The 288358-nt window shown below is 46.1% G+C and overlaps 1 protein-coding gene across 1 annotated transcript; it reads right to left on the bottom strand.

Annotated features, from left to right (window-relative positions):
* Positions 1-19211: 19211 nt before the first annotated feature.
* FRS3 (fibroblast growth factor receptor substrate 3) lies at positions 19212-180509 on the bottom strand. The gene is made up of 8 exons (XM_078644732.1): positions 180411-180509; positions 159756-159871; positions 77746-77877; positions 56707-56788; positions 55988-56174; positions 49058-49219; positions 29469-29626; positions 19212-20303 (listed from the first exon to the last, which is right to left on the bottom strand). Exons 4-8 carry the CDS (start codon positions 56764-56766, stop codon positions 19335-19337), a joined length of 1536 nt encoding a protein of 511 aa, XP_078500858.1. The 5' UTR covers positions 56767-56788; positions 77746-77877; positions 159756-159871; positions 180411-180509; the 3' UTR covers positions 19212-19334.
* Positions 180510-288358: the final 107849 nt, after the last annotated feature.

A 288358-nucleotide genomic window follows, 5' to 3' on the forward strand; every position in this document is an offset into this window, starting at 1 on the left:
TTGGAGTGGTCATGAATGGTCTGATAGCCTAATAGTGATTGACCCATACTTGACCATCTACATGCAAGGCAGGAAATTGGTCCATAAGATGAGCCAGGGCCCGTTCGAATACATGCCCCTACATCATATCCCATTTTATTGGCGTAAAGTAACAGCTCATTGCGGAGTATCGAATGGGGGTGAGTGAGTTTCGGGTGACGCCGGCAGGGATTGTGGCCCCTGGTCCCGGCCGGGCGCAGACGGGCTTACCTTAGGCGCGCCATTGTCGCGCCCGCTGCGCCTCGGCCAACACATGGAGGTAAATAGGGAGGGGGAAGCGCGAGCTCGTGGCTCCGCCCTCTGGCTCGCGGTGGATGGCCCCCGATTGGTCTGCCTACCTCCCCTTAGGCTCTCCATGCAATCGGCACTCAGCCGTGGTGGAACGGAGCCTGGGATGTGGCAGCCAAAAATGCTGGGGTGAGAGGAGCAGCCTGACTCGCTGTTGTCCTCACAGTGCAATAGGCAATTTAAAAAATATACCGAGGAGCAGCCTAACTCGCTGTTGTCCTCACAGTGCGAAATAGAAATATTAAAAATAACGAGGAGCAGCCTAACTCGCTGCCGTCCTCACAGTGCAAGATAGGCAGTTTTAAAAATGACGAGGAACAGCCTGACTCGCTGTTGTCCTCACAGGATCAGTGCAGGTGACAGATTTGGGCAAGAGATGTATATCTAGGAGTACTTCTCTTTGCTTTGAGCCATATAATGCACAATGAAGGAAGCACCTTCCTCATAAAGCAAATGCTTCAATAAATAATCGCAGAAAAGGCAGCCAATATCGCCCTCTACCAAAACCAGTTGAAAGACTTTCCACTTCATGGTGGTGTTAGCCTTCCAAATTCAGAGGATGATCATACACTCTATACAATTTTGAAACAATCAAATTTTTTGACTTCAGGTTGGAGTGTCACTCTTTGTGGCTAGCATTCCCTTAATCCCAGATAACGTCTCATGTAAGCAAGTGAAACCTCAATCAGTTTAAAAACATATACTCCTGCCATCTTGTGTTAGATTCTAACATGTGCAACTTATTTTCTTCGAAAGATACTTTGAGTCATGACGACTACCTAGTACTGGTAATGCAGATGGTCATCAGCTCCGTTGTTAGATTGCTTCTCTCCACAGAGGGTAAGGATAGAAAAGGAGCATAGTTATACAGAATAAGGTGACCATGCAGCAAGCGAATGGCTTCTACAATAACCAAAGGCTTCCAGAGAGTGTAAGCGCATGTAAATGCACAGCACTACATGCCACAAACAGATGCTTATAGGCTACTTCACATTTTCCATTTGTGGCATGTGTAGGAGTAGATACACATGCAGTGCATAGACTGAAAAGCAAGTCTCCCCTAAGCAATGGCTAAACAGAGGTCTATATGGAGATTAGTTTGGCCTATGTTAGCTTGTTGGCGTGCTAAGACATGCGCACAGTAATACTTGGTGAAGTGTGTGGTGTGGACCAGGTAGCTGCTTTGCCGATGTCCGCTATAGAGATGTTACCTAAGAAAGCCATAGCCTTTTTGCGAGTAGAATGAGGTATAGGAGCAACAGGCAAAGATAATTTAGTGTGAGCCTAACAGGTGTGGATACATTTGGGTCACCAATGTGCTAGTCCCACTTTAGAGATAGGTCAGCCTTTATGTGGTTTAGAAAAAGAGACAGCTGTATCTATTTTGTTCAGTCAATGTAATTCAGGAGGGCCTTTTTAAAATCTAGTGTTTTAAGAGCCCTCTCTGCCATGGACTCTGGATGTGGGAAGAGCACTTGCAGTTCAACAGTTTGAAGGAGGTAGAAAGTAGAGACCACCTTGCGGAGAAATATGGGGTTTGTCCTAAGGACTACCTATCTGCACAAACTTAGTAGAAGGGTTCTTGAAGGGCTTGTGCATGAAGTTCACTCACACGCCTGAGAGAGGTGATGGCCACTAGGAAGGCTACCTTACATGTGGTTCAAAAAGAGGGCCCATAAGTCTGATGAGAACGATGTTGAGATTCCACACAGGAGCTGGGGGCTCCCTGGGAGGAATTACTCTTTTGAATCCCTCCATGAAGGTCTTAATGACAGACTCTGTAAACTGAAGTGTGATCCCTGTTCTGAAAGTAGGCAGCGGCAACCAAGTGAGGCCTAATAGAAGTATAAACAAGGCCTGACTTTTGCAGGTGAAGAAGATAACAGACAATATCTTTGAGTGCTACCTTGAGAGGGTTGATGTGCCTGGGACTGCAGTAGTGCACAAACCTTTTCCATTATGCTACATCACAGACTCTTGTTGTAGGACTGCATGCTTCCTTGAGGATGATCCTACACTTTGCAGTCAAGTTGAGGCAACCAAATTCTAAGACCTCAGGAGCCAAATCGCAAGATTTACCTGTTTGGGATTCAGGTGTCTGCATTGCCCCACACCTGTGGATATGGATTCCTGGATGCATGCTTGGGCGTATTCAGCAGTGCCAAAGAGGTCTATGTTGAGGAAACCCCCAACGACAAAAGTACAGGTGTAAGACTTGGAGTTCCCACTCGGGGACTTGTTACTGCATCCGGCTGAGCAGGTCTTCAAGGTCGTTGTCCACTCCTACTAGATATTCTGCTAGTAGATGGACTTTGTGATAGAGTGCCTGCCGCCAAATGTCCGGAGCCAACGCAGACAACTGTGGGTAATGAGCGTCTCCCTGCTTCTGTAAGTAGCACATGGCAGTCATGTTGTCTGTGCGGATGAGGATTAACTTGTACTGAGCATGAGTGAGGAATGGCTTGAATGCTACATGGACGGCAAGCAGTTCCAGGTAGCTGATGTGGAGAATCCGTTGATGGAGTGTCCATGTACCCTGAACAGTCACGTTTTTGACGTGTGCCCTCCATCCGGTGAGGGGAGCGTCTGTTAGGATAGTCACTTGTGGGACTGGGTCAAGAAAGCATTGCCTTGTAACAGATTGGTGCTGTTCCACCACTGCAGACAGCAAGAAGCGTGGGCCGAGATCAACACCCGATCCTTCCAGCGACCCTTCGTTTGTGACCACAGTGCAGCTAGTCATTCCTGCAACAGACGCATCTGTATTCGGGCATGGGGATCTATGGCAATACAGGAGGCCATCATGCCTAGAAGAAGCATGACCACCCTTACGGTTAGTTGGCCATCTGGCTGAATGAGAGACAGCAACGTTTGGAAAGCTTGGATCCGTACTGGGCTGGGATACGTTAAGCTTTCCCAGTGAGTGAATTAAAAACTGCCCCAAGAAGGGCTAGATCTGGATGTGGTACTTGCCTATGTTGCCTGCAAAGCGCAAATCATGTAACAGGTTGATGGTAAATTGGATTGTGCCAGACAATAGTGTTGGGTTGCACTCTTGATCAGCGAGTTGTCCAAGTACAGGAAGATGTGAATGCCATTTTTACGGAGGTGAGAGGTAACCAGGGTAAGACACTTTGTGAACACCCTTGGGGTAGTGGTTACCTCGAAGGGCAGCAGTTTGAACTTGTAATGCTGACCACTTATCACAAACCTGAGGTACCAGTGATGTCCAGGGTGGATCGGGATGCAGTAGTAGGCCTCCTTTAGGTCAAAAGTGGTCACAAAGTCACCTTGTTGCAGTAGAAGGATAACATCCTGGAGTGTTACCATGTGGAAGTGTCTGACAGGAAGTATTCATTGAGGGTCCTGAAGTCGAGCATGGGTATGAGGGACCTTTTCTTTTTGGGGATGAGGAAGTACAAGGAGTACACTCCCTTGTTGCGATGGTGGAGCACACTCGTTCTATGGCCCCTTTGCGAATGAGTGCCTCTACTTTCTCCTGAAGGATGCACTGGTGTTTCTGGGAGAGTCTCTCTGCAGGTGGGGGAGGTTTGGTGGGGTTGAGGCAAGTTCAAAGCAAAATCCCTAATTGACGATGGAAACTACCCACTGATCATATGTGATCACCTGCAATCTACCCCCGACAGGTGTAGAGTGATCTAGGGGAAAGGGAGTCACTGCTTAGTGGTGATGACTGACTTAGCTGCTGCATCTCTACATCTCCCTCTAGAGTTACTGCCCAGCATGTGTATCTATAGCTACACATACCACGAGCTTAAGGTTACTGCAGTGTGAGCTGCTTTATCTAGTGAATTGCAGGTTGAGATAGCATTTATGGAAATATATAGACAGGTGACCCTACCAATGTATTAAGAGACCATTCTCCAATTTGCTCTTATATTGAAACCTAGATTTCATATACTGGCATGCCTGAATTTCAATACTGCAAAGATACCTATATTTTTAATTGTGCCTCCCCTCACTTGTGCTACAGTTTCAAAGTGTGGGAAGCTGTCAGTCATTTTCTAGACTGCATATATGAAAATGCTTCTCTGTAGTACTCGGCAGTCCAGTGTATGGGCTTTTCTAAACTGCTCTACTAAACAAAATACACTGCTTTTGTCTGATGGTAACAGTCATTCCCCATAAGTCTATTACTGCTCCTAAAGGCTTGCTCTGTGACATTTTGATGTTCATTGAGAAACGATAGGAATGCAGCAAATTGATCACCAATGCACATGATGCTCAGATCTTACACTTACCGCCACTGGTGATTTTGATTGATGCAGGACCATGGACTCATTGCAGTATAGTTAAGCATTTCTGTTTTTGTACAGTGGATTTTAAGAACAAGTATCTTGTAAATTGATCACTGCCTTGTATTTTTCCTACATCAGAGGTTGTCACATGTCCTGCTGAAATGGCATTCGAAAATGCACTCACAGGCGTTTTAACACCCAGGCTGATTTTGTTCACTAATTTGAGCAAGGATCTTTGTTCATTATTTTCAAATTGCAGGCTTTGGCAATAGCCCATGGAGGAGGGGAGTATAATCTGGATCGAAAACACACAAGTAACTTGTTCTCCTTTTTTATAACCTAGGACCCTGAAAGAATGTTATTAGACCTACTAATACAGAGCTGATAGAATTTTAAGGAAATTCTCCCTACTTAAGAATTTTCTTGAGTCTGCTAAGTTTTGCCTAGCATAGATGCAAAGGACCTCCATGACTGCTTTGCAACTATAAATGACTGGAAAATTTCTGCGGAGAGCAAGAAGGAATTGTAGAGCGAGTCATGGACAGTTGGGACCAGTTTACTCAAAGGTAAGCAGGAATGCACAAGGCCATGCGCCTTGTGATGAGTTGCGTAACAGCAAAAATTCACGTGTGTAGAATTATTTTTTTTTACTGAAAGGATTTGTGGAAAAAAAGAGACACTGAATCATTTATATGAAATGCCAAGATCATTTTTCAAGGCAGATATTGCTGCTGTGGAAGACTGAATAGGTGCCAATTTGAACAAGGCCTGAATTCACCAAAACGTCCGGCCAAATAATGGCTACTAATAATATTAACTTGTGAATACTTTCAAAGTTAGTACCCAATAATTTAGAGATGAAGAAGGCTCCTAAGAAGAAGGTGGGCACTGCACTAATGGATATAAATTAAATAAACTATCCCGAAAAGTACTTTCATCAGCAGAATGTTTAAAAAGAAGAAGAAAAAAAAAGTTTCCCAGACAAATACTGTATTCTACAATGGCCAAAGAATTTAGCTTACTGGAAGAGATTTTTTAGTCCAGCCTTGCTTAAATAAAGACGGAAATGTATTATCAGCTTTTTCTGGCATATTATTGGCCCAATGCACTGGCCATACAGCTGGTATTAAGAAGGCAAGATGCAAAGTTAAGAGATACCAGGATGGGGTGTGGTACCCAACCATTACTTCTGAAGTTGAGATCTAATTCGCATAGCAGACTGTAAAGCTCTTCTTAAAGAATAAGGGCTTGAATGCAGCACTGATGAGCACATGCAAGAGGTGCGAGTACCATCCTGATCCCTGTACTTCAGCAGGGCTTTAGGCAAGATGGGAAGGCACAACGAGTAAGACTTGACCAGATGATGAAATGTAATTCTCCTTGGAACTGGGGTCCAGTTAACATATCACAAAGTCTCAGCATTTTTTGTTGTTGCAAGTTCATTAGAATGAAAAATTTCCTGAGAACTTAGTTGCGGATGACCGGTGTGTGACATTTTCAAAGCAGGGGATTGCTGTAAGACAATGCCCCTGAGCCAAGATCCAGATCCAGACTGCTTCTGCCTCTTAAGTGGATTGTTAGATTCCTTTCCACCTCACTAGTTGAGATATTACACAGGAAGGATAATTGTTTGAATAAGAACCTAGCTTATGGAGGCAAAGAACTGGTTCAGAGTCACGCGACATCCTCAGCAAACAATAAGTTTTCCCTTACCATTAAAAACATCTATGAATAGTTAATGATTTTGTAATGTCTTCTTTGTTTTCTTCCCATGATCTTGCCACCTGGTGCCAAAATCGATTACAGCTTACATAGCTGTTAATTCAGAGCTTGGATATCAAAACAAGGCACGCATGTGTTATCCAACACGTCCTCTTTGTTGCATGTACAGTTGTCCACGCCTGTTCATTTCATCACAAAACGTGTCAATCACGGTCTATAGATAACGGGGTCAAGATTACCAATTTGGAGTAACAATCGGGGTATTTCCTGGCTCTTTCATATTCACAACCATGTTGGTAGACTCCTTAGCATTTTAATATCAGAAAAAGTGGCGGCAAAGGCAGCATTGGCAGTCTAGGTCTAAGCACACATCTTGTGCTAGACTTCATGGGCAAATTTAAGATATGGAAGAAGCTCAGAAAGTGTATGAAGTAGCCCATGCATCCAGACAGCATATATTTCTACCTGCCTGGAGAATGTTACCAATGTCACATTTGCCCTGTGGAGCATGTTCAGACACTGAAGTTGATCTCAATAGAGGGTATATCATTGAGAGATACATGTTACGCATCTGGCGATGGCGTCTCTTTAGCTGAGAAGGTATGGGCACACGTTAAACAGTCAGAAGAACAATATTCTCATTTATATGGAATTTCAACACTGACTTTGGAACAAAGATAGTAACTGAAGTCAGTGTCACTTTGTTCTTATGGAAAACTATTAAATGTTTGTAAAAGCTTGCAGGTCATTTGTGTGCTTGGCTGATGTTCCAGTAACCAAGAAAGGAGGCTTTAATATGAGACACTTGATCTCACATGAAGCCAATGCTTAAAAAGTTTTTTGTTTTTTTTTACAACCGTGCATGAAAAGTCAGTTTCAGATCCAAGAAGACAGGGGAGACACTTCTAATGGCCCATGCTGCTTCGTTATCTAATTCTTTCTGAGCTACCAGACTGGATCTGTAAAGAATTGTAACTTAGCCTCACAAGTCACCAACCTGAGGTGGAGTCCGCAGACATCTACACAAATCCCCCAGAAATTAAAAACATCTCTTATAAAGGGTACCCAGTAGTTGGTGACACCAGTGCTATTTTTCCATGACTTTGACACTGAATCCAGAATCTCCAGTTTACTTTACCGTTTTGTCAAACGTTAAGCTTGACATTTATGGTAAATATACAATATTCAACATGCAAGGGGCTTTAGGTCAGCCTCCTTCTGCCAAACTCTTCTTTAGCTCTGAAAACTTCAGCCACTGGCTTGAGACACTGTCAATCACATCTTGGATCAGCCCACATGAGTATTTTAGTCCATCGTTGTTCTGTTGGATGTCTGGATGTGCCCTTCCACTTCCACTGGAATGCATTGGGGCTATTTTACCACTGAAATCAGTTGGTGAGTGGCCCGATAACACAAGGGAGTGAGCACTGACATATAAGTGCCTTAGAATTGTTTTATTTCCTGTAGTGTATATTTTTCAAATACTTTTAACTGTGCTTTAGTACAACAGTTTTAACAATCCGCAGCCATACAAATGTCATCCCTATTTGCTTCTGCAATGTTTTTTTTGAAACAGTCTTACAACATCTTAGGAATGTTTTTTTAGGGAGAGTCCTCTAAAATGTTGTGGTTTGAAGCCCTGTAATGAAAGCTGTTGATTGACATTGGTCACAAATCTGAGAGTATTAATGTTGTATAAGGAAATCCCATGTCCCCGTGTTTTGATTTTATGTGCCATCATGCATCTAAAGGCAATTCAAGAGATGAAGGCTAAATCAGACGGTTGCCTCCGGGAAGCAAAAGAAAGGATTTGCACCCACTCCCATTCGTGGACTGTTCCTTTGTCAAGAAAATATAAGAAATATCTGAGATCACCTTCATTTCAAGTAAGAAGAGGAAGAGGAAGAGGTCAACCGAGGAGAATTTTTCAACCTGAGAAACAGATGCTAATTTTGGAGCCCTTGTGTAGGCCTGATTTGCTTACTACTAGCTCTTCTGTGGAACAATTTTAGGCCTTTGAAAGGCAATGTTGGAGATATTTGGTATTGCTCTTCCTAATGAGGCCTGGGTGAAAATTCTGCAGAAACTAGTTTGCAGTAATTTGCTCCACTTTGTGAAATTCCACAGAAATTTGCATTCGCACAGTTTCAGAAAAATGTTGTAAACATTTAGGTGTTTTAGGAACCACCACAAAATGTGGAAACATTCACAAACTTGTGTCTCCTGGCTTATAATTGGTGCATTACTTCTATTGCATAGAGAAGAGAAGAAAAAAAAGATTTGCTTCAGCTTATCCCTTATGTCTCCGTTTTACCTATTGTAGTCCATAAGAAGTCAGACTGTGGCGATGTCAAAAGCCTCATGCTACTCTGTCAATTACTATGAAAGTATCATTTTTGGCCTTCAAGGTACCTTTGGCAGGTATAGGCTCTCTGCAGTGGTGAAAAAGCAGCCTATCAATATTCTAATAAGATCCATACCTAGGGTTCAAAGACATTTATTTAAAGACTTTCTGGAACAGAGGTTTATTGAAAACCAATTCTTAGGAAAGAAAAATTCAAGATTATCACGCTACTTCACATCTATTTATTGTCCAGATTGGCTAGTCTCATTGGATCAGTAGGATTCTTATTTGGAGGTTCTAAATGCCCTTTGACACAGGAAGTTTTTTTTTAATTAACTGGGTGCGGGGAGGGCAGGGGAAGAATTTACCTGCACTTAGAAAACTGCCTGCTTTAAGTATTTTCATATCAGATGGCGCTACTCTTTGAAATTATTCTGTTTTTTCCGGGATTAAAAATCACATTTAGCTCATTTTCATCATGCTCAGTTAAAGGCCCCAAGGTCTGAAAATGACCAGGATCGACCAGGCCCCGTCTGGAGCCACTAGGATTACTTGAGCCTGGTCGAGCCTGGTCATTTTCAGAATTTGGGACAAGAAAGGCAGGGGCAAGAAGGTGTAGAGGAGTCCGGTGTCCTAGTCCAGATTGAATGCATCTCCGGGCGAGTCTCTCCCCAGAACCTCCAAAGCACAAAACTATTGACACTATGCATTCTTGACTGTGCTGAAAGGATTTTTTTTTATAGGTGTCTCCCCATTGCCAGAAGATGCCCTCATCACCTCTGGATGCCAACGTCATTCATGATCCACTAGATTGCTGTGGCTTAGCTCTTCCACCCTTCAGAGAGCTGTCCCAAATGATCCCCGATCAGGGAAAAGCCCTGACACTCCAGCCAAATCCAGAGGCTCATGGCCTCTTGGCACGGGACCCCCCTCCGCCCTGCTTGATGCAGTACTCCGTGGTTTTGTCAGTGAGAACATGTACCAGTCTCCCTTAGATAGACAAACCAAAGGCCTTCAACAGCAGACAACAGTACTGTAACTCCAACACATTGATATGGAAGTGGGTACAAGCAGGAGACCATAGTCCTCCGATTGCCACTTCCCACAGGTAGCCACCTCACCCAAGACATCAGTCCCGACTGCCCATTCTGGGAGGGGAAGGTAAAGGGGTCTGCTGCTAGTCTAATTGCTGTTGATAAGCCACCACTGCAGATGGTGTGCATTCTCCTCCATAATGTGAATGACACCCGACAGGTTTTCTTGGTGCTGGACCCATTGGAACTTGCGGTTCCATTACAGAAACCACATATGGCAGTTGGTATGGTCAACGAGGAAGATGCAGGAGGTTAAAAAGATCCAGAAGCCTCAGAGCTTCTTAGTTGATCCAGAATGGAGGCTGAAACATCGGATCATATCCCGATTATGCTGAAGTCATTGCAGTGGGGTGATTGGAGGGTGGAAGGGTGAGGCAGGGACGAATCCTGAACTTTACATTGTCCAAGACATGACGCCTCTGCAAAGGAGTCCGGTACGACTTGGGCTCGTTGGTTGCGAACCCCACGATTTAGGAGGTCGCCGTTGTCTGGAGGTGTCCCACGGCCAACTGTGACGAGTCCACCTCCAACAGCTACCAGTCAAGGTAGGAGAAAACTGGTATCCCCTGACCACCGAAGATGGGCAGCAACCACTGCCATCACTTTCATGAACACCTTAGGGGCTCTGATGAGGCCGAACAGGCGCGCAGCAAATTGAAAATGCTCTTGGCTTACTTGAACAGCAGGTAACATCTGTGGGAGTGTAGGACAGGTATAGGTCCAAGGCCACCATCCAGTTGCTCGGATCCAGGGCAGAAAGAACCTCGGCTAGTGTGAGCATTTTTAATTTGCCCTTCTGTAGGAAGGCATTCTGAGGGCAAAGATAGGCTGTAGTCTGCCATCCTTTTTTGGCACAAGGAAATGGAGAGAGTAATAACTTGCCCCTTTTTCCAAGTCGGAACCCTCTTGCTGGCTTCTTTGAAGAGTAAAAGCTCACATCTCCTGCATTAGAATGAAAATGTGCTCCTCAGAGCTGTACTGATATGGAAAGAAGGTGCAGCAAGGCAAGAAGAAAGGGTTAGGCATAGCAATGCTGAACAATCCGGAGAGCCCACCTATTAGATGTGATGGATGACCACCCTGGGAGAAAGTATTGGATCATGCACTGCAAATGGCAAGTTAAAATAGCCTAGAGGCTGTTGCCGCAGGCGTGGGGGACTGATGCCTAGGATTACCTGTGTATAGACTGCCGGAACCACATGCCCGGCCTTGAAAGGACTGAGGTGACTGGCATCGCCTGTATGCCAACCGCCCTGATCTTCCCCCAGAATACCCTTGGAATATTCTAAACTGGTGAAGATACTGTTAAGTAGGAGCCGAAAGGCCAAGGGAACATGCAGAGGCCTCGAAGGCAGAATCCCTCTTTCTCACCAAATAGGAATGAGCCATCAACAGGCATATCTATCAGAGAGGTATGTACATCTCCTGAGAAACCTGTGGAATACACCCATACATGGGAATGTAGCACTACACTGTCTGCGCCAATCAGTGGTGTCAAGGACAATATGGATCACATATTTAGCTGCAACCTGATCATCTTGAATGGTTTGAGCCAAGAAAAACCTAAGTACTTCCAGGACTGCAAGTGAGATCTTGCTGGCCATGTCCTCAAGGGCTTGTGCATGTCAGCCCAATAAACAAACAGCACTGACTGACCTCAGTGCTAGGTTATCGGAAGAGAACGTTTGCTTTCTACTTGCCTCAATCCCGTATGACTCCTTGTTCAATGAGGGTTGCAGGGAATTAATTGGGGTTCATCTTGCTGGTGGATGCCTGGACTACCAGACTCTCTTCAGTAGGATGTTTTGTAAGGAAATCTGGGTCACCAGGCACCGGTCTGTGGCACTTGGTCACTTGCCTATTCAACAAAGGGCAAGAACAGGGCTTAAACCAAGTGCCCATTAGCTATCCGTTATGGCTTCATTGACCAAAAGAAAGGGCTCAGATGACGCTGACTCAAGCTGCAAAATTTTTGTAAGGACACTCCATCTTCAGCATAAGACAGAAGGTCATCGAATTACCACAGCATAGGAAGCATTCCATTGGGAGCCAAAAATTGGAGTTTAGTCCTGTATCAAGGGAGTAACAAGCCCCAGAGGTTCTTCTGACTGCAGACACAATAGTGGCACCATGATAAGAATCATACTGCAGAAAGAAAATAGAGTTAAAGACTCCAGAACTCTGTTATGCCTAAGAGTCTCAAGACTCCAGAGAATCAAGATCAGTCATGTTTCATAACTTGCAGTGGGGTTGAGATTTGTTTTTAGTTTTAAGGCTACGCGGTCATATCTGTAAATAAACATCCAGACATCAAAACTAAGGGCCTTTGACTATAATGATTCCAGAGAAAGTGAAGACCTGCGTATCTGGACACATTTCTCTGGTGTGTGATTTTGTAAGAGATGAGGTTTGGTCTTTAAGGCAATTTTATCACCCAGATGAGCTACTAGTCTTACTCTTATCCATAGATTAATATGTTTAGGTTATTTTTCTGAGCATTATATCCCCGTATTAGGAGTCTTTTGGTGCTAACAAGAACACCTAACTATGCAGACAGATATAACAGTCAAGACGAAAAGTGGAAAGTCTGCTTATTAAAGAGTCAGACTTTTAAAGCTTTCCTAAATTTCAGAAAAGAAATCTTGAAAGACAGATTGAATAGTAAGCTGTTTCAGTCTTGCATACCCTAGACACAAAAGGCAATGCCAACCCTAATTTTTGTACCTGGTAAGGGGGAAGTCTGCTGGGAGCTACAGCTCAAATTTAGAGTTGGAGGCTTTGTCATGAATTTAATTTCCATTAAGAAATTGGGGCCTGAATCATAGAATTGTTTTGCATTATACACACCTATATGAGGTAATTCTGTTTTGCCCTGAGAGCAAATGCAGCTGGTAAATATGATCAGCTACATGGTCACATTTTTTCGGAGTTATTAAGAGACAATCTGTGGGTTCTGAATTCTTTTAAATCTCTGAATACTCTTCTTGAGTAAACGAAGAAATGAAGAGTTTCCATAATCAATAGGACATTGAATAAATGCTTTGGATACTATTGCTCTATGAGGAAAAGTAAAAATGGGAAAATTCAGCATCACATGCGTGAGGGATAAAAACAACTTTTTGTTACCAGTGAGATTTGATGTTCCAAAAATGCAGTGTCTAACAGCATTCCTAGATTCCTCACAGTGGGAACTTGTTCAGGGCAAATGCCCACTGTGGTCAGACATCCTGAAGGGTCCCACTGATTTAGTTTACTTTGGATGGACATTATTTCTGATTTAGAGGAGTTTAAAATTAAGTAATTGGAATTCATCCATGAAAAAATGTTTCAAAAGCAGGTACACCGTTTGGCAAGAGATTGGTTGGACTGTCCTCAAATTTAATAATTAGTTGTGTGTCTTTAGCATATAAATATGGGATGACATTAAGCTCTTTCAAGATAGAAGCAAGAGGGTTCTAATAAAGATGAAAGAATAGCAGAAACTTGGCTGAAACCTGTTGAATATTCCAGCCAAAGAGTTTTGGCATCGAGGAGAATGAGCCAATTTGAATCTTTTGGATTCCTGTGATAAAATATTTTCCACACTGATGGACAGTACCTGAAACGGCATAATTCTTAGGAAATGCCAATGTGGCAATATCGACCGAGCATCGCAGATCCCTACTCATAAAAATAGATCCTAAGCTAGGGGAGCTGGCTACTTCCGAAGTGGGTCCAATTGCAGAGGGCAATCTCTTTGGGGATACCTTTGTGAAGGAACTGGGTAAATTTGTTAATACGTTTAACTCTTTGGACAAAGCCCAAACGTCGATTAAACACATCTTTACCCCACGTGTTTTTGGCGCAACCGGACGTGGCAGGGAGCGCTCGGCCGGCCGCCCCTACTAAAGAGCTTCCTACAAACAGGGCGAGTCCCATAGAGGACTGTACCAGGACCCAGAAAAATTCAGGAACTTTTACCCGACCAGGAGTTATCCCCGCCACAGGGGTGGCAGAGGCCGACGAGATGGTGCATACAACAACCAACGAGGTAAGAGTGCAGAGTTTGGTGGAGGTGAAGCTGAGAGGCAGGCTGCAGTTTTTTCTTCACAACTGGTCTTTGCTTACCTCTGACGTTTGGGTTTTGCAATCCGTCAGAGGGTTTCAAATAGAGTACTCAGACCTACCTACTTAGACCCTTCGTCCCAACCCTATAGTCTTCACTCAGGAGCAAAGGGAACTAATAGACAGAGAGATCTCAGAGTTATTGCGGAAGGGCGCAATTACTCCCTCCACTCTGCACCCCGGGGGTTCCTAAGCAACATATTCTTGGTGGAGAAACAGGATGGAGGCTACCGCCCCGTAATAAATCTCAAAGAGTTCAACGGGTGGCTCATTTACCGCCATTTCAAAATGGAGGGCATTCACCTCTTGAGGGATCTGTTACAGGAACGGGACTGGATGATCCGTCTGGATCTCAAGGACGCTTACCTTACGATCCCGGTTTTTACCCCCTCACAGACGTTTTCTTCAGTTCCAGTGGGGTTCGCAGACTTTCGAGTTCACCTCCCTTCCTTTTGGACTGTCTTCCGCTCTGTGGTGTTTCACCAAGGTGAATAACCCAGTGGTGGAGCGTCTCAGATGGGAGGGCGTCCGACAGATAATTTATACTCATCAAGAGTCAGTGTCCGCAACATCTGGTGACCCAGTTACAACAAGCGGTGCCCCTCCTGGAGTCGCTGGGATCTGTAATCAACGAGACCAAGTCGGCCCTTCTCTCCTCCCAGAGGATACAGTTTCTAGGCTACAAGATAGACTCTGTAGCAGCTACCTTGTACCTACCCTCTCGGAAGTTATCCAAAATCAGGCACGAATTGAAACGTACTCTGGCAAGGCCCACAATCTTGCTATGTCACTTTCCAGAGTGGTGGACCTTCTCTCGTCCTCTATCCAGGATATTTTTCCAGGTCCCCTGCACTACAGGACCCTTCAGCGCCTCAAAGCTTTTCACTTGCGCTGAGGCCTCACTTACTCGCAGGCTGTGCCCCTCACAGAGGAGGCCAAAACAGAATTATAATGGTGGGTCGAACATATGGAGGCCTGGAACGGCCGAGCGATTTTCGGTTCAAAACTGGATCTGATAATAGAGTCCGACGCCAGCGGTTCTGGTTGGGGTGCCCGTTGCAGAGAAGTATCTACCGGCAGAAGATGGTCCTGTTCCGAGCAGGCCCTTCACATCAATTGCCTGGAGTTGATGGCGGGCTCGTTCGCGGTGAAGAGCTGGACAAAGGACAGGATCCAAAGTTGTGTTCCGCGCAAGATGGACAATGTGGCAGCAGTGCGCTACATCAACTATCTCAGAGGGACACGATCCAAGGCGTTATCCAATCTAGCCCGCCATCTCTGGGAGTATTGCTTATCCAACCAGATATTCCTGTCTGCGGAGCATCTTCCGGGTTTGTCCAACCAGGTGGCAGACTGGTGCTCTCGTCACTGGAAGGATACCAGCTTGTGGCAGCTACATCCCAGTGTTTTGGGGGGCAATCCAAGTTTGGTGGGGCCCATTCTCAGTGGACCTCTTTGCCTCCCGTCTGGACGCCCAGCTGGAACGTTACTTCAGTTGGCGTCTGGATCCGGAGGCGTTGGCAGTGGATGCTTTCCTTAAGTATTGGAGCAAGGAGCAGGGTTACGTGTTTTCCCCCCGTTTGCAATGATCATGAGGTTATCAACCCAGGTGAGGAGACAGCAGGCGGACCTAGTGGTGATTACTCCAAAATGGAGGTCGCAAGCCTGGTTTCCGGTTCTGATGGAACTTTCCTGGGATTTTCCAATCCCTCTACCCCTCGGTCTCGATCTCGATCTCCTCAAGGATCCTCAGGGGAATCCTCACAGTTTTCTGGTCACAGGCGGTCTGCGCTTGATGGCCTGACGGGTTACAGGCAACGCTGGAAAGTCCCAGGCCTTTCGGAAGAAGCTGCCATGTTGCTCTCTAAGTCCTGGGCCGAGAGCACCAATAAGAAATACCGATCCGCTTGGTCAAGGTGGGGAAGTTGGTATCTGCGACAACAGGTGGATCTGATGGGGGCAGACATTGTGTACGTCCTTAAGTTTTTTGCATCGTTGGTGAAGGAGAGAATGGCCTACAGGTCAATTAACACCTTTCGTTCAGCGATCGCGGTGGGCCATGTTCTATTGGATAATCGCCCAACATCCTTTAGTTTGTAAATTATTGAGAGGTATCAGATTGTCAGTGCCTCCAGAACCACGTTACTCTGTGTTATGGGTTATGAACAAGTTTCTAAACCTCTTTCGATCCTGGCCATCCAACAAGTATTTGTCGAGGAAGCAGATGTCCGCTAAACTCGCAATGTTGTTGCGTTTGATTTCATGTCGTAGGGTTTCAGATGTGAGGGCTTTAGATCTCACGGGCCAGGTCTTCACTCCAGAAGGTGTTACCTTTCACATTTCTAGGCTAACTAAGTGCAATTCACGTTCTGTGTCCTATCCTGCTTTTCCTGACGTCCCAAAGTTGTGTGTGGTCTGAGTGCTTAAAGCCTACGAAGTGGCGACAGTGGATATACGCCCATAGGGCGTAAAAAATTGTTTAATGCTCTTACTAAACCACACAGGGCGATTTCGCCCCCTACTATTGCGAGATGGGTCCGCTGGGTAATGCAGGAAGCAGGTATAGATACTTCCCGTTTTGGAGCTCACTCAGTAAGGGGTGCAATGGCATCCAAGGCATTTTCCCTGGGAGCACGGCTGGAGGATATTCTGAATGCCGCAGACTGGTCTTTGGACTCCACCTTTAAAAGATTTTACTTTAAACCAGTAGTGTCACTAGGGTCTTTGGTGGTGGACAAGCTTTAAACTAGCCTAATCTGAAGCCTCCGGTCCTGCCATAGAATGCAAAATTTCCTAGCTAACGTGCAGGAAAGTTATAATTCTATTAAGGAAGCGGAGGCGAAGAGTGGCCCACCCGGTGTTCATTCGAACCCGCCCAGAATATCTGCGTATGCATGGTGAGTAAAATGTTTGTGGTACTGTTTGTTTCATATGAAATGTTGATGATATTACTGTGGCTCATTGCCGGTTGACAGGTTACATTGTTCACTGTTTTTGCAAAAGGCTCTTACTCCCTTCAGCTTATCTAGCTTTCTTTTACCTTATGATCGGATGCTGGCAAGCAAGAGTAATCCGGAGACTGCCTTGATGGGGTCGCAGGAAGAAAGAGGAAGATAGAGTGTCCACAGGGGAAGTTATGAGGCGTCCTTGCACAGGATTGGCTGCTGTTGTTTGGACTTTTTTCTGTTTTCAGTTTCCCTGTGTTCATGAGAAATGTAGTTTCAATATACATTGTGGTGCTTTTGTAAGCTGGAGTGTGTAATAAATGGAGAAAGATTCAGCCTAATCTTCGCCTCTGCGTCCTTAATAGAATTGAAACTTTCCTGCACGTTAGCTAGGAAATTTTGCATTCTTCTCCACAGAACGGAAAATATGAAGTGCTGTGTTAGCTGCAAAGTGAGTGCATTATGCCATCCAGTTGGACCAGACTGCCCTGCAGCAGCACTACTATTCATGTTTTTAAATAGGAAAACGTGTTCTCTCTAATAAAATGTGCTCCCAGATACCAAGCACAACAGATGTTCAGTGCCAATGAATGTCAGAGGATCCTGTGATGGAGAATTAAAAAAGCAAGTCTAATACCTAAAAGCGACATAATGCCCTCCTATAGTTCCACAAACCAACTAGTCCTATTTTATAGAACCATACAAATATTGACTTTTCTATGTGAAAACATGCTGCCAAGTAATCTGATGTACAAAGACCTCACTGCATAACAGAAATATTTGTACTAGTCATTGTAATTGCACTTTCACTTTTGCGAGGCAACAACTTCCTGGGGGCATTTATGTATGGAATTCATCTTGGGCACTGTCTGACATTAACCAACAATGCAGTGTTTAAGGAGGCAAGCCATACTATTAACACTGCAGGTGGAAATGGTGCAGCGCTCCGATCTGCATCATGTTCAAAAGAGGGTAAATGCAATTACCACAATGGGCTTAAGCTGGACATCAAAGTAATGGAGCAAGGTTGAATATTAACACGGCAGATTCCTTTGAGTCCGAGGGGAAATTAGTCTGGATACACCTTATATACAAAGACATTTAGGGCTATTATTGCGAAATTCAAACAGGACTTGAGATCTCTATACCTGTGATACAAGTAAGAGCACTGGTGTGTGCAGTCCATGCACTGCCCTCCTTACGTTGAAATCCAGGTAGAGCCAGTGAAGGAAGGATTCCACACCCTGCTTAGTCTGTGGGAGGCTCAGATGAACAGACTGTTTAACATATTCAATGCCTAGACTCGTCCTGAGCATGTACACAAATAGGTTAATTCTGCAAGTATTCAGCATCTATATTCCTCCTCTTGCTAGAAGAAATTTTGTTACTTGGGCACTGCTACGATACTCCGCTTCTTCTTGGGGGTGACTTATTGGTGGAACAACAAAGCAGAGGCCTCCAGAAAAGAACCCAAATGAACAGACTCTAAAGACAAAGGAGGATAACTCAATAACCTCTTCCTACAGTACAGCAGATTTAAAAAAAGGAAACGGATAGTGCCAAGATGTCTACTTCAGTGTTTTGGAGAATCAGAAGAAAAAAGAAATCTGAAACATTCGGAAGTTTAGGAAAACGGCATGACTACCCTGGTAAGCATGCATTGAAGTATGCCACAGGTCGCACAACTTGCCAAACGCCCTGACCTTTAGAGGAGCAAGCACACACCCATGGTGTATTTGCAATGGACTCAGTACATGCAGTAGAGCATACGACTATGTCCCAATTCAGCAAGGGAACTTTCGACTGGCTCATTTGTATCTGTCAACCCACCTGAGCTTTAGGTTCAGAACCTTCTCAACTCACAACCATCATATATACAAGAGTAACTCCACCACATACAGACTACCTTCAACGGGCCACTCTCATTCCCCTAACTGCAAGACTAACGGGTAGGAGCAAACCCGCGTAAAGGCAGGGAGGTATGGAAGAGGCAAATATTTCAGATCCAGGAATCCATTCTCCCTCCAATGATGCACTGTTCCACTCCATGACTGGCTACGAATTTTAGAAAAAAAAACAAAAAGAATATTTTTCTTAAGATGCGTTACAAAAATAAAAAAATAATAAATAGAAAAATAAATTAATAAATTAAATTAGCAACTTGAAATCCATTTCTGAAATGTCTAGAAAAATAAAAAAATGACAGCAAGGCGGAATGTAGGGAGCAGACGTACACTGAGCGAACATGCCCGATTTTCAGTCTTTCACAGCTAAAAAGCCCTTCCACCCCCTCGCTGTCGTCTGCTGTCCCCTTACCCTACAAGTGTCTGCAGCGCGTGAACAGATGGAACAATCCCAATGTGAGCAGCCCTCTCTTCCCATGATGGAGGCAGGCTGCAGACAATGGTGTGCTCCTTGTACTGTAGGCTTGGCACAGGTAAACGTGTTACTGTTTGGGGGGCGAGGGGGTTCTGACATGCTTGTGAGTGCCACACCACAAGTTATGAGGAATGGTGGCTGGGCCTTGGAGGAGCTGCACTCACAGCGGCAGATCTGTGCTGTTGTGCCGGGTCTTTCTGGAGGTGCCATCATCGCGTGGTAGCGCCCGCTGCAGGCTCGACATGGCAGCTGTCTTTTTCAGGTCAATGATCGCATAAGAGTCTGCTCGCCGTGCAGAGTGGACAGGGACGGGGGTGCAGGGGATTTGTGGAGTGTGCCGTCCGTGGGGGTCGTTCTTCTCCAGCTCCACCTGAATGTAGTTCAGTTGGCGGGACTCGGGGCAGGGCCGGCGGAAGTCGAAACTGAACACATTGGGCGTGCAGTTCCTGTGTGACGTCATGTCCCCTTGGCGGAGGCCCCCGTGGTGTCCCCCGCTCTCGGCGTTCATGTAGTTTTGGAGCGGGTCGTCAGGATAGCCGTTAAGCGAGGGTGTCATCACGTCCACAGAGTCCTCCTCCTCGTCGTCTTCCTCGTCCTCCTCGTCTCGCAGGGCGTGGCACTCCCAGACAGGTGGCAGAGAGGGCAGGTTTTCGTAGTGGAGCAGGGCCATGCGCCGGTGGGCACAGCTGTTGAAGCCAAGGCCGTCCCCAGTCAGCTTTAAGCGACCCCCAACCCCACGCCGCAGGGCCATGCTGCCCGGGGCCGGGATGCCATTGATGTTCTCGTAGGCGTACTTGGGCCCTCGGCACTCCTCCTTGCACTCGTTGTTGTTGTTATGGGGGGGCTCGCGCTCCGGCCCGCACGTGTGGCCGCTGCACTCCCGGTGGTGCCTGCAGAAGCTGTCCGCTTTGACGGGCACGCGCCTGTACACGGGCGCCGGGCCCAGCACAAACTTCACCTGGCCCGGCTGCATGTACACCTGTGGGTTCCGCTCTTCCAGGGAGCAGCCGGAGCTGCCGTGGTGCCGGGCCTGCTCGGAGAACGATGGGTGGACCTCGGGCAAAGAGTGCATGTAGTGCCGACCTCGGAGGTCATCTTCCACGGTGGCTGTATTCACATATGTGTGGGACTAGAAGGAAAGAGAAGATGGGGTTAAAACGACTGGCCAGATGGCATTCATGGACACACAATGAAAGAAAGGTAATGCACGCTCTATGGGAACCCTGCTTGAGTAGTTTCCAGTCCAGAATCAGCAGGGGGGACAAAGTAGAGGAAATCTAGATACATGTTACAGCGGTTCCAAAGATCACTCCAATCCTCCGCAGAGAGAGTTTCCAGGTTCTGTGACCGACTACCCTTTAACCTCCTTAAATGAATAAGCAAGCGGCTCGTAACCCTCAGCACATTTATGGCATGATTAAGCAAATAAATGCAATTGGCCAAATAAGGGGCTCCCAGCGAACCAATGGAAAATGTATTCAACCGCAAGGAAACTTCTCTGGCAAAGGTTTGGGTGAAAGAATAAAGTTAAGAGTGCTTTTACTCAAAGCCCTAAACTTCAACCTAAATACATAACCATTTATTGGCACCATCACGCTATAACCTCTTCCCCCCCCCCCCCCCCCGTAGTCCAACCCTGCACTCCAATAAAAAAACTCCTTGGTGCATGTCTCAACAAAACTGCATCTATTCCCATACATTTCCACATGCACATGCTCAGCTTCACGCTGGCTGCAACATGTCTTGAGCTTTTTTATCCACACATGCAAAAAGAATTATTGATGGACAGAATGTTGAACAATGTCAAACATTCACTGCAGTACAGAGATCTGGGCCTAAATCCATCGTTATTTTGCTCCCCATGCCATTCCAGTTTAAACCCAGCCATATGCAAATCAGTCTTGACCCTGTTCCCCCATGGGAACAGTACAGCCCGAACTGTCAGGCCAGGCCCTCCCTGGACCAGAAACAAGCATCCTGGGACGGTTTTTGAGGTCTCACACCTCATCAGCCAGGCTAGCTTGACCCCAGTAATACTAGTCCAGAAAAAAGGGTTTTTGAGTAACCAGGGATTTTCAAGGCGCTCTGCTAAAGTGGACGCAATAGTTCAAAAGGGAAAGATGTCGCTGTATGGTGCAACTAGGTGAGGGGATAAGCCCTGTAACCCCCCAATTGAGTGCGGGAAACAACCCTCACAATACAAAATTCTAGCATAAACCTAGGCACACATAAATTAGATGTGATAATCTGTTAGTGTAGACATATATAGTACATTACGCAAGCCAACAAATACAGAGATGATCTCTTGATGAGTTTTGAATTTGTTCAGTCTTTAATTTTGGAGAAAAACCAGCCGACGCGCGGTTCATCGCATTTGGAACAATCTTTCAGTGATTTCCTCAGGGCGCTCAGCCGGTGATAATTCTGACCCAGCCGGGCCAGAGACAAACTGGTCAGCTTCAATACTAAGCAAGGGAATCGGAGGATCCGTATCGAATTATGCAAGATGCTCTTAAGCGCTCCGATATCTAAAATAACCCAATGGTGTCGATGGGGTGAACCGGAAAAAAGGCTTTAGTATGGCCGAAAACAGAGTATGGCAGTGGTCTCGGTGGACGCCGTGGGGGAAAGTAATGCAAGAGGAACGGATAACTCCTTGTGCGTCGACAATCTTCCAGTAAGTGAACCTCGGTGTCTCGCCCACGGGCCACTGTGTTCCTGGTTGCTGGTTCCTCTTGCATTACTTTCCCCCACGGCGTCCACCGAGACCAACTGTCATACTCTGTTTTCGGCCATACCACAGCCTTTTTTCCAGGTCACCCCATCAACACCATTGGGTTATTTTAGATATCGGCGCGCTTAAGAGCATCTTACATAATTCGATATGGATCGTCCGATTCCCTTGCTTAGTATTGAAGCTGACCAGTTTATTTATTTGAAAGTTTTACATAGCGCGAACAAGATCTTTGCAGATAACAGAGTGTTTTACATAGGCAAGGGGGGTGGGTACACAAGGGAGCATATTTAGGAAGGTAGGTCATCGATGCAAGTAATACAGATAGGAGGGAGTATGAACAATCGGGTAAGGTCGATAATACAGGTAAAACATATGTGCAAATGGATCAAACAAGAGTATAGATCGACACAGAGTCTTAAAAGATCAAAAATTGTATTTAAGTGTATTTAGCCATGAGGATAGCTTTAACTTCTTTCTTAAAGAGAAAAGCGGAGGGGATGAGCCTGGTTTCAGGAGGGAGTGAGTTCCAGATCCTAGGCGCCATTCCTGAGAAGGAGCGTTTGTAAGTTATTTCCTTCCGGAATCTTCGAGGTTTCAGCAGAAGATTCTTAGTGCTTCTGGTGGTTCTCGAGCCGCCGGAAATGGTCAGCTTCTGGGTGAGGTAGCCAGGTGAGTTCAGGTGGATAGTCTTGTGTGTCAAGCAGGCAATCTTCAGATGTATTCTGGCTTCAAAAGGCAGCCAGTTCAGGGATTTAAAGTCCGGAGAGATATGTGAATGTTTTTTTGATCCAGTAATGAGTCTCGCTGCCGCGTTTAGTGAAGCTCTCAGGGGTGCAGTTGTAGTTAGGGGGAGGCCGCAGAGGGCGATGCTGCCGTAGTCTATGCGAGGGATGATTAGCGCTTGTACTGCAGTTTGGAAGTCTTTGGCTGGGAGGAAGGGTTTAAGTTTCCTCAAGGTATTTATTTGGAAGTTCGCTCCCCTAGTTGCCTTGCTGATATGCTGCTGCATGTTGAGATTGGCGTCAAGTGTTATGCCTAAAGATTTTGCTGAGTCCACGATGGTCGGTTGGACATTGAGTGCAGTTAGGTGTTTAAGCCAAGTTTGAGTGGTAGAGATTTTCGCGGGAGGTGAGATCAGAAGGAACTCAGTCTTCATAGCATTGAGTTTGAGGTGGTTATCGGCCAGCCAGGATTGGGTGCTTCTGATCGTTGAGTTCAGACGCATGATGTCTTTGGGGGATTGTAATTTGAGATATTGTTGAGTGTCATCGGCGTACATGTGAAAATGTACATTGGATGCTTGCAGCAAGGTGGTGAGAGGTTCCATAACTAGGTTGAACAAAGTAGGGGATAGGCAGGATCCTTGGGGGACACCGAACGATACAGGTACTGGAGAGGACATCAAGTTGTTGCTCTTGAATTTCTGAGACCTGTTGTGAAGAAAGGAGGTGAACCACTGAAGAACAGTCCCGGAAAGACCCATTCTTGTTTTTAAGAGTTCGAGTAAGTTCTCATGTTTCACAGTGTCGAATGCTGAAGAGAGATCAAGAAGGATGAGGAGGCAGGAATCATTGTGATCTAAAATTTGGAGGGCGTCGTCAATTATGTGAGTCATAGCCGTTTCGGTACTGTGCCCTGCTCGGAAGCCTGATTGATGAGGGTTGAGGAGATCAAACTGTTCTATGTGCTTTGTCAATTGTAGTTGAACGCATTTTTCCAACAGTTTGGCGAGAGTAGGAATGTTGGTGATAGGACGGTAGTTGTTTAGATCGGTGGGGTCTGCTGTTGGTTTCTTTAGTAAAGGTGTAACTTGTCCAACTTTGAGAGAGTCAGGTATGGTTCCTTGTTGAAGTGAGCTATTGATAATTTTAGTCCAGAGTGGGAGGAGCAACGGGGTGAAGTCTTTTACAGCGTTAGCAGGAAGAGGGTCATTGAGGTGATTGGATGGTTTCAGGGTGCTGAGTAGACTGTCAATTTCTTCTTCAGAGTACGTGTCAAAGGATGACCATGTCACATTGTTTTTTGGTTCATTGGGTGTTATGCAGTGGTGTTTGGAGTAGAGGCTAGCGTCAATGAGGAGTTCGCTCCTTATGTTGTCAATTTTTTGTTTAAAGAAAGCAGAGAAATCTTCACAGGAAGGTGCATTGCCCATAGTGTCGACTGCTTGAGGTTGTTCCTTGGATTGAGATCGAATTAGCTCGAACAGTTTTCTTGGACGGTTTTTTGCTTGGTCAAGCTGGAGTCTGAAGAAATCTGACTTTGAGCGTTTTATTTTCCTGAAGTATGCGTTTCTCTTTTTCCTCAGACTTTTTAGGTGCAGTGCCGAGGGAACAGATCTCCAGGTGCGCTCTGCCATTCGCATGGCCCGTCTGTCTTCATTGAGACTCCCGTCGTACCAAGGGTTAGAGATCTTGGTGAAGTCTCTTTTCAGTTGCATCAGTGCAGCCTCATTGATTATTGAGGTCATAGCGTTGAGATAGTGGTCAGTTAAGCACTGAACGTCAGTAACGTCGGTAGGGGGAAGTAGGAGATTGCAGCTGTTAGGGGGTACAGAGTTTGGATTGAGTTTCTTCAGGTCTCTTTTCCAAACTTTGGGCTTGGAGGATTGGACCGGGATACGTTTGACTTGTTCATTGATGAAGAATGTGACAGTATGGTGATCTGACCAGTCACAGGGTTGGATTGAATCAAGTTGAATAGTGCCTTCTTTGGAGATGATGAGGTCGAGGATAGAGCCTTTGTCATGGGTCGGGCTGTTGCAAATTTGGGTGAGGTCAGAGGCGTTAAGGTCGTTTTTGAGGCTATTGACCACTGCATCACTACCATCATTCCAGTGAAGATTGTAATCGCCAAGGTAAATTTGTGTGTTTTGCCGTCCTGAGTTGATTGAGATTGTGTCCATGAGTTGTTGGGAGAAGGTGAGGTTGTCCCCAGGTGGGTGGTAGATGATGTGTAGTGAACAAACAGGTTTGTTTTCACTGATGACATCAAGGCAGATGTATTCACAGGAGGTAAGAGAGGGGGCGGAGACTTTATTAATTGCAAGGTTGCTCTTGTAAATGCATGCGATTCCACCGCCTGTCTTCCTGGGTCTGTCAAGTCTAATGATGCAGTAGTTGGGGGGGGGGGGGGACTAGGATATCCATGATAGGGGTAGAAGATTCAGTTAACCATGTTTCAGTTAGGATGGCTAGGTCAAGGTTCAAAGAGATGATGAGATCAGCGACCTCCGAGGAGTGTCTTTGGGCCGATCTACAGTTGAGAAGTGTGCATTTGAGTCTGGGGGTGCAGAGGTTGGAGGGGGGATCTTGAGTGAGGGGGACTTTTGTGAGGTTGTTGGGGACGGAGCCTCTGTTGTTATGCGTGGGGTGTCAGAGGGTTGGAGAAAATCGTAGGAATTGACAGGTGTGTGGTGGCTAAGGGGTTTTGGCGATCCGGGACATATGTGCGGAGTAGGGTGTGTATGTCAAGGTCCGAAAGAGTCATGATGGTGCGTCGAGGGCGGTTGGAGGTATTGCGAGAGGGATAGAGGACCATTGTGGGGGGTGCGTAGGGTGTGAGGGGGCTACGTTGTTGGGTCGAGAACGGTGTGAGGGGGCTAAGTTGTTAGGTCGAGAGGTGGAGGTGGGAAGGGGGTGTCTGGGGTGTGTGATGAGAAACTCTTTGAGGGTGTGGAGTTCTTCCCTCATTTGGAGGAGGGTGGACATGATCGTGTCCAGCGTGGTGTTGGGTAAGGTGTTGGGGGTGGGAATTGATGGAGAACGAGTCTGTGTTACTGGGGACGGGGGGGGGGGGAGAGGGGTGGGGGTGTTAGTGACGTCGTTAGGGTTGGAGTTGGGAGTGTTAGTGAATGTGTTGCTGTTCGGGTAGGTGGGGAGGTTGGGGGGGGGGGGGTGAAGGGATTAGTGAAGGTGTTGGTGTTATTGGACAGGGAATCCATGATAGGGGGGTGAGGTGATTGCGGGACGTTTGGAGGCTGGGCGTTGTGGGGGTGACAGTGTGGTAGAAGGGTGTGAGAGTGGGGGGGAGAGGTTGAGGGAGGGGAGAGGGCTAGGAGTGGCGGGAGTGCAAAGAGTGGGGGGGAGAGGTTGAGGGAAGAGTGAGTGCTAGGAGTGGCGGGAGTGCCAAGAGTGGGGGGGTGATGGGTTGGGAGAGAGTCAAGTTGTGTTGAGTACTGTCAGGTGAGGTTGGATGTTCTAAGAAGCTAGACGGAAGAGTGGGGTTCTGGTTAGGTGGGAGTGGGGTAGAGGGGGTGGGGGTGTTGGAGGCGGGGGGGAGAACCGCGGCTGGGATTGAGGCTTGTGATGTGTAAGTAGTCGAGAGGCGATAGAGTAGAGTACTGGAGGGAGGGAGGAGGTGCGTGTTAGTGGTAGGAGGTGCTGTGAGGTCGAGGATGTTGGAATTGGAATTGGGGGCCAGATGGCGTGGGATCTGAGCGTTGGAGATGTATTCTTTGAAAGTGGGGAACAGGTTGTCAAATAGGTCGAGGTTTCTGTCTGTGGATTGAATTAAGATAGTACCGTTATTATAGATAGTGATGGATGCTTTAGCTGGGTAGAGTTGGGTTGGTGTGGTGGATAGCGTTATGCCATGGGCAGTTTTCCTGGTGGTCAACATGGTGAGTAGGGTGAGGAATGCTTTTCTCCATTGTGCTCAGCGTGTAGTGTAGAGAATGATATCGGTGCTCTTAGCTCCGTTGATGAGGGAGTAGTAGGTGTCTAGAAAGGGGGTTTCAGGGTGGGACTTTAAGCAGTTTTGTTTAAACCGTTTTGCGTTTTTTTTGGAGAGCTCTGGGGGGTAGTTAATTTTATAAGTGTGTTTGCCCGGGAGTTCCATGTTGGACAAAGGGGAAGAGGCAGGCGAGGGGGGGTGTGAGGGTGGGTATAAGAAAGAGCTATGGTGTGCGCGGGGGAGGTGTAGAAGAAGAAGTTATGAAGTGTGTATGGGGGTAGAGGATTTGACTAGCCTAAGATGGCCGCTTCGTTAGGCATGGTGGAGAGATGAGGACTAGTCTAAGATGGCCGCCAGGATAGAGAGGTAGCACAGAGTATAGTAGTCCTATGTTTGTTCTTATGTCCTGAAATCAGAGATGCAGATAAGTTTCGGGGAAGTCCTGTTTCTATCTTACTGGGAGGGTAGGGAGAGGTGAGTCCTATGTCTATTTTGGAGGGCAAGGGGAAGGTAGGGCTTTTAGATTAGCTTTGTGAGGGTCTGGCAATTTGTTGTTGCAGGTTTATGACCCCAGCCATTTTGGGTGAAAAGATCTGTTTTCCGAGGTAGAAGTGGAGGGTTTGTCTCGTGCCCGGCCGGGTCGGAATTATCACCGGCTGAGCGCCCTCAGGAAGTCGCTGAAAGATTGTTACAAATGCGACGAAACATGTGTCGGCTGGTTTTTCTCGAAAATTAAAGACTGAACAAATTCAAAACTCATCAAGAGATCATCTCTTTATTTGTTGGCTTGCGTATTGTACTATATATGTCTACACTAACAGATTATCACAATTAATTTATGTGTGCCTAGGTTTATGCTCGTAGCTTGACCCCAGTGGCATGGAGAGCACGGACCCACGTCTGGGCATACCCGTCCCACTCGGGGTGAATAAATGCAAGAACAACAATTGTTGGAAAATAGTACATTTTGAATTTCTTCAGTATTCCATCCATCATTTGTTGCCGCAGCACTTTTCACCCTAAGTGGGATGGGTATGCCCAGACGTGGGTCCCGTGCTCAGTGTGTCACCAGCCTGGCTGATGAGGGGTGTTATCCCCCAACCCAGTGGTTCCCAAACTTTTTTGACCCGTGGCTCCCTTGATCTAATTGGCAGTTGGCCGTGGCTCCTCCCGTATTTTTTTTACCAGTGGATGGGTGGGAGGGGATGTAAGCCCAACCTCGGGAGTACTTCCTGTTGTTTTTTATTAAATTAATTGGGATGCAATGAAGGTATCTAATCATATTTGTAACAAAATAAAAAGATAACAGTTGTAAAAGGGGAAAAACAAACTTTTGTTTTATGTGCCGATACGTTTGCTCTCATCGAAAATGTAAATGAAGCGTGAACTCAGGCGTGGGAGGCTGTATTGAAGCCAGTGACCATACTGATGTTTCAGTAATATTTGAATGCCTTCCCCTTTCAAGGACCATCCGAGAGTTCTACTGGGTTTGGTCTAGAATAGTTTAGAAAAATGACGATGGCCCTGTCTGTCCCCTTCATGTCTTGAGACTGTATCTTCTATCCATGCTGCTCCCTTTGTGTCCTCAGACTACCCTTTTCTCCATGCCTGCTCCCTTTGCGCACATAGTCTGCTCCTAGTGTCCATGCCTGCTTCCGTCGTGTCCTCAGACAACACTTCTGTCTGTGCCTGCCCCTATACCCCTGACTACCCCCTCTGTCCATGCCTGCCCGCGCCCTCAGACTGCCCCTTCTCTGCATGCCTCCTTTCTTTGTGCACTCAGTCTGCTCCTTGGGTCCATGACTGCTCCATTTGTGCCCCCTGATTAACCCATCTGGCAATGCCTGCTCCCACTGTGCTTTCAGACTTCCCCTTCTGTCCATCCCAGCCCCCTTCGTGCTCTTAGACTACCTCGTCTGTCCATGCCTTTCCTCCATGCCTTCTCCCTTCGTGCCCTGAGACTGCCCCTTTCCTCCATACATGCTCCCTTTGTGCCCTGAGACTGCCCCTTTCCTCCATGCCTTCTCCCTTCGTGCCCTGAGACTGCCCCTTCCCTCCATGCCTGCTCCCTTCGTGCCCTGAGACTGCCCCTTTCCTCCATTCTCCCTTCTTGCCCAGAGACTGCCCCTTTCCTCCATGCCTGCTCCCTTCGTGCCCAGAGACTGCCCCTTTCCACCATGCCTGCTCCCTTTGTGCCCTGAGACTGCCCCTTTCCTCCATGTCTGCTCCCGTCGTGCCCTCTATCCATTATTCCATGCCTGTTCTCTTTGTGCCCTGAGACTTGGGCGCGCAACACCCATTGGACTCAAAGGGCTTCAGGGTCAAGGCTGATTTGCATATGGCTGGGTCCTAACTGGGGTGGTGAAGTGACCAAAAAAACAATGGATTTATCCCAGATCTCTTGACTTGGGTGAATGTTTTAATCATTTAGCGTTCCTTAAATCATTTGTTGCAGCAGCATTTCTTATCCACACAAGCACACGATGAAAACATTTCTCACATAGGAGAAAAATATCTTCACACACTTTGCTTATCCATTCACTAGATTTAATGCTGAAGCACTCTGTTGCTAATTTCTTTTTGTTTCAGCCTCATAGCCAAGTTCAGTCATATTATAATTCATAGTGAGATGAGAACTCTGGTCCTCACTTACAAGTAAACACTATCCATTTCAGCTACACAACTTGCACGCGATCATGAAACCGTAGAAATCCCACGGAGTAGCATGTCACCTGTCTGCTAACATACGCTGGTGCCTCATCTGGAATATGAGGCACTATGTAAATGCAACACTACTATTCCTCCAGCATTGGAGTACACTAACCCCAATCATGGGTACGCATTAACCCAGAGCCCTGGGATACGTTGCACAATGAGGATACGCACCTGCTCCTCAGGAGTGATGAGTCCGTGGGTAGAATCCTCTCCAACTGAGGGGTGCCTCAAGCTGCCCATCGAGGGATGCCGCGACGAGGCATAGTTGGGCCCTTCCCGGGGAAAGCTGTGGAATCCATTTGGGTACCCTCCAAGGGTGTACCCCATAGCTGGAGGGAAGGAAAAAGAAACATGCATTAAGTATCCACGAATAATTACTCTATTGTGTCCAACTACAGCCTCACTACAAGAGGTAGAACAGGTACTGGAATTTAACAGTTGCACAAGCTCAGACATGGTGCTTGAGGCATCAGCACACAACATCCCAAATAAAGATCTCCCAAACATCACCCAGTTCATCAGCCTGCTGATGGCTTTCACTAGTTCCTAAACTCTCTTGGTGGACATCGGAAGGGGACCCACGACTGCATAACGACTGGGCAATAGAACCATCAGGGCCCTCCTGCAGATCTAGAAGGCCAAGTATATCACTAAGGTAGCCTAAGGTAGTGAGATCTGGGGTTATATGGAACATTATTACTGTATTACCCGGCTCAAGTATGTCAGGGATTGTTTCACGGATTTGGGAAGGGTCGACCTATTTACCAACCCAGAGAGTATGTGCAGAAGAGAAGAGTACTGGGTGAAGAAGAACTTCTTTAAAAAACGTCCGCTGGACAGGGAAGACGGGGAGCTGTGGAAGCCCAGTGTGCGTAGGTATTTCTTATTGAAAACTTGGCCATCGACGGAGCCCCATCATCTATGGCTTAAAAGTACTCACAACCAATTTTTACTGACAAGGTTCTGCTTGGACCTTTTTTATTATCTACTCGCCCACCCAGGCGGGGCACATAGGGCCCAGAGTCTCCCTCCCTGTGGCTGCGACGGGAAGTCTCCACAGGAAATGATGCATTTTTTTTAATGTTTTGTAGTTTTTATGATGCCTCAAGAAAGTCTTACCCCATTCTATTTTAAAGAAAGCAAACTTTAGACAGGTTGGACCTGCTTTTATTTTCTTACAAATGCTCTCCAGTAATTCTGTGTTATATGTCCTTAGCTTCTTGAGGTCGGCAGTCAGGCTTAGATCTAGTTGTGACCAACGTATATGGCTGTGGCTACTAAGGAACTGTGGTGATCGTTATGTATGTTTCTTTTAGTTTGTGTCATAGCCCGCTCTATTATTCCTGTAATTTAGGGGGCCGGCGTCTATGAACTGTATCGCTAAAGGCATTTAGATCTTGACCCATCCCCGGCTCTAGTCTTTTAGACATAACCTGGCACATTATTTTTGTACATTATGGGATATGGTAAATGACCTCTAACAATACAAGTCTGTAATATGCTGTATGCGGAGTGGTTTTAACATCACATACAATTGTTTTCCTTTTTTGCGTAAACATTGTATATAGCTTCAAATAAATATTGATGATCTTAAGAGAAATGTAGGTAGGTAGGAATGTATAGTGGACCGGTAGCTGAGGTTTTTGTTTTTTCTCCCTCCCTTCAGATCTTCGCTCCAAATGTAAAACTATTACTAGGATGTCTTAGAAAGGGGTGCGATGAAAGATTTAATTATCATTTTATGAAGCATTTTTATAACACACTGGAAATTATGGCATCTATTTATTTTATTGTTATATTTTTCATTTCTTTGTAATGTTATGGTCTATTTTGATAAATCAAATAAAGTTTATTATTTATTATTAGCCCCGGTAATTATTAACAATAAATGTACCTGTCCACCTTGATGTCTGCCCGGTATGTCTTCGCATGCTGGCCCACCCTGGTCCAGGCATCTTGAATGTGCATCATCACGTTCGTGAGGTCAGCAGTGCACGTCTGCAGTGCACGTCTGCCCTTCAAGTGTCAATACCATTGAATAATCGTGGCTGAGGGCGGGCTCATGGCTCAGCAGGGTTGAGGCTTGCTGGGAAAGTTCTGACCAAACTTTCCACAACGCCGTAGTGCAGATTAAAAGTGTGCAGCATGCTTTCTTTAATCAGCTTGCAGCCTTGTACCGAACTGAAATCCTACATTTGACTTGCTTGTGGCCCACTACTAACTACACTCATTGTCAGATGCAGGTGTGCACTTGTTGTTCTGCACACTTTAAAAACTGCCAGCTAACTAATTGTCATGCTGCACGAGGGTGGCTGCATTATGGGGAGCAGCAGGAACTGCAGGGCATTCTGAACTGTAGATACCGCCTGGGCTGCACAAGTTAATTGGCGCACCCATCCGATCAGCACAACAGTGACCCACTGTGACCAGCAATCACCCCTCATGGATCAGGTAGGTGGAGCAAATCATTCTGTATATGAATTCCACATAGTTGCTGCATTATCTATGCAGATTCAATTTTTGTTTAAAATCTAAAAATCTATGTGAGCCACAACCGGTTGATTTCCGAAAAAATTCAACTTTCCCTTTACTTTTGTTATGGCAAAGGGGTCCGAGTACTTTTTCTGCTAAACTGTGCATGGGTGTTTTTTCTGCCATTTATTCAAATCTTGAGTCACATGCCCACACAAAACAAGGTGAGCTTTCCCGAGAGGTGACCATGTAGCCTACTGACTGCAGCAGCCCACCATAAAACACAAGAAACCCGTTTGAATCTTTGGGCTCAACACATTGTGAATCAGACACATCTCCCTTTACATGAAAACAAATATAATGTAGTCTCAAGTGTTGAGAAGTGCTTGTCTGTACTCAGTCAGGGATTGCACCATGTAAATCTACCAGAAATAAAATGCGCATTCTGCTCGTCACCTCTGCTCTATTCTCATCTGATATGAACCTAGGAAAAAGTATTAAGAATGTCAGAAAGAGATACTCATCTAATTAATTTGACTTAATGGCACAGTGTGAAACTTGAGAACCTGAGGTCAAACACACCTAGCTACCCTGCTCGCCCAATCATGTTGTCATAGACAAGGGCTTTATTTCACCAAACTATGTTTTTGCCAAAGTTTTGTGCTATAAATGCACTTTTTGCTTTTTTTCCTCTCCAAAATTTAATCAGAGCGAGAACCTCCTTTACTTTAGGAAGGCTCGCTCACAGAAATTCAGATCAGCTATTGCAGCTGTTGTTCAGCCATGGATGTGGGTGGAGCCACTGGAGGAAATGGGTTGAGTCGGGGGAAGTGGGTGTGGCCTCAAGAAAAATTGTGAGCACTTGCACGTATTATTTTAGACATTTAGCACTGGGGTAAGGAAAGATTAAAACGAAATGTATGTTTTCTCAGATGAAAAGATAAATGCAAGGGCAGTGGCAAGGAACAGGGTGTGACATGTTAAGTACTTTTACAGACTGCACAAAAGGAAAGGCGATATTTGGTCCTTGGAAAGGGAATTTAATTTTTATCAAAGCTGCCCTTCTTCAACATTGGTTTGGCACTACGTTTGGTCCACTGGACTCCAAGAGAAAGCAGTATCAATCATGACGTGTTGCCAGTCATCAGCCAGAAACTAGCAAGAGGACTACCGGGTCCAGGGGCACCGCGGCAGGAGGCGCGCATCACTTTCACGCCAGCCAGCGCTTAAAGGACGCCACTGCCTCCCGCATCGCGGGATGTGCGCGGGCATGCACGGGCAAAGCCTGGGCCAAGGGCGGGCCCGTCTGCGCCAGTCAGCGACTGGCGGAGGCTGGGATGGGCCACCCTTCTGAGACTTGCCCCAATACTAGACTGTGTGGTAAGCATATTGCAAGTGATATAGGACTATACAATCTCAGGTTGTTTTGAGAACTATAAAGTGTTGATTTTTGCTGCCAGCCTACAAAACCCAAAAAATCATAACAGCATGAGTGTGAGCAGGCGTAAGGGGGCTGCTGGCACTCTAGATGATTTTTTATCATTAGAGCGGAGTCTCTCCTAACACATGAAATATAGACAGCAGAGAGGCGTTTGTCGCTCGACCCTGCAAAATTAGCCACATATAGACAAGTATGTTCACCCACTCCTAATGTTGTACCTGAGCCGCTCTGACTAAGCCCAACAGTAATTGTCTACAATAAGCAACGGTCTCCCGCCTTGCTAGCACCATCCCTTGGTCATTTGGGTGATGTGGTAGACAGCTCAAACAAAACAGGCATGGCAACTAGGTTGCGTGCACCTAGAATAACTGAGGAGTCAAAGGAGAAGGGACAACTGACAAAGCACAGACAAATAACTGGTCTTAGGAAATCAAAAACAAAAAAACGGGGGGGTCTGGGCCCATGGCAAATCCAAATCACCACACTGACTAACAAATCGATGAACAAATTGTAATCCAGAAAAAAACAGCTAGTACTCAGACAGAAGCAGATTTTGGTATACACCCACTTTTATTAAAGAGAGTAAGAGGAATTTAGAATGCTCTATAGTACTAATACTAGAATCCGCACTTGGGTCAATGTTAATGCAGATTAATGACATCACGGATAACAAATTTAGTATAATGGACACAAAGATAGAGCAGCTGAACAACACAATAGGACAACTGAAAAGCAGTAGTGAAACCATCTATCCTGAGATCACCACAGGGGTATGCCCATTATCACAACCAGAGAAGTCCCCAAAATATAAAGCTAGAATGAGTAACGTGAGTAAGGATACAATAACAGTAAATCAGATGCCAAGGCTGATTAATAAGGGCAGAATTACATGGGGTGGATCACCAGAGGTACACAATAACTTAGGAGGATTATATAATAGCCACACCACACATGTAACCTTCAATCCACCTGAAATTTATACCGGTCCAGGTCAAATATATAGTCCCAAAAGTACTGATCTTATACCCGATAATGATGTTCTAAGTCTGCCACCTGCTTTGTGCCCTTATGCGTTAATTCTAGCTGGGGTCCCCTCTCTTAAAAGAGAGCAAAAAGAATCCTGGCATAACTTACGAAACAAGACAGTTGACTGGTTAACTAAATATAAAAAATTTCACCCCTTAAATAAGAAAGATATCCTCATGGTTTGTAGGGTAGGGTGGGTTGGGGAATCCCCAAAGAACATACCAGGTGACTGCATAGTAATACATTTCCGTCGACCACAGATGGTTCGAAAGATATTAAATAAGCATGAGTAGATTCACCCCCAAGGTAGTCGTATTACTGCTCTCCCCCTAGGATATTTTAATAGACCACCAACGGAGAATTCTGTTAATGATGATGGCATCCCAGTTGTACTTTCAAATAGGTTTCGGAAATTATCAGTCCTAGACTCCTTAGATTGACAACAAAAGCCACCACATCAGGGGAATATCACACCTGTGATCATTCAGTCAAACTGCAATATAGTTGTAACCTGTCTTACAAATGCTAAGAATTTCGTAGAGTCACAGTATATTCCAAATGTTGCCAAGACACAGGAGTCAAAAAATCAAGAAGGGGAGGGGGTTATAAGCCTCTCTCAAGCTAATTTCCCCAGAGACCCCCCCCCTGATTTCATGACTAATATTGTTACGGCAAACACATCTAATTCTGATAAGGAAAAATGCTTACCTGCATATGTCGGATCAAGTAAATTGTTGGAAGTATGACTTCCTTCATGGAAAATAGCGGGGCTCAAAAGGAACCTTAGAGATATGGATTGGATTGGCACGAATATATAGAACAGAGTGATATCTGTCTCCTCCAAGAGACTTGGGTATTAAAAACTCCACATAGAATAGGATACAAGACATTCAATGTGGATGCCATCCCGTCAGCTAGAGGCAGGCCATCTGGTGGCCTAGTTATATGGGTAAAAATCAGCATTGAAGTTGCCCTAACCCAAATATATATACCATCACAGGACATGATTGGGGTTAAAATAACCACTAGGGATGGAAAAGAAATATACTTAATTACTATTTACAATAGACCAAGCCCAGCAACAAAGGAATCGCTAGTGATAGAACAACTTGATTCTTTCCTAAATACATTAGATCCAAAGGCAAGGGTAATTGTCGGGGGGGACCTAAATTGCAGTTTTGAACCAGTGGCGGGTTTTGAAAACCTCTTTGATAACGAAGATATAGCAAATAATATCCCTAGTATAGAAAGCCATAAGATAGTGTTGTGTACTGTGGCAGTTGCACAAATTATGAAACTAACCGCAGGGCATGGCTTAAGAGCTTGTAATGGCCGCTTACCTTCGGACAGACCTAGAGCATACACATTTTGTAGAGGTAACTCCAGAAGTAACATAGATTACATAATGGTATCGATGGAGTTCTGGCCAAATGTCTTCGATTTAAAAATAGAGCCCAGAACTGAGAGCGACCATAGACCCTTCCAATTGACATTATTAGCACAGCCATTCCTCCCTACTACCTTGTACTGTGAGGTTAATAATACCGTTATGGAATAGTCACTCATTGGAATATATTTATAATATCTTTGCGGACACCATCTCGCACTATATTGATAAATAACCAGATTTAATTCCAATGTTAGAGTCACAAAATGCCCGTGTAAATGCATTAACTCCGATTGTAAGTAATATACTAAAGGAGGGCAGTGGAGGAAAGAAAGACGCAAACAGACGCTGGTATAATAAGGAGTGCCGCGAAGCAAAGGCTGAACTAATACTGGCAATAAAAAAACAACAATATAACTTCTGTAAGGGAGAACAGGATTAAGTACAAAAGAATCCTAGCCAACACAAAAAAAACTTGGGATGACAATATTTGGACAGACTTGATCAGTGCCGCGAAATCTAAGATCAGCTAGGCTTCTGGAGATTAATAGCAAAAGGGAATAGGACAGGTAGGGATACTAAGGATCTTTTCCTCTATGCCAATACCTGGGTTGACCATTTACTGGTCTCTATGCAGAAGCTGAAACTAACCAGTCTTATATTACTGATGACTTGGTTTTTAATCTAAAGACTATCGATCTACATTTTAGCTTGAAGGAAACAATTAGGGCAATTGAGGCAGTCAAACCAGGGAAGGGTCCGGGCCCTGATAAAATTCCAAAAGACTTGCTGAAACATGATATTAGTGTCTGGGGACCATATATAAATTGCTTATGCAACTCAATAGCCTTGGGTACATCAATACCCGAGTCATGGAAAGGGGCAGAAATCGTAACAATTTTTAAAAAGGGCAACCGCTACGACCCTGTAAACTATCGCCCAAATAGTTTAATACATATTTTACAAAAGATTTTTGCTAGGCATATTTTAACTAGATTAAATGATTGGATAGAGGAGAATAATGTGCTTTCAAAATTCCAGGCAGGTTTCAGAATTTAAACCAGCACAATTGATCAGGTCTTCAAGTCTATATGTCTATGCTGGAAATATATAAATTTAAGAAAGGGCCACTTGTACATTGCTTTTGTAGACCTAAAAGCAGCATTTGACTAGATACCCCGGAATTTACTCTGGGATTCGCTGAAATGTCAAGGGGTGCCCGGCGAATTGCTTGTGCAAATAATGAGACTGCACTAGAATCATTTTGCAAAAGTAAGATGGGGCCCACGGGGCGAACTTACTAAGCAAATCCCTGTAAGAAGGGGCGTACGCCAGGGGTGCGTACTAGCGCCCACCTTATTTTCGTATGTAAACGATATCCAAAAGTTTCTGCATGGTTGTCCAAATGATGTGGCTAAGTTGAGGGGGGGATTTGGTGCCAGCATTATTTGCTGATGACACTAGAATATCACAAACCCCCAAAGGACTACAATGCTTAATGGACTCCTTTTACATATATTGTACTATGAAGGGCCTTGAAATAAACTCAAGCAAAACTAAGTATATGGCAATAAACCCACATAGATCTTTTAAAAAGAGTTTAGTACTAAATAATCAAAAACTAGAGTATGTGCAGAGTTGTAACTATTTTGGCATAACCCTAGACACAAAATTGTCTTGGAAGCCACAGTTGGAAAAAAAGAAGGTAATCCTGCTTAAAAATGAATTGCCTATAACTAAAAAACATGGGAGTAGTATCTCGAAAGCGGTTTCTCCCACCTTGGAGGTATTTAAACAAAGTACAATCAGCCTTTCTCTATGGGGCCGAACTTTGGGGGGCCCACTGTAAAAAGAGCTTTGAATTGAGGGAAAACAAATTTAGAAAACTACTAACCCTCCCAACACAAACACCTCTAATTAGATTATTATGGATTTGAATGTCAAACGCACTGATCATTATGCTCTACTAAGACCTCTCTTAATCTGGGTACGACTCTGGACAACTACAGAGTTGAAACATTCTAGGGAAGGGCTGGAGGAGATTCTGAAGAATGATCAGAGCAGGAACATCCCATGGCTCAAGCATATTTCTTCCTGGTTTACCAAGCTGGGCCTAGCTCATTTTTGGGAAGATCCGACCCAGCTGGTATCACCCTCAAGGAAACTGCTAAAATCAACTTTTTGGGACTATATACAAAATAGTGTGTTACACAGTTCCACTGTAGGGACACTAACAACTTGGTTCCTTCTTTTTAAAGATGTTGCTAACGTTGAGCCTTTCATGGACGTGGTGCGCCAGCAATTAGCGAAATCTCTATGTATATGAAGTTTAGGTATGGTGTGCTACAAACAAACGCTAATAAAGCTAGATGGAGTAGCAACCGCGATAGGGAAAATAATGAATGGTGTGCATCATGTCAAAGTGAGATTAAGAACATGATTTGCATATACTATTTTTCTGCCCATTGTATGATAAAACCCAGGAAGAAATGGATAAAACCCATTTGTAAAAATATGAATAGCAGGTTCTGCAAAGAGGCAGAAAGAATTTTGAAAACTGATACATAGTAACCAATTGTCTTTAGCGTAAGCAGATACTTATTTAATGTAAGCCCTATAAGAGCTAAAGTTGGGCTAAAGCTTTGATAGCGGATATTATGGTTGTCAAAGGTTTTAATCCCAATAAAACTTGCATACGCACCTTTTGACCTTACACACAGCCCTTTATGATTTTGCAAATTGCGTTTTGAGGCTCATATATGTACATTAACAAATAACGGAAAAAGAGGCGATTGGACGTAAATGATTTAATAATTACTTAATGCCTATATTTTATGTATTTATTGTATAGTATATGGTTTTATTAGCGATAGTGGGGGTATGTTGCATTGTTGCCCTTCTCTTTTTTTTTTTTTAAATGTCCGTACCATGAGGTATAGCAATTGTAATTACCATCAACTGTATTTGAACAATTGAAAAGTGATTTTATATGCATCTTTTATGGTTCTAACTGAATGGAAATAAAGAATTTTTGAATCTGAATCATGCATTCATTTGCTCCACTGACAATCTTAAGATGGCTGAAATGTTTCTCATCATGTAGGTTCTTGTCCAGGCTGGCTTTGGATTCTGGCCCAGTAGGGTGTGCCAGTACAGTCCACTGAACTGTATACCGATTCTCTGGTTCTGCTTTGATCAGGTTGCCGAATGTAGTCCTTCTCTTAGTAAGCAAGATCTTCTGGGACGTCTTTTCTACCTTATGCTTTAGCTGGCTCAGGATAGTGTTACACAGTGGGTTTCCTCAGAGCTTTGAGTGGCATTTGGTTCGATGTCTTGTATATTTGTCTGTGTTAACAATTTTATGTTGGTTTATTAATCCGATTCAAGAACATTTCTGGTTTACAATTACTGTGCAGTCTTGGTGATCTCTAGGGTTCTGTAGCTAATTTTTAAGCATTGGAAATGTTTGTTTTCAGTGAAGTCTCATGAATTCTATCCATAACATAGAGCTGGGTCTACGAATGCCTTTGGAAGACGGTACACTGCTTGGTACATCCTTGTAGAGTAAAGCACATGATGAGGAAGAGAGATGAGGAAGTAATGCCTCACATACTCCTACACTGCAGATCGTCTTTATTGAATATTGGTGGTACATTAGAGCATGAAACAGACTCCGTGGTATAAATACAGCTATTGTTTGGGAAGGGCGATTTTATAAAGGGGCAGTGGCATTGGTAGTCACATTTAAATTACACTTAAAGTAAGGCCTAGGAGGAGACAGACCAGGTCTCTGTGAAATGAATTTTATTGGTAAGTGGCTGTGAGGGAATTCTGGCCCACGCTACTGAGGTAACAGATCTATTTAAGTTTTCCCTTTTTATCCTAGAACAGGGCTTGACATTTTTAGTAAATAAAACAGACTGTGGGGAAGTGAAGATGGGACGTCAAGAGAAGAAGTGCATTAGGTTTTAGTTCTAAGGAGCGCAAAGGCCTCTTCCTCCACTCCTCCTCCTAATTATCACTTGCTGCTTCAAATAAAAACGCAATGACACCAAATGGGACACTTTCAACCACATTCCCATTCTGGTATGCCGGCCAGTTTTTTCTTTCAATCCACACGGTGTGCGCTTACCTGCCTTCTCGCACTGCCTTGTGCACCTCCTGTAGTGTACAATCTGCATAAAAGATATTCACTCAACATCTCTTCATGCCACCTTTTAGCCAGACTAAGACATGACTGGAGCACACCTTGGTCTACGTGCACATCACACAATCTCCATGTGGGCGTGAGGGGGGTCACATAATCCAGCACAGATTCATGGAACATGCATGCCCCTGCAGGTGGTTCCAGGCCAAGGTAACAGTGCTAGGTTAACACATTGATGGTATCAAGGCTCTATGTAAATGTAATGACATCATGGTAGCAAAAGTTTCTTTATGCTGTATCTTAAGTACTGGCAGCAAGAAACTTACCACAACAGTAACCTTTAATATCCTGGTGACCTTCTAAATGGAACGTTTTATTATAATAATAACAACCATTTTAGTGTACAACAGTTTCAGGAAGAAGATTGTCGGGCAGAAGAAACAATATGGACAGGTACAAATCACTTGCCATGGGTTTAACCTCATCACTGATAGCAGAACCACTGTTTTGCTTACATTTAATATGAGATAAGTATTTTAAATCAATAGTTTGACTGTCATTGCATCCTATACCGTATCAATACTGAGGCATGGCTAAAGAGTCATCAGTAAGTACTCGTATTGAGTGATCTACAGGACTGATCGAATTTCTGGTAGAAAAGTTGCTGAACAAATACAGGGGAAGAGAGCAAAACAGAAGAAACCGAAAAAGAGCCACCGAAGATGTGGACTGTAAGAAAGGAGCTTGAGACCCCTTCAATATGTCAACTTTAAATCAGCCAGTCATACTGTGCGAGGACGAGAAGCTCCGCAAGACTACTTCTGGAACCAGGACAAGGGGCCAAGGGCTACTGGTCTCCCTGCTGAGAGGAGACATCACCGAGGGAATGGAGGAGCACCTACCCTAGACCTTGGGCACCAGCACCTGCCAGCTTGACAAGAGTGCCCTGTGAGGAAGAGGAGAGCGAGGTCCTGTGGGTGCGTAACCATATGTGAGGAACTCTGGGAGTGTCAAATGCAGCGAGCTCACCTGAATCAGCCGCTGCTGCATCAGCACCCACAGATGGGTTATGCTCAGGAACTCCAGACACACCGACCCCTCTGATAAGAATTAATTCTGTCCAGTTGGTCCTGGGAGAACTTACTTGCTAGATAACTCTGCAGCAGTTGAACTTTTGACTTCAACCGGATGTTTGAAACTCTGACTACTAGTGGGGTACCCTGGATGTTGCCTAAAGTGAATGGGGAATAACCATGATCGCTAGAGTGAGGAGGGAGTGGGACACAAGGAACTGCCTATGAAACACTATACCCCTGATCTCAGGGGGACTGCATAGTTGTACGTTGATGTGGTATTTCTTTTTGTGTTGATGGCCGTAAAATAAAAATGCATCTTTTTTTTCATATAAGAGGATTTGCCTGGAAAATAATGTCTTGCTGCTTCTGTGCGTATTTTGAGTTGTGAGCCTGTGTCCATTCTATGTACCATGACCAAGCTGGAGAAATTGATTTCGCACAGCTATATGGAGAGCCATGCACCAATATAAAGTAGACTATCGACCCGCTGGGAAGGATGGTAGAAGAATACAAGTGAATTACCGCCCAAAAGCCCTAGAATCGGAGAGTTTTACAATGTGGAGGTACCTACTCCCTGGCTCCAACCCTTCACTACTGCCTACTTCCTCACAGCTCAAACCTCTTCTCACCACAAGGAGTTAGAAGCTATATTGAACGATGGAAGGACTGACAGCCCTAGCCACTACTGTGATAAAAAAAAGTCAGTTTAATATCTATAGACCCTATATGATTCCGAAGCGTTAGACTGTGTACAACGCACAGTATACGTTTTAACTGAGAATATTCTGATGTATGCATGCCTGCCAAGTATCACGCATAGTGTGTGACAGTAACGCATTTCAGTGTGGTGTTCCGCATCACCGCACTGAAATGCATTGTCACGCATTTATTTTAAAATGCCATAGTCGCGTCAAGGGCTGTACCAGCATGCCAGGCTGCAGCACGCCCCGGCGCCTGTGTCACTTGTGTGTCGGTTCTGCTTGAGTCAGCAGTAGGCTCCGTAAACAGTTAATCCTTTCTCACTGCTGCCTGCTACAATGTTTCATCTTGTCTTGCTGCATTGCAATTCCGCCATCCTCTATCATTTTCCGGAACTCAAGACCTCCCAGCATCCGGAGAGCCTGGGCAGGCAGGGGCGCCCCTCGCTACCCTGTACTCAGGCGTTTCGGAGGGTCATTGCCTCCTTAGGGTCTGCAAGGCCCCCGACAATGGAGGCAGGTTTGCCCCCTTCCTCGCGGGCCCCTCTACCCCATGACGGGCCCGCAGTGCACAGCAGGCTGCAGGTCGAGGAGAGACGTCCCAGGCATTACAAATCTGCCCGTGTTTGGGCCCTTGGCGCAGATTGCGGCGGGTGTCGGCTCAGGGCCATCCGAGGTTGATAATGGATGCAGCTCGAGCTCGGTGCATTGAGGCGCATGGTGCGCCACCCCAGAGTGTAGACATCAGGTAGGTCCCAATGCCCTCGTGGTGCCCTGCTGATGGACTGCACACGTCACCCTTCAAAATAAAGTAAGTGTGCCTAAGCGCTTCACTGGCCATGAGCAACTTTCAACACTTGAAAGCTTTCTCTTGATTTGGATATGATGCTTCATTGCACAGGGTCTCCGACTCTGCAGCATGCCACCCTCAGCAGCTACTCCAGCATGCAGCAGAGGTGCGAGTCCCGATGACCGTTGTCGTTTCCGTTTGCAATCAAGGTCTGCTATGCCTGCGTGAATTAACAGCTTAGTTTTTAAAGTTAAGTAGCATCCAGAAATGCTGCGCTGCCTCCAATAAAATATACGTTCTTCATCGGATGTCTGTTGTGGGAGAAACCGTGCGCGAGAGACTGCACTATGTATGAATGTTACCCAGGCAGGCCCGGTTCTAGAGGGTGGGCCAGGCCCGCCCAAACATGAGCCTTGGCCCTCGCACTGAATCTGACACAGATGTACAACAATAAAAAATGTTCAGATAACTGGTGATTTATGACCCTGCCGGAAAGCAGGCATATGTCTACTGGTAGTTTTTAAATACTGATAAAATGTATTTTATGTGGATAGCTCACTGGATTACTGCCTTTGTCACAGTGATCCTTGTGTTACTTGCAGTTCAGAAGATGCAATCCTAAGATACGGACAGTGCCCTCTGAACTATCATCAAAGAGCTGCATACAAACTTCACTTTTTTGTGTTGTTATATACTTACAACTTCCCCAGTTTTTCATTATTCTAATGTGCTAAAAGGAGTTTGTTCGGGCAGATATACATTTTTATCAGAAAAGCAAACTCGCAACCACTGAAGTACTCTTTAAATCCTGTGTTCGTGCTTCTCCAGACCAAACACTCTTAAAATATATTGCCCACCAGTACAGGTGGCATGATTCCTACACCTTTTAATCCTCATTAATTTATGTGACATTCCTTGTAGTCTTATTGTCTCCGTATAATGTGTGCTTGATGTAAAGTACTGTGACACCCTACACCATGAGTAGCGCTATACAACAAATGAAATGCATATGAGAGAGGGACTAGAGCGAAGAGCAGTGGTGGAGGGTGGCAATGAGGGAATCCGAAGAGGAGCTCATTTGGGGAGGGGCTACGGAGAGATGAGGGGCACTGTTGGAGGGTGGCAGAGAGGAAATCCGAGGAGTTCATGAGGGGGAGCTACGGAGGGATGAGGGTGGTAATGAGGGAATATGAGGAGATCATTGGCGAGGGGCTACTGAGTGGTGAGGGGCACTGGTGGTGGGTGGCAGTGAGGGAGTCTGAGGAGAGGGGAGCCACAGAGAGATGAGGGGCATCAGTGGAGGGTAATATTGAGGGAGTCCGAGGAGGAGGACAATAGGGGAGGGGCTATGGAACGATGAGGGGCATTCCTGTAGTGTGGCAAAGAGGGGATCCAAGGAAGAGGTCAATAGGGGGAGGGGCTACAGAGAAATGAGGGGAACTGGTGGAGGGTGGCATTGAGGGAATCCGAGGAGGAGGTCAATAGGGGAGGGGCTACGTAGAGATGAGGGCATTGTTGGAGGGAGGCAAAGAGGGGGGAGCTACGGAGAGATTAAGGGCACTAGTGGAGGGTGGCAGTAAGGGAATCCGAGGAGGAGGGTTGAGGGGGAGCTACGGAGAGATGAGGGGCAGTATTGGAGGGTGGCAGTGAGGGAATACGAGGCGAGGTCATGGGGTGGGGGGAGGCTATGAAGAGATGAGGGACACTGGAGGAGGGTGGTAGTGAGGGAGTCTGAGGAGGAGGTCATCAAGGGGTGAGGCTACGGAGAGATGAAGGGCACTGTTGGAGGGTGGTAGTAAAGGTATCTACGGAGAAAGAGGTCATTGGTGGGGTGACAAAAAACACTTTCGCACCAGCAATAAAGCAGCCCAGTCATGGCCTTTCAGTTTTTGGTTATTTAATTAACAGTCTGGTCATTAGGGCAACGTTGGAACATACTTTAAAGTAAATGCTAATTACATTTACTGCTATATTCAATGTTTCAAGTTTGAAGGTGATTTTACTAATTTTTCCCCCGCAAACAATGAAAGTGGAACTGGATGGTGGCTGGTATGGGGCTGGGGCCCAAGGTCAGCAATGAGATAAGGTGTACTGGAGAGGGGTGGTAGAAAAGTGGATAATCAAACCTGTAAGGGAGTGCGTTGCAGAGTCCGGGGTCAGGTGGAGGTAGTAATGAAGAGGGATTCTCCCTGAAGGGTCGCAGAGAGGAAGCCCCAGTAGTGTCACTTGCCTGATATTCCCACCTTAGAAACCTCCTCTTCTCATCAAAGGGACATTACATGGAAAAAAAACTTTTTGAGAGTGATAATATTTAGAAAGAGATTTGGAAAAGAGTGGATTTTACTGAGCCTTGTAAGACTAAGAAGAGATAAAGGAGGGCCCTGAAGCAGGTCTGGCTAGACCAGAGGTCTTCAAACTTTTGGATGCCGAGACCCCCCTGTTAACATTTTCAGGCGTAAGGACCCCCTCCTGACAACAATTTCTAAACCTATAGGCAGGGCCACTGGAATTATGAGGCAGGTGAGGACCAAACCATGCGACAGGCTTGACTAAATTGTGTGGGTAGAAAATGTAAATAATGTTCTGTGATGCTGCATATTTTGGGATAGCATTGCTTTATTACTTTGAATTTTTTTTAACACAGTATCACTGAGGAAAGATTTCACCCCATCAGTACCAATTTATAACCAAAATACAGCAATTAACATCAGAAAGATTTCTAGTCAACCTTTGTGAAGGGCCTCCCACTCCGCAGGAGTACGCGCTGCCACATTAGAATCTCACCCGGCCCTGGCCGGGAGAAGCAAGGGTCCCTTCAAACACTGGCGGTCTTGTGCAGAGTTAAGCAGTTTACCCATGCCCGTTTCCTCTCACCCCCTTCCTTCCATCCCTCTCTTCTCTCCTCTCCCAACCCCGGATCCCTCTCTCACAATGCAGGCCATTTTCTTTCACCGCTTTTTACAACTTCTGAACTCCCCCGATTCAACCTCTCACTTCACCTTTAATCACCTCTTGCCATTCTGTCTTTTCACTGCCCTCATCTCTAACAGTCTTTCGCATTTATTTCATGGCCTCTCTGGCCCCATCACCTCCCGTGCACCTCAGCATTTCTCATTCACCTCAAGTCTCTCCATTCAAATGTTTGTCTATTTGTATCTTACACCTCTCCAGTCCCCCGATTCATCTTTCACATCTCCCCTTTGTCTTCCACACCTTCTTGAACCAATGTCCCTCTCTCCCTGTCACCTCAGCACCAGTGCCTAATTTGAGCAGGTGGTTTCCGGTGCTCCGCACTGGCACCTAATTATGCACACTGGCACTATGACAGACTTCCAGATGGTGGCTCTGTCAGTGTGATTTAGAGATGAGCAGAACAGCTGTTTATTAATTCAATATACACTAAAAATGATAACCTCCTGACACCCATGCCATTCTTTATAGATCACTGTGAGTGCAGGGTGAGCGGGTGAATGGTGTGAGTGCATGGTGATTAGTGTGAGTGCATTGTGATCACTGTGAGTGCAGGGTGAGCGGGTGAATGGTGTGAGTGCAGGGTGATCAGTGTGAGTGCATTGTGATCACTGTGACTGCAGGGTGAGCGGGTGAATGGTGTGAGTGCATGGTGATCAGTGTGAGTGCATTGTGATCTCTGGGAGTGCAGGGTGAGCGTGAAAGTGAAGGCGAGAATGAGAAGTGAGTTGTCTGAATGCAGGGTACATTCCCAGAAACGTAAAGCGTAGGGTTTCAGATATAAGTTAAACTATTGCTATAATGGCATTAATCAGGGATAGAGGGTGGAGGAAATAAATAATGTGCTGATCCTGCAACAAACTTCCAGTCTTGTGATTAGGGTTACCAGCTCATTACTTTGATGGCCCAGGAATAAGCAGTCACCTAAAGCTGTATTTTTAGCACTTATCTGTGAATACTTAGAACAGCAAATATAAATAGAAAGTACTTTTAGTTGTGTTCTAGGGCTGCCGCAATGATCCATGACTGATAATTAAAGAGAACAAAGACAGAAAAGTCACATAACTAATTAATACATACTTTTTTATTTAAAACTCTATTTAGTGTCAAGAGCAGGTCTCTGCAGGCTCTTTAAACAACACACAGCAGGCATGTTTCTTTTGGCAACGCTACTTTATATTCCTTTTCATTAAATGCATTCTCACACTACAGCAGTAAGTGTAAAAATACAAATGTAAGGAATAGGCTGCGTGGGGGCCCAGGGGGTACTGGAACCATTAAAAAACTAAGCCTTGGTAACCAGTTAACAAAGGCATGTAAATTTGCTAATGGTCTTTAAAGACCTGTGAAAAACTCGGGCGTGCTGGAGATAAGACTCCAGACACTGCCCAGCCGAGCCCCCAGCAGCGCGAGCTGCACTGTAGCAGCCCGGGCTGAGACACAGGACGGGGGAGGAGGGAAGCTTAAGCCCTGGAGGCCAGGGCAGAAGTGTGACTGGGAGCGTGACCCCGTTCACACCACTCCACTGCCCCCCTGGGGGTCGCGCCCCACAGTTTGAAGACCCCTGGGCTAGACATATAAGAGACTGGCCTGGAATTTTCTTTGCATTCTAATTTTTGTTATTATTAATCATACCAAAATGCAAAACAACAAACCCAGTCCAAGTTGAGACACAGTGAATAAGTAGAACACACGTTACCCCCACCCATTACAAGGGCAGTGAGTTAGTGTCCTTCCAATTGTAGTGTTTTACAGATGTTTTAAGGTCTTCTTACAAGTTTTTTTTGCTCAAATGGGTGTAATTTCTGACATGTATATTTGTCCCTCGTCTTCATTGCTTGATTTTGCTTGTGAGAAAGTGTCACTCATAGTCGTTGAATTGTCACTCATAATTGCACTAAAATTATGAAAATGTCACACTTAGCAATCTGAAACCTTGGCAGCTATGTGTATGGCAGGATAAAACAGATAATTAGCCAAGAAAGACATTCCAAGTGCAATTCCCGTAAAAAAAACTGAGGTTATCACAGGTATTTTTTAATTTCTTTTTTTAACTCAGACAGCTAACATATCAATTGTATCTAAACTTGCTCATACAGCACTGGTTTCAACAAGCAAATGATTCTCCAGTGTCATAATGACTCGATAAATACTTAAAACGTTATTCCAAACGTTAAACATTTGAAAGTAGCATTTTGCAACACATGCATCAAGCCAGATCTTCAATAAATAACATCCTCCAGCCGACAGTTGTGGTTCGGCTTGGCCCTCGGGTTTTGAAAAAATTGCTTCTAAAGTTGTTATTCATTATTATTCTTAAACAGCCCGATCAACATCTAGAATCCAAATGTACTAATTTATTAAATATTTAGTCTAGAGTCATTCTTATTGGCTCGCTTTAAACGTCATATCGCTATCAAAATGTACCTATAATGCAATGCAATTATTTCAACCAACTCCAAAAGAGCAAAACCTCCAAAATTCAAGCTTCTCTGCAGTCTTTAGCGCCATCTAGTGGATTCATTTTAGAACATTTATCTATACAGCCGTCATCTATATCGTACAGCAATAACCAATCAATACACTACAAGCACACAGCAACGTCCATTATTCTAGATCACAGAACTATCAAAAGCCCCAGTCTTTATAAATAACGTCATCCGTGTTTAGATTCAGCCAACAGATGCCCGCAACTTCTTTTTTGCCTTAATGACAGTTCTCTCTCCTGAAAATAAAACGTTTTAAAAACTAAAATAAATATATTTAAACTGCACTATGTTCCCTATCCAATCACACGAGTCTACTAAGAATTTAACATTTTGATTTTAACTGATAAAAGGTTCAGAGAAACCTGGAAATAAAAAGGTTGACGCAAAAGTAGAGGGAAAACGGGGAAATTGTGTTTTCTACAAAAACACTTTGTATCAAAACGGAAGGGCTTACTATTAAAGCCAATAAATGTGAGATAGGTCTACGTACAGCTGTGCAGTAATAGGAAGTGACATTTCAGTGCCCATGGGAAAGAGTAGAGAAAGTAGTAGGCCAATGTGTAGTCGGGATGATTGTGGATTTTTTTTGGGATCCCGAGCCAGCGCCAGTCCCCCATCAATGACTCGAGCTCCCATATGCAGTCTTCAAGAGACCACCCACACAGCTGAACACATTCTCACCTGATACCTAGCAGGGAACACTGTACCAAATCAATAAAAAGGCTTCAAATAAATGATGTGCTGTGCTGGCCAGGCACACACTTTAAACTCTATTGCAATTGTAAAGCTTTCACCAGCACCAACTAAGACTGTATCATCAAACTACCAAAAATCTAATCGCCCGTAAGAAGATATAAATAACTTTCATAAAAATAAAATGCAAGAAAATTAATCTCACACTAAATCACTGCTGTTTCTGAATAATTATTTGTACAAAAACCTAACCATGTTGAAAATGATCCCTTTCTGGCATAGGGACTGCAAGGCTACCGTATATTCTCCAAAGCTGGTATTTAGATTTCCAAACATCTTTTCTTAACATATTAGGACCAATCAACAACTGACGCAAAAAACATCCTAACGGAGAACGAGGGGCTTTGCAGGTACTTCCTAAATGATCCTGCTGGTCAGCTGCTGCACAGCAAACTTTTTGATCCAGCTTAAGTCTTGCATTCCTCCACCATGTCCCTGTATACCCTCCTGTTTGCCACCTGCGAGAACGAGGGCAGTATTGTATACTCACTACTCTAATTACTTTACTTACTGCTTGGGGTCTGTGGTGTACGCGGCATCTCGAGATCTCCCGGGTGAGTATTCCTGGTAATGATGACCGGCTCCTCCACCACATTGATACTGTTACATTGCATAAGCTCCTGCAGTAAATTGAAGATCTCCTCAGCTCGAGAGCACTTGAACGCGAAGATACCTGTAGAGATGAAACAGTAAATTTAGAGAACGTTTCTGGTCAATACCCCTCGTCCATCTTGAGGTACACATTTATGCATTCTAGCCTCGTTCATGTCCATTCCACAACCTCAGCTGGAATTAATTCCACCTCAGTCACACAGATGCTACATCTCCAACTGTGCTCTCATTACACCTCCATCACAGATACTATAATGCAAGTAGGGTCAGTACATCTCAAACACACACTGCACCGTCACACCACTGGTAGGGCAAGGCAGATGTTAAAGCCCTTATTGTGCTTTATTTCTTTGTACTTACGATCACTTTATACAGCCATAAAAATAGTGCCATTAAAATGCAGTTATTATGGCGTAATCTATAGTGGTAAACATGGACCTTTCAAAGACTATCAAAATCACATACACTAAAACTTAATGACAAAATGTCATGAGTGGTGGCTCCATGGATATATTTTCTCTGCTGAATTCGTAGTTGAGAACTGGCAGCCTGCCACATACCCTTTAGCAACGTAACTGACAAATAAGAGGGCTGTGTATAGGTAGTGGAGCATATGGTTTGAAGCATGTGATTTAGTAGATCAAATGCTGTGCATTCTAGCCATTAAGTGTTGGGCGTGGAGTGAGTGAATGTGCGTGCGTGCGAGCGAGCGTGCGTGTTGTGACTCACGATCACTCACATTGCTGGAATCAAAAATGTAGCCGTATAGATTTCAGGTTCAGGCAGGTCTTCTGGAGTTCATCATCAATGGCACTCAAATCCAACCAGAGACCGGGATCCAGACACCAAAAACTCTCAAAACAACTTGGAAGTTTCATTCGCAGGACCAAGTAACCAGTTCTTAGGAGAATGAACTGGGAAGGAAGGGGGTCTGAGTAGGCTGGGGAAGGGGAGGAATTGGAGTATACAGTACTTTGCTGATCATTTAATTCCCCGCTCACTGAGTTTCCACATTATACATGGAGACAAACCCCACAAGTATTACATTACACACACATGGAATATAACCCCATTTACTTAATGGTTGAGGCAGAACCATGGGACCAAATGCCGGCTCTGCGGAACAGGAATTGAAGATGTGGAACATTTATTGTGCATTTGCCAGAGGCTGAATGAGGAAAGAGTAGCTCTGTTGAAAACAGCTTTCAACGAACTAGGAGTCCGCTCATGCAGACAAGCTGTCCTCGCTTGTTTTGATCCTGGCCTCCCGCCACTAAACGGGAAGCTAGTTAAATTTCTGAAACTAGCGGAACGGAAGCAAATAACTCAGGCACTTGCCTAAGTGGAAACCCGGGACAGGACCAAGTGCCTTGAACATTTTTCCCTGCGAGGCATTACTGTTTTTTATCTTTACTATTCGATTAATCATGAATTTCTGTTTTTAAGGTCTTTTAAACTTCTTATGAGATTGTTTTATTGCTCTTTTTGTAACGGTTTTTATTAACCTAAAACAATAAAGAATTACTTACTTACCATTTACCTAATCTTCACCAGGGGCTTTTGAAGAAGACCTGTAAGTCACTGAAAGTGAGGTTGTGAGGTATTAAGGCCTCGAGTCAGGTGTGCTATGTCTGTCAATTTTTATTGTCATCCTAATTTCAGAAGTTGTAACTCATTCCATTTTTGGATCAAGAAATGACATACTCAGGCCCAGATTTATAACAATTGTGTGTCGTGGTTGCGTCACTTTACTGACGCAGCCACAACACAAAATACTTTTTGGTATTTACAAAGTCAAGCAAATGTTCATTTGCATGGCTTTATAAGAGTACCGCAACAGTGCTCTGCGCTCGCTGCCTTGTGTTACTTTGTGTCAGGTAGGCGTTCCATGGGCGCCCCTGTGCAGCTACTAATGGATTTTAATCCAAACACAATGTAGAAATGTGTTTGTGCCAAAATGGCACGCCTGCCTGAGGCTGTCGTAATGAGGAGAAATATCTATTTCTCTTCTTTCTTTCCTTTTAGCATGTGTACTGAATTAGGTAGCACACTACAAAGAGGAAAAAACTCCAAGGGTAGTTTTTGTGCAGGACAGTACCCCTTCCTGCCTAATAATATCCTGAACATAACACAGACACCCTTGTGCTATGGCGCAAAGGTGCCCGTGTTGCTGCTAGGCAGCCCAAAGTGCACCAGTGCATCGAGAGAGCAGAACTGTACCATTTCTTTGAAGATATGGCACAGTTCTGCTCTCTTCAGGTGACGCAACACAGTAACTTCACTTGCTGTGCTGCACCGCATCACTTCTTTCTAAATGTGCCCTTTAGTGCCTAATTTACCAAAAAACTAGAAAACCTGCTCCCACTGAAGTGCTCTTTGAATGGATACAAATGTCCTACTTTTTAGAATTCAAAAACATTGGCGGAAGTAGGCTAGTAAAGCTACTCCACTCTCAGGTTTCCATAAATACTCCTGTCAACCAAACATTCAAAAGGTGAAGGGACAAATGCCTGCAAATAGTCTAACCACAGGCAATCCATCGGCGTAGCATTTCAAAATACAGTTTTTCAACCACTGTGCCACTCTAGACCAAGCGTGTGTTCTCGGATTTAAATGACGTGAGTAAATGCAGGCATGGTGGTAGCCTTAACACTGGGTGTTAGGGCATCTAAAATCAGATCCTGCAGCTTCGGAGGAACAGTTTTAGGTTTCAGCGCCGAGGATTTCGGTGCCAGCGTAGAATCCCTTTTCGGCGCTGAAGGTTTCGGTGCTGAAGGAGGAATTTGTTTTTAGTGACAAAAATTTCGGCTCCGAAGCGGTTTTCGGCTTCGAGCCTGAAGGTTTCGGCTCGGTGCCAGATTTTGGACGACGCGATCCCGAGCCGGAAGGCTTTGAGAAGTGTTTCGGTGCCTAGCGGGAACATCGGAAACATCTTGTTGGTGCCGACCTTGGCCCAAAGGCGGAGGTGGGACCGAAGCGTTCTGTTTTGGTTGAGTTGGAATTTGGGTTAAGGTGCGTTTGGTACTCACCGGACGTTGACCCTGTGGCAAGTCTTGTTCCAACTCTGAGTCCAATTCTGGAATGGAAATAAGTACCTCTTGTTCTTCCTCTGCCCCTCGTGCGTCGCATTCGTGCTCTGATCCTTCACCGAAGATGTCCGATGTGTATTCGATGTTTTAACTCTGCATCTCGAGATGTTGAGCCCGACTATCACGGAGCCTTTTCTTTGATAGGAGTGATCTACACGTGTCGCAGTCCTGTTCGTTGTGCTCCGGAGACTAGCACAAGTTGCGCGCTTCGTTCGAGTCGGTGCACGGATACTTGGCATGGCACCGAGGGCAGAATTATAATGGAGTCTGTTCCATCGTTGGCAAAGTGGACCGACGCGGTTCGGCCAGACAGCCATCCCGAAGATCTTCAATCGAAATAGAGGTTTTCCACGACGGACACGATACGCGGAGAAGTGGGATAAGCGTTCAAAACAATACCGACGCAGGTAGAGTGGACTGCGCACCGAGGGTAACCCGAAGAAAAGCTTTGAACCAGAGCGCAGCAATACATGTCTGAACCCGATTGCGAAAAAAACAATCTAACAATGGAGTCTATGCCCATGCACAGTAGCACCGAAAGGAGGAGTCACCTACCTCGTGACTGGAAGGACTACTTCGAAGAAAAACACCTTTCAAACATCCGGACACAACACTAGATGGCAGGAATATGCAAAGCATGTAATCTACAGCTCACATGCCTCGAACAAACAAGTTATTACAAGGGACAGTGAGGTCTATATGCATGGCTTGGTGGACCATGCAACCCTGCCCCCGAGATTCACTCGCAGCAGGTCACTGTAAACATGAGATCTTGCGAATGCACCGGTTTCTGTTAAATGGCAAGGGACCCCCCCCCAGTCTGGAAGAACACATGATGTGTACTGCTCCTTTGAGAGAGAGTACATGCTGGGCTGAGAAGGAGCAGGCTTTTTAACCTGATGGCACTTTTGAAAAAATTGCCAGACTGCTGGCCCTGTTAGGTTATGTGTATTTGTAAAGTGCACCATCACCTGCGAGGGTATCCTGGCACTGAGCAGGTGTCTGTGCTTAGCCCTGCCTCTGGCACATTGGTTAATTGAAAAACCAGGTCTTCAGCTTTTTGCAGAATTCAAGAAAAGAGGAGGAAACTCGGATGTGGAGTGGGTGGCTGTTCCATCCTTTTGGAGCAATTTAAGAGAAGGCCAGTCCTCCTGGTCTGGTTCGGAGTATGCGTGGGATGTGTGTGAGTTGGAGACCTGTGTAGTGGAGGTGTCTGGGTGGTTGGTGGAAGGAGAAGCGACTGTTCATCCAGGAGGGGCCTAAATTGTGAAGTGCCTTGCATGTGTGTGTGAGTAGTTTAAAAAACCACAACCATGTTTGTGTGGTGTGATGCAAGTTCTGTGTGGGAGGTTGAGGATTAGTCTGATTGCGGAGTTCTGGATGGTTTGTGGTCTTTTGGTGAGTAGCTTGGTGGTCCAGCGCAGAGGTGTTTCTGTAGTACAACTTGCTGGTGATTAGGGCGTGAGTTTCTAGGGTTGCTTGGGAGTCATTTTAAGATCTTCCTCAGCATCTTCGGAGTATGGAAGTGGGTTGCAGTCACAGAGTTGACCAATCATGACCAATCTGCTGTTGATGATCATTCCAAGGTTCCTGGCACGGATTCTGGGTGAGAGTATGGGTCCAAAGTCGGCCGGCCACCAGTTGGAGCCCTCTCCCAGTCTTATCCACCTTCCTGCCAAAGCTACAGGTCAAAAGAGACATAACTGAGCAGTCTGCATGAAAGACACCCACTTCCCTGAAATCTGCTCTTACCCAAAAAAGAGACCGGTTCTAAGAAACACAACTGTGCCGGCCATTTAGGATAAATACATAATAGGAAGTCGTTTTACAGGTATTTTTACATACCAGATTACAGACTCTGCACAACAGTGTAGAAGAGAAAGTCTTAATGAGTTCCAAGTCTGCTATCCTTGACAGCAAGCTTCGCTGCCAAATAAGGGAAAAAACATGAAACTTTGAATCATAATGTTCGACACATCTCTGAAGAAAGGTTCCTACCTTCTGAACTGGGACAGGGGTACTGGAGGTATCCCGACAGTACACCTCTTGCTAGTAAAGGAATCCACAGCCCAATGCCCTGGAGTAGTGGAGCTGCGCAGAACGGACAAGTAGCTAACATTAACCCTCACCATGCAAAGAGCAGGGAAGGTCCATCCTGATAACTTCGGGTGAGCCGCCTTTGTATCCGACTCCAAGAATGCCCTGGTTGACACCCAACAAGGACTTGGCTATGATTGGCCTTCCCTTCTGTTCTGAATGTGTACCGAAAGGGGTAGCAGAGTAGAGAAACCTAAGGACACTACTCCTGCCTCTCCAGCACTGAATTAACTTACTGCAGGTTGTGGTAATGAAAACAGTACCCACAGATTCCCTAGACATTGCCGCTATTGCGCTCGGGGATTCTCGTGCATGGGCACTGGACACATATTTAGTCTCCTAAGGGATTCCCGCCCTCATGCCCTTTGTGTTCCCCACCACCTTCTCCTTTCTCAAGTATTTCTGCTGTCCCTTTAGGTGGAAGGGTCTTTGCACCCACGGGGAGCTCAGAAGACTATGGGAGCTCATGCATGGGCAGTGCCCTCCCTCTGCACCACTTCATGTACCAGTCAGAGGTTCACCCCCTCTGTAACTTACTCACCTGCCGACCCAGCTCAAAATTATTTCAGGGACCAAACACGCATGGGGAGATGAGGCAGGCTGCAAGAAAACTCTGTTAACTCTTAACAGTGTGCATCATCAGGGTTTACTAGAGAATCAAATGTGAGACTCATTTATGAAGATTCCAGGGAGGTAACAAGCAAGAACACAGAACATAAAATTGGGTTCCAAAAGCTTTCATCAGAAACATATCATTGTAGAAATGGGAGTCCCCGAGGCATGTCTGAAGGATAGCAACTTTTCTATGTAGTTGTTTATGTTGCAACTAGAATTAAAATACTTATTTTTCCAAAAGACAAAGTTTTGGATGACCAGTGACTTATTAATCTATACTTTGTACACAGAGTCATGAGTTTCTAGTCCACATCACGTCCCTCTATAAGCCTTGAATCTTACACCCTAGCTACATGAGGATCTTGGGCTACTTGAGGTACTTGTTCCTCACTTTTGGGTTCATTTAATAGATAGATCTCAGACCAACAAAGGCAGAATTCCTAAATTGACACATACCACCTACTACCCCTTGGAGCCAAGGCCCTCAACCATTTTGCACAGAGTAGAAGTCACGCATCAACCGTTTACAAAGCATCCAGGAATCTAAAGGTACATACGACATCAGAAGTCAAGGTGCACATTCAAAGAGTCGCAATATAAAAGCCTTGCTAGTAGAACAACTTTGTATTCTGAGATAAAATGCACATTTACATTTAAGGTTCAGACTCACCGGACCAACTCTGTCCTAACTCATCATTACGACAAAAAGGATTTGCCCAGAAACTAGGATGAAGCAGATATGCGGTTTCGAAGTTAAAACCCATCGTCCTTTTACAGGGATTTGTAGCTATTTAGGAATGACGGAAGGCAATGGTTGACTTTGTAGCGCCAAATAAACTATGGTCACAGCTGGTCGCAACTGATGTGCCTATAGTCTGTTGGTTTTAATTGTCTTATAGAATGCTAATCTAATTTACTTGCTGCACCACAGCACCCGATTAATTATTGCGCTCAGCCTGTACACATACCTTCAGAGTTTTACAAATGTTCCCCTTAGTCCTGCTTACCAGCAGCATCCTACAACTTACCCTGTCCAGTTTGACATCGACGGCCACTCTCGAACGAGAAGAGGTTTGAGTCATAACCATAGCGGCGCAAACAGAGGTAGGGCCACCTAACGGCGTCCCTTTTGCGGGTGTGGAGGACAAGCTCTGTCTGGGTGAGCTCCATGACCCCTGAACCCAGTTCAGTCCCTTCATCATCCACGTTCGTAACCTGTAGTGCCATAAAAAACATACATTAGGCATGAGTTTATGGAAAACCAGTAATCAGTAAGTGTGATTTTTAAAGAAACCATAGACACAAAAAAGAAAGGACACATTAAAAAAAATGGGAGAAAGCCACATAAAAGCTCTCAGCTCAGCATGACTTCCAGACATTTCAAATTCAAAAGGCAAAATGAGGCTTAAAACATCAACACAGATCTCAGCAGAAAGCGAGAGTCTCTCAAAGCTCAGTGTGGAACTCAGAAGAGGGCACCTGCAAATCCTGCCTTCAAACAAGCAGCCATTGCTGGAAGGAAGGCACAAGAAAGACAAGGAACTATAAGCTTGAACTGAAAGACTGGAAGTTGATAGGGAGAAGGCAGAAGTGGTATCCTTTGATATTGGGCAGCATCACATCAGTAGAATGAATGCACTGAGGAGGATAGAATAGTTTATGTGAGGAACACACGACACTGGATAATTAATACACATGTAACTGGAGGACAGTGGGTCGGAGAAATAATAAGAGATGTGCATGCTACCTTGAACTTGGTGGGGTGATGGTCCGGAATGCTGTCCCGACAGCTACAGCAGCTCCCCATAATTCAGCACATGTGGCCAGCCCTGAAAGTAAGAGGAGTTACTCCTTTAAAATGTAATGTAATATTCTTCAAATACATTCATTCCTCTTCCAACACTTTGTATCCTTGAACCCCAGAAGCAGCTGCTTCGTTTCAAGTAGTAACCTGCAGAGATAAACGTTCATCAATGTTTATTAAACTTTTTATTTAGAGAAAAGCATACAAAATCAATATTGTGTAAAATAAATGTTAATACTTCACTGTTTTATACACGTCATCCCTATATCATTCAGGTTTCTAAGACTTTATGGTTTAGGTTGCAAAAAAGACACGAAACGGATCATTTAGTGCATGTTCATGTTATTCAGAAGTGCACTTTAACAAGCCTTAGCACGTTACTGGCTTCATTTTATACATGTTAAACATATACCCTCTTTTCTAGCATGACTATATAATCCTGAACGGGTCATGTGAAAAAATATTATCTAAAAGAAAACATCCCTCAGGGCATGTGGCTGACCATTACACTTTATCTGCAGATATTTTTTAAATTTCAGATCCAACATAAATTAATCTGAAGTTGAGCAAGCACTGTACCTGAACTGTAAAAAAAGGCCAGTGCAAACAAAGTCAGGCTGGCATTGTATCATTTTGTCTAGGTGTCAAGTCCACTGTTTTTGCAAGATCTGATATTTCCTTAATCTGTTCACTTATTTTAAGGTATTCCTAGACAGAATAAGTTACAAAGGTGTATTCTTTGAGTAACCATAGCTCTGGACATCCTACAATTTTCCTGCAGTAGGGGGTTGTAGTCGCAAATCAGTTCTCGGTGATAGAATAGTTTACCTCTTTGTTTATTTGATGTTCCATGGATAAACGAGATTCCTCTGTCAGTTGGTTGACACGCAGCGATCTTGCTGTACCCTATCCAAAATGTTCCATACTCTGGGTGTAGAGCGTCCTGTAGATTTTATATTATTGTTATTTTTTAAATTTTACAAATGAAGATACTTTGTTTGGCTCTATTAGTCTTTGAAGTTAGGCAGTTAGCATATTTATCAAAGAGTAATGTTTAAATAAGTAGATGGTGGAAGTAATACCAAGCGTCATCTGCAAACTGCGAGACACAATAGCTCTAACATTTCATGCCAGAGCAGAACATTATTTTAAAGATGGCATTAGGTGGGACCCTTTAGGAACTCGATGAGGTGAATGGGAATTTGAAAGGCATCCGTGGAGACTCTCTGACCATGGTCATCTGGAGAAGGTAAACTACTACTAAACTTTTCACAAGCCTCAGCAACAGACTGAAAAAGAACGGCTTTTCCAGAAAACCACTTTAGCTACTATTTTTGCACATTTTGCATAATTACTAGTTGAAACTAAAACACTTTTCCTTTACCGCCCCCAGAGTGCTTAACTCGGTTTGTTAGGAGTCGAGGAACCATAACATTTATTACAGTCATCATGTTTGGAGGGGGGAAAAATTGTCACGCAAAATCTCTTGGATTAGAAATTCTAAAATGAAATCAATATTTCACCCTGGATTCAGACTTCCTTGTGCCTATGTTGTGGATGCTTCAGACTGGAGGCAGGTTAGAGCTGCCTGCCCACAGAAGCATTAGTTTACACAAATGTACTAAAACAGACTTTTATCATTCATCTCACGCTGATCATCAGAGGGACAGGGAATGAGCATCTGAAGCATAAACATTTAAAGTACAACATTCCTGTTTTGCGTTCCTTCCATCTGAATTATGAGAAAATGAAGCCATAATTACTTTATTATGTAATATTCCCATAATCCCTGCATGAAAACTCACTTTGACCTGAAACTTCCAATTGGCGACACTCCTTTTTCTTTGACTTCCTTTCCACCCTCTGTATGCCCCCTTTCTCCAAGCGCAGCATACTCAAAGTCACATACATGTTACCTTAATACCTATTATCGTATCCCCGAAAATCTCCCATACCTCATTACAAAGATTACAACTTCGCCTTTAAAAGTCATACCTCTGCAACCTAACAATACCTAATCACCTGTAGCTCATTCATTAACACCGCTAACCAATGAATGAATTCACATATCCCCCTCTTCCACTAAAGATCACACCTAACTCCTATTAATTTAATCACCACATAGAAACTGGAGTTAATACGTGGCATGACTTTTTTAAGACTACAAGCCTAACCACATATCCAAAAATAAGCTCCAAAAAACGTACACAACTAACCCTGGGTTCAGGAGCAGCGTGCAGCACAACGTAAAGCCCTACATTTCTCCATATGTATTAAGTGCAATATAAATGCTATTACAATACAATATACAGGACACACTAATGCCATAAATCTCAAAGGTCGATTTTAGTTCAAGCAGACCGCATAATAATTCCTTTACAGTGTATGACACATGCACACTCACATAATAACTGCTATGGGTCATGTCCATAACCCAGTACCGTGCCAGTCCATAGCAGTAAAGCACCCATCACAAACTGGACAGGCATGGTATAACTGAAGAGATCTGTCTGGTCAATGGAGGACTTTACTTTAGTTCACCACTGCTGGTCCCAACTAGTTACGTCGACAATTTGATATGGGATGAAAGTAACAAAGTCTATTCCTGCAGATCTCTGATCCATGTTTTCCTATGCCTACTCAGGATCATAAACATTTAACACAAATATCTCAGAATGGACAACCCACAACAGTAACCAGGTAAAAGAGGTCAATGAAAATAAGAAATACTATGCAGGGACCTGCTCAAAGTTGCAAGCTTACTAAAATCCATAAACTGTGCACCTGACTCTCACACTTCCTCCTCCATCACACTGCTAAGCTAAGCTCACTGCTCCTCACACTCCATCACACTGCTAAGCACTCCAACCCATAACACGATAACCACACATCGGTGGTCCTCACGCATAACATGGCAACACTCTTTCACACGGAATCAAAACAAAGGCAAACCCATCCAATGTACCTGCTACCCACGTAGGAGAGTTTCAGCACCCAACATAGGGGTAGTAAGCAATACTATGGAAAGTCAAAGATCAGTCACTTCACTTAGGTCCTTGGGGAGAGACTCACTGTTTTTATGTTTATAAATTGTGTGCTGAGATGTTTTTTCTGTAGTAATGTAAATTTGGTGGATTGTTTACTGATCATTCTTTACAAAAAAAAACCTTTGCATGGTAAACACGACTAATGCATGCTTTATAGTTTACGGGGTCCCCCTATTCTACTCTTATTCAGGTACAGACTAGCTCTACTGTTAATCTAGAAGCAACACTTAGCTTACTGATACAACCATGATGGGACTGTGTTCCAGTCAGTAGGTATCTGGGATACATTTCTGAGCATGGAAGCGTCCCGGGTAAATTGATGGCTCCACAGCTCAAAAGGAAAGACATTCTATTTGAACCTATTCAAACCGGATGGTGGCTAGCAGCATGAGATATATATATTACCTACTGGCGGTCGCCAGTAGGTATATATAGTTAGGATTTTTTCTCTATGGGAGTTTTGAAAATTCTATGTCTAATAACTTTGCCGTTTGTGGACGGAATTGGCTGAAATTTTCAGGAAAATGGAACATTTTGTTTCTGAGCAGCCCCTGAAAATTTGGGGGGGTTTCGTCAAGGGGGGGCCGAGAAAAAATGGGGGTCCCAAAACGTGTTTTTAACATTGAGTTTTCCATAGGGCGGTTGGCCTCACTTTTAGCCCGAACGGCTGAATGGATTTGCACGAAACTTGGCAAAATTGTAGGGACTGGTAGCCCGATGTGCCTTTGCTAGGTCTCAATATATGTGCTCCAGTGGATTTTGAGAAATTAACGTTCAAAAAAAGATATATATCTGTAACAGCGGACCAGGCAGCGCTCCAGTTCGCGTACTTTTCGCGTTACGGAGCTTTGTGAAGCGAAGCTGATTGGTTCTCCGGCGTCTGTAAACATTCCAAACAGTCCGTAGCGGCCGCCATCTTGTCTCTCGGTAGGATCGAGAGACAAGAGGAGGCCAAAGCGAAGGGGCAAATGACCATAAGGGGGCATAGTAGATCCTCCCTGACCCCCTAGGTTTGATGTGGAGGTTTTAAAAGGGCCCCGCGGGGCAAAAAAAAAAAATAATAATAATCGAACGGCTGAATGGATTTGCACGAAACTTGGCAAAATTGTAGGGACTGGTAGCCCGATGTGCCTTTGCTAGGTCTCAATATATGTGCTCCAGTGGATTTTGAGAAATTAACGTTCAAAAAAAGATATATATCTGTAACAGCGCCCCGCTTCGCGTACTTTTCGCGTTACGTAGCTTTGCGAAGCTGATTGGTTCTCCGGCGTCTGTAAACATTCCAAACAGTCCGTAGCGGCCGCCATCTTGTCTCTCGGTAGGATCGAGAGACAAGAGGAGGCCAAAGCGAAGGGGCAAATGACCATAAGGGGGCATAGTAGATCCTCACTGACCTCTTAGGTTTGATGTACCATTTTGCCAAGTTTGGTGTAATTCCGTTCAGCCATTCAGGCTGTAGACTTATCTAAATGTCCTATGGAAAATTGCATGGGGAAAACACATTTGAAAGTGTTGAAATTTAGAACCAATTAAAATGTTACTTTGGTTTTGTATTTGTGTGTGATGAAAGTTAATTGGTTATGTATATATCTAAAATGAGAGGAAACCACAGCCATTTTGTGATACTACTGTCTGAGGTACATTTGTGAGGAATTTTTGGTGCTCAATTTCTGGTGTTTGATTTACACAGTACTAACACTTCTCCTACTTTCAAAAAGGTGAGTTGTTAATTTGTAAGGGGAACTATGTTGTACACTTTAAGATAATTTGAGAAATGTTTTCTGTTATTCATTTTCAGTCCTTCTGTTATACTAAATACTTGATAAAGTTTAGTTTTATATTATGTATTACTAAAAACGATAAATGAAAGTGATTATTTTTTTCTGCAATTTACAGCAACAAATTTCAAAATAAAATGCATCACAATGAAGAGACCGTGGCAATTTCTTTTGAATTATCCACTACATTTATTGAAATTGACAGCACCAATAATGAAATATTCTCACAAGGAGGAGATGACTTGAATGATTTTTTTGATCAATCTCTTGACGGCGAATTTATCGAATGTTTGGAGACCATAGAGTTACAAGAATCATCATTGCAGACTTTTCATGAGGAGATTTCTGATGAGATGATTGAAGAGGAAATTCCTGATGAGGACATGTTACTAGTTCTTTCAAATTATGAAAATTCAGAAGAATAAATTTATATTTAGAAATCAAAAATTGTTTGAGACATTATTCATTTTTATTTTTAATTTATGAGGTTGTAGCGAAGTGATTGTAGTATAAAAAAAGACTTATAGTATAGAGTGCAAAAATTGGTTCTTTTTGGAGGGGCAAAAAAAAACAAAACGTTTTTTTGGTGGGGTGCGCCCGGTTAGCGTAACGGGAAGTGGACTGGGGAGCGTACTACAAGGAAAGAAGAATGATTGACTTTTAACTTATTGTATGTTTATAGACTTCTTTTTCTGCTGAGTGACGTCTCGGCCTATCTCCACGGGATGCAGTCCCTACCATCTCGGCGTTTAAGCCCAGGGGGACCGGTAGTGTGGGAGAGATAACGGGGCATATTATCAAGGGGGTTTATCTCCGCTTTTTTGGCTTTAAAAGCCAAGAAAGCGGAGATAAAATTATCTCCGTATTACGTAGCTGTCGCTAACACCAGTTAGCGACCGCTAGTAGGAGATAGCGACCATCTTGGGCTCCACTTTGCATGTCAGTGATATTTATCACTAATGACATGCAAAGTGGGCATGCCAAGATGTTAGCGACTGGAAACAGTCGCTAACATCGCTATCTCCTATTACCAACTTTTGGAGATATTCGCGCTAAGAGCGAATATCTCTAAAAAGTAACACCTGTCCTGAGCAGTTCTTAGCCATGTCATCCAATGGGAGGTGGATAACATGGCTAAGAGCATTAGCTCGGTAATGCATGAATATCGCTGACTTTTCAGCGATATTAATGCATTGCGGCCGTTTTTTATCGCATTTGCGATAAACCTTGATAATAGCAAGGTTTATCTGCGATAATTTCTGACGATGCTTAGCGGTAAAAAATTTGTTGCTAAGCATCGTTTGGGATAAATATCGCTTAACTTTGGTAATATGCCCCAACGTCTGTTAACGTTCGATTCGAAGGAAATGAGGAAGTGTTGAAAAACATTGTCTGCGCCATCTTGCCTTTTTTCAAATGCCACACTTTTGTCGTGCACGGCAGCCATTTTAGATGCCTTGACCAGACCCACTCTCTGCACGCTGTCGATCCGTAGCATGGCTCCCCACCCTCGCAAGCATCTTCCCCAGGCACTGGTCACCCCCGCTCTCTGTCTTATGCATGGGCAATAAACCTCCCCCCATCTGCGCTGCTCTTCCCTGAGAATCACACCCTGTGCCCGCCCGACACCTCCCTTTCGCCCTATTCACTACCGCACCCTCTGACACTCCTCTTCCTCTGTGTCCGATTGTCCAGGCCGGTCCCAGGCTATCAGCTAGCCCTGCAGATGTAGTTTATGGCCCCAGCTGTAAAGAATCACCCCTCTTCAAAGGAGTTATAGTAGATCAAGGCCCACACCCGATGAGATCCGTCACACCACACGCGTTCCTACTATCTGAAAACCATCCTGTATTGTGATTGGGGAGGGGACCGAGTCTGAAGCGGAAGATTCCAGGGATGACTCTTTGTACATCAAAGTTTTTACAATTATGTGTCACATTAAAAATATATAGCACTCCAACAAAGTAGTAGGAATATAAAACTTTAATAACTTATAAATATATACAACAAAACAAAAACAGTAAAAACATTTAAACAATGAAGAGACCGTGGTAATTTCTTTTGAATTATCCACTACATTTATTGAAATTGACAGCACCAATAATGAAATATTCTCACAAGGAGGAGATGACTTGAATGATTTTTTTGATCAATCTCTTGATGGCGAATTTATCGAATGTTTGGAGACCATAGAGTTACAAGAATCATCATTGCAGACTTTTCATGAGGAGATTCCTGATGAGATGATTGAAGAGGAAATTCCTGATGAGGACATGTTACTAGTTCTTTCAAATTATGAAAATTCAGAAGATGTTGCCTGGGTGCCGCACTGATTTGGGTATCCGGCGTGGGGCGTCCCGGGGGGTGGGTCGTCAGTAGCGGTCTGTTGTGCGAATAGTTCCAAGGCAGCAGAACGCGCTGAAATCTGGATGGCACCAAGGTGATGTCCAGTAAGTTGCCGCCCACCAAATAACGGCGTGGGGCGCCGCGGGGGGGGGGGGAGGCAGTCCAAAGTTCAGTTAAAAGGGCAAAGGAAAGGATCGGTGGTTTGAACCATCAGTCAAAAAGGGGAGGGGGTGCAACAATTTTTCCTACCGGGTCACACTGTGCTTTCACCGGAACGGAGGTCTGCAGGATTCTAGTCATTCAAACTGAGGCTGGCGCCAGCATGGGAGCGCCGACGTCCCGCGGCTACAGTTTCGTCACTCCACGGGCGATCATGGCAGTCATTCCCCATCGGGGGTGTCTGCGGGGGTCGGGGACTCCCGCGGCTCCTCTAGAATCTTCAAGGTCGTGGAGGACTATGGTGGTGGAGTCAACCAGTGACCGGGCCATTTCTTTATGCTGGGCCCGCTCTTGCCAGGTCGACCGCCATTTTGAGAGTTCGGTAGCTACCGGCGATTGCGGGGTCAAATGAGCGGACGGGCTCCACCCTGCCGGGCGAGACGTTGCAGCATCGCCACAGTGGAAGAACCCTTTTCCGGGCGCCTGGAGCGCTGAGGGTGCAGCTGGGAAGCCTCCACCTGGGGAGGCGGGAGAGGCCTGTTCGCACCGTCTCTCCCACCCAGTGCACCCCACGGCGTCTCGCTTGACATTTGTTATGGCCGGACCAGGCGATGAGGACGAGGGGGGGGGGGTCGGAGGCATGTGCAAGACATCCCCCCCCCAGTGTTGTCGCAGCCATTATAAAAGAAAGAAGAAATGTCCCGTCCGTCTTTGGGCCGGACCTCCGGTGGATGGCGGCCGGACGCCCTTTGCTCTGGCCCCATGAACGGGTTCCTTGGCTCATCCGGTGGGGCAGGCCTTGGCGTGTGGTGCCTCTCCTGGGCCTTTCGTGCAGTGGCCTCTCCACTCCCAGGCCCTCCATGGATGCTGGCCCAGACTGGGAGAGAGAGGGTCTAACCTGCAATTCTCCAGGGTTACCGCCACCGCGGCCGGATCCCGTCGGCCTCGGCCTCTGGTTGATGGTGGCCGGACTGGGAGAGAGAGGGGAGGGTCGAGGACACAGACATTCCCCCACTTGCAACTCTCCAGGGTGGTCGTAGCAATCCCCCTGGACGGGTGCCATTGGCCTCGGCCTTTCCTCCGGCTACACCCTACGTGATGATCTTCTGCCGACGGTTGGCAGCAGGACCCGCCTTATATGTGTTGCTTCCGGCTGGGCGTAGCCGGAAACCTGTTGCACTTTGGAAGTTTCCAGAATGGGGCGGATGTCTGCTGACTTGTATCTTTCCCAGTTTGCCGTTATTTGGCCGTGGCAGGCGGTGGGACAGACACGTTTTGGGGCAGTGAGGGGCGATGAAGCCTCGTTGCCTTGTGGCCGTTGCAATGTCACACTTGGTTTCTCTTACTGTTTTCAGGTTTCTTATTACGGGCTTACTTCTAACGTTTCTTGTTTCTAGGACAATAATAGGTTTTATCATTACGTATTGTTATCGTTTCTTTGTTTGTTATTTAATAAAAAGTTCATCAGTGGCCTACTAATTTTCGTTTTCCTATTCCTTTCTTTCCAGGTTGGTTCATGCTAAAGTTTCTGTTAACAGGATACAGTGATCACTTTGTTATTATTGCATATGTCCTTTTCACTAGGGGTGCTCTCTGGTCGGGCCAGATGACCTATCTCTAGTAAATGGTCCGGGTGAAACAGGTGCATCAATCAGTGGGGAGTAGATAGGCATGACAGATTACAAAGGGGGACAAAGGTCCGCATTACCTACCCTTTCACTACTTGCAAAGATTTTCCTACGTTTATTTGCAAACAGGGAATACCTCCAAAAAGAACCAATTCCCAAACAGTCAATGTTCGGGCAAACAATCAATCAATGAGGAACGAAATAGGCACGATGTGTTAAAGGTTTGCGTTACCTACCCTTCACTATCTGCAAAGGGAGAGAGAATATTCCTATTCTTCCCCGTTTGCAGGCAGAGAAGATCCTTAAGAGAACCAACTTCGAACAATTCAATGCTCGATTCAATCAATCAATCAATGGGGAGAAAAATAGGTATGACGGATTACAATGGGGACAAAAGTCTGCATTTACCTATCCTTCACTATCTGCAAAGACTAAACAGAGTATGGCGATTCTGTGCTTGTTTGCAAATGCTTGGATAACAATCAATCAAATGGAGAGAGAAGCAGGCACGACGGATTACAACGGGGGCAAAGGCCTGCGTTAACTAACCTTCACTATCTGGAAAGAGAGAGTACTCCTAATAGAAATGAGGGGGGGGGGGCAGCATTGAAAGCAGATCAGTGTGCATAAACACGAAAATGTTTTTTCTTACCACGTACTTGACAATCGACAGCTTATGATATTTGCTATTAAAAAACCATTGAAATTCACTGAAAAAACCATAGGTTATAGACCATATATAGTTAGGAATTAGCATTTACAAAACCTTGAAAATTCACTGAAAAAACCATAGGTTATAGACCATATATAGTTAGGAATTAGCATTTAAAAAACCTTATTTTACTCACACAAAACCATTGAAATTCCATATATAGTTAGTAGTACTAACTATATATCGCGCACCCGCAATCCACTGCTGATCATGTCACATATTACATCATTCATGACATGGTCAGTGACATCACTGATGACATCACTGATGACATCTCAAATGACCTCACTGATGACATCACTGATGACATCTCAAATGACATCACTGATGACATCACTGATGACATCTCAAATGACATCACTGATGACATCACTGATGACATCACTGATGACATCTCAAATGACATCACTGATGACATCTCATTTGACATTACTGATCACATCACTGATGACATCATTCATGTGATAATACGATGAACCTCTTCAGACTCTAATATAACCTTAGATACACTCAGTGTAAACAGACACTCACAGACTGTCACTCATCCATGGAGTTACTTACACACCTAGTCAGTCATGCAAAGAATCAATCACACCTCAATTTCCTCAACTATACAGTTATACACACCTTACTTATTCAAACATATACTAACACATATTTACTCTCTTTTACAATCCCTGATACAAGTTCACAATGATCCATACAGCCACTCACACATTCACTGACTCTTATGCACAGTTATTTATTAATGCCAATTCTCACATGTACTGTGTTTTACATATGTACTTACTTTGACATGTAGCACTGAGATATCCATTCACTCACCAATGCACTCATGCACACAGTCAACCACCCATACAGCTGTTTCCACATGCACTTTTGAACCCATACATCTACATGCTCACACATCTATGCACAGAGTCATACACCTCCCAGCCACCCACACACACACTCAGTCTCCCATACAAATACTTGAGCAACCAATCAATAACCCATATACTTACTCATATAGCTACTGATCAACACATGCAGCAGTTTACAGAACAACAAACATAATGATGCACAAATTAAGACAGTTCGTCACTAACCCATGCACTCAGTGAGACACATTTAACCACTCACTCATACAGTCAGGCATGCACCTACTAAATCCTTCATCCAGACACTTCTACATCCACTCATTCTTCAATATGTAAGACATATTTTAACTTTACAGAAATACACAGTCACTGGATGTTGTCATCAGTGATGTCATTTGAGATGTCATCAGTGATGTCATTTGAGATGTCATCAGTGATGTCATCAGTGATGTCATCAGTGATGTCATTTGAGATGTCATCAGTGATGTCACTGACCATGTCATGAATGATGTAATATGTGACATGATCAGCAGTGGATTGCGGGTGCGCGATATATAGTTAGTACTACTAACTATATATGGAATTTCAATGGTTTTGTGTGAGTAAAATAAGGTTTTTTAAATGCTAATTCCTAACTATATATGGTCTATAACCTATGGTTTTTTCAGTGAATATATATATATATATATCAATTCAAAAAAGAGTTGTCCCCTCGAAGAAACCACACAGAGGAGGTAAGTATTACTGCTTTATTGGGAAAGGTGCCGCATGGAATACAGGCCGCTCACCCAGTCTTTTGCGCCCTGAATTGAGTAACGCACCACGACTCACTTTAGGAAGATTTGGGAGCACTACAAGAATCAGCAGGCAGTGCGCGCCTGGCAACGCCCACTGAGGCGGGACTAAAGAACTTTAATTGGTGCCCCGTGCAACGCGATGTGATTACCAGAAAATGCCTTTGCCCTTTGAAGAAGTGCGTGTCAGCACGAAACGCGTCAGGGCGCAAAAGACTGGGTGAGCGTCCTGTATTCCATGCGGCAGCTTTCCCAATAAAGCAGGAATACTTACCTCCTCTGTGTGGTTTCTTCGAGGGGAAAACTCTCTTTTGAATTGATGTATTACGGCCAGTCCTGCCGTGAGGAAACCCCGTCGTGATTGTCGGCCCCATGCTGGCGCCTAGGGGTGCTTTGCTGTTGATGGAGAGAAGGCTGCGAGGAAAGTTATAATGTGCTGCCTGGAGGTTACAGGGCACTCTCCCAACCCACTTGGGATTTATTGAAGCTGAATTGAGTAACGCATCACGACTCACTTGAGGAAGATTTGGGAGCACTACAAGAACCAGCAGGCAGTGCGCCTGGCAACGCCCACTGAGGCGGGACTAAAGAACTTTAATTGGTGCCCCGTGCAACGCGATGTGATTACCAGAGAATGCCTTTGCCCTTTGAAGAAGTGTGTGTCAACACGAAACGCGTCAGGGCGCAAAAGACTGGGTGAGCGTCCTGTATTCCATGCGGAAGCTTTCCCAATAAAGCAGGAATACTTACCTCCTCTGTGTGGTTTCTTCGAGTGGACAACTCTCTTTTGAATTGATTGTATATATATATATATATATATATATATATATATATATATATACACACACAAAGTAATTTGCATATTGTCAAGTCTTCTTGGAATGATTACTATAGCAAATTGATTGCCTGGAAAAGTGGGGGGTTAATTTGTGATGATTAATATCGCTTCCTAAAAAATGAATATCCGGTAATCCCATCATTGTATTTTCTGCCTAAAATACATAAGAATGAAATGAAACCCCTCGGTAGGCCCATTATCTCGGCACTAGGAAATATTATGGAGAATACATCTAAGTATATAGATTATTTTCTGCAGGAATGGGTCAGTAGCTTACCTTCATACCTCCAAGATACTGCAGATTTTATGAGGAAGAATCCAGGACATCCAATGGAATGATGATTTTGTCCTCATTACTATGGATGTCACTTCATTATACACCTCTATTGGTCACCTTGATGGTATCAAGGCAGTACAACACTTTTTAAATCGCAGACCAGCCTACCTCATTATGCACAACAAAATACTCATTCGTATGGTCAAGACTTGTTTAGAGCAGAACTTCTTTACCTGTAACAATAACATCTACCAGCAGATTAGGGGTGTTGCGATGGGGGCCTGCTTATCCCCCAGCTATGCCTGTTTGCATAAGGGGCTGTGGGAGGAGCAGGTCCTCAGGGGGCAACTGAAGGACATTGTAGAAAAACACGTACCCCTTTGGTTAAGGTATATTGATGACCTTTTTTCATTTGGAAGGGCCCGGAATCTTCTGCTAAAAGCTTTGTTGATCAACTAAACAACAATCAACTCAACCTTGAATCCAAGGCATATATGAGCAAGGAAAGTGTGTTTTTTCTTGATGTGGAAGTATTTATTGAGAATAACGTAATCTCCACCAAGTTATATCGAAAGCCGACAGCAGCCACCTCGTTGCTGCATGCGTTTTAAAACGCAATTGGAACCTGATACTTAAAGACCCGGTGATAGGTGCTGATCTGGCACTGGAAAGTCAGATACCCCAACTGACTTTCAGAAAGGACAGATCGATGGGTAATTGCCTGGTGAAAAACAATCCTGAAATCAAATTACCATCTAACTGGCTATCCACACAGAAGGGATTTTTTTTAAATGTGCTACGTAAGGCATGTAAGTTTGCTAAAAACAAGAAAGAGTACACTACTCCCTTTTTGCCTCAACCTAAATGTATCACCAAGAGAATCAGTTGTAAGACTGATTATGTCGTGTACGTGTTGGAATGTTCGTGTGCACTAAGGTACATAGGCAGCACCAAGCTGCCGGTGCACAAAAGAATCCTTCAGCACTTACGTGCGATCTCCAACAAAGATCAGGCATACCCGGTGGCAAGGCACTTTGAAACAGTACATGCAAGTAACCCAATACATCTCAGTTACTATGCAATTGACGGTGTGCCTCCACTGCGTAGGGGTGGCAATCAGGAAGGTGCCCTTCGCCTTTTGGAGACACGGTACATACTAGAATTAAATACTAAGTCCCCGTCAGGATTGAACATAACGGAGGACTTATACACATGTCTCTAACATGGTACTCTTATCTTGACGATTATTGTATATAGTGTCCTTTGAACCATACATTGCTGACTTTAACATAGATCAATAATAGGACCTTCATTAAAATCCATATAGTATTCACCTTTTTTATTTATTGTGTGAAGAATCTTGAACAACCATAAGTGCCATAATTAGTTTTATCTTTGGGTTTGCTTTGTTTTATTTCACCTTCACTTTTATGCACATTTGTCGATACCAATTTTTTCTCTTTTCCGGCTGGTTAAGAGTTGATAGCGTGAGTTCGGCTTTCTTTGGACAGATCAATAGCTAATGATATCTGTACTGCCCACTGGGGCTTTATTTCTTTAGGATGAATTAATATTCACCTTCTGTATCAGACAGCGTCTTAATATTTGCACTTTATGCTTTTTTTCTGCACAAGACTGTGTATTAGTCAGGACCTGGTGGGTTAATATAATTAGATACGCATTATGAATGTGTCTTACAAAGTATTTTTTTAGCATGTTTACATTTTAAATTTTGTACTCATGATTTTTTAAAAATATCCATTAATTTGCCTTGCCTTTATTTAGATGGCGCATCTTACCTTATGAAATAAATGATGTATTCATATGGGTTTTTTTTAATGACTTTATACATATACATTTTTTATATATATACATATTTATATATATTTATTTGTGACTAACCAAAGAGCCCCTGTGCTCTAAGAGGGAACACACGCGCTGCTGCCATCCGGTTTGTGTGCCTCGCTGATGCTCGCAGGTTGGAATTTCCTTTGATTGAGCTGGATTCCAACGCGTTTCGAGGCGGTGACGCCCCTTAATCATGGATTGCCACAGGAGGGCTCAAAACATTCTCCATTTCCTTGTTCCGACCTTTTATTGTAAAAAAAAAACGCCCCCAGTGGGCGTGGCATATTTACAAGGCATCCAGCAGCATGCTGGTCATTATAGTCCCGAAAATGGTGAAGTACATATGATCCCCGAGTGGGCTGGGTCCCCCTGTGTAATTAGCAATTGTAATGTCATTGACCTTCAGTAGGCAGAAAGGCCAACTTGCGTGCTGTTTTCACCCATAAGCAACACGTACTTCATGGACTGGAAATTGTTTTCCTTTCCGAAGCTCCTGCTCCCCCCAGTTGCTTCTTGACGAAGGGGGACGGTGGTTCTCCTCTCCACGGCCAAGGGAAGCCGTGTATACTAATGTGACTGACCAAAGAGCCCCTGTGCTCTAAGAGGGAACACACACGCTGCTGCCATCCGGTTTGTGTGCCTCGCTGATGCTCGCAGGTTGGAATTTCCTTTGATTGAGCTGGATTCCGACGCGTTTCGAGGCGGTGACGCCCCTTAATCATGGATTGCCACAGGAGGGCTCAAAACATTCTCCATTTCCTTGCTCCGACCTTTTATTGTCGAAAAAAACGCCCCCAGTGGGCGTGGCATATTTACAAGGCATCCAGCAGCATGCTGGTCATTATAGTCCCGAAAATGGTGAAGTACATATGATCCCTGAGGGGCTGGGTCCCCCTGTGTAATTAGCAATTGTAATGTCATTGACCTTCAGTAGGCAGAAAGACCAACTTGTGACCAAGCTCCGTCCGCGGAGCGAAACGCGTCAGGGAGGGCACTTGCTCTGATATTAACAGAAAATAAAATTCTGCACTGCTGACACTTCATTGGTGTGATGGCGTTATGATATTTGATTAAGTTCATCTGAGAAGAGGAGAGGAGGTCTGCGCCCGTTCATGACCGCAGCGAGAGGCGGTCGGGATTCTTTTGATATATATATATATGTTGCAATACAACACAATACATATGCAGGTGGGAATCAACAAAACATTGCTGCTCCTGAATCACTTCCAGACAATAGAGAAATATCTATACTCACCTTTGGGTCCAATTTATTATCGCTTTCTTAAAAATCTAGACCTGCTTCCCAATTATAGAGTTATAGGTACTTAGCATTTCTAAATTTATGGTTAATAATTTAGATGAGCATACATCCCACCTAAATAGTAAAATTTCATAATCCAGCCGAGTAGTTTCCAGGCAGTGTGACATGCTGCTAGCCACCATCAGGTTTGAATAGGATCAAATAGAATGTCTTCCCTTTTGAGCTGTGGAGCCATCAATTTACCCGGGACGCTTCCATGCTCTCAAATGTATCCCAGATACCTACTGACTGGAACACAGTCCCATCATGGTTGTATCAGTAAGCTAAGTGTGGACTCTAGATTAACAGTAGAGCTAGTCTGTACCTGAATAAGAGTAGAATAGGGGGACCCCGTAAGCTAAAAAGCATGCATTATTTGTGGTTACCATGCAAAAGGTTTTTTGCTAAAGAATGATCAGTAAACAATGCACCGAATTTACATTACTACAGAAAAAACATCTCAGCACACAATTTATAAACATAAAAACAGTGAGTCTCTCCCCAAGGACCTGAGTGAAGTGAGTGATCCTTGACTTTCCATACGTCCAGGAACAATGACAAATACATAGGTTGGTGGAGAACAGCAAGGGGATGATGTATTCACAAAGCTGCTCCGCAATACACATGTACACATGCCTTTTTTAGTCTCGTAGAGAGAACTTTTGCCGTCCATCCACAAAGCTGACTTTTTACGAATCCGGATTTTCAACAGTTCACGTGAAATCACGTGAGCACAAGCTCCTCGTGCACGAGCTTGCATTTCCCCACAGGTTTCCCCCTGCCAGCAGCATTTGCCACATCAAAGGCTTCAGCTGCCCCGCCCCCCGCCGTCACTTATTCACAGCCGCAGGCCGTGCCTCGCTTCAGGCCTCCCCCTGCCAGCAGCATTTGCCACATCAAAGGCTTCAGCTGCCCCGCCCCCCGCCGTCACTTATTCACGGCCGCAGGCCGTGCCTTGCTTCTACAAACATGGATTTCCTCACCGCGCCTAGCTCTACAAACACGCACGAAATACTCTCGAGCGGCAACTATTATTGTCCTAAGTGAAACATGCTTTTCTCGATCAGAGTGCATCTGAGCCCTTCCTGTCCCCGCTTCCTTCAGATCTCTGGGTAATGCACCGCTTATGCCGCCCCCTGAGTGACAGGGTCAACCCTTGGTAGATGTCCCTAAAACAACGCCCCTGTGCAGGAACAGGGGCGAGCTTCCGCAGCTGACCCGCCTGACGTTACAAATGTTGTTTCAGTACTGAAAAGGTGCTCCGCACATTTGTCAGCCGTGCGCTTCTTGACGTAATTGGCATATCCATGAGTTAGCACTCTCACTTTGCAATACAGAGTGTGACGTTTCATTTATCATTGTTTCTTTGCAGCATTAACGCTCAGACTTGGAAACACTTTCGCATGACCAGCACAGTTCGCGTTTACCGTTTGAAATCGTAATGCGAGTGCCTATGCACCCGTTTCTTTTTAGTTTCACGATTATGCATGCTTGAGCCCTATATTACCACGTGGAAGCACTGCGACACGTTTTAACTTTTCCCACATTTTCGGTTGTTAATGATGGCTTAATGGATGGCACTTTTTTTGTTTATTGTGACTCTGGGTTTTGGTCACATTATTACATACAAGGCCATGTTGAGTTGACTGATTTGATATGGTTCACTGCCATATTGTAGCACTAGGACTGTTGTTGACCGTTCTTATATTGGCACTTCTACAATTTGGTTTCCTGCACATGGTGCACATATTGGTTGATTCACTTTTCCGCCACTCATTGTCGAGTGTTAATCAGGAGGTCAGTACATCAGGGTTTGGGAGAATATAACCCTCACACCCCCTCACCCTCCCAACCCTCTCACCCTCACACACCATCACACCCTCGCCCTCACCCTCACACCCCTCACACCTCCTCACACACCCTCACTCACCCATCCTCATACACCCTCATCAGCATAGCATAACAAAATATAGCATGGCATAACAAAAAAAGCATAGGATACACAACCTCACAACCCTCTCACCCTCGCTCTAACACACTCACCCTCACTCACACACACACCCACCTTCACCCACCCACCCTCACCCACCCACCCACCCTCACCCTCACTCACCCTCACCAGCATAGCATAACAAAACAAAGCATAGGATAGGAAAACATAGCATAGCATAACAAACCATAGCACAACAAAACAGCAAAACACAACAAACCATAGCATAACAAAACATAGCATACATAACAAAATATAGCATAGCAAAACATAGCATAACAAAACACAACATAGCATAACAAAACAACACAACATAGCATAACAAAACACAACACAACACAACACAACACAACAAAACAACACAACATAGCATAACAAAACACAACACAACACAGCACAACACAACACAACACAGCACAACAAAACACAGCATAACAAAACATAGCATAACAAAACATAGCATAACAAAACATAGCATAACAAAACATAGCATAACAAAACATAGCATAACAAAACATAGCATAACAAAACATAGCATAACAAAACATAGCATAACAAAACATAGCATAACAAAACAGCATAGCATAATAAAACACAACAAAACATAGCAGAGCATAACAAAGCATAGCAGAGCAAAACAGCATAGCATAAAAAAACATAGCATAGCAAAACACAACAAAACATAATATAGCATAACAAAACAAAGCATAGCATAACAAAACACAGCTTAGCATAACAAAACATAGCATAACATAACAAAACATAGCATAACAAAATACAACAACACATAGCATAACAAGACACAACAAAACAGCATAGCTTAACAAAACACAACAAAACATAGCATGGCTTAACAAAATATAACAAAACATATAATAGCATAGCACAACACAGCATAGCATACCAAACACAGCAAAACATAGCATAACAAAACATAGCATAGCAAAACAAAGCATAGCATAATAAAACACAACAAAGCATAGCATAGCATAAAAAAATAGCATAACAAAGCAAAGCAGAGCAAAACAAAGCATAGCCTAGCAAAACACAACAAAACATAGCATAACAAAACACAACAAAACAAAGCATAGGATAGCAAAACTAAACATAGCATAACAAAACAAAGCATAGGATAGCATAACAAAACAAAGCATAGCATAACAAAACATAGCATAACAAAACATAGCATAACATAACAAAACATAGCATAACAAAACACAACAAAACAGCATAGCTTAACAAAACAAAACATAGCATGGCTGAACAAAACATAATAGCATAGCAAAACACAGCATAGCATACCAACACAACAAAACATAGCATAGCATAGCAAAACAAAGCATAGCATAATAAAACACAACAAAACATAGCATAGCATAACAAAGCAGAGCAAAACATAGCATAGCATAACATAGCATAACATAGCATAGCAAAGCATAGCATATCAAAACATAGCATAGCATAACAAAACAGCATAGCATAGCATAACAAAACAAAACATAGGATAGCAAAACAAAACATAGAATAGCATACAGCATCACTCAGCACCACCACAGCATCACTCAGTGGCACCACATCACTGAGCTCCACCACAGCATCAATCTGTGCAACCATTCAACAACAACTGGTTCAAATATGTTATCTCAATGTTTCAAGCTTTATTACAAATGTAACAAAAAGATGTTAATATTTGACATATGTTCTTGGATTTTAGTCACAATAAAATACACTGAACATAATCTTCACAAATGTTATTTACAAAAGTTTAAGCTATTGCCATTATAAATTACAATAACTTTTATTTAAGTATTAATTATTAAAAAAAATAAAAAACATTGTTATTTGTACTATCAATACATGTAAGTCACGTAAACACAACACATATTGCATTACAAATGCTATAGGTGTCACATTTGCGAGAGTTATAACTATTGGCATTGTAAATGACAAAGCTATTAATTTCGCTATTTTCAAAAACAAAACCTAAATAAAAAATGTGTCATTTACAATACCAATAGCTCTAACTTTCCTAATACGAGACCTATTGCATTGCAAATGCTTGTTTGCATTAGTTACCCTGAACCTACGTGTTGGAGACATCACTCTGCCAAGACTCCTAAAATGAGCTTCCCTAGCACAGACTGATCGAGCTAAAAGCCAATACTGTTTTTTTTTTAAAGATGTAAAATCCAGACTTCGTTTACTATACCACAATACATGTATTGATACACAATACATAACAAACATATGCCTGGAGGCAGAGACAAGTACCCCCAGCCACGTCCTGCAGACTGCACAATACGTTTTCAAAGCCTGCCACATAATTCTACCCACCAAAGGGTGGGGAAGAAGTGACGGTTCGCTGGCTGATAGAGCAGGGAGGACGTTCTCAGATAAGTCAAAGGAAGCCCCAATGGAGGAAATCCTTTGAGCTGGAACCACTGACATCCCGCATTGACGGAAATGCCCAGGTCTTAATGGAGGACAAAATTCAATTAATGGAGTGCAAGACTTACTGAGGAGAGAAAGCACAGACCAAATGGATCTCTATGTGGAAGCAGTTGTGCACTTCCACTGCTGTTGTGATCACTTTGTTGAAGAACTGAGGAACGTTCAACTAAAGGGACATACTTTAAATTGGCAATGGAGCCCTCTTCACACGTATCACAGAAAATACAGATCAAGGATCTATGAAAACAGGAGTCACTGAGAACAACCACCAGTACAAAGCCTATCAGCATATTAAAATCGAACAGATCGTGCCCTATAGTGACCAATTTAAAATACTTGGGAAGTGGTTGCACGAGATGGAGGTCAAGGATCATGTGTAAACCAATTTTCTCTTACCCATTAAGACATACATAGATAAAAAAAAGTCCTACTATCTTGGGGGTTGCAGCAGTCTCGCAGGTCACTATCCAAGCACATCAGCAGAGGCACCATTAGAACGCCCGATAAGAGGCGTTATTAAAAGGATATTACTAGAGCCCATTAAGAGAACCATGATCAGTAACAACATATTAGCAGGGGCTTTAGCAACATGCTCACTACAGAGCCAGATAGTAAGTATGCCCTCTTCAAGGCCAGCCTTACAGTCAGTTTCATAATATAACAGTGGCTCGATTTGTAAGGAGATCTGTGAGAGCTTCATACCCCGCAACTGTGTACAGACAGCAGACTGGCTCCTCCTTCTCCAGTGTTTTCATTTTTTTCAGTCATGTTCAGAAGTCTAAATGGTCTGTTCAATGACCCGGATGAGGAAAATATGCTGGACCAGGTTTTAACCTTAACAGTATAGAAAGCTAATCATGCGGACGTTGCCTGCACTTCCTGGAGTCTATACTACTTGACAACTCATATGCTGGATTAACCACGTCCAAAATCTACCTCTTAACGTACACTTACCTAGCCCTGGCCATTGGTGGGAGACGGCCAGGGGGAAACCTCAGTGCCCACTTCACTAGCAAATTCCTCTGCTAGGCGTCATTGTACAAAAGTGGTATATCTATAGCACCATTATGCTGCATCAGGCGCCATCTATAAACAAGAAGAAAACAGGAAAAAGAAAATAAACCCAGCTTTAATGTAATTCAGAAACACAAAGAACACCTCAATCAGTATGTTCAACAAATTTCCTCTCAATTAAATCAAGACTTATTATCCCGAACAGAAATACAACATGTTTTTCATGGAAAATGTCTCGCACGTGCTAGTATTTCAAATGCCCCCCATTTGGGGAAGAGCTGTTTCTTGATTTTTTTTTGGCATGGATGTCTTTGGAGGCTACTCTACAGGGCGACCACCTCAGATTGTTGAGCTGCCATAAGAGCTAAACAATGCTGCAGAACACTACTAAATATGTGTTAGGAAAGACATATTAACTATCTATAATCAGTTACAGAACTACCAGACAACAATTAGTGCATGATATGCAGTACTTTAAAACATATATATTCAGATTTTTGAAACGTGCTTCATACTGCTGAAAAAAGTCCCTCAAGACACTACACGAAGAAGCGATCATTACATTAAACTGACAGAGCAGTGAAGTACAAGTAAGAACAAGCATTTACAATGCAACGGTTTCGCCTTTGGAAAAGTTTGAGCTATTGGCATTGTAAATGGCAAAATTTGTATTTATGTGTTGGTTTTGAAAACAGATAAATAAATGGCATTGTCATTTACATTGCCAATAGCTCTAACTTTTCCAAAGGCGAAACCGTTGCATTGTAAATGCTTGTTTTAAAGATCTGTCAGCCTACGAACATTGTCAAATTGACTAAATATGTTTCTTGTACCTCGAGTTGGGCTTGACCGATATGTTTAAAATGCACAAATTATCACTCTGCTTTCTTGTGTTGCCTCTAAGGATAGCTCTGCCCCATTGGTGAAGTTTTAGTCTCGCCTCCATTGGTGAATCGGTAGCCCCTTCCGAAGTTCGAGTCTAGTTGGACCCCTTCACGAAGGGAAATATCCACTGAAATTCTGAGTTAGGTGGGAAAAATCAAGGGCGAGTTATCAACAAACGTCAAAATTATTTTCTTCAACAAAGATCAGTTCGTAGTTGACCAAACGTTTATACCGATTTTATCATGTGTCAACATTTTCGGACTGAAAAAAGAATACTACAAGACAAAAACTTAATTTGTAAATTTTTACAAGTGTGTATAGCTTCCGTCTTTGGACACCGCTTGACATTTCCTGGGCAACTGGAAAGAAGCAGAGGGGAGGTGCGGACAGCGCGTGGGCCTCTGCCTCCATTGTGATTGGTTCTCTTCATGACCCAAGGATGTTGCTATTTGCCTGCGAGGTGGGCTTGCTGGCTTCTCAGTCCTAGCTGCTGGGTAGTTCGCCACGGGTGGGAGGAACCTCCGGGGCCACTCACCGCATTCTGAAGAGAGGGGCCTAATTCTGTGTTACACCACCACAAGGAAGGAAGTCAGTGAAGAATTGCTACACAGTAGCTGTTACATTGCGACACGGCTTGACAGATGTTTTCGGCTGTACGTATGCATGTACAGATCTGTGTAGTGGGCGAACCCAGACAGACAGCAAAGGAATGCTGCAAACGGGGACAAGCCGTGGTTTATGAATCGGAGGCATTCACAACGAAGCAGGCAATGCTTGTAGTGTTGAATTCACCTCGAGCTTTTTTAATCCACTACTGTCCATTTATCTACTTTCTCCTTTTGTGGCAGTTGTTCCGCGTTTCTCTCCCGCCTTCTTTACCGTGTGTTTATTTTTCACTCTCTAGCGTCAATCTGATGAGGACAAATACGTTTCGGCCCCCAAAAATAATTCGGCCCCCAAAAATAATTGCTGGTGGTCTCCACCGGCAACCACAGCCTCAAATGAAGCGCTGGATGCAGGGTGGTCATGAGGTGAATGTATCCTGTGGAGAGGGTTTTCTGTTAAGAGTTTTCATACAACAGCTGCGAGCATTCAGGGACTTGGAGGCAACTGCTTCTCATGAAAAAACAGGCGTTCACCTGGCAGTGGCTGACCTAGGCTCCGTCATTCTGCTGGTTCTGAGTCACAACGATACGAGGTGGAGCTGTGTGCTTCGTCAGGGGAGTGTGTGTTTGTGTACTGGAAACCCAGCTACAGCAACGGGGAGCGCTCTTCATGACATAGCTGTGGTGGACTCGTGCCATATATTCGCGTTGGCGAGTAGCTGCAAGCTCGAGCCCAAAATGAGCGGAGCTTTTATCGCTCTAACGTCGTGCAAACAGAATTAATAAAAGCAAACCAGTCACCTTTGATGTGAAAAAAGGAAAGAGAAACTACGTTACTGATATAACGGCTGAATTGCAAAATGAGATTGAGAAACTGGGATCATTTCTTGTGAGTAGAACTTTAAAAAGTAATTTTACCCCTTCAGGAAATGCAAAATAGTTGTTCTCAGAGGAGTACCGTACCCCAGATTACATCAGACCGCCTAATTTCCAGCTTTTTACTGGATTCTCATTTAAGTGTCTATATCAACAGGGAGATGAAATCTAGCTGCCTATACTCAATGGTCTCAAAATGAGTGTGATATAATTAAAACAAGTCAGGTCCCGGGCCGTGCTGTGATTGGCTGACGTCACGGGGGGTCCCGGGCCGGCAGCCAATCACAGCGCGGCTCGGGAAATGACGTCACTGGGGTGTCCCGGGCCTGCAGCCAATCACAGCGCAGCCCGGGACACACGTCAACAAGGGGCGGGGCTTAAAAAAGACCCAGAAACGCCCCCGAATCGCGTTTTCTCTGGAAAACGTGATTGACGGCCAATCTCTTCCAATGGCTAGCCTCCATTTATGGAGCTAGCCAATGAAAGACAAGGCGGGACTAAGCGCCACACTGTAAGAACATGAGATTTCTCCTGGGCGGAGCTAGGAGCTCCGGCCCAGGCGAAACCTAAAAACATGAAGGTCTTCCAAACAAATGCACACGCAGTTGTGCAGGAAGGGTCAGCAAAGCAGCTATAGTGCACAGGTTATGAAAGGCACATCTTGTTGGAGGAAACAGGATGGCAAAGTCTTGCAAGCGAAAACCAGGGAGCATTAAGCAGCAGGACAAACAAATTGGCGCAAAAACGCCAATTGTTCTTGGGCATATGAGTAAGCGTTAATTAATTATGGTGAGAAATTCAATGACTTAAGAATTCTGGAGGGAAGTTGTCCGAGGCATGGAGATGTCATCTAGTCATAGGCTAGCAAGAAGTGGTTAGTTTTCAATCACTTGCAGAATTTGAGGAAGTTTATCAAATGGGTGAGAGGGTATGAGAGAATAGGAAGCCACCAAATGTGTAAGATCCGGCTGCCTGGATAACAACTTTGTTTATGGTGGTCCATTTCAGAATCCTGGTAGGTGTCGAACACTGAAATATATATGGGTAATGGAAAGAGTTTCATAGTGAAGTGCTTTCACAGCAGAAGTGGGGTGTCCTAAATCCCTTTGAAGATAAATAAGTTACAGTATTTTGAACTCAACACTAGATTGCAGGTGACTGCACAGCATGTGTCTCCACAACAAACATGCAAACACTTCATTACTGCAGACAAAAATAAATATCACAACTGCACATAGTGACGCAATTGTCTGTGAGTTGAGTCGCAGAGCTCCTCCTGACTTGCAGGAATGGTAGGCTTATTTTGCTTAGGCACTGGTGTCTGAGGTGAGGAAGAGCTCACTATTTCACCCACCTTCTTTACTGGGCACCTAAAGAATCAAGCTAAGTCAACAGGAGTGGATAGGGATCCCCCGCACCTGTAAGTACTATTGCTGACGTCTGTCCACTGAGACAGGGCCATATTCTCTAAATCCAATTCCTAATTTCTTCCAACAGCTTGACATCCAGTGATGAGACCTCAGTATTTAATCCATCCCACCATTTAACTCAGACCTGAAATTATTGTACCTGATCTATTTGCATCTGTTTTTCTGGCATTCGTTTGTGGAGAGGTGTGGTAAAGCGGCCAGGGAAGCTGACTTCGGAGCACACGGTTCGATACCCAGCTCCAGCGGCAGGGCAGCTCAGCTCAGCACCATGTGACTCTGGGCAATAGCTCACTTAATTTCCACGACGGCCCCTAGCGCCTTGCGACCCGTAAGGGTGAGTAGTTCGCGCTTTACAAATACGGATTTACATTTATCCAGTATGTACAGGGTGAAAAGAATTGTGGTGATGGGTTTTGTACGCAATTAACTTTATTCACTTATTTAACAATATTAGTTTCTAGCCCCTGTTTGGGGGACAAACAAAATAAAATAGGCTAGAACACTCACCGTTGTCCAAAGCTCTATGATAATGCAAGCAATGCATAAAATACATTAACAATGTCCGTTTTGGCTTAAAAAATACATTAACACATTCACAGCTGTTACTGTCGTGTTTCCTGTATGGCCCATTGTGGTTTTCCCTATGTTAGCCTAGTTCTACACGTTGTAGGCCGCATTTCTTTTGCACATGTTACTACATAAACACGCTTGCTTTTGTCCCACATTGTATTTTCACACAGAACCTGCATATGTTTTAGTGTTCTGTTCTTTTGCTGGGATTTAGTCTGAACACCATAGACAAGGTCAGACGGATTCCGCAGCAACCACATCACTGAGACCACCCTATTCGCTGCCATAGACTACATCCGCACCCTCCTTGGCCAAGGGCACACTGCAGCCCTGATCCTGCTTGACCTCTCTACAGCCTTCGACACAGTCTCCCACAACGCCTGCCTACAGGGAGCCACCCTCGATTGGCTCTGCTCCTTCCTCACCGGCAGAACCCAAAGAATCAGACTCACGCCCTTCCTCTCTGAACCCACAAATATCAACTGCGGAGTGCCCAAGGGATCGGCACTCAGGCCCCCCCCCTCTTCAACATCTACGTGGCCCCCCTCCCCGCCATCGTCAGACAGCATGGACTCACCATAGTATCCTACACCAAAGACACCCAGCTCATCCTCTCCCTCACCAAGGGCCCCCACACCACCAGACTCCGCTTCAAGGAAGGAATGAAGGACGTTGTATCCTGGATGAGCAGCAGCTGCCAGAAGCTCAAATCGGAGAAGACAGAAGTCCTTGTCCCCTCTGCATGGGACAACACCTGGTAGCCCATCGCCCTCGGCAGCCCCCCTTCAACCCTACGGACCACGCCCAGAACCTCTGCATCATACTAGACTCCTCCCTCACTATGAACTGACAGATCAACGACGTCGCCTCCACCTGGAACACCCTCCGCATCCTTCGCAAGATCTTCAAATGGATCCCCCACCCCCGAATCCAGAAAGACCTCAACCAACGCACACATAACTAGCAGACTGGACTATGGAAACACTCTCTACGTCTGAATCAATAAATCCCTGCTCGCAAAGCTTCAGACCATACAGAACACAGATGCCAGATTCGTCCTCAGCATCACTCTACATCAGAGGTCTTCAAACTTTTTGATGCCGAGACCCCCTTGTGAAACGTTTTTAGGCGTAAGGACCCCCTTCTGACGAAAATTTCTATAACTTGGTACTCCTCCTCATAGACAACTATCGACAACCATAAACGCCCCCAATTCCCACAGCAAATCATTTTTATTGTGGGGAAATAATATTAAACAATGTTTAGCAAATCAAAGGTCAGTGAGCGTGGGGGTGTAGTCAAAGGTGGAGCTAAAAACAAAGGGCCTCATTTATGAGGAATTGGCGTAGGGCAGCCCCAAAGTCTTCTTGCTGCGCTGCCCTATGCCAATGTGAAACGGTAGGAATGCACAGTATTGATGAAATATGGTGCATTCCTGTCCTTTTTCTTTGCGTTGGCGCATAAATTGCTGCCTAGCACCAGCATAGACAGGATTGTTTTTGTACAGGAAGGAGCACCTTCCTTAAAAAAAAAATAATCCTGAGGTGTTTTCCTCTTTCGATGTGAGCTGCAAAATGCAGCATTCATGTAAAGAGGATAAAAGGAGGAGAAATGAAAGGGAAATTTATAGACGGTCTAGTATGAATGAGAGTATTGTGCCCCACCAGGCCTGCGTGGACTAGCCATCCTAATGACTACAACAACCCCTTATCGTAAAAGATCGAAGAGTAGCATACTCCACCAGGCCTACCTGGACCAACCATCCTAATTGCCACAACCGCTTATCGTAAGAGATCAAAGAGTAGCATGCCCCACCAGGCCTATGTGGACCAGCCGTCCTAATGACAACAACCACTTATCATAAGAGATCGAAGAGTAGTGTGCCTCACCTAGCCTACAGCTGACATGCCACTGGTGAGCCTATTAGCGTCAGGCCGGCGTCCATGTCCTCTTAACTCTCCCTTCCCTCCATCCAGAGAGGTGCAGCTGGATAGTGTACTTAACTCTAGTCCTAAAGCCTGTGTTTATTTATAAATTTCCTACATTGAGAAGGCACTTTAAATGAGACAAGTGCACATTTATCTATGACCTTAGCCTGTAACGTGGAAGTACGATCTGTGCGGGCTGCAGAGCCTCTTTGTTTTATTGCTTTCATTATTCTACTGGCAATTTGAAGCCTGTGTGTCTGTTGTTCTCTGTGCTTGGATGCGTGTGCATAAGAGTCTGTATGTCTATTGTCCTCGCTGCTTGGATGCCTCTGTGTTAGTCTGTGTGCATCGGTGTCTGTATGTTTATTGTTCTCTGTGCTTGGATGCATGTGTGCATTGGTGTCTGTATGTCTATTCTTCTCAGTGCTTGGATGCCTGTGTGCATCAGTGTCTGTATGTCTCTTGTTCTCTGTGCTTGGATGCCTGTGTGCATCGGTGTCTGTATGTCTATTGTTATCTGTGCTTGGATGCCTGTGTTAGGATGTGTGCATTGGTACCTCTATGTCTGTCCTCTCTGCTTGGGTGCCTGTGTGTTAGCCTGTATGTATCTGTGTCTGTATGTCTATTGTTCTCCGTGCTTGGATGCCTGTGTGCATAAGTGTTTGTATGTCTATTGTCCTCTCTGCTTGGATGCCTGTGTGTTAGTCTATGTGCATCCGTGTCTGTATGTCTATTGTTCTCTTTGCTTGGATTGTGGTAAATAAATAATTAATTACCGGTTCTATTTTTGACTATAATTAATAAACAGTTAGCTCAATAAATAAGAGTCAAGATACGAGGTAGCTAGAGTATACAGGCTTTAATTAAGCATAAAAGGACAGGAACAGGACAGCCTGTACGGGAATGGGATGGCAGGGCCCGGCAGCTGCCGGGGCAGGATCTGGGAATGGCTAGCAAACTTTAATAACAGTGCACAATATTTATAGTTAAACAAATACATTGTATTCAATACAGTAGGCGTAGCAGTAGGCGGAGTTTGTAGCAGTCGCGAAAGATAAGGCATAAAGTGGGTGTAACAAGAGGTGTGTACAGGGCGTATACATAGACATGTGATGCAAACGTAACAGAATATGTCATAAACGGGGCGGAAACATGGAGGGGGCTACCTGAGCAGCTGGGACCTCTAACCTAGTGATGCGCGCAAACTGGCAATGACGTGTTACCAGGGAGAACTGGGGGGCTATGACTTCTGCGCTAGAAGAGGAGACGAAAGTCTGGAGTGTCAGAGCGACATGTACCTAAAGCCTATCTAGTATCTAGTGTTTAGAGAACATGTTGATAGAATCCAAAAGTTATCGGGGTAAAGGCTAACAGACATTAAGACTGGTGCATACATAATTCTACATATAGTGCGTGTGTGAGGAATATTAAATGAATATTAATACAGTATTTCTCTTACATGGAGACATAAAGGCTAGACCATGACGGAAACTATTGATGCGATTCAGTAGCTTAGGAATGCAGAGAAGGAGGGCTGGACTGATAACTAGAATCATAACATACTCTTGGCAGACTCGGAGGCAGAGCCAGGCCGAGCCGGGCACTGCGAGGCATGAAAGTAAGCTAAGGGTCAGGGATACAGGTGGGGGCTGTATCGCTCCTCGGAGAGGGTTCAGGAGACAGGAGCTGAATCTGAGTCCGGGCCCTTTTGAGGCCTAGAAACGGGGACAATTCAATGAATTAACGTGCACACTGTAAAACGTGGCAACGTAGCTTTACATAGGCCTAATATTCGTTGTATTCACGAAAACTGGAAACTGGCATACTAGAGATGGACACAACTGTAATTGCGTCTTTAATCGATCAGAAGGGAATACATGCATATCGATCATGCACATATAGCATAGGATGGGGAACACGTAGGCACATATAACATGGCAAAATTTACTTTTCCACATTCCCTCCTTGTGCCCTACGTTTCCATTAGGAAACATCAATATTCATGATACCATCTATCATTTCATATAGCATCATTTGCTCGTCTCGGATTGTCTTGGAACGGGACTTAGGACTAGGAATACAAGAGGTAGCACAAATGCCGCAAATCGCAGGGCCACATTGTATACAGAGGCAGCAACTGAAAATGATCATTACTGCAATACCTAGAAATGACAATACTTTCCATCCCCAAGCAGATATAATACTCCAGAGCCAACCGGACCATGTCCAGGTGCCTGGATTCTGGTGTAACTGATGGGCAATTTTATGAAGTCTGGTTATAGCTGAATAAACAGACGGCGCGTTATTAGGAATGAAAATGCAGCAACTAGATCCGATGACTCTACATGCTCCTCCTCTATCGGCCAGTATGACGTCAAGAACGAGACGATTTTGGAGCACGACAAATCTCATAGCAGATTGCTCTTCAAAGTTACCTAGGGCAGAAGTAGTCTCATTCACTACTGCTTCAAGGGTTCTGGTTAATCTACGGATTAACTTACTATTCTGGACAGGTCCTATAAAGAAGAAGAAACCTTTATTGAAATCTTGATACTGTTCTAGAGTAGTTTCAGTTTGATCGACAATTGGGGACTCGATCTCCCTTCTAGGTCTGACGTGTACTAGATGTGTGTTTCTGTGATAATCAGATGGGGCTAGGAAAACTGGTGGCAGTAGGAAGGCAATGTAACATGTTCCATCCCAATCGAGGGGCAGACGAACATATGCGGTCTGACCACAAACAAAATAAGAATGACGTGAAGCTTTGAAAATAGATTTCCCACTGTCACTATACTCGACAGTAGTAGTACAATCACTATGTCCTACATGTGCGGAACCATTATTTCTGACACATAATTCGCCTTTGACTGGTAGTACTGAAATAGCAGGTAAGTCTGGAGTAGTATCAGACTGAACATTCAGGACCATAAAATTCGAAGAATAATTTCCCAAATCATATACTTCATTTTCTAGATCTAACCCTGTTCTATGGGAGAGACCTTGCTTGTCTGGAAAACATGTTCTATTCAGAAGGGACATATCATTTGAAGATGACGTTAACGTGGACCATGCTCCACACGAACCATTATGTGAAAACGGATAAGGAAAGAGTGGCAGAACTCCCTTCGGTGTCTGGAAAGGGGGGAGTCGACCACACACCCAACAATTAGTGGCATTGCTGGTTTGGTGTGAATACTGTAACATTCTTATAAATGTATTATTTCTCATAGCAAGACGATAGGATAACTCGTGAGGAGGCAGATCTCTAAATGTGTGTTCTACTGTGGCATTAGAAAACTTATTTACATGAGAAATTGGAAAACATAAATGCAATGCATAACTTGTGCAGGTAACCATCAAACTTAAGAATAATAGAAAACTTAGAAAAACGATACATCTGATAGAGTTTTGACTAACTCTCTCACTATGGGGGTCTATCTCATACATGTCAGATACCTGTCTAACCGTTTCACCCGAGAGGGACTTAGACAATTAAACTGGCTGACTTATTTTACTAGACCGGAGTTTTAACTTATACTCCTGCTGCGGAGTTTTCTCTAACAGAGGAACTTTCAGTTCGGGATTGAGAATACTGTCTGATTTAGAGTCTGGTTTCAGGCAGTCTTTAACGATGGAACAGTCCTTGGAAATGTTCTTGGCAAAAGTTTTATCACGGAGTTCATGAAATTTCTTGACATGCGACAGATGGACCCAACCCTTGCGGCCCTCCAACTTCACGGCCGTACGGGTGGTCAGAAGGACTAGTCTCGGCTCCTTCCAGCGAGGCTCCAGCGGACTTGAACGATCAAAATTCCGTATAAGTACAAGATCCCCTGGAAGGACCTCGTGCGGTTTCACTTCAGTATTGTCTGGAAATGCAGCGGCAACCTGTGAACGACAAGAGTGTAGGGCAGACATCAAGGAAGCTAGGTAATCTGTCAACATATTACTGGAAACATCTGTAATACTGCGGGGTCTAGGTGTACCCCACATGTTTGGGGGGCGGCCGAATACGACCTCATAAGGAGACAGACCTGATCTGGAATGTGCGACCATGCGCATAAAGAATAAAGCAACTGGCAGGGCAACTAGCCAGTCTACACCTTTCTCTTGACATATCTTGGCAATACGTATTTTCAGGGTCTGATTATGTCTCTCTACGAGACCGGCTGCTTCTGGATGGCGCACACAATGGAACTTCCACTGGTACCCTAACAAGAGGGAAACATGCTTCATTAACTCAGATGAGAATGGCTGGCCGTTATCAGAATACACGACCCTAGGGAGTCCATAACGGGGGAAGAATTCATGAACCAACTGCTTGGCAGTGGTCGCTGCTGTGTAATCTGGAACTGGATATGCTTCTGTCCACCTGGACAAGGCGCATACAACTACGAGGACATACTTGAAACCTCGACATCGCTCCATCTGAATATAATCCATCTGGAGGACTTCAAAAGGGTGGTCAGGGGGTTGGAATCCACCTTGTTCCACCGGGACACTTTTACCTGGATTGAACTGGCAACATATCATACAAGTACGGACTTTCTGCTTGGCTGCAGCTCGTAAATGCTTGTTGAACCAAAGGTTCTGAATACTGTCTAACATGGCTTTTTCTCCTAGATGTGCTGGACTATGTGCGGTATTGATAATGACTTGAACCATAGAGTCGGGGAGAAACCATGTGGCTTTTCCCTTCGTCACCCATCCCTGATCTGTCTGGACCCCTCCTTGTTCGGACCATTTCTTGATTTCTTCGGGAGTAGCATGTAACTGTATGTCTATGACATCTTGTGTAGGGTCCTTAACTGTCATACAAGTAGTCTGTTCTGGAGTGGATGTCTGTGTCTTGTTAACTGGAATGTCTGGTGTCTGAGCTGTAAGCTTGGCTGTTCGATCTGCTAGATCATTACCTTGGGAGATGATATCAGTAACTTTCGTATGTGCCTTGCACTTCATGATAGCGATAGCTGTCGGTAAATGTATTGCATTTAACAGAGCTTGAATGAGGAGGCCATGCTGAATCTTGGTTCCATGAGAAGTCATGAAACCTCTCTCCTGCCAGAGCACTCCGAAGTCGTGTACAACTCCGAATGCGTACCGTGAATCTGTGTATATATTTACTTTCAGGTTCTTGGCACGTATGCATGCTTGGGTCAGAGCAACTAGCTCTGCTGCTTGAGCAGACAGGGTGTCAATACGGTGTGTTTCTATAACTTCGGTTTCAGTAGTCACTGCATACGCGGCTACTAGTTCTCCTGTAATTGTTCTCATACATGAACCATCCACATAAAGTGTCAGGTCGGGATCTGGTAATGCAATATCTGTCAAATCTTGTCTTGGCTTTGTCATGGTGTTAACTACTTCCACGCAGTCATGTGTGGCAGGATTTGAAGTAACTGACGGTAACAGAGTAGCGGGATTTAAAACGTTGCAGCGTCTGATTTCTATGTGTGGCTGGAACAGTGTCAGTTCATAACCTGTTAAACGTGCAATGGTCAAGTGCTGAGTCTGTGTTCGGTTTAAAAGAACTTCCACGGAATGTGGAACTTGTACTGTCAGGGAGTGTCCTAACACTATGGAATCACTTTGTCTGATTGCTAGAGCTGTGGCTGCAACTGACTTGAGGCACGCAGGCAGAGCCTGGGCTACTGGATCTAGTGTGCTCGAAAAATAAGCACAGGGCTTGTACTGTCCGGCTTGATCTTGTGTGAGAACAGATAATGCAGTACCATTACGTTCTGTGACAAAAAGTGTAAAAGGCTTACTGTAGTTCGGTGTAGCTAGAACAGGTGCTTGGCATAAGGCTTTCTTTAATTCATTAAAACTAAGTGTATGTTCAGATGTCCAAGGGAGGACAGTCGATACGGCTGCCTCCTGTGTCGTTAACTGTATCAGTGGCTTTGCTAGAAATGCATACTGAGGAATCCATTGTCTGCAGTAAGAAGTGAGGCCAATAAAAGCACGTACCTCCTTCTGTGTCTTGGGCTGTGGAAGACTCGCTATTAACTGGATACGGTCTGGTGTCAACTGCCTACCCCACTTGGACAGTAAGTGGCCTAAGTAGATCACTTGCTGGACACAGAATTGAAGCTTCGAAGGGGACACCTTGTGCCCCATCTCGGCTAGGAAATACAGAACTGTAAGTGACGCTCGTTCGCAGTCACGTTCAGAACGGGCTGTGATCAGTAGATCATCGACATACTGGAGCAGGGCAGTGTCAGTTGGCATGTGAATATTGTCTAGTTGTCTCTTAAGTGCTTGACTGTAAATACTAGGACTTTCTGTGAAACCTTGAGGAGCTCGTGTGAATTTATAGCTCCTTCCATTTAAACAAAAAACGAAAAGGTACTGGCTGTCTGGATGAATGGGAACACTGAAAAATGCATTCTTGAGGTCTATTACAGTAAAAAATGTAGCTTCGGGATCAATAGCTGTCAATAAGGATGAAATATCTGGGACTACTGGATACTGGGGTATGATACATTTATTAAGTTCTCGAAGGTCAATCACTAATCGATATACTGGAGGTGCATTTGGATCAGTACGTTTCATGACTGGAATGATAGGAGAATTACATACATTGGAGTCAGTTTCTACAACCACTACTTGAGCAATGAGCTCGTCAATAATTTTGGATAAGGCTGCTACAGCCTCAGGTGGCAATCTGTACTGTCTGATTCGTGGCAGGACTATACCTTGCTTGAGAGTCACACGATGGGGTGTGATTTGCATAAAACCTACATCAGTTGGACCTTGCGCCCATAAATGCTGCGGTACATTGGACAATCTTGGATCAAAATCTCGTAATACATAGTGACCTTTAAAATCCCTTAAAAACAAGCGTATTCCTTCTGGGGAACAGCAAATAACTGCACCTAATTCTTTTAACGTTTTAATGCCTAACAAATTTTCTGGACATGACTTCGTAAGTAACAAATCAGTAGTTCGGGACAATGGACCAACTTCTAGAGTAACTGGCTTTGATATCTCGTTCACAATAGGCTTTCCTGAAAATCCAAGGGAAACATTTCTAGAGCCTGAGAGCGGAGCCCCTGGAACCTCGTCATGACTGATAGTAGTCCTACTTGCCCCTGTATCAATCAAAAACTTTCTGTCTTTCCCTAATACTTGACTGTGTACATAGGGACCCTCTTGATCTACAGGAATCTCGATGAGAGGCAAGCCTACCTCCCTCTCTAGGCAGTTTCATGAATACGGTTGATACTCTGGATACTCTGTCTGGGCATACTGGTACATCTGCTGTGTAACAGGCTGTGTTGCAGCGATAGGCTGCGGTGCTGGAGCTGTCTGTTGTGCATTCTGTGGTGACTGAGAAGTCTGCGAAACTTGTTCTTGTCTAGGCGGACGTGGTCTTTCTTTAGTTTTACCAGTTGCTATGTTATGTTTCAGAACTGCACACTCGTTTATAAAATGACCTGGCTGTTTACAATAATTGCATGTCCCTTTAACGGGAGCTGCAGGATGACTGGCTTGATTCGGACCCCTCTTCTGACTGTCTTGTGGAACAGATTGTGCAACTAGTACTTTCATTTTCGTGTCTTTCATACGTCTCCTTTCGTGTTCTTGCTCTTCCCTGATTCTGTTCTGGTGATACTGGAGCATCTGAAGCATTTGTGACGGGGTACTAGCTTGCCAGGTACTTTCGACTTTCAAAACTCGATTTTTAACTTGTGGACTTGAATTCTCGACTAGTTTAGTAACAAAAAGATGAGGGTATGACTCGCTACCCGTCTTCAGACCACTGTTGATAATGAAACATTTCTCAAATCTAGAATAAAAATCACTAGTGTCCTCATCCTGTTTCTGTTTGCATGCTGAGATTGCATCCCAATCTTCCTTTTTCGTGGCTAATAATCTTGGCAAAACCTGAATCAGTAACTCGGGCAATTCTTTACATTTCTCCCCAAGACCGGTACCTGGTACTCGTATTTTATCTTCAGCTTCTAGAGCTGTCCAATCAATCTTTTTCTCTCCCACCTCCCATTCTTTTTCCTTGAGTTTTTCATATACCCCTGCGGGCAACAGGACCTTTAACATTTTAATAATATCTGGATACGTGTATTCTCCCATACGGAGCATGTCTTTTAATTCTCGATGGAACCCTGCTGGATCTTTGTCGTGACAGGGAATTAATTTCTTCATCTCTAAGAGTTCCATCTTTGTAATAGGGGTGTAAACAAATACTCGTTGCATTTCACCATCCGGTGTCCTAACTGGATGTACTTCTCGTAACGGATGCTGTCTATCTATGTAAAATGGTTTACTTTCTGGAGGTGAGACGTGAACAAAATGCGGATTCAGAAACGTTCTATATTTGTGGCGCTGTTCTAGAATGGTACTAATTAAATCGGTACCTAAACCTCTCCATCTATACTGGAGTAACTCGTTCAGAACATCATGTAACGGACCTGGATCAGAATGTTGACCCTCATACAGTGTAATGAGGTGCTGGATCATATACATACCCACCAGTCGCTGCTCGGCTGGGGGCAGTTTTAGAAACATTTGTGCCACTATTTCGTCTGGAAAAGTGGTAGAATCAGTAATCCATCGGACTGCTGATCGGGCTAGTTCTTGTTCATGCATGGTACTGAGTTCACTATAACCGATACGTGATTTCAGAATGTGATCGGTAGCTTGAAATACTTGTTCTAGAGAACCTTGTTCTGGTGCTGGAAGATGAAAGACTTTCTTGTGTTCTAGGCGTGAATGTCGGTAGGGAAGACTAGATTTACCTACATACGCTATTCTGGCGGTATTTTCGTCTTCTACTTCTTCAGTATCAGTGTTGTCTTCTTTCTCGCTTACTTGTGCTGCTTTGCGTTTCTCGTGTAACCTTATTATTTCCTTACGAATTTTCTTGTACATACTCTCTATACTACTGAGTGTCTTGTGTCTTCCCTCGGCTATATTATCACTCCACCTTGTCAGAACTTTCATTTCGGTCGGATCTTTAGTCGGACAATCTTGTTCCCTTACTAAACAATTAATTAGAAACTTTAATAGCATGAGCTGGGTCTCAGCTTTCCTTAGAGACATGATTTCGCCAATACTTTCTGAATCGTCTCCTGTACGGATGAAACGATATATTCTGTCTAGATCTTCTTTCATATTCGGTAGGGTGTCCAAATACTCGGTCACCCGTCTTACACGCAATGAATATATAACCATATTATCATCGCCTGGGACTGGATCATAACAGCATTCGGTAAGAGCTCGTCTGATATCTGCAACGGACTGATATTTGGGCGTACGCTGTAACGCACGTTCATGTAACTCGACTAATGTTACATGTTTGTGTGGCGGCGGGGTACCAGGAGGACCTCCCCCCGCGGCCCCTAAACTGGAATCGTCGACTGATACTCTTCGTGCTGGCAGAGTGACCGATGTAACGGGCACTTGTATTATGGGCTGGACCGGGGGTACCGTAACAGGTGCTGTAACAGGTGCCCCGGTGGCTGGAAGAACAGGAATTACATTATTTACAGGAGCTGGCGGAACAGGATTTGCATATTCTGGGACTGTGTCGTCCAAATAGGACGAGAGAAAAATATCAGCTGCGGTCGGTTTGTGACGTAGCTTAATCGGAACTAATGGCGGCGGAAAATTACATGGTGCTTCCGGGGTTGCTTTCGGCAAGAAGAGGATACATACCCTTAATAAAGGCATTTCTCTGTCTGTCTGACTGTTCGGCTCTAACTCGTTCACCTACTTCGATCAATTCCCTTTCTTGGGCTCTTTCAGAGGATTCTCTACTTAATTCTGACTTTCTGATTTCTTTTTCGGTTCTTTTGTGAGATTCTTTGCGCCATAACTCGATGGCATCTTTCTGGGACTGTCTTGATTTCTTTTTCCATAATGCTTCTTCTACTCGCATGATGCACTCGGCATCCCATGTACCTGACACAGGCCATCTATATTTCTCTTCTAAATCTTTAGTATACTCGACCCATAAGTCTAGATATAATATGGAACTTATGCCATGTTTATGATACATAAAATGACCTGGACTGTCCCTAGGCGGGACAGGAACTGCTTCCTCGAGCAGACCTTTTCTAGTTCTTAACTGACGTAACTTTGAGAACAGAGGCATGACTTGGCTAGAGTCTGGACACAAATACAATACACAATAAACACAATAATAACTTGAAAACGAATCATTCATACCACGACATTGAAAACACATGGAATAACATTTAAAATAACAGTTCGGACAAAATACTACCTGAAATACTGAGAACAGAACACATGAATTTCTCGAGAACAGAACTGACTAGAATTACTAGATGCACTGCTGAAACAGTACGAAACTTACCGGTCCCATAAAGAGACACGTCAGGACCCGCATCCACCTAAGTGGATACTTCGTGTTGGATCTGTGTACCCAAACCCACGGACCAGAGACAAATTAATTGACCCTGTCTAGATACTACCCCAGCAACGGTACTCACCGGGCAGCAAGAACGGAAGGCCTCGGACTGGACTGGACTGCTACGACGACGGACGGACGAACTTCGGACTTCAGTTACAGGTGGGCCTCCGGATACCTCGGACCTTGGACTCTCGGCTTGGGCTCTGGTCGGGACTCGCCGCGTTCCTCCACCGCCTCGTCTGGATGCTGGACCGCAACCTCCGTCTCCTCCGTGGGCCTGAGGGATACTTGAAGCAGAAATATCTGCACGTGCACGGTATGGTTCCGTCACGGCTGCAGAGGATCAGGGGGCCTGCGTGGCTTCTCAGGCGCGTGGGGAAAGGGCAAGTCCCTATTCGGGCGCCATTATGTGGTAAATAAATAATTAATTACCGGTTCTATTTTTGACTATAATTAATAAACAGTTAGCTCAATAAATAAGAGTCAAGATACGAGGTAGCTAGAGTATACAGGCTTTAATTAAGCTTAAAAGGACAGGAACAGGACAGCCTGTACGGGATTGGGATGGCAGGGCCCGGCAGCTGCCGGGGCAGGATCTGGGAATGGCTAGCAAACTTTAATAACAGTGCACAATATTTATAGTTAAACAAATACATTGTATTCAATACAGTAGGCGTAGCAGTAGGCGGAGTTTGTAGCAGTCGCGAAAGATAAGGCATAAAGTGGGTGTAACAAGAGGTGTGTACAGGGCGTATACATAGACATGTGATGCAAACGTAACAGAATATGTCATAAACGGGGCGGAAACATGGAGGGGGCTACCTGAGCAGCTGGGACCTCTAACCTAGTGATGCGCGCAAACTGGCAATGACGTGTTACCAGGGAGAACTGGGGGGCTATGACTTCTGCGCTAGAAGAGGAGACGAAAGTCTGGAGTGTCAGAGCGACATGTACCTAAAGCCTATCTAGTATCTAGTGTTTAGAGAACATGTTGATAGAATCCAAAAGTTATCGGGGTAAAGGCTAACAGACATTAAGACTGGTGCATACATAATTCTACATATAGTGCGTGTGTGAGGAATATTAAATGAATATTAATACAGTATTTCTCTTACATGGAGACATAAAGGCTAGACCATGACGGAAACTATTGATGCGATTCAGTAGCTTAGGAATGCAGAGAAGGAGGGCTGGACTGATAACTAGAATCATAACATACTCTTGGCAGACTCGGAGGCAGAGCCAGGCCGAGCCGGGCACTGCGAGGCATGAAAGTAAGCTAAGGGTCAGGGATACAGGTGGGGGCTGTATCGCTCCTCGGAGAGGGTTCAGGAGACAGGAGCTGAATCTGAGTCCGGGCCCTTTTGAGGCCTAGAAACGGGGACAATTCAATGAATTAACGTGCACACTGTAAAACGTGGCAACGTAGCTTTACATAGGCCTAATATTCGTTGTATTCACGAAAACTGGAAACTGGCATACTAGAGATGGACACAACTGTAATTGCGTCTTTAATCGATCAGAAGGGAATACATGCATATCGATCATGCACATATAGCATAAGATGGGGAACACGTAGGCACATATAACATGGCAAAATTTACTTTTCCACAGGATGCCTGTGTGCATTGGTGTCTGTATGTCTATTGTTCTCAGTGCTTGGATGCCTGCGTGCATCAGTGTCTGTATGTCTATTGTTCTCTGTGCTTGGATGCCGGTGTGCATCGGTGTCTGTATGTCTATTGTTCTCTGTGCTTGGATGCCTGTGTGCATCGGTGTCTGTATGTCTATTGTTCTCTGTGCTTGGATGCCTGTGTGCATCAGTGTCTGTATGTCTATTGTTCTCTGTGCTTGGATGCCTGTGTGTTTGTCTGTGTGCATTGGGGCCTCTGTGCCTATTGTTCTCTGTGCTTGGATGCATGTGTGCATCGGTGTCTGTATGTTTATTGTCATCTGTGCTTGGATTCCTGTGTGTGTAAGTGTCTGTATATCTATTGTCCTCTCTGCTTGGATGCCTGTGTGTTAGTCTGTGTGCATCGGTATCTGTATGTCTATTGTTCTCTTTGCTTGGATGCCTGTGTGCATTGAAGCCTGTGTGTCTATTGTTCTCTGTGCTTGGATGCCTGTGTGCATCGGTGTCTGTATGTCTATTGTTCTCTGTGCTTGGATGCCTGTGTGCATCAGTGTCTGTATGTCTATTGTTCTCTGTGCTTGGATGACTCTCTTTTAGTCTGTGTGCTGTGGTATCTCCATGTCTATTGTTCTCTGTGCTTGGATGCCTCTGTGTTTGTCTGTGTGCATTGGGGCCTCTGTGCCTATTGTTCTCTGTGCTTGGATGCATGTGTGCATCGGTGTCTGTATGTCTATTGTTCTCTTTGCTTGGATGCCTGTGTGCATTGAAGCCTGTGTGTCTATTGTTCTCTGTGCTTGCATGCATGTGTGCATCGGTGTCTGTATGTCTATTATTCTCTGTGCTTGGATGCCTCTCTTTTAGTCTGTGTGCTGTGGTATCTGCATGTCTATTGTTCTCTTTGCTTGGATGCCTGTGTGCATTTGGTGTCTGTATGTCTATTGTTCTCTATGCTTGGATGCCTCTCTTTTAGTCTGTGTGCTGTGGTGTCTCTATGTCTATTGTTCTCTGTGCTTGGATACCTGTGTGCATTGGTGTCTGTATGTCTATTGTTCTCAGTGCTTGGATGCCTGTGTGCATCGGTTTCTGTATGTCTATTGTTATCCGTGCTTGGATGCCTGTGTGTTAGGATGTGTGTACTGCTTCCTCTATGTCTATTGTTCTCTGTGCTTGGATGCCTGTGTGCATTGGTGTCTGTATGTCTATTGTTCTCAGTGCTTGGATGCCTGTGTGCATCGGTGTCTCTATGTCTATTGTTCTCTGTGCTTGGATGCCTCTCTTTTAGTCTGTGTGCTGTGGTGTCTCTATGTCTATTGTTCTCTGTGCTTGGATGCCTGTGTGTTTGTCTGTGTGGATTGAAGCCTGTATGTATATTGTTCTCTGTGCTTGGATACCTGTGTGGTAGTCTCAGTGGATAGCAGTTTGTATGTCTATTATTCTCTAGGCTTGGTGACTGTATGTGTAACAGGTGAAATGTTGATATATTAGAGTGTTCTAGCGCTGTGAGACCTTTGGGTAACCAAGATCTGTGTGCATCGGTGTCTATCTGTTAGTGTGTGTGCGTTGGAACGTGTGTGTCTCTAGGCCTATGTTCAAGGGTGTGTGTGTGTGTATGGTAGTGTCTCTGCAAGGGTTTCTGAATGCCTAAGGTCTGTGTGCATGGTCTGTCATGGGTGCCTGCATGTGGACTGTGTGCATGAGTATTTCTGTGTTTATTTCTCTGGGTGCCTGCATTAATTTTGGTCGCGTATTTTTCTGTGCACGTGTGTGCTTAAATGCCCATTGGCCTGTGTGCACTGGTGTTTGTATGTATGCTGGTTAATGTGCAAGGGTACTGGTATGTTTGGCTGCCTCTATGCAGGTATGTGTAGGTCTCCGTGTATGGGTGCCCGTTTGTTTCTGTGTGTACATGTGCGTGTGATCTATGTGGGTACCACAGGTGGGCACGCCCCACGTACAGGAAGTGGGAGGCTAGATTACCTCTGTGCATACTGGGCAGATCGGAGATCCATCAATTAATGTAAGCTTTAACCAGCTATAAAAACCTCGAGCCAATGTCTTTATTTGAGCATTTGTAACACCCTAGAATCTAGAGTGTTACAATTGAAGCTGGGGATTGTGCGACCCCCTTCCCAGGCCTCCACGGCACCCCTGGGGGTCGCACCCACGGATTGAAGACCTTTGCTCTACATGAACACATCACCCAATACCTGCAACACCTTCACTGGCTCCCCGCCGAGAAGAGAGTAACCTTCAAGATACTCACCCACGCCTACAAATGCCTCCACAACTCCAGACCCCAATATCTCAACAAAAGAATCTCCTTCCCCGTACCCAAGGGAAACCTCCGATCCGCCGATCTCGACATTGCCGAAACCCCACGCATCTGCTGAGCAAGAACAGAACAGATGGAAGAGCCTTCGCCTATATCACGGCAAAGACCTGGAACGATCTCCCTATCAAAATCAGACGCGCGCCCACTCTGCACACCTTCAAGAAGAGCCTCAAGACCTAGCTCTTAGACTGTCCCAGAGCTGCCCACCCCGCACCATAAGACCCTCACAGGTGAGTAGCGTGCTTCACAATTCCCGGATTGATTGAACAAACACTGTCCCTCATTAGTCAGTCTCTCTGGTCGGACACAATCACTTAGAATGAACATGAGAATGCAGCTCCTGTTTTTGAGCACACGTCTTGTCATAACTAAGGACGCAGGTTCTAAAATACACACATGGAGCGAAGGTCCTGGTGCAAGATTACTGTGTCAGCTTAGAGGTAGAACATCCATCGATGCATACTTCGGTACGGGGTCCGCCACTCATTCCAGAGATCTTCAATTTATAATCCTATCGCTTCAGTAGGTTGGAGGGGATTTAGGCTTATCTGTCTTATAAAATGACAGGGCATTTTATGGTATACAGTTGGTTAACCATGCTAGCGATATTTCAGCTATCCATTTGTTTTCTAGTCATGCCACAAATACTGCATCTTAGAGCATGACAGTTTAAATAAATATTAAAAACTTCCTTCATATTTCGTTTATCTTACTGTGTGCAAGTACGAGTGAGGGAGCAAAAGGGTGTGCCCCGTTACCACGATCCCTGAGAAGAGCGAGAGTGTTGTGTTCTGGGGTGTCACCTCACTTGTTTCTCTGGAAAGGTTAGGAGGGCAAATGAGACACTATAGCTAGTCTGACTCAGGCTCATGGATACTGAGGAAGTAAGGTGACTCAGTCCCTACATGCCGATGTTCTATGGTCCCAAGCACAGTTCTGTTCTGGAGCAGAATCCCTGCAACATGGCATTACCAACGTTTTGGTCAGGTACTTACTTGCAGGATCCCAGAGTAGTGCTTGTGCTTGTCCACAATACCCATGTACTTTTGTATTGGAAACATCTGTGTTGGGGTTTTTCCAGTTTTTGGGTAGCACCTAGTACTGTTGGTTATTCAAGCTGGAATATTAAAAGCTTTTATACCCTGTCTGTGCTACACTTTGAATCAGTTATAAAATGACTTATGGCGCAACCTATTGCGATTGTGGCCAACTGCCAACTGGCAGTATATGCCCATTTATAACAATATGGAATCCCTAATGCGGGAACTCCTGTAATTTTTGTAGTTGAAGCGGATGCTACATTCCACTTTGAAGATTTTTATTCGTGGGCCGCATTTCCGGTTGTGGACACTAACACTAATACTTTTCATGAATGTACAACACCCCAGTCACCTGCAGCATATCGACCATATGCTCTTGTTGAATTTCCTCTTACAGTCTGGGTACACCAGACTTGGTTTAATGGCACCTTTCCCCAAGTGCCTGGGCAAGTTCGAATGGATCCTCTCAGTAATGATGGGGGCCACATGGATTGCATTGGCTGGATATACACCATTTCTAGACATAGGTAATTTGAATCTAGTATAAACCCATGCTTTGTAGAATGTTCTTGTCGTCTTTTATCAACGACTAACTCAATTTATTTCCCTTACATTACTATTTGGTCCAGCTAGACTTGGCCTGCAAGCACAAGCCCAGTTGCCTGCAGCACCTGTAATAAGACCTGTAATTGTTCATTCAGTTAAGGGCAGAGGGCCCACTAATTGTGAGGAAATTCAGTTTTAGATTGTGCCCCCCCCCCTTGCCCCTCCCCCCAAAAAAAAGAATCAACTTGAAGCTGCGTTTCCCCTTACGAGACCACAGGACAAACACCCGATTTTAATTATGTGCTTACCCACTGGACTGGTTCCCAATCTAGCTGACAAACACCTGGGGGACTATTTTTGCCACAGTCTACACTCTTTGTCATGGCAATCTCTCAATGGCCATTCTATTGAACATCCTTAAACAGATACAGAATGGGCATGGGGCAGGTCCTGCCCTCGACCTGGGTATAAAACATATGGGTAATTTTCCCATTGTCTCCAAAATTATTCTTTCTTATGTTAAAGGTGGAGCAGAGTCTTTAGCTATCCACCAGGGACTTGCCGCGGTGGCAGTAGCCGACCATGAACGTGAGTTGCCAGTTATCATTGCTAATGTATATGTCTACAGGATGCAATAGTTTGGGAACCAGATCGTCCGTACCGCCGCTTGGCAAGTCTAACTCTGAAAAGGATGCCAGACCAACCCGCGAGTTTGCTAAAAAAAAAAACATGAGATAAATCTAAACACCAACAGAAAGGATGACCACGTGGAGGTTCTCCACCCACGAAGTCTTCTGAAAACTGATACGATTTTTTTTTTATTGCACTAAAATAAAGACTACAGACCAGTATCGGGCATCTGCTGCACATTCTCCTTGTTCTTTTCAGGAATTGTCTGATCAACAGTATTAGAGAGGAGGACGATATGACTGCAGACAAGAAGATTACATGCAACCAAAAAGGGAGACAATGCTTGTCTGATGTGAAGATAAAGGAAGAGGATGGGCCTCCTCCATGTAAACCACTGTTTCAGATAAAGAAAGTTGCAGCTTTAACTGCTAAAAGTGCCACAGACAATGAGAACCCTCCTCCTGAACAGGAGTCTGGCACGGACTCCTCGACAGCGCAGCAAAAGTCACCATAGTATGCCAGACACTCAACCAATTTCTGGCAGCGAAAGCAACTGAAACATTTATTGCGGTTGAAACCGCGGACACCCGCGTGTATGCTCCAGACAGGATATATCATTTAGATATTCAAATTGAAGGGGACGTTAAACGCACCATTAAATAGATATTTTGGAAGAACTTAACTACGTCTTATGATGTACTTTTGGCGCAGGTCAATTGCCGCTTAACTTTTGTTCTTGCATCCCCCCTCTCCACCAAGGTGACGATGACATTCTCCTTTCTTTTTCACACCTTGTCCCAAACAAAGTCAAGCAAGCTTATGCATCTGAATGGGCCCTTGCATTGGCCCCTACACTTTATTGTAACCATACTGGTTGGGATGAAGAAATGCCTTACCATGTCATTCCTATACAGTCCACACCTCAAGTGCGCCCACAGTATCCTATTAAACGGGATGCTAAGGCAACCGTTAAGGAAATTCTTTCCCAACTGGAGTATTTGAACCCTGTGTTTCTCAAATAAATAATCTTTTTCCTGTTCCGAAACCTGACCATTCTTATCACTTAGTCTTAGACTATAGACATTTGAAGGCATGCAGGCACATCTGAAGTGCAAAATGCGCATAGTACGGCCCTCATTAATAACCTGGTCCGTTAAAAATAGAAAACCACTTTGGATATTTCCAATAGTTTTTTCAGTCCCAATTTGGCTCCTGAGAGCCGTGACTGGTCAGCCTTTATTTAGCGCCTTAGACTTTCAAATGTGTTATGCTCGACTTCCTATGGGCTATACAAATAGCCCAGGACTTTTTTCAGTACAAATTGTGTGGATTCTTCATGAAACAGACCCTAACGATCAGTCCTATGTGGATGATATCTACCTGACGGACGATGAATTAAACCTCCACTTGGCAAGAGTGGATCGCATAATATTGAGATTTGCTGAACTTTAAAAAAAATCAAACATTTCTCAGTGTCCTTTCCTTAAAGTAGGAACTTACAAATTAAGTAAAGAGTCTTGCCCCCCACTTTCTGAATAAATGTGCACAATTGCAACCTCCCAACACACTTAAAAAAATTGTAGTCCCTATTGGGATTTTATCTTTGGCAGGTCATACATACCCGATTATGCACAACACATAAAATCCCTTTATTCATTACTACATCCTGGTTTTTCCATATCATCATGAATATCAGACCACACAGAAACACTGAGATCATAACAATCAGACTTGCTTGAAACACAGCACTTGCATACATACAAGTGTTAATACCACAAACCTATTCATCCAGTGTTACCAGGTGCAATCAGATTTACATGTCACCTTTAGTGAGGGTGAAACGGTTCTTATAGCTTATAAATCACATTTATATTCCACTGCAGAAATGAGTTTTTAGTTCCACTGAAAAAAATACTAACTGCTGTGCAGATGGCCATCCTTAGAGAAAGGCCCCTTGCACCAGGGAAACGCATTATTGTTGTTACTCTTTTGCCGGCCTGTGAGGCTGTCGCAAATGCTAGCTTTCCTAACGATAAAGCCCTCCTTCCTTGATGGATACAAGGGGCTAAGTCCTTAACGGCGGTAGATGTAGACTTTATCTTCGATCCTTCTTTGCAAGCACAATCATTTTTACAGTATGAACAGGTCTATTGCCCTCTACTGTACTGCCTCTACATCAGTATAAGCATGTTATTTACAATGACGGTTCAGCTCAACCTGCTATACGTTCTAAGGAGCAGTATTCTGCCGCATACGCCATCGTTATTGGTGTTACGCTAGACGGAGTATTTCACCCTCAAACAACTCGCACAAAGTCTTTAGGCGACTGTACTGCGTAGTTCGCTGAACTGAGGGTTTTGCTTCTTGCACTTAAAATTGCATTGAATTCACCACACAGTGTGTGAATAATTTTACTGTGTACAGTCCTTTAATGATAATTTACATTTTTGGTGACAAAATGGATTCAGAGATTCAAAGGATAGCACAATCAAGCACAAACTGCTTTGGGTTAAATTGGGAGATCTTAAGGATATGTTGCCACTAACTCATGTAATGCATACATTGAGTCATCAACGTGTGGGAAAGATGCTGTAGGGAATTCTCTGGCTGATGAAGCAGCCAATCTGCCATCGATAATTTGACAGGACCTGCTTCTGCGATAACATCTCCTATGGCGGATGTGGTTTCGATGGGTCCACCGCTGGAGAGTCCGTCCGCATTAGAGGTCTTACAGCAGAGTCACAGCCTACAGTTATCAAGTTGAGTACCTCCAGGGTGTACATAGATCAAGATGATTTCTCTTCAGACAGTTCTGTTTTGCAACCACTAACTGCACAGATTTTTTTATTTCATGGTTAAATCACACTGATCTAGTCCTGTCTTGGATATATGTCTGGATTATATGCTCCTTGGTTTTTTATGTTCATGTGGATTGGATTTTTACCAATTTTTTTCCTGTTAATCAATGGCCATTACCTCCCAGAACGTTCTCCTACGGGACTGGTCGATAGGTGTTGGCCCCCCCATTTTTCTTCACAAACTGAAAAGATACTTGTCCCTCATCAACATTTCAGCTCTTCCAGTGACTGATGGAATTGTTTGGGATAAAGTGCATATCAACATATACTATTTTTGAATCAGAGAACCTATATTTTAAGACTATGAAGATAGGTTCTGTTACCATTATGGACATCATTCTCTGCACAGAACTAGTGGTCAGCATCCACAGTTTAATTACACACAATAAGTACATTGTCCAACTCTCCCACAAGGGAGTTCCAAAAGGCAAAAAGACAAATTTAAGTATTTTACAGGATATGACACTTCAGATCCTGCTTCATATTATTTCAAATTAGTTCCTACCCAATCAAAAACATATGCTCACCCAGACTAAGCTCATATATACAGCTTCATTTGTCAACCAGTTAGCCCTTAAAGGCTACCATTACTGGAAAGACACCATTGATATAAAGTCGATTTGTGAATTTAAATCTTGGCAGCTTATTTTGAGCCGGTTTAATCCCTACCCAAATAATTTTCTTGAAGGAAACGATCCAGCAGATTACATGTCTGGGATTGGCAAAAATTAAAGAAATGAACGCCCCAACAATCCCCTCTACTGCTTGCTTTGATAACTGCAGGGTATGCTTAGACGTGAGTCCCTTGCTCACTTTGCCACTGGATTCAAGCAAGCCGGGCTGAAGACGGCTGAAATGCCAGAAACCGGTCCTTGGAAGCTTGTTTCCGGTCCAGGGAAGGCATGGCTTGGCAGTTCGGGCTGGACTGTTCCCATGAGGCACAGAGTCAGACTGATTTGCATATGGCCATGTCTGAACTGGGGTGGCAGAGTGGGCTAAAGAACGGTGATGGATTAAACCCAGATCTGTTGACTGGGTGTGAGTGTTTGATTGTTTCAGATGCTCCGTCCATCACCACCCCTTTTGTACCACTTTGCTTTGATAACTGGCAAAGTTTCACAAATTACATGAAAGAATAGATAAACAGCATGGTACAGAATTGTACATTTAATTCTTCATTTCTGAGTTATGACGGGTGGTTGTTGTGGCCAGTAGACACTAATAGTTGCGACGCTCGTTTTCTTAATTCCACACCCGGATTCAAATCAAACAGACCCGATCTCCGATATGCTCAGTCAACACATTCTGGTATTATCACCTATTCAGTGGGAAGGATATGTCAACAATGGTTCGAACATTCCATACCGTCAGCAGTGAAGCAACACCTTTCTCTCTTGTCTGAAGACATACATTTAACATTTTCTTTTAGGTCCCAAATCTCCACACTCTAAAAGATTGATATATGCTACATATAAAGAAATTTGGAAAGTATCCCAGGTGGAAGCTGCTGCACGTTTGAGACAAATTGATCAAGATAATTTGCTGTTGTGGATAATAGTATTAATAGGTTGCCATTTTGTTTTACAATTTAAACAACATTGTCTGTTATTGATATTGTGCATAGTGACATGTCAGCACTGTATCATGGCCAAAGTCAGCTTAGATCTAGTATGCAGTTTATATGGACGCTACAAACACTTACAAATGGGCACGTTCCATGACATTACTTAAATTGCAGCAATTTATTTTTGCCTTTTAATTTAACATGTAAAAAATTAATGGCCATGAAAGACGCAACCTACACAATGGTGCATTTAGAAAAATTAGAAGAACTTCCATTCACTGTAACTGAAACTCCTTCGGCTGTGTGGTTAATACATGGTGTTATTTCTCAGCTAGTTTCACATTTCAATTCACAGCTTGCATGAAACATTTTACTGTAGGTAGATATGAATCCTTTGGAAGCAGCTTCATTCATGAATTAGGGTAACTTCCCTTTAACCTATCATTGTGAATGTACCAATAAGGAAGTTTTTATTACTGGGGAAGAATGCAACTCTGTCGGAAATTCACATGCTTAGAAACATGTTAAAATTCAAGGTACCGGTTATATTTACGCTGCCAAGTTGGCCTGTTATTTAAAAGGAATTCCCGTCCCTGCCATTCTCCCCTTTATTATGGTACTTTCTAACAGGAGCTACTTAACGCTTAGTGATAAAAATTGTTGTTGAATGCGCGCTGGAGTTCTGTACATTTTTTTATCGGTTTCCCAGTTAGTCACTTGTTGCAACAATGTCTTGTTTCCCCCTCCACATGAGACTGTAGATTGCTCGTTAAGGCCTTCCATTACAACTTTGAAGGCAGAACGCAACAAACTAAGCAGACTCAAAGCCTTATTATTCCAAAGCGAAACCTTTGAATTACAGGTGGCTAGAAGTTATAGTGAAATACTGTAATTGTTAAATCCAACCCTTCCCCTGCAGTTCGGATAATTAGTACATCAAATTCGTAATGCCGCTATAACGGCCAGCCTTGCTCACTTTTTGTAAGGTTGTTGGCTCCGGCCTCGTTAGTTCATTCCAAACTATCTTTGGAGTAAAACCGGCTTTTATTCACTCCATTTTTTCCAGTGTATTCGGAGGATTCCTGTTGCTGTTATTCCTCATTTATGGCAGTCTCATCCTGTTTCTACTTCTCTGCAATGGATGTTCCTTTTACAGACCCTTTGGCATTGGAACCGCTCCAACACTACCATGAGCGTATTCTTCTGCTATTTGGCATATTTCTGCTGCAGGAGCTGGATCTTGATTGGAAATTAACATTCCGGTCTCCCTGGTTTACCTGCAGACACCCACTGCCTTGGACATTGGACTGCTAAGGAGTACCCTAGCGACCTATTTTCAGGACTGTCCTTTAGGTTTGCTACTTCTTCACAATGCAAACTTTAAACCACCAACCTTCGAGAAAACATGTGCATCTTCACATGCATCACAGGATACAGGCTCTACTAACACGGATGCAGGTTGCTTGGTAACTTTCGACATCGGCAGAGACTGAGAATCATATATGTTGTTCTTTTGAGCTTGTAACTTGGGCTGTTGGCCTAATAACACCATGATTTCATTATTTTTCCATATGGACAATTCCATTATTAATTTTCAATAGCTTTTATTTACAAGCTATGTTTTGCGTTTGTTTATCTTCAGCTTACATTTATATAGTTAAGTATTTTTTATCGTGCTATTATCCTGACAAAAGGGAGGGTGTAGGCTGCATTTCTTTTGCACATGTTACTAGAGAAAGATGCTTGCTTTTGTGGCACGTATTTTCACACAAACCTGCATACGTTTCCGTGTTCTGTTCTTTTCCTGGGATTTAGCATGAATACCAAAGACAAGTTCAAACAACTGTGCTCCTGATTATTCGCTCTGGTCGGACACTAGCACCTAGATATAACATGAGAATGCAGCTGCTGTTTGTGAGAATGCAGCTGCTGTTTGTGAGCATGCATGTATTGCATTGTATGAACATGTATAAAGCTCGCTGTAATCCAACGGGCTTCCTGGCACTGTGATACACAGATGTTAACAACATCTCTTAGGAAAAGCCAGGTCTTAATTTTTTGTGCGAAACAGTATCAGATCCTGGACCTGACGCAGTTCACAGGGGAGGCTGTTCCAGAGGCGCTTAGCTGCTACGCCAAACGCTCTTTTCCCCATGGTTGCTTTCTTTATTTTGGGTATAGTTGCCAGATTGGCTGATGAGGAGTGGAGGCTGCATTGGAGAGCATACCATCCAAATCTGCTTTGTAATAGTTTGGGCCCCATTCCATGTAAAGCCTTGAACACGATGCACAGCATTTAAACTTTACCCTTTGGGCCACCGGGAGCCAGTGCAACTCAGCCAAAGCCAGAGAAGAAGATGAGCGACGCGGTTTCATGAGTTCCAGTTTTGCCACTGCCGCCTGAATTCTCTGGAGCCCATCAAGCAAATATCTCGGTGACTCCAGCATCAGAGCATTGCAATTGTCCAAGCGGCACATGATGACACTCCTAAAACTGAAGCTCTGGGCTGGGCTGGGAGCACTGGTAATACCTTCTGCAGTTCTCTGATCAGAGTAGAACAGCTCCCCACCAGCTTATTTACATGAGACTCAAGATTTAGTTTGTCATTAAAGCTGACCCCCAGCGTTTGCACCATCCTCACTGGTACCAAAAGGGCATCCGTGGGGATAGCCCAAAAATTTGTAGGAAGAACTGGTGAGACTCCACCTACCCCACAAAGCAAGATTTCAGTTTTATCATTGTTAAATTGCAGAGAATTAACTCGCAACCAATTGACCATTTCCCGCATACAGGCATGGAAATTATCCAGCGCACCAACACGGTTACCTTCCAGGGACAGGATGAGCTGGATATCATCCACATAGTTTGCCAACCTAATGTTGAATGACTTTAAGATACCTATCAGCGGCATCATATAGGCATTAAATAAAATAGGGCTGATAGAGGACCCCTGCGGAACCCCATGCTCAATGTCAGCAAAGTCGGATTGGAAAAGGGGGAGAGCCATCGCCTGTTGTCTGTTAGTCAAATATGACTGAACCCATCACAGAGCCACCCCTACCACCCCCATTTCTCCCAGTCTTGCTAGGAGGTTCGCATGGTTAACAGTATCGAATGCGGCAGACAGGTCCAGCAAGATTAGAATAGCCGATTGTCCCCTGTCTGCACGCATTCGTAGATCATCCAGAGCGGTTATCAATGCAGTTTCCGTCCCATGACCTAGGCGGAACCCAAACTGCTCTTCTTTCAACCTGTTGTTTTCCTCGAGGAATTGGGTAAGCGACCTGCTCACTAGGTGCTCCACAATCTTCACTGGCTAGGGAGCAAAGATATGGGCCTGTAGCTTTTTGGGCATTTAGGGTCTAAAGTTGTTTTTTTCAGGAGGGGAGTGATTATCGCCTGCATCCAACTAGATGGAACCAGCCCACTACCAAAGGATTGATCACACAACTTACGGAGAACAGGGAGGAATTCAGATCCTAGTTCCCTCCATATTTTGTGCGGGAGGGGATCCAGAGGCGACCCAGATGAAACTCCTAAGGCCACCCTTGTGAATTCCTCCTCTGAGGGCAATTCAAAGAGGTCCAGGGTAGCTTCCTTCTTCAGTAGCATCGCCCGCCCATCCCTACTTCCGGTGGTCACTGGTATTCGTCTACCATCCCACATCACCATGCCGGATGAGTCCTTAACCCTCATCCCTACAATGATCTTGCTTATCTTTTCCAGAAAGAAGGATAAGTCATCACATGACTCCTGTGTGGGCTCAATCTTATTTTTAGTACATTCAGGGTTGACCATATCTTTTACTATTTTGAAAATACTTTTAGTACTATTGGCCGAGGTCAAAATCACAAAAGCAAAGTACTCCGCTTTGGCCATAACAATTGCTTTTTTGTATATGGCTATGTCTTGTCATATAACTAAGCATAAGAGTTCTAAAAAAAACAAAAAAACACGCTGATCGAATGTCCACGGCAAGATTACTGCGTCAACTGAGATGTAGAATCCCTGCAATGTTACTTTACGTTAAAAACATAGGTCACTGTTTTAAACATCTGAAATACACTTTGAAAAGTATATGGATTAGTTCCTATATAGCCATATTATGAAGCTGAGATGTAGGGGTCTCATGTATGAGTTGACGATTTTAAAAAGCTCTTTTCCTTAGTTTGCAGCATTTTCCATCTTCGTGCTAAGGACGGAGGCTCTAGCTTTCCATAAAGCATAATGATATTTTTTAATATCCTTATACACTTTTATTGGCTGTATCAATGTTTTCTCCACATTCTCGCTTTTCTTTTACATTCCTTTTTTATAACTGAAGGCTCATCTGCGAACCATGGAGCATGCGTTTGAGTGCGGCTACTTTCCGGTACCCTCTTAGGGATTAACTGCTATACCTAATTATCTATCCATTCTTCAAATGGGGAGTGCATTTCAGCAATTTCTCTGTAATGATGGGGACAGAGCTGGAGAGGGTGGATTCCTAGTTATCTCCATCTAATTTCGACCAGCCCAACTCCGATAGGGCCTGAGTTGCCAAATATGCATTGGTTTGGTTCCTACCTTACCATGGTGGAAAGGGATCATGTAATGATCCGACCAGCACAGAAGAAGTTGCTGGGTCTTAAATCAGAGAAGTTTGAAAAAAATGGGATCAAGAAGATGTACTTTTTTTATGTGTGGGCAGCGTCATTCTTTGGGTGAGCTGAAAGGCCTCAAGGTCCCAAATTAAGTTGGCAGCATTGGTGCACTTAGTATCTTCAATCTGTAGATTGAGGTGTCCCAATACTATGTAGTTTGCCTTATGCATACTTTGTTCTGCCACTATACCGGGCAGTGCCTGTATAAACTGGGCAGGTTCTGCTGGGGGTGATATATTACTACCCCTGAGAGTATGAATGTATGGGAGAATACAAATGTGAGATTGCCACACCCAAGGATGGGAATGGAGGAACATTTACCATTTAGATATTCAAGGATGATAGCCTTCTTTGTTTTGTCGATCAGCTTGTAAAATCATGTAGTTTTGTGGGAGCGTAACCATAAAGTCAGGTTTCCATAAAGAATAACAAATCTGGCTGGGTCTCTTCAAGAAAAGTGAAAAGCTCTTTTTTTTATATCCGGAGAGAGACCTACAATTAACCAACTGAAAACTCCACTTTTTTTGCTTCTTCCTTCTCTTGTGCCAACTTATTTTATGGTATTTTCTCTTGACTGCCTAGGTTATGTTACAAAATGTGCATATCAGATTACCCATAGATAAAAAATGACTGGAAGCCAGGCCATGAGTGCAATCCTTACCTACAAACTGATTGTAAGTAGGCTTCATGAAATGTAGGATTTTTTTTTTGTTTTAATCAGAAGTTCTACAAACAAAACCGAGGAACTGCGATGGGTGCTAACATTGCACCTCCAATTGCTTTAATTTTTATGAGCCACGTGAAAAAATTCTGGAACTGGGATCCAAGCTTTTCTGATTATACCACACACATTGTATACTGGGGTTGTTTTATAGATATTCTCTGCATCTGGCAGGGTGAAGAAAATCAATTCCAACAATTCTTGCACCAACTAGATGAAAACCCTTTGCACATCACGACTACTCATTTCTACTCTCAGGTCAACTTTCTGGATCTGACACTGTTGCAAAGTCATCCTGTGCCCTGGGCACCGACCGACCGACCGACCGACCGACCGACCGACCGACCGACCGACCGATCCTGGGCTCTGTTTAACCAGGCCCAGTGCCAAGCTAAAAAAAACACATTAGAATACAGTTAAGACACCCAACAAACACTAGGGTACACTATGGTATGGTGGGGTACACCTGTAATTGGCATGACCTACCCCCATAAGCCCCTAGTATGTAATAGGGCAGGGGATTGAAACTACCTAGAAGTCTCCAGTATCCTGAGGCAAGGCAGTTTAGAGGCCAGCAGATTTTCGGCACCAGCATGATTGCAGTGCTGAAGCCTGAGGTCAGTTTAAAAGCAGCACTGGTTGCCAGGACAGCTTTTAAACCTTAAATTGTGCCCAAATTCGACTTTGGGGTAGGGGCCCTTAAAAATGAAAAAACTACTATGTTTTTTGCATATTAGGGACACCCAGGGTCACCCATGGGATACCTAGGAGTGTGGGGTCAGTTATCTATTAGGTACGCCTTTATAAAATAAGTTTTTATATGCCTGGGTAAAGTGAAATTTTACATTTCACTCCCCACATTGTATTAAAGAGCTGCTCAAATTAGACTTTGATGCTACAGGAAGTGGGTATGGAGGATCTGCAATATTTCTGCAGATTCAGAACCCCTGAAGTCTCCCTTAGTTGCACAAGGGGTGGGGGTTCTGTAGAAATTAGGGAAATACTTATAAAACATGGTTTTATAAGCCCTGGTGCTAGAAAAGTGGCCCAAGTCATTTTCCCCATTGCAAACCCCATGGCCCATAGGTTAACATTGTAGGAAGTTATTGAATAATAAATATTGATAGGAGAGGACTAGCCGGACCATTCAAAGACTTGAATGGTAGTAGTAAATCCAACAATAGGATATTGTTGAATTTCTCCTAAAGTGTACATACAAGAAGTTAGAAGACTTTCTTGTTTGTAAGTCCAAATTCAGCCTCCCAGTGGTCTGCCCTGATTGGTCAGAGTTAAGTGGATTAGCCAGGCGGCTTTGAAGAGGTGATAAAGAACCCTTCTGCTGTGAGGGCAGTGTGCTGGTCTATAGGAATGCCAGGCCAGGAGGTGGAGTCGTAAACTATGCTCTTGAATGGCAGAGGGGAGGTCTGGGCTTCAGTTTCACTCTGACACTCCAGACCCATAGACAGGGCTAGGCTTAAGGAAGGTATGTGCAGATGGTAGGGGGAGAGTCCATGGAAATAAGCCATCCCAGGGGGGGGTGTTTAGCCAGCTCTTACCTGCTTGCTGGAAAACCAACCATTATGGATTTGGAAGAATTATGTACTCTGGGACAAACTAATGCCACACTCTACAGGATGTGGTCAGAACTATGAGGAGTTGCCCTGCTCTCATTGGTCAGAAGTGACCTGATGCTTGACCCAGATATTTTTGAATAAGTATCTCAGAGGGGCAGAGCCCTCCAGATCTGCTGCTTGGAACTTACTGAAGCAAGAAGTGCCCTGCTGAAAAGATTTTACTGTGCAAGGAACTCTAAGGCCTGACCTCTGAAGACTGCACCAAGTGAAACTGCAGCCCTGTGGATTACCTTGCTGCCAACGGATAAGAGTGGAAGGTTTTGTTCAAGTGGATTGCGGAATTGAAGTTTCACACTTTCAAGGACCCTCTCGGAGATTCCAGGACCTTGGATTGTGTGTTGGATACTATGGGACCCGCAAGGAGAACTCCAGGAAGGTGTTCTAACCGGACCCCGCTTGCTGAAGAAGGCGGCCCACCACAGTGGTGAGAATTCTTCAGGACAATTTATAAAAGGTGTGTCCCGGACAGAGAAAACAACATAACAAAAGGGGCACTAAGCATTAGAAAGTGACTAATTTTTTTTAATTCATATCTCTGGTTCCCTACAGTGGATTTTATTTGTTTTGGTGTCGTTTTAAAGATAAACATATTACTTATTTTTATAAATTGGTGTTGGATTTTTATTTTGTGTTGTGTCTTAATTATTTACTGAAATGGTGTTTTTAAATGCTTTACATACCTGTCTTTGAAGTTAAGCCTGTCTGCTCGCAGCCACGTTACCAAGGGTTGAGCATAGGAATAATTTTCTAAGACCTATGCTGGGTCCTATCATGTGTTAGTGGCCTTATTGCTAGTGGCAGACCTACATTTGCCCCTACCAATAGCGCGTTGGCATTTGGTGCACAGCGGTGTGGATGAGGTCTGGTGTTTAAAAAGTACACCTTTCAGTGAATGATTTAAGATTATAAAAATCCTCTAAATTGCCTTAGAACAAACCTTTTAAGTTTGATTTTTGGAATTTGGACTAAACTGTTTTTAATACATTGTTTTGATTTTTCCAAATTGTTTTAGGTCTATTGTGCCTAGTTTTTCGTGACCCAAAACAAGGGAACCATGGAGCTGGACCTGGCTAAACTGTCCCAGTTTAAGATGGCTGATCTTAGAGAACAGTGTAGGCTTAAAGGGTTGCGTGCTGCCAAGTGGATGAGGAAGGCAGGGTTGCTCGAGTCCCTAAAGGCCTGGGCCAAGGCAGCGTAGGAGAACCCAAGGGGGTGGGACAGGGCTCGAAAAATCTGAAAAATGGTACTAGTCCTGCAGGTCTAGTACCTTGAAAAATCTCCTTGACCGAACAGTAACCTACTTGACCTACGTCTCTGAAAGCGGAGCAAATGTGACAAGATAAGATTTAAAGGCATCTTTATTGCTCATTTGCTTTGCGAGCAATACAAAGGCCTTTACATCTTGTTATCTTGTCACATTTGATCTGTTTTCAAATACGGAGGACCAAAGTTAGTATGTTTTCCTACTCGCCAGAAAGGGTGAGTAGGACCTAAAAATAGCTTGACCTCATAAAATTTACCTCGGAAATGCGAGCGGTCGAGTAGATTTGTCGAGCCCTGTGGGAAGATGTTCCCCACAACCTCACCGGAGAGAGAGGGGTGAGGATGAGACCTTTCCCACTGTGACTAGTGTTAGCCAGGTGAATCAAGGTAGTGGTGGGAATGGGAAAGGGTCCCTTACTCAGGTGCCACTACTGTCCCTTGCAGAGAGACAGCTTCAGGCTCAATTAGAGTTGATTGCCTTGGAGAAGGAGAAATTTGAATTGGCTAAGAGAAAACAGGATAGGGAGGAGGAGAAAAGGAATGGTGGCAGCAAAATTGAAGAAGATGCTGAGATGTCCAGGGGTGGTAGATTTGAACCTAAACTTCCTAAGGGCATAGTACCCAAGTACACTGAGGGGGATGACATTGACAGGTGGCTAGCAGCTTTTGAGAGGGCCCTTAAAATGAGTAGGGTCGTCTCTAGGAATTGGGGTGCACTCCTGTGGGAGTTGATTCCAGTAGCTGGGAGGGATAGGCTCCTGACCCTGAAGGGAGAGGATGCAGAATCATACCAGCAGATGAAGGCATGCTTAGTCAAGAGATTTGGTCTGACTCCAGAACAGTACATGGTGAAGTTTAGAGGCACCCAGAAATTTAGTTCAAAGTCTTGGGTAGACTTTGTGGACGTTTCAGTAAAGGCACTGGAAGGCTGGATTGTTGGCAACAAAGTTGACACATATGAGGGATTGTATAATTTGTTTTTGAAAGAACACATTTCGACTCATTTTGCAGAAGAGAAGTTACACCAGTATCTAGTGGACTCTAAGCTGACAGACCCTCAGAGAGCACGGGGAATCAGCTGATGAGTGGGTGAGAACCCGGGTTTCCATTCAGCACCAGGGGGGTGACCAGAAGAAAGGAGGACAGGTTTCTCCCCTGGGGAAAGCCCAGGGAAATGAAGGCCAAAAACCTAAGGAGTCCTCCAAAGACCCACAAAAACCTGCACAAGGAGGGGAATTTGGGTTGGCCCATAGCCAACCCAAATTCAAAGGGAGGGGTTTCAGGGAAAGCCTGGTAGGTTCTTTGATCCCTCAAAAGGTGGGTAAGTGCTTTGACTGTAACCAGCCAGGGCATAAGCCGGGAGATGTCGTCTGCACCAAGAAGCTCCCCCCTAAGGGGCCATCCATAGGGATTGCCAGTGTCAGTGTAGGGATGGAGGGTGGTGTACAGAACAGGCAGGTGGTGGAAGCAACCTTAGTGTCCCTGGGTGGGAGGAGTATTGCCACCCTTGCTGCTTTACCTCCAAACATGGACAAGTACAGGCAGAGGTCTAAAGTGAATGGGGCTGAGGTTGAGGCTATCAGATACACTGGGGCTAGTGTAACTATGGTCCTGGATGAACTGGTGCCTCCAGAGAGGTTGTTACCTGGTGAGTTTTACCCGGTGACATATGCAGACAGCACTACCAAACTCCATCTCTTTGCTGTGGTGGATTTGGAATGGGGAGGTGTGATAGGCCCTATGAAGGTAGCTGTGTCAAAGGTGCTACCAGTCCAGTGTTTACTGGGCAATGATCTTGAAGCCTCTGCGTGGTCAGAGGTGGCGAGAGGACTCCATATGAAAATATTGGTGCTCCCTGAGTGAGTGTGTGCTGTGACTAGGTCACAGACTAGTCAGAAGGGAGGGACTGGACACTTGGACCCTGGAATAAGGGGTCAAGCAGACAAGGGCACTGGGCCTGGCGAGCCAGCCCAGGGAACTCCAGAGGTGCAGGAAGAATCTAACCCTGATGGGGAGGATCTGGCCTCTGAGGGAGGGACTCAATCCCTGCCAGAGCTGTCAGATTTGGCAGAACTGACAGGAGCAGGTGGACCCTCCAGAGAGGAGTTCAGTCAGGGACAGCGTGACTGTCCCACCCTTGAGAGCTTGAGGCGGATGCTTATAAGCAAGAGGAGGGGGATGACAGTGGGTTTCACAAACTCTACTGGGAAGATGGACTGCTTTATACTGAGGCCGGAACCTCAAGGAGGGGGCCACCAGGAGTTTGGTGGTGCCCCAGAAGTACAGAGAGTTCATCCTGACTTTGGCTCACAATTTCCCTAAATAAATAAATAAATAAATAAATAAATAAATAAATAACTCACCATTCCCACTTTGTGAAGCCTTAGCGCCAGGATACCTGTAATGTGACAGCTGCGCTCTACAAATTCCCTAAATAAATATCCCCTTGGTAGGGCATTTGGGACAGACAAAGACATGGAAAAGTTGGTGAACCATTTCTCGTGTCCCCTTATGTCTGAAAAGGTACATGAGTTTTGCAGCTCCTTTGTCACCCGTCAGGCCAGTGGCAAGGCAGGGGGCAAGACAAAGGCTCCCCTAATACCACTGCATGTGGTTGGGGTTCCTTTCTAATGGGTGGGGATGGACATTGTTGGTCCCCTGGACCCACCTATTGCATTGGGGAATAGGTATATCTTCGTGGTAGTTGACCATGCTACTAGATACCCTGAAGCCATACCTCTTAGAACCATTGATGCTCCTGCAGTGGCTAGAGCACTGCTTGGTGTGTTCAGTGTTCACCAGAGTGGGTTTTCCAAAAGAGGTGGTGTCAGATAGGGGAACAAACTTCCTGTCCAGCTATCTGACTGCTATGTGGGATGTTTACCACCCCCTATCACCCACAAGGAAATAGTCTTGTTGAGAGATTCAACAAAACCCTGAAGGGCATGATAAATGGGTTGTCCGAGAAACTCAGGAGGAGATGGGATGTTCTCCTCCCATGCTTACTGTTTGCCTACAGGGAGGTGCCACAGAAAGGGGTTGGTTTCAGTCCTTTTGAGCTGGTGTTCGGACACCCTGTGAGGGGGCCATTGAGCCTGCTAAGAGTCTTTAGAGAAGCCTATTAAAGAAGCTAAGGACAATGTGCTTGATTACGTGCTAGGCCTGAGATCTAGAACGGCGGAGTACATGTACAAGGCAAAGAGGAAACTGGAGGCCAGCCAGGAGCTCATGAACCACTGGTATGATCAAAAGGCTACTATGTTATGTTATGTTATGGGCTCTTGTATAGCGCGTGACTCACCCAGGGGCACCTCAGCGCTTACCTAGGAGATAACATAAAGCAGGTCAGGATAATAGTTACTCGAGCAAAAAAACAGGTTAAAACGGGAACGTTTTTTATTGTTTCCTGAAGGTCATGAAGGATGTTGGTTTACGCAAGGCCTCTGGTAACGAGTTCCAGTATTTGGGAGCAATGTATGAAAATGCTCTACCACCTGTACGACTTAACCGAATGCGTGGGTCCTTCAGGAGGGCCAGTGAGTTAGATCTTAAATTGCATTCGGATACCTGCTTGAAAAGCTTGTTTTTCAAAAAGAGGGGGCCCTTCCCCTTAAGAGCTTTCAAAGAGAGACAGCAGATCTTGAAAAGGAGATCTCTTTTTCACTGGGAACCAGGGCAGTTCTTTAAGTAAAGGAAGAGATGGGGATCCTGGGGGCGGTTAAGAACCATCCATGCAGCAGTGTTTTGAATCACTTGAAGTTTAATTAACGTTGTCTCCCCTACTTCGGCCAACAACGCGTTCCCATAGTTGAGCCGACTCACAACCATTGCCTGGACTACTGTTCTGCGATGTTCTAGTGGTAGATAGGGGAGTATTCTACGTAATAGGCGGAGGCTATAATTGCAAGACCCTGAAATATACTTAGTGTTATCTTTCATAGTGAGTTTGTGCTCCAGTTGGATTCCTAAACTTTTTACTGAGGAGAAAGGGGTAGGGGCTTCACAGAGCTCGGATGGCCGCCAGTCAGCTGATCAAGAGTGAGCGGCTCTATCTAGGAGCATAAGCTCCGTTTTTCCTGGATTGAGCTGGAGACAACCCTCCCTCATCCACGCTGAGATTGCTAACAATCCACCCGAGAAGCGTGATTTCTCGTCAGTGGAGTTGGAACCGATTGGAAATAGCAATTGTGTATCGTCCGCATACGAGACTATCTCGAAGGCGAATGGTTGCACAATCTTGGCTAGAGGAGCCATATACACACTAAAGAGCGTGGGGCTCAGGCACGAGCCCTGAGGCACACCCTTGTCCAGCAAATATTTGTGAGCTGCAAAGGGACCCAGAATAGTGGTTTGGCATCTATCAGTTAGAAAATTCCTCAGCCACTGCAGGGCCACACCCCCGATGCTGCACTCATGTAGTCTCTCCGCCAGCAGTCGATGCGATATGGTGTTGAATGCCGCGGAGAGATCTAAGAGAATCAATATCATGGATCCTCCGGCATCAAGGGTGAGTCTCAGTGTATCAGTTACAGCCAAAATAGCCGTTTCTGTGCTGAAGCCTGGGCGAAATCCCGATTGTGAAGGGTCGAGAACGTTGTTGCATTCTAAATACTGGCTAAGTTGTTTATTTATTACTGTTTCCAGCATTGTGCCCAGCAAGGGCAGCAGGGATATTGGTCTGTAATTACAGAGTACCTGGGGATCTGCAGATGGTTTCTTTAGAATGGGGCGTATGTATGCTTCTTTCCAGGTAGCCGGAATACGACCGGTCAGGATGGAAGAGTTAAAAAAAAAAAGTGTATTGCAGAAGCACAGGTTGGAGAGAGGAGGGCCATAGTGCTGGGAGGGCATAAGTCAGCCGGTGAGCCTGATTTCGCTGCCAAGAGGAAGTTGTTTGTATCCTCAAGCGAAATGGTTTCAAACTGATTGAGGTGACAGGTGATGGATGTCAAAGAATTGTCCAGAATCGTAGTGGGTCCAGGGTTGTCAATGCTCATGACAGGTAAATTAGCATAGATCCTAGAGATTTTTTCTTGGAAAAAATTCGCTATAGACTCACATAATGGTTGAGATTCTGGAGGTGACTGTTTACACGCTGGGGGTGGGGGAGGAAGGAAAAATCCTTAACGATGCTAAATAATGTTTTAGCAGAATTTCCAGATTGTTCAATTTGGTTACGAAGGTATGAACATCTGGCCAATTTGATTAGTTGATGGTAGTGGGATAAAGATGATTTATAAGCTAATTTATCTGCAGAGTTTTTTGTACTCATCCAGCATCTCTCTAAAGCTTTACATAAAGACTTTTTGCTTTTCAGATCACCAGAATACCAGGGGGCAGAAGGCCGCCGAGTGACTGGGTCGCTATTTTTCACCGGAATAAAAGCATCAAACGTCTTTGCCATGGTTGAATTAAAACTGGCCAGCATGGCCGAGGGGTCCTGGCACAGTTGCCCCGGATCCACCCAAAATTGGGAGAATGTCTCATTACATTTTTCAATGGCTTCTGATGGCTCATATGGATTGACTTGGATTGGGACTGGAAAGAAATTTGGATCATACAATGATCTGTCCAGGTGAGGGGAAGGGGGGGGGGGGGTGGTATAATCTTAACCATTCAGAGTTTGTGAAAATAAGATCTAACGTGTGGCCTGCACAATGGGTGGGCCCACGCACCCTCTGTGATAGGCCAATATCGCTCAGACTGGAAATGAGCTTTGTTACTTCTGGGTTCGTTACATCTTCTCCATAGAAGTTGAAGTCCCCCAGGAGAATAAAGTTGCTAGAGGCCAATACCTGCATGGCAATAAATTCCGTCAGGAAGTTGGCAAAGTTTGTTTTGGCTCCGGGTGGCTGATAAAGCAATGCCCCGTCCCAGAATACTTAAGGAGACATGGAAACTTTAAAAATTCCCAATTCCATTGTACTGTTACACGTTGTGGAAAGCCATTTTATTTTTAGATGACTCTTGAAAGCGATCCCTATACCCCCTCCTTATTTCCCCGTTCTGTCTAGATGGATACATTTATAGTCGGCGGGTATTGCAAGATTAATGGCGGGATGATTAGTGTTTAACCAAGTTTCGGTTAAGAAACATAGATGCCGGAGTATACTCCAGGACAGTTGGTGTTGAAGCCTGTGGCTCCCAGGGCCCTCCATGACAAGTTGAGTGGGCCCTACCCAATCTTAGATAAGAAGAGTGAGGTTACCTATTTGGTTGATCTTGGCACCCCCAGGAATCCGTCGAACAATGGTATGCCCTACTAAACAAGTGCTCCCTGGATTTAATCCTTATCACAGAAGAACTTTCCAAAGTACTTGAAGAATTAAACAAAGAAACAAAGAAATTACAGAATCTAAAGTGGAATTACAAGGAATTTTGGAACAAGATGAGTGGAAGAAAACCTTGGATGAATTAAACTCACAACCTGACAAATACACGGAAGAAATGAATGAACGGAAGATCCACAAAAAAGAGACACCATCGATTATAAGATGGGGGAAGTTTATACATGGGCAGAGGTCTATGCAAGAAGAAGACAGAACAAACCATACAATACCAACACAGAAACAGAAACTTCCTCCTCTGAAGGGAAATCAAGACCATCTCAACAAAAGAACCCCACGGAAGAACCATCTGTCTCAACTTCCATACAAACAACAACAAGAGTGCCTTTTTTAGAATCAGGCCAAAAAGACAGCGCAGACCCAGGAGGGGCGAAAAACACCGAACAATCAACCATTCCTTTGAAAGTTCCTACCCAGGGAGCCAAACGCAACAGGAAGAAGAATTAAATAAAAACCAGCTGGTCATCAACCTATCATCATATAAACTTTCACCAATGGAAACCAAAACCTTGCAAAAGGGTACATCATTTGTGCTGACACATCACACAAACAAGCTTGAGCTGGATGTAAGCGCATTTAAATTAATGCGGAAATTGAGATTACGACATTTTTTTTAAAACATCATACAACCCCAGGAGAAAATGGTAGACAACAAACTTAAAAACCTAAGAACAAGTAGTTCCTACCAAGCTCCAATAAGCCATAAAACATTGGATACTTTTTAAAATATAATCAAGAATGATATCAACAAACTAAACTTCAAATCAAGATCCAAATTTCAAAACCTATCCAACTCAATATCTTGAAACAAATCTCGAACAACCCCGACATAGTTTGTCAAAGAGCCGACAAAGGAGGTGCACTAGTATTAATGGATACCACCTTTTATAAAACTCAAGTCAATGATCATGTGAAAGATAGGGAGACATATATCCCCTTAGGCTATAATCCAATTGAAATTTTTCAAAAAGATATACAAACCATTCTCACCAAAGCACTGGCGGACGGGATCATGACAGAAAAAAACAAGAAATATTTAAACCAACCATATCCACGGACACTAACCCTGTACATGCTTCCTAAAATCCATAAATATCTTAAACATCCACCCTTCAGACCGATTGTGACAACTAGAGGGAGCATCCACGAATCAATAGGCAAATTTCTTGATGTACATTTGCAAGAACTGGTTCAATCTACAAAAACCTATGTTAAAGACACCACGGATTTCTTAAACAAATTGACACACATCGAGCTACCTAATAACAAAGAGCTATGGCTATGTACCATCGACATCAAATCACTATATACCTCCATTCCCCACAACTTAGGGATAGAAGCAGTTGAAGAAATGTTATTAACATCCCATCTGAACAAAGATTTCCAGGTATTTTTGTTGGAACTATTAACATTCACACTATATCAAAGTTATTTTCGTTGGGAAGAAGATTATTACCTGCAACTAACTGGCACTTCAATGGGCAATTGTGCCGCCCCAGTATATGCAAACACCTTCATGAATGCATTTGAGAACAAATACATTCTCAGCTTGGAAAGCCGGCAATAACATGCCCTGTTATTTCTCAGATTCATTGACGACATTTTCGTCTTATGGCAAGGTCAATTTGAAAAACTAAACACAACATTGGAAGCCTTAAACACCATCAATGATTGGATTCAATTCACTTACCAAACAAGCAATACCTCGATCTCCGATAGTGTTGTATTAATTTCAATAAAAGATTACAAGATTGTAACTACACTTTTCAAAACATCCACAGACCGCAACAATCTTTTACATTACAGAAGCTTCCACCAATTAACATTGAAGAATCATTTACCTCTATCTCAACTTTACAGAATTAAAAGAATAATATCAGATGAAACCGAACTACAAACTCAGATTGAAACCATGGTGACCCGATTCAAAGACCGAGGGTATCCGGACAGGATACTTGAACAAGTGGTTACCAAATGTGCCCAAAAGAACCGCAAATATTTACTACAACACACAAGGAAACCAGAACAATCCAGAACACTTGTTATATCAAGATTCTCTACTTTAAGCCACCAAAACAAACAGATCTTCAATAAACATTGGCCAATATTAGTACACGAGCCGGATTTTAAAGGGATTTTCATCAACACCCCAATATTCGCACACACGAGGAGCAGAAACATTCAAGAAATACTCAAACCAACCGACAGATCTGAGAACATACAACATAAAGGAACCATACCCTTCCATAACTGCAGCAATTGCAACAACATAATCACAGGAAACACCATCTCATCCGTTAAAAGGCACGCCAATCAAATTACATGTGACTGCCACCTGTGATACTTCAAACGTGATCTACCTTCTCAAATGCCCTTGTGGCTTAGTTTATGTGGGTAAAACCAGCAGAAAAATAAAAGTTTGTATATTGGAACATAAAAGCAATATAAGAACCAAAAGTGTCATGTCCACTGTTGCAACCCATTTCAATGAAAGATCTCACAACATAGCACAACTCAAGTTTACTATTCCAGAGGTTATAAAGAAAACTGAAGATAAAGACAATAATAAAATTCTTCTGCAGAGGGAGAACAGTTGGATATACAGGATGGATTCATTGAAACCAAAAGGACTGAATGACCGCTTAGAATTCGCATGCTACTTATAATTGATCATATTTATGTTGACACTTGCCTATTTTAATTTATCCCACCATATTGAGATACATAGTTTTGGTTTGTCAATTGTCATGCGCACTTGATTTACCTATGATGCACCCATCACATTTATTGTGATGTGATACATGATATTGCTATACTTTACTCGAAAATCAGACATAAGTTACACACTGGTTACATCTCTTATGATCTTTAGATATATTTGAGGAATAGTTCCGCTGCTTACACACTTAGGACACTCATTTCAAGATGGCCCCCACATCCAACATGCGATCACATGATGTCCAGTCCATCTTCTAGGTCATGAATCCATCTTTAAGCCATTTGACAAACGCGCGATAACACTAGATTCATCGTTTGAAAAATCGTTACAATTAGAACTAACTGAGCGTGAGGTAAGCTTCAGCCAGGTTTTAAACACAAGTAATTCTTTGATCGCACTTTGTTCGAATATTAGATACATACACGGATCAGTTCCAAATCGCACAATAACACCTTCCAAGATGGCCCCCATACTCAAGAAGTCACATGACTGCTAGTCCACCTATTATGTTTATACACTACTTTTAAACCGCTAGATGAATGCGCGATAGCACATGAGGAATCGTCAGTAACACTGCTGAATTCAGGACAAACAGAGCGAGGTAAGCCTGAATAAACTCTAATCAGGATTTAAGACAATAATGAGGGCCAGAACGCTGAGAACCATATTGACTGAAAGTGTAATAGTAATAAATCATTCTATGAAATTGGCAATCGGATCGGTTAAACCGCACTGTCATTTAGTAGCTCAAGCATATAAGTATGAAATGACGGGTTTCTGTTAGAATCATCATGTAGCTGTCATTCAATAGGAGTCAGGAATACGCCACTACAAACTTTATTATAAATAGAGTCACCATGTACAACATGGACTGACACGTTGACTTCGTGAAAATTGATGACATAATGCATAATAATGTATTAATGTACATGGCGTGGAACTCATTTTAATTATTTTGTGCCCTTTAAGCCTGGGAGTGAGACTCGGCTTTTCTGACCGTGACATTTGCCTGCTTTTCTGCTACCTCTCGCGGCCCCCGCTTCGCGGGAGCCGCTCGTAGAGGTGAACTCTGCCCGTCTTGTTGCTGCTTTGAGGGGAGGGGAGCTGACACCTGGGAGGTGAACATCAACATCGGAGGCGCCCCACGGGACTGCGAGGACCAGCCTGCATTGCGGCGCTTCATCAGCCGCAGCTGGTCCTCTTCCCGCCAACGCCCGACCGCCATTTAAGCTACCTCCTTTCCGCGCACACGGAACGCGCACAGGCTAAGCCCGGGCAAAGGGCGGGCCATTTGAGGCCGTTCGAGAACGGCAGAGACCGGGACCGCCCCCCCCCCCTGCCCGGCTCGCCGTAACCCCCCTCCTCTCCAAAATACGGACACCATGAACGGAGAAATGTGTTCCAGGGAAACAAGGAGCAAAACAACGCTGGCAGCGGGTGGAGCCGCCAAAGGTAAAATTGACAACTACTTTGTTAAAGCTGGATCACTTTTGATCGAGGATATTACGGTGCTGGAGAGACGTATCTCACAGGAAATTGACTGGGTGAGGAGATCGTCAATGGGACCATTGGCATTGGCTAAGACCCCTGAGTGTAGGCTTGAGCACATAGAGCCCACTAACGGGGTATCTGGTATAAACCAGTCCTTTGTGAACTTAGACCTAACAAACTCCCTAATAAACAATAGTGCGAAGGACCCAAGTGATCTTGTGGACATGAGCCTATTGACCTTACCAACGGCCCAAACCAATCAAATCCCACACCCCACTCCTGGCCAACTATCTGACACAGTTAGTATTACTAATAGAGATAGTAATCACCTACGGGGGGTGAGGGAAGGAGCAGTCCAGAAAGGGAAAAGAGGGGGGCATAACAAAGGGGGGCGGAAAGAAAAAACGCCAAAACTTAACCCCACACCAGTTCTTGACAGCGCCGGAGAGAGCAGATTGGGGCAGACACATCTGGACAGTGCAGAGGTCCCACCCATGGTCATTCCACCCATTGACTCACCAGTACACAATAATGTTAACTTACTGGAGACGTCCTGTGAGGACATTACACTCGCAGACATAGGCGCTCTCTTAAGGTCCCTTTTAAGCCCCCTAGAAGCACGCCTAATTAAGATCGAAGCCAGGCTGGTCATCATCGAGAAATCCACGGTGCAGTTACCAGACAGCCTGAAAATAGAGAGTAAGGCAGGCAGAGGAGTGGCGGAACCAAAGACAAAGAAGGGCGCCACACTCACGACTATGACAAAGCCAAATGGCACAGAAACCCTCCAATCCAGACAATCCAAGCCCCACCAAATTACGACCTCCCTCCCCCCGGTTAATGTATCGATGCAAAAAGCACCCGAAGACATGCAAACACAACCACTTCCAGTCCCAAACACAATTACTCACCCAAAGGACAATGTTATTCTCTCAAGCAAGTCGCTGAAAGAGGCGCTACCTGTAAATAACATTCAAACGAATACATATAAAGTAAGAGTAGTGAACTTACCACCGGAGGCGAGTCCCTATACCGTAATCTTGGCAGGGGTACCAGAGTTAAATCCTGCTGCCAAAGAGTCGACTGCCTCTCTAAAAAATAAGGTGATTAGCTGGTTGTCCACATATAGACCCCTGCCGCGAGGCATTACTAGCGACGTCCTTATGGTAAGACGGGTCCCATGGGTGGGAAACTTGAGGAAATCAATTAGTGGAGATTGCGTCCTGACTAGCTTTAGAGATCCCAGGACAGTCTCCTATATTTGTGGTTGGGCACCCGAAGATCATGGGAATAACTTTCAGTCCCTCCCCCTCTCATTCTTCTACCCATCGCGGATTTATACAACTGAAGAACAGAGATTGGGCATCCCACGGAAACGGGGGGAGGGTGGGAGAGTAGCTGCGGTGGGAGGGAGGACCCTTATTACCTTGGGAGACAAGTCCAAGATTACCTGCCACCACTTAGTGACGAGGAAGGGTGGGAGGTCAGCCGCAGGAGGGGTGGTGTATGGGGGGGGGGGGGGGGGGGAAAGAGAGAGAGGAGCCCCTATAGAAATCAACACCAAGCATATTTTCCAGCATATTTTCCAACTTTCAATAGGTATAGCAGCCTTGAAATGGTGGATTGACAGCCCAAGTTAATAGGCAGGGAACACCCTCACAACCACCACAGAGAGGGCAACGAGGAATGTATTAATCCTCGTGGGCAAACTTCGGCCTCTAGGGTAGGGACAGCCAAAGTTCGAGTGCCCCCGCATCATCTAAAGTTCACATCTACCCACGGTGAGTTACCGGGAGAGGGCAGGAATCCAGGGGATGGGCAGGGTGCATTGATTAATAAACTTATAGTAATGTCTAACGCATCTGAGAATCAACCCTCTGGTACTATGACACCAATTACAAGGGCCTTACCTATGAAGCTGATATCCTGGAATGTAGCCGGGTAGGCGAACAAGATGGACTCTCAGGAATGGGTCTCTTTTATTGATTCTAAAAGCATATGCCTCTTCCAGGAAACGTGGGCAAGACAGGAGCAAACCCGCCAGGGTTTTGCAGTATTCTCTATTCCTGCGAAATGGGGGGGGAGGGGCCGTCCGTCAGGAGGGCTCGCAACTTGGGTAGCTTCCCATTTGGGTTGCCAGGCTACACTCCTTCCCCTAGCTTCAGAGGATATTCTAGCTGTCTTGCTGGAATGGCCGAACTCCTGCAAACTTGCAGTAATAAATGTCTATTCTAGACCAGTAGCCACTGCACGAGAGTCGACCACCACAGCTCTTACTCTAAAACATGGCCTTAGGGCGTGTAATGGGCGTATCTGATCGGACATCCCAAGCAAGCACACTTTTAACAAGCTGGGGAAGGAATTAAGATTGGATTACGTCCTAGTCCAACTGTCATCTTGGTCATGTATTATTGACTTCAGGGTGATAGACAGACTAGACAGTGACCATAACGCCCTTGAACTGGATTATGACCTCCCTTGTAAGGTGGGCAAAGGGCTGGGGGAGCCAAGGCCCAAGTCAGGGCTCCTCCTCGAGAATAACAGAAGGAGAGTCAGATGGGAAAAATTGGCCACAAGTCGAGAAAAGCTTCCCAGGCTTTATGCCAGAATTGTTCCAGTATTGGAAAAAGATAATATACTCAGGGAGAAACCTAGCAACGAAAAAACTCGAAACCAGTTATGGCTGACACATGAGGAGCTAATAGCAACAATGGATCTAGATCTTCTCTCTAAGGGCACTGGCAGAGGTGGTGCAACACATCACAAGACCTGGTATAACGCCTCATGCGGGGTTGCCAAAAGAGAACTCCTACTTGCCATTAATGCAGGGAAAAGTAGAGAGGAGATACAGGCCAGAAGACGGGCGTACAAGAAATTGCTCGTAAGCGCTAAGATCGAATGGGATCAACACCATTGGGAGGAACTCGCTGGTGCACTTGCCACCAGGGATTCGCGTACATTTTGGCAGGTAGTTTGTTAGACGGGGACCCTGAGGGTCGGCCGGACACTGAGGGAGAGATCCCCGAGGGGGACCGTCTCCGGCGATCGTACAGACAAGTTACCTCCCTCCCCACAAACAGGCACCACACCAAGTCGAGTTCAAGGTTTTATATAAGGTTCGTAAGGCAAGGTTATAAGCGATACAGGAGGTCTCGGACCCGGGGGTCCTCTCACTTCTAGTCTCTGTAGGGAAAGGGGGTAGCGGGACAGTCTTGGTACCGGATCGGTACCGGTGGGGGTAAGAGGCGAGCTCACAATCCTCGAGCTGGAGTGTCTGTGGATCGGGCCGCGGCAGCGCCAGCAGGCCAAGATGATAGTCTCACAAAGCAGAGGGCCGCGGCAGCGCCAGCAGGCCAAGACGATGGTTTCACGAGGCAGAGGGCCGCGGCAGCGCCAGCAGGCCAAGACGATGGTTTCACGAGGCAGAGGGCCGCGGCAGCGCCAGCAGGCCAAGACGATGGTTTCACGAGGCAGAGGGCCGCGGCAGCGCCAGCAGGCCAAGACGATGGTTTCACGAGGCAGAGGGCCGCGGCAGCGCCAGCAGGCCAAGACGATGGTTTCACGAGGCAGAGGGCCGCGGCAGCGCCAGCAGGCCAGTTACGGATGAGTTCTTCTCGGGTCTCTCGACTCCAGGATACAACTGCCGTCCTGGTCTGGCCCTGCCCCAGTTATAGGTCTGGTCCCCTTTGATGTCCGGACCCTCGCGCCTGGGGGGCCGGGGGGTCCGGGATGAGGGAGTCCAGACACCCAGCAGGGGGGTGGAGCCAGCGCTCAGGGCGGCCGGGGGTGATCGACACCTGGCGGAGGAGAGCCGTTGACGATTCCTTCTCCCATTGACCCGCCAAGTGGTCACTCTGCCTCCTGGGGGGGGAGGTTGGTGCCTCGATGTCGGGGCCGGCCGGGCCCAGGTTAGGGTCGAGCTGAGGCCACGCGGCCTCGTGCTGCAGTGCCCCAAGATGGCGGCCGGGTCGATGTTGTGGTGTGGATGGTGACCCGGGCCGGCTGGGTCCGGAGCTGGTGTCTTGTAGTGGAGGGATTGCAGGGTACTTCGGTTGGTCGTGTGGGGACTCTGGCTGGGGATGCAGGGAGAGCCAGGGTCCCGGTCCCATTGCGGGGAGGGGGGCAGCCCGACCATGCGGCCTGTCCAACATGCGTCCCCCCCAGCTGAAGGCGGGGAGAGTCAGCCATCTTCCGGGGGACTCTCCTCGCTGAGGCGGAAAAAGCGTGACAGGCCGTCGGCGTTGGCGTGGTCCTGACCTGGACGATGTTCCACCGTGAAGTCCATCCCCTGCAGGGAGATGGACCAGCGCAACAGCTTCGGGTTCTCCCCCCGCATTTGCATCAGCCATTGCAGGGGTCGGTGGTCTGTTTGCACCCGGAAGTGGGTGCCGAAGAGGTAGGGCCGGAGCTTCTTGAGTGCCCAGACTACGGCGAAGGCCTCTCTCTCAATGGTGCTCCAGCGCTGTTCTCGGGGCAAGAGGCGTCGGCTGATGAAGACCACCGGATGGTCGACCCCTTCGGCGTTGAGTTGGGAGAGGACGGCCCCCACACCATGATCGGAGGCGTCCGTCTGCACAATGAACTCCCGGCTGTAGTCGGGAGCCTGGAGCACGGGGGTCGTGCACATGGCGGTCTTTAGTCTCTCGAAGGCCGATTGGCAGTCCGGGGTCCAGTTGACTGTTTTGGGGCTCTTCTTGGAGGTGAGCTCTGTGAGGGGCCCCACGATGCTGCCATAGTCCTTCACGAACCGCCGGTAGTATCCGGTGAGCCCCAGGAAGGCCCGGACCTCCGTTTGGGTCGTAGGGGGCTGCCAGGCCTGGATGGCAGCAATCTTGAGTTGGAGGGGGGCCACCAGCCCGCTTCCCACTTGGTGTCCCAGGTAGGTCACGGACCCTTGGCCAACCTGGCACTTGCTGGCCTTGATGGTGAGCCCGGCTTGCCGGAGGGCGTGTAGAACCTCCCGCAGGTGGCGGAGGTGGTCGATCCACTGGTGGCTGTACACAGCAATGTCGTCCAGGTAGGCGGCGCTGAAGTCTTCCAGGCCCGCCAGTACCTGGTTTACCAGCCGTTGGAACGTTGCCGGGGCGTTTTTCATGCCGAAGGGCATGACTTTAAAGTGGTAGTGCCCGTCTGGGGTAGAGAAGGCGGATCGTTCTTGGGCCCGAGGGGTGAGGCCGATCTGCCAGTAGCCCGCTGTCAGGTCGAAGATGCTCAGGTAGCGGGCGGCCCCCATCCCGTCAATTAACTCGTCGGCCCGGGGGATGGGATGAGCGTCGGTCCGGGTAACTGCATTCAGCCCACGATAGTCCACGCAGAACCGGAGCTCAGGGGCAACGCCTGGGGCAGCTGCCTTGGGAACCAGGACGACTGGGCTTGCCCAGGGGCTGTCTGAGGGTTTGATCACTCCTAGGGCCAGCATTTTGGACACCTCGGTCTGGATGCAGGCTCGTACCCGGTCTGGTACGCGGTACGCCCGGTGCCGAATAGGAGGGCTGTCCCCGGTGTCCACATCGTGGAGGCACCAGGGGGTGACTCCGGGGGTGAGGGAGAACAGGGAGGCGAACTGTCTCAGGAGCCTTTGGCAGTCTTGGCGTTGCTCCGGGGACAGGGCCTCGGAGAGCTGGACCCCTTCCACTGAGCCGTCCTGCTCGAAGGCCCTCAGTAAGTCCGGAAGGGGTTCGGAGTCTTCTTCTGTCCCATTATCGGTAGCCATCAGGAGGCTGAGCTCGGATCGCACAAAATGGGGTTTTAGTCTGTTGGCATGGAGGACCCGTAGGGGGTTCCGGGCAGTCTCCATGTCGATTAAATAGGTGACGGGCCCTTTGCGTTCGATTACCTTGAAGGGCCCGGACCATCGGTCTTGGAGTGCACATGGTTCAACCGGGGACATCACCCAGACCTGTTGTCCCGGCTCGAACTCAATGGAGGACGCGTGCTGATCGTACCACCTCTTCATGTCCTCCTGACTGGCCTCGAGGTTGGTTTTGGCGGTGTCTCGGAACCGCCGGGTCTGGTTGCGGAGAGCCAGGAGGTACCTGTAGATGTCCGGGGGAGTTTTCTGGGGAGGCTGCTCCCAACCTTCCTTGACTAGGCTGAGGGGGCCCCGGACGGGGTGCCCGTACAGGAGTTCAAATGGGCTGAAGCCGAGGGACTTCTGCGGGACCTCCCGATAGGCAAACAGGAGGCATGGGAGTAGCACGTCCCACTGGCGTCGAAGGGGTTCCTCTAGACCCATAATCATCCCCTTGAGGGTGCGGTTGAATCTCTCGACCAGGCCGTTTCCTTGCGGGTGATAGGGGGTCGTGAATTTGTAGGTGACCCCGCATTGTTGCCAGAGGGACTTCATATATCTGGAGATAAAGTTCGTGCCCCTGTCACTGACGACCTCCCGGGGGAACCCCACCCGGGAGAAGATCCCCATCAGGGCCCGGCCCACCACGGGGGCCGTCACCGTCCGAAGAGGGATGGCTTCGGGATAGCGGGTGGCGTGGTCTACCAGGACCAGGATGAACCGGTGTCCTTGGGCTGTTCGAGGGTCGAGGGGCCCCACAATGTCTATTCCCACCCGTTCAAACGGGGTGGTGACGACAGGAAAGGGTTGTAACGGTGCTTTGATTTTTCGGCCACTTTTTCCGCTGGCCTGGCAGGTGGGGCAGGCCTTGCAGTGGTTGGAGACATCCTTCCGCATGTGGGGCCAGAAAAAATGGGTCACCAGGCGGTCGTAGGTTTTATCCTGCCCCAGGTGTCCGGCAAGGGGGACATCGTGGGCTAAGTTCAGGAGGAAGTCTCGGAAGCGAAGGGGCACCACCAGCACCCGACTGGCCCCTAGTTCGGCAATTTTCTGCTCGCTGTAGAGCAGGTCTTGGTCCCAGTAGATCCAGTGGGCCCCCGAGGTATCCCCGGTGCTCTGGGCCAGGGCTTGCTGCCGGAGTCCTTCGAGAGAGGGACAGGTTTTCTGTTCGGCCCGGAATTGGTCCTGCGTGGGGCCTCCCTCCTGCCGCCATTGTGCCAGGTCAGGGACGTCCCGAAGCTGGGCGGATCCTTCTTCGGTTTGGGTCAATGGACTGGCTTCTGGGGCGGCCTCCTCTGGGATGAGCGCGGGAGGAGGTTCTGGCCACTCGGGCTCTTCTGGGCTGGGGACCGCGCGGGCGGTCATGGACCGGGTCGTGACGCAGACCCATTCGGGGAGGCCGAGCATCCCCAGGTGCTCCCTCCGTTCGACAGCTGCCCAGGGAGAGCTTTCAAGGTCGTTTCCCAGGAGGCAGTCCACGGGGGCATCATCGCGGACAGTTACTTTTAACATCCCTGTTACTCCTCCCCACTCGAAGGGGACGCAGGCCATGTGGCATAGGCTTTCAGAGTTGTCGGCTGATCGGACAGGGCAAAGAATGTTCGGCAAGATTTGGTCTGGAGTGACGAGGTGGCGTCGGACCGCCGTTACACTGGCCCCGGTGTCGCGGAGGGCTTCCGCCCGGCGGCCATTAATGTTGACCCATTGTCCGTACTTCTGTGTATTGGCGGGAAGGGGGGCCCGCGGAATCATGTCTCTCTCCCCTAAGCAGACCAGTGCCATGGCGGCGGGGGCCCATTCCGAGGGGTCGGTCTCGTACTCTTCTTGGTCTTCCGGGATTAGTTCTTCCCCTAGGGCCGCCGCTGCAACTTGGCGGGGGGTAGTGTTCGGATTCTTTGGGCAGTTGGGATCGCTGGCGTAGTGGCCGGGTCGCTGGCACCTGTGGCACGTAATGTTGGCCCGGAAACCGGCCCGGACGGCAGGGCTTCCTCGGCCAACCGGGGTCGAGGGGTTTCTGGGGGGTGACGAGGGGCCGGGGTCTCTACCCCGACCCTGACTTCCTCCTCCCCCTCGGGGGCGATACGGTCTGGATAATTCGCTGGGTGCGTTCCGGCCAACTCGGGTGCTTTCCCACCGGTCGGCTTCGACGGCGAGTTGTCGAGGGTCGGTTAGCTTACTGTCCAGGAGGTGTTGCCGGAGCTCTACGAAGCAGTTGTTCGACAGGTGTTCCCATACGATCAGGTCAAAGAGTTGTTCGTAGGTGGTTACTTTGTTGCCCTTGATCCACCCCTCGAAGGCTCGGCTAAAAAAGTTCACGTACTCCACCCAAGTGGTACCCGGAATCCGTTTGCAGTCGCGGAACCGTTGGCGGTACATCTCAGGGGTGAGCCCGTATCGAGTGAGGAGGGCGGCCTTCATGTGGTCGTAGGAGGTCATCAGTTGGTCCGGGAGTTGCAGCAGGGCGTCCCACCCTTCGTTGACAAACCTCCCCCATAATCCGGCTCCCCAATCGCTTCGGGGAATCCGGTGGGAGGTCATTGCCACCTCATAGGCTTTAAACCACTGCTGTATATCATCGTTCTTGTGGTATTCCCGGATGACATCTTTGGGGATGTGAACCTTGGGTTCGGTCGAGGCCGACGGGGTCGGTCGTTCGGGGAGCCCGAGGTCTTTATTCTGTTTCTGGATCTCCAGTGCTTTGAGATTGCGCTCATGTTCGTACTCTATTTTCTTTTCCTCTAGCTCTCTCTGTCTTTGCTTGTCTTCTCGCTCTTCCCTGAGCCGTAAGTGTTCCAGGGTTATTTTTTGTTCTGCCAGCTTGAGTTCTCCATCCAAGCGAAGTCGGGCTAGTTCTATTTCGTGGAGTCTGGTTTTTTCTCTTTCTCGGATCTCTTCCAGGGAGAGACCCGCTCCTTCTTTAGCTGGTGCGGGGCTTGTTTCGGATGTTTGTGTTCGGGGTACGGCCGTACCCGTTTCTGCCCAGGCTTCTAGGGCTCGTTTGAAGTCTTCCTTCGTACTCAGACCCGTGGTTGGGAGACCAAGTTCCATGCAATATTGCTTCAGTTCTCGGTGGTTGTAGTCTTCCAATTTTTCCATCTGGAATTTCTCCGTTGTTCCGCTCTCTGTTGTCATGGTGGTCGTGTGTCGTGGGTCGGGTAACTTTCTGTACGATTATGCGTAGGTTCGGATCCCGTCGCTGGCCACCAATGTTAGACGGGGACCCTGAGGGTCGGCCGGACACTGAGGGAGAGATCCCCGAGGGGGACCGTCTCCGGCGATCGTACAGACAAGTTACCTCCCTCCCCACAAACAGGCACCACACCAAGTCGAGTTCAAGGTTTTATATAAGGTTCGTAAGGCAAGGTTATAAGCGATACAGGAGGTCTCGGACCCGGGGGTCCTCTCACTTCTAGTCTCTGTAGGGAAAGGGGGTAGCGGGACAGTCTTGGTACCGGATCGGTACCGGTGGGGGTAAGAGGCGAGCTCACAATCCTCGAGCTGGAGTGTCTGTGGATCGGGCCGCGGCAGCGCCAGCAGGCCAAGATGATAGTCTCACAAAGCAGAGGGCCGCGGCAGCGCCAGCAGGCCAAGACGATGGTTTCACGAGGCAGAGGGCCGCGGCAGCGCCAGCAGGCCAAGACGATGGTTTCACGAGGCAGAGGGCCGCGGCAGCGCCAGCAGGCCAAGACGATGGTTTCACGAGGCAGAGGGCCGCGGCAGCGCCAGCAGGCCAAGACGATGGTTTCACGAGGCAGAGGGCCGCGGCAGCGCCAGCAGGCCAAGACGATGGTTTCACGAGGCAGAGGGCCGCGGCAGCGCCAGCAGGCCAGTTACGGATGAGTTCTTCTCGGGTCTCTCGACTCCAGGATACAACTGCCGTCCTGGTCTGGCCCTGCCCCAGTTATAGGTCTGGTCCCCTTTGATGTCCGGACCCTCGCGCCTGGGGGGCCGGGGGGTCCGGGATGAGGGAGTCCAGACACCCAGCAGGGGGGTGGAGCCAGCGCTCAGGGCGGCCGGGGGTGATCGACACCTGGCGGAGGAGAGCCGTTGACGATTCCTTCTCCCATTGACCCGCCAAGTGGTCACTCTGCCTCCTGGGGGGGAGGTTGGTGCCTCGATGTCGGGGCCGGCCGGGCCCAGGTTAGGGTCGAGCTGAGGCCACGCGGCCTCGTGCTGCAGTGCCCCAAGATGGCGGCCGGGTCGATGTTGTGGTGTGGATGGTGACCCGGGCCGGCTGGGTCCGGAGCTGGTGTCTTGTAGTGGAGGGATTGCAGGGTACTTCGGTTGGTCGTGTGGGGACTCTGGCTGGGGATGCAGGGAGAGCCAGGGTCCCGGTCCCATTGCGGGGAGGGGGGCAGCCCGACCATGCGGCCTGTCCAACATAGTTAATACTGGATCAGAAGAGCTTCCGTCGGCCATAGAACCAAACATTGCCCCGAGTGTATGGCAAGAACATTATCAGTCCCTATATGCAGCAGAGGAGGAGGATCCGAGTTCCAACCCCCGTATTTCAAATAATGAGGCAGAGTGTGAGCCCTTTACAGAAAAAGAAGTACGGGCAGCTATTGCAGGGCTGTCAACAGGCAAAGCCCCGGGGTTGGATGGGCTCCCTGGCGACCTATTCAAACAAGAGCCAGGTGTGTGGGCACCCTACCTTTTGATAATTTTCAATGCTGTTCTCAAGGGCATGGAGATTCTCGGAACTTGGCTGGGCGCAGATGTGGTCCCCATATTTAAAAAGGGCTCGCCTCTGCTCCCAGCCAACTACCGACCAATTAGTCTCATTGACGTGTCACAGAAGCTTTTTGGTAGGCTAATATTAGACCGGCTACAGAACTGGCTCGAGGAAATGGCTACCCTGAGCCCATACCAGGTGGGATTTAGAAGGGGGGTGTCCACAACCGACCAGATATTCTGCTTAAATCTCATTTATTGGAGGACTGCACGGATCGAGGGCGGCACCTTGTACACGGTTTTCGTGGACTTGCGTGCCGCTTTCGATTTGTTGCCAAGATCTAAGCTATGGAGTGTGTTGGCTGAGTTAGGTGTTCCTCGAGACATCCTTTCCATCCTGATAAAATTACATCAGAACAATTTTGCTCGTGTCAGATGTGGGAGAAGTGGTAACTTAACGGAAAGATTCCCCGTTCGCAGAGGGGTGAGACAGGGTTGCGTGCTCGCACTGACCCTGTTCTGCCTCTTTGTGAACGGGGTAATCGCTCACCTGACAAGGATCGCCAATATTGACGCTCCTAAATTGAACGGCAGCAGGGTGCCCGCTATAATGTTTGCGAACAACACCCTGCTGCTGTCCAAATCCCCTATGGGAATACAGCGGGTACTGGACGGGTTTTTTGAATTCTGCACCGAAAGGGGTCTAGAGATCAATCCACAGAAAACAAAATGTATGATCCTAAACCCCACACCTTCTAAACGCCCCAATCCCTTGCTAGGTTCTGTGTGGTTGGAGAGGGTCTTCACATTTGAGTATTTGGGGGTTACCCTAAACCAAAACATGACATGGGGAGCACACCGGACTAAAGCCAATATGAAATTAGTCCAGATAGCGGGTGGCATTTCCAGGATTGCGAGTAAATCATCATATCGACCATTTGGCCCTGCCATGCAAATATACAAATCCCAGGCGCGGGGTGCAGTCACCTATGGGGGGGAGCTGTGGGGGCACATTTCATCCCAAGATTTGATGATAACAGAAAATAAATTTATCAGGCAGCTGGTAGCTCTCCCATCTAGCACCCCACTCCTGCCCCGGAGACTGGACCTAGGTTTGAGGCCAATAGCAGAAGAACTCGGCCTCAAACCACTAACTTTTTGGCGACGACTCTGGAGTAGCCAAGATCCGACTACCTACAGATCTGAGCTACAGGAATTTATATCCCTACCAAATGCCACCAACGTGCCATGGTTAAGCTATATAAAGAGAACCTGTGAGAGCCTGGGACTACCCGAATTATGGACTGACCCGGAAGGAGCAAGTCGCAGGATCCCACGAAAAGTGTTGTCCAAAGTTTATTATGACTATATGCTTTTTCTTGCCCTGGACACCACCCGTGATGGATCCCTAACAAATCTTTTTATCAAAAATAAAGACTCTTATAACCTGGAATGCGTTTTGGATGGCATGACTCCTGTTTTAACAAGGAAGTTATTTCTACAGTGGAGGTATGGGACACTTCCTCTCAGGTCATTCACAAAAATCATGGTCCCGTAGGTCTTCAGCAGAGGAATGCCCAGCTTGCGCCTATCACAAGGAGAATGATCTGCATGTGGTTCTTTTCTGTGAAGCCTATCGGAACATTAGAAAATACTGGCCTGTCCCCCTTCTTAAAAACTTGGGATTTAGATGGTTTTCTCCTGCGTACAGACTTTTAAAGACTGAACTATCTCCGCCGATTGCTTTTGCCATGGCAAAATACCTAACAGCAATGTGGCACGTTCGCACCCGCCTGTTGCAGGTGGCTGGAGATACTTGATAACTGTTCATTTTACTGTTGGCTAGATCTATCGAGGAAATGAATATATTTTTTAATAATAATGTAACTTTTTAGACTAATGTTGCAGTGTTACTTCAATCTTTTTTTATTGGATTATTAATTGTTGTACATCTTTTATGATCGTGTAGATCGAAATAAAGATTGACGAATAAATTATTTTGGTTAACCCTAGATTCCCCTGAAAAAGTGCACTCATGTGCACAAAATGCATTGGGAATATTTATCTCCAATTAGTTTGAATCATTTGGAACATGTTAATTAAGCAACCACGTTGGATAAAAATGCAATATGAATGAATTCATGAACCCACGAGGGAATTAAAAGCATAACTTGAAGTCAAACTTCGTGGTACAATTTTGGGCAGAATAATTCATCATATAGTTTCATAATTGCAACATAGCGAAATTTATCGTTGTGCACAGAGGGTCGATCCCTACGATTAGAGATCGCCTACAGTGACCTCCAGGAACCCTCACAGGGTCCTGCATGTGAATAGATTGAAACCCCACCATGACAGGGCAGACATGACCAGGTTACTGGTCACTGATGAGGGTGTGGAGGAGGAAACTGAGCCTGTGTCCGACCTCTCCACTAATGTGCAAGAGGGGTCAGGGGAGGGAGTTGTGCTCTCTCGCAAGTTGACAGATCAGCAGCACAGAGACTGTAAGCAGGTGCTGGAGCAGTTTGCTGGCCTGTTCTCTCTGACCCCAGGCATCACCGAGTGGTGTGTGCACCACACTGACACTGGTGACAGCCTACCTGTCAAAAATAAACTGTACAGGTTGTCTTACCACGTCAGAGCCAGCATTAAAGCGGAGGTTGCTAAGATGCTGGGGGTAATTGAACCGTCTGAGAGTCCATGGGCCAGTCCAGTGGTACTGGTACCTACACCTAATCCTCAAGGGGACCCAAGGAGTTAAGGTTCTGTGAGGACTACAGAGGTTTGAATGCAGTCACAAAGACTGACGCTCACCCTATACCTAGAGCTGATGAGCTCATTGATAGGTTAGGGGCTGCTAAGTACCGAAGTACTTTTGATTTGACTTCAGGTTACTGGCAGATTGCCCTCACTGATGGAGCAAAGGAGAGGTCAGCATTCTCCACACCAGAGGGACATTATCAGTTCATGGTAATGCCCTTTGGATTAAAGAATGCACCTGCCACCTTCCAAAGGTTGGTGAACAAGGTCTTGTCTGGGTTGACACACTTCAGTGCAGCTTGCCTGGATTACATAGTTGTATACAGTTCTACCTGGGGGGATCACTTAAACCACCTAAGGGAAGTGCTTCAGGCCATGCAGCAGGCAGGCCTGACTATTAAGGCAAGCAAGTGCCAAATAGGGCAGAGTTCTGTGGTGTACCTGGGCCACCTGGTAGGTGGGGGCCATGTACAGCCTCTCCAAGCTAAAATCCGAACTATTTTGGATTGGACAGCTCCTGTTAACCAGACTCCGGTCAGGGCATTCCTTTGACTGACAGGGTACTATAGAAGGTTTGTTCAAAATTATGGGACCATTGTGGGTCCCCTTACGGAACGGACTTCGAAAAAGAGGCCCAAAAAGGTGATTTGGACCCCAAAGTGTCAGCAGCTTTCAGAGTGTCAATAGCCTTCTATGTGTTCAGCACCAGTGTCACTGGCCCCTGACTACACAAAAGAATTTGTAGTTCAGACTGATGCTTCAGAGCAAGGGATTGGGGCAGTTTTGTCACAGCTAAACAAAGGGGGCCTTGATCAGACAGTTACCTTTATTAGCAGGAGGCTTCTTACCAGACAGCAGAGGTTCCTATGAACAGGACAATTGCCTGCCGCCATTGCACGCCCCAAAGGGACCCCAGTTTCCTCACTCAACACCCTACATCGGAAAACTTGGTGGTTTATTCCTGGCACATTCCCTACCACCCCACCAGATAAGGAATCCAAAAGGCTTGACATTTTGGGCAAGAAAATGTTTTCTTCCAATAGCCTGGCACTGCGGTATGTAAACATTGCATGTATTTTGGGTCATTACTCCAATTAACTCTGGGATTTGGTTGAGCAGGGGCTGCCGATAGTCCCAGAGGAGGCTCGGGCCATACTCTCCTAAACTACGGCTGAAGGTAGAGATGCAGCTTAAATTCACAATCCAATGTGGGCTAGACATGACTGACTCACTATCCAGAGCAGTTTCTTAGTCAGTGGTCTTACAGACAACGACTGGCTTGTCAGGGGATGTTCAGACTTTGCTTAGGGACATGACCTTCGATGGATCTGGTCTCTTCCGAGACAGAGTGGACTCAGCACAAGAGCACTTCAAAGAGAGCAGACCTACAGCCAGCTCCTTGGGCCTTTTCATGTGCCCTCGCCAACCACAGCACACCTTTCAGCCTTATCGTGGCCATGGAAGGAGTTCCAACCTCGTATCTACCTGCCCAGCCATCACAGCATGCAAGCTTCCTAATCATTCACTCCCCCGGCAGACGCAGCTTAACCTCTTTGGCCCGCTCTGCGATCATCATGGGTAACCAGTGGGAGGCAAGATATGCCATCACCTGCACCTCTGGAGGTTAATAACATCTGACCGCTGGGTTCTCCAGATTGTCTGAAAGGGCTACTCCCTCCCCTTTGAGACCACCCCCCTCCAACCACATGCCACTCACTTGCAACAGGCTGACGGAGGACCACCTTTCTTTACTCTGCCAGGAAGTGATGACTCTCTTGGCCAAGGGAGCCAGAGAGAGGGGGGGGGGTCAGTAGTAAAAGTATTCCCGCTACTTTCTGGTGCCCAAAAAGGACAGAGGCCTTTGTCGTATCCTAGACCAGCGCCCTCTTAATTTCTTCCTGAAAAAAGAGAAATTAAAACTGCTCGCGCTCGCTCAAGTCCTGCCTGCCCTGGGTCCGGGAGACTGGATGGTAGCGTTGGACTTGCAGGACACATTTCCACATTACCGTCCTGCCTACCCCCAGAAGGTACATGCGGTTGGCGGTAGGTCAGGAGCATTTCCAGTTAACTGTGTTCCCCTTTAACCTTACTAGAACCCTTCAGGTGTTCACCAAGGTGATGAGGGTGGGTGCAACTCATCTGCAGAGATCAAGGGTGCCAACACCACCGCAAAGTGGTACTGCAACAAACAGGGCGGGTGGAGTTGTGGACCTTCTGTCAAATGGCCCTGCGTCTTTGGACATAGCCAGAACGTCAGTGCATATCCCTGCTGGTTCAATAGCTGGCAGGTTCTCTGAACGTTTCTCTTGACCTTTGTAACAAAGGTAGGCCAGATGTAGAACATAAATTGTTCTCACTCGAGGGATAAGACTCCAGTCTCTGAGTAAGAAATGTAAGGTGGTGGGCACTGGGAAGAATATCCTTTACACAGAATGAATAACGGGCTTTTGGACTTGCAGACTAAGAAGATAATTAGCTGCAAGTAAAGCATGTTCTGACAATTATAGAACTGGTGCTATTAAGTTTCTGATAAAGAAATGGCCTTGCAGCTGGAAGGATAATCGTTCAACTTTTAGAGTATAGAAAGTGCTTATTGGTTACATATTTATGTACCCGTTATCCAGGGATAAAGGAAAGCCTGTCAGATGGTTAAAGTTTTACAGTACCTTACCTGTGATTAACTGCTGCTGTTCCAGCTCTCGGTTGCCTTTCTCAAGGTTTACGATAAGATGTTGTATGATGTATGTCTTGAAACAAGACAACTAAAGGAATTTTATTACTGTTGGCAACCAAAACCAAGAAAACCTGTCTGGGAACCTCCTTCCTGCAGCTATGCAATCTCCATGACCCTCTTAACCCTTTTTTTTGCGGAGGTCATTGTTATCAATGTTATTCTATGTAATCAAGTATTGTATATATGCTCGTTGTTATGTCTGCCACACAGGCTTTCTGGTCGCTCGACGCAGAAGTACTCGCTGAAGCGATAAAAATGAACATAATGCTGAAAGATTTCCCTTGAATGACTGCTCCATTATTTAAGATTAAGAAGAGGTCCTGCTTTATCAGAATTTGGAAGGCGGCTCTCGCTCCGAGATGCTTTTAGTCTCAATTGGAATTCAGTCTTCCTGTACGCATTTCCACCAATGCCAACCCTGCCCATAGTTATCAAGAAGATCAGGAACAACCGAGCCCAAGTGTTAGAAAGGCGGTCCCTGGGGAGGCAGAAGAAGTCTGACTGACCACCCCGAGACACACCTCTCCTTATGGAATTGGCCGAGCGCCGTCGAGAGGCCTCCTAGATGGGGGTCCTCTCCTAGAATCGTCACAGCAGAGCAATCACACCACTACAAAGGGACACCACACAAGAGGGTAACTTCTTAGAATCTTTATCAGTAATAACGCTTGGTTCTTTCGGCAATATGTACAAACGGATCGAGGGATCCTTAGAGTCTCGGTAACTGGGGGAAAAGGGTAGCGGGACAGTCTTGGTACCAGTCTGGCACAGGGATACCCTACGCTCAGCTCTCAATCCTCGAGCTGGGGGGTTCCGCGAGGTCGGGCCGCGGCAGCGCCAGCAGGCTCCGAAGATGGTTTCAGCGAGGTTGGGCCGCGGCAGCGCCAGCAGGACTCCAAAGGTGGTTTCAGCGAGGTTGGGCCGCGGCAGCGCCAGCAGGATCCAGAGGTTCAGGGTTCAAAGTAGCGAGTTCTTCTCAGGGTCAGCCGCGACAGCGTCAGCAGGGCTCTCGACTCCAGGATACAACTGCCGACCCATTCCAGAGCTGCCCCAGATATAGGTCTGGAGTCCTTTGATGTCCGGACCCTCGTGCCTGGGGGTCAGAGGGGCCGGGATGAGAGCGCCCAGACACCCAGCAGGGGGGTGGAGCCAGCGCCCAGGTACGCCGGAGAGCGATCGAAACCAGGCGTCCGGGGACGGCTGGGGGCCCAGCGAAACCCCCCTCCTCCTTGATCCGTCAAGTGGCCGCTTTACCACCTGGTTGGATCTTGGTGCCTCGATGTCGGGGCTTCGCGGGGGCTGTGGCCGAGGTCGGGCCGCGGTCACGTGGTCCGGACGTGGAGGGTCCAAGATGGAGTCGGGGCCTGAGATGGTGGCCCGGGATTGGGGTCGGATCCGCAGAGTGGGGCGAGTAGGGGTCGCCGGGCTCCTAAGGGGGAGAGCCGGGGTCGCCAGGGGTGGCGGCTCTCGTGAAGGTTGGAGAGGATAGCTTTAGGCCGGGGGACAGGGGTCGATGCTGTCCAGGGCCCGCCATGCGGGAGGAGTGGGACCACGCCACGAGGCCGAGTCCAACACACGTCCCCCCCCCAGCTGAAGGCGGGGAGAGTCACCCATCTTCTTGGGGGTTCTCCTGGTCGAGGCGGAAGAAGCGGGACAGGACGTCGGCGTTGGCGTGGTCGTTGCCGGGGCGATGTTCCACAGTGAAGTCCATCCCTTGGAGGGAGATGGACCATCGCAGCAACTTTGGGTTCTCCCCTCGCATTTGAATCAACCATCGCAAGGGTCGGTGGTCAGTCTGCACCCGGAAGTGGGTGCCGAAGAGATAGGGTCGGAGTTTCTTGAGGGCCAACACCACGGCAAAGGCCTCTCATTCAATGGTGCTCCAGCGTTGCTCTCGGGCCAGCAGACGTCGGCTGATGAAGGCCACAGGTTGATCAACTCCTTCGGCGTTGAGTTGGGAAAGGACCGCCCCGACACCGTGCTCCGAGGCATGTTTGGACCACGAATTCCCGGCTGTAGTCGGGGGCTTGGAGCACGGGGGCGGTACACATCGCTGTTTTCAGAGTCTTAAAGGCGGCCTGACACTCGGGGGTCTAGTGCACCTTCTGGGGTTGCCTCTTGGAAGTGAGTTCGGTGAGGGGGCCAACAATGCTCCCATAGTCCTTCACGAAGTGCAGGTAATACCCAGTGAGCCCCAGGAAGGCTCTGACTGCTGTCTGGGTGACCGGGGGCTCCCAGGCCATGATGGCGTCGATCTTGGGTTGAAGGGGAGCCACATGGCCGCTCCCCACTTGGTGTCCCAGATAGGTCACGGAACCTTGGCCTATCTGGCATTTGCTTGCTTTGATTGTCAGTCCGGCCCGTCGGAGGGCCGTCAGGACCTCCCAGAGGTGCTTGAGGTGCTCGGCCCAGTGGAGGCTGTATACCGCAATATCGTCCAGGTAGGCGGCGCTGAATTCTTCTAGCCCCGCCAGTACCTTATTCACCAGCCTCTGGAAGGTTGCGGGGGGCGTTCTTCATCCCGAAGGGCATCACCCTGAAGTGGTAGTGGCCATCGGGGGTCGAGAAAGCGGAGCGCTCTTGGGCGCCCGGAGAGAGTCCGATCTGCCAGTAGCCGGAGGTTAGGTTGAAGGTGCTCAGGTAGCGGGCCGTCCCCAGGCAGTCTATCAGTTCATCGGCCCGGGGAATGGGGTGTGCATCGGTCCGGGTGACGGCGTTCAATCCCCGGTAGTCGACACAAAATCGCAGTTCGGGAGTGGCGCCTGGGGCGGCGGCTTTTGGGACCCGGACGACTGGATTGGCCCACGGACTGTCGGAGGGTTCGACTACCCCCAGGGCCAGCATCTTGGAGACCTCCGATTGGATGCAGGTCCGAACTCGGTCGGGAACTCTGTAGGCCCGTTGTCGCACAGGCGGGCTGTCCCCGGTGTCGACATCGTGGACGCACCACTGGGTGACTCCGGGGGTGAGGGAAAATAAGTCTGCTAATTGACCCAACAATTTCCGGCAATCCTGGCGCTGTTCTGGGGTCAGGGCGGAGGAGAGGGTGACCCCCTCGACGGAGCCGTCTTTTTCGGAGGTGCTCAGGAGGTCCGGTAGGGGCTCGGAGTCGTCTTCGGCCCCACCATCGGTAGCCATCAGCAGGCTAAGCTCCGTTTGGACAAAGTGCGGTTTGAGCCGGTTGGAGTGGAGGACCCGGAGGGGGTTCCTGGGGGACTCCATGTCCACCAGGTAAGTGACAGGGCTCTTGTGCTCCACCACCTTGAAGGGCCCCGTCCACTTGTCGTGGAGGGCACAGGGTTCGACCGGGGACATGACCCAGACCTGTTGGCCCGGCTCGAACTCAATGGAAGAGGCGTTCTGGTCATACCAGTGTTTCATCTCCTCTTGGCTGGCCTCGAGGTTGGCTTCTGCAAGTTCCCGGAACTTCCGAGTCTGATTTCGGAGGGTCAGGAGGTACCAGTAGACGTCGGGGGGAGCATCTTGGACTGAGACCTCCCAGCCTTCTTTGACTAGGCTGAGGAGACCCCGGACGGGGTTTGCGTACAATAGTTCGAAGGGGCTGAATCCCAGGGACTTCTGAGGGACCTCCCGATAGGCGAAGAGGAGGCAAGGCAGCAGTACGTCCCATTGGCGACGCAAGGGCTCTTCCAGGCCCATGATCATCCCTTTGAGAGTTCTATTGAAACGTTCCACCAACCCATTCCCTTGGGGGTGGTAGGGGGTCGTAAACTTATACGTGACCCCGCACTGGTGCCACAGGGATTTCATGTATCGAGAAATGAAGTTCGTACCCCGGTCACTGACGACTTCTCGGGGGAAGCCCACGCGGGAGAAGATCCCCATCAGCGCCCGGCCCACCACGGGGGCCGTCACAGTTCGGAGAGGGATGGCTTTGGGATAGCGGGTGTCATGGTCCACCAGGACGAGAATAAACCGGTGTCCTTGGGAGGTGCGGGCTCCAAAGGCCCCACAATGTCTATTCCCACCCGCTCGAAGGGGGTGCTGACGACTGGAAAGGGTTGGAGGGGGGCCTTGTGCTTCCCTCCACTCTTCCCGCTGGCTTGGCAGGTGGGGCAAGTCCGGCAGTGATTGTTCACATCATTTTTCATTTTTGGCCAGTAGAAATGGGTCACCAGGCGGATGTATGTTTTGTCCTGCCCCAGGTGCTCGGTGAGGGGCACGTCGTGTGCCAGGTTCAGAAGGAAGTCTCGGAATCGGAGGGGGACCACCAGCACCCGGCTGGCCCCTAGTTCGGCAATTTTTTGCTCACTTTAGAGGAGATCGTGGTCCCAATAGACCCAGTGGGACCCTGAGGGGTCTCCGGCGGCTAGAGTGGCGGCTTGCTGTCGGATTCCCTCGAGGGAGGGACAGGTTTTCTGTTCTTGCCGGAACTGTTCTCGTGTGGGGACACCTTCTTGGCGCCATTGGGCTAGTTCTGGGAGGTTGCCAAGCTCAGCAATTTCTTCACTGTTGGGCCCCAGTGGGTCGGGCTCTGGGTCGTGGTCTTCGGATACGGCGGGCGGCGGAGGTGCGGGCCACTCTGGGTCTTCAGTCGGGGCGGCTTCCGTCGGGGTGGTGGCCCGGGCGGCCATGGATCGGGTGGTTGCGCAGGCCCACTCGGGAAGGCCTAGCATCCCCAGATGCTCTCTCCGTTCGACGCCGGCCCAGGGGGAACTTTCTAGGTCGTTCCCGTGGAGGCAGTCCACGGGGGCATCGTCCCGGACGGTCACTTTCAGCATGCCCGACACCCCTCCCCACTCGAAGGGGATACGGGCCATCTGGCACAGGCTCTGAATTGTCCGCCGACCGTACGGGGCACAGCACATTGGGCAGGATCTGGTATGGGGTCACCAAGTGGCAACGGACGGCCGTCACGCTGGCTCCGGTGTCGCGGAGGGCTTCGGCCCGCTGCCCATTAATGGTGACCCACTGGCGGTACTTCTGAGTGTTGCCCGGGATCGGGCCCGGGGGATCATGTCTCTTTAGCCTAGACATACCAGGGACATAGCGGCGGGCTCCCACTCGGCCTGGTCGGGGTCATAGTCCTCTTCTTCGCCCCTTTCTTCTTCCAGGGCGGCGGCGGCGATCTGGCGGCTTGGAGGACCGGTGGTGCCGGGTCGTTGGTTCATCGGGCAGAGGGGGTCATTGGCATAATGACCAAGCCGCTGGCATCTGTGGCAGGTAACGTTCGGGCGGGGCCCCGGCCGTGCTGGGGGGCCCCTCTTCTCGCCAGAGATGTTGAAGTGGAGGTCGGGGGCGGCCCCGCGGGGGAGTCGCGGTTCCTGTTCTGGCCCCACCTGCCGCCTCGCGGGCGGTGGTTCCCCGGGGAACCTCGGCCGTAGTCTCCCATCGGGCTCCGGGGAAACCGGGTGCTCATCCATCGATCGGCCTCGACGGCGAGTTTACGTGGCTCGGTCAGTTTGCTGTCGAGGAGATGCTGCCGGAGTTCGATAAAACAGTTGTTGGAGAGGTGCTCCCATACGAGGTTGAACAGTTGCTCGTAGGTGGTGACCCGGCTGCCTTTGATCCACCCCTCTAGGGCTCTACTATAGAAGTTCACGTACTCCACCCATGTAGTACCGGGGAGTTTTTTACAGTCTCGGAATCGCTGCCGGTACATTTCGGGGGTGAGTCCATAGCGAGTAAGGAGGGCGGCTTTCATGTGTTCATAAGAGGTCATCTCTGCGTCGGGGAGCTCTAGCAGGGCGTCTCTCCCTTCGTTGACGAACTTCCCCAACAAGCCGGCACCCCAGTCTTTCTGGGGTACTCGATGAGAGGCCATGGCTACCTTGTAGGCCTTAAACCATTGTTGGATGTCGTCGTTTTTATAATATTCCTTGATGACATCTTTGGGGATGTGGACCTTCGTGTCCGCAGGAGGAGGTGGGCTCCGGTTCCCGGAGGCACTGGCCTCCCCAGTTTTGGCCTTGATCTCAAGTTCTTTTAAGCCACGCTCGTGCTCGAACGTGAGCTTCTTCTCCTCCAAATCTCTCTGTCTTCGTTTCTCCTCTAGGTCTCCTTGCAGCCGTAGTTGCTCAAGGGCTATCTTTTTCTCGGCCAGCTGTAGTTCTCCGTCCAGACGGAGTCGGGCGAGCTCCAATTCGTGGAGCTGGCTCCTTTCTCGCTCTCGGGCGTCTTCGTGGGAGAGGCCCGTGTCTATGTTTGTAGTTCTCCCCCCCCCCGCTGGGGTTGCGCCGGTCTCCGGGTGCATGTTCGGAACTGTGTTGTCTTCGCTCTGGGGTGGCGTTGCTCCTGCCTCCACCCACGTTTGTAGGGCCTGCTTGAAATCCTCCTTGGTGCTTAGTCCAGTGGTAGCGATGCCCAGGTCCTTGCAGAATTGTTTCAATTCTTTGTGGTTATATTCTTCCAACCGTTCCTTCTGGAACTCTGCGGTCGGTCTGGTTTCTTTGGTCGTCATGGTTGCGGTGTGTTTCTGTCAGTAGTGGGTGAGTCACTCTCTGTATGATTTGCGTCGGCTCGGATCCCACCGCCTGCCATCAATGTTAGAAAGGCGGTCCCTGGGGAGGCAGAAGAAGTCTGACTGACCACCCCGAGACCCACCTCTCCTTATGGAATTGGCCGAGCGCCGTCGAGAGGCCTCCTAGATGGGGGTCCTCTCCTAGAATCGTCACAGCAGAGCAATCACACCACTACAAAGGGACACCACACAAGAGGGTAACTTCTTAGAATCTTTATCAGTAATAACGCTTGGTTCTTTCGGCAATATGTACAAACGGATCGAGCGATCCTTAGAGTCTCGGTAACTGGGGGAAAAGGGTAGCGGGACAGTCTTGGTACCAGTTTGGCACAGGGATACCCTACGCTCAGCTCTCAATCCTCGAGCTGGGGGGTTCCGCGAGGTCGGGTCGCGGCAGCGCCAGCAGGCTCCGAAGAGGGTTTCAGCGAGGTTGGGCCGCGGCAGCGCCAGCAGGACCCGAAGATGGTCTCAGCGAGGTCGGGCCGCGGCAGCGCCAGCGGGACCCGACGATGGTTTCAGCGAGGTTGGGCCGCGGCAGCGCCAGCAGGCTCCTACGGTGGTTTCAGCGAGGTTGGGCCGCAGCAGCGCCAGCAGGACTCCAAAGATGGTTTCAGCGAGGTTGGGCCGCGGCAGCGCCAGCAGGCTCCAGAGGTTCAGGGTTCAAAGTAGCGAGTTCTTCTCAGGGTCAGCCGCGACAGCGTCAGCAGGGCTCTCGACTCCAGGATACAACTGCCGACCCATTCCAGAGCTGCCCCAGATATAGGTCTGGAGTCCTTTGATGTCCGGACCCTCGCGCCTGGGGGTCAGAGGGGCCGGGATGAGAGCGCCCAGACATCCAGCAGGGGGGTGAAGCCAGCGCCCAGGGAGGCCGGAGGGCGATCGAAACCAGGCATCCGGGGACGGCTGGGGGCCCAGCGAAACCCCCCTCCTCCTTGATCCGTCAAGTGGCCGCTTTACCACCTGGTTGGATCTTGGTGCCTCGATGTCGGGGCTTCGCGGGGGCGGAGGTCGGGCTGCGGTCACGTGGTCCGGACGTGTAGGGTCCAAGATGGAGTCCGGGCCTGAAATGGTGGCCCGGGATTGGGGTCGGATCCGCAGAGTGGGGCGAGTAGGGGTCGCCGGGCTCCTAAGGGGGAGAGCCGGGGGTCGCCAGGGGTGGCGGCTCTCCTGAAGGTTGGAGAGGATAGCTTTAGGCTGGGGGACAGGGGTCGATGCTGTCCAGGGCCCGCCATGCGGGAGGAGTGGGACCACGCCACGAGGCTGGGTCCAACACCAAGTAATCCTTATGGCTCCAGATTGGGCTTGGAGAGTTTCGTATCACCAGCTGTAGAGCATAGCCATAGGTCCTCCGATCAGGATGCCCATTCGGGAGGATTCTCTGTCGCAGCAGCAGGGGAGGGACCTCCACCCAAACCAGTCAACCCTAAGCCTTCATGTGTTGAGATTGAGCAGTTGAAAGATTTCGACCATCCATCTGAAGTAAGTAATGTTATCTTTGCAGCTCAACATCTCTCTACCAAAATGATACACAGATGCCTTTGGAATAAAGTTGTGGTACAGTGTGCTGAGAAACCAGTCGATCCTTGATCTGCTCACCTTTCTCAGGTTCTTCTGTCTGTGCTATCCCTGGCCCAGCGTGGCTCTGCTTTAGGCACCTGAAGGGTTATCTATCTGCTCTTTCTGCGGCTGCCAGATCAACCCTCCCTCTTCAAATCCCTTATTGTAAATAGGTTCTGTAAAGGCCTACAGGATGTTTCCACCAACGCCCTTTGTTATGCCTCAATGGAGCCTTAACCTGGTTCTTACTTTCTTGATGTCCACTCCCTTTGAGCCACTTCATTCTTGTCCTCTTCAACTCCTCACCATCAAGACGGCCTTTCTGGAGACAATTACGTCTGCCCAAAGGGTCAGTGAGTTGCAGGCACTATCCTCCCAGGTGCCCTACTTTTATTTTTCCCCTGGCAAACTCATACTCCAGACTTGAGCATCCTTCTTACTAAAGGTAGTCACCCGTTCCTTATTTGTCAATCCAACACTTTGCCTACCTTTTACGTCCCATGTAATCCCTCTCAGGTAGAGGAGAGACTGCACAAGATGTACCCAAAAATAGCGTTGCCATTCTACCTCGACTATACAAAAACAGTTCCAGGTGGAGGATCAACTCTTCGTGAGTTATGTCGGGCCAAGAAAGGGAAGCCGTGCAGAAACGGACCATCTACCGATGGATCATGCTCTGCATTAAAATCTGCTACACATTGGCAAAGAAGCAACCCACAAGAAGGTTTGCATGCTCATTCCACCAGAGCAAAAGATGCGACCACTGCATTGGCACATGGAGTTCCGGTACTGGATATCTGCCAAGCAGCAACGAGGGCCTCGCTGCACACGTTCGCCAAGCAATACCATCTGGACAATCGGGTCCGTCGGGGCGGGCAATTCGCCCTTTAGGTACTGCAGGACATTTTGGTATGAAATGGTTTCGCAGATCCACCTCAGGGTATTTGTTGGGTATCTATTCTAAGGTAAGAAATTTGCAGCTAGAAGTCTCTACAAGACAAACAAGTTACTTACCTTCGGTAACGCATTAACCGGTAGGGACTATGTAGCTGGAGATTCTTCACTGGCTCACCCTTCCTCCCCAATCTGCGAACAGATTTTTAGGATCAAGGCTATTCCCCTTTCAGGGCCCTAGTTTTACACACCAGTTATCAGTGTTATTTGTGTTTCGCGCTCCTGGTGTGGAAAGTCACAAAAAGAGACTGACATCAGCGCGTTGGGGTGGTGCCTATACGGGGACCAAGCACGTCCTTTCCGGCATGGACTATGCCTTGAGAAACCAAACAACCCACCTACCAGCGCGCGGGGTACAGCGCAAAAAAATAAATTAAAAGAAAATCAACAAAATCGGGATCCAGTCTAACACCTGGAGATAATTCTTAAAGTAAGGAATCTGCAGCTAAGCCGAATCTCTACCAGATAAGGCACTGTCAAAGGTAAGTGACTTGTTCAACTAGCTCTGGGATATGTCCTCCAAGACTGTCTGACCTAACAATTGGTGCAGACAAACTGCAACTTGACCAGCCAGATGTCCACTACGAGGTGCCACTCATGTTATTTTTCAAGGCCACTCTGCCCTCTGGCTTCTCCACACTTCAGAGGGCACAAATGGGGGCTGGGATTGCTGACATTGATCTATTACTGGGTAGCACAAGTTGTATATTAGAAGCAAATCCACATGGATGTAAGCCAGATGGGGAAACAGGGGGTCCAACCTGCCTCCACCGTATGACTCTGAATTGAAGGAGTCTAAATAAGCACAATAGCGTTCTTATAATTGGGATACACACTACTGATGTGGAGGGTCCCATTGTTCCCTATGCTGTGTATACCTGTATTTGACGACCCCCTCTCAGCGCTGCTATTGACTAATTAGCATTGCAGACATATTAGAGATTTCTATGGAAGAGAATTTAAGTACATCTATATGTTTTTGAGATGTGTTGTACTATATTTCAGTAAGAACACTTTTTGTTGTGTTTTGTGAATGTACTTGTTTGTTTGCCCAATAAAACACACCTGATACTTGGAGTTGGTGTTCGCTTGTGATTTTAGAATCGCATAGTAATGTTAGGTTGTATAGTGACATGAAGTGATATGCATTAATTAATGTTTTGTTCTCGTAGAGTCGTCCCTTCATTCGTTCCTACACATTACCGCATTTGTATATGCTATGCCCCATGCCCAGGTTCTGGTGGTAGTAATAGGGCAAACCCCCTAGATTGTGGAGCTCCTCCTTCAGGGCAGACGGGTGCCCAGGGAAGGCAGATGGCCAGGGAGGCCTCAAGACCAATATTGATGCAGCAGGTGAACAGAGGTATGGTAAAGGCTCTGGCCAACTAACATGCTCACTACATCTTAAAGCACAGATATCAGTTTGAGGATTTTGGCCAGACTGTGTTTCAAACAGTGAGAAACTTCGGAAGAAACCTTGCCCAACTGTTTGCGAATGCCTCTCCGCAAGAGGTTCCCTTTTTAATATAAAACACTCTTCAAAAACTCCTTTATTTTGCATGTTTTTTTGCTATCATGTAAAAATATAAGAATTTACTCTCTGTATATATTGCAGCGATGCGGTTCCACATTATTAAAATGCAAGGCTATATGTGTTGTGAAGAATTTCCAGGTCAAAATGGAAGAACTGCAGTAAAACATACCAAGACTGCAAGACCTACACTACAGAAGGCCACTTTTCATTAATCCTAAATCAGCACAAAGGTTCTCTCGATCCATTCATCCACCCAACATGTAAATTGAGCTCCCTTAAGAATTAAGGCAAGTTCAGAATTACTCTCGGATCTCTAAAGAGCGTGATCCATGGTCAGGTATTTTCTTAATAGACATTTGTTACCAAAGCTTGGTACACATTCTATCCAAGTAACAAGAGAGCATGTTGAGATATGCAATATTTAAGAAAACAAAATAAAATCAGTTTTGTTTATTCTTTAGATGATTAGGGCAAACATGCTTACTACATTTGGAGCTGCAAAAACCAGTGGTGCTAGGTAGTTTGGCCAATTTACCACACTGGACTTTTATGTGCTTTTTGTACGCAAAGTTAAGATATAGAATCAGAAACACATGGCATGCGGTTTAAAATGACTTTGCTGGAGCCAAGACAGCCAGTGTTATAACTAGGTGTTCATCATTGGCATTTGCAAAGATCGTTTTAATTTGCTGCCACACTCAATCACTTGAGATGCTTCGAGACCACTGTTTTAAAACAAATGTTGCTTTGATCACAAATACATTTGAATATACAAGCAATGGACATGATAAATAAATCTTTGTCACAAATGGTATGTGAGCTTTATTCTCAATAAGTAAAACAGTCCTTTAAACCTAGTGAAGTTGCACAAGCACAAGATTTACACTTCGTACAAACACACAGAGATGTAACACCGTGAAGCTCGAACTTGAGCGCCTAAACTGCCTTACATGCCTACATGCATCTTTCTCTAAATTTAAAGCTGCGATAATTCTGTATTTAATTGCTTAACCATCCTCTCTCTGTCGTACCCTGTGCCTTTACCCCCTGGGGCTGTTCAAGTTCTAACTCTGGTTTCCAGCAGCCTTACTGGGCCCATAAACGTTTTCTGGGTTCCACACAAAGGTCAAATCAGCAAAAATGCTCTACAGTATCTGCCTTAATTGCGGAATTCTATGCGGCAACGAGTTGATCCCATTATCTGACAAGAACTCATATGAACATTGAACAGCGTGAATTTACACCACCTTAATCTTTTACATACCCTACTAAAGTGACCTTTCTTTTTGCATGTACTGCATACTTTGTTCAACGCCGGGCATACTTTGATATTTTGGGAACCTAGTTGGATCAGAGGCAATCTATAAATGCGAACAATTCAAGTACACAACAACACATCAATAAAGGCAATTGCAGATAGTTGTGTCTGGTCTTTTTATTTTCAGATGTGCTCCATAAGATAGAACCAGCCAACGCATTTCGCCTAAACATGGGCTTCTTTAGGGCAATAGCATAGAGGAATAAGATGTATTCTCAGACGTTGGGTCAAGGAAGCTAGAAACGAGTCCTAGAGCACAGTAGTGAAGCTCATGGTAGAGCATTGTCCTATGAATCAACGTGAGAAGGTGTACTTAAGCGGCATTAGCCATCTATATTTAGGGAGCCGTGTCCGGGAAAACGTCCTGTGACCAGCAGGAAAGTAGGAAGCTTTGATATTTGCTAAATGACCACTTGAGCCACACAAAGCACAATAATCCTTTACTCGTTGTGCATACTGTTTCATTACTTTTGGTTTCTAAAGTCTTCCCTTTCTTTTTAAAATCCTTCCCTCCATCACCTGCACGTACATCACTAGTACTCACACTTCCGCTCCCCTTTCTTACAGCTTGAATGAATTTCTCTGATACTTCAAGCCACTGACTGCTGCCTTAAAAGACATTTCCCCTCAAGACCATAACTTCTTTTGTATTTCTTAGATTTGGTATTCTCTCAGCACCTGATCATAAGTGTTCAAAATCACACGTTACTACCAACCCACTTAAAGCAGCCACAAACTGATCAATGGTTTCATCCTCCTCCTATGCTAGAGTAACATTTAAACCGTGCCATGACCACATTACTTTTCCTGCCTTATCTTTCCTGAATTAGTTGTATCGCAAATTTGATACACATATTATTGGCATTTTCCAAAGGTGGTAAATTCTTTCAGATCTATGACCATTAACCTGTCTTAGTAATGATGAGTGCCTATCAGGCGAACATTCTCCATCGTCCAATAATGCTTAAACATTCCAGCCGTATGTCCCACTGTAGAGAGGTTCCCTGAGCTCTGCCAAGAAAAAGGATGTCGTTGGATTCTCAACATACTGCAAAAATTCTTTAAGTGTACTACACAAATCCACAAATTATACACCTGTTGCTCTATGCAATGCACTGTAAAATGAAATGAAATGTATAAAACATGTTCATGCCCGGAAGAGTCTAGGCGCTAACCCAACTTAAGAAATAAAACCATAGAGCAGTAGAAGATTAACATAATCAGCAATCTAGCAGCTAAAAAGCCATGTTTTCAGACCCTTCCTGAGGGGAAGGAATCATGTTATTTTCTTAAGATCACGAGGAAGAGCATTCCAGAGTTTGGAGTCACAGGGGACAAAGCTTCTGCCTCCCTATTTTGATCTTAGAAGATGAACGTAACAACCGGGGAGTAAGTGGGACTGGTGAACCAGCACTAATTTTGCTACAAGTAGTCAGGGCCGGATTTGTGTAATGTCTTAAATGCTATACAAAGTGCTTTAAATTCAATATGTTTCTTCATGAGAAGCCAGTGTAGTTTGAACAAAGCTTGGGAAACAGACTGATGTTTGGGGCTACTTAAAAGTAAGTGGGCTGCCACGTTCTGCAAGATCTGTAGCTTATTTAAAAGTTTTTCTGCACATTAATGAATAAAGCATTGAGATCGAGTTGGTCAATAAGAGGGCGGAAACTATGGTTTTCTGCATCACCTTTGGAATAAACAGAAAAACCTTCCTCAAAAGTTTCAGAGTGTAAAAGGACAAGGATGTAATGACTTTGATCCATCTTTCGAATGGAGGGTTGCTGACAAACAAGAACCCTACGTTTTTCACTCTAGAAAACGGAGTGGGTAAACTGCCAAGCTACTGTGGCCACCAAGTAGGAGACCAGAATGAGGTGTTGTTTCCAAACAGCAGGACTTCAGTTTTATCCGAGAAGAGCTTTAAACAGTTTTCATCCAACTACTGATCTGTTGCATGCAATTATGAAATCTGGTGGCAGTGTCTTCAGGCTTACCAGCCACTGACACCACAATTTAGAAATCATCGGCATATGATACAACTGAAAAACCAAACAATTTGATCAGTTGTGCCAGGCAGGTGACGTAAAGGTTAACAAGGGTTGGGCTTCAATATGAGCCCAGCGGCACACCACAAGGTAGAGAACACGGATGAGATACAAAAGCATCCAGAACAAATTGCTTCCATTCCGACATGAAAGATTTAATCAGGACAAGGGCATCCCCCTTAATTCCATTGGAAAAAGAAGCGGTCAATCAGCAGGTCATGACTGACTGTGTCGAATGCCGCAAAGAGATTCAACAAAATCAGGGCCGCAATTCCTCCTTGTCAAGCATCTGACTAATATCTTCCCACGCAGTGATTACGGTCAGTTAGGTGTTATGTTCGGTTCTGAAACCGAACTGAGTTGGGTCCAAGAGCTGATTGTTGTTGCGAAAAGTCGTAAGTTTCTGATTAATGGCTTTCTCTACCATGTTTACCAGAGACGGGAGGACTGAGATAGGCCTGCAACTGCTGAGATCAGAAGCATCTAGATTTGACTTTTACATTAATGGCAGAATTGAGGCTTTTTTCCAGACTGAAGGAAAATAGCCAGGGGTAAACATCAGATTGAAGATATCAGTTGGATAGATTGATACGGTTTCCGGAATCAAATGGATGCTTTTTGGTGGGTATGGGTCCACAGGGGGACCGGGTTAAATGTTGACAAGTAATTCCTGGACTTGGGCTACTGTTAGTAGAGAGAAAGAAGACAAAAACATAAACAACTTATTGCACTTATTACACTGCACACAATAAATTGAAGCACTTATTACTCTATACATGGTGCTACTGTCAGTGCACATTTATCATATGTTTTATGGGATAAGCACTTGTTACACTGTACACAGTTCTCATTTTCCCAACGTAAACTTATTGCACTTATTATACTGCACATGGTCCTTCGAAACACCTAATACACTGTACTCTGTTCTAATCTCCGTGCAAATTTACAGATAGATTTTCTTCTGAATTGAGGCATTAGTAACTGGGTGTGCCTAACACCCTAACGTATTCAGGAATTTCCAACTGGTTTGACTTTCACCAAAAGTCCAGCACATATTTAAGGTGTGCAGATCACTGAAAAACGAATTACTTGTAACACTCAGATTGCCCAGCACATCGCGATCAGACTTCTAAAACGGCTGCCATGACGTCAGGGCATTGACATACAGCGGTGTCAACCTGGCAATTCTTGGCCCCAGTTGACGTAAAGAGTAACTGGAGCGGCAACTTATCTGTATCCAATATGGCCACTAGGTGGCGTTGCAAAAAGGAGACTGACTGGCAAACCACTCCAGGCACTGGCAATGCTCCCTTCAAAGATGGCTGCCAAATGGAAGTCAGCCAATGGCGTTGGGCAGTTGCCTTCCCCACTCAAGAGTATCCTCCAGGAGTACAATCAGCCCTTAAAATCATGTGATTTGTATTGCGCAAGCCGGCAAAGAACTCGGCCTGCCCAACCAACTTAGTCATTTCTCACCAGACCACAGAAAACACTAAGCCCGATTACAGCTCCATTTGAAATAAAAATGTTAGAATAACCGCACCAGCACAGCTCCATCCCAACCACTTCGCTATTGTCAGAAAGTAAGGGTCAACTCAGGCGGTGTTTATTCAAGAAAATCTTCACATAAGGAACACTGCTAGAATGACTCCAGGTAAGTCCACCTTAGCTCCTACTGACCATCCCAACTGGCCACTCAAATAATGGTACTCGCCCCACATTCTACTTTCCATCCCAACATTCCATCACGAATGTCCCACAGTTAGCCACTGGGGAACTTCTAAAGCTCCAATGCAGCTGCAGAGGTTTTTATCATGCGGGGTACAGCACGCATGTGAGAGGGGTTTGATTTTGGATTGCACCTGGAGTACAGTTTGAGATAGATGAGATGCATGCAGATGCCAGGGGCGGAGGGGGGAGATATTCCTGATATTGTATAGTCAGATTACTGGAAGGTCTCTCACCTGGTTGTGTAAATATGCCCGAATGTAGCTGTAGAAGACTTTCATGAACATAGGGATGAAGCTCTGTCCCAATATATAAGTTTGAGCGTTATCTGGATGGGCAACATAAACTGTGTGCTAGATGGCAAGGCAGATAGATCCCAACATACAAACCAAGAGTGGTACATTCACTGCAGCAAACAAAAGGGTGCCTGAACTTGATTGATATTATGAGGGAATGCAACACTGAGGGGTTACCTGCAGTTTTCCCCACCTCAATACTCTTATAAGGAGGATAAACTGCATTGTTGGACAGTAATCATGCACAATACCCGATTAGAGTAGAGCATTTGGGTAGAGTACTCGACGATTACTCCCTCATGCAGGTGCACTACCTACTATATAGGAACATACTAGAATACCCACCTAGGGGTTGCAGATATTGGCCCTGAAAGAGTCAGAATTCAGACTATTCATGGGAATGGAGCTGTCTAATTACTTTATAGAGTTTAATTAATATTCTACAGCTAATCAAGCGATCTAGTAGGATGCATTGAAAGGTGCAGTTAGCATGGTGGGCATCTCCCAAGTGTCCTCCCAGGTTACAAAATTTGAATAGTCTCATGCTGTTAAGGAAAAAGAACTTGCAAGACTACATCACCATGTCGAGCCCGACAGGATGGATGAGAAGAAACTAGATAAGTTCAGAGTTGAAATATTTGAATGCCCAGATGAAAAGGATTTGCTTCAGAACAGTTCCTTCTTTCAAGTACTTCACCGGGGAGAAGATATGGTGGGAATGCTATTGGCATGACTTTTGAGGAGACACTCAGCAGTCACAACCATTACATCACTACGAGACCTCCAGGGGAACTTACAACAAAGTAACAGATCAATAAAATATTTTATAATTGCTATAAACAACTGTAAGCTAATGCCTCTCGAGAAGCATAGGAACCGTATCCAATCCTTGAGTCTTAGAGATTAAGGGGCCTCACAGAAGAGAAGGGGGACCAGTTAGAAGCACCTATAACCCTAAACGAAATTGTGGCTGCGATTAAGGATCTAAATACCTCCACGAGGTCATGGATTGATGGATGGTCTCCTAGTGGAATGGTACCATGTCTACAGAGATACAGTGGAAGGTAAACTTCAGGAAGTATATAAGGAAGCACTACAGAAGAAAGTCCTGCCATGTACTAGGAAGGAGGCACTGGTGGTGGTGTTTTTTAAGACAGGAAAATCCCAGACTGACTTTGAAGCATACTGACACTGTCCATGCTCAATGTGGAAAACAAAATGCTGGATAAACTACTGGGTTTCGAGATTAAAACGGGAGGTGGCCCACTTGGTACAAACTGATCAACGTGGCTTTATACCCGTGAAACATACGGCCCGACACATCAGAAGAGTACACGACATAATGGGAGAGGTGTGAGATAGTCAGACGCCCCTTGCCCTAGTGTCACGGGACACGGAAAAAGCTATTGACAGTCTCCTGGGCTTACTATTCACATTGCTGAGGGCTATAAACTTTGAACTCAAGTTTCTGCAAATGGGCCAGCTCCTATACACAAAACCCTTAGCTAGAGTGAAGACGAATGGATTGATACCGGCGGAATGGGAATGGGGGTGCGGAAAGCAAGAGAGGTGCCCGCTGTCTCCATTACTATTCGCTCTGGCAGTGGAAATGCTCGTACACATGCTACTGGGCAATAGGGATACACAGTCAAGAGAATCTGTTATCCCTATTGGCAGACAACCAATTACTGCATTTAGCAAATTTCAGAGGCCCTCCCGTGACTTATGGATGTACTGGGGACGTTTAGGGAGCAGTCTGGGTTGCGGATCAACAGATAGAAGCAGTTTGCGTTTCTAATGAGTAGCCTGGTGGAGTTGCCTCGACAGAGGCTCCCATCACTGGAGATTTCTTGGGAGACACTTTACTTTTGATACTTGAGGATAATGGTGACAAATCCAGGACAGACATGGCAGGAATTAAACACAGGTAAATGGAATACAGGGCTACAGAGGTGACTGGATCTATGGGTCTTTGTACCACGATTGGGGGAAGGCGGGATAGCCATAGCTAAGATGGTAGTATTGGCTAAAAGTTTATATTTGTTTCAATGCAGAATGTATGGAATCCCACAGACAAGAATCAAGAAGTTAAGATCAATACTGATTACATTGATCTGGGGCAGAAAGGGGAGTAGTGTAAAAATTGATATTTTAACGTGTACACATAAGGACGGTCTGATGACCCCGGATCTGATAGCATACTATATAGTGGCCCAACCGCAATAAATGGCCAACTGGTTTGACCAAGGTTGAAACATAGATAAAGACCAACCAGGAGACTGAATAATGAAGTACTTTTGCCATGCCCATTTGGGAAGGCCAGACTGGGTTCGTCAGCGCCGCAATCGGTGCGAGACATGGCTTGGAGGGGCGAAGGTGTTCTGAAACAGGCAGGGAAGCACCTACCCATACCAGCAAGACGTGCGGATATGGATCTACCTGCGTTTGTAGGACTGAGTGGTGAGATGGATAGGCTGCATGACAGTGGGGAATCTGTTTGAAGAGGGTGCGAGGGAATCCCTGGAAAAGGCAATTAAAAGATTTAAATGTAGCTTAGGGACGGTTTCTCCACTATCACGCTTCATACTGGGTAACGCAACAGCTCTGGGGGTGGGGTACAAATTATACAGAGGAATCAGAGGTGGATTTCCTGCTGGTGGTGGCAGATCGAGAACAGGGTTGTATCACATGGCTATGTAGAGCTCTACGTATGGATACACCCAAAACTGAGCTGTCAGCAAAATGGAATTGAAAGGTGGATTTTGGGACACAATACACCGACAAACAATGGTAGAACTTACGTGACCCAGGAAATGTTTCACAGATTGGATTTAAGCAAAGATATCCACTATTCTAAGTGTGATAAACAAAATGTTACATATTACTATACAGTATGAGACTGTATGCATATTCTTGATTATTGGAAATGTACGGTGGACAGGTAGACTAATTGTCTCCAAATTGAGGTTCAGCTGCCTCCACAGGCGTGTCTGATATTGTCACTATCAAATCAAAATTGAAAGTCTATTTGTACAATTTACTTTATTGCTTGCAAAAAGGTGTATTGTGACCTGCTTGTTAACACCCAGGAAACTGCAAGTGGAGAATTGGATAAGCGAAGTGTCCGAATGGACTCAAGCAGAGGAAATAAGAATGAAACAGGCGGGATGATAAATTACAGAACAACCAGGAAGTCCCTGAGAAGAAATGTATTTTACCACCCCTGACAAGAATCCTCCATGAATAGAGTGATGTATCGTCAGCCCCAGATAATTATGTGATAGGTTTTCGGAACTTAGCGGCTGTTGTGATGCATGTAATCACTGTACAAATACTTGACTAGATGCACCTGTGGCCCGTGATAATTATGGTGGCTCATCCGTGCTAAATCACTATTTGAAGGCACTTACCAAGTGTTGAATTCATTGTTGAGTGTTTGTGAATAAACTTAATCAAACTTGTATAAACATTTTTTTAAAATATCTTTTACAAGGGCCACCATGATAAAATGTTCAACTCTGACGTAAAGCAAAGGACTTATTTAACGCCTGTCCGTGCACCTACAAAAAGGGTTTGTGAGTTGTCATGTGCTACTTATTAGTGGTGGCGAAGATAAGCAAAGCTCAAGCCTGGACCAAGCTGAAAAGCAGCCTCTGGCCAGGCCGTAGTACCCATGGGACTTGAGAGTTGAAATAGAGCAGGTCAAGCATGCCAGGTTTTGATAGCTTCCTTCCTTAAAGCAGTTTTTCACAGACAAAAGCTGCTAACCACAAATCCGCTTTAACCTTTACTGAATGAAATTCAAAGAAATAATGTAATCTAATGTACTAAATAGAAACAAAGGTTGAAGATGCAACTAACTTTTTTTTAATTAGAAAATGACTATCATATTTTGTTACTTCATAATGTATTGCATGAATTACATCCCAAATCTTTCAATGGCTTGTCTCATGCTTTAGCACTTACCTCCAAGCCAGAGCCCTGGCTCAGCTTCTGGTGACTTGCCCTCCTCTACTGAGGATGTCTAATGTGATCTGAAGGCCAAGAATCGGAATCTGGAGGGGCCAACTCATTCTTCATTCCTTTAAGGTGGGTAAATAGAGTATCATTGCACTGGGTAATAGTAACACCTGTTATAAAGTCATTATTTCAGATCACCATTTCATAATATAATTCACAGTGATTAATAGATCCCAGACGCTTTCCAACCATCACATATAAAAGTCACTGCAGATGCTTCCACACAGTTTGTTCTGCTACATCATCACCCAACACAGATGACTAATGCTAATCAAGTTGATCTAAATGCCTAGGTAGTTCCCACACTGGTAGGATAGCATGAGAGACTAAATATAACCTCCAATACATTTAAAGTATTAACTAGTATGACTCGGTGCACTATCATAACGACTGCAATCTGCGCATTGTTTCTTTGTAACATAAAGCTTACTTTGGTTGTCTTATTTCCACAGGACATATTCAACAGAAAGTAGACAGAACACCACACATACATTAAATACAGTACAGGTGTGCCATAACTAAAAACAATACTAGCCATCAAGTTAAACCACACACATCCTTACATATCTTTCACCAGTCTCTTGGGACCTGGTGTACTATATTGGTACAGTGGTGGTAGGGAAAAGTTTGCAGTTGGATCTTGCCTACATTTGTCAATGTTTTTTGTAGGCAGAATCAAACTTTATGCCATGCTTTTCCAAAATAGGAACTGGTGAGGCAGCTTATAATGTGTGTTAAACAATTTAATGTAAGACTGCTTGGGATGATCTTAATGCCACTTTTACATTATCATTAATCCCAGTTACATTAATACCGAAAGTTCATGAAAAATTGCTAGATTGGATGTAGCTCTTATGAGTACAATAAAGGATCATGCAATCTTGAGAGTTAATGATAAAAAAGGCTAGATTACAGCCAGTTAACCAAGATTTTAGCAAACTGTTTGATCTCGGAGTTGATAAGCGATATGGGCCTAAATGAGGCACATCTGTCCACGCTTTGGACTGCTTAAGGGATCATTACAATTGTAGCCATGTCAAGCTCAAGGGGGTGGGTGCCCACTTCAGCTGCCGCAGTATACAGGGCCAGTAAGTGAGGGACATCAATGGCCAGGAATTTCTGGCAATACTCAACTGGAAATCAGTTGGGCCCAGGAGTTTTACTAGAGGACATGGCCGACACCCCTGCGTCGATTTCGTCAACTTTAATTGGCTGGTCTAGGACCAGTAAATGGAGGATGGAGTGTAGTGGTTGTTCCAAATTCCTCAGGGGCCTTGGCCTATGGAGTACAGATCCCCGTAGTAGTCAGCAAACGTACGATATTGGGGGTGCGATCTCTGAGTCGAAGCTCAACCTCTGTAACTCGGGGAACCACCTTGTAGGCAACCTCTGTAACTCGGGGAACCACCTTGTAGGCAATCACCTTAGTGGCTAGCCAGAACAAGATCTTCCAGGACCGTACACCCATCGGGTTGTTGCGCCCAAACACTGCCATGCCTCCTCGAGAGAGATTATTTTCAAATTCATCTTTCACCACTGCCAGTTTGCGATTGAGCTCCTCTGATGCCTTTATTTGGGCTTGATCCTCAATGGCAAGGATAGGAGAGTTTAAAATAGTGATGTGTGCAGTTTCTCTTTGCCCCCAATGTAACCAATCAGTAGGCCTCTAATTGGTGGTTTACTAGCCTTCCAGAGAGTGTTCGCCGAGGTAACAGACACTGGGTTATTCTTGGAATTATAAACAGCAAGGCTCTCGCAACCACAATGCAGTGTGCAACATAAAAACAAAAGTGACAATAAAGTAGCAGAAAGCAGCAGAACTCTATGTTCGTGTTCTTTTTCAAAAGGATGTTTTATTGGATCCACAATCAGCCGACACGTGTTTCATCGTGTTAAAGTGGAGTCAACACGACTCTTCAGGGCTGGTATAAAGACCCAGGCATCTATGGGTCGATGCGAAATTGAATATGAGTTGATAGAAATATCCTGTAAGGATATTGACGGGTCTGTCAATAGTCTTTGGAACACGGGGACCGGGAACACACAGAGGAGGGATACCGATTTTCAGTTCGTTCAGCTACGGAGATTCTCAACCAAGAACCAGCCTTAAAACTTTAACTTCCGGATCCCCTCCCGGTACGGTTAAACACCCACACGTGTTTAGTCTCAATTGGAATAAACGAGCAACATTGATTTAATATGCCAACACAGCTGTGTTCAAATACAGCTGTAAACCCGGAACCAGGGTTCTTTAAGTATCTAATATATTGACAGACCCGTCAATATCCTTACAGGATATTTCTATCAACTCATATTCAATTTCGCATCGACCCATAGATGCCTGGGTCTTTATACCAGCCCTGAAGAGTCGTGTTGACTCCACTTTAACACGATGAAACACGTGTCGGCTGATTGTGGATCCAATAAAACATCCTTTTGAAAAAGAACACGAACATAGAGTTCTGCTGCTTTCTACTACTTTATTGTCACTTTTGTTTTTATGTTGCACACTGCATTGTGGTTGCGAGAGCCTTGCTGTTTACAGTTTGTGATAATCCTTTTGATTGTCTTGGAACGGTTTTAGGGTCATTCCGTTCGCCCTTAACGCACCACCCATTAGAAACAATCTCCCTACTGAATGTAACGTATACTTTAGGCAGAGCACCATCATCTGAAACTCCTCCAAACCCTATCAGCTGCTTTCCTGTTATTCTTGGAATTATCTCTGGGTTAGGGACTACATTTAAGTCTGAATTACACCAAGGCGCTAGGTGGCGCTGGACCAAGATGGCCGCGCGCAAGTGAGGCTCCAGCACTGCCGAGCAGGGAAACATACTTTTATACCATCCTTAAGCATATTTTTCAATGATTTCACCTGCTGGATAAAGCACATGAATGTAAGGATACCGGCGATGCCTTGACTGACCTCCTACCTTGCGGTGCAGCTGATATAAAGGCGGCGGAGACCAGAGGCGGACTGCCGTGCGTCGCGTAAGTGCCACAAGCCCGGACGCCAGGGCTGGGAAAGGCCGTGGCTTGCAAGGCCCTGCTGACACGCGGCTGCACGCAAGATGTGATGTGTGCGTCGCCGCCGCTCCCTAAACCAACGTGTCGCCTTGCCTGCTGCAGTTGGGTACCGCTGGGCGGGAAGCGGTGCGAGGAGCGGAATCTTCGCCCCCCCGCACCTAGTGCTCGGCGTGGGATTGCCTGGTGCAGCTGACGGCGACAAGTTCTTGTATGCCTCGAGGGTGGCGATATTAATGGCGACTGAGTGAGGAGAGCGCCCAACGATTGCCGCCAGGGCTCAACCTGTACGGAGCGACCTTGCACGCTCGACGGGGGCTGAGCCCCAGGTGTCGCGGGCCCCGACGGAGAGACCGCGCTGATAATCTGCGACACTGGCAGGCAAAAACAACGTGGAGAGGTGAGGCGCCATTGCAGAGGCTGGTGGAGGGGCAGATCTACTAAGACGCTGGTGGTGCGAACGTGGAGTTGGCCCCACACAATAACTATAGAGGGGAACTACAGGAATGCCACATTGACTGTGAGGAGACGCAGATAGTATTAAAGCCGCCATTTTGACCCTGGCACCACAATCCTGTATGAGTGAAGGTCACCAATAAGACAATGCCTGCCGGTGCTTTTTGAATACCTGCTGTCCCTATCATTAGTGACGCCCTTTGCCTATCCGCTCTTGCCGTAGCGTGACTACTGTGGGCTAACGCGCTCGGATAGTTGAAGCTAAGTCGCGGCCTAATAATCCTGGTACACCGTGGTGCACCTGGAGACACAATTGGGAGTGCACTGCACGTGTGGACCTTTCCTGCTGGACATATGCTGTAAAGCCGGGGCCCCTTCACTGGACGATCTTCCCATTATCTCTATGAAGGTGTAAGGAGTACATAGCGGAACGCTGAGGCTGCACCCCCTGCCTGACGCGAAGAACTCGCCCTGCTGCCGGCGCTGATCTAACCTGCTACACCTTTCGCCACAAAATGGGGCGCACAGAAGCCAAGCATTCTAAAATTCCCTCCGAAGCCCGCAAACCGCCCAGATCCCAGTCGGAAGAACATGCAGAGACCAATGCCACTAGCCCGCCAGGTGACGACTGGAAGGCACTTCTCCTTGGAAGGCAGGAAAGCCTAGCATCTATTGATTCCAAAATGGATGCAATGAATATGAGGATGGATACCGTGGTCACGAAACTAGGCCAGCATGAAACCCTTTTAAAAGAAACGGAGAGCAGAATCTCGGACCTAGAGGATGGGGCAGCAGCACGTGGGAACTACATTTTGCAGATGGATAAGCTGCTCAAGATTATTGCGGACAAAAACGAAGACCTAGAGGCCCGGTCCCGACTGAACAATGTGCGCATCCATGGCCTGGCGGAATCCACCAATACGGGCCGAATGGAAGACTTCATTGAAAAACTGATTGTGGACTTATTTGGCAGGGAATCCTTTTCGGTACACCTTACAGTGGAGCCGGCGCACAGGTCCCTGGCGGCACGCCCGCCGCCTGGAGTAATGCCAAGGCCAGTCACAGTGTGTTTTTGAACTACCGTGATCGCGACACGGTTCTACGTCTGACCCGTGAAAAGCGACAAGTACATTATCAAAATACAATGCTGGCTTTCTTTCCGGATTTTACCCCGGCAGTGCAGGAAGCTAGACGCAAGTTTGCTGTAGTTAAGAAAACGTTCCAAGCACAAGAAATTCCCTATGCTATGCTGTATCCAGCCAAACTGAAGATTACACATCTGGGGAAACAACACTATTTCCTCAACCCGCAGCAGGCTGAAGACTATCTCAAGCGGCACAGAAGATCGGCCTCCAAGGAAACAGCGGCCCAAGCACGATCCAGATCTCAGTCTCCGCTATACCAATTGGACTGATGTTCAGTGTCTGAAGGTGCCCTCTCGATGGCTCCTAAGGCTGCTCATCGCGAGTGGGACTGGTCTATACCGGTGATGTATAAATATGTCTGTCCATAAGTAATATGCATACTATGCCCTGCTCGGGCACCGACCTCCTTCCCACACTGACTCACTGCCTGAGTGAAAGTGGTACCAGTGGGTGCAAGTAAGGAGGAAAGTGGGCGGGTCACGTGCCCCTAGCGAGCTATCCCCAAGGAGGGCGAACCCCCGTAACCCCCTAACATGGGACGCTATGTTTTGCATAATGTGGTTATGTTGAGAGGGTGGGGACTTTATACCCAGCAAATTCGGGACGCCGGTGTAGGAGGGGGGGGAATCGGCCTGTTAATAATAAATATTCTGCTACATGTCACAGTGCTGAAGATGAACAATATATGCTCACGGTTTGGACTGGTCTGTTATGAGCACATTAGATGAAGCTCGGAATATTCACTCTTTCAAGGTAGCTTCATGGAATGTCCGGGGCCTTAATGACCCTAAGAAGCGTAGGCAGGTACTGGGGTACTTGGATAGACATGGTATGGTGATAGCCCTTTTGCAGGAAACGCATTTGGCACACGGAGGTACTCCCCACTTCGCTTCAAGATGGGCCTCACATCGCTGCTTTGCGTCCTACTCTAACTATTCTAAAGGTGTTACGATACTGATCAAGCGAGGAGTAGCGTTTGTACCCAGTGGCATGGAATCAGATGTGGGGGGTAGGTTTTGCTTGCTCTGGGGAAGAATCCATACCTATGATGTTGTATTTGCTAATTACTATGGTCCTAATATTGATGATCCTCATGCTCTCCTGCTGCTCTGGAGCAAGATTTAAGCGCTAGGCACTACTTACGTAATCATGGGAGGCGATTTCAATACAGCCCTTCAGCCCCGGATGGACAGGTCCAGAGCTTCCCCGGCCCATTATACAGTTACACAAAGGACACTAAAGGACATAGTGGACAGTAATCACTTGCTAGATGCCTGGAGGTACAGACATCCCACACTCAGGGAGGGCACACACTGCTCGGCGGTCCATTCCACTTGGGCTCGGCTAGATTATATATTTGTATCAGTAGGAATGGCGCATTGGGTGAGACGTGCTCCACTTGGCTCGCACGTTCTCGGATATTCCCCGGTGGTCGTAGAGCTATAGATCCCACTAGAGAGCTCTCCATATCTGAATTGGAGCCTCAACCCATCTCATCTCTGTGACTCGGCTTTCAGAGCAGAGGTAGAACAGGATATTCAGGACTTCTTTGAGCGCAATCTACACTCCGTCTCCAGCGTTACAGCGGTGTGGGAGGCGTTCAAAGTTACAGTACGAGGATGGTGCAGAGCTAGGGGGGGGGGGAGGGGTCCTCAAAACTCTGCGAGGTGACCTCCACAAACTGGAGAAAGAATTACATGATCAGGAAAAGGATATTGCTCGCAGCCCAGACGATAGGGCCACTAAAGCCCAAATGCGCAACAAACTCACTGAATACGAACTGATTGCGGACAGGGAGTGTACGTTTCGGAGAAAACCGTACATGGCCCGTATTTATGGTGAGGGGGATCGGCCGGGGAAGGCTATTCTATTCTATGCTCACCTGAGGCGGAAAGCCGGGTGATAGTTTGCTTGTTTGCTCTTTTAAAACAATTTAATTTTTACCAATTTCCTTTGCGCCGCTTTTGGAATTTTAGCTTTACTCCCACAATCTGCAATAACCTGCACTGACCCCTCAGTAAAACGCAGCCGATTAGGTGCTGTGGCCGGAGACGCCCGAATAGTGTTCGTGGGAGACATATTGGGGGAACTACAAGTCCCAGCGCTCCAGACGGGATTACAAAGGAAGATGGCTACCTCTCCGCGCAGCGGACGCGAACAGCGGGCGCGCCAATGTCGCGCCGAAGTCAAGCCAAAGTCCAGCCCGTCTGCGCCCGTCCGCGCTAAGGACAGGCTAGGGACCGGACAGAGTGCACAGGTACCTACACACGATCAGATATCGAAGGATTTTATATTATATCTTTGAATATCCAACCTAAGGACTGCCATCAGGCTCTTAATGTAGACAAGTGGGTAGGCCCTATAAGCTGTCTCGGATGTAAACAAGACCTAGTACCATTCTAAAGACCGTTGACGAAAGAGAACCTTAACGGGGGGTCTTATTAATGCCCGCTCTATGTGCAAGAATGCACTTCATATATACGATCTTATCCTAGAAAAAGACTTGGACTGTCTATTAGTTACAGAAACATGGCTTAGAGATTGGTCTAATCCTGATATAGCTCAGGCTGTGCCTCCTGGTTTCCTAATACAGAGATTAGATAGACCACTTCAGCGAGGAGGGGGGCTGGCAATTATTCATCGAGACACCCTGAAATGTACTACCACTGAACTTTCAGATATTAAAGGAGCAGAATGTCTCGGCTTTAGCTTGCAGGCCCACGACTCATTCACCTATGCCGGGGCCTTAATATATCGACCCCCTAGACAAGCGTCTCAGTTTTTAGAAAGTGTGGGTGAAACCCTGACTAATCTGACTCTTAGATTTGCCAATTTCACCCTACTGGGTGATCTAAATCTTCATCAGGATAGTAGCAGTGATCCCAACGTACTATGTTTTAAAGAGATCCTACACGTTTTGGGGCTGACGGTACTAACACTGGAACCTAGACTGCATCAGTTCTAATCTGGACTCGATTAAGGTTGAATCTCCTTTGACCCAAACTTGGTTGGTTCATTAATTTATTGAGTTCAGCTTGAAAATTGATGATAAAAAGCCGACAAAGACGGTTATATCAGGAAATGAGATGCCTTTCCCATTTTGGGGAAAGATATTAGAGCATCCAGATCTTAACAGTTGGGTGATTGAGAGTAGGCCATTGCTGTTAGGGAATGCGAATATTGACAATCAGAGCTATGAGGGGTGGATGAGATCCATCGGGGACAGGATGCAATCTCGGGGGACAAAGTCTAAATCTAGACAAAAAAAAAAAATCTGCTCCTTGGTTTACTAGTTCATTAAAAGAAACACTAGGAGAAGTGAGACTATCGGAGCGGAGATGGCGGCGACATTACAATAGTAATGATCAGAAGGCTTACAAACTAGCTAGGAAGAGCTATCACGCATCAATCAAACGTGCTAAAGCCACTTATTATACTAACTTGATTGAAGCCACAAAAAATAAGCATAAGGAAATTTTCCAAATTGGTAATAGCTTTAGGAACCCTAAAATATTCTCTCAGGAAATTCCACCATCCCGGACCTTCTGTAACAAGATAGCAACCTTCTTTGAACAGAAAATAATAAATCTTACCAAAGACTTCCCTTTATCTATTCAGGAGGGTTTAGAGGCAATAAAACAACAATATTCAAAATAAAGAGCCCCACTCAGCAGGCTGGGAAACCTTTGCCATGATTAGTCTGGAGGAATCCTCCCAAGCCATATCCACAATTAAGTCAGGATCACCGTTTGATCCTTGCCCCCCTATGCTGTTAAAAGCTATAAAAGAGGAAGTCAACCCTGTGATCAATCCAATTCTTAATTCATCACTCCAAACAGGGGAGATCCCAGCATGCTGGAAAGTCGCAGCTGTTAGGCCTATACAAAAAAAAGCACTACGGGACCCCACAATCCTATCTAATTTACAGCCTATCTCGCTTCTCCCGGCTGTATGTAAACTAGCAGAAGCCTGTGTCAATAGGCCGTTTACGACCTATTTGGAGGAGAGAAATATTCTTCATCCAAATCAAGCTGGTTTTAGAGCCCATCACTCCACAGAATCTGCACTTCTGTTCACTACAGAGACCATAAGAGCTGCACTGGACCAGGGCAAGAGGGCAGTCCTGATCCTATTGGATCTGTCTGCAGCGTTTGACACGGTGTCACTTGCTATCTTACTACATCGCCTGATTAGTGCAGGCATAGCGGGCACCGTGTTAAAGTGGTTTAAGAACTTTCTGATGCACAGACGGCAGATTACTATGTTGGGTCAGTACTGCTCTGAAGGAAGATGGTTCGGTCAGGGGTACCTCAGGGCTCTAGTTTGAGCCCTATTCTATTCAATCTGTATATGGTCCCCCTGATAGATCTTATCTCCTCGTTTAACATCAGTACAATAGCGTACGCTGACGACACTCAATTAATTCTAGTCTCAGATCAAGACTTGGGAAAAGCTGAACAGTCCCTGAATGAGTGTTCGACGGCGACCTTCGCCTGGATGAATAATAATCATCTCAAATGTAATACTGCCAAAACGGAAATTTTGCCGTTTGGTCAAAACAACTTTTTTTCTCCTCATACATGTTGGCCAAGGGAGGCAGAAGCCCTGCCCAATACCATCGTGGCAGCTCGAAATCTAGGAATTACATTTGATGAGATCCTCCCTTTTAAACAGCAGGCAAGGGAAGTCGCTGGCTCATGCTTAAATATCATAAAGGGTCTTAGGAAATTTTTTGATCTCCTGCCCTTATCAGCCAGATGTACTGTCGCAGTGGCACTGATTTCATCCAGAATGGATTATTGTAACAGTCTATATGCAGGGGCAAATAAATCTGCCCTGCATAGACTGCAAATGGTCCAGCACGCGGCAGCAAGACTGGTACTCAGATGGCCAAGAAAATCCTCGGCCTCTGCCGCGTTAGCAGCACTCCATTGGCTTCCTATCCAGAAGCGAATCCTGTTTAAGGTCCTAACGATCGTCTTTAGAGCCTTCCACAAGCAGGGCCCACGCTACTTGTATAAAAACTTTAATCGATACCATCCCACCCGAACACTTAAATCTGCTACAGCCAATCTGATGATTGTTCCAAAATTCAGACTGGCAACAAAAGGAGAAAAATCTTTGGCAGTAATAGGGGCAAAGGCGTGGAACAAACTGCCCCATCAACTTCGCGCAATCACCACTGAACAGGAGTTTAGGAAACCCCTCAAAACATGGATCTATAGCCTGACAGATTCAGTCTGTAGAACACTTGTTTAATCCCCTACTTGATGATTGAGAACAGCAAATGCTACCATCTTCAGCATATGAATCTAGGCGCCAAGATGCTCCTTGGAGTGGTAGTGCTCTATATAAATTCCAAAAATCAATCAATCAAGGCACTGGCGAACATGATAAGACCCCCTAAATTTACCAATTATGTCACCGAAATACAAGATACACAGGGCAACATGAACAGAAACCTCCCCGACCAACTTCACATTTTTAGAGATTATAATAATACGCTCTAATCCTCACAGAGAGGTATGCCGCTTGATCTGGCTGCCTACTTTGAAGACACTGCGCTTGCCTGGCTGGGTGACACCCAACGGAAATTTCTTAGTTTAGATTTGGAATTAGATGAGATCAATGACGCCATTATGCAGATGAAATCGGGGCGAGCCCCGGGGTTGGATGGCCTACCGATTGAATTTTATAAAACCTATGTGAACTTGCTAGCCCCAATCCTAAAAAGAAGTGTATTACACCGCGCTGGAGGAGGGATGCCTACCCCGTACCATGCGAGAAGCCCTTATAACCTCGCTGCTTAAACCATATAGATCCCCAAGTTATTGTGATTCTTATCGCCCCTTGTCCTTACTAAACTGCAACACTAAAATCCTAGCAAAAGTCCTAGCAACACGCCTTAACCTTTTAATCAAGCGGCTAGTACTGCCCGATCAGGCTGGATTTGCCCCCAACCGCGGAACATCACACAATTTGCAGACCCTTGCGGCCATACTGCAAGATATCTATCCCAACTGCGAGGCAGTGGCCGTATTTCTTGACGCCACTAAGGCGTTTGACTCGCTAGAATGGGATTACCTATTGGGCACATTGGGACGCATTGGGTATGCCCCCTATTTTTTTTAAACTGGGTACAGCTGCTATACTGTCAGCTAACAGCAACGGTACTCCTGAATGGGGCCAGATTCTCCCCCTTTTGTATCCACAGAGGCACCAGGCAGGGGTGCCCACTGTCCCCTATCCTTTTTGCAATAGCCATAGAACCCTTAGCTGCAAAGCTCAGAGAGCATCATAATCACCGGGCACTCATTTATCCAGCCAGGCAACTGCTCAGCTATATGCAGATGACATGACACTGTTTGTCAAGAAGCCTCAAGATAACCTAAATCCTCTTTTACGGGAAATTAAGAAATTTGGAGGCATTTCAGGCGTACAGATCAACTGGTCTAAGTCTGCTGTTTTCCCTCTTACGAACAAAACACAACCGCATCAGTTAGATTTTCCCCTCGTCTGGGAGACGGATGACTTGAGGTATTGGTATTCAGATTACGAGAAACAAGGATGCGCTGATTAGGCTTAATTATGGGGCGGCCGTAGACAAAATCACTGACAGCATCACCAGATGGATACATCTGCCACTATCCATGGCGGGCCGCATCTCTCTTATTAAGATGGTAATATTACCTAAGCTACTGTACCGTTTCATCAATATTCCATACCACCCAGGAAAGTTTTTCTTAAATACACTCAGGTCCCAACTCACACGCCTTATATGGGGAGGGAAGCAGGCGCGTCTCAATCTTGAAACGCTGATGTTACCATACCACCAGGGTGGGTATGATGTCCCCAATTTGAACATTATTATGACTGCGCAAGCCCATTTTGCCACATATTGGTATAACCCGCCGCCTTTTATGGCCCATTTGGCGGTAGAAGATGGCTATATGGCACCGACGCTTCCAACCGGCTATCTGTTCACACACGTGAAGGGGACTGTACTGCAAAGGCATGGCGGCGAATTGCCCGTGTCATGGGGAGAGCATTCTTATATTCGCCTAGGATGCCCTTGCTGAATGATCCCCGGTTACAAGTGACATGTGAAGAGATATGTCGCAGAATGCTAACTGGACTTACGGATCACACCTCGGGAGACTTATATGAAAACGGCCGATTCCGCTCCATAGAGCAATTGTTTGGGGGGCGCACGCCTACAATAATGGATACGTTCTTATACACCCGGCTCCGACAAAGTATAAGGGCTGCAACCCCTGCATTTCCTGACGAACCTGACACACTTGCACCCCTGCACGCCTTATTACAAAAGGAAGCCCCCAGTCATGTCGTATCGCTCCTGTATAAACACACACAGAGTGCACCACTGACTAGCCCCTTGCGAGCCAGACAGGCCTGGGACTCCGACCTTACGACACATCTGACAGATGATCAATGGGAAACTAGTTGCACACAAACGGAAGCAATCACAAGCAATAGCAGATTGCGTCTCATCCATTTAAAATTTTTACAACGGCTGTATCATACCCCTGCTAAGTTATATAGATTTCACCTTAGGGACAGTGATCGGTGTGAACGCTGTGGGAGGGAGGGAGCAGACTTTATACAGCTAGCATGGACCTGCCCCCAAGTAGCAGATTACTGGACACAGATCTTTGAGGGGCTGTCGGATATGTTGGGGGTTTGGAATCACGACATGCCCACTGGTGGCGTTGCTGGGGCTGACGCAAGATATTGTAACTGTTCATAAAAAGTTTTTAGCACTAGGACTACTCCTGGCAAAACGACAGGTGGCATGCAGATGGGGGAGGGGGCGGGCACCCAAATTCAAGTCCTGGATCCTCACTTTGACCACCTGGCAGGATCAATTACACTCCTACACGGAATTACAACCAGTCAAATCACGACCAAAAGATGTTTGGAGCCCACTTACTTCATATCTTCTTAGACAGAAGGCAGGCGAAGAAGAGGAGCGAGGGGAGGAGGAACAAGCTGCCAGTGGGGAGACACACCTAAGCTAGATGCCCTGGCGGACAGCTCCGTTGGCGTTGAAGAGGATGGGGACATTGCGCCACAGGAAAATTATAGCTGTGATAGGAATGCAGGATTTAGGCCTCCATGGCGTTAAGATATAACTTCTCCATGTACTGCCACAACCTCATTCAAACTGTAATGTGCTGTTGACAAACTGTTGGACTGATTGTTATATTGCCATAATTAAAAATGTCAATCATCACTAAGTTTTGCTTTCTGACACTGTGCAAACTGTTTAAGGGGTGGGGGAGGGGGGGAAGAGTTAATCAAGTTCTTGTCATGACAAATTGCTTGTAAGGCCGGGAAGGTGTTGATCGCATGCTTGAAAATTTGACAGCCTGATTGGTAGAATATATCACACTGATGTACCGTACTAATGATCAATAAAGATTTTTGGAAAACTTAAAAAAAAAGTCGGAATTACACCGAGAAGCAAATGATAGTCAGTGGTTGTGGTAAACTGGAACCTAGGTGCAATTTGATGCCGACGGCGATGGAGCACAGGTCGTGTAGACCAACCAGGTTCAAATTGCACAAAGATTTTACCTTTTGACCTAGTCCAAGTCCCAATCCACCACTACAGTACGCTTCTAAAGCCATCTAGGATCTCCTGGGAGGCACTTAGAAACTCTCAGTGTCAGACAGAGGCCAAACAGGTTTCAGTGGTCACTTCTCAGGTGGCTAGTTGTAAGAAAAGACCTCTTGTAACTTTGTTCTGTGTCCTTTTGTGTTTAACAAGTGGACTCCAAGGGTCAACCTAATGACCCCTGGAGTCCACTTCTTTGTCCTGGGTAAAAGAGGGAGCAAAACCCAGTCCTTCAAGGCTCTTTTTAGGTCACAGACAGCAGGTCCAGTAGTCCTCTGTAATTTCTCAGATTCAGGAGTGTTCTAGAGTCACAGCCTTTAGGTCCATATTAATGCCTGGCACAAGGTCATGGGTGGGAATGACTTCTGGCCATGCCTCAACCAACGAGATAAAAGTTCCCTGGGCCAACCCTATTCACTTTGGATATTTCCAAGATGGCAAAAGCCGTCAGACACATTAAACAGGGGGTGGGGCTGATATGGATAGAGATAGATAGATGTTTTATGGTCATTTCAAAGGAAAATATGCGGTCTGCATATGACAGTGCAGTAACACATTATGCTTCAGTAATGTATTTAACCTGGTTTTGAACATAAACTGAGAAACATCCTGCCCCCCACCCTGATGATAATGCTATAAGTGAATTAAGAGTCAAGTTAGGAGTCACGTGCACCCTATCAGTGGGCTATATTCTTATTATAAATGCAACAAAAGTTTAGTATATTTAATCAAAACATATATTTGTGTACAGCAGACATGCTAAACTCACATATTTAAAGGTGCTCTTGTGATAATGAAAAAAAGATGACGGTAAAATAAAATATTTGCCTACCATCACACAATTTGAAGTCTATTTATGGGTCATGCCTACATTTAAGAAGAGTAGATTATTCAAGTTACTAGACCGGCAGGTTTTAGTGTTAGATATGGGAGGCCTGCCTCCCATATCAAACTAAAACCCAGTTTGGGGAAGTCACTGTACCCACTATAAACCCAGGGATAGAAGTCTGGAAGAACAAAAGTAGCAGTTTCCTGATACCAGACAGTATATACACAAGAATTGTTTTGGCATACTGTTTCCCTGCCTTTTAAGTGCCCGAAGCATTATATGTAGACCCAACAGACCTGTTAAGCAACATTTGACATTCAAGTAGGATTTTACACTATTATGTCACTTAATTCAGAGTATTGAGAGGGTGCACTGTTATTTTGTGGAACGTTTTTAAATAAAGTATATTCAACAGTTCAGGATTTGAAATTAAGGAGTTGAAGCAAGGACTTTGGTACATGGTATTATTCCTGACAATTTTGAATTAGTGCGAGATAACAGACAATTTGTGGTATACTTTAATGCTATAAAGAGGAGTGTCGTACCCAAGATTCTCTATAGCAAATAAGAGAATGGTGGGAAACTGCATCTGTGAAGAACTGACCATCATGCATTTCTATGAGCCTAATTACAGAACGTGAATGGAAAAGTGGACCTAAATTAAATTCTGCAGATTAAAAAAAAATATTGGATTGAGGGAAACATGTCTTTCTTTGATTTTCTCAAATTTGATAATACATTTAAAGTATATGTACCGCAATGACGCTATTAACTGAAAGTACAACTTGAGACTATAATATTGGTGTTATCCATTTGTATCAGAATGGTCAAGCCTATGCCTACCAGTTAAAGATAATCGATTGACCATTCCCGATATACTTGTTTTTACATAGTAGGCACCTGGATAAAGGGGTTTGTTCTTGGGTGGAAAGGGAGTGTGTAAATTGTCACTGCCAATGCTAGATACCTTGTGGCCAAATATATTTAACTGCATGGCTCAGATGAACTTAGATTTCAGTTTGCATTATATTCTATTCCGTGTATATTTATACTTTTTAGAAACTGGAATAGATGACAAGGTTTGGTCTATAATATAATTTCTTCTTGAACCACACCTTTAAATTATGTAGCTTGGAGTGGTTGTAGCCCTTCCCAGATCCCTGTAATAGAGTGGCTCTGTTAAGTGAAATCATCAATGTAGACTGACTTTCATGCAGTTCAATACACTTTGTGGCTGCGGAATAAGGGCAATATGGTGCTTGAAGTGCATGGAGGCAAAGAAATTGATTTGAAGAAAGTGAAAGATCGTCACCCACAACTGATGAGCGAATTGCTAAGTATTACTTTTGACATATGAGAAAACAATGTTTGCCCATAAATATCAAAATGATTTATGGAAGCAGATCGAGAAACAGTTCAATAGCTTATTCAGACAATGTATTCCCATTCACAGAGAGATCTATTTCCATTTTATCCGGTAATCAAATGCCCTTTGTGTCCAAAACTAAAAAAGATAACCTATATAAAGCCAATTGGGTTAATAGATGGAAGGGTTTAAGGAGAAGCATAAGAAGGTAAGCGGTTGAAGTGCAGCAAGAACTTAGCATATGTCAGAAACAGAGTTGTGCTTGATGGTGACAGAAATCAAAGCATAGCGATTTCTATCTACTGCTTTTACCAAGGAACCCCAGATTTCAAGTGGGGGTAATTTGTATACCACCAGGTAATCCTTCAGAGTGGACTTTATTCCGATTTCAAAGTTCTTTATGCAAAATAATTCACTACACCAAACTTTGGCCTTTCTCTGGCTGCTTTGGGAATTGTTCATCCTTCTCTACGGGCTGCCCATTTCTGAGCTAATTGGGTTGCAAGGACTTCAGAAAAATCAGGGAGGTGTAGGTTTAAAGGTAAGAGAATAAAGGAATGGTGAGGGCATTCATTAATTTTGCACCTTGATCTGAAGTCAACTGTGGATGTTGCTATTCCATAATGCATTATTGTATTGTGTCACCTTTAGAGATTTCTTATTCCTTGATTGTATCCATTTATCATTTCCGCTCTTAAATCATAAGCTTTAGATAGCACCCCACTCTGACCGCTGTTTTGGTTGATACATTCCATGGTGAGTACATCATCATCTCTGTGTAGCTTTTGGTGCCAGAGTCTTGCAAACTTTCCATAGAATCTTTTAAGCAGGGTGTTGTACAATTTGCAAAATAAGAGAAGGTAGAAGGGATTTTCTGCTTGATCACTGCTGCAACCTCATAGATTTGGTTGTCTTTGGTCCCACCGATATGTATAATCTTATAAGCCTAGAAGGTAAAATCTTACAGGTCTAGAGGGTTAAATCTTGCCATACAAAAGAATGTTGCCAGTCTTCACTGTCCAGTAGCTCAGTACTATTTGTTTCTATGTGAATAAGAGTAGTTTAAGATATCTCCCCGCATTATGGGTTTCGCTTTCACACTTGCATTCTTCCTTGTTCCCTTTGATCTGTTTTACCTATTGTATTGTTTATGACATGTTTTTTCTGTTGCTCATGCCCACAAAGAGCTATTTCTCCAGGAGCTATTCTGCACATTCCGTTCAATTCCATTCTTCTGCTTGTGGGAAATGATGTTCCTAAAACGCTTGGGATGGATGTCAATGATCAACTGCTATATAGTTTGGTGAATCTTGCAACATGTTGTGCAGCCATCTCTTCTCCCTCTGAAGCTCTTTGAATATGGGTGCTCCAACTGGGTGGCATTCCTAGGATTACTCCAAGATACGTGAAACTCTTCACTTTTTCCAGTGGCATTTCATGCCATTGTAATGTTCCTTCTCTTCAATTTGGCCAGTAAACTTACTTATGCCATCATTTTTACTTTAGCTTGATGTTGTGGTCATTGCAGAAATTGACTGTCACTTGGCTAGTTTTTGCAGAGTCAAGCACACATAGTAGGAGTGGGACCTTCCTGTTGCCTATGATTGGGACATCAGTGCTAGCTGTGCTATGGTTTATCTGCTATCCTATTGATGTATAATGTGAAAAGAAGCAGTCCCAACAAGCAACCTTCTTTCACTCTAGATGATGTAGGGCAATTTTCCTGTTAAACTTCCATTGTTACCATAATGAGCCTGTGGACCAGATCGGGATTGATATCAATGTTTTCCAATATCTTCCACAGTTTACTTTGTTTAGCAAGTTGATGGCTGACAAGAATTCTAATAACACAGCAAATAGGGATCCTCTCTTATGTTTTGTGTATTTTTCAATCAGGAGTTTTAAAACGAAACCAGGATTCACTGTTTACTAGTCTTTGTGAAAACCAGCCTGGTAGGATGCAAGGCGCTGCACATGTTTTAGTTAAGATCTTGCCTCCTGCAACAGTAAGACTAATAGGTACGTAAAATGTGGGACTCTGGAGCAATCTTTGCTTGTATAATAAGACACTATCGTTTTTGCGCCAAGAAGTCAGATTAAATGTGCAATAGATGAAGAATGTTCCAAGTAAAGGACGTCACCATACATGTCGATGTTTGAAACATTAAATTTGTTATTAAGTAAGGGACTGGTGATTTTTCACCCTTTTCAATTGCTTTTTGTTGTGAGAACCAGTTGAGGATTTCTTGTACATCTGGGTCCACTACATCTATGAGGGCTTCTTTTGTAGGTTTCCTTGTGGTTTATGCTTACATTGAAACATTCTTACATGCATAATGACAGAGTTGACGTTAATATAATATTTCTTGTGGTTGAAAGGTATTTTTTTTAATGGATCACCATTACACTTCCTGTGTATCAGTGTTTAAAATTCAATTAAAATTGTAAACTAAAAAAATGTGTGTTTCACTAGGCAGTTAATGTAATCACTTGTCACCATGGACCACCTCAAAAAAATACAAGCGAACACATTGGACACAACATATATTTCTCACACATACCACTGCTCTAATAAGCCACTTCGATGACGACTGCAGAACTCGGAGAAGTAAAATGCTATGTAGATGCATCACCCACAAATGTCCAACAGTACATATAAGGACAGAACATCTCACATTCAGTCAACACATCCCAGGTATGTCTTCTAGCTGGCTATCATGCTGCCCCAACCGCACTTGCTACCGCGATACACCACATCCATACAAACAAGCAGTAGATTACGAACATAAAGAAATGTGTAAACAAATGTTAAAATTCCTACAGTCACATCAAAATTCTACATTCACGTCTCATTACGAAAGCTGCTTGAAGTCAACATTTTTTTATGATAACTAACAGTATAGTCAAGTCAGCTCAATTGCATGAAACAAGGAGTCTTCTTAAGACCTGCGATCTTGTCTTGCAATAAGTGAAGACATAGTACAACGAATAATATCTGGGAAAATATATTTTGTATTAGTCTGTAATGTTATTGTGCAAGTCTCAGACTTGGCACTAGGTAACATAGATGTCGGCTGGCCATTCGACCTGGGAAATTTCGCCAGCTTTTGGTATTATTCATGTCTTTCAGCAAACTCAATCGAATTTTTTTTTCTTTTTTTTTTTAAGCTAAAACCAGGGCAGTAGATTACTTCTGGGACTCACCATTGTGCACTTACAATGACTTCTCTCAGTAACCTCCTTTCCACCCCTTAACCCAGACTTTTCTTGACAAACACACTTAGCATACGATTTGGAGTTTAGTCTGTGGAATTACAGTGCATTTGTTCCAAACACTATGGCCCAAGCTGAAAGAATACATTTTGCGTTCTGCCCCACGTTGACACAGTTGTCTCCACCAAAGCAGCTGTAGTCATTGTTCAGTAAGATCACTGGCACAGAAATCTGTCAGAAATCCCAAAAATGCCCCTGGCTACAGGCAGATTTCCTACAATAAGTCGCACAGGTAATGCATTCCCAAAGTGGTTGAACTTTGCCAGCGGCTACATGTTAAGACTCCCAAACATGCTTGCGGCCATTCTCAAGCATGTAAAAGACACCACAAATAGGATAGAATGATACCGACAAACTGCTGTTATCCCACTGGAGGGTGAAGCCTTCAGTTTTTGGCAGATGTACTATACTGTGCGTATCTAAATCAGGTCTCAATAGTGACTAGTAGCAGGGGGTAAAAAAAAAAAAAAAATCACCCATCCTTTAGATAGTTACTCCATCTCAATAACAGGCTCAGTGAGAGCTTTCAATAAAGATTACACAGTATGGCTATTGATGGCAAATATGGGAATTCATTTTGTGTGCACTGTGATTGCAGCAAAAGTTAGTTAGTTAAACTCTCAGAAACTGAATCACAGTTTGCCAGAACCAGAAGCCATTACACCTTTTTCAAGAAACACAAACCTTGAAGAAGTCAAAACCAATGAGTGAAGCATTCTTGGGAGGCACCCCTACAATTTGGAAGTCCATTCTGCTGAACAAGAGAACAACTAAGCCTTTTGACTCACTAAAAAGTTATCTGACAAGCCAGAGCAATAAAAAAGCCAAATAAATAAATAGGGCTCACAGCATCGTCACATGATAACAAAAATTGCCACTGAATATTTTCCAACTTTCATTTAAAGAAAAGCATCGGTCAAAAATCACTAAACACCAGGCTCATACAAGAATCTTTCTTTTAACTTACACCCTGGAACAATGCGGGCAAAGTTCCTACCGAACAAATGCATATGCACTACATGTCAAAGTACACTACACAGCAACACGTGGATTCGTTCCAAACACGTTTATTCACAACACACTAACCTATTGTATGATCAATGTGCGGTTTGCCTATATACAGAAATATCATGCATGCTAACCAGGATTGTATACGCTCTTAGAGTGGAAATGTACATGAAGTAAACCACTAAGCCCTCGGGCAGGCTACCGGGGAGGGCTACACACAAGGTACATTTAATTAAGTATAGGCACGTTTTAATGTTATCGTACGAGTCCATAGCAAAAGCACACATTTGCTGTTCTAGGACTTAATTTACCTAGTTCGTTCATTCTAGGACTTGTAGTCTTGGTGTAGTTCAGTTTGATCATTTGGATTATCACACCAGAAAACAATGATTAGTGAATAATGTACAGAATCTGGAAAGTTGCATCCTCCGAATAGGGATTCGGGTGATAAACATAGAGAGTTTGAAGATGGTTGGCACTGAATGCAGGGACACGGGGGAAGGGGTAGAAAAGGGAAATCACACTGGTATGCACAGTGACATCGGACAGTATTAATATGAGGTTCACGCAGGGCTTCGTGTAATTTAGGTGGGGGCATGCAGTATTGAGGCGGGCTTCACGCAGTATTCAAGAGAGCCTTGCGTTGTATTAAGAGGGATTCACAATATTCAAGGGTTTCACATAGTCTTTAGTTGGAATGTACATAACACTGTGGAGGTTGACACAATATTTAGGAGCAATCGCGTCTTTCTCATCTATAATCTTCCCCAATCAGTGCTCCTCCCTTCTCATTCAAAGCCCTCCTCTAGTGGTCCTCCTCCAGCCTCGTCAACACCCTCTGTCTTCCTACCTTTCTGCTTACCGGGGGCTGTTTTCCGTCTTCCATCGGTCTCCCGCCGCCTCAGCGCGGGGTCAAGGGTCACAGACAGCGGAGCGAGAGGTAGAGATGGAGCGTCTGAGAAGAGCAGTGAGAAACCCGGGAGGGATAGAAAGTCTGCGAGGTGAAGCGAGATACGACACCGGGCAAGCACGCCACCTGTCTGCATAGCGGGAGCAGCAATACAATGTACCAGAGGAGGACCAGCGAGATGTGATGGGCAGAATGTCTGCGAGGAGCATCGAAAAGCGTGGACCATGGCTAGAATGTCTGGTTAGTGTAACGGAGCAACCACACAGCGAAATCTGATGAAGAAATAATGTGCTATTTTACTTCACATGTTGCGTCGCAGCTCGCCGTTTTGCGCGAAAAAAACTGATTTGGAATGTAGATTTTTACAGCAAGGCACCAAATGCCACAGTTTTGAGTTTCACCTGTTTAGGGTGCCAGATGACTCCATATTGTCGAGAGCATAGTGGTCCATTTATAGGTCATACATGCCAACACACCCGATTCACGCGGGGGACTCTCTATTTTTTAAAGTCAATGGTCGCTTTATTCTAGTTTTCTATTGCTTGAAAGTACCCACATTTCAATGTACACCAATGGAACCATTAATTCCCCCCGATTTATTTTTTAAAACCTCCCTCCTTCTCACTTTCAAATGTTGGCATTTATGTGTTTTCCATTTACAAATAATTGTTTTCATTCTTATTGGCCCAATTGGATCACTTGAAACAAACCAAGACTACAGCTCCAAATTGGATCACTTGAAACAAACCAAGACTCAGCTCCCAGAATGTTAAAAGAATACCCAGGACAGGAAAATTGAGTCTCTGATGGGTTGCCACCTAGCTGTTTTTTTAAGAGCATGAGCAGTAGTTTTCTGTTTTTGCCTAAAACCTTTTTTTTCCACTGATCAGTACATACTTAAAACAGTTAACATAAGACAAAATCATTTTAAGATGTTCCATAGTTGCCTTAATTATAGCTAACTGATAATTAAAGTAAACAAAGACAGAAAAGCCATTTAAACAATAGGGTTGCCACGTCAACCGTTTTCTACGGTCCTTGCCAGTGTTTCAATGAAGGCCAGCAACAAAAAGGTGACAAACCTAGTTAACGAGCATTGGCGAAGGCAATAGGTCTAGCCTAAGTAAGATCTAGTGATACAGTGATGTTTTTAACTATGTTGCACAGCAACATGACCAATGTTCAACGTGCTGGAAGTAAAGAAAATAAGAGCGCTATGATGTGGTCAATGCTGGCCGTATCATGACACTTTTTAAGAGAGAGCGCATGCGCTATTGGTGAAATCTTTTGAAGAAAAAAAAAACTTAAAGCAGGCTTAGAGCCCGCCCATTACTTACAGTTAATCACCACTGGTTGACTTCAACATCATTTTCGTTTTCTTGCTTCTTATTGGTCAGCACTTCCTGCATCCTCCAGGTGCTTCCAGTGCTTGTACTTGCAGTGGTAATTACAAAAAGGGGGTGGTGATGGACAGAGTATCTGAGTTAATCAGAACACTCCTACCCAGTCAACAGATCAGGGCTTGATCCATCACCGTTTTTTAGCTCACTGCACCATCCCAGTTTAGAACCTGGCTATATGCAAATTAGTCTGTCCCTGGCCCAGTGCATCATGGGAACATGGCAGACCAAACTACCAAGCCAATTCTTCACTGGAAAGGAAACAAGCTTCCGGGGACCGGTTTCTGGCATTACAGCCGTCTTCGGCAAGGCTTGCTTGAATCCTGATGGTGCAATGAGCAAGGGACTCATGTCTGAGCATACCCTTCCACACTCATGGTGGCCAAAATAATTACAAAAAGGGGGTGGTGATGGACAGAGTATCTGTGTTAATCAGAACACTCCTACCCAGTCAACAGATCAGGGCTTGATCCATCACCGTTTTTTAGCTCACTGCACCATCCCAGTTCAGAACCTGGCTATATGCAAATTAGTCTGTCCCTGGCCCAGTGCATCATGGGAACAGGGCAGACCAAACTACCAAGCCAATTCTTCACTGGAAAGGAAACAAGCTTCCGGGGACCGGTTTCTGGCATTACAGCCGTCTTCGGCCCGGCTTGCTTGAATCCTGATGGTGCAATGAGCAAGGGACTCATGTCTGAGCATACCCTTTCACACTCATGGTGGCCAAAATAATTACAAAAAGGGGGTGGTGATGGACAGAGTATCTGAGTTAATCAGAACACTCCTACCCAGTCAACAGATCAGGGCTTGATCCAACACCGTTTTTTAGCTCATTGCACCATCCCAGTTTCAGAACCTGGCTGTATGCAAATTAGTCTGTCCCTGGCCCAGTGCATCATGGGAACAGGGCAGACCAGACTACAAAAGCCAATTCTTACACTGGGAAGGAAACAAGCTTCCGGGGACCGGTTTCTGCCATTTCAGGCGTCTTCGGTTCTGAGCTGGGATGGGGCAGTGAGATAAATAACGGTGATGGATCAAGCCCTGATCTTTGGACTGGGTAAGAGTGGTCTGCTTAATTCAGACACTCTGTTCATCACCACCCCCTTTTCTGAATCGTTTTTGGCCACTATAGGTGTGGCAGGGTATACTCAGACATGAGTCCCTTTCTCACTGCTCCATCAGGATTCAAGCAAGCCGGGCCGAAGAGGCTGAAATGCCAGAAACCGGTCCCCGGTAGCTTGTCTCCTTTCTGGTGAAGAATTGGCTTGGTAGTTTGGTCTGCCCTGTTCCCATGATGCACTGGGCCAGGGACAGACTAATTTGCATATAGCCAGGTTCTGAGCTGGGATGGGGCAGTGAGATAAATAACGGTGATGGATCAAGCCCTGATCTTTGGACTGGGTAAGAGTGGTCTGCTTAATTCAGACACTCTGTTCATCACCACCCCCTTTTCTGAATCGTTTTTGGCCACTATAGGTGTGGCAGGGTATACTCAGACATGAGTCCCTTTCTCACTGCTCCATCAGGATTCAAGCAAGCCGGGCCGAAGAGGCTGAAATGCCAGAAACCGGTCCCCGGTAGCTTGTCTCCTTTCTGGTGAAGAATTGGCTTGGTAGTTTGGTCTGCCCTGTTCCCATGATGCACTGGGCCAGGGACAGACTAATTTGCATATAGCCAGGTTCTGAGCTGGGATGGGGCAGTGAGATAAATAACGGTGATAGATCAAGCCCTGATCTTTGGACTGGGTAAGAGTGGTCTGCTTAATTCAGACACTCTGTTCATCACCACCCCCTTTTCTGAATCGTTTTTGGCCACTATAGGTGTGGCAGGGTATACTCAGACATGAGTCCCTTTCTCACTGCTCCATCAGGATTCAAGCAAGCCGGGCCGAAGAGGCTGAAATGCCAGAAACCGGTCCCCGGTAGCTTGTCTCCTTTCTGGTGAAGAATTGGCTTGGTAGTTTGGTCTGCCCTGTTCCCATGATGCACTGGGCCAGGGACAGACTAATTTGCATATAGCCAGGTTCTGAGCTGGGATGGGGCAGTGAGATAAATAACGGTGATGGATCAAGCCCTGATCTTTGGACTGGGTAAGAGTGGTCTGCTTAATTCAGACACTCTGTTCATCACCACCCCCTTTTCTGAATCGTTTTTGGCCACTATAGGTGTGGCAGGGTATACTCAGACATGAGTCCCTTTCTCACTGCTCCATCAGGATTCAAGCAAGCCGGGCCGAAGAGGCTGAAATGCCAGAAACCGGTCCCCGGTAGCTTGTCTCCTTTCTGGTGAAGAATTGGCTTGGTAGTTTGGTCTGCCCTGTTCCCATGATGCACTGGGCCAGGGACAGACTAATTTGCATATAGCCAGGTTCTGAGCTGGGATGGGGCAGTGAGATAAATAACGGTGATGGATCAAGCCCTGATCTTTGGACTGGGTAAGAGTGGTCTGCTTAATTCAGACACTCTGTTCATCACCACCCCCTTTTCTGATTGTATATGTGACACCATCATGACCTTTGAATGTTTTAGTGCCATGTTTACCCCAAACACACAAAGAACAGAAACCACATTTGTAGAAACCTAAGCTGTGTGTAGTAAGCCAATCTGAGGCTGAAGTATTAGCTGGGACTGTAGGACTAAGTTTGTTTTTTAGTGTACATCCCTTTTTGTATGTGATGGCTGGTCTCTCTGGTAGCCACTCTCTTAGGGTTGAATCTTCAGTTAGCAGTTTCCAATGTTTGTTAAAACTCTTGGAGATTGTGTGGTGTAGTGCATTAAACTCAGTAATGAGTCTAATTTTCTGGGTGGAGGATTCACTTTCGGTACGCTTCTTTAAACAATCTGGTCTTGAGGCGCGACGAACCCTTTTCTCTGCTGAATTTAGAGTTTGGAGGGGATAACCTCTATTTAGAAATCTGTTTTTCATGTTTGTTAGACAGTTGTCGAATTCTCTAGGCTCACTACAGTTACGTTTAGCTCTCAGGTATTCACCATAAGGTATAGCCTGTATCTGGTGTATAGGGTGAGAGCTGCAAGCATGGAGGACAGAGTTACAGGAAGTGGGTTTCCTGTAAAGTTTACTGTGGAGTTCGTTGTCTTTGACATAAAATTCCAAGTCTAGGAATTCCATCTTTTCTTTGCTATGTTGCATGGTAAATTGTATACCCCATGTGTTGTCGTTGAGATGTTTGAAAAAAGTAGACAACGAGTCTATTGTACCAGACCAAAGAAGAAAGCAATCGTCAATGTAACGTCCCCAAAACAAAATCGAGTCGATATAGGCTGAACCTTTAGGGCCCCAGATGAGATCGGATTCTAGTGCCCCCATAAACAAGTTGGCAAAGGAAGGGGAAAATTTCGAACCCATAGCTACCCCCTTCGTCTGTCGAAACCATTTGCGGTCAAAGATAAAGTAGTTATTGTCCAAAATGATCTCCATCATACGTAGTAACATCTTCGTGTGAGCCCACAGCGAAGCTGGTCGGTTCGAAAGTGTTTTCTCCATTGCTTGCATCCCTAATTCAGGATTAATGCTGGTGTACAATGACACCACATCCATTGTAACTATTATGGTTTCAGGTTGCCAATCAATATCTGACATCATTCCTAAAATATGTTTAGAATCTTGGATGTAAGATGGTAAATTTTTGACTAAAGGGCCTATAAAAAGGTCCACATATTCCGCTAGTCTCTCTGTAGGACCCCCAATACCCGAGACAATAGGTCTGCCAGGCGGGAATGGTAGGTTTTTGTGTATTTTGGGAAGAGTATATAACCAAGGAAAAGTAGGTCTAAAAACCTTCAGATATAGGTATTCGTCATCGTCCAGAAGGCCAGATTGTTTCCAGTCAAGCAACAATTTGTTTATCAGGATGGTTAGATGACCCATAGGGTTTTGAGAAAGTGGTTCATAACAAGAATTGTCACTCAGTTGTGTAAAAATCTCATTGTTGTAATCCACGAGATTCATCACAACCACATTGCCCCCCTTATCAGCCTCCCTAATGATAATGTTCGAGTTATCACTAAGAATAGAGAGTGCAAGACGTTCACCTTTTGTCAGGTTGTCCTTGTATTTAAATTTGTCATTTAAGTTCTTCATGTTTAATTTGTTTATGTCATCCAGGACATGCCTATGAAAATTATCTATAGCATTACCCCCAGATAGAGTTGGGGTCCACCTAGATTTGTTTTTCAGGCCACTGGCCAGACCATAATCCATTTCAATATCTAGTTCTTCTAGAAGCCTCTCCATATCATAAGGGCTTTCTTCTCTATCCGTTAAAGAAAGAAGCAGATGGGTTGCTTGAACATCTTTAATAGTCAAAACTTCTTTGTCACAGACAGTAGGAGAGGGTCTAGATTCACTAGTAACATTAGATTTACAAGCAAAATATTTCTTCAACTTTAAATTCCGTATGAACTTGAAAATGTCAATTTTGCTCTGACAGATATCACCAGTGGTGTAAGGGTTAAAGTTCAAACCTTTGCCAAGTAAGGAAACCATGTCAGTGGTTAAAGGAAATGAAGAAAGGTTGATTACTTGAACCGTATCATCTGAGTTAGTTAATTCCTTTGTGTGCCTGACCTGAGTTTTCTTCGATATTCCTCGTTTGAGGCTGCGCCTGCCCCTGTGGGCTTTGGGTCTGTGGCGCCCCTGGTTAGTGTTGTTCTGTTGCCCTTTCTGATGCGTTCCATTTCTAAAAAAAAGGGCATATTGATAAGATCAGTGTTCTCTGTTCTTTCATTCTCAGATTCTATGAGTCCAGCAGAGCTAAGTGAGGAGGTACTCGAAGTAACTGAGCTAGCTGTAGTGGATCTGCCCGTTTGGGAGCCTTGTCTAGATTTGGGAATCAATGAATCGTATTTTTGTTCATAAGTATAAACCCTCCCATTTCTATAGTCAGCTTCATCCCTTCTGATTTGCCGGGCCTTCCTGGTCTTGATATCTGCCTGATGTTTAAGGAGAATTTCATCCAAAATGGTATAATTCTTGACAGTGGATTCAGGTTTGTTGAGATCTTTAATCTCCTGTTCTAGGGTGGATATTTCTAACAAAAGTTTAGCAGACTTTCGTTCTGCACTCTCTATTAATATGTCCATTAAGGTCATAGAATTATGGTTAAGAGACTCTTCCCACTTGACCATTAAGTCAATGTCAAGATTGTCATATGTGGGAAAGGTCTGAGAACGTAAACCTCTAGGAATTTGTTTGATTCTTCTGTAATACTTCAGGGTGGTTCCATCCCACCACCGAGAGTTTTCTTGTTTTTTTAGCCTTTCAAGTTTGAAAAACTTTTCCCTGAGACCCTCCACAGGTGCAGGACCTGTAGTGGCAGAGGCCTGGTGTGTAGGCATTCCTTTCGCTAGGTTGTCAAAGAGGTCTGCTGCTACCTTATCCCTATCCATAATAGGAAAACAATAAAGTGAACTGGTCAAGTAAAAGTAACGTGGAGGCAACCAATCTGAATAAACAACAGGAAAGCGGCTGATAGGGTTTGGAGGAGTTTCAGATGATGGCGCTCTACCTAGAGTATACGTTACACTTTGTAGGGAGATGAGTTCTAATGCGTGGTGCGTTAAGGGCGAACGGAAAGACCCTAAAACCGTTCCAAGACAATCAAACGATTATCACAAACTGTAAACAGCAAAGCTCTCGCAACCACAAGACAGTATGAAACATAAAGACAATAGTGACAATAAAGTAGCAGAAAGCAGCAGATCTCTATGTTCGTGTTCTTTTTCAAAAGGATGTTTTATTGGATCCACAATCAGCCGACACGTGTTTCATCGTGTTAAAGTGGAGTCAACACGACTCTTCAGGGCTGATGAAAAATAAAATTGACATGTGTATAGTACATTTCACTGTAACACATCTGGTACATTTATCAGTGATAGAGACGTGCATGGAGGTGAAAGTGAGTTCCCAACAACGGATTGTTATGTGCCTAGTGTCCGTTTAGTGATTAGCGAACCATGCACATCCACACTCGCATCCTGGTGACGGTGGTAAAGTGCGTGGGTAACGGCTAAACCATTACTATCTGTTTTTGCAATTTGTTGTCTGTTAATATACAATGCCCAAATCACATGATCTGTTTCCTCATGCTCACGAAGAACCCGCGTTTGCGAAGGATCAGGGTGTAAAAGTGTCAATTGCTCCATTTTACTAAGCACACAAGTGAGTATATCGTGCTCAATAACAAAGTGGGTCTATGTACCAAAAACCAAAAGTTCATGCAACTTTGTAGCCTACCTGGTATAAAGACCCAGGCATCTATGGGTTGATGCGAAAATGAATATGAGTTGATAGAAGTATCTATGTGTTACAAAAAGAGTAAAAAATGGAAGAAAACTAAGAGTAGGCAAGTGGTGTTGATCGCAGGGTGCAGTAAAGTATTGTTAACTGTGGCTTACCCTGTAAAGATAACGACGGATGTGTCGATATATTAAATACTCAGATAACCCTGGTTCTGGGTTATAAAGCTGTATTTCACACAGCTGTGTTGGCATATAAAAACAATGTTGCTCGTTTGCTCCAAAATGAGACTGCACGGAAAAGGAAAGCAAAATAAGGCTATATGAAAAAAAGCTGAGAGAAAAAAGAATAGTACTAAAATATCAAAAAACTGCATATATAATACGGTCCATTCGTAGTGTACATACCTAAACACGTGTGGGTGTTTAACCGTACCGGGAGGGGATCCGAATGTTAACGTTTTAAGGCTGGTTCTTAGTTAAGAATCTCCGTAGGTGAACGAACTAAAACCAGAAAACACAAGAACGGAAGCGGGAGTGAGCATACCTCAAAAGAATGGATTATGTATCAGAAAAAGCAAGTACACAGGGTGTTGTGTTCTTACCTAAAGATCGGTATCCCTCCTCTGTGTGTTCCCGAACGTAGTATTCCTATCAGCACGTTCTAGCCAACGATCGACCTAGACTATATTAGTCTTTCCGGTTTCCGGTCACGTGTCCGTCTTTGGAACACGGCGACCGGGAACACACAGAGGAGGGATACCGATCTTTAGGTAAGAACACAACACCCTGTGTACTTGTTTTTTCTGATACATAATCCATTCTTTTGAGGTATGCTCACTCCCGCTTCCGTTCTTGTGTTTTCTGGTTTTAGTTCGTTCACCTACGGAGATTCTTAACTAAGAACCAGCCTTAAAACGTTAACATTCGGATCCCCTCCCGGTACGGTTAAACACCCACACGTGTTTAGGTATGTACACTACGAATGGACCGTACTATATATGCAGTTTTTTGATATTTTAGTACTATTCTTTTTTTTCTCTCAGCTTTTTTTCATATAGCCTTATTTTGCTTTCCTTTTCCGTGCAGTCTCATTTTGGAGCAAACGAGCAACATTGTTTTTATATGCCAACACAGCTGTGTGAAATACAGCTTTATAACCCGGAACCAGGGTTCTCTGAGTATTTAATATATCGACACATCCGTCGTTATCTTTACAGGGTAAGCCACAGTTAACAATACTTTACTGCACCCTGCGATCAACACCACTTGCCTACTCTTAGTTTTCTCCCATTTTTTACTCTTTTTGTAACACATAGATACTTCTATCAACTCATATTCATTTTCGCATCAACCCATAGATGCCTGGGTCTTTATACCAGGTAGGCTACAAAGTTGCATGAACTTTTGGTTTTTGGTACATAGACCCACTTTGTTATTGAGCACGATATACTCACTTGTGTGCTTAGTAAAATGGAGCAATTGACACTTTTACACCCTGATCCTTCGCAAACGCGGGTTCTTCGTGAGCATGAGGAAACAGATCATGTGATTTGGGCATTGTATATTAACAGACAACAAATTGCAAAAACAGATAGTAATGGTTTAGCCGTTACCCACGCACTTTACCACCGTCACCAGGATGCGAGTGTGGATGTGCATGGTTCGCTAATCACTAAACGGACACTAGGCACGTAACAATCCGTTGTTGGGAACTCACTTTCACCTCCATGCACGTCTCTATCACTGATAAATGTACCAGATGTGTTACAGTGAAATGTACTATACACATGTCAATTTTATTTTTCATCAGCCCTGAAGAGTCGTGTTGACTCCACTTTAACACGATGAAACACGTGTCGGCTGATTGTGGATCCAATAAAACATCCTTTTGAAAAAGAACACGAACATAGAGATCTGCTGCTTTCTGCTACTTTATTGTCACTATTGTCTTTATGTTTCATACTGTCTTGTGGTTGCGAGAGCTTTGCTGTTTACATAAAACAGCACACCCACTGACCTGCCAGTTGGCCTAACGGCTAGGGCGCTCGACCTGGGGATCTGGGTTCAAGTCTCAGTAACGACACCAAACGTCCTGTGATTCTGGGCAAATCACTTTATCGCCCCATGCCTATAATGATTGTGTCCTCATGTAACATAACTGGTGCTATATTGTAGCGCTCTGATACCCCATTCGGCTAGGGCGTAAGATAAAACTTGATCAATTTTCTTAGGCGTTGTCAGTCGGTGCTTTGAAGGTTGTTATGTAACTCTCCTTAAAAGGCAGTACTTGCGCCCCTCCTGCATTTAACAAGAATGTTGCGTCTTGTAGTTTGTATTTCCTTTTATTCGAACGTGCTACTGTGGGAAGGAGGCAAGTTATATCCGGCATGAGGCTTTGCCTCCTCAGCGCAAGGTGGCCTTCACCCGTTGTGGTTTCTAATGGCTGTTTCTTTAAGTAGCCACATTGCAGGGCATGTGTCAGACCTGGGTACATTGTGATTACTTGACGACTTTCCACTCATGTGGCTACAGATTATTACCTTGAGTGCAATATGAAATGGAAGGCAGTGGGGGAGAGACTATCATCTTCTACCCTGCCCTATAGTTTCTACGAGTTACACTTTTTTCTTGTAGCAGGCATTTTAGTATCAGCCTACTGGTTAGCACGTGTTTGGCCCAGAGGCACCAGGGAGCTTCTCAACGATAGCAGGATAACCAGTGCACTGCGAGTTGCAGCTACAATAATCTTACATAACTGGCAAGGTTGTTTCAAGCCTTTCAGATGTGCCATGACTTCATCCTCGGTCGCCTGTCCCTTCTTTACATGCAATAAGATGTACTAGGTTGAATATCACATTTGTCATCGTCTGACCTTTCGCTGATTTACTTTGGGGATTTAATTTTTTGCAGAGGGAGGGAAACAAACATATATTCCACCCTGCCCAATTAGTCACAGGGATGCACTAGTTCAGATTCAATGCAGGCTTTATTGTACAGCTTCTGGTCCATACAGCACAGCGGTTAAGTTGCCTATGAACATGGCTCATTGGACCGAGTGATTTTCTGGTGCACGGCTAGGAACGGTACAATCAACCGGGGATTTTTAGTAATGCGGTCCCACATAACCACCCACCCCCTGCCCCACCATCCACCCCCCAGCCTTGTTGGCTCTCCTTCACCCACAGCGCGCACAGGACAAGTTACACACTTGTTTAGGGGTACCCGTCGGGGTTGCCTGTGGACTCGAGGGAAGTACGAAGGTATTTGGAGGTGCACAGTGTCCAGGAAACTCCGGCATAATATTGGACTGTCCTGCCTGCCTCTGACTTTATCGACATTGGTACTTTGACTCAGGAAGACTATTTCAATCATGTAGCACCACTTTAGACCTTGTTGGCAACATGAATTTGTAATGTAGCAGGGGAGAGACCCAAACTTACTACTACCCCTGCCTTAATAAGACCCAGCAATACACACTTTCGTTACTCAAAACATACATTTTAGTTACAGCCTCATGGATAGCCCAAAAAAGTGTTGCTTTTTTGGCCCTGATGCACCAGGGAGCCTCACAACGATGGCGGGATATAAGCTTATCGCACTACAGTATTATGGGATTTGTATCTTTTGACATGTACTAATGGGTAGTTACATGTATATCAAGTGGCAAATTATCTCATGCATATGTTGCTGCAGGTTTTGTGTATGTACCCACTTAATAGGGTTCGTGGGAGCGATTGACGTTACTAAGTACAGCTAGTACATTTGCCAAGCAGCTTTTAGAATGGTTTTGTATCAGCTAGGTTGAACCCCCTTTCACCTGCTGTGTGGAATTACACCCGGACACACAAAAAAAATTCTGACCCACAGGCAAGCCTTGGAAGTCTCCACAGCAGCAGGGTTTTTCTATTTTTATAGCTTGATAAACTCATGGGCAGACTGCAGCACGGCTGGTTTTCAGCGTTCTGCTCAGAACGGGTCAGTGCACAGGTAAAATAAGAACCAACGGTTTTAACTGTGCACACATTACTCAAGTGGTATCTCAACACCACCATTTGCCTAGACTAAGAGCCACCGGCATTAGGGGGAAGCAGCAGTAAGTTGCACAAACCTTGGGGATGCAGGAGCCTTCCATATACCTCCTCCTTTCTGGCCCACACTTATTCCTCTTGGCTATGACCCCAATGTTGGTTTTGGCGGATGTAACTAAGACGATATTTGTTTTAATTGCTTTGGATTGAACGGTTTGTTTTATTTTCTGTTGCCCAGAATAACTTGCAGAATCCATACACAGTTTTATATCTCTCTGCATAGCAGTCCACCTGTGTCGCACAAGGGGGAGGGGCCCTCACATTTTCCCCACCTAGTTAGTTGCGGGATACACACTTGTCATATTGGTAACTGTTTTAACCCCACAAGGTGAGAAAGTCTAGTCTGGACTTCCGGAAGTGCGGCTATGGCCTGCCACTGCTATGTTCAGCAGCAAGTTCACCGGTGCTCATTTGTCAGGGTGGTTGTTTCTGGTGCGCGGTACCGTCCCTCGATTGTCTCTAAGTAGCACTGTCTGGCTTTCAGAGAGGACCTTCACAACAGGCACGGAGTAAGTCAAGAGCATTAGTGACTTGCCTTTGGATTTAACGGTTTGTTTTAATGTCTGGTGCCCAGATTAATTTGGACACTTAGTGGCATGTTATGGCCATATAGGGTGGTGTCTTGCAGGAGGGCCTGCGATGGGTTTTACCGGTTTGACCAGTAGAGTGTAGTGTAGTTCCTATTTTCCCTATAGGCTCTGCGCATTGGAATAATATAAACAGCAGTGTAGACGTAGGACTGAGGTCGACTAGGTCTCTACTGACTATATTAGACTTAATTAGTTTTGCCAGCTAGCTCAGAGGTCACTAGAAACTATCTCGAGTAAACAAGGAGGAGTTCAACTTCCCTGAATAGACAAGAAGGGATTAGTTTCTGACAACCGCATAAACATGACAACTTTGCTCCCTCAGAATAAAGAGTGTATCTCTAGAGTCGTGTGAAAACAATAGACCACTATTTCACTCAGTCAATCGTGCATACTTAGTTTCACCAGAGTGCAGAGAAATAGAGAGACGGGCGTTTTCAATAAAAGGTGTAATTTATTGAGCAGTCTTCTTTCTCATGCAAGAGAAATGAATTGCCACAATTGCAATACTTATCATGAAGTAAAGTGCGTACAGTAAAAGGAGTATTATGAAATAATACTGTAAAAGCATTGATATGGTTTCTTAGCCATATGATACTTTAAAATGGATAAAATATATACATACATAAAAACATTGAATAACGTACTCAACTGGTGCTTCTAAGATACGCCTACCCCGGTGTACCTGACCTAAGCCTAATACGTGGGAAGGAGTAAGTAAGTTGCAGTTTAAGTTAAGTTTGTTTTTGCCAAGAATCTGAATCAAGAAATCTCTTAAGGGTTTAGTCAGCTCCGTACCTTGGTTCTAGAATGTAGGAGGTCTTGTATCTCTCTCTCAGGACTCGCTCTCCCAGCAACCCGCAAGGGTGACTGGAAACACCGGAGCTGGATTTTCTCGGCTGGAGAAAAAGACAGCGTCTTTCTCAGTGCGTCAAAAGGGAGGGGCGGCTTCCTTCGGCTCTCGCATCAGCTGGGCTTCCGGGCAAGTAGATAGCCGCTCTGCTTCAAACCACCGTGTGTTTGCTTAAGGCAACATTGGTATATTTATACCTGAAAGGTGCCGGGTTTGATGTAAGGTTGGACAGAAGACGTCACTAAGAACTAACAGTTCTTTCTGGACTCCAGGAGTTCTTGTGCAAATCAAAACAAAAGCAGGGGGAATTCCCAGGCTGCTGGAGGCTTGGTTTGTTTAAAGAACGCGTTGTACTTTCTAGGAGTCTAGGGGAGTAGCCTTGCCGTATTTGGACTGCATGGGCTATTACTAAATATGGATATGATTCTTATGCCTTTATAAGGATACTATTTATTATAACCACTGTTAGACCTGACACCTTTGGCGTGGTTCTTCCCCCATCTTTTTGCCTCTGACTCATGTGTTTTGATGCTGTGCTGGATTTCGTTTTTGCTGATTTAGATGCTTTGGACACTCTGCCACTGCTGACCAGTGTCAGAGTGTAAGTGCTCCCTCTGTAAATTGCCATATTAATTGAATATACCTGATTGGCATATTTGTATCACCATGGAGTCCCTAGTAAAGTGCACTGTGTGTGCCAGGGCTGGTGATGACAGATGCTACTAGTGGGCCTGCAGCGCAGATTGCGCCACCCACATGAGTAGCCCTAAAAAGGACTCAGGCCTGCCAGCGCAGGGCCTGTGTGCAGTCAGTGGACTGCCCTGTCCCCCTGGCCAGTGTCTCCACTGGCTGGGCCTAACCCTTCCCTGTCTGTGCACATCAGTCACCCCTATGGAAGGCTCAAGGTACCCCCCTGGGCAGGGTGCAGTGTATGGATAAGGTAGAGCATGTACTAGTGCAGGTCACATGCTCTGGTAGTGGGCTGCAGCCATTTTATGTGCTCACTGCTGTAAGGCTATCTTGCTCCATAGAGTAACATGGAGGAGGCTGGGCCCATGTGATACCAGCCTATCTTCCCATAGGAACAAGATGGGACATAAGTGAGAGATATCCCTGAACTCAGAATTTAATGACACATCTTTTAGTGAAGGGTGTTTTTAAATCCTGTAATGGAGAATAGCACTTTTAGAAAGTGGCTGTTCTCTTGTCTAAACCTTTCTGTGTGCCTGGGTTTGTGGAATGCCTGTCTGGCCTGGGTGTGACAGGGGGGCTGCAGAGCCCCCGGAGGAGAGGGTCGGAGCCAGCCCGGGGATGAAAGGGCACATCTGCTGCCCGGGAGGTGGGAGGAAGAAAGGCCTGATAAGTGCTGGGCTGTGCCTGCCTGGCCCCCCCATGCTAGCTCCCTCCTGCCGGCCAACTGACACCTCTGGCCCTGAAGCTGACAGAAAGAAGAAAACCAGAGACACCTCAGTGCTCCGCAACCCCCAGAACTGGTTTAGACTGGACTCAGGGGTGCTTGCACAAAGACTTCAAAGGACTTCAAAGACTTTGAGGGGTATAAGGAAAGGACCCCTGACTACAGAAGATTAGATTCTGAATTTCTACAATCAAGGAGGAACCTCTGCTGGAAGGAGGACTGCCGGGGAACTAAAGGAAGATTGCCTTGCTGTGTGCTCTAAGGGCTGACCTGTTCTGCTGTCTAACTGGAAGCTGAGGAGGAGAAAGGGTCTTTGCTGTGTGCTGTGACCCTACCTGCTTGAAACTGCCAAGACTTTGCTGTGTGCTGTGTCTACAATCTTGAATCTCCAAGGGCCTGAGAAGAGCTGGCCCCCTGTCTGCAACCCAGGAACATAAAGGTTGCCCAAGGAAACAAGACTCTGCTGTGCCCCCTGAAGCTGCTGTGTGGCAAGGAGATCGCGAAATTGCTGTGTGCAGGGAAACTCGGGGACTGCTGGACTAAGCCCTGCTGATAGCCCCGTGTAGCGCGCTGGCTGCTCTCTGTTCTGCTTGAGAGCGCCGCGCTGACTGCTAACTGCTGTATCTCGAGATCGACGTGTTCATCGACACGTGCTTGTGGGGGCCAGAGGGTTCTGAAGCGCTCCAGCGTGGCGCGGGCTAATTCCGCTTGACCCGCCTCAGCATCGCCGCGGTCCCGGGCCCTGAAATCACCCCCGAGGGTCTGCTCGCAGCCACGAAGGGGCCGCGCTGTGGTTGGCTGCCGCCGTAGGCTGAGTGAGAAACGCCGCGACCGGATTGGTCGATTTCCCCAGAGCAGGCGGTGACGTCACGGGAGGCTCGGCAGAAGCGCCGCGACCGGATTGGCTGAGTCCCCCTGAGTGACGGTGTCGTCACGGGAGGCTCGGCTGAAGTGCCGCAACAGGATTGGTTCCCGTCGTCAAGGACCTCGTCTGCCTGCGTAATCACCGCCGGGACCGGGGAAGACTGACCCGACCTCGCCGAGGGAATTGTAAGAGTGCTCGAGCCCCCGGCCTGCCGTCTCTGCTCCTCGCCGCCCCCAAGAGACTGGGAGCGGGCGGAGAACCTGCTGAGACCGGCCGGGCCCGAGCGCGAGTGAGCGCTGGCAAGGGAGGCTCGCCTGAGGCAGAAAGAAGTGCCGGGGGAGGGAAAAGGAGTCCCCCCAGCCTTCGGGTGAGACGCGCTGCCGCGCTTGGCATTCCTGACATTAGGGGCAGATCGGCTTGGCTATTTTAAGCGCTGACATTGTTTTCCTGGCTCGTTTTGAGAGCAAATTAATTATAAATCAGTGGCACTATTTTTTTTAACTGCTGATTAAGGAGACTTGAGACATTTGTTTACATGAGAACTTCCTGAAACTACGTACCACCATTAAGATTAAGTGCATCATTTTTATAACCAAGTGATTATCGTGCAACTGCCTTATTTACATTGCTGAAACTAGATAAAGTTATATATTTTTATAAAATATACTTACCTGTGTGGTCTCAGTTTGTGGTGGATTGGGGATTACTGTTGTGTTAAGTGCAAATGTTATCCACATTGCCTCTGTTTAGCCTAGACTGCTCGCGCCATGCTACCTAGAGGGTGAGCAGGGGTTATCTCAGAGGGTTATTCCTTCACCCTGACTAGAAGCAAGGGTCCCTACTTGGTCTAAGGTACTTACCTCTGCCAACTAGAGACCCCCGGTTCTAACAATGTTGGACAGCGGTGCGGATTTTGAACTAATAATTGCACTTGACCTGCAGTGATTTCTTGTACATCACTAGTCTAGTTTAGCAGAACAGGTTGCGCAAGATTTTTTCTTTTTGGTGAAACCTTTTTAGTTGAAAAGGTTAGGAAGCATCATGTCTCGGAAAGCGCCAAACGTGAATGGAGAAGTGGAAGTGGAATTTGAAATCCAGGAGTTGTTAACCTATAACAAGGAGCAACTGAGAAAAGTCTGCAAACAGCTTGAATGCCCAGTAAGGGGCGGCGCAAACAAGGAAGAGCTACGGACAGCTCTGAGGGCCTGGTGGGAGGCCAAACATGGTGTTCCAGAAGTCACTACTGGAGAGGGAGGCACACAGGAGAATGCGTTTGTGTCCAGTGAATTGCCAGTGGCGAGGCCAGCGTCTAGGCCCGGCAGCAACCACTCCGGTAGGGGTATTTCTCCAGAGGAAGTGAAGGAGAATCAGAGAGCTAGGGCCCATGAGATTGAGCTTTTTAAGCTCAAAGCGCAAGCAGAGGCGGAGGAGAGAAGAACTGCTCTCGCTTTGGAGGAGAGGAAACTCCAATTGGCTCATGAGTTGAGCATGAAGGAGTTGGACATCAAATTTAAAGAGAGGGTGTCCAGTTCTAATGGTGGCAGCGCACAACCGGTACAGGCGGATAAGGTATACATACCAAAGGATCTGGTAAAGAATTATCAGAGGGGTGAGGATATTTATGCGTGGTTCAGAGCGTATGAACTTGCCTTAAAGATGAATGAAGTGCCTGAGAAGAATTGGGGGGCAGGATTGTGGAAGCATTTTCAGGCCTCTGGGAGGGATGTTTTGGCACCCTTAGAAGCAGAGGATGCTTTATCCTACCACGCAATGAAGGAGGCTTTGTGCCTCAGGTATGGGCTCACTGCAGAACAGTACCGCCAGAAGTTTAGGAACTTCAAGAAGCTTGATTCAAGTACTTGGGTGGAGTGTGTGAGTATGTACACGCGTGCACTGGAAGGTTGGATAAAGGGCAGCAAAGTTACTGATTATGTGGGGTTGTGTCACTTGATTAGTAGGGAGCACATAAGTAGCTTATGTGTTCCAGAGCTGCGCCAGCATCTTTTGGATAGCAAGTTAACTGATCCCAGTGAGCTTGCTAAAGAGGCGGACCGCTGGACTAGCACCAGGGTCCACAAGGGGGTGGTAAGTACCCCAGCCAAAGGTGGACAGGGTCCCCAGAAGAAGAGTGGGGGGGACACGGGTAATCAAAAGGAGTCTTCTAAAGGGCCCCAAAGTAGTTCCCAGGAGAAGGTGTCTCAACCCCCCCAGCCTAAGAAGTCCTGGCCCCCTAAGGGCACGCAGGACAGAAGGGCCCCACTTACTTGCTATTCATGTAGGGAGGTGGGGCACATTGCCCCCAAATGTCCAAAGAAGAAATCAGCACCCACTGGTGCTCCAGCTCCAGCTCCGGCGTTAGCCAGTGTAGCTTTGGGAGGGGATTTGATTTCTAGTGGGGAGAAGGGGTTAGCGTTGATGACCCTTGTCTCTCTAGGAGACCAAGAGATGGCCCCGGAAACCTTGCTGCCCCAAAACACTAAGAAATACGGGCAGAAGGTGACCATCAATGGACAGGAGGTGGAGGCTCTGAGAGACACAGGGGCCAGCGTGACATCTGTCAGGTGTCGGTGGGTGACTGAAGAGCAAATTGTTCCCAAGGTACTCCGGCCTGTGGTGTCATCTGACAGTTCAGTGCGCTACTGCAAGTTGGCAAAGGTTCCATTTGAATGGGGAGGAGTCTCCGGTATTTTGGAAATTGTTGTAAGTGATGCCTTGCCTGTAGATTGTCTATTAGGTAATGACCTGGAGAGCTCCCCATGGAAAGAGGTTGAGCACCGGACTCACTTGGAGATGTTGGGTTTGCCTGCGTGGATCTGTGTGTCCACCCGGGCAATGACAGCCAGAAAGGGCGGTCTAGCAGAGCTGGAGCCTGGAACAATGGCCCAGGGACCTGCCAAGCGAGGAAGGGGTAGAGGGCGCGGGAAACCGGCCCCCACTGTTCCCACGGTTCAGGAGGAAGCAGACCCAGAGGGGGGTGCCCTGGAACCTACAGGGGAGCAGGTGGCCGAACTAGGGGAATTGCCTGAGCTGTCCCAGTGGCAGCAAGAGGGTGGTCCCTCCAGGGAGGAATTCTGCCATGCTCAGAAGGAGTGCCCTTTTCTCATTGGTGTGCGGCAGCAGGCTGCCGACCAGGCCGCAGGCCTGGGGTCCAACGAGCATTTGATCTACTGGGAGGATGACTTACTTTATAGTGAGCCTAAGTTCGCTGAGCCCGGTGCAGCCCGTGTGCTGGTGGTACCGGAGCGCTTCAGGAACTTCCTACTGGGTCTGGCTCATGACGTGCCTCTCGCAGGACATCTGGGGCAAGACAAGACCTATCACCGGCTTGTCACCCATTTCTACTGGCCCCAGATGAAGACGCACGTCTCTGCCTTTTGTAAATCTTGCCAGACTTGTCAGGCCAGTGGCAAGAGCGGAGGGAAGCGCGTGGCCCCCCTCCAACCCTTTCCCGTGGGGAGCACCCCTTTTGAGCGGGTGGGCATTGACATCGAGGGGCCCTTGGATCCCAAGACAGCCCTAGGCAACAGGTTTATCCTGGTCTTGGTGGACCAGGCCACTCGGTACCCGGACGCCATCCCGCTCAGGACAGTCACCGCCCCAGTGGTGGGCCGTGCCCTGATAGGGATCTTCTCCCGTGTGGGATTTCCCAGGGAGGTTGTCTCAGGCAGAGGGACAAACTTCATTTCTAGGTATATGAAGTCCCTGTGGAGTGAGTGTGGGGTGACATACAAATTCACCACTCCTTACCACCCTCAAGGAAATGGGTTGGTTGAGAGATTCAACCGCACATTGAAGGGCATGATTATGGGCCTGGAAGAGCCCATGAGGCGGAAATGGGACGTCTTGTTACCATGCCTGCTGTTTGCCTACAGGGAGGTGCCTCAGAAATCCTTAGGGTTCAGTCCCTTTGAGTTGCTGTATGGCCACCCTGTCAGAGGGCCTCTTACTCTGGTGAAGGAGGGGTGGGAGAAATCCCGTGGGAAAACCCCTCAGGATGTGTTCAGCTATGTGCTGGCCATTCGCAACCAGACCAAGCGCTTCAGGAAGCCCGCTCAAGAGAACCTGGAGGCTAGCCAGGAGGAAATGAAGAGGTGGTATGACCAGAACACTTCTCTGGTTGAGTTCCACCCTGGTCAGAAAGTGTGGGTAATGGCGCCAGTGGAGCCTTGTGCGCTCGTGACAAGTGGTCTGGGCCATACGAGGTGGTGGAGCGCAAGAGCGAGGTTACCTATTTGGTTAACCTGAAGACTCCCAGGCAGCCCCTGAGAGTGCTACATGTGAACCGCCTCAAACCCCACTTTGAGAGGACTGAAGTAACTATGCTCATGGCTACAGATGTTGGAGGGGAGGAGGATAGTGATCCTCTCCCTGACCTCCTGGCAGTCAAGGAGCAAGATGGGTCAGTGGATGGTGTGGTCCTCTCCCCCACCCTGACACCAGAGCAGCAGGAGGACTGTCGCCAAGTCTTGGGTCAGTTCGCCCCCCTGTTCTCCCTGACCCCAGGTGTCACCAAGTGGTGCGTCCACGATGTGGACACTGGGGACAGTCTGCCTGTGAAACAGAAGTTTTACAGAGTGGCTGACAAGGTCAAAGCCAGCATCAAGCAAGAAGTTTCCAAGATGTTGACGCTAGGGGTTATTGAGCCCTCCAGCAGCCCCTGGGCTAGCCCAGTGGTCTTAGTGCCTAAGAAAGCTGCTACCCCCGGTGGCACCCCGGAACTTCGGTTCTGCGTGGACTACCGTGGGCTCAATGCGGTCACCAAGACTGACGCGCACCCCATCCCCAGAGCTGATGAGTTGGTGGATCGGTTGGGAGCTGCCCAGTACCTGAGTACTTTTGATTTGACTTCAGGGTACTGGCAGATTGCCCTAACTGACGGGGCAAAGGAGAGGTCAGCATTTTCCACGCCAGAAGGGCACTTCCAGTTTCGTGTCATGCCCTTTGGGTTGAAAAATGCTCCCGCCACATTTCAGAGATTGGTCAACCAGGTGCTGGCGGGGCTGGAGCAATTCAGCGCAGCCTACCTGGATGACATTGCTGTGTTCAGCTCCACTTGGGAGGAACACCTGCAACACCTCACTGAAGTGTTGAAGGCTCTGCAGAAAGCAGGCCTCACTATCAAGGCCAGTAAATGCCAGATAGGGCAGGGATCGGTGGTGTACTTGGGACACCAGGTGGGGAGCGGCCAGGTGGCGCCCCTACAGGCAAAGATTGATACCATTCTGGCTTGGGAGCCCCCCAAGACCCAGACTGAGGTAAGAGCCTTTTAAGGTCTCATCGGGTATTACAGACGGTTTGTCAAAGGTTATGGCACCATTGTAGCCCCTTTGACAGAGCTGACATCTAGAAATCAGCCCAGGAAAGTGAATTGGACGGAGGCCTGTCAAACTGCTTTTGACACCCTCAAAACTGCCATGTGCACAGCACCGGTGCTTAAGGCACCTGACTTTTCCAGTGAGTTCATTGTGCAAACTGACGCTTCAGAGCAAGGCGTGGGAGCAGTGCTCTCACAGATCAATGAGGAAGGAGGAGACCAACCAGTGGCTTTCATTAGCAGGAGGCTAATCCCCAGGGAACAGAAATGGAGTGCCATTGAAAGAGAAGCTTTCGCTGTGGTCTGGGCTCTAAAGAAGCTGAGGCCCTACCTGTTTGGGACACACTTCCGTGTTCAGACCGACCACAGGCCCCTCAGATGGTTAATGCAGATGAGGGGTGAGAATCCGAAATTGTTGAGGTGGTCCATTTCCCTACAGGGAATGGACTTTACGGTGGAGCACCGCCCTGGTACAGAACATGCCAATGCTGACGGTCTGTCCAGATTCTTCCGCCTTAGTGATGAGGACTCCCCAAGAGGTTGGGTAGTTCTCCCCACTTTCAGCTGGAGGGGACACGTGTTAGACCTGACACCTTTGGCGTGGTTCTTCCCCCATCTTTTTGCCTCTGACTCATGTGTTTTGATGCTGTGCTGGATTTCGTTTTTGCTGATTTAGATGCTTTGGACACTCTGCCACTGCTGATCAGTGTCAGAGTGTAAGTGCTCCCTCTGTAAATTGCCATATTAATTGAATATACCTGATTGGCATATTTGTATCACCATGGAGTCCCTAGTAAAGTGCACTGTGTGTGCCAGGGCTGGTGATGACAGATGCTACTAGTGGGCCTGCAGCGCAGATTGCGCCACCCACATGAGTAGCCCTAAAAAGGACTCAGGCCTGCCAGCGCAGGGCCTGTGTGCAGTCAGTGGACTGCCCTGTCCCCCTGGCCAGTGTCTCCACTGGCTGGGCCTAACCCTTCCCTGTCTGTGCACATCAGTCACCCCTATGGAAGGCTCAAGATACCCCCCTGGGCAGGGTGCAGTGTATGGATAAGGTAGAGCATGTACTAGTGCAGGTCACATGCTCTGGTAGTGGGCTGCAGCCATTTTATGTGCTCACTGCTGTAAGGCTATCTTGCTCCATAGAGTAACATGGAGGAGGCTGGGCCCATGTGATACCAGCCTATCTTCCCATAGGAACAAGATGGGACATAAGTGAGAGATATCCCTGAACTCAGAATTTAATGACACATCTTTTAGTGAAGGGTGTTTTTAAATCCTGTAATGGAGAATAGCACTTTTAGAAAGTGGCTGTTCTCTTGTCTAAACCTTTCTGTGTGCCTGGGTTTGTGGAATGCCTGTCTGGCCTGGGTGTGACATGGGGCCTGCAGAGCCCCCGGAGGAGAGGGTCGGAGCCAGCCCGGGGATGAAAGGGCACATCTGCTGCCCGGGAGGTGGGAGGAAGAAAGGCCTGATAAGTGCTGGGCTGTGCTGCCTGGCCCCCCCCCATGCTAGCTCCCTCCTGCCGGCCAACTGACACCTCTGGCCCTGAAGCTGACAGGAAGAAGAAAACCAGAGACACCTCAGTGCTCCGCAACCCCCAGAACTGGTTTAGACTGGACTCAGGGCTGCTTGCACAAAGACTTCAAAGGACTTCAAAGACTTTGAGGGGTATAAGGAAAGGACCCCTGACTACAGAAGATTAGATTCTGAATTTCTACAATCAAGGAGGAACCTCTGCTGGAAGGAGGACTGCCGGGGAACTAAAGGAAGATTGCCTTGCTGTGTGCTCTAAGGGCTGACCTGTTCTGCTGTCTAACTGGAAGCTGAGGAGGAGAAAGGGTCTTTGTTGTGTGCTGTGACCCTACCTGCTTGAAACTGCCAAGACTTTGCTGTGTGCTGTGTCTACAATCTTGAATCTCCAAGGGCCTGAGAAGAGCTGGCCCCCTGTCTGCAACCCAGGAACATAAAGGTTGCCCAAGGAAACAAGACTCTGCTGTGCCCCCTGAAGCTGCTGTGTGGCAAGGAGATCGCGAAATTGCTGTGTGCAGGGAAACTCGGGGACTGCTGGACTAAGCCCTGCTGATTGCCCTGTGTAGCGCGCTGGCTGCTCTCTGTTCTGCTTGAGAGCGCCGCGCTGACTGCTAACTGCTGTATCTCGAGATCGACGTGTTCATCAACACGTGCTTGTGGGGGCCAGAGGGTTCTGAAGCGCTCCAGCGTGGCGCGGGCTAATTCCGCTTGACCCGCCTCAGCATCGCCGCGGGCCCGGGCCCTGAAATCACCCCCGAGGGTCTGCTCGCAGCCACGAAGGGGCCGCGCTGTGGTTGGCTGCCGCCGTAGGCTTAGTGAGAAACGCCGGGACCGGATTGGTCGATTTCCCCAGAGCAGGCGATGACGTCACGGGAGGCTTGGCAGAAGTGCCGCGACCGGATTGGCTGATTCCCCCTGAGTGATGGTGTCGTCACGGGAGGCTCGGCTGAAGTGCCGCGACAGGATTGGTTCCCGTCGTCAAGGACCTCGTCTGCCTGCGTAATCACCGCCGGGACCGGGGAAGACTGACCCGACCTCGCCGAGGGAATTGTAAGAGTGCTCGAGCCCCCGGCCTGCCGTCTCTGCTCCTCGCCGCCCCCGAGAGACTGGGAGCGGGCGGAGAACCTGCTGAGACCGGCCGGGCCCGAGCGCGAGTGAGCGCTGGCAAGGGAGGCTCGCCTGAGGCAGAAAGAAGTGCCGGGGGAGGGAAAAGGAGTCCCCCCAGCCTTCGGGTGAGACGCGCTGACGCGCTTGGCATTCCTGGCATTAGGGGCAGATCGGCTTGGCTATTTTAAGCACTGACATTGTTTTCCTGGCTCGTTTTGAGAGCAAATTAATTATAAATCAGTGGCACTATTTTTTTTAACTGCTGATTAAGGAGACTTGAGACATTTGTTTTACATGAGAACTTCCTGAAACTACGTACCACCATTAAGATTAAGTGCATCATTTTTATAACCAAGTGATTATCTTGCAACTGCCTTATTTACGTTGCTGAAACTAGATAAAGTTATATATTTTTATAAAATATACTTACCTGTGTGGTCTCAGTTTGTGGTGGATTGGGGATTACTGTTGTGTTAAGTGCAAATGTTATCCACATTGCCTCTGTTTAGCCTAGACTGCTCGCGCCATGCTACCTAGAGGGTGAGCAGGGGTTATCTCAGAGGGTTATTCCTTCACCCTGACTAGAAGCAAGGGTCCCTACTTGGTCTAAGGTACTTACCTCTGCCAACTAGAGACCCCCGGTTCAAACAACCACATAAGGGCATAAATCGGGAATATCGAATTAGGGTCCTAGATAGAAACACAACACCCACTTATTTATTTATTTATTTTATTTTCAGACTCATATAGCGCATGGCTACTCAGGAGCATCCCAGCGCTTGTACGGAGCCCAGAGGGTACACAGCGACGGGATCAGGAGCTATTTACATCACTGTATAAATCTAGCTTTATACTCTGCTGAAAAGCCAGGTCTTCAATTTCCTTCTAAAGATCAGCAGGTTGGGTTCATGTCGCAGCGGGGGGGAAGCGAATTCCACAGCCTAGCTGCGTTCAGAGAAAAGAGACGACCCCCGGTCCTAGATCTCCGGACTCTCGGGATCTCAGCTAAATTCTGATCGTCTGAGCGCAGGTCTCTCCGGGCCTTATAGGGCCTAATCAAGGTCCTCAGAATGGCCGGACCCTGTCCATGCATGACCCTATGTGTAATACATAAGGCCTTAAAAGAAATCCGTTCCCTCACTGGGAGCCAGTGGAGCTTCTTCAGGGCCGGTTTGGCCGACATCCTGGGGCCAGTGCCTGTCAGGATTCTAGCTGCAAAATTTTGTGCGATCTGGAGCCGCTGGATTACCCCAGCAGGGGCGCCCAGGTAGATGGCGTTGCCATAATCTATCCTTGATAGAACCAGAGATTGGACAAGTGTCCTTTTTGCTGCCTCAGGTAACAGGGGGAGGATCTTACGGATCATCCTTAATAATCCAAAACAAGTGGCCGTGGTTTTCCTAGCCTGATAACGGAAGGAAAGCTCCGTTATCAGGCTAGGAAAACCACGGCCACTTGTTTTGGATTATTAAGGATGATCCGTAAGATCCTCCCCCTGTTACCTGAGGCAGCAAAAAGGACACTTGTCCAATCTCTGGTTCTATCTAGGATCCACGACTATCAAGGACTCCACGAATTAATGTCCATCATTACCAAAAACTAAGCAATATTAAACATATAACGATGCATGTGTGTTTAACAACCCACCCCAAAATACAAAATTCGCATTTGAAATGGTATATGGTAAATACATGAAACACATGGTACATGGTACTGTACGCCTTTTAAGCAGTGGTATCATTCAGGTAAATGCATATATATCTCAGCTGAATGAATTGCGAAAATTACACATAAAATGGCTCTGAATACAGAAAAGAAGGTCGAGACCATTTCATCACATATTTATACAAATGCTGTACATGTGCTAGAGGTTGAGGTAAAATATTGTCTCTAGTATCTCTAAAAATAGAAGCTCTGTTCTCTAAGAATAGTTCTACTTTAAGCAGATTACTGTGTGCCAAAAAAAAAGTAAATATTTTGGAAGTGGAAAAATAATTTCGCTCTCGGGGGAAAAATAGTTCCAAATGTTTTTTCAGTAGGTCTGTTTATCAAAACTAAAGGCCAAATTCAGAGTTCAGGGAACGCTGTGTACTTGTTTTTAAAAAAGTTATTCTTTTTGTTCAGGGGAGAACATCATATCAGTAAGGCTTGCAAAAAATTGGTCTACAACATCAGGTGAAAGTTCGACCAAGTTCGAGAATGCTGAAATTGTGCATATGTGAGAATGATTGCTATTATCGATGTTTGGATCAGCAATGCTCACAGAAGGTTGTACCTGTTTGGTGCTGCTTTCCTCTCGTACTTCACCACCACCTAATCGTAATGGTGAAGTCTCAACGAATGCCGTAATCAGAATAGGTAGCCGCTGGGGACAACACGTTGCATGAGTCTTTACTGGACCTAACAAAGTATCGATATCCATTGGTACTGCTGATGGAAGTGTAAGACAGACGTCCAACACGCATTCTTCGCCGCATAGCAGACATCGAACCACAGGTAAGATGCAATCTTGCCAGATAGGTCTGAATGAAAGAAACCAGGTTGCACTAAGATCTCTTAGCCGGGCCAATCCGAGGATTCTAGTTATCTGGTCTCTGTAGCGTATTGCTAAGATCGTTTCTTCCATTGTAGCTGGAGCTCTGTCTGTGGCTTGGCTTGCCATATCGGAGCAGAAGGATCAAAAATAAAATTCCTGCTACGAGTCCCAAAAGAAGAGGCAGGCCGCCGAAAAAGGAATGGACAAAATTCGGAAAAATGCCCAGAACTGTTTCAAAGGGTGTTAACAGTCCCGAAAAAATTGTCTTAAATACATGTGCGATGCCACTGGTATCAGACATGCTTAAGATTTGACCTAACATTTCTACGAAATGTACAGGGCAATTTGTTGATAATAGGGAATGTATCTCTGCTGCTGTCCTTGCAACTTGCAGATCATGCGTCTCTTTGGACGAGGTTAAAGGCACAGTTGTCTGTAAAAGAATGGTTTTCATTCTGCTTAAAGTATCAATTCGAATAGAAGAGATATTCAAAGAAGGCCATATTGCCGCCTCCATGTCTGGATTGCTGTTTGGATACAATACTGGCATACAGCAAGTGACCATGGAACTAACGCTCATGAGATAGGCTTTTCCTGGCACCATGCCACAACAGCTGTGGTCACTTATTAGAACGTAGCTGCCGTTGGAAAGCTGTCTGAAAAATGGCTCTATCTTTGCTGCAGGAGTGCCGTGCAGGTGACATGAAAGGTTATTTGAAGACCCTTCGCAGGCTATATGCAAGTTAATACCTTGACACAGGAGTGTACCGCTTAGTGACTTTTTTACAATTATTACCACTAAGGGATACCTCTATTTTCCCTTCACTATAACATTTGTGTGTATAAGGTAAATTCCATGTTGACTTGATGTATCCTTTACCCAACTTTTCATACAGGCCTGCTGGTATATATTTTTGGCAATACTTAAACTGGAAAGTTGTTATCGGAATTGTAATTGTTCCCTGTATTATCCATTCAATGACAGGTCTCTCTGACATTGTCAACGGTAATCTCTCAAGTTTTCAATTCTCAGAATCGTATAATCTGCTCCTTTTTGTGCCAAACTGATTTGTTTATCAGTAAGGTTAAAGATAGAGAATAATGACGTTACGTTGATTAAACGCCATGGCATGTAGACTGAACGCAGATTTTGCAACGTCCAGCCAAGCTGTACAATAGAACGTAATTGGGACTGACCATGTTGTAACATTAGTAAGTCCTGATCTATTATATCAATAGCAGATGATACAATACTGTCCAGTGAATATATTCTGGAGGACAGAGTCGTTAACCCATTGTCCACTACAGAAAGTGATTTTTCCAAATTTATACGATCAATTTCTCGTATTTTTTCAGCTGTTTCAATTTGTGTTACTTTCCAAGCTTCGTTGTAAGCAGCGTATTTACCGGCGTATATGAAACGTTTTTGACGCGGTTTGCGTGGTCCCAGTATGAAATCACACAAGTCAGCACCGTCTTTAAGTAAAGTCAAGTGTTGCTTAATTTCAGCCAGTGTGGATTTCTGTAGCCATTCGAGGCATAGTTTCCCTACACTGTATGTTGTAACTTTCCCTGGATGGTGTCTCTGGGAGTATCTAGGGTCTGGCCTGGTTTGTTTAAACCCCTGTGTTTTGTTCAGGAATCTATCTTGACAGTTATTTGTGTCTGTGGGCCAGATCAACCATTTTTTCCAATCAGGATTTGTTCTGTTTTGGTGTAAAATATGGGATACGTCTATCTCCACATCTGTAGTGCTATTACTATCAGGCATGGGCTTCGGAATAGACGGTTTGTTTAAGTCTTTTATCTTGGCTAGGCCAAGACAGGTTGTCTGTTGAATGGTGTCATTCAAGAATATTATTTGTTCTGGGATCATGCAGGCTCTAAATAATGCTTCTAGACCTTGTACCTGCCAGTCTTTTGAACCCCAGATGGTTTTTGTTTCAATATTGTTTTTCCAAAATTCAAAACCAAATGTAGTCATTTTTTCATAAAATGTTTCTGAATATATCAATTTAGTATTTGTCAACATTGTTTTCATTCCTGTCTTATTTAACATTTTGAAATAAAACATTTCTGCATTACTGTTGTTAAACCCTGAGAAGTATTGGAATTTCTCATAAAATGTTTTTGAGCTGCCTTTTGGCGGTGTTGGACAATGTTCCCATTGATTATAATTTAAAACATTTCTAGGTTGAGCAGATTTATGCAAATAGTGATGACCAAAATGATTATGACAGTACATTTCTTCATAATTTGATGAACCCTGCAAGTAATCATGTTCTGTAAATTTGGCTGACATTACTAAATCTGACATCATATCATTAATATTTTCAAAGTCCCAATCATCATAGAAAGTACTTGGGGCCAGATGTAGGTCGGCCAATACCGGTCGGTAACGGCTGAAAATCGGTAATTTCGGCTGTTACCGACCGGTATACATGAAATGAGATGTAGGAGCCTAATTTTCACCGAATCGGAAAACATGAGTCGGTATAATACCGACTCGGTAAATATGAGTCGGTATAATTCCGACTCGGTAAATATGAGTCGGTTTTTTACCGAAGCAGAATTTTCCGAATTCATATTTACCGAATTCTTATTTACCGAATTGGTAAATAAGAAACGGTAAAACAATGGGCATGGAGATGTAGGAAACCCGAAAAATACTGAATTTACGGAAATTCGGTATTTATGAGTCGGTATTTACCATGGATTGAATGCAGGTGGTAACCAGGTGAAGGCCATAAAATGAGTCCCAAAATGCAACAGTGTGAGCAGAATGGCGGCTTTCTACGCCATTGCAAGGCGGTAAAGACTACAGGCAGCAGGAGAGAGGGAATGGCTAAGGGAGGAACAAGTGTACAGGCAGAGGATAACAATTTTCCAACTGACAGAGCCAGAAATACTCCAGAGGTACAGGCTACATCCCCAAACCATCCAGGACCTGATCAGGGACCTACACCCACTCCTGGAGCACCCAACACCCAGGGCCCACACCATCCCACCCCATGTGCAGGTGCTGTGTAGCTTACACCTGCTTGCCTCTGGGAGCTACCAGAGTGTGATAGCTGCAGTGGGTGGTGTGTCCCAGAGCTGCCTGTCCCGCTGCTTCAGGAGGTTTCTTGACGCCATGATGCAGAGGATGGAGCATTATATTTCATTCCCTGACACACCTGCAGAACTTGCAAAGACCAAGACTGATTTCTATCAACTGGCACACTTCCCACACGTGATAGGCTGCATAGATAGCACCCACGTACCACTCTGTCCACCTGCAGCCACAGAACACATATACAGGAACCGGAAGTCAACGCACTCCATCAATGTACAGGTCATATGCAACGCTGGCAACATCATCACAGACATCGTAGCAAAATTCCCAGGAAGTACCCATGATTCGTACATATTTCAGAATAGTGGGATATACACACGTCTAGTTGCCGGAGAATTTGGAAACGGATACCTGCTAGGTAAATGACATTGACACACCCTGACACTCACAGAAGATAAATGTATCATGTACATGCAACTAATGTCAATCTTACTCCCCCCTAGGCGACAGTGCATATGCCCTGCGGTCCTTTGTGCTCACCCCCTATCTCAACCCATCCAACAGGAGTGAAAGGCGGTACAATGTGGCTCACAGATCTACACGCAACGTTGTGAAGCGCACATTTGGACTCCTCAAGAGCAGGTTTCGCTGCCTCCACAAGAGTGGAGGGGCATGCCAGTACATTCCAATCCTGTTCTGCAAAATCATTGCGACCTGTGCCATGTTACACAATCTCGCCACCAAGGAAGGCACAGAGGTGGAGATCACACATCATGAGGACATTGATAATGACACAGAACAGGCAGAGCCCCATGCTGCAGTAGCAGCACCAGCTACAGATGGGAGACTGAGACGGGCAGAGATCACACAGCAATATTTCTGAGTAAGTAATGAGACACAGACAGGCTGTGATTATGATGTACGTAGTTTTATTTTCACTACGCAAGTGCAATGATACCACACAATGGTTAGACGAAATAGCAATGTCCATGACTGGGTGGTCACAGTTAACACCACTGTGACCTGTCCTTTGGGTGGAGGGCATAGTCAATGTTTACATCCACGGATTACAGGGTGGGACTGATGTGGCTGTGTGTCATGGCTTTCGGTGTGGCCTGTCTCTGTTGAATGACGCCTGCCGCTCCTGCGTATTTCTGGGACAGGAGTGCTTGCGCCACTCCTGCTGGTGGATTCCTCACTGTCAGCCACACATGTGTCACCTCGGGTGGCTGTCTGTTGGCGAGCATGAGCTCCATGGCAGAAGTCACTCTGGCCATCCCCACAGATAGATTGGTGCAGCACTGAACAATAGCATCCTGCATCGCCACTGACCGTCTGCACAGCAGGGAGGTTGCAGTGGCAAATCTGTTTAAGGCTTTTGTCTGCTGCCGCACATCCACACGAGCCTTGCCCCTCTCCCAGTGGTCCCTGTCCAACTTGTCGCACAGGACAGTCATGCACTGTGTCATGTCTGTAAAGCCAGATGCAAGCGACTGCATTCTCTCAGAAATATCTCCTATGCCCTTGCCTATGTCATCCAGCTTGTTGTTGGTGCTGCGTGCCTGCCTCTGAACACCCATCATTGCCCTTGCCTGCAGGCGCTGGACCTTGACCATGGTGGCCTCCAGACCGCAGAAAACCCCCTGACCGTGATGCCCTTCAGCTGCCTCCCGTGACCTTCGTCCTCAGACACTGGCCCGCACAGCTCTAGGAGTGGGCTGCTGCTCAGCATTGGCTGACTCTAGTGGATTGATGGCCATGTCACCCGCATCCTCTTTCTCCTCAGATGTTTCCAGTATGCGGGGAGGGGGCACATCAAGCCGCTTTGCCCTTTCCAGCACAGGGGACGGAGTTGTCGGGGTGGGGGACTGTGCAGCTGCTCCTGACTCCTGACCCCCAAACAAAAGAGGAGACTGAGGCTGTGGTGTGGTTGTCTCCTCAGATGACTTTGCTGCCTGCTCTGCGTCCTTCCCTCCTTGTACTGTGCTGGGACCAGCTTCATCTCTCCTCTTCTCCCTATCCTTTTCTGTGCTGCGTGATGACTCTCCTGTGGACAGACATGGACATTGTGTCAGTGGAGTAGTTCACCTGTGTCTCTTGATTAAATCACACTACTATCACACATTTGCCTGCCCCTCATTTGCTTATGCTAGTAGTGTGTCGCATCCCTTGCTGTATGGTATGCTGACTGCATAGAGGTATCTACCTATGACTACGTCTCCCATTATGCATTGCTGGGCATTAGTAATACCTGTTCTGGAATATGATGTAGGCACACAGAGTGTGGAAGGGGAATAGGTAAATGGATTCATGACAACGTACATGCATCTTACCTTGTTTCTTTGCAGCTCTTGTGGTGTTGTCAGCATCCCCAATGCCATGGATGGATTCAGGCTGAAGGGTGGATTCCACCAGCTCCTCAATGTCGGTGAGTCGTGGTGCTCAAATTCTGCCTCCCCCTGTTGCTGCAGCTTCTTTTCGGTGGGCAGCTAGTTTCTTTTTGGTAATGATGCGAAGGTCATACCACCTTTTTTTTAAATCGTCTATTTCACGGTGGGTGACACCAATGGCATTTACCTTTGCTTGAATGTCAATCCAGGTAGTGCGCTTGATGGACTCCGCAACATGCAGTGATTGTTTCCCAAAAATCTTGCTGTAATGTTTGACAACCTCTGCAACATGCACCTGCCTGCAGTTCTTCAGGGCTGAATTTCAATTTTCTTCTGCGCTCTGCAGCATCCCTCTGTCCATCCTGACTCTCCATGGTGCTGTACTGGTAAGCTCAGGGAAGCCTGCTCCTCAGTCTGTCCTCCTGCTCTCCTGACTGTTGGTTTCTGCACCTGCATGGGTGTGGCCACTCCCAGGTACTGGGGAGGGGTGCTTGATTCTGATTGATTGATTCCACTGTACCTTTGCTTTTGGGTGTGGTTGGTGTTCCTGATTGGTTCACAGGCTCACGTTTGTCAGTTTCAAATTTCCGAATCGGTATATACCGATTCGGTATTTTCCGATTCGGTAAATTCAGATTCGGTAAAACACATTCATTCCTATGGGCCATAAATTCATTTTCCGATTCAGAAATACCGATTCGGTATGAGTCGGTATTTTAGAATCGGTAAAATGAATTTACCTACATCTGGCCCTTGGTGTCACAAAGTCACTTAAGGAAACCTTAAATTGATGTGGATATTTCAAAAGCTCAATCGGGCCATAGATTTCATAATCCGTTTTGTCCCATGCTACCCCACCGGGTATTGGATTGGATGTGATGTTCACTGATGACAGTTCTCTTTTCTTGAGATGAGAGGATGTGTGAGGCTTTAGGACCAAGTTGATGTTCTGACTTGCTGTGTCCATTGTACTATATGTTCTATCAATGAATTTTCCCAAACAGAGAACCATGATGAGCCAAAGCAGGAGGAAAAGTACACCTAACACCATCCAAAATTCAATCCATGGTGAAATCAGATATGTTTCTTTTAGTTGGTGAAAAAGTTCAGTTACTTTGTCTTTGAAAGTTTTTGTTGCTGGCGTTTCTTCATGTTCGCTTGGATCTTTAGAAAAGTCATCGAAATTGATGAAGTAGCCAGATGCAGTTCTGTCAATTGTTGGAATTGCTTCCGGATTCGCATTAGTCTTTGCATCTTTCTTTGTTTCATTAGCATAGTCTGAGGCTACATCGTTGTAGACAGGTGTTTCTTGACGAACTGTTGCAATTTGGGTTTCAAGAGGCACAAGTTCCATGGCTTTGTTGCATAGTCCTTTTTTATTCACTGCAGGTTTATCAAATGTGATTAGTCTCTCAGTTTGAACCTCTTGGATTGTAGCAAGATTTGGTCTTCTGCTATTTCTTGGGAATCCACTGGGCCTACTACTTATTATTGGCCACATGATTGTGGTTTTACCAGGTCGATGGATACAACTCGGTTCTCCTTTTTACCAGCAAGGGGCGGTAGTACAACTGATCTTGTTCCGCTGACAGCTAAGACAGGTACTGCTTTTCTGTAAGAAGGCCCAAATTCCTTCTTCACCGCGATCTTTTCTGACTAGATCCCCAATCTTTGGAATCCAGACAGGTCTTGCTGGGACAGGTGGTTTCTCTTCAGTGGCTGTTGGCTTTAATTTTATATTACTCAGACTTCTTCTTGTTTCATTTAAGTCCTGTAAAACAGCCAAACGATCTTTGATATCAAAGGGTTTTTCTTCTACCACTGAAGTCTGACAATCTAGATCCTGGATGTGCATTCTAGTGTGGAACAATAGTTTGTAGGGAGTGAGACCTTTTAGAGAATTTCTTGGCAGATTGTTAAGACTACGTTGGACACTTGTTAAATGTTTGACCCACCCATCACCCGAACCTAATACCCTCGCCGTTATAGATTGCTTTATGTCACTGTTTTTTCTTTCCACTACCGCATTTCCCTCAGGGTGGAAGGGAGAAGAGTACCGCAATGCAATGCCCATGCTGGCCATGGCCTCTTTGTAAGCTCGAGAGCTAAACGCAGGACCCTGGTCAGAATGTAGCATGCCAATTGCGTATGTGCCGATAAAGACTCACAAATCTTTTATAACAGTTCTGGCGTCTGCCGAGCGCTGGGGCCACATCCAAATGAATCTCGTGCAGGAATCCACTGCGACCATGATATATTTATAGTTACCATCCCTTTGTAAGGGACCACAGTGATCCAGGTAAACACAAGCTAATGGTTTATCTGAGATTAGAAGGGGCGTCTGTGCTGGTCATTTCACTGTTGATACTTTCATTCTTTGGCATATCTCACATTCTAGAACATAATTCCTAGTTTTCTTTCTCATGCGCGGCCACCAATATCTCTGTTTTAATAATGATATTGTGGCTGAAACACCAGCATGTGCTGAAGCGAGCCCTTCGTGTGCCGCTAAAAGTAGTCCTAATCTGTGTTCCATGTTTGGAATTGCCCTATCCCCCACTCCAGGGATTGGAGCAAAAGGAACATTATTCGCATCAGTTATGTATGAGTACTTTACTGGAAAGCCTTTCGGGAGTGTTTTTCTATCATCTTTTACTGAAGCACTGACAGCTTGCACTATATCGCTGTCTATTTTTGTTTTTGACCGAGTGATAGCAGCTACGGAAACCGTTTGCACAGCTGCCTTCGCGGCTTCATCAGCCAATGAATTTCCCGCAACGTGAACGCCATCACGTTGATGACTCAGTGTATGTATCACGTGAGTCTTTTGTAGTTCTTTCTGTACAAAGAACTACTTGTTCCCAAAGCGTTTTATGCTTGATTGTGCCACCCTTTGCATCTTTGAAGCCGTTTTGAACCCAGTTCTGCAAGTATTCATTGTAAGACTGAACGCAGTAATATAAATCGCACACTATTAGTGTGGGGAATTCGCGATCGGTATTTTCAAGCGCCATCTTAAATGCTAGTAGTTCAGCTCGCTGAGCTGTACAATCTCCTAGAGATTGGGTTTTAGTGACCAGTGGTCTAAATTTTCCTTCGTGCCAACGACCTTTAACAATCGCGCATGCAGCACTGTAAGCTTGTTTACCCCCAACTGCGGGTTGTGCTGATCCGTCTGTATATATTATACAGCCGTAATGTTCCAGAGGCACGATTTCGGTTGGCAGAGGACATTCATATTCATATTGGAGGAATTCTTGTGTTTTTAAATTAGGATCAAATCGTATATTACGTCTGTTGCAGCAAGAGAATTAACCCATTGTATCCATCTTGGATGTAGTGCTTTAGCATTTGGAATGCTAGCTTTTGTTACTGCTTCTAGGGCAGTTACCGGTGTAACGATTATTATTCGTTTACCTTGTGCTAGGGCTCTTTCTTTTGCTACAGCAGTTTGAATCGCAGTTAGAATTTTTCAGTAGAACTGAATTTCATTTCAGCTTGTGTGTACAAGTGTGATTTGTAAGCTATTGGTACAGTTTCTCCCTCATTAGAGGTACGTGAATCCGCATCTTCCTGGGATGACTCGGATTACAAGGTTGCGTATGTTTTCGCGTGTTTGCAATTTTGTTTTAGTTAACATGTCTGTTTGCAATGATCTTAAAATTTCTGTGTGTTTCTGAGTCCAATTGATTTGTTTGAAATCAGGTTTTATTAATTCATAGAGAGGTTTAACCCTCTCTGCATAATTTAGAATGTATGTTCTTCCGAAATTCAGGAATCCTAGTATTGATTGTAAATTCTTCAGCGTTTTTGGAGCTTGGAGTACAGCACATTTCTCTAAGAAATTGTCTGCTAGGCTTTTGCCTTCACTTGATAATTCATATCCTAAAAACAGGACAGTTCGGTGAGCAATTCGTGACTTTTTAAAGTTGAATTTGTACCCTTCAGCTGCGAACCCAAGTATTATGGTGTTCACTCTTTTCAAGTGAGTCTCCAGGTCATCATCTGTAAGATAGATGTCATCGACATAGGATAATGCCTCATCATCATATATTTGTAGTAACTCTGTTACTCTTGCTGAGAATAATCCTGGGCTATTCTTGAACCCCTGTGGGAGTCGACAGAATTGTTTTTGCAACCCTATTATTGAGAAAGCGGTCAAGTACCTGCTTTTAGGTGCAATGTTTTGACAAAAGAATGCATTAGAGATATCTAATGGCGTTTTATACTTTTTACGCACGATGTAATTCATTAGTGCTGCACTGTGTGAATTTTGTACTGCAAATGTTTTGCAGCATGATTGCAGGTGTCTGTAGTCCAAAACTAGACGATATGAATCGTCTGGCTTGGAGACAGGAAACAAAGGATTGTTCATTTGTGAGGTGGTAATTCATTAGTGCTGCACTGTGTGAATTTTGTACTGCAAATGTTTTGCAGCATGATTGCAGGTGTCTGTAGTCCAAAACTAGACGATATGAATCGTCTGGCTTGGAGACAGGAAACAAAGGATTGTTCATTTGTGAGGTGATTGTTTCAATCACCCCCTGATATTCAAGTTGATCTAAGATCTCCCTGACTTGCTTTTTAGCTTCTTGTTTAACTGGGTTCTGCCTTTGTGCAGTGGGTTGATTTTTTAACTGGATTTTGTGAGGAGAATCCTCATCCCATCCTACATGATTTTTATATAATGCAGGAGCTTGGGCCACCACCCATTTTCTTGCAAATGTATATTTTTTATGAATTGGAATGTGATTTGAGAAGGCAGGCATAATCATTTCTTCGCCATGAGGGCACTCCCTGACAAACTCTGGTGGCCAGTCTTTCTCAGCTAACAGGATGTCATAGCCCTTCGAAAGGTTATCCCAAAAGAGACCCCTCACTTTCCTAGTCTTGTCCCCCTCTATACGTAATGTTATTTCATATAATTTATGGGGTTTGCTAACTCAGGTGTCTGCAGTTTCCACTTGAATGTATTCATTCGTGTCCACTGTCTCCAGAAGATTCATCAAGATCTTGCGAGCTATGGTTACTTCTGCTGCGCTGTCTAGCATTGTCTGGGCCCACTCTCCATTTTTCAGTTGTGTCCTCAGAATCCTCGGCATGTTTTATTTTAATACTAGCTACCTTCTTCTTTGGATATTGTCTAATTTTTTACTTTGATGAGCAGGTTCCTTGTCTTTGGACTTGACGTGCTATTGATGGAGCAAGGATTTGCACGTTACGCGACTTGCTCGTACTCATGATCCTCGAATAACTATAATAAATTAACTCAACCTGTTCGTCTTACTAATTTCCCCTTTATTCTGACATTTTGGGTGTCCCAGAGACGCTTGCTTATGTGTGTATTAACCTTAACAACACTTGTCATTAAAATGGCCGCGGCTTAGCGGGGTTTTCTTCTGCGCATGCGTTGGTCACAATCACGTGACGTGACGTACTCGCAGTTCTGGTGGGAATCTTTTGCACTTGCGCACTAGTATTAAGATGGCCGCTTTGTGTTCTCACATGCCGAAGCTTGCGCTGCTGCTTTTGCGCCACTGTTCGTGTGCCTCTAACACTAATGCCATAGTTATTATAAAGTAAGGGGTATAGAGTAGCTATTCACGGTATACAGTGTATTCATTTTTTCCTTGTATTTCTAATTTGTTTTCGCTTACTTTTCATGTATCGTAACTCTTGGGCCTGGGAGGGAAGCAAACCCCATCTTAGAAGTCCCTACTGCGCATGTCGCCCTGGCAGAGGGAAGAAAACCTTGTAACAGTGGAACCCAGCCAGCTGGCAGCCACAGCCAAGATGCTCCTGAGAAAGTGACCTGCGACCCAGCAGAACGAAGCTGAACTGTCCTGCAAAAGCTACAATTGTATATATTCCATTGTATTCTGTAGAACATCTCATGGGAACCCCAAATTCAATAGGCGGTCCCAGAGTATGCTAATGAAGTCTTGTAAAGGTGAAATGTGGTTGGTGTGTTAACCTGGCCTACTTGTGGTCCAATCGAAATTGGGAATTCTTACACTTGCGACATTTGGGGGGTGGTACACTGACCCGAAAACAGTATAACTAGCCTAGGTTTAGTAGAGAAATTGTCCGACTTGTCCGAATAGCTGACCTGTCATTGACCCAACGCACTCAATAGGTGACTTGATACAGAGGACTGCGGAGCACTCTGTCCGAAATTTCCATAGACTCAAGGGTTTTGTTGAGAAACCTTAAGTGCTGGCGGAGCACTTTGCTGGGGAGTTCGATAACCCAATCGGGGTTCTGACTGATAGCTGCAGAGAGGGTGGAGCGCAGGTGTTGCTTCCGAACTGCGGGTGCTGGTCGTGCCTTGGTGGTCCTGTCCTGATCCTAATCTGGGTTTCCTGTCCTGTCCTGGGGTGTCCCTTCCGTACTTGCTGTCCTACTGGCGACTGTCCTTCCTTGGGGTTCCTCCCGTCCTTAACTGACCCGTGGCCAGGGTTGGTCTTCACACCATACTAGGTAAATATAGTGCTGAAAGTCTACTCTGCACCTTCTATTTCTCCTTTCTTTTGCTTCAATAAAGTCATACTCGTGCATATTTTTGATTTCCATGCTTTCCGCAAAACTGTTAAATGAAAAGGTCATACATTATTTTTGTTTCCTAGCATGTTCCTATTTTTTCCTTTCCTCTAAGTTCAATTCACTATACTGTTCATGAAATATAGATGTGTTTTATCTTTACCTTTTTAGCTGACTAAATGATGGTCCTGAAGTTCTAATATGTTCCATAATTTTTCCCGTCTTTAGTTATTTCCATTTTAAAGTCTAAAATCTGAAATTTCTGATTAGCATGTTCCCTGTTCTTACCCTCCTGTAAACTCATAAATGGTTGGCTTGATTTATTTCCTATATGGATACGTGCTCTTTATAATCTTAGTTATTGACAGTTTATTGGCTGTAAACCTAATGTTTATTGAAACTGATGAAAACTAGATAAAGGTTTTGAAACTTCTCGTGTCTCTGGTTATTATCTGAGTGCAGAAATAGACAAGTACTTTTGGTGTCTGCCTTTCTTTTACAGCTAGCTCCCTGATTCATTGTGATCTTAGGTACCCGTAACGGTGGAATGGTTAGTCGGGTACACTGGAAATAAAATAGGAAGGAACAAGGGTTACTGGTAGTACAGTGTATGGTCGCCCGATTAATGAATATGGTAAATTGAAGTTTATGGGCCCGATACGTATGTGGTAAAATTGTTGGTGGGGTGACCTGCGCGCTCTATCACTCTTCCTTGTGTTCTGACCGTCCTCTTCTTTCCGATTTCTGTGAGGAAGTCTGAAAAGATTGAGAGGGACGTGTATCAATATCTTGATATCTGTCAGGTTTTCTCAATTTATCCCTATCTCTAAGGTTGTATCTTTTCTCAGAGGGCTCCCTCTGGGGAGACTTGCCACCTCGTTCTGGAGATCTATCTCTCCGTTGAGGAGACCTTCCTCTGGACTGGAATCGTTTTTCTTTGGGAGTGGATTGTTTATTTCCATCCCAACTCTTTTTTGGAGTGTTTAGATTATTTTTAATAAATGTTTTTTCAGGATTTTCAAGCAGTTGGGTTTTTACTGGTTTCCCACCCAAACTATATCTACCTAGTTCTTATTAGGATTTTTCTATGATTCTGTCAAGTTCAAAAGGTTGTTCTGCTATATCGGTTTCTTTCAATTTCTGGAGGTATGTTATATCCTCCATTGCCAATTGAACTAATTCTCTATATGCCTTTGTTAATTCTTTTATTTTAATTAAAAGTTCTTCACTTGACATCTTTTCAATGTCGGGATGTGGTGTGTAGCTGGCTAGGACCGGCCACGTTGCTCCTGGTCTACCTAGTGGACCGAGCCTGGTGATGTGATTTTGATGTTTTAGGGCGCCATTAAACCAGAGCAGGCGCTCTTGGTAAGTTAGTGGGATTTCAACGTCCTCGAAAGGAGAGTATTCGTCCGGAGGTTCCTCTACTTTGTAATAGTGGAATTCCTGTGTCACAGCGTGTGCTGCTGGAAAATGTATCCATGAATAGAATACCTCTGTCTGCCGATATTCATGGGCCTCTACTACAAATATTACTATACCACCTCGTGACGATACTCCATTTTCTATAGGTTTTTTAGTTATAGTTCTTCTTACATTTACCGGAATGATTATAGCATTCGGGTCTTCATCTTGGAGACTTGTGTCATCCGCTATAAGTTGAGCTGCTATTCTAGCTCTCTCTCTTTCTTCGTCACCTTCCGGCATTTTACTGACAGAAAGTTTTTGTTGCAGATCAAGTTTCAAGGGAAACAAAGATTAGGTGCACAATATTTTGGAACACTGTATCCTTCAACGTTGACTAAACCAAAAACTAATACATAGGAATCTCTTCCTACTAAGTTCCGGCGGATATTAACCTTTTACCCACTCCAGACGTCTTTTAGAGTATTTACGGGAAAAAGGGTCTGTGTGAAAAAGCACGACTGAGTTACTCTAATGTCTTGCGTTAGATTATCGCCTTAGCAAACGTTGGGCGCCATGTAGTGTAGTTCCTATTTTCCCTATAGGCTCTGCGCATTGGAATAATATAAACAGCAGTGTAGACGTAGGACTGAGGTCGACTAGGTCTCTACTGACTATATTAGACTTAATTAGTTTTGCCAGCTAGCTCAGAGGTCACTAGAAACTTTCTCGAGTAAACAAGGAGGAGTTCAACTTCCCTGAATAGGCAAGAAGGGATTAGCTTCTGACAACCGCATAAACATGACAACTTTGCTCCCTCAGAATAAAGAGTGTATCTCTAGAGTCGTGTGAAAACAATAGACAACTATTTCACTCAGTCAATCGTGCATACTTAGTTTCACCAGAGTGCAGAGAAATGGAGAGACGGGCGTTTTCAATAAAAGGTGTTATTTATTGAGCAGTCTTCTTTCTCATGCAAGAGAAATGAATTGCCACAATTGCAATACTTATCATGAAGTAAAGTGCGTACAGTAAAAGGAGTATTATGAAATAATACCGTAAAAGCATTGATATGGTTTCTTAGCCATATGATACTTTAAAATGGATAAAATATATACATATATAAAAACATTGACTAACGTACTCAACTGGTGCTTCTAAGATACGCCTACCCCGGTGTACCTGACCTAAGCCTAATACGTGGGAAGGAGTAAGTAAGTTGCAGTTTAAGTTAAGTTGGTTTTTGCCAAGAATCTGAATCAAGAAATCTCTTAAGGGATTAGTCAGCTCCGTACCTTGGTTCTAGAATGTAGGAGGTCTTGTATCTCTATCTCAGGACTCTATCTCCCAGCAACCCGCAAGGGTGACTGGAAACACCGGAGCTGGATTTTCTCGGCTGGAGAAAAAGACAGCGTCTTTCTCAGTGCGTCAAAAGGGAGGGGCGGCTTCCTTCGGCAAGTAGATAGCCACTATGCTCCAAACCACCGTGTGTTTGCTTAAGGCAACGTTGGTATATTTATACATGAAAGGTGCCGGGTTTGACGTAAGGTTGGACATAAGACGTCACTAAGAACTAACAGTTCTTTCTGGACTCCAGGAGTTCTTGTGCAAATCAAAACAAAAGCAGGGGGAATTCCCGGGCTGCTGGAGGCTTGGTTTGTTTAAAGAACGCGTTGTACTTTCTAGGAGTCTAGGGGAGTAGCCTTGCCGTATTTAGACTGCATGGGCTATTACTAAATATGGATATGATTCTTATGCCTTTATAAGGATACTATTTATTATAACCACATAAGGGCATAAATCGGGAATATCGAAGTAGGGTCCTAGATAGAAACACAACAGGATGTGGGCAGGCAATAACACCAAGCTAACACGCAACAGCAGGGGTTCACAAGCAGTGGAAGGCCCTTGACTAGGTGCACTAATAACCTTTCTACCTGAAGACAGTTTTAATTAGTGGTTATTTAGGTACTAAGGGTGGAGATCTTAGGCAGTAGTACATGCCGGGAAGTAAGTAGTGATGAAGTAACAGTGTCCCAAATTAGCGTACCATGATATATACATTTGGATAGGGTGCTTGTTAGAAGCGGCTGTGGGTCCAAAAAGTGCCTAATCAGGGCGATTTGTCAAGAGATAATCATAAATAGTTACTCTCACGGTGTATTAGAAGGGATGTTGTCTAAGCAGGTCTCATACTAGCCGTATGCGCATTAGGGAGATTATTAGGGACATGCCTAACAAAGTAGGCCTTGTGTTAAAGGGATGGGATACTAGGGAAATAGCTTGGCGGCTTGCACAGGCAGGTGATTTCCGCAGGGGCTTGCTAGCCTGCGGCCAGGCAGTGGGCTTGTACAACTAATGTGATATATTAGGGTTTCAAGCATGCACCAAGAGATGGATTCTCAAGACCATCCAAGACAGACAAGAACACCGGCGCTAGAGCCAGGGAGCTAGGCAGTGGTGGTAGCTGCCAGCTAAGTTGTGGGTTACGGTGCAATAACCCGAGGGGAACGTGGGGTCAGAGCATAATTTGGCTACTATGATTGAAGAAGGATTGTTTTGGCGTTCACTAAATGGCAGTGTTCAGGAGCACTAATCTGCAGCTCCTTGCTAACAAAAGGCCACAAGGACTCTATAAAAGAGCCAGGTCTCCTTTCCCCTCACTTTAGTGTTTAGGTAACTTTCTTCCAGCTATAGGAATTTGAACAATGCACTACCATTGTCTAGGAGCACAGTCCTCATCTCCATTTTGTGCAAGGCCAGGTCAGGGTTATCAAAAATGGATCCCACTATCCTCTTTTTCTCTGGTTCAGACACATATAATACTACACACTTCAACACGCCTAACACACACCTAGGATGTTAGTACAAAGGACTGGATAAGCACATAGAAACTTTACACAAGTGGGCTAGTAGGTCTCCGCTCCACTGACTCAGATCTTGTGTCACTATTGATTCTCAAAACACAGTATGGTGCTGCCACCACTCCATTTGCTAAACCCATGATAGTGACAGGAGTCCACTGTCGACAGAAGAGGGCATACTTGGTGAGACCCTCCAGGTCACAGGACAAGTCCAGGACTTACTTATAGTCCGGGTCTGGCCATGCCTCTGTGCACATACTAGATTAGCATGATGCAGTGCCAAAAATGAAAAGCCAGGATACCAGATACAAGCACTTAGTCACTCAGGGCAGAGGAACATGGCTGTTTACCATACCGGTGACATTCCTGTCCCAACAGTGGGCATGGGCAGAGATGGTAATGGCTCCAACCTCTGTTAGTGTTCAGTAAATACTTCCTGATGATAATGTAATCAGTTTGGGTGTATGTGTGATGCAGATACAGGTAAAATGTAATTATCTGCTACTGCTTTCTCAGGGGACATGGGTTTAGAAGAGCATACTCCTTCAGAGAGCTACAAATCATTTTGTCCTTGTAGGACCAAGCATTCCCATGCCCTCCTATTCATCACTGGGTCTAGGCTGCCAAGATTAGATTCTTCTGCTGCAAGCTTAAAATGGTCGTCTATTTCTTTCTAAAAATGAAGGTTCAATTTGCAAAGGTGGATAAATGTGAAGGAAGTTGTTCATGTTGACTGTTACTTATATCCAATGACCCACACCTTTCTCTTTACAAGATATGATTAAGTGATTTATCAAGTTATGGACGAGCAACACAGTTCTATTCTTCTTACCACTTCCTCCAGATCAAAGTGTCTCAATGAATACAATGTTGCATTTGACTTTCTTGACACATGTTAAATTGTTTCCTACTTTATTGGTTTGTTAATTCCTTCCTAGTTTCAGGATATAAATTTGATAGTAGTTGAACAATTCGTAGGTTTTGACTCTTTCTCTGAGTATGTGCTGGGTAATTTAGAGGGGTATCTAAAATAGGAGCCAGGGGTGTGGAATCTAATAAAATATCTACATGTACATGGGACAGGTTACTTTACTAATCTACCTGTCCCGTAAAACAAATGTACTTGTCCCTTTGGTGCCCCATAGTGCTGCGACAATTTATGTCAGCAATCTCATTATATAAGAGCTCTGATAATAGCCTCTCTGATTATGCCAGAGCTAGTAAGGTTTGAATACTAGCAATTCCCTTTGTTTTGCCGCCTTTCTGCAGATCTACATACTGGGGCTGGAGGCAGCGGTAAGCAGTAGTTCCAGGGTTGGAATGCCTTTTGAGTCTGTGCAAATTTATGAACTTGCATGTTTTCAGGGTTTTTATCAGTTCTTCTCTGACGTTTTCCCATATTGAGAAAAGTTGGAAATGTGCTCCTGACAAGGACAAAAGTAAAACTTCTTCCAGGGTTGGGGAAAAAGTGGTTGGATGAAAAGTACGATTTCCTGGCCTGTTTCTGTAAATTCTCGTGAATTCATGAAAGCTGTAAATCTACACCAATGAAAGCACATACAACATAAGTGCACTTGTGTGACTTTCTTTAAGAATGGCCCCTAATTAGTTCTGGCACCCTTCGCCTTCAGCGCTTGACATCCTCCTCTATAATCAACTCTGTGCTGCCTGTCGCTTCCTGCACAACATATTTCCTGCCACCTACAAGCTTCATGCTCTTGAACACAATGTCCAATCCTTCTTTTAAGAAGCTTATTACTCCACTATACAATATGATGCAGAAGCAAGCTCCATTGATCATTCCTGAGGCTCGGGTGGCGTGTGTGTAAGATATTACACCCCCTATTAGAAAGCCAAGTGGAATTTCTGCTGCTGTCAATCCAGTGCCCTCTCTTCAAATTACAGACTTTGCCTCCTCCACTTTAAATTTCATCACAGATTATATCGTACCCCCGCCCAGCTCCATAGGACATGGCTACTGAATGATGCCCGCTGCTTCAGGAGCGCTGCTCCAACAGCCACATTTGGCCTGGAATTGCCCAGCTGTAGCACGCTTCTGGGTTGCTGTCTTCCAAGAAGTGGCTCCGATTACTTTGCGGGTGCCATAGGTTGCATTGCTAGGCTAGGTGAGAGATGTTCCCCCTCTAGCGCAATGACTCACAGCTATGTTGCTCCTTTTGGCCAAACTCAGAGTGGCGCTCCACTGGGGATGGTGACCTGCTCCCCAGGTCAAAGACTTGTTGCACGATGCTGCATATTGTCAGGAACAGTTGACTAACTATTGGGACCTTATGCCAGTCTGGTCACAACCCAAAGACATCTGGGGCCAACTGGCTACGTACTTACGGCTGAGAGATACAAAAGACGTTCAGGATTACGAGGCCATCCTACGGATCCTGGTCACCACTCCACATACATGTATTCTGCCTGTGGAACCCATGCTGGGCTTGGAGGAGGCTTCCTCCTACTGACCTAGCTCACTATTGTGTCCTTGATGCTTTCAGATTGCACTGCATTGATTTTCACTGTTCTTTTGTGTACTGCTCCATTGCATTACATTATTGGTGATGTTCTGAAGTACTGTTTGTTACCAAGACATGCTCCCCTTCCCCTCTCTGTTTCCTATATCTTGTTTCTTTCAGTTTATTGCTTAAAAGCCAAAAAAAAAAAAAATGAATCCTCAATCTTGCTTTGAAGTTTCTGCAAATCTAATCAAAGAGCATTCTGGGAGTGTTATATATAGCCTCATTTTGTTCAACTTTTCAAACGTGTCTACACATTTTTTGTGCTGGAACCACTGTCAGTAGAGCAATCCAAGCTTACAAAATTTCCTCACAGCACTCACTCTATTAATAAAGGCTTTGCATTAATGAATAATGAATACAAGTTTCAACAGCATTAAAATATGCACACAAATATTACCTTAACTGTAGGCACTGCTTACACTGGGAGCCAAAGATTTTGTGCTGAAGGTGGTTGGGCCTACTTGTCACAAGGACAGAATAAACATGAAACGTGTTGTCCTTGACCCCAAAGTATGTCCCGGGTGTGGGGCTATAGAAATTCCACAGCCCTGCTTGAAATGATGTGGAGCCACATTAGTCATCTTGAGGTTTAGTAGCATATCCATACCTTCACTGGCCTATGTACAATGTTTAAGGGGGAAGATGTAGGTTGAAACTCAGGGAGGAGACCAGTAAGGTCACAAATAGTATTCTAAAGGGTGTGTGTGTGTGTGTGTGTGTGTGTGTGTGTGTTTGTCATGCTGGTTGAGGATGAACATCCCAGGGTAGGGGCCAGCCATATCCATGTTCGGATTTAATGAAGGTTTGTATTAAGAGCACAATAATACTGTATGTTACACATTCTTGCATTATGAAACCAAGCAAGCATTCAAAGGAGAAGTATGAAAATGAATCGGTTTGCAAAAGCTACATAATCAATTTTATAGTGAGTTGTTGAGAAGATTAGTGAGGTAGAGGCGAAGCAGATGGTTTGGCTTAGCGAAACCTGGTACTACATACCTTCTAGAAGGTTCCTCATCATTGACATTCATGTCATCGCTAACAAATGCGACTGAAAGGTTCTTTATTAGCGCCAGTTCATCAATGGTTATTTTTTCTTGAAACGTAAGTTACAGTGTCCTGGATGCAAGATGCCATACCTGATGCCTAGATGTCTTAAGATATGTCTTAGTCGAAAAAATCTTTTCATTGTATGGCTGCTGCTTTGGCTACACCATAAGTATCGCTAATAAGAGTCCCACTCCATTTTATTTTTCAATGCATCTACATTCATTCAAATTTGGGTGAATGATGGCCTTCAGTTTGGATTTGTCAAAGGTTGTATCCTTTTTGGGTGGTCCTAATCAGGGTACTCTTTAAATATTAAGAATACTTTTGTCAACAGATCCCACACCTTCAGGAGAAGGGACTATAAAAAGGGAAATGTCAGTTCATTATAATTCAGGAAGACTGTAATGTCGTTCCATCTGTTGGGAATTTAGAGTTCTTCATTGGCTTCGGTTATTTGGGGTACTTAATATTCCACATATTGTAGTCTAAAAGGAAATGGTTCTATTCAGTGTCGGCCGGCACAGGTAAGACCGGTGTTGGCGGCGCGGGGGGTAGGGGGCAGGATGGGAGCGGAATCCACAGATGATGGGATAGGTAAAAGTATATATAAAAAAAGACTTCCCTTGTGCTCGCCACATCGCCGAGTTGTGTAGTCTATGAATATAATGATAAGCGTACTCCCTGCATTATTCTGCAGTGTCCTATTGCTGCCACCAAGTGGCTGTGTGTTATGCAACCTATCAGCATTGCCTTGTGCGACAGTGATTGTTATGGAGGCAGACAGCCCAGACATGTATTCTTTGTGGCATCACTCTGCTACAACTGTCAGTGGGATAGGAGAGCAGAGACCACAGATGCTCGATAAATCGAGGCAGCTCAGCAAGAAGGCAGCATGTTACCCATTACAACCCACTCAATGATTCTCTGAGAAGCAAGCCAGAAAGCTGTAGAATACAAGAACAGCAATATCATTTGAAACAAGTGCTTTAACTAACAATGTAGGTACATCCAGCAGTTTACTGGGCTTGGAGCAACAGTTCCCACCAGAAGAATATCAAACTCTTGTGAAAAAAAACCTCTCCATTCCAAGTACAATATACAAATGCAACAGATTCCTTTACCTTGGACAGGACATTAAAAATCGAATAATTAATGTAGCACTGTAGGTAATATGTTTTTCTGCATGGTCACCCCAGGTATTTTGCCTTATGGTGCAGCCTATATTTTTTGCTGGCCTTAAAACTGTGTTCACTTTATCACAGCTAACCAGTAGTAAAGTAACTGTACCTACTCTTTAAACATGGTTGAATTGGCATATTCCTAATTGAAATATTTAACGTACCTAGTATATGATGCAAAGTGTACCCAGGACCTAGAAGTTAAATGTAACAAGAAAGAGGGGGGACTAGGAGCTAGTTGTGGTCCAGTACCTGTACTCCCTGTGTTAATCTCAATTCCAACAAAGGGTAACTGTTCCAAGTCTGGGTGCAAATGTCATCCACATCAAAGAAAAAGAGAAAAGAAGTGGGAACAAAAGAAACCTAGGTCTAAACCCTACAGACTAGAGGCAAGCACAAGTCTTGTCTCTTGATGCCCTCACACATCCCAAGGGATGTCAGGCTTAATCATCGGGCTTTGCGCCGCATCGGGTTGGCGCTGCAATGCCCTGCGGTTCCCCCGAAGGCTTGCTTTAGCGGAGATCTTTTACTGGTACTGCCATATGATGAGTGAGGGTGTGAGATGTAGGGTTCTGAAAGAAGGGTGAGTGAGTGAGTGAATGATACAACTAGCTGAGGGATACCAGGGAGAATTAAGTTTAATACATAGCTTCCCTTGCCAGATTAAAAAACCTGTTGGTTGTGTGTTACTGATAGGGCATAATGTGCCTCAGTTACTTTCGGTCAACATGTTTCTTGACATCTAAGTGGTCAGAACGATCCCTGGCGCTTCTTCAGGACCAATGAAGTGAGTAAAAAAAGACCGTGAGTGGGTCTAGAATCCTAATAAGAAGGAACGGTTCACCCTTGTGTAAAACTACAAGGTGGCTATAGCTCTATTTAATGGCTGCTCCTTGTGTAACCTAGGAGTGAATAGAGAAAAAAGGAAAACAAAAGCACAACGTAGGAGTTAATATAATCCTCTCTGTGGGGAGATGGTAGAGTGCATCTCAACCTTGAATTGAAAAGATGATGTTCTTGACAGGGGAGTGAAAGGGGAGTGTGGAAGGGGAGCGCCTCTCACCTTAAGGGCGGCGTCCGAGCAGGGGTTCCATGGCCTCTGAACCCGTCCATCCCGCGTCCCTGACGACCAGGACTCCTCCTCTCTCTCTCCCCTTACAGAACGCAGTGCAACCAGTCGTGACCCGCAACGAACCGGAAGCGATCTCCCGTGACCCCGGAAGTCCCTCCCCCATCACCGGCCCGGAACACAGAAAAGCTGACGACCAGGAGAGGAGAGCGTTCAAGGCGGCGGACTCGTGGCAGGAGACAGCGTGCGGAGATCCTGAGGCGGAGAGTGGAAGGAGTGCGAGGGAAGGAGAAGAAGAGCAGAGGATCGGAGACGAGGAGAAGGAGGACGTCTGGACCGAAGATTGGTGGAGTCCTCAGGAGGTTGCTGGAGAGCAGCCGCAACTCGCAGGAGAGTTGCGGCGAGGCACGTGAGTACGCTGTTATCTTTTCTCCGTGTCTCCCTGTACATAGTTGTAGAATATTTGTACATAGTATCTCCCACTGATAGACCACATCTGCACTGTATATAGTTCTTAGCCATTACACTTCACCTAGTGCTTTGTAACATAGCCCCTGCACTCTTCCCTCACCTCAGCACGCTCTTCCCCTTCCCCTCTCTTTTCCCCCCTTCTCTGAGCCCTCCCTTACCGTCCTCACCCTCACGTTCTCTTTGGCCCCATCACAACCCGGGTGTTGGTGATAGTGCTCCAACGGTCCAACACCAAAAGGACTAACTGCCCTGTTCTCTCTCTCGTTCCCCCTCCGAGGCGAAACCGGATCCTGCCCGTGGACAAGAAGCCAACCCGAAGACCTCCTCAGCCAGACGACCCCAGCCCAGTTGAGAGCAACCTTGTTCCGTCTACGACCCGAGAAAGACTTCAAGGCATCCAGTCACACCTCCTTTCTACCCCTCTTACCTACCCTGGTACTGAACAATAAATACAGCTAAAAATAGCGCAATACATCCGGCCTCCACGCCTGTTATTCCGGTCCGCCCATACCCCTACTCCACAGGGAGTGAAAGTAGTCACACAGGTCATTACGTCATAACTCCGGGGTTCCAGTAGACCCTGCTGGTTCTTATTTCTAGCTCTTTTTCTGGCCTTGTTTATGACATTCAACGGGTATGGTTGAATTGGCATATTCCTAATTGACATATTTAACTTGCCTATAAGTACCTAGTATATGGTGCAAAGTGTTCCCAGGGGCTAGAAGTTAAATGCCACCAGTGGACTGCAACACCTATTGTGCCATTCACTTCAGTTTACACAAAACACTGGTCCCTATTTATGGACCAGATAATGTACAGAAGCAATAATCATACACTTGATAGGTGATATGTCTTTTGTCCAGCCAGACAAGAAATTTATTTTTTAGCGTTCAAATGGATTTCACATGATGCGAGAACCAATTAATGACAAGTGGGCACAGCCGTGACCCGTAACATTCAAGACAAAACAACAAAAGAATGGCCAAAAGGGAAAAGTAAAAATCTGTCTGTATACTTGTAGTCAGTGTTACAGACTCAAATTATTTTGAACACACCATTGCTTTTTTCAATATTGCATTTTCATATTGCATATGGGGTTTTGTGGTCGACGACGTTTCGATGCCGCCTTTAAATATAGGGCATCATCATCAGGACAAAAAATTCAATCATTGTTGTCTTACACATGAATTATGAACACTATGCCTTTTGTTGCATTACTTCACACAAATTATTTACACGGGAAGAAGGGGGGAGAGAAAGACAAAAGATAAACATGAGTTTTAGGCATGTTATTTTAAACCTCAATGAACTGAGTGAAGTGAAAAAAACGGCGAGTGAGGAAGTGTTTTTTATAAAATATTTTTGGAGGTCAGGCAAGTTGTTTAAAAACGGCGCGGGAGTTCGTGGGATCAGATGGAGTGGCGAGTGATGGTTAGCCATTATGTTGCAGGGCAATGAATCTTATAGTTGGTGACTGCCCGAGTCTGCGAGGCAGGACGAATTCAAACGTAGTGCGAAGGCTCGCGATCGTGGTGAAAGGACGAATGCACTCAGCATGCACGGTTGGTGGCTGCGTCGGGATGCAAACTATCATGGCCTACGTGAAAGGCGATTTACATGCATAGTGCGAGGCCGTGAGGGGGATTTTATAATGGTAAACCTACGTGCATGGTTCTCTCGTAGTTCCACGAGTTCTATCACAGTTAACAGTAGGATGATCTTTCTAGAAGGAGAAAGGGGGGGGGACAATTGGTCAGGGCGCCCATGTAGGCAGTGGCCGGGAGTGAGGAGTGAAGGGGATAAGCATATTTACCAAATTCAAACAAAATGGTCAGTTTCCGGATCCGCCTAGGTTCGAGCACAATCGCTCAATCTGCAGAGGGCGAGGCAGGGGTTAGTTACCAGGCCCAGAGGCAGCGTGGCATATATACAGTGCAGACAGTTCAGAAGGGCGAGTGACTTACTTCAATCCTCGGGAGCACTGTGGCAATTACTGCGGTCCGATGAGTTATGGCTCCAGGCCGGCGGAGCAGTGTGTAAAGCCTCGTGGGTGGCAAACAGCAAGAAGGGACTAAAGTGCTGAGTGACAGGTGGTAGGTACGAGGAATCAGGGCGGCCATCTTAAGGTGGTGAAACTCAAGGTGAAAGGTGCACAGGACGGCGCATGTGACTTAAAAAGAATACATTACTACATAATGCTTTCATGTAAACAGAATATTTAGGCAGGAATTACAATAGAGAGGTCCAGTCTTCAAGGCGGTTTAGGCCGTTTCGAATGCTGTTAGTTTTCAGGATCCAGTGGAGTTCTTCTTTGTTGAGCAATTGGGATATGTCCGCTCCCCTGGGGGGTGGTTTAATGATGGTTACAACTGTCCAAAGTAGGTCTTTTTCACTGTGGCCTTTTTCTGAGAAATGTTCTACAAGGGGTGCGTTGGCCGTTTGACACCGGATCCTCCTGCGGTGCTGGCCGATTCTAAGCTTCACTTTTTGGCTTGTCTGCCCTATGTAGATAAGCATGCAAGGACATAAAATAGCATACACCAAATCTGCAGAATTACAATTAGAGAAGTATTTTCGATCAAATTTAATGGTGCCATATTCAAAAGTCTTGCCTTCAATTGTAGAATCACAACAAACACAATTTCCACATTTAGTATGGCCTGTGAGGGGAGGGAGACCCCATGCGTCATGTATTGTTGTTTTGAGTGGTTGCTGTGGGAGAGATGCCCTTACCAAGTGGTCTTTAATGTTCTTGGCCCTTTTAAAAGCAAACATAGGGCGATCTAGTGTTAGTTGGCCTGCGTTAAGAACTGGCCAGTGTTTAAGCACACTTTTTCTAATGGCATTAGAGGCTGGCGAGAATGTGGTAACGCAGATGAGCCTATCTTGTTCTTTTTTCTGTTTAGGCTCCAGAAGGGTTTCTCTTGGGCAATACCAGGCCCTCTTCAGGGAGCGACGCACCAATTTACGTGGATAGCCTCTGTTTCTGAGTTTTTTGCTGAGGGTTTTAGCTTCAGTGAAATAATCCTCTTTGAAATAACAATTACGCCTAATGCGTAAAAACTGGGAAACGGGGAGGGAATCTCGCAGGGCCCGTGGATGGTGACTGGTATACTCTAACAGAGTATTACGCTCTGTTGGTTTGCGGTGCAGGGAAGTGGTTAGTCGGCCTTCAGTATGTTTTATTTCTAGGTCTAAGAAAGGAATAGAGTCTTTGCTGGTGGACAATGTGTATTTAAGTCCTCCACTGTTGTTGTTCAACCAATGTAGGAAACAAGTGAGATTGTCTGGGGATTCAGTGCATAGTAGGAAGATATCATCTATAAAATGTTTCCACAAGGCGATGCCATTGTGGAAAGGGTTAGACGTGTCCAAAATGCTGTTAGTCTCTAGATGGTCCATGTACAGGATAGCCAGGTTAGGGGCAAAAATGGCTCCCATGGAGGTCCCTCTAACCTGGCCGTAGAATTGTTCTTCAAAAAGAAAAAAGTTTTTCGTCAAGCAATTCACTTCAGTGGCAGTACAAACCTGGTTTCAGGCCCACCCAGTGTAGCCTGACTGTAGCAGTGTAAAAACAGAAATGTGACCAGTCAAAATAAACTCTTTTGACAGGTCAAAATCTCCCTTTTAAATATTAATATACCATCCATATGTAGGCCTTAAAGTCCACAATGCAGATTGCATGGTATTTAAAAGTAATACATGTATAAATTTAAAGTTGACATGCCCCGACAGTGACTAGCTCCTAAAAGCTATTTTGTACTGGAGCAGGCCTAGCTGTCCTTTGTAGAAAGCCATAGTGCAGATTAAAATGTTAATATATTAATACTGTGTTTCAGGAATGGACTAACTAGAAAAATTAACAAGTATTTTTGATAGTTATCAAAATCCAAGTGAATGGTGAAGTTGGAGTTTTCGTAAATATTAAGGAAAAGTACGTGTTTAGAACATTATTTTTTCACAGCCTGAAGTTCCTGGAGGCTAATTTGCATTTTGCTTTCCAACTTCCCGTCGCCGGGGATTAGGATTTGATTAGGTATGAAAAAGGTTTCAAATGCATCCCAAGAGCTACACAGTAGGTCACTGATTGACAGCCCGACCTAAATTGGAAGCAATGACTAATTGGAACTCAGTGGAGGGGTAGGGCCTGTGAGCATCCTTTTGTATATTACAGTGTCGAATCCTGTTTGAGTGTCTAAGCCTGCTTGACAGGTCTGCTGAGTTCACATATAACACTTTGGGGTGCAGAAGCAGGATGCCACAACATTTCTTTTGTATCCACTCTGGTTGCTGGAAACCCCTGTTTTTGTCCTACGAGGCATCTGCCTCGAGGTTTATTGTGGGTACAGTAACTGCATCAAACTGTATTTTAATGGTAGATACGGAAGGATACTAGGATTAGCAGTGTAAACGTCCAACTCACCCCTGTACATTAGAGCCCAAGACTTTTACCATCTTGAAAATGCACAAAGTGGGTAAAGTTGGCGCCTGAAACTTTTAACCCCTTAATTAGGACATGCTCAGGAGTCATTCCCACCCATTAGCAAGTGCCACCAGAATAAATTAATAAATGGGGAACCTACTGGAGCCCATTTAAGAACACTTTCTGGACCTGAGCAAAAACAGAAGAGGACTGGACCTGCAATCTGTGATCTGAGAGGTGCGCAATGGACAGAAACTGCACCCTCTTGTACCTAGGACAATGAAGTAGACTCTAGGGGGTCACAAGGCTGACCCCCAGTTAAAGCTACAGGGATACAACAAGCTGCAAGTGGCCTTTCCTGAAACTGCCCAGCTAACCAATGGTAGCTGGACCTGGACTGGGCCCTGCTGTTGGCCTCTGCCTGACACTCTGTGAGTCTCTAAGTTCCTCCCCTGAGGGGGCTTTAAAAGTGTACTCCTGTGGTGGATTGGGACTTAAAAGACTAAGTCAGAAGGTAAAATATTTGACCAGAATGAACCTGGTTGGCGTGTGTGATTACATTTTAAAAATCCATATCTATAGATCCCTTATTGGATTTTTGTCCTTTTAATGCATTTTGTTTATTAAATTTTACTCTGATTTGGTTTGAGATTTTTATTGTTTTGCATTTATTAATGTTTTGGTACTGCAAAACTGTTTTACACATTGCCGGAAGGTAAGCCTGTCTGCTCTGTGACATACCTACCACGGAGTTGAGCTCAGGTTAATTTAGTGACTTTGTGGGTTTAACCTGACAAGAGTTGTGATTGTGCCTTGAGGTGAGTAGTCACCCACCCCAAATAATAATCCAATTTCATACAAGCATGCAAACCTTTATCCATCCATCTACTATAAACCTCCTTTCACTTCTCTCAAAAGAATGATGCTGCTCTCTCCTTTCATGGACTCCACGTCCTTGCAACTCATCAAGGTCATTTGTACCTTTGCAATTCACAGTCAAGCCATCTTCCAGGCCAATGGTGTGCAAACACATCTAATCTTCAACATTCATAGATGTCTCATCTGCTATAACACCATGCCATCTCATCCTCTTATCGCTACCAGAGTAATCAACTTCTCATTTGTCACTTCCTTCCCTTTTTGTTTTAATCAATTGCAATTATTTATTTTGTTTTCTTTTTCTTTCTCAACTGCTGCTTCTTTCATAGTGCACGTACATACCCTACCTAAATGAAAAACTCAGCCATCTTCCCACAACTTTATCTTATCTCTACCTGCCCCAGTGGCTCAGGAAACAGTGTATTGTTACCCTCCATTCACCCGTCCCCTGCTTCTTTACAATTCATATCATCTCCATTCCCTTACATATGACAAATGACATTCATCCCACTGCTCATCGTCTGTTTCAAAATATTTTCCAATAAAAACCCAGCAATTGTATTGTTCGTACGTGGTATTTGTACTCCGCATAGTGATGGCTTCTTATTACAATCAGGACATCTACACAATTTCCTGAAGTTGTTTACACCACACATACCTCCTCATGTCATCTTCACACCATAATATTTCTCTTAGACATTGGTCTAACCAGTGCTCTAGGTTTAAAGAAAATAAATGAATAATTAAAAACAATACGTGCCAGGGCCCAAGGTAATTTTCAGCACTCCACTGTGGCTCACACCATCCAGTACCCAAGCCGGTGCTACCTGAATGCCAGTGTCGGCTCTACATACTATCCATTACAGGCCTGCCAACTCATATGGAGCCGCTGTGTGTCAGACCAGATCAGCTCCCTTCAGAGGGTCACCTGGCAAGGAGCCAAAATCAGTCTGCAGCAGGTCAGGAGAGTTGGAAGCCCCTGCAGAGATCGGTTTCCAACTCATTGTGTGGCGGCTGAGCACCACTGATTTCATTTCAATCGGTGCTTTAACCCCCTGCTCCCTTAACCCCCCCCCCCTCTTTCCCCCCCCGCCCGAACATCAGCGGCAGACTTGGAACCTTCTGTTTTTAGAAAAGGGTTAGAGTGGCTTTCGGGCATCGATCTGCAGAAATCGCCAGCCCCTCTCCACGGCCTCAACTCCTCAGAAGTTCATGGTTGGAGATATTCCCACCTACAAATTCCCTTCATTCATACAATGGTGTTTTTTTTGCAGGTTGGCAGCTCTGCCATCATACTCCTGCAAGTGGCACATTTTGGACTATTCCAGGTTAAACGGCGTTGTAATGACGGAATGAACATACTGGTTTTATTATTCTTTTTCAAAGCGTCTTGAATAAAGCATTTGCTCATTTGCTCTGTACATGAACATAGTCACTTCAGGGCCACAGGAACCCCCCGCCCCCACATAACCAACATCCCGCAAATAACACACAGACACAAGTGTTAAGATTGGGAAAAATTGCTGCAGGTTTATTGTTACATACAACATTATGTAATCACGTTGGGTTATCTTACGGGCAATCCAAGGGCAGGCCGCATTCTCGCCACCTGCCCGCCTGATGAGCCAATCAGCACAGTGGCGAACCACCCAGCTGCTGACCATTATGGTAATACACTACTCACGCCCCTTGCGGGGCGTATCTAGGCAAACCCCCGGTTGCACAGGCCCACAACCGCCCGAAGGACTACTGGGGCGCCGACTCGGATTCCTAGACCTCCTATGAGGTTCTAGGTTAGGCTCTGGCACCCCTATGTGCCCGCTGAAGTACTGTGTTGCACCTCTCTGTTTCCGGATTGCCCTGTAACTCCGCCTGCAACGAAAAAAGGAACACATTAAAACTCCCTCAGGAGCTCCCTTCATAACTGACACTCAGGGTTAGAGGTAGGGAGGGAAAGAGTGTCCCGACGTGTCCGCCGCAACGTCCGGAGCGACAAAGAGGCCGCAAAATGGCCAGTGGGTGAGATATACCCTCTCCCAGCCAGTGCCCCGGACGTGCGTCACAGGACCGCCCACCTCCACCGGGCAAGCCTGCCCTGAGGAGGGGTGGCCACCATACCCGCTGGGGGGGGGGCGGGGGCAGCCCTCCGTGACTAAGGGCCCGCCCTCCTGATGGCCACCGGGTGGCCTCGGGCAGGCGCATAGTCACTTCAGTGCCACAGGAACCCCCCGACCCCACATAACCAACATCCCGCAAATAACACACAGACACAAGTGTTAAGATTGGGAAAAAGTGCTGCAGGTTTATTGTTACATACAACATTATGTAATCACGTTGGGTTATCTTACGGGCAATCCAAGGGCAGGCCGCATTCTCGCCACCTGCCCGCCTGATGAGCCAATCAGCACAGTGGCGAACCACCCAGCTGCTGTCCATTATGGTAATACACTACTCACGCCCCTTGCGGGGCGTATCTAGGCAAACCACCGGTTGCACAGGCCCACAACCGCCCGAAGGACTACTGGGGCGCCGACTCGGATTCCTAGACCTCCCATGAGGTTCTAGGTTAGGCTCTGGCACCCTTATGTGCCCGCTGAAGTACTGTGTTGCACCTCTCTGTTTCCGGATTGCCCTGTAACTCCGCCACAGCCCGTGCGATGGTCCCCGCCGCCGCACGGGCCCCCCACCAACGCTACTACCTTTACCTGCAACCTTTGCTCAGAAGAGCCTCTTTTAAATTGAGGAGGAATAGGTCAAAGCCCACAGGCGTGAGATGAACCCCATCCGCCTCAAAGAGCCTTTGACTTTGTCCTGAATCGTTTCATGTTTGAAGAAACCCAGACCCCTCCGTTGGGAAAATTTCTTCATGGCGCTGTGCTTTTCTTCCTTGACCTTACAATTGCTTGGCACAACTTAGCGCCCCACCAGTGACCTGATCCTGACATGACAATACATGCCTGAAGAAACCCAGGCCCTTCTGCCACTAATCTGCAGATACCCCGGGACTTACTCCTTTACAACATTAGTGTAACCATCCCCGGTTCGTGAAGTCATACTACCAGGTAAATGACAAAGTGAATAGGAGGGGCCCCTACTTCTGAAGGCGCTTCGTATAAAATAATAGGCGTTCCAGCACCAGCCCTGACACTCAAACACCCTTCACGACAAGCGACAGCAGGCTACACCCCGCTAAGTTACAACTACTGCTGTAACGCCACTCTCCGCATACATAGAGACAGTGTGCTTACGAACAACGCTTGTGTTGCTATACTCAAAAGAGCACAGAGGCATAGAAGGGATAATACATATCATACTATATAACTAGGACGATGTCCTTGCATGTGCCAATACAGGATTGGAAAGGTATAAACAGCAGGCATCACCCACCCTCTCGGGTATTAGTCTGGAAACAGCTTAGGCCATGCTACCTCTATGATAGCTTGTCTGTAAGGTTGACCTATGACCACCACAAAGGGATTGCAGGGATTGAAACCAAGTGCCCCCTTACGATCCCGACCTGTATCAGGACACACCTGCTAAAACCAAAAAAAACCCTGACGCTAATGAGCATATACCCCCGGGAACAAACCCTCTACAGCAATAGTGTAGACTATCCCAGGTTCGTGAGGTCATACCCATGGAAAGAGCCCCAGAGATGAGGGGGCCTCCCCTGTAGATATCGCTCCCTAATCTAAACACTAGGCGAACCAGCGCTTACCACTGAGACCCCACCACACACCTTCACACAAAGCATCAGCAGACTACCCCCAGTAATGTATAACTTCTGCCGAAACGCAGTTCTCTAAATTCAACTGTAACTGTGCTTTGTGTACGCTTGTGCAACTATACTAAGCAAAGTACAGAGGGATATTTCAGTACGCAAAGCATAATTTATTATAACTTGCGAGGAGGACTTACATTATACACAGGATTGCAAAGGAAAACAGCTGGTAACACATGCCCCCTAGAACCTGGAGGCTGCTCAACCATGCTACCTCAAACCTCAGGCCATCTTCTCACCTTGGGAGGAGCACAAAGGAATCTAGAGGTTACTCAGGTTCATCACGAGGCTGTTCAACGCAAGCCAGGGGAGCCCAACCACGCTAACCCTGAACGAGAAGCCGTGAGTCCAATACCTGATAGGAGCCCATCGTGCAATCCACCACCCATAATAGGGAAACGAACAACAGGGGGCTGGAATACCAGATAGACATTCTGAGTCTTCATCCAGCTGTTGCTTCACTTACTGAGCAATTCTAGTTGAGAGTCTTCTAGGGGCCCACTCCTATAGGTATTATTGGCAGTCCAGGCTCAGGCAGTGGTTGCAGTTGCTCCACTAGCGTGAAATGAGTGTGACACTGCAGGCTGTAGACCCTACACACTACTGAGAGGCAGCAGAAGCTCCCGACTGATGGCTCAGCAGGTAGGCTGCCTTCCAGATTCCATAGCCTTGGAAGAAAAACAGACGACAGCAGTATAAAGAAGAGCTAATAGACTATTGTCATGCGACCTTTTCTTCATAGGTTAAGTTAAAACAGTGCAGGTACCATGAATGTACATAAGCAAGACTAACTATACCACGGTAAGGCCCCAGGATTGATATGCGCATGGGTTATGTATGCCCTATTAGCTTAGGGCTAGCCTTAGGATTTGCTGCTATTCTAATTTTGGCACATCCAAGACGGACTTCCATACAGTTAAAACCATGCCATGACAGTTCAGTCAGATAATACACAAAAGTGAGGGCCCCACCCATTGAGCGCCACAGGAGTAAGCCCAGCAGGAATCTGTCATATGTATGATATTAAGGGCCAATATTAATTTCCCCACAGCCAAAGAGTCACATAACGTGGCTCGGGGCTCCCCATACCACACATAAACGTGTAATATATGAAGTGCCTGCTCTTCTGTAATAAAACGGACGCACCAGATGCCAAATTGCATAGAAGTGACTGAAATTACACCTTTGGCACATTGATTCACACTGTTGTGGTCTATGTACATTCTGTTCTGACATTCGCGGCACTATCTTGTTATGAGAAATGTTAGATGGAGTCCAGAAACGCTCCAAATGGCCTTACAAAGCGCACGAACAGGTGTCCATTCACATACCTGTACACTGAGCACACAACTACGCGCCTCCCCTGGACCGAGCAGTCATTCAATAGTCTGCTGTGCACACATGACCCATTGCTCGGCGCCTCTCCTGCGGGGACAGGCGCGCAGCTATCGCCCTGCCCCGCAGCAAGATGGCAGTAATAACCATGCATGAACCAATGACAAGGTTCACTATGCGGCGCGCCGGCACCTAAACAATGTTCGCGCCCGAGCATGGTATGACTGAGTAACATGCACACGCCACTCGTACAAAGACAGCTTTTGGGCTGCACACTTGAACGTTCTCCCCCAGTGACATTACTGCTCGTCATGTGACGCGCCCTGCCGCCTAAATGACACAATGTGGGGGCAGAAACGCACAGGAGTGACAGACGCCAATGCATTGCTGTATAACGCATGTTGCCTGACAGGGGGGGGGGGGAGGACCACAGCACTGTCTCGCTTCCTGCGTCCCCCAGAAAACTGACGTAGACAGAAACAATGCCAGGCAACGCCTGTGCCCACCGGCCTAGGATCTGAACTGCACGGAGTGACAGACGCCAAGAAATGCGAAGTCTGGCTGCAGGTGCTCGTATTTCGACCCCAATAGAAAAGGCTGAGGGACCCGACGAGGTTAGAACCTGTGACCCTGAGGTAGACCGCGGGCCTCGTTTGTGGCTGCTATGGTCCACTGAGCCACCCGACCCGGCGGCACCCATCGTCCCCGAGTGCCACAGAGTAACTGACAGCCGAAGTGAAACGTCACAACTTGAAGGAACCCTGGTCCACTACCCGAAATGAGCAGAGAACTCGCATAACGGACTCCTATCCTGCCAAATGTAATTACGTGAAAGAACACTATATTACGGAAACCGACGCAACCTCAAATTATGCGTAGATCAAAACTCCTACTGCCAAACTACGCCCTCGAGAACCGGACAAGAGATAGATTTTGGACTCGCAACATCTGAAGTCCCTACAGATCTGGGCCGTAAGCAAGAATCACTTGACAGTACACCCCCCCTTCACATGAACGCCTATCCGTGTAAATTGTAACCACAAGGATAGCTCCTGTCTTGATGCCTAGTGCATCGTGTACCGGAAACCTGATGAGATAGCAAGGGATCAATCAGTGCCACGGAATACACATAGTACGGATCTACCCAAGGACCTAAACGTCGGGCGTAGTTGCCCAACCCCTGCCACGCCGCATGGCCCGAGGTACCTTGGCCTAATGACACACCGTCCCATATTTACATCAGGACGCTAATAAGCAAACCAGCACACGAGATCGGCTTGCCCTATTCGCTGAGATATGCCCGGCCACGTATAAACCCTCGATTGGGCCTAGTGCTGCCAAGGCCCATGATGCTATACACCAAATGCATAATAGAACACAAAACAAGGTAGCGGTCGAAACGGCTTATCTCTCACGCAGGAATATACATCGCCGCGTGATAGATCGAGTGTGCCTGGAGGTACTATTGTCAAAGACACTATCTACTTTTGACACTACGACCCCTTTAAGAATGCTGACTCAGGCAACAAATTCGCTCACGCAATGTACATACAACCTCGCAGCAATAAACAATGGCACATGATTAAATTACAAGGCACTTAATTGGGCCTAAGATACTACTCTGGCCCCATGATACTATACCCCCTTGTAATTACGTAACACAATCACGCGCGGAATAGACTTGCCCATTGCGCTGAGCTGTACTCCAATAGCACATACCATTGACGCATGGAAGCAATACTCACGACTACCGGATGACCGGTTCTCAGTACACTCGCCACCGCACGCCCAGAGGGGAGGGGGCGCGAACGCAACTATGAATATTGCAACCCAGAGCCCCACCCCGGCCTACGTAAGGCCTCGAAACCTAACCCTGAGTCGTCGACCTGAGACGTCTGCGTAAAGAGTGGAGGGGACCCTTGGCTCTCCATGCCTATCTATGGCTCTTCCTCTGAAAGAAAAATAACTGTCAGCGCCAGATTCCAAATTGCGAAAATTACAGACGGTAACGAAGTGGAATCACTTAAATGTGTAGCTAACCACCACTCCAGACAAGACTAGTTCAATTATTAGCAGCAGCCAGCTAGATACCTATGGACCCCCCCCCCCCACCCAGGCGTCCTCCCCCAGCACTTACCACACAAGATTTGCTTTTAGCTCCGGGTGTGCCGGTAGAGTGGGGGTGTGCAGCGAGAAGGGACAACTCCTAGCAATATTCTGCATAAAAGAAAACACACATGAAACGGAGACCGACACCGCAAGGAATAACGAACTGTCTGCCTCGAAGGGCTAACACCACCCAACAGCACCCTCCTATGCAGGCGGGGTCTGTATTGTAAATAATTATCCCTCACGTGTACTGCCGGGTACCCAGCGAGTCGGGATACTTGGGAACCATAGCCCCCACACGACACTGAATCCAGTACCCCCCCAGGTCCAAATTGCGCGCTCATACAGCGTAACCGCGCATCTACCTACCTCTGTCACTTGCTGATGCTGTAGGATGCGACGACCTGCAAGAACGCGTCAAGGAGGAGGGCTTGAAACGCACAAGAACGCAGTATTGGACAGGAGCACAATGCATCTGGTGTGGCGCAAGCATGCCACAAACTAGCTTTAAGCCCGGCATGCCATGTGAAAACAGCGGAAATACCCCGCCTATTGCACACCGCAACTCTGCATGCCCAAAGGCTCCTCGTGGAACATGGCTGCCTGGGCACAATTAGCCTGAACCTCTACCCTTTCCCCATGCGCCATATATTCAATCATGAGCCAGTCTGAACGGGGAGAAACTCGTGCACTGGCACGCGCAATGGTTGCTTATGCCACTGAATGGCGACGTTAGCCCAGCGTGGCTAATTAGCTGACACCTTACGAGTTATGCATACAATCCGAACATAGCACGTATATCGCTCTCAATTGAATTCTGAAATTTTCCTGCTTAGGAAAAAATTCTACCGCATTGGCAGGATTTGAACCCTGGCTTGAGAGTGCTGTTCACCCAAAGTACATGACTTATGCTTGCGCTAAGGTCTTTGGTAACATAACAACTTAGCGTAACAACCTAAAAACATGGCCATGTAATCACACGATCCTAACATTGTGCATGTGCAGGCTGACTGTCCCCAATGGCAGGCAAAGCGATTAACGGCAGAACGTGGATGCATATCTTTTGCAGACGGGCACCGCATGCTAAATAGACAATGATGGGGGAGACAGGGGGGGCCTAGGAACACATGAGCACCACCTCGAAAATTGCAGGCCTATTATGGACATGAGCACCCATTAAACATTGCCGCCCGATCTGTACCTAAGCACCGATAAAACATTTGCAAGCCTGATCTGGACGTGACACCCCGAAATGTTTACAAGCCTGATCTGGACATGAGCGCACAATAAACATTTGCGCGCCTCTTATGCCCTCTTCACATTTCCGCATACTAAATAGCCAATGAGGGGGGAAACAAGGGGGGCCTAGGACACATGTGCACCACCTCGAACAATAGCAGGCCTATTATGGACATCAGCACCCCTAAAACATTGCACGCCTGATCTGGACATGAGCACCATTAAAACGTTTGCACGCCTGGTCTAGACGCGCACACCTTCTTCACATTTGCGCCGTGGGGCCACATCCGCACTGCATAATCGAGACGTTCGCCCCCCACCATGACCTACAAGGAGATGAGTGCATGCACTCCCGGGCCCCGCCTAACCCACGGAGACGGTCTAGGCCCGAGACACAATCCCCCTATAACCCCCGCCCGCCTACCTCTCGGGCGGGTCCCAGCTGGAGGCACATGACGACACACCGTGCCAGAGGGGGACTGGGAGGGCAGGCCAACGATCCCATTCCGCCCGCCGAATACAGACGGACCCGTCGCCTTGTACACGTGGCCCCAGCCATTGTCTGCGAGGCAAACGAGGCTGCCGCCGCGCAGAGCCGCCCGGACTACGGAGATGCGGAACCCAGCAGCACCGAACCCCCACCTCGGTCCGATGATGCACGGACCTCCCGATCCTCTAGATTTCCCCGGTGAGAAGAGGCAATCGGCAGGGTGGGGCGGCACATCCTGTGAACCACAGGCAGAGGCCAGGACCCCGTCCCCGTAATGCCGCTATCAAGCCTGTAACCCCCACCTCCACAGCGGCCCGACGCTAAGTGGGCCGCCTGGCCATAGCTCGTGAACCTCCACGGGGAGGGAGTAGGCGGAGGGGGGGTAATGCCCGTAGGCTCAACCCGTAGGCCACTCACCGATACGGAGTCTCCCGCGAAAGAGTGTCCCGACGTGTCCGCCGCAACGTCCGGAGCGACAAAGAGGCCGCAAAATGGCCAGTGGGTGAGATATACCCTCTCCCAGCCAGTGTCCCGGACGTGCGTCACAGGACCGCCCACCTCCACCGGGCAAGCCTGCCCTGAGGAGGGGTGGCCACCATACCCGCTGGGGGGGGCGGGGGCAGCCCTCCGTGACTAAGGGCCCGCCCTCCTGATGGCCACCGGGTGGCCTCGGGCAGGCGCAGAGAAGCAGCACCACCATGTGGTAGACTGCTACATCTACACTTAGAAATAAGTGCCTTTGACGAGCCGCGGCATAAATCAACCACTGAGAAACTTATAAGGGAAACGCAATTTTTCTTATTTTTGCAGATTCGACTCGACCCGAAGGTATTGGAGCGCTTTACATCAGCGCCGGCTACGTTACACATTCAGGCACCGGGAGATTACATGATTTACCCAGAATCCCAGGATGTGGACGCGACCCCGAGGCTCGAATCGTGGTTTCCATCAGCAAAGTCGGCAGTCTAGCCGACGGACCACATCCTCTTCCCCACCTAAATGTTTCTCACCTCTTTGGAACACTACTTCACCTATTCCCTTATTACTTGCATCAGGTTCTCATCAACATTGTGTGGTGGGGCAGTCTAGTGTATGCATGTCACGTACCGACGTGACGTGCAGGCGGCCATGTTCTGGCTGCGCGCGCAGAGGCGCCGGCATTAGCGCGAAAGCCGAGAGCGGAGCAACAGCGGCTCGGTGCTCTTTAGAGTAATTAAATAATTAAACCTACGTTAACCCTCAACAGTTGCAGTGTCTTTATTGAAGGTAACAACAACGTTACAATGGCGACGAGGGTGGGATGTTAGACCCGCCCACCACGAGGAACAACACGAGCAGGAATCACCGAGGGAACCAACAACCACACCGGTGCACAGAAGACACGTAGCAGATGAGCAGGACCACAGCGCTGAAAGGTCAAGAGAGCTGGAGGTCAGGAAGAGACCAGCCAGAACTAAACACACAGGTACCAGCCCTAAAGAGCGTGGCAGAGCCCAGGATCACCCAGAAAGGCAGAACAAACCTACTGAAGGGGCTGGGCACAACCCAGGAGCCCACAAGATAGCGCGTCAAACCAAGCAAGCCCAAGGCACAGCGCGCCAAACCAAACAGCGACCGGCAAGACAGAGAGACAGCGCTGGATCCCCCACCAAAGAGCGAGGGGGCGGACGCAAGCAGTCCCCAGTCTCACACAAGTAAGGAAGAGCACGACAACACACCAGGCAGTCCCAGGAACCAAGGGAGCACGCCCTCCGCTATCAAAAGTGAGAAGATGAGTGCGCAGGCAGGATACGCGATGGCGCCAGTACAATTTCTACCCAGGCCAGGGGAACCACTAATGAAGTGGGAGGACTGGAAAGAATACATAGACAATTTTATAGGAGTATTGGAAGACGAGAGTGAGGAGGTGTTCAATCCCAAAAGAAACAAGCATTGGCATTGCCAATAGGTCTCGCTTGTGGGACCTTATAAGTATTTAGTTTTGCAGCACAATATCCTTGTTGCACCAATGATATTGTGCTGCAAAACTAAATACTTATAAATAATAGTAAAAATTAGTGTGGACGAAGGAACATAAATTAAAACAAGACGGAATGGAAGGCAGAGAAGGGGAGGGGGGAGGAGAAATGGGACACGGCGGGCAGGGGAGGGGGCCGAGTGGGGAGAGAGGCGAAAAAAATGTCAACAAATGCGTGCGCCGGGAAACTGAGCCATGACTAATTAGGGGAGGAGAAGCCGAGAAGCCGCAGAGCACACGCTGGGCGAAGCCCTTTGATGTGCTGTGCGGCGGCCGTTAAAAAAATGCAATTAGGAGGGAGGGAGGCTGATGCGCGTGCTTGTTTGATCACGTGATTCACGTGAACTTAAACAAAACCGCAGCAGAAAACCCTTGGTTTGACGAGGATTTTGGCTACTTGAATTCTCGCTCTGCTCGATGCGCTTGCGCGCATTGATAGGTCGCGAGACCTAAAAAACGTATCCTATTACTCAACCTAGGCCCAGAAGGCCTGAGAATATACAAGAGCCTGGTGCCAAAGGAAAGAGGAAGCACGGATGACAACGTGTATGCCCACGCCATCGATGACCTGAATGAACACTACAGACCGGCGGTGTGCGTGTCGGTGGACAGATTTAATTTCCAGCAGAGGAAACAACGCCCCGGCGAGACAGTGGAGGAATATGTTGCAGCCCTGAAGAGACTAGCGTCCACGTGCAAGTACGAGAATTGGGAAGAAGAGTTCATCAAGGACCAGATGGTGATGCACACCACGAGCACAGCAGTGCAGGACAAGCTGTGGGCCAGCGGAGACACCACCCTGAAGGAAGTGATGGTGATCGTCAAAAGAGCAGAACTGGCACGCAGGTGTGCGAAGCGACGAGGAAGGAGACGGCGCCCACCGCCATGGTGAACAGAGTAGACGATGAGGAACCTCGCCGGGACCACAAGTACAAGGGGTCGGCGGCGAAGGGACCCAACAGATGGCAAGGCAGCCCAGGCCCCCCGGGTAAACAAGCGGGAAGCAACAAGAAGTCATGCTACCGGTGCGGAAGCTGGTCCCACGAGGCGCACGACAGGAAGTGCCCAGCATTCCGCGCGAAATGTATGTACTGCGGGATAGTGGGCCACTATGAGAAGGTGTGTCGGAGAAAGGCCGCGAAGAGCATGGTGAAATATATCGGACAGGACAGTGAAGAACAAGAAGAGGGCACGGAGGAAGATGTCGTCACAGTCATCTATATCGAGGATCAAGTACTAGGCGTGGATGGTCAAGTGCTGAGTGTTGACGGCAAGAGAACAATGAAACCCGTCCTGGAGATGTCGATAGGAGGAATACCGATAAACGTGGTGGCTGACACGGGCTCGCCTTACACCATCATCCAGAGAGCGGTATGGGAGGTGAGCTTTGCACAACACCTAGGCCCAGAACTGGAGAAGCTGGACATCCGCCCAGTGACGTACAATGGGGACCGTATACCCATGGCTGGGTTCAGACCATTACATTTCGAGTTCAGAGGCCGGTCCGCGTTCTGCAAACTCTACATATCAGGGAGAGGACCCTCGGTCCTAGGATGGCTTGACCAAGGCGACCTGGGCATCAAGTTGGATCCAGGGGGCAAAGAACAGATACTACTCACGGAACCGGAAACATGGCCGGACCTAGACAAATGGAAAAGTGAGTACCCCAAGGTTTTCGGAGGCACAGTCGGAAGGATGGAGAAATTCGCACTCAAGATAATCCTGAAGGAAGACGCCGTACCGGTCGCCCACAAGGTGAGGAATGTGCCATTGGCGGTGAGAGACGCAGTACAAGAGGAACTACAGGATCTGGAAAGGAAAGGGATCATCGAACCCATCACATGCGCGGAGTGGCTCGCGCCCTTGGTAGTAGTGATGAAGCCAAGCGGGAAGGTCAGGCTGTGTGTCGACCTACGCGAACTGAACAAGAACATTGTGGTGGAGAAATTCCCCTTGCCCAGGATCGAGGAAATGCTGGCCAGCACCAGGGGGGTCAAATGGTACTCAACCATAGACTTGACCTCCGCCTACCACCAGATTTCCCTGCACCCGGAAAGCCGCAAACTAACTTCGTTTATCACCCCATTTGGGTGCTATCAGTTCCGCTGCATGCCGTTCGGGCTAGCCTCAGCGGCTGCGGTGTTCCAAAAGCTGATGCACCAACTGTTCAAAGACACAGATGGAGTCCAATACTTCCAGGACGACATCCTGGTAATGGGACGAGACAGACTGGATCATGACAGCAAACTCGGGAGAGTACTAAAGATCATCGAGGGTAAGGGCCTCACAGCCGAATGGACCAAGTGCCGGATAGGGATGGAGTCCGTGACGTACCTAGGACACGAAATCGGGGTGCGAGGGGTTACCCCGAAAGCAGATAACGTGAGAGCCATTTGCGAAGCGCCACCACCCTCCAACAAAGAAGAAGTCCGATCGTTCATTAGAATGGCGGAATACTATAGCAAGTTCGTGCAGCACTTCGCCTCCAAGACCCACCACATGAGGCAACTGACGAGAGACAACACAGAATTCTGCTGGTCGGAGGAAGCGCAAGGCGAATTTGAAGTCATCAAGAGAGAGGTGGCAGGAGCAGTACCACTCCAAGGATACGACCCCCAAGGAAACACAGTGCTCACTACCGATGCCAGCGACAAGGGGCTGGGTGCTGTCCTGATGCAAGACCGAGGTCAGGGGAGAAGGAAACGCTCAGCTTCGCATCCTGCGCACTGAGTGAAACCGAAAAGAAGTACAGCGTAATTGAAAAGGAAATGCTGGCAGTTGTATGGGCCATGACCAGATTCAGGCAGTTCTTGTGGGGCACGCGGTTCCTATTGAAAACAGATCATAAACCCTTACTGAAGGTACTAACGTTCAGCGGACACGCAAGTGCAACACCTAGAATCTCAAAGATGACTCTCAAACTGCTAGAATTTAGATACGACGTAGAACACATCCCCGGCAGTAGGAACAGGGTGGCAGACTATCTGAGCAGAGCAGCGGCTATGGATCAGAGTGGAGAAGACCAAGCAGGGGCGGAAGAAATGGTAGCACTCACGGAAGACCAAGAGAAAACCATAGGACATCAGGAATGGAAGGAAGCATATGGAGAAGACCAGATCCTAGAAGAAGTAAAATCATACATCACAGAGGGATGGCCAGACAAAAGACAAACCCGTGGGGACCTCAACCCATACTTCGAGGTCAGAGAAGAGTTGTCGATGGACGACCTAGGAGTGTTTGTATACAGAGGGGAGAAAGTCATCCCCCCGGCAGGAATAATCCCCAAACTATTGGACATGCTCCATGAAGGACACTTGGGGATAGGGAAATTGAAATTGAGAGCCAAGCAAAACTACTGGTGGCCAGGGATGGACGTAAGGGCCGAGAGGCATGTCAGGGACTGCTCACAGTGCCAAGGGGCGGATAAGACACTTAAACCACTACGCCCAGCTCTCGGCAAGTTCGATCCCCCAAGGCACCCATGGGAAGAGTTATCAGTGGATATTCTGGGCCCGATACTGGACACGCACGGAGTCCAAAAGTACGTATGTGTTCTTATGGATAGGTACTCCAAATGGCCGGAGCTGAAAAAAGATGAGGCGATGGATGCTGAGACCATCATTAAGTTCCTGGCTGACACATTTGTGAGGGAAGGCATCCCTAAGTCCATCCTGAGTGACAATGGTCCCCCAATTCAGGTCAGAGAAATGGAACACCTTCATGCAGAGAAATGGCATACTGGTCAAGCACACGTCAATATATCATCCTGCAGGGAACGGACTTGTGGAGAGATTTAATAGAGTGGTGATGGGGTCCGTTCAAGCAGCTATCTCCAACAACAAGGACTGGGAAAAGGAGATATGGCACTTGGTATGGGCGTACAGGATCACCCCTACAGGGACAGGGTACAGCCCCTTCCAGATATTGAGAGGCCGCGAACCATTCACTCAAGACAATCGAGTGTGGAAGGAAAAGACCATAGTGAGCGAGTGGTCCCCTGCAGTGGTGCGAGCCAACTTGGAAAAGGCGCAAGCCATTTACTCAAAACACTACAACAACCGAAAAAACGTGAAGGAGACAAGATTGGAAAAAGGAGAATGGGTGCGAGTAAAGTTGGCCACGATGTAAAAGAAAGGAGACAGCAAGTACAGCAAACCCATGCAGGTCAAGGAAGTGCTGGGTAGAGCAGCTCTGCTAAGCGATGGAAACGTGCGGTCACTGGACCACATGGCAAGATGCAACAAGGTGCTACGTTGGGACCATGGTGGAGCAGACCTGGAAGACACGGAGGAAGGAACTGTAGAGCAAGAACATTCTGAGATGGATCTGGATGAGAGGAGCCGAGAGCAGCAAGAAGAGAGACACGGTGATGCCAACCAAGCGTCGGCGAGTGAAGGTAACGTGGGTAGAAGAGAAAGTAGTGCGGCTGTACTAGGAAGTGGAAGGAGCGATGAAAGGACTCAGGAAGGAGGTACCCCGTCCACCCCGGTGAGACTGACCCGGAGGGGGAGAGCGGTGGTCAAACCAGCCTGGTTCCGAGACTTTGGCATGAACGGCGGACTGTGAGTTAACAGTTTCTCTATTGGGAAAAAAGGGGGAGATATGTGGTGGCGCAGTCTAGTGTATGCACGTCACGTACCGACGTGACGTGCAGGCGGCCATGTTCTGGCTGCGCGCGCAGAGGCGCCGGCATTAGCGCGAAAGCCGAGAGCGGAGCAACAGCGGCTCGGCGCTCTTTAGAGTAATTAAATAATTAAACCTACGTTAACCCTCAACAGTTGCAGTGTCTTTATTGAAGGTAACAACGACGTTACACATTGTAACCTTGGATCAAAGTTCTGTGGGGAATGGTACTGGAAACGGTTTCACGTGTTCTGAATGGTCAGCGTACTTTCCCTCCAAGACCTAGAAAAATTGTTCCCCACTGGAACAAAAAAAAAATCTTTTTCATCATCTGTTTTACGTGATATATTAAGTTGCAAATATCTTTGCTGATCTTACATTCTGCCAACCTAAAAAGGATTGTTTCTTATCCTTGCAGATGAGAAATGGTGCTATGCATAACACTTTGTTCCAACCCTATTTCAGGCCTTACACCTCAGCCTCCTGGGTCAAAGTCACAGATTCCATCACAGTTTAGGGCTGCTTAAACCCAATAATCAGTCTTCTCTGTCTCGAGGCACTCAAAATCTATTTCAACCATCGACATTGTTCTTCCAAATGAGTTCCGTTTACCAGATCATACTGGTTGTATTTAATTGCATCACAGTGTTTTAAAAAGCTGTGCGTCAACGACTGGAACACTGCTTCAGCCAAGACCATTTCAAATTGCTACTAAAGGAACTAGACAAGACGAATATGAGAGGGACAATTCAAACACGCAAGCTTTCCTACAAGAGTTCAGTCCCCTTACACAGGATAAAGTTGAAAAATATTATCCTGGCAATTAAGTCAGGCTCTCCTCTGGATCCCTGCCCAGCCATGGTTCTTCATATGGTCCCCAATACTGTCGCTAATAACCTGACACCTCTTCTGAATAACATCCTTAATCTAGGACATTTCCCAGAAGACTGGAAAAATTCCCTGGTAAAACCTATCCTAAAAAAGCCGACCCTTGACCCCTCGGAAGTTGCTAATTACCGTCCCATTACCTGCTTACAATTTCTGTCAAAAGTTCTTGAAAAAGCATTAAATGAGGAACTATTGTCTTTTAGAGAATCAAATGACACATTTGATCCAGCACAACATGGATTCAGGCCACGGCACAGCACCGAATCTGCATTGGTCACAGCCACTGAAAGGTTACATGCCCAATTAGTTCAGGGTGGGAAGACCATACTAATAATGGTTGACTTATCCACCGTGTTTGATACGGTGGACCACCGTATACTTCTTCAGCAGTTGGCTGAAATAAGGATTACTGATAAGGCCGCAGACATCCTTCGGTCATACTTAACCAATAGACAACAATCTGTGATTCTAGATGAGCACAAATCTCCCCCTTTCGTTATGCAGTATGGGGTACCTCATGGATCAGCACTTTCACCTACCCTGTTTAACGTATATTTTACCCCACTGGCTAAACTTATCCGCTCCTTTGGCTTCACAGCCATTTGCTGCGCTGACGACATGCAAATTGTTGTCTCATTAGCCGCTAAACCAGAGATTGTGGCAGCAGGTTTTAACCTTGGCATAAGCGATATTATTAGCTGGATGCAGAACAATTGCTTAAAATTGAACACCGGGAAGACGGAAGTGGTTACATTTGGCAAGGACGTTTCACTCTGGAACTCCGCCTGGTGTCCTGGGACAGCAGGGCCTTGCCCCCAGCCCGTAAAGAAGGTAAAAAACCTTAGCGTTCTGATCGACGGCCATCTTTCCCTATCAGACCAGGTCAACAGCATTACCTCTTCTTGTTTTTACACCTTGAAAATCCTTTGGAAAATCCTCCCTTTCATCCCTATGCCCCTTAGGAAAATGGTTGTTACGGCCCTGATTCTGTCAAAAATTGACTACTGTAACCCACTCTACCTTGGAGCTAAAAAGAGTGTGATACATATACTACAGACTTTGCAAAATGCTGCCACCCGGTTACTGCTAAAACTACCTAAATTCAGTCCTGTTGCAGGGATTCTGCTCAGACACAGAACTGTGCACAGAGACCCAGGACCTCAATGAATTGTGGTGGACCAAAAAAACTCACCTCAGTACCTAGAAACCCTAATTGACTAGCATCAGTGTCACATTAGCTCTTCGTCCTATAGCAAAGGAACCAATGATTAGACAACCCAGAACACGCGACTTGGAATGGTGGGAAGCACGAACACTCTTTCGTATGTTATTCTCATACCAGTCCACAACAGGAGTAAAAAAGAGACACGGGAAAGGTTAAACTATTTATTTTAACTACGTGCTCTAAGATGCAGTATCTTTGCTAACATAAGCAGACATATGATTAGAAATAATATGATCAGCATTGTTAAAATTCCATAAAACACAAAAGGAGAAATCATATTACAATGATGGTGAAAACAGGTCTTATAGCGCCTAGTATATCACCCTCCCTGGCTAGGAACTATGTTTTATAAAATATAGAAGGTCTCTTAGGGTTGTGTGGGGGACCCCATACCTCTAAGATCAGCAAGAGTGAATCACATCAGGATCTGCAAAAGCTCTCTGTCTCTCTGGAAACAGAATTCTTCCAAGTGTCTAAAATCATGCCTACAGTGCAATATTAAAGGTGCCAGAATCTCCGTTGGCTGCAGCTGCATGTATGTTATGTCTAAAACGTGTGCCGATCAGCCCGAACAAGAGCTACCTTGTTATGATAAATTTGGAGGCTTTAGCACTCACTGTGCAGACTAAGGTCAGGATGTAAGTCTAGGGATGCCGAAAACAAGCCATTCTCATGTGAAGTATTTCACGCAGCCTAATTTACAACCACAGCTATATGTAGTGTTGTGTGCAAAAGCAGCAAAAGGTAAAATGGTGTTTAAACTTCTAATAAGCCTATGCTAACATAGCAATGTGCACAAACAAGGCTCAGCCCTCACTACACCCTCCCTTGATCGGAGACCGCACAATAAGGGGGGACATTTTTAGAACGCAAAGTTCAAGTTCGAATGAGACAGATCCAAGTTTTTAAAAATGTTGCAAAACTGGATAATTGGGAGTAAATTCTGAATTAGTAACCACAAAAAATTCAAATCCCAACAGGGGTGTATAGTGTCAAAACACATGTAATGCGTAGAGAAAAAAAACGAAGGAAAAAAGCATAAGTCCAGTATGTGTCTATGAAGCAGAAAAAAAATTGTCACTTCAATCCAACAGCGTATAGGCACAGTACGTTGCAACCGCCTCCAATAGGAAGTCGATGTTTTCATCAGTGAACATTTCAGCCATCCAATTTAGTAATGGAAAAGAACACACATGTTCTTAGACAGCCGGAGCTTCTAGCACCATCAGAGGACAACTCGGATGTTCTTTGAGATAACTGCGTGCCAGAAAGTCACAGGCTGCAGTCCATATATTCCAATTGCCTAGGACTCCATGCGCTGCTGCGGAGGCCATAATCCCAACACCAGAACAGTGTAGTTCATGAGCAACTAAGGGACTCATTAGTAGATCATAATCCGGGTTAGGAGACACCGTATTGCAGGGACACAAATCCAGAGCCCATTCAAAACTGCAATCCAGGTAGTGGAAAATTGGCTGCACGCATGTAAAGTATGAAAACCGGAAAGATAAACCATACGCCACGCTCAAAGTAGCCAGAGGGAGAGATCCATAGTATTCGAGTATCCAGTCACGAAGTTGGAGCAGCCGAGGTAGGTTGTTGTGGGGCACAGAATGTGCAACCATTTTTGAGCAAGCAAATTAACAGCAGTGCTCCGGCAGCCAAGGCGAGAATTAACGGTAAATCGCCGAAGAGGCTGGAAAAAATAGAATGAAAAAGGCGATATAGTTTGGAATGAAGTCACAAGGCCAGAACTTACTACTTTAAAAATGTGCGCCAAGCCTGAAGTCAACGAGGCATTGAATATAGTGTGAATCAACGCTCCAAAATGCAGGGGGAGATCACTATTTAGTAGGGTATGTACCTAGGTACGAGTATTCGCCATGTGAAGGACGAATGTTATACGCGCAGATGTAAGGGCGACTTCTTTTTGAGACCTAAGAGCCCTTATTTGACTTCTATTGTTCAACTCTGCATTCAAGGTCGGAATGGAAGGCCAGATGGATATATCGAGCTTCCCATGTGGAGGAGGAAACAGTATATTCTTACAACAGACTACATGTTGGGAGACAGTCACTATGTACAGTATCCCTGCCAGCATACCACAGCAATATTCATTATTTAATAATAAATAACTATCGTTTGCTAACAACGTGAAAGTAGGTGTAATAGCTGGGGCAGGTGTACCTTTCAAAATACAGGCCAAATTTGGGACTTCTGAATTACAAGAGCCATGCAATTGTATATTCCTACAGACCAATGAGTGGTCGGGAGTTGAAGTGCAATCTTCACCTTTTAAATAAACCTCTTTACCCTCCCTCAGGCCCCTATAGGTGTACGGAAGAGACAAATCCTCATGGAGATATACACTCCCTAATGGTTCATATCTGCCTATGGCGTAGTGCTTCATGCATGCTTCGAACTTAAACAGTGGACAAGGTAGCGTTATTAACCCATGAATAAGTCAAACTGCAGAGTTTGTTTCGGCCACAGAAAATGGTAAAGGTTCTAACTTTTCAATATGCAATAGTGAAAAATTAGCATCTTTCATTGACATAAATTGTTGTTTAACAGTCAAATTAAAGGGCAGAAATAGCAAAGTAGTGTTCATGTAGTCCAAAAGGCCCTTTCCCAGCCTTCAGCGTTTGTAAAGGCCATGCAAACTGCATAATAGAACACAACTGATTTTGACCATGTTACAAAACGGAGACATCATCTTACATAATATCAACAACAGAAGAAACAATATTATCTAATGTGTACATTCGGGAAGAAAGTGTGTTAATGCAATTATCCACAACTGCAAGTACTTTTTCTAAATGTGCTTGATCAATAGCCCTTTACCTAGAAGCAGCTTCAATTTGGGACAGTTTACAAACCTCGTTGTAAATAGCATAAATCCATCTTTTGGATCTGCCTGTTGCAGGACCTGTCACAAAGTCATTCAAATCAACATTGTCCGTCAATTTAGATAAATGAAGCTTAACCGACTCTAAAGTGGAATGCTTAAGCCAGCTTTGACATAGCTTACCTACCGAATAGGTAGTGACGGAATGGCCACTTTCAAAACGGGGATCCACCCTACCCTGTGTGTAACCCGGGGTCAAACCCAGAACACGATGTTGGCATGAATATGAACTTTTTTTGCCATAATAACCAACCTTGTGGATCAAAACCGGAAATATTAAAGGACGAATTTAGTAACAGAGACTGTAAATCACTAAGGTACATACTTGTGTAATTGTACCAGGTGGGGTATTCTCCCAAATCAGGAAGAGAAGGAGCATTTAATTTTTTAGACGTAGCCAATTCAAGTCAGGTGGTATGTGAAATAGTCGAATTCCAAAACAACATATGGTTCGGGATGAGACATGCACGATGCAATGCCTCAGTGCCTTGCACTTGCCAACTTGTAGAACCCCAAACAGATTTAAGATCAATAGTATCTTTCCACAGCTCATAGCCCCCAAAAGCCAATTGGTCAATAAAGGACTTGGAATACAATAATTTTGTGTGGGTGAGTCTAACTTTGGAAGAGGACTTCTCCGTCATCTTAAACTAAAATACATCAGGATTGGATTGATTAAAATCAGTAAAGTAAGAAAACGTTTTCAAAAGAGTTTTGGAGCTGCCTTCAATAGGAGTAGGACAATGTTCCCATTGTGTGTAATTAACCACATTCCTAAATGTGTTTGCTTTGTGCAGAAAACGATTGCCATAGTGTTGGTAACAAAACAAGTCAGCATAATTGGCAGAATCTAAATACAGATCTTCAGCATCAAAGGCAGCCTAATATTTCAAATCAGAAAACAAAGCCTTTACGGCTTGGACATCCCAATCATCAGAGCATATATTCTGTTTAACCACATCCCCCCTTGAAACACAAAGTACATTAGGGACGTTTATAACCTCCATGGGACCATGTATCTGAAATTTTACAGCATCCCATACAAACCCATTTAAGACAGGCCAAGCAGTAATATTCACAAAAGTCTGGTCCCTCTTCATTCTGTGTGATGAGGAGTGGGGTGCCAAAGTTGCATCAGTTTGTCTTATTGTAGTTCTTTCTTTAACATAGTGTCCATTGACAAGGCGGAAAAAACACACCACAAATCCAATGGACATGATTAAAAAAATTGAAAAAAGCACCAGCCAAATGTAAGTCCAAGGGGGAATTAAAAAATGTTTTTTTAAACCAAACAGCAAAAATCGAAACTTTTGAGGAAGACTTTGATGTGGCAGAGTCAGTGTCAAATGAAACACGTGATTGACTAGCCACACAGGTCTCTAAATCGGGCATAGATAAGTCTGTGGGATAAGTGTACTCAGTATCATCAAGAGGATCACCAGCCGGTGGATTCAGTAAAGGATTCATAACTGTATTCATCTCAATGGCAACATCAGGGCTGGTGGTAGGTGCCGGTGCCAAAACAGAGTTTCGCAGCATCGCTGGACAAGAAACTGCAGGTGTCATACTAAGAAGAATCGGCCACTCTGTGTAGTTTGACATTGTCAATGGAGATGTACTTGTTTTCCTTTCAACCAGGAAGTGGAGGTAAAATTACTGTTCTTGAACCCTGCACGCCAAGCACAGGAACTGGAACACGATATGAGGGGCCGAATTCCTTCTTGTTCTCAACCTTCTTTTGGACCAGTTCACCAACTCAGTTTAGCCAGCCAACTACCGGAATCTGCAACACAGCATTAGATGTGGAGAGCAAGTGTTCCTTTGCAAGACTGTCACGGGTGTTTTGTAGATTCTGGAAAACAGCACAATGTTCATCTACGTCAAAGGGAGCGACTGATGCCGCCTGGTCTAGACCCTCAAGGTCCGGAACAAACATTTTGATGCCAAAGTGGGGCCTGCCCACCCAGAGACCTTCTAGGGAGATTATTAAGTGCACGCTGAACACTATTGAGGTGGGCTAGCTAGTTCCGGCCTGTACCTAAAAGTCTAGCTGTCAAGGATTTCTTTAAATCACGGTTCATCCACTCCACAACACTATTGCCCTCAGGCCTCAGGCCGGTATGGAGACGAACATTTGACTTGGACCCTCAATGAATGCATGTCATCCTTGTACGCCTTAGAGGCAAACGTTGGACCCTGGTCCGAGTGGAAGGAACTATATGCAAAAATTCCCACAAAGACACGCACATCCCTTACGACAGTTCAAGAATCAGCACACCTACACAAAGCGCGTGCAAGAATTAATTGCAACTAAGATGTACTTATACGCAGTATCAGAGGAGAAAGGATCGCAGTGATCTAAATAAACACAGCCAAGGGGTTTATTAGATATATACAACTGTGTCTGGGGCGGGCGTGCAGCAGTGGAAGGTTTAATATGCTGGCAAATGTCACAATGAAGGACATAATCACGCGTTTGTACAATCCGCACCACCAGTAACGCTGTTGTAAAAGTGATACAGTCGCAGAGACGTCGGCATCAGCAGAGGCCATACCCTCGTGAACGGCTGTAATCAGTGTGTCCTGCGATCCGCGTTGGGAATCAATCTGTCACCAACGTCGTTAATTCTCACATAAGGAACTTTATCAGGACTTAAATGATAAGAGTATCTGGAAGGGAAACCTCTAGGGTATTTACTTCCCTTCTCTGTTGCGGCAATAGCTGCCAAGATGTCATCATCAATCTTACTTTTGGAATTTAACTGCTGCAACTACATATGTCGCTACTGCGGTCTTCGCTGCTTCATCAGCAAGACTGTTGCCAACAGCGTGAACCCTGACACGCTGATGACCAAGAGTATGAATCACAAACACGGGTGGCAGCTGTTGTTTAAGCTCAGCCACTCGAACCCAGATCATTTTATGTTTTATAGTGCTACCTTTGGAATCACGATAGTCATTTGGAGTCCAAAAGAACAAATTGTCATTGTAAGACTGAAAACAGTAGTAAGAGTCACTTACGATAAGAATAGACACACTAGGATCAGCGTACTCCAACGCAAGCATCAGAGCACGAAACTCTGCCAATTTGGCGGTACAGTCCCCTAATGTCTGTGTATGCACAACATCGGACTTTAATTCTCCATCCACCATAGTACCAACCTCTATTGCGCGGGCCGAAGAATAAGCGTGCTTTGAAACCTTCGCCGGTTGCACCGAACCGTCAATGTAAATGTTGCAATGGAAATCCTTCAGTGGGCGCATGGTCGGAGGAGCCGGATGAACAAATTCATACTGCAAATACTCCTGAGTCTGCAAAGAGGAATCGAAAATGAATGTGACATCCGAAGATGTCAAGGACGTAGCCCATTGTATCCACCGTGGATGCAAAGCTTTTGAATTCAGTACACTGGCTTTCGTCACTACCTCCAGGGCAGAATACGGAGTAACAACCAAAATGCGTTTTCCCTGCGACAGTGCACGTTCTTTCAGAATCGCCATTTGCACTGCTGTCAAAACCTTTTCCACAGTGTAAAACCGCAGCTCAGCCGAAGTTTACAAGTGTAACTTGTAAGCGATAGGGACTGTGTCACCCTCATTAAAAGTCAGGTACGTGAAACCCACCACCCCAGGTACAATCCTCATCACCAGGTTGGTGTGGTTATCACGAGTCAATAAGAATTTAGATTCTAGAAGATCAGCTTGCAAAGATTGCAAGATGGCTGAATGAGCAGGCAGCCAGCACGATTTGTTGAAAGTTGGTTGTACCAAAGCGTAAAGAGGCTTGATACGCTGGGCATATTCGGGAATGTAAGTACGCCCGAAATTCAAAAAGCCCAGTAAAAACAGTAGTTTCTTCAGTGTTGTAGGAGCGCGCAGCTGTGCGCATTTCTCCAAGAAGTGAGGCGCTAAACCTCGACCTTCATTTTTTAGCTCATAGCCCAGGAACAACACTGTGTACTCTGCAATATGTGATTTTGCAAAGTTGAATTTGTAACTGAAGTGCGCACACTGGCAAATTATGCGGTCAACGAGACACAGATGCAGCCATAATTCGTTGTCTGTGAGATATATGTCATCCACATACGAACATGCATCCGGGTCGAGTCTCTCCAAAAGAGAGACTATGCGGGCGGCAAAGACGCCTCGACTGATTTTTTTAGCCCATAGACATTCTTCTGAACTGGCGTTGTTTGCCACCACTGGTAAAAGCTGTCCATTGACTACTAATAGAGGACAGGTTGCGGGTGAAAAAGCCATTAGATATGTCAAGTGTGGTTTTAAACCTTTTTCGCACGAGACTATCCAAAAGGGCAGAACTGTGAGTGTTTTTCACCGCGCACGTACGACAATGAGAGTTTAAGTGCCGGTAATCTAATACCAAACTGTACGAGCCATCAGGCTTAGTCACAGTAAAAAGAGGGTTATTCATCGAAGAGAGCGGAGCAACAGCGGCTCGGCGCTCTTTAGAGTAATTAAATAATTAAACCTACGTTAACCCTCAACAGTTGCAGTGTCTTTATTGAAGGTAACAACGACGTTACACATTGTAACCTTGGATCAAAGTTCTGTGGGGAATGGTACTGGAAACGGTTTCACGTGTTCTGAATGGTCAGCGTACTTTCCCTCCAAGACCTAGAAAAATTGTTCCCCACTGGAACAAAAAAAATATCTTTTTCATCATCTGTTTTACGTGATATATTAAGTTGCAAATATCTTTGCTGATCTTACATTCTGCCAACCTAAAAAGGATTGTTTCTTATCCTTGCAGATGAGAAATGGTGCTATGCATAACACTTTGTTCCAACCCTATTTCAGGCCTTACACCTCAGCCTCCTGGGTCAAAGTCACAGATTCCATCACAGTTTAGGGCTGCTTAAACCCAATAATCAGTCTTCTCTGTCTCGAGGCACTCAAAATCTATTTCAACCATCGACATTGTTCTTCCAAATGAGTTCCGTTTACCAGATCATACTGGTTGTATTTAATTGCATCACAGTGTTTTAAAAAGCTGTGCGTCAACGACTGGAACACTGCTTCAGCCAAGACCATTTCAAATTGCTACTAAAGGAACTAGACAAGACGAATATGAGAGGGACAATTCAAACACGCAAGCTTTCCTACAAGAGTTCAGTCCCCTTACACAGGATAAAGTTGAAAAACATTATCCTGGCAATTAAGTCAGGCTCTCCTCTGGATCCCTGCCCAGCCATGGTTCTTCATATGGTCCCCAATACTGTCGCTAATAACCTGACACCTCTTCTGAATAACATCCTTAATCTAGGACATTTCCCAGAAGACTGGAAAAATTCCCTGGTAAAACCTATCCTAAAAAAGCCGACCCTTGACCCCTCGGAAGTTGCTAATTACCGTCCCATTACCTGCTTACAATTTCTGTCAAAAGTTCTTGAAAAAGCATTAAATGAGGAACTATTGTCTTTTAGAGAATCAAATGACACATTTGATCCAGCACAACATGGATTCAGGCCACGGCACAGCACCGAATCTGCATTGGTCACAGCCACTGAAAGGTTACATGCCCAATTAGTTCAGGGTGGGAAGACCATACTAATAATGGTTGACTTATCCACCGTGTTTGATACGGTGGACCACCGTATACTTCTTCAGCAGTTGGCTGAAATAAGGATTACTGATAAGGCCGCAGACATCCTTCGGTCATACTTAACCAATAGACAACAATCTGTGATTCTAGATGAGCACAAATCTCCCCCTTTCGTTATGCAGTATGGGGTACCTCATGGATCAGCACTTTCACCTACCCTGTTTAACGTATATTTTACCCCACTGGCTAAACTTATCCGCTCCTTTGGCTTCACAGCCATTTGCTGCGCTGACGACATGCAAATTGTTGTCTCATTAGCCGCTAAACCAGAGATTGTGGCAGCAGGTTTTAACCTTGGCATAAGCGATATTATTAGCTGGATGCAGAACAATTGCTTAAAATTGAACACCGGGAAGACGGAAGTGGTTACATTTGGCAAGGACGTTTCACTCTGGAACTCCACCTGGTGTCCTGGGACAGCAGGGCCTTGCCCCCAGCCCGTAAAGAAGGTAAAAAACCTTAGCGTTCTGATCGACGGCCATCTTTCCCTATCAGACCAGGTCAACAGCATTACCTCTTCTTGTTTTTACACCTTGAAAATCCTTTGGAAAATCCTCCCTTTCATCCCTATGCCCCTTAGGAAAATGGTTGTTACGGCCCTGATTCTGTCAAAAATTGACTACTGTAACCCACTCTACCTTGGAGCTAAAAAGAGTGTGATACATATACTACAGACTTTGCAAAATGCTGCCACCCGGTTACTGCTAAAACTACCTAAATTCAGTCCTGTTGCAGGGATTCTGCTCAGACACAGAACTGTGCACAGAGACCCAGGACCTCAATGAATTGTGGTGGACCAAAAAAACTCACCTCAGTACCTAGAAACCCTAATTGACTAGCATCAGTGTCACATTAGCTCTTCGTCCTATAGCAAAGGAACCAATGATTAGACAACCCAGAACACGCGACTTGGAATGGTGGGAAGCACGAACACTCTTTCGTATGTTATTCTCATACCAGTCCACAACAGGAGTAAAAAAGAGACACGGGAAAGGTTAAACTATTTATTTTAACTACGTGCTCTAAGATGCAGTATCTTTGCTAACATAAGCAGACATATGATTAGAAATAATATGATCAGCATTGTTAAAATTCCATAAAACACAAAAGGAGAAATCATATTACAATGATGGTGAAAACAGGTCTTATAGCGCCTAGTATATCACCCTCCCTGGCTAGGAACTATGTTTTATAAAATATAGAAGGTCTCTTAGGGTTGTGTGGGGGACCCCATACCTCTAAGATCAGCAAGAGTGAATCACATCAGGATCTGCAAAAGCTCTCTGTCTCTCTGGAAACAGAATTCTTCCAAGTGTCTAAAATCATGCCTACAGTGCAATATTAAAGGTGCCAGAATCTCCGTTGGCTGCAGCTGCATGTATGTTATGTCTAAAACGTGTGCCGATCAGCCCGAACAAGAGCTACCTTGTTATGATAAATTTGGAGGCTTTAGCACTCACTGTGCAGACTAAGGTCAGGATGTAAGTCTAGGGATGCCGAAAACAAGCCATTCTCATGTGAAGTATTTCACGCAGCCTAATTTACAACCACAGCTATATGTAGTGTTGTGTGCAAAAGCAGCAAAAGGTAAAATGGTGTTTAAACTTCTAATAAGCCTATGCTAACATAGCAATGTGCACAAACAAGGCTCAGCCCTCACTACACCCTCCCTTGATCGGAGACCGCACAATAAGGGGGGACATTTTTAGAACGCAAAGTTCAAGTTCGAATGAGACAGATCCAAGTTTTTAAAAATGTTGCCAAACTGGATAATTGGGAGTAAATTCTGAATTAGTAACCACAAAAAATTCAAATCCCAACAGGGGTGTATAGTGTCAAAACACATGTAATGCGTAGAGAAAAAAACGAAGGAAAAAAGCATAAGTCCAGTATGTGTCTATGAAGCAGAAAAAAAATTGTCACTTCAATCCAACAGCGTATAGGCACAGTACGTTGCAACCGCCTCCAATAGGAAGTCGATGTTTTCATCAGTGAACATTTCAGCCATCCAATTTAGTAATGGAAAAGAACACACATGTTCTTAGACAGCCGGAGCTTCTAGCACCATCAGAGGACAACTCGGATGTTCTTTGAGATAACTGCGTGCCAGAAAGTCACAGGCTGCAGTCCATATATTCCAATTGCCTAGGACTCCATGCGCTGCTGCGGAGGCCATAATCCCAACACCAGAACAGTGTAGTTCATGAGCAACTAAGGGACTCATTAGTAGATCATAATCCGGGTTAGGAGACACCGTATTGCAGGGACACAAATCCAGAGCCCATTCAAAACTGCAATCCAGGTAGTGGAAAATTGGCTGCACGCATGTAAAGTATGAAAACCGGAAAGATAAACCATACGCCACGCTCAAAGTAGCCAGAGGGAGAGATCCATAGTATTCGAGTATCCAGTCACGAAGTTGGAGCAGCCGAGGTAGGTTGTTGTGGGGCACAGAATGTGCAACCATTTTTGAGCAAGCAAATTAACAGCAGTGCTCCGGCAGCCAAGGCGAGAATTAACGGTAAATCGCCGAAGAGGCTGGAAAAAATAGAATGAAAAAGGCGATATAGTTTGGAATGAAGTCACAAGGCCAGAACTTACTACTTTAAAAATGTGCGCCAAGCCTGAAGTCAACGAGGCATTGAATATAGTGTGAATCAACGCTCCAAAATGCAGGGGGAGATCACTATTTAGTAGGGCATGTACCTAGGTACGAGTATTCGCCATGTGAAGGACGAATGTTATACGCGCAGATGTAAGGGCGACTTCTTTTTGAGACCTAAGAGCCCTTATTTGACTTCTATTGTTCAACTCTGCATTCAAGGTCGGAATGGAAGGCCAGATGGATATATCGAGCTTCCCATGTGGAGGAGGAAACAGTATATTCTTACAACAGACTACATGTTGGGAGACAGTCACTATGTACAGTATCCCTGCCAGCATACCACAGCAATATTCATTATTTAATAATAAATAACTATCGTTTGCTAACAACGTGAAAGTAGGTGTAATAGCTGGGGCAGGTGTACCTTTCAAAATACAGGCCAAATTTGGGACTTCTGAATTACAAGAGCCATGCAATTGTATATTCCTACAGACCAATGAGTGGTCGGGAGTTGAAGTGCAATCTTCACCTTTTAAATAAACCTCTTTACCCTCCCTCAGGCCCCTATAGGTGTACGGAAGAGACAAATCCTCATGGAGATATACACTCCCTAATGGTTCATATCTGCCTATGGCGTAGTGCTTCATGCATGCTTCGAACTTAAACAGTGGACAAGGTAGCGTTATTAACCCATGAATAAGTCAAACTGCAGAGTTTGTTTCGGCCACAGAAAATGGTAAAGGTTCTAACTTTTCAATATGCAATAGTGAAAAATTAGCATCTTTCATTGACATAAATTGTTGTTTAACAGTCAAATTAAAGGGCAGAAATAGCAAAGTAGTGTTCATGTAGTCCAAAAGGCCCTTTCCCAGCCTTCAGCGTTTGTAAAGGCCATGCAAACTGCATAATAGAACACAACTGATTTTGACCATGTTACAAAACGGAGACATCATCTTGCATAATATCAACAACAGAAGAAACAATATTATCTAATGTGTACATTCGGGAAGAAAGTGTGTTAATGCAATTATCCACAACTGCAAGTACTTTTTCTAAATGTGCTTGATCAATAGCCCTTTACCTAGAAGCAGCTTCAATTTGGGACAGTTTACAAACCTCGTTGTAAATAGCATAAATCCATCTTTTGGATCTGCCTGTTGCAGGACCTGTCACAAAGTCATTCAAATCAACATTGTCCGTCAATTTAGATAAATGAAGCTTAACCGACTCTAAAGTGGAATGCTTAAGCCAGCTTTGACATAGCTTACCTACCGAATAGGTAGTGACGGAATGGCCACTTTCAAAACGGGGATCCACCCTACCCTGTGTGTAACCCGGGGTCAAACCCAGAACACGATGTTGGCATGAATATGAACTTTTTTTGCCATAATAACCAACCTTGTGGATCAAAACCGGAAATATTAAAGGACGAATTTAGTAACAGAGACTGTAAATCACTAAGGTACATACTTGTGTAATTGTACCAGGTGGGGTATTCTCCCAAATCAGGAAGAGAAGGAGCATTTAATTTTTTAGACGTAGCCAATTCAAGTCAGGTGGTATGTGAAATAGTCGAATTCCAAAACAACATATGGTTCGGGATGAGACATGCACGATGCAATGCCTCAGTGCCTTGCACTTGCCAACTTTTAGAACCCCAAACAGATTTAAGATCAATAGTATCTTTCCACAGCTCATAGCCCCCAAAAGCCAATTGGTCAATAAAGGACTTGGAATACAATAATTTTGTGTGGGTGAGTCTAACTTTGGAAGAGGACTTCTCCGTCATCTTAAACTAAAATACATCAGGATTGGATTGATTAAAATCAGTAAAGTAAGAAAACGTTTTCAAAAGAGTTTTGGAGCTGCCTTCAATAGGAGTAGGACAATGTTCCCATTGTGTGTAATTAACCACATTCCTAAATGTGTTTGCTTTGTGCAGAAAACGATTGCCATAGTGTTGGTAACAAAACAAGTCAGCATAATTGGCAGAATCTAAATACAGATCTTCAGCATCAAAGGCAGCCTAATATTTCAAATCAGAAAACAAAGCCTTTACGGCTTGGACATCCCAATCATCAGAGCATATATTCTGTTTAACCACATCCCCCCTTGAAACACAAAGTACATTAGGGACGTTTATAACCTCCATGGGACCATGTATCTGAAATTTTACAGCATCCCATACAAACCCATTTAAGACAGGCCAAGCAGTAATATTCACAAAAGTCTGGTCCCTCTTCATTCTGTGTGATGAGGAGTGGGGTGCCAAAGTTGCATCAGTTTGTCTAATTGTAGTTCTTTCTTTAACATAGTGTCCATTGACAAGGCGGAAAAAACACACCACAAATCCAATGGACATGATTAAAAAAATTGAAAAAAGCACCAGCCAAATGTAAGTCCAAGGGGGAATTAAAAAATGTTTTTTTAAACCAAACAGCAAAAATCGAAACTTTTGAGGAAGACTTTGATGTGGCAGAGTCAGTGTCAAATGAAAAACGTGATTGACTAGCCACACAGGTCTCTAAATCGGGCATAGATAAGTCTGTGGGATAAGTGTACTCAGTATCATCAAGAGGATCACCAGCCGGTGGATTCAGTAAAGGATTCATAACTGTATTCATCTCAATGGCAACATCAGGGCTGGTGGTAGGTGCCGGTGCCAAAACAGAGTTTCGCAGCATCGCTGGACAAGAAACTGCAGGTGTCATACTAAGAAGAATCGGCCACTCTGTGTAGTTTGACATTGTCAATGGAGATGTACTTGTTTTCCTTTCAACCAGGAAGTGGAGGTAAAATTACTGTTCTTGAACCCTGCACGCCAAGCACAGGAACTGGAACACGATATGAGGGGCCGAATTCCTTCTTGTTCTCAACCTTCTTTTGGACCAGTTCACCAACTCAGTTTAGCCAGCCAACTACCGGAATCTGCAACGCAGCATTAGATGTGGAGAGCAAGTGTTCCTTTGCAAGACTGTCACGGGTGTTTTGTAGATTCTGGAAAACAGCACAATGTTCATCTACGTCAAAGGGAGCGACTGATGCCGCCTGGTCTAGACCCTCAAGGTCCGGAACAAACATTTTGATGCCAAAGTGGGGTCCGCCCACCCAGAGACCTTCTAGGGAGATTATTAAGTGCACGCTGAACACTATTGAGGTGGGCTAGCTAGTTCCGGCCTGTACCTAAAAGTCTAGCTGTCAAGGATTTCTTTAAATCACGGTTCATCCACTCCACAACACTATTGCCCTCAGGCCTCAGGCCGGTATGGAGACGAACATTTGACTTGGACCCTCAATGAATGCATGTCATCCTTGTACGCCTTAGAGGCAAACGTTGGACCCTGGTCCGAGTGGAAGGAACTATATGCAAAAATTCCCACAAAGACACGCACATCCCTTACGACAGTTCAAGAATCAGCACACCTACACAAAGCGCGTGCAAGAATTAATTGCAACTAAGATGTACTTATACGCAGTATCAGAGGAGAAAGGATCGCAGTGATCTAAATAAACACAGCCAAGTGGTTTATTAGATATATACAACTGTGTCTGGGGCGGGCGTGCAGCAGTGGAAGGTTTAATATGCTGGCAAATGTCACAATGAAGGACATAATCACGCGTTTGTACAATCCGCACCACCAGTAACGCTGTTGTAAAAGTGATACAGTCGCAGAGACGTCGGCATCAGCAGAGGCCATACCCTCGTGAACGGCTGTAATCAGTGTGTCCTGCGATCCGCGTTGGGAATCAATCTGTCACCAACGTCGTTAATTCTCACATAAGGAACTTTATCAGGACTTAAATGATAAGAGTATCTGGAAGGGAAACCTCTAGGGTATTTACTTCCCTTCTCTGTTGCGGCAATAGCTGCCAAGATGTCATCATCAATCTTACTTTTGGAATTTAACTGCTGCAACTACATATGTCGCTACTGCGGTCTTCGCTGCTTCATCAGCAAGACTATTGCCAACAGCGTGAACCCTGACACGCTGATGACCAAGAGTATGAATCACAAACACGGGTGGCAGCTGTTGTTTAAGCTCAGCCACTCGAACCCAGATCATTTTATGTTTTATAGTGCTACCTTTGGAATCACGATAGTCATTTGGAGTCCAAAAGAACAAATTGTCATTGTAAGACTGAAAACAGTAGTAAGAGTCACTTACGATAAGAATAGACACACTAGGATCAGCGTACTCCAACGCAAGCATCAGAGCACGAAACTCTGCCAATTTGGCGGTACAGTCCCCTAATGTCTGTGTATGCACAACATCGGACTTTAATTCTCCATCCACCATAGTACCAACCTCTATTGCGCGGGACGAGGAATAAGCGTGCTTTGAAACCTTCGCCGGTTGCACCGAACCGTCAATGTAAATGTTGCAATGGAAATCCTTCAGTGGGCGCATGGTCGGAGGAGCCGGATGAACAAATTCATACTGCAAATACTCCTGAGTCTGCAAAGAGGAATCGAAAATGAATGTGACATCCGAAGATGTCAAGGACGTAGCCCATTGTATCCACCGTGGATGCAAAGCTTTTGAATTCAGTACACTGGCTTTCGTCACTACCTCCAGGGCAGAATACGGAGTAACAACCAAAATGCGTTTTCCCTGCGACAGTGCACGTTCTTTCAGAATCGCCATTTGCACTGCTGTCAAAACCTTTTCCACAGTGTAAAACCGCAGCTCAGCCGAAGTTTACAAGTGTAACTTGTAAGCGATAGGGACTGTGTCACCCTCATTAAAAGTCAGGTACGTGAAACCCACCACCCCAGGTACAATCCTCATCACCAGGTTGGTGTGGTTATCACGAGTCAATAAGAATTTAGATTCTAGAAGATCAGCTTGCAAAGATTGCAAGATGGCTGAATGAGCAGGCAGCCAGCACGATTTGTTGAAAGTTGGTTGTACCAAAGCGTAAAGAGGCTTGATATGCTGGGCATATTCGGGAATGTAAGTACGCCCGAAATTCAAAAAGCCCAGTAAAAACAGTAGTTTCTTCAGTGTTGTAGGAGCGCGCAGCTGTGCGCATTTCTCCAAGAAGTGAGGCGCTAAACCTCGACCTTCATTTTTTAGCTCATAGCCCAGGAACAACACTGTGTACTCTGCAATATGTGATTTTGCAAAGTTGAATTTGTAACTGAAGTGCGCACACTGGCAAATTATGCGGTCAACGAGACACAGATGCAGCCATAATTCGTTGTCTGTGAGATATATGTCATCCACATACGAACATGCATCCGGGTCGAGTCTCTCCAAAAGAGAGACTATGCGGGCGGCAAAGACGCCTCGACTGATTTTTTTAGCCCATAGACATTCTTCTGAACTGGCGTTGTTTGCCACCACTGGTAAAAGCTGTCCATTGACTACTAATAGAGGACAGGTTGCGGGTGAAAAAGCCATTAGATATGTCAAGTGTGGTTTTAAACCTTTTTCGCACGAGACTATCCAAAAGGGCAGAACTGTGAGTGTTTTTCACCGCGCACGTACGACAATGAGAGTTTAAGTGCCGGTAATCTAATACCAAACTGTACGAGCCATCAGGCTTAGTCACAGTAAAAAGAGGGTTATTCATCGAAGACACACACGTTTCAATCACACCTTGATATTCCAATTGCTCAAGGATTTCCGCCACGGGAGCTTTCGCTTCACGCCACATGGGGTATTGGGGTTGAGGCTGTGGCACACACCGCAATGGTATCTCATGGTGGGGGAAAAATTTGTCCCAGCCACAGTGAGTACGGTACAAAGCTGGTGCAAGCACCTTAGCCCAATCTTATGCAAAATGCAGAGCCTGCTCTTTCTGCACTGTGTGCGCGAAGCTAGGGAGGATTACCTCCTCCCCTTGCGGAGCTGCGAGAACAAAAGGAGGGGGCCAATCTGCCTCCGCCAACAAAATGTCATAGGTAGTAGATAGATTCTCCCAAAATACCCCTTTTATATTACGTTGTATGTCACCTTCAATTAAAAGGACAATTTCAAATAGTCTCTCAGGGGGTGCCACTCTAGTGTCAGCTGTCTCAACAACAACAAACGTGTCAGTTGCTGTCACCTTCAGAAGTGGACACAATGCTTCCCACACTATGGTAATTTCCGCCACGCTGTCTAGTAGCTTCAGCGCCCATGTCAGGTTCAGAAGCTGTGTTCTCACTATCCGTGGCATATCTCGCTGTTAAAGCAGCAACTTTCTTTCTCTGAAACTGGGGCCTTTGACGTGTAGAGTCATCCTGTTTGCCTTTACTGTCTGTCTTGCGGGGTTGCTCTTGCTTCGCACCCCGTCCTCTGCCGCCGTCTCCTCCACAGGTGGGTGAGACCCATGTTTCCTGCAAAGAGCGAGAAGAATGTTGATCAGGAACCAGAAAACAATCAGGTGACTTAATAGTAGCGCGGTCGCGCAATTCATATGTGCGCTCAATAGACACAGGTACTGGTGAAGTGGGACGGGACCCCTGTTTCTGTTACTGTGTCCCCTGTTTTTTATTCTTATTGCAATTCTGCTTTGGAACAAAGGGGCGATCATCCTTGTCAGACTTCGCCGCCTGAGGGTGCTTTTGCGTTGTTTTATCAAAAGGCTTAACACCTAAACTATTTTGGCCAATGGTCTTATAAGCAGACGTAATAATTTTTGGTAACTGAAGGGGTTTCTTGGCATCGGGGATGTTACGCAAATCATTAGACACCTGGAAGCTTACCGCATCTCCCTTAAAACATTTGAAAGGATCAGATCGGAAACTACGTCAAACACTCCAACGAGTCTCATTCCCAATTCAACAGCCACCTCGGTCCGTGCTCATCTTGAACACGCTTAATGACGGAGGGTAGGGCAGCCATGGACGGAGTGCCGAAGCACTTGGCATAGACTGCCGCAAAAATCATACCCCATGTGTTACAATCAGTCACTTCCGGCACTAAGTCTTTCTGCAAACTAATAGTAAGAATCCTGTGTTTCTCCACAGGAATCGTATTAGGAAATACTGCCTCCAGTTGGTCAAATTTCTCAGCAAGCCAAAAAGGCATATCATACTTATCCTGGGGGCGCTTGCCCATAACCGCATTAACCATGATGGGACTAAGCTTCATCCCGCCCGGTCCAACTGGATGCGCCGCAACAACAGGTGCCCCACCCTGGATGTTGCGAGATATTTATTGAACCAAGGCCCTTACAACCCCTACAGCAGAGGTATAAAGTGGCCTCAATTCAGCAACGGGAACCACCACGGGGGTGTGGGGTAAATCCAGCCAAAACAGGCCAAGAAGCGCCTGGGATGGACAAAGGACCTATTCGAACCGCCGTTAAAGAGTGGGGAAGGGCGCCAATAAACCAAACGCGGTGCTGCCAAACTGAAATCGGAATCTCTTGTGTCCTATATGGAGTGTACTCCATAGGCACGGCAGTGAGAGTGTAAACATGAAACGTATTGCTATCCGCATTTACCGCAGGAAGTGTAACCCATGAGTAGAAACGCTCAAGCGGGTATGCTGCGTCAGCATCCACTACAAAAACAACTGCCATGCTCTCTAAGGGGATGGCATAAGTCTGCAAATAGTTGCGGACCGCCATCCGACTATGCCCGGGGTATTTCAACATCACCCATAATGACACAGCAGAGATAAAAGACAATAGAAAGTAACGTAGCACAACTGGGTAGTAATCCAAAATAAAAACCGTTTTAAATTATCAAGCTTGAAAAGACCTACACAATTATAGGTAGGTTTATCCGTCACCACTGTCAACCGGAAACAATAGTGAGAGGGTCGTGGACTGATATAAGCACTACTCGTGAGTCTCAAAATAAGACCACTAAGTTGGGTGCGCCATGTTGCAGGGATTCTGCTCAGACACAGAACTGTGCACAGAGACCCAGGACCTCAGTGAATTGTGGTGGACCAAAAAACTCACCTCAGTACCTAGAAACCCTAACCGACTAGCATCAGTGTTACATTAGCTCTTCGTCCTATAGCAAAGGAACCAATGATTAGACAACCCAGAACATGCGACTTAGGTTATACTCAGGAATGGTGGGAAGCAAGAACACTCTTTTCTTTGTTATTCTCATACCAGTCCACAACAGGAGTAAAAAAGAGACACTGGAAAGGTTAAAATATTTATTTTAACGATGTGCTCTAAGATGCAGTATCTTTGCTAACATAAGAAGACATACGATTAGAAATAATATGGTCAGCATTGTTACAATTCCATAAAACACAAAAGGAGAAATCATATTAAAGTGATGGTGAAAACAGGTCTTATAGCGCCTAGTATATCAACCCTCTAACCCTTTAAGATCAGCAAGAGTGAATCACATCAGGATCTGCAAAAGCTCTCCGTCTCTCTGGAAACGGAATTCTTCCAAGTGCCTAAAATCATACCTACAGTGCAATATTAAAGGCGCCAGAATCTCCTTTGGCTGCAGCTGCATTATGTCTAAAACGTTAGCCGATCAGCCCGAACAACAGCTACCTTGTTATGATAACCTTGGAGGCTTTAGCACTCACTGTGCAGACTAGGGTCGCGATGTAAGTCTAGAGATGCCGAAAACAAGCCATTCTCATGTGAAGTATTTCACGCAGCCTAATTTACAACAACAGCTATATGTAGTGTTGTGTGCAAAAGCAGCAAAAGGTAAAATGGCGTTTAAACTTCTAATAAGCCTATACTAACATAGCAATGTGCGCAAACAAGGCTCAGCCCTCACTACAGTCCCATTAGTCAAGTAATTCGGGAAAAATTGCACTGGTTGCCCATTTCGGCTAGGATCCAGTTTAAATCCATGTGTATCTTACACAAGACTTTGCACGGGGTGGGACCCGTACAGATCAGCCAATACATTAAGCGCTACACCCCACAGAGATGACTCCGCTCTGCATCAGCGTCTCTGCTTGTAGTTCCAAGGGCAAAAACGCTGAAATGGGGAGGTAGAAGTTTTCAACATCTAGTCCCAAGGCTATGGAATTCCATGCCCTTACACCTTAGAACCCCAAAACAACCTACTACAGTTTATGAAGGAACTTAAAACTTGGTTATTCACCTGTACTCAACTGGCTGGCTGATTTTTTCCGGTTGTACTCTATGGCAGCAAGCGCTAAGACGGCACGGCAAACATGTGCTCTATAAAAACCCACATTTCATTTCATTTCAAATGCCATGTTTTTAAAACTGAAAACTGCAAGCAGGAGTGCTAAGCATGCTCAAAGCTCTGAACTACAGATGCAGCTGTACTTGGTGCTATGAAGAGCCTCATTCAGTTGTTCTGAACACTTTACTCCCTTGGCCTGTTCGAATATGTTTAGGTAAAGGGAAATAATTACCCCAAATATTTTTCTTCAAATCCCTTGCCTCCCCACAAAGTCGCATTTTGAAGTTAAGAGTGTCATGTGATGACGATGAGCTCAACCACAAGAAAAGTGTAACTATTTCTATTATTCCAGCACCTTCCAGTATTTTAAATTCTATTTCCATTTCTTCTCTAATAGGCAAGTGAATATTCATTCCTCCTGCACTTTATGCTCCACATCGTTCTTCACACAAACTCTTTACTCAAATCCTATTAGCTTCTCTATTTCTCCTTTACATACCTCAGAATATTAAACTATGTCTACATGAGAGGCAACCAGAAGTCTTGTCACTCAACTTCCCAAATCCTTCACCAATAAAGGTGGATGGAGAGGATGTAGCCATGAATGAAGGGTTTGCTTCTTAGGCAGTACTGTCAGATAGAATGGAAGAGCAGGGAGTGACATCAAAAGCAGTCTGAACGAGGCCAAGAATGCCTTCAGGATGCTGAACAATGTGTAGAGGTCAGCTCAGTACAGCACCAACACCAAGCTGAGGCTGTACTAGAGCTGTGTTCTGTCCACACTCTTGTACGGATCAGAATCCTGGTGGATGACAAAAAGCTGCATCACCAAACTGTCAGCCTTCCACACCACGAAGCTGAGAAGAATCTTGCACATTTTCTGACCTCGAACCATCTCCAACCAGGAATTGCTCAACAGATGCAAGCAAGAGAGCATGGACATCATCTTTATGAGAAAAAGATGGAGCTGGATGGGACACATCATCAGAAGAGAACAAGACTTCATCCCAGAACAGCTCTTTACTGGACCCCATGAAGACAAACCGAAGATAAGCAGGCCAAAGAACACCTGGAGATGAACTGTAGAAACAAATGAATACTCTGAACCACAGGTGGGGCACCATATAGAAACTAGCCCAAGACAGACAGAAGTAGAGGCCATTCATTGCTGCTCTACATGCCAGTCTGCATAACAGGCAGTAAGGAAGCCTACATAAGAAATATTTCCACTAACTCAACACCTGCAGTGTGCAATTAGAATCTAACTTAATGAACAAGTTACTTACCTTTGGTAACAATATATCTGTAAGAGACATAGATTAGTTATGGATTCCTCACCCTAGAATTACCCTCAGGCATCAGACTGTATCCGGAGAATTTTTTCCTCAGCAGTACCCCTGCACATCGATAGGTAGCATCAGTTAACTCAGCATTCGTCGTTGGCATGGTGGTCGCTGGAATTACATTGTGGTATCTACTTAGATGCCGGCCTCGCGCACTGACGTCAGTTCTTTACACAACATTCCACGCCAGAAGCGCAGAGCCATACAAGACACTGACCACTGATGCACAAAAACTAAAGGGCCCTGAAAGGGAAGTCTCTTACCCAAGAAGTCAGTTCACAGAACGGGGAGGATGGGTGGGGCAGTGAGGAATCCATAACTAATCTATGTTTCTTATAGATATATCATTACCGAAGGTAAGTAACTTGTTCATCTGAAGGAGACAATTAGTTATGGATTCCTCACCTTAGAATAGATGCCTCAGCAATACCAACCCCGGGGGTGGGTCTGCGAACCAAGTTCACACCAGAAAGTCCTAGAGAACTGAACGGCCGAAGAAGCTGTCTCTCCGGACTTGGCTGTCCAGGCAGTAGTGTTTGGTAAACGTGTGCAGTGAAGCCCACATAACTGCCTCGCAGATGTCAAGAAGGGGGACTCCATGTCCCAACGCATTAGTGGTTGCCGTCGCCCTGGTGGAATGGGCATGCAACCCCACTAGAGGTTCCTTTTTCGCTAAGGAATAGCAGATTTTGATGCAAAGAATGACCCATCGGCAGATGGTTCGTTTTTGCACAGCCCGACCTTTCTTGGCGCCCATATACCCAACAAAGAGCTGGTCATCCACCCGGAATTGTTTTGTGCGACCCAGATGGAACGAAGGCACACGTTTTGGATTAAAGAGGTAACCACTTTGGGAAGGAAAGAAGGCTTAGTGCAGAGGACAACTTCGTCCGGATGAACAGCCAGGAAAGGAGGCTTAGAAGAAAGGGATTGTCTCTCACTCATCCTGCATGCAGAGGTGATGGCAACCAGAAAGGCAGTTTTAAGGGTCAGGAGTCTGAGAGGACAGTTATGTAGTGGCTCAAAAGGAGCACACATAAGATTAGTAAGAACCAGGTTCAAGTCCTACTGGGGCATCACGAAACATGTGAGTAATACCCTTAAGGAAGCGATTTACAATAGGGGACTTGAAAAGAGAAGGCTGGTCAGGCAGCCGAAGGAAGGCCGGAATAGCCGGAATATAGCCTTTGAGAGTGCCAAGAGCAGAGCCCTGCTGGGCCAAAGAAAGAATGAAGAGGATAACCTCTGAAAGGGGGGCAGAAAGGGGATCCACAGCCTTTGCTGAGCACCATGCCACAAACTTTTTCCATCTACAGGCGTATACCGTTTTGGCGGAGGGATGCCTGGCTGCCAAGATAACATTACAGTCTTCAGGAGGAAGGACGAAAGCTGTCAACTGTCGCCGCTCAATCTCCACTCAAGGAGGGGGAGGCTGGACAGGTTCGGGTGGAGGACCGTCTCCTGCTGCTGCGACAGAAGATCCTCCCGAAGAGGCAGTCTGATCAGAGGATCGATGGTCATGTGTAATAGCTCGGGATACCAGACTCTTCAAGCCAATCCGGGGCCACAAGAATGACTTGGGCCCAATCGCGCTTGATCTTCTTCAGCACACTGGGCAGAAGTGGTATATACGGAGAGGCGTATAGAAGACCGCAACTCCACTCGCGACAAAAAACGTCGCCTAGCGAGTGCCGCCTTGGAAATTCCAACGTGCAGAACTGCTGACATTGCACGTTCTCTTCGGTGGCAAATACATCTAACCAAGGCTATCCCCACTGCTGAAAGAGACCCTGCACCATCCCCGAGTGAAGACGCCATTCGTGACGCATCATGCACCTGTGGCTGAGCTCATTTCGCCCTTGCTCACTTTACCACTGGATTCAAGCTAGTCTGGCCGATGAGGGCTGTTAGCCCGAAACCGGTCCCAGGATGCTTGTTTCCGGTCCAGGGAAGACATGGCTTGGCAGTTCGGCTGGACTGTTCCCATGAGGCACAGGGTCAAGACTAATTTGCAAATAGCTGTGTCTGAACTAGGGTGGTGAAGTGAGCTAAAGAACGATGATGGATTCAACCCAGATCTGTGACTGGGGGGTGAGTGTATGAAAAGTTTCAGCGCTCCGTCCATCATCTCCTTGTGTTTGCTTTGTTCGCCCTAAATTGGCAGGGTATGCCCAGACTGTTAGAGCTCAGGCCTCCTGTTACGTTGATTGGAACAGACGAGAGGTGCCCAGAGTGCATGCTCTGTAGAAACGAAAGACTCTTTATAGAGATTGCCTTGCCTATGCTGCTAGGAAGCGTAGAGGTGTTTCTACACGCCCCCTACATTTAAATTTCACGTCAACCGGGTGAGCTGTCGCTTGCCTCACGGTTCTGACCTTCTCCATGCCCCCTTTTTGTTTGTGTATCTCTTTCTGTCTCCAGGAGAAACCTTGCTTGTTTTTGTCATCGAGCTCAGAAAGTAGCATTTGGTTGCGTTTTTGATATTGACTCGGGGCCACGTTGGAGCTGAACTTGACTCACGGCCGCGCAGGAAACTGAAATTGACTCACGGTCATGCTGGGAGCTGATATTGGCTTGCGGCCACGTTGGGAATTGATACTGACTCGGGGCGCGTTCGTTAATGAAATTGACTCGCGGCTGCATTCTTTCTTGGCAATTAACTTGCAGCTACTTTGTTGCAAGAAGAGAGTCGGATATCCTTTTCTCCACCAAAGAGCCTTTCCTGAAATCACCCGCGGCCATTAAGTTGAATGAAACACGAGTCGCAAACTTAATCCTCTAACATTGAAGAAGCATTAGAATTTTCCATTGAGGTTCCAATCCTTATAACCTTGTGTTCTAGATTTTGTGTTCTTCATTTGCCTTTTTTATTTTGGCTTCATTACTATGCTGATTTGAAAAAAGCTCAATACTGTTGCTTTACTCTTTTAAGGAAAGGCTCAACCTGGGCATCAAGTCCACTTTTGTTTTGTCTTGAACATTTTCTTTTTACCAAATCTGCGACTACTTCACCCTGTGGATAAAAAAGCATTTATCTGCCTATATATTACAAGTAGTCTTTTTCTGATAAAACTTCCATGGAGATGTACAGCTGGTAAGTGAATGTTTTCTTTTGTGCTGAGCATGCATTCAGTGTATTGTTATACTCTCTAGTAGAAGAATTGGAGGGTTTGATTGATTTGTATTTTTCCTTTAGGCTCCTACATTTCCTGCCTTTCATTCTGAATCCAACCTGTTGAACCTGCTAGGGGAATAGCGAAGTGGTTGCCTTCCAGATAATATTCCCCACATCTACTTCAGAGAGTTACCTCACGTAAAAGTTATCCAATCTTTATTTTGGGTGCTATCTTTTGGGAGTGTGGGAAGCTCCTCTTCGTTCCTATGGATTGGGCACAATACCAGGTTAGTGGCAATCGCGACACAGACGTGGATCCCTTGCTCACTTTGCCACTGGATTCTAGATAGCCTGGCTGATGAGGGCTGTTAGACCAAAACAGGTCCCAGGATGCTTGTTTATGGTCCAGGGAAGGCATGGCTTGGAAGTTCAGGCTGGACTGTTCCCATGAGACACAGGGTCAAGACTGATTTGCTTATAGCTGTGTCTGAACTGGGGTGGCGAAGTGAGCTTTAGAATGATGATGGATTCAACCCAGATCTGTGACTGGGGGTGAGTGTCTAAAAAGTTTCAGCGCTCCGTCCATCATCTCCTTGAGTTTGTTCAGAGAACGATGATGGATTCAACCCAGGTCTGTGACTGGGGGTGAGTATCTGAAAAGTTTCAACGCTCCATCCATCATCTCTTTGTGTTTGCTTTTCACGCCCTAGGTTGGCAGGGCATGCCCAGACGTGGGCCACTTGCTCACTTTGCCACTGGATTCAAGCTAGCCTGGCTGATGAGGGCTGTTAGCACGGAATTGGTCCCAGGATGCTTGCTTCCGCTCCAGGAAAGGCATGGCTTGGCAGTTTGGGCTGGACTGTTCCCATGAGGCACAGGGTCAAGAATGATTTGCATATAGCTGTGTCTGAATTGGGGTGGCAAAGTGAGCTAAACAACGATGATGGATTCATCCGATATCTGTGACTAGGGATGAGTGTCTGAAAAGTTTCAGCACTCCGTCCATCATCTCCTTGTGTTTGTTCAGAGAACCTGCCAGGTGTTGAACCACCAGAGATAAGCCCTGATGCTCCAGCCATGTCCAAAGGCAGAGAGCCTCTTGACATAGGGTCCACAACCCCACCCGGCCCGGTTTGTTGCAGTACCACATGGCAGTGGTGTTGTCTGTGAACACCTGTACTACTCTTATCCTGACAGAGGGGAGGAATGCCTTTAGTGCAAGATGAATCACCCAAAGCTCCAGGAGGTTCACATGGAGTCCGGACTCCCCTGGAGACCAGATCTACGCCTATCCCATGTGTCTGCCCCACCCCAGCAGTGATGCATCTGTCACCATGCAGTGCCCTCCGAGATCTGGACATAATCGGAGAGATTCCCCTGATGATATGCCCACTGGAACTTCATGTCCCACTGCAGAGCCCGCATATGACACCTGGCATAGTCCACCAGCAGGATGCATGAGACCCAGTAGCCTCAGGGTCATTCTGACCGAAACCTCAAAGCTCGAATATCCTGGACTCGCTGCTCAGGAGGATAAGCCCGAAACTACGCTGTGTCCAGAACTGCTCCGATGAAAAGGGGCTTCTGAGAGGGAATCAGGTGTGACTTTGGCACATTGATGGTGAACCCCAGCAATTGCAAGAGGTCGGCCATAGTCTGGAGGCGGGAGACTACAGCCTGGGGCAAGTCTGCCTTCAACAGCCAGTCGACGAGATAGGGGAAGACTGGAACCCCTGATCTGCACAGATGAGCTACGACCTCCGACATCCCTTTCATGAACACCTGAGGGGCGCTGGTAGGGCTGAAGGGGAGCACGGTAAACAAAGTGCTTGTGGCCTACCATGAACCGTAGGTAATGCCGATGGATCGGCAGGACGGGGATGTGAAAATAAGCATCCTGCAAGTCCAACGCTACCATCCAATCTCCAGGGTCGAGAGCAGACTGGACCAGAGCCAGGGTCAGCATTTTGAACTTCTCCTCCCACAAGAAGTGATTGACGTTCCGGAGATCCAAGATAGGACTCAGGCCCTTGTCCTTCTTGGGCACCAGAAAGTAGTGGGAATAACAACCATTACCTACTTCTGGGACAGGAACGCACTCTATGGCTCCCTTGGCGAAGAGAGCCATAACTTCCTTTTGGAGAAGGGCCAAGTGATCCTCTGACATGCAATGGGTCTGAGGTGGCATGGATGGAGGGAGTAGCCCCTTCAGACTATCTGTATAACCCACCTGTCCAACGTGATGTTGAGCCAGTGGGTGATGTGATGGCGAATCCTGCCGCCCACTGGCAAAAGGTGGCCCAGAAAGGTCGGACTAGGAAGGATTGGAGGCTGCTGCAGAGGGGGCACCGGTGGACTGGCCTGCCCGCTGGCCCCCAGACCCACAACGGTGGGTCTCATATCCGCGGCCGCTCAGAGGCTGGAGAGCTTGCGCAGGCCTGTGTGTCTGGGCCGAAGGTGGTGGGGCACCCCTTTCGTGACTACGAAAGGGGCGGAAGGCAGACTGCACTGGGCGGGAGGTGGATCCAAGGCCCAAGGACCTGGCCGTAGCCCTGGAGTCCTTAACAGACCTTCATCCACACCAAAATCCTCGCCAACTCCAAGGAACTCTTTACTGTCATCCAGGAATTCACCAACCCTCACAGCGAAGCCTCAAACATTACCCCATCCCAAGACCTCTGCGACAAACTGGGGACATACTTCCACCTCAAGATCAAAAACCTCTACGACAACTTCATCGACCTTCCTCCTGACTCCACAACCACCCGCCCCCTAGACGCACCGGCCAGCCCACCATTTCCACCTGGACGCCGATCACAGTTGAAAACACCACCTTGAAAGGCATCCACTCAGGACCCCCCACCGACCCCTGCCCCTCACACTTCAACCACAGAGCCGCCACTGCTATCGCACCTGAACTACAATGCACCATCAATACCACCCTCGAAACAGGCACCTTCCCAGATGACTGGAAATACGCAGAAGTCGGGCCCCTGCTCAAGAAGCCGACAGCAGACCCCACCGACCCCAAGAACTACTGGCCCATCTCGCTCCTCCCCTTCGCGGCCAAAGTGGCAGAGAAAACAGTCAACAAGTACCTGAATAGATTCATCGAAGACCATGCCATCCTCGACCTGTCCCAATCTGGATTCCCGAAGCAACCACAGCACCGAGACCGCCCTACACGCTGCCATAGATAACATCGGCACCCTCCTAGTCCAAGGCGACTCTACAGCCATCATCCTACTCGACCTATCAGAAGCCTTCAACACCATCTCCCACCGCACACTCATCTCCAGACTACACAACGCCAGCATACAAGGAACAGTACTAGACTGGATCTGATCATTCCTCACCGTCAGAAACCAAAGAATTAGACTGCCGCCCTTTCTCTCCGATCCCACGGAAATCACCTGCGGAATTCCACAGGGATCATCACTGAGCCGGACCCTCTTCAACATCTACATGGGCCCCCTCGCCGCCATCGTCCGACAACACTGCCTCCACATCGTCTTCTACGCCGACGACACCCAGCTCACCCTCTCCCTCACCAAAGTCCTCTCCGCCGCCAGACTTAACTTCCAGAATGGTATGCAGGAGGTTGCCGCCTAGATGATGAACAGCTGCATCAACTCAAACGCAGAGAAGACAGAAGTCCCCGTACTCATAACCACCCCTTCAGCATGGGACAACACCTGGTGGCCTACAGCCCTCAGAAGCCCGCCGACCCCCTCGGACCACGCCAAAAACCTCGGCATCGTACTCAACTCATCCCTCACCATGAACCGACAGATCAAGGCTTTCACCTCCAGCTGCTTCAACAGCCTCCGCATCCTCAGCAAGACCTTCAAATGGATCCCCCGAAATCAAGGAAGACAGACACCCAAGCCCTCATCACCAGCAGACGTGACTATGGAAACGCACTATATGCCAGCACGAACAAGTCCCTACTCCAGAAACTCCAGACGATACAGAATTCCACCGTCTGACTCATCTTCGGCATCCCCCGGCACAAACACATCAGGCAACACCTTCAAACACTCCACTGGCTCCCCATGGAGAAGAGAGTCATCTTCAAGATACTAACCCACGCCTACAAATGCCTGCACAACACCAGACCCAAATACCTCAACAACAGAATACATTTCCACACACCTAAAAGGAACCTCCAATCTTCCAACCTCGCACTTGCCGAAATCCCAAGCATCCACAGATCCAGAGCAGGTGGAAGATCCTTCTCTCACATTGCAGCCAAGACCTGGAACGAGCTCCCGGCATACATCAGACTTGCCCTTCCCTGAACACCTTCAGGAAGGCCCTCAAGACCTGGCTCTTTGGCTAATAGAGCTGCGACACCCCCACCCCCCAGCACCTTGAGACCCTCACAGGTGAATCGCTCTTAATAAACCCCTGATTGATTGATTGATTGAAAATGCTCAAGCACATTGTCCGCCTTGTCGCCAAACAAGCGACAGCCATCAAAGGGCATGTCCAAAAGCATGGGTTGGACATCACCCGAAAAGCCAGTAGACCGTAACCAGTCTAGGGGCTACTGACCTGAAAATCGTCCTGCCTAGTGAGTCAGCAGTGTTCAACCCACATTGGATGGCGACATTTGTTTTGTATCTCCCTTTGGAACTGCACGGGGGAGCAGGGCACGGGCCTCCTTCGGGTACTGTGGCAGCACCTGCGCAACCGTGTCCCTCACCGAGTGGGAGTAACGGCCCAAGAGACATGCGGAGTTCACCGACCGCAGTCGCAAGCTGGAGGAAGAAAACATCTTCTTGCCAAGGTGGTCCAGCTTCTTGGATTCCCTATCAGGTGGTGCATTAGGAAATGTGCCCTTAGAAGTCGAGGCTTAGACTACCAAGCTCTCAGGGGTGGGGTGGTGAGAGAGGAAAATGGGGTCACCCGGGGCCAGGCGGTGGCATTGGGCAATCATCCTATCCACAGTAGCCCCTGTGTTGGGCTTGAATCAAGTGCCCAAAAGGATGTCCTTGAGGGCCTCATTCAATGGCAGCAGGGAGTCCACAGAGGCCACTGCCGGCTGAAGCACCATGGTCAGAGATTAGTCCTGTCCACCACCGTAGAAAGCTCGACGTTTAAGGCCTCAGCCACCCAACGCAACACCACTGCGTAAGATGCACCCTCCTCCGTAGCCACGGTAGGGGGAGAAAGCATGCAAAGGTCTGGGGAGGTGTCCAGACCACTGGCATCACCCAACTCCTGTCTCCAGTCAGGTTCCTCTAACTGGTCTGCAGGAGGGTCCACAGACCCCTTCCAGTCCTCCTCACCTTCTCCCGGTAGCCACTCAGGGCGGTAGGAAACATCAGGGGGGGAGAACAGGGGTACAAAAGTACCAGTCTGCGCCAGTCCCGACGGTGGACGACGTCAGTCCAGCTCTGTGTCCTCATCTAGAGGGAGGCCGGGGCCGCCGCCGGCTGGGGACACAACCTGCGTCGGAGGGGGCGGCAGGGGCGTCACTGGATTCGGCACCGGGGGAAGTGTCACAAGGTCGGCCGGCGCAGATCCGGATACAGGCCTGGATCCTTGGGGGCCCTCCAGCGCCGGAGCCAAAGCCGCTGCCATCGTAGGCTTAGAGCCCCCAACCGAGTCTGTGGGGCCCGAGGGCTCGCTAGCGGGGCAGGGCTGCCCAAAGATGGAATGCAAGGCTTCGTTAAAGGTGCAACGCTGGGCAGGGGTCGCTCCGGCTACCGGAAAGGGAGGGAAGGCCGGAGTCAACCAAACAGGCTCAGCGGGCAGAGCCAGACGACTACTTTCCGCTTCCCGCGTCGCATTGGCCGATGGACGGGGAGAACGGGGAGAACGCGAAGAGCGATGATGCTTCTTCGCCGCCTTCTTACCGAAAGACAAAGACTTCGGTGACGAGTGGTGGTGGTGGCTCCGCGACCACCCTCTCGACCAAGATCTTGAATGGCACGGAACGGACTGCCGGGCATCGAGAAGCTTTCGGGACCGCTCCCGCAAAGACTTCATGTTCATGGCCTGGCAGTCGGACCACGACTTCGGGTCGTGGTCGCACTCCAAGCACCAAAGGCACACGAGGTGCGGGTCCGTGACCGACATCAATTTGCAACAGTAGTCGTAATCCTTGAAGCAGGTCCGACGTGACAACCCTCCGTGCACCATGAGTCAAACGACTCAAAAAATATGTCGACAAAAGTCGCAAAAACTGAGTCAAAAAGTGACTCGAGGTACCGCTCTCTCTGAATCTGTACTGGCTGGTGCGGAAAAAAAAAAGAACCGACGTCAGCACGCAAGGGCAGCGTCTAAGTAGATACTGCAACATCATTCATGCGACCACGATGCCAACGACGAACATAGAGTCGACCGACGCCACTTATCGACGCGCAGGGGTACCAATGAGGTAAAAATTCTTCAGCTCCGGTCTGACGCCTGGGGGTAATTCTAAGGTGAGGAATCCATAACTAATTGTCTCTCTCAGATATTTCATTTATCTTGGTCTCTCCACTCTTATCTTAGATACATACACATGTTGTAGCATGCTACCCATGTAGGCAAGTGCTTCCGCACCCGACCTTTGGGTAGTAGGTGCTATATAAATATTACAGTAGAATATAATATAGTCTTCTCAGCACTTCTTTCCCTTTGAAAATAAACGTTTGTGTGCTAAAGGCAATCCGATTTATAAACTGACCATTATAACCATCTGCATTCACATCTGCTCATTTAAGTTCCCTTTTTATCTGCTAAGCAAACTCTTTCTCAAATCTGCTGCAAGATAGTAGATCCCAAGTTGTTACCATTCTCATATTCACACCTTTCATTTTTATTGACCAGATTTGTAACTTCAACCTTGCCCATCTACTATGTTTAATATTAAGCTATGTTGCACACTTTCTTGTGATGACTTATCTTCAACATCCTTCACACTTACCATTCGAAGTTCTTACTTGCCACATCGAACAAAATGATGCACGTTTTTTCAAATATTACACTGTCACTCTCATTGCATGTGGCCAGTTAATTGGTCTGGTAATTATTTTTGGCCCCCCCAAAGATAGCAATTATCAGCCAGAAAGGTACCGGCCAGAACGGTTTCTCTAGGGGTTGGAAAAAAATGGCCCATAACAAACTGGGACCTGAGCAGCTGCTTAGGAATGGGGAATAATCTGATACATAGAATTTAACTCATCCAATTTCTGGCTTATTCCTTGCTTCTGGTAGGATTTTAACCTGGAGATTTCTGCTGCTTTCAACAACTGATTCCCTTAGAGAAAGTGTCTGGAGCTGCATTGCTTACTAATTACTCATAATCCCGATGGGCCCAGTATCCTTGATTACCGGACCCATCCAAAATTAAGGGCAACTCATAATAAGGGCGGCCTGTATCTCAAGAGTGGGAAACATCTTGTAATTCTCATGTGACACAAAATGCCACATAAAAAACTTTGGGGGTCATTTAGAGGTTGGTGGATGTATGACAGCTACCAAAAATGGTACAAAAGGGGGTGATGATGGACGGAGCATCTGAACCAATCAAACACTCACACCCAGTCAACAGATCTGGGTTTAATCCATCACCGTTCTTTAGCCCACTCTGCCACCCCAGTTCAGACATGGCCATATGCAAATCAGTCTGACCCTGTGCCTCATGGGAACAGTCCAGCCCGAACTGCCAAGCCATGCCTTCCCTGGACCGGAAATAAGCTTCCGAGGACCGGTTTCTGGCATTGCAGCCGTCTTCAGCCCGGCTTGCTTGAATCCAGTGGCAAAAATGGCAGATGCTCCTCCCAACCTCGCAGTTCCCCCACCCCATTTATAGGAGTTGGAAGTGCTCAGTTTCTGTTAGTGGAGTCTCCTCTGGGTATCCTGGTAGAAACCATTGACCTATAGCCTGTCCAACACAGATAAACTGAGTCAAAGTGGTGATAGCACCATCCTTGAGACATATCATGCAGTATTTCACACTTTGCAGGGGAGCCCATGATCTGTTATAGGGGTTGCTGGACCCCAGTTTAACTTTGATTTTCCTCTACCTGTTTTGCGTCGTATACTGCATCAACGCTGTGCCCTGGCACGCATCATACTGACTCTCTATGACGGGCTACTTAGGACATCACAGAGCGCGTCTGCGCACCTAAGGTAAGCCCATCTGCGTTCGTTCTCACCTGGACTGGGCCCAGCGCTCATCCCCCTGGTCGGTTGGACCGCCATATTACAGGGATGCTGAGTTACTCTAAGGACGATCTGTTGGCTCTGAAACCTCCAGGTAAGGCCTCCAACTGCCCTAAACTCAGCCCCACAACTCATAACCTCCTGTGGGACTTCTGCCATGAATGGAACACCAGAAGCATTCAAAGTGACACCCCCAAAGAAGCACCTCCAGCCACACCCATGCCTCAGGTCCGAACAAACATGTCATCCAGCTCCAGCACAAAGGTTAAATGCATGCTAATCAATGCTAGGTCAATTCTTAAGCACTACTTTGAATTTGCCAAATTTCTGGACATGTCAGCTAGGCTTGGCTTTTGTAATGGAAACCTGGGCCGACCAGGCTTCAGATCCAGAGAGTGCAGTTGTGACTCCTGCAGGCTAAGCTATCTTCAGACTGAATAGAGAACATAAGAAGAGCGGTGGGTTAGCAGTCATTTATCACGACTTTCTAAACATTATGTTTACTCTAACCCCCTCCTTAGAATTCGAAGGCCTTCTGTTCAACTTCGAGTCAACTAAATCTCAATCTTTTAATTGTCTCCTTCTTTACCATACACCAGGGCCTAGAACATCTTTCACCCAAGCCATGGGGTCTCTCTTATAATCCTCTCTGTCGAAATCCGAATTCATGCTATTAGTTGACTTACATTTTTATCTGGAGAATCAGACAGACCACTGAAGTTCTAGTTGACACTCTCTCAGGAAGGTATTTTCAACAGCGGGTCACACTTTGGATGGCATATTTTCAAACAATTCTGTCATGTCTAACCCAGCGTTACTCCCTTTGACCACGTGCAGTCTTATGGGAAATAATCCCCCTGCCAATGTCTCAGGAAAACCAGCTTTATCATGTGCTTGGCACTTGGTTCAAGCCCCAGATCTTAATACCATCTTCGCTGAGACACAGCGGGAAGAAACTAGCGGCATCAACTCAATGTTGGTGAACTATTCCACTTGACTAGATAAACTGGCACCTGCCAAACTTAAGATTCCCAAGAGATGTAAACCATCAGCCCCTTGGTTTGGTGATGAAACAAAGGTACCGTAGACAGGAACACATTTGGAGAAGAACTTTTGATCCTTTAGAAAAAGAAAAATACAAAGCCCTGAAATGCAATATAAAGTACTTATTCTCACAGAAAAATCTGCCTATTATATCAAAACTATTGAATCAGCTCGCTGTTCCAATACAGCCTTGTTTCAAACAGTGATTAAACTCTCTTCTACGACTTAAAAACTCTACAGATCTTAATCAGGCTTTTTGCAACACGCTAGTACACCCGTTCCAGTATAAAGTTGAATCTATGTTTAATAAATTCTCTTTCAATGCAGCTAACAACTTAACCAGTGAAGACATTTGTTCCATGAATAATGATGATACTTCTTTCACTGAATATGAGCTTCTCTCTGAAGAACAAGCTAAACAAGCCATCCTAAGTACTAAGTCAGGATCTCCTGCAGAACCGTGGCCCCCTACGATCATTCAGTTAGAGCCTGGCCCAGAAGCAAAAATCTTCAACACCATGTTTTGGGTAAGCTGTTTTCCTAAACAGTGGAACTTATCCTCAATTTTTCCGTTGTTGAAGAAACCCAACCTAAATCCGCTAGATTCCAAAAACTATTGACCCATATCGAGACTGCATTTTCCTGCCAAGCTTGTTGAAAAGTTTATGAACTCGCAACTGGTTGCCTTTTCGGACAATAATCATCTGCAGGATGATACGCAATTCAGGTTTCGCAAAAGGCCACAATACACAATCAGCACTAACAGTAGCCACAGAGGTAATCGAGGCATCAGTGGATAAGAACAGAAATGATGCCCTTATCCTTCTTGACCTATCTGAAGCGTTCAACAAAATGAATCATGACCTCTTGATTGACCAGTTGGAACACTTAAAGATTGAGGGTTTCGCACTCTCACTATTGCGCTCATTCCTTACTGACCGCGTCCAGTCTGTTTTCCTGAATGATTTTACATCTGAACATTTTTCATTACCTTGTGGGGTCCCACTGGGTTTGTCTTTTAGCGCAACTCTTTTCAAACTGTATGTCACATCTTTGGCATCCCTAGTGAAATCTTTTGGGATGTGTTTATTGTCTTACGCTGATGACAACCGTATTGTGGTTTCTCTTTCTAATGAAGCCCCTGATATGAGTAACATCTTTCGTAACTGTATGAGTGCTGGCAATGAATGGACAACAACTGCCTTAAATTAAATTTGTCAAAAACAGAAGTCATACTATTGGGCAACAACACATCTTTTTGGTCCCCTTCCTGTGGCCTGACGAACTTGGTTCTCTTCCAATCCCGGTAAAAAAGTAAAAAATCTTGGTGTTCTAATTGACGAAAAAGACTCACCTGTAGTCACTGCTTAATTTGTAAAATAATAAGTGCCAGGGCCTTAACCAGGAGGCCACTGCAGCTTGCACCACCCATCACCCCGGTCATCGCTGCCAAAACAACTATTAACCATCTCTCTTGCCCGCAAGTGCGACAGTTCAGATTATTCCAGGTCCCCAAAGCTAAAGGAATGGCTGGGGAGGCAGGTATTAGTAATTTTTTTAATGTGTATTTATTCATAAACAACCGTTGTTCTGCTCATCTCTGAATTGGAAGAGCAGCGCCACCATGTGGCTGACTGTCCTAAGTGTAGTGTAGCTAATTAAGTGCCGGTACCGAGCACTGGAAGCCAATTAAGTGCAGGTACTGAGCACAGGAAACCACCGGCTCAAATTAAGCAATGCCTATAGCGATCAAGTCAATTTAGTGATCTCGACTCCCTTTTACACCCTGCACATCATTATGAAAATTAAGCAGCTACTACCTTTTGACCTATTGAAAGCTGTTGCTATAGCTCTCGTTCAATCCAGAGTGGATTATTGTAATGGATTATATCAAAATCTCCCTAAAAGCTTGCTGCAAAAATTACAAATTCTTCTGACACTCGGCTGCCTGGATACTACTGAAGGTTCCCAGATTTCAGCCTGCATCTCAGGCTAGCAACAGTCTACACTAGTTGCCAGTGAGGAAGCGTATAATCTCCAAGGCCCTGTGCATTGCATACATGGCTCTTCATGGCTCAGGTCCAGCGTAGCTGAGGGAAAATCTTAGATGGTATGTACCAAGCAGGACTTTTTGTTCAAGCTCAGCCTATAACCTGGCTGTTCCCACAGACAAGCTCTCCTCGTGGGGAGGCAGAAGCTTTGCTCTCTGTACTGAGTGGAACTGGAACTTGCTCCCTTTAGAAATAAATCTGCTCCATCTCTGTTCTCATTCTGAAAGACTTTAAAAACCTGGCTCTTCACCCAATAGTATTGCAGCTTGTTCTGAAAGGCAAAACAAAGAGTTAATATCCCCAGTGTTAGAATTGGGGGTCTCTGGTTGGCGCAGTGCAGCACTGGCGACAAGCAGGGACCCTCTTCTCTAAGTCAGGGCAAAGGATAACTCCCAGAAATAACCCCTGCTCACCCTCTAGGTAGTGTGGCGCAAGCAGTCTAGGCTAAACTC

The sequence above is a fragment of the Lissotriton helveticus genome, chromosome 5_1, assembly GCF_964261635.1.
Source record: "Lissotriton helveticus chromosome 5_1, aLisHel1.1, whole genome shotgun sequence".
NCBI lineage: Eukaryota > Metazoa > Chordata > Amphibia > Caudata > Salamandridae > Lissotriton > Lissotriton helveticus.

What these genes read in the sequence shown, in the direction of transcription:
- FRS3 (XM_078644732.1), bottom strand. Translation starts at nt 56,766, where the DNA reads ATGGGGAGCTGCTGTAGCTGTCGGGACAGCATTCCGGACCATCACCCC. An exon ending in TCGATGTCAAACTGGACAGG is followed by an intron (nt 49,220 to 55,987) that starts GTAAGTTGTAGG and finishes TCATCTCTACAG; the next exon opens with GTATCTTCGCGTTCAAGTGC. An exon ending in TACACCACAGACCCCAAGCA is followed by an intron (nt 29,627 to 49,057) that starts GTAAGTAAAGTA and finishes CCTTCCCTCCAG; the next exon opens with CTATGGGGTACACCCTTGGA.